Source organism: Anguilla rostrata, chromosome 3 (assembly GCF_018555375.3).
Source record: "Anguilla rostrata isolate EN2019 chromosome 3, ASM1855537v3, whole genome shotgun sequence".
In the NCBI taxonomy this organism is placed as follows: domain Eukaryota; kingdom Metazoa; phylum Chordata; class Actinopteri; order Anguilliformes; family Anguillidae; genus Anguilla; species Anguilla rostrata.
The window spans coordinates 40,163,864-40,452,221 of NC_057935.1; the positions used below are offsets into that span (position 1 = coordinate 40,163,864).

General features: G+C 39.3%; 1 protein-coding gene and 1 long non-coding RNA gene across 2 annotated transcripts; both read right to left on the reverse strand.

The window, feature by feature from the left end:
• Positions 1-2,832: 2,832 nt before the first annotated feature.
• On the reverse strand, positions 2,833-177,268 carry LOC135251934 (thrombospondin type-1 domain-containing protein 7B-like). The gene is made up of 28 exons (XM_064329817.1): positions 177,238-177,268; positions 175,343-175,519; positions 140,374-141,229; positions 135,925-136,173; positions 134,753-134,922; positions 128,491-128,646; positions 117,893-118,093; positions 94,394-94,585; positions 87,065-87,299; positions 69,486-69,601; positions 68,278-68,410; positions 64,580-64,683; positions 53,450-53,641; positions 47,412-47,678; positions 46,951-47,129; positions 27,305-27,438; positions 26,796-26,949; positions 24,188-24,329; positions 23,520-23,635; positions 22,921-23,038; positions 19,795-19,940; positions 14,413-14,584; positions 13,939-14,112; positions 13,327-13,422; positions 12,607-12,689; positions 10,193-10,385; positions 6,527-6,614; positions 2,833-5,614 (listed from the first exon to the last, which is right to left on the reverse strand). Exons 1-28 carry the CDS (start codon positions 177,266-177,268, stop codon positions 5,533-5,535), a joined length of 4,956 nt encoding a protein of 1,651 aa, XP_064185887.1. The 3' UTR covers positions 2,833-5,532.
• A 3,369-nt stretch (positions 177,269-180,637) lies between these two features.
• Positions 180,638-238,685, reverse strand: LOC135250834 (uncharacterized). The gene is made up of 2 exons (XR_010329024.1): positions 238,352-238,685; positions 180,638-181,227 (listed from the first exon to the last, which is right to left on the reverse strand). It is a non-coding gene; the product is annotated as an uncharacterized LOC135250834 (long non-coding RNA).
• Between the last annotated feature and the right edge of the window lie 49,673 nt (positions 238,686-288,358).

The following is a 288,358-nucleotide window of genomic DNA, read 5'->3' on the forward strand; positions in this document are numbered from 1 at the left end:
AAAAAACAGGCTAGTTAAGTTAGTAGCCCTGCCCAACACTATGGCCAATAGAATACTGCTACTCTCAAATGTAATAAATAAATAAATAAATAAATAAATAAATGTTGGATAGCGGTTGAATGCAATATTAAGTAGACTGAAAACATAAATCGTGGGATTAATAAAATGTTGGATTTACTTAGAATTACGGCTATAGGGTATGTAATGTCTTCAAGTTGATCAGTTTTCCTGCCTCTGGGGGAAATTAATGCCATTTTCCTAATTCCTTCAAAATAATTTTTGACATTTGGACAATTGTTTGTATATGAAAAAAGAATACTTTTCACCTGGTTTTCACAATCGAAAGAATTCTCTGTAATTACCTGGTAGGTCCTGTAGCAAATGACCATACAAGGTCACAGCAAGGAGACCCATTGTTTCAGACCACAACAGCAAGTCCTACAGAATCGATCAATACATCTACTATTTCCACAATCCACTGTCTACAAAACATAACAGCTACATCAAAGACATGTATGACTTCATACACAAAATAAAAAACACCAAAGTACCACAGGAAGCCATTCTGTTCACCAAAGACACAGAAAGTCTATATACAGTACCGTACAAACATGAACACAGCAGGACAGCTGTAACAACCTGGATGGAGAAGTTCCCGGATGACAGTCGACTGGATACTGCTCTCCTTTAGTTTCTGGAAAATCAGCCTCGCTAAGAACGACTTTGAATTCAGCAAGAACTCCTTGCTGAATTCAATGGGCTATGGGCCAAAAATTGCACGAGCCTATGCTAACATTTATGAGGTGCCTTTATTTTAGGTATTTAAATGACATTTGGAGAACATGGACACATAGCATAAATTTCAAATGCTTCATACAGACCCTTAACACACACCATAGATGACAAACACAGTTAGATATACTGCACATAACGAACACATAGATTTTTTTGGACACAGCCACATACACAGGGCCCTCAATTCCCCAGGCACACGCATGAGGCACAACAGTTTCTTTAAAGGCAGACACACATTCACTCTTACCCCAAAACAGTCTCCACCCTCTAGGGCCTGGTCAAATCCAAATTTCTCAGGTTCAGCAGAATGCAGATTTTAAAGAGACCACCAAACCCTCTTCAGTGCAGTAAAACCCAGGGGGTACTCCAGATCTTTCCTCAGGCAGGTCTGAAAGACCTTCTTGACTACAAAACAACACGACACAAGAAACATCCTCCCATTTATCACCACCTCCATGGCATTCAGCCAAGCAGCAAATAGGAACATTAAACAGAATCTTACCAGGATCGTGCAAAACACGGACCTTCTCCAGGACTACAAGATCGCCTCGCAAAAGAAACAAGAATGTCAAGGACCATCTGGTAAGTAGCAAACTACCAGAAGTCAACACTATACCCACACAAGGCCTAGTATTTTACAAAGAGGCCACCACAGTAAAGAACAGCCATACCAATTCCCTGGCATGACAGTTGTCATAACACTTTTGCTTCAACTAGCACACGCAGATACATTTGGCAAGTGGTATAAGCTTTCATGGCAACATGTGACATAACCTGTTGTAACATTTAGCAATAGAAGTGATGACAATTTTATGTCATTTGACTGACATCAACTGACATCATGTTATGTCATCATGTGACAGCTGTTATGTCATGTATATGACAGCGTGATGTCAGCTTTACATCAAAACAAAGGAAAGGGTTACTCAGAGGACTACTAACGTGATCTTAGACCAGCAGTAATTCTTTCTCCCGAGAATAACAAAATGGAGTCTTCTGCAGGGTTGCAACTCTGACCCCAAAACCTAATCAAAAGGTGCACAAAAAAGGAAAGACTTAACTCTGCCTGTCCTTGGTAACACCACTGCCTGACCCTGGCAACATGTTAAATTACAAAAAATAAATAATAAAGGCTAGGAGTAAAACATGATCAGATGCTCACAAAATATATAAATCACAAAATTTGGTCAGCTAGTTTAGCAAAGGAGACAGCCTTCATGTGGGCAGGCATAGGCTGTTTCATCCCATTCAATGCAGGCGTTCTTGATAAACCTTTACTAAATACCCTGCAGCGCCCCCTACAGACAGGAAAACACAATACAAAAAGGAACAGAGAGAAACAGTAAATAATCTATCAATTCAAAATGTTGGCTCTGCAATGCTGCTATGGTTTAGGTCATATGAAACCATGATTATTATATATTTACAGCTTTGGCAATATTTTAATTGGATGCAATAGAAAATGCAATAAAAATGACAATAAACTGTCCCAACGTGGAAAGCACATGACATGAATGAAGTAGCTTCACAAACTGACTTGTGTAACTTACTCCTTTCAGCTTAGAAAGAGAAGGTGTGAAATAGAACCTGAAATTGGCTTCACATTTAAAGAAGAAATGGTTAGAAAACATGTGTAAGTCCCCAGTAATAGTGTTAGCATTATATTGATAAATCTAACACTTTCAGTAAAAGTGTGTTTACTCACACTTTGAGAGATTCTGACTGTACAATGTACAAAATACTAGCCCTGCTAACTGAGGTTCAAGTTGTGATGTACTAAGTAAATATGGTATCCACCGGTGTTAGATCACAGAGTATCACAATTTATTTGCTTTTTTGTAATCCATTCAAATACACGATTGTAACATAAATGGTACAGGAATGAACAGACCCATCAATGATTTCAGGTTACTGTGTGGTGTTAGAAGAGCACTGAGTGTTTTGGCCTGTTTTGCGGAACCAATGCAAATGATCAATTATGAGGGGAAGTAATGAGGTCATGACACCATCACAGGAACACACTTAAAATGCAAGCAGTGGAAATAAAATGATTTTAATCAGCAAGGCCACATTTGGAGAAAGGTCAACTGCAGTAAAACCAATGTTGCATGCATACAATACATACATACATACAATCCAGTATTCATTAAATACTGTTATGTTTTACCAGGAAATCATAATGTTGCACATAATAAAAAATACATTCAAAGTGACTGGATTGATCCACAAATGTGTGCCATAAAACAGCCTCCACTACGCACCCAGAGCAATGATTTAGTGTATTAACTTTTTTTTTCCTCACAATATTTCTACTTTTTTTCATAGTCCTCAGATTAGGATGTGCCAATTCATCACAGGTCATTAACTTCAATTCAATATCAGTAAACCAATCAAATAAATACAATCAAACGAACAAATCATTAAAACATTTTTACATTTTTTTTTTTCAGTATTTAGATTTTTGGGGCTCAGGCCCAAGGACGTCTTCGGACTTTGATGTGCAAAATCTCAGCACAGTGACATCCCTACATTTTGAGTAGCCTTGTAAAACAAACCCACTGTGTTTGTGCCTTCTAGGTCAGCCCAGCATAATCCAAACTCTGATAGCCGGACTACGTCATCCACAATGCCCATGTGGCCAGTAGCATCAGATACACCACAATAGCTGATTGGTTTGCATTGATCACCACCGTGCAGGCTCCACGTGCCACATTCAGCACGGTTTCAGCTTGAGTGGACTCCTTATATACAGTAATGACACAAAAACCTGAAGGAACCTGACTCCCAGCTCACCTCCCCATCTTCTGTAAGCTTGCTGGTGCTGACTGAGACAGTTTGTTCATATAGAAGAGTGTTGTGAACTACCCATGTATCAAACGGTGGTGGTGTTGCCAATCAAATTAAGTCGTAAACGAACATTTGTAGAAAACAGGTCCAAAAGTCGAGTTCCGGGATCAGCATTCTGTGTTGTGGCATTGCAACCTACCCACATTTTGTGGTTTTCAAACTTGTTTGTATGGAACCTCTTTGTTGGTGTCTGAAAGCACTATAGTGCATTTGTGAAAAACCCCAGATAGGCTTCTGCAAAACTGAAATTAACACAATTCTGGTATCCTATCAGCAAAAATATTTTAACTTCAGAATGAGAATCATGTTTGGAATCGTTGGTAAAACACGCCTCATATAACTATGAATTTGTTAACATGCAGTGTATCATCTGCAACACCAATGTGGACTATACAATCAGAAACACCAGTGTGGACTTGGATTGTCGATCGGCAACACCACTGTTTACCACTGATAGTTTGGATCAGTTTGGATCATGAAAGAAAAACTAAAATACTAGGTACTCATAGTAGATTAATCTACTGAGTAGATTAATATATCCAAATCCAGATCCAGATCCATATCCACCGTATCCACTGTATATATTCATACCCACTGTACAGTCCACTGTATTCAGGCTGTACACAGGACACATGGGGTGTTATACAGATCAAGCACAGGAGGAACCACAGGGCACTTCTGTGAAGGAGTTTTTAATGTTAATGTCATCAATCTTTTACCTTATGGCCACCTAAAAATATACCTGCAATCACTTATTTGTCCACAGAGAAAAAAGACCATGAAAAGCTCCTCTATCACAGGTGACTACTGAGTATCAGATGCAAATGGCAGCATTTTTATCCATCCATGTATAAATCCTGTCCATTCTCTTGAAGGGTGACATCATGGCCTGAACGCTTAAGCTTTTTACGGTAAATAATTTAAACTCAATAACCTTTGGTATTGTAATTCTACAATATGCACTAGCAGTTCAGAATGTTACACAGGTGGGTTTTTGTTACATCTTCACTCTGGGTTTAAAAATTATTATTATTATTATTTTTTTTTACAGATGATTAGCATAAGAACTGTATCTATACCTTAATGGACAGTATCTCCATGGCAACAAGCTATGGAGACATTTAATGAAAGGATCTTAGCATCCAATAAATGAAGTCTACAGAACCGCTAGTGCATCCAGTGTGTATAGGGTTTAAACATGTTAATGATCCTGTCCGCAAAACTAGTGGCACACCGCTAACAAGCTCTAACACAACACCGCTAAATCTGGTTTTGGTTTATCCAGAGGACCATAATACAGACACATCCTAGAACATTATCATTGAAAACACAAGTTCACAGCAAAATAGTCTTGCATTACCATGTAAACACTAGAAAAACTTGATCTTAAAGAAAATAACAAAAAACAAAACAAAAAAACAAACAGCACTAATATAGTGCATAATGGCATGTTTGCTTTTCCATCATTACTCAAAAAGTCACTTGTGTCATTTTCCCATTGACACATCACAGGTTAACAGCCAGCACGCAGCCGCCAACAAACCTGGACGCCGAAAAGGTTTCATTTTAAAAAGTCACCTAAGGCAAATGTAAATGCTACCCATCCTACACGGGATACTACTTTCCAAGCTCCATCCTCTTCCTTTGAGAGTCTGTGATTTCTGACCAAAAATATTCTCCATGTACAGTTCATGTGAGGTTCAAAGGGCAGCCTTTTGTGTGCCACATAGTGGAATATAGTCCAAATCTGAAGATGCCTTTCACGTGTGAGCATTTACTAGTCTTCCTTAGAATGCCTGATGGTTTCTTAAAAAAATAAGTTGCATACATTTCGGTGGACATTTTGTAATTTTTCCGTGTGCTCGGAGGTGACTCAGTTCCACGCTCTCCTTACATGTCCGCATCACCATCGTAGGCCAGCGTCAGAGGTTTCTGTGTAGGAGGGGAGCCCTTACTTTGTTTCTGTTTTCGGCTGTAAAAATAAATACAATTTGTTACATTTAAAAAATGTATTTTATGAAATGTTTTAACATCAATAGAAACAAGTACGAAGGTCTAGAGGTAATCATCTGCAGCTATTTCCCTTTGTACTGACATAGTAGGAGACTATAGAATTAAACTGCTGAGTGATGTCCCCATGCATAAATATATTTTGAAAAATGTACTTGGACTATGCCGCATTTTTTTCTCTTTTTTCTCTGGGCAATTGGCTGCTCAGTTGTTTCTTGGCCAACTTAGTGTTCTTGCATCACGCACAAGAAAGCTAACAAAAAGTGTGGTTTCATGTCTGATCCAATGTGTTGGAGTACAAGCCAAAACAACAAAAATTGTGTCACTGTCCAAATACTTATGGGTCAGACTGTAGTGTGCATTTATACAGCTGGATATATGCTTGAGGCATTTAAGATAAGTACCTTGCTCAAGGGTACAAAGGCAGTGTGCTACCTGAGAATAGAACTGCAACATTTTGCTTACAAGCCCAGTTCCCTACCCATTGCATTATGCTGTCCAACTGCATCTTAGTACGCCACATCTACAAGATCCCTGCTTACTTTGGTTTGATTACTGGTGTTTAATCTATAAAATGATTTAAACAAGAAAACAAGAGCCTAGAGTAGAGTGATTGTATGCCATAAATTATTCAAATTAAAACTGGTATATATTTGAATTCAAGTTTTTTAATTAATTAACAAAAAAAATAAAAATGTTCAGAGCTACAAACATCTCCCATCTCCAAAGGATTTGCATCTCTGGTATATACAGGTTGTTTTAACAATGGATTTTTGTTTTTACACAAAGGTAGCAGGAATGAAAATCCAGTTATTTAGGGCTTAGCATTTGCCATGAGGTCAAGAGAAGCGTTAAGAAGGGCTAAAATACATACCACAACATAAACAACAGAGCGATAATGAACCCAATGAGGAGGAATCCGCCTGCAGTCACCCCATAGACCCACAGCTTAATTCTGCCATCTGTGGAGCCAGAGAGTGGGGATTACACAATGCACTGACTTTGCTCTCACTCCCAGGACTCTTTAATGCACAACACCAACATAATTTCTCTCAACACATGGGAGCATGTCCAGTTCTTACATACCATTGCATAACATTCATTATTGTTCTTTTATTCCAACAGCCGAAGAGAAGTCATTACCATTCATTAAAATACTAGGAAGCTAAAATTGTAAGTACACTGTGCGTTCTTGGTGGAAGAAAAAAGGCCAGTTGAAGGTAGAATGCTACCATGTGCTTGCTCAGACTAACTGCAGGCCTATAGTATAAAGTCTACTGTGTCATGTTGCATTACATGTTTTTTCAAGTAGAATGTTAAAAATATGAAGCACTTTGAAGCAATCTTAAAGTATTCTGGACTTGAGAAAACTGCAAATTCTACACTTGTAAATTAGTTGGGCTTTCAAATATCTTTTGCTTTTTCAAAGGCATAATTCACAAAGCAGTAACTGTGGTTTTTTGCTGTATTCATGCATGACAGCCTGAGGTTTATTTGATTTGATTTGACTTGCCACAGTACAGTACATGTATGCTCTCTCTTGGCCAAGTCCCCCTTGGAAAATATGTCAATGGGGCCTTTTTCCCAGGACAAACAAAACACATTTTAAAAAGGTTTTACACTGCAGATGTGTCATCACAAGTCAGTAACTGCTTTCCACAACAGATATGACAGGAGAGCCTGTCACCACCAATCCTAGTCTTCTGGACCATAGCTGGTAACCTGCTTGGTGTGTAGTGCTCATGGCAATGTGTGCCCAGCCTAAGCAGATGGATAAAAGCTAGCTGCACCTTGCCCCCCACACACTCCCCCCACAACTTTCACTCCCACTTTCTAGCTACCTGTTACAGGTTGTGCTCAAATTAAGCTTCGAAGGGGACTGTCATTTCCTCCCTTCAAAATATCATCAAACACTTCACACCTCAGGATGCTTGGCTCCACCCCCGTGTACACTTTCCCTTCTGTCTGATCTGGCTCTCCCATGATGTCAAGTGCTTCCCATGGCATTCAAAATGGCAGATAAGCTTGCCACTGTCTGATGCAAGCTGAAGACCCATACAGTCTGCACATTGGCCCCACAGGCCCACTTCAACAGTTTACTTATCCCTAACTCGTAGCACTCCTTTATATTCTATTGATGTTGCTGAGCCTCTAGTACTTGCTGTTGGTCTGTATAATTTTGTTATCCTGCTTGCCAGGCTGGTTGGCAAGTTGATAGCTGTGCTATTATTGCACATTACAGTCTCTCATAGGATTATACTTCCCCCACTTGGGCATTACTGCACTTTTATTCCTGACCATCACAAGTCACAGGATAAGAGTATCTGCCAAATGTCAGGGATGCAATGTAAAAAAATTACTAGATTTGACATTTTCCTAAGTTTATAGTCTGGTAGAAGCTGATACACTACATGGCCAAAACTGTGAACACCTGTCATCCAAATTTATGGGAAATAATGTGTAGTTGGTCCATGTTTTGCTGCTATAACAACCTCTAGTGTTTATACTAGATGTCTGGATTTTCTTCCGTTCAGTCAGAAGAGCATTAGTGAGGTCGGGCACTGATTGGGTGATTAGGCCTTGCTTGCAGTTGGCGTTCCAATCAATTCCAAAGATGTTGGATTGGGTTTGAGGTCAGGGCTCTGTGCAGGCCAGTCAAGCTCTTCCACACCGATCTCGACAAAACCATTTCTATATGGACCTTGCTGTGTGCCCGGAGGCATTGTCATGCTGAAACAGGAAAGGGCCTTCCCCAAACTGTTGCCACAAAGTTGGAGGCACAGAATCGTTTATAATGTCACTGCAGTAAGATTTGCTTTCTAAGGGGCCTAGCCCAAACCATGAAAAACAGCCCCAGACCAAGGAGTGTCCAGATACTTCTGGTCATATAGTGTATATCTGACCTTACAGTGTGAAGGCTAATGGAAAGACTTGAGATTCATACAAAGCATTTACAGACAAAAGCAATATGTAAACATCTGCCCTGTAGGTGCACTGAGGTAAGTCATTACCTTACTGGAATTTAACGGATGCTTTTATCCAGAGCTATTTACAATATAAACACAAAGTGCAAAGATCAGGGATTGAACTACAGCAATTCCCAAGAGAGAAAGAAAATACACAAAGTGTAGACTCGAGTGATAACTTGTCAGCTAACCTGTTGAATATTAAACTTAGTTATGCGAACAAGAACAAAACTACCCAAATAAGCATTAAACTACATTAAATTGACAACAGCAAGGAACTACAGGCTATGAAGGATAAAAATAAGTCACACTAAATGAGCAGTCAGGGCTAGTAGTAGCAGTATTAGCAAAGTGTATGGTGGTGGCGCTGAGGCAAAGTCAAGGAATTTCTTAAGAAGCTCTTCAGTCTGTGTTGGAAGATTTCAAATGTCTCTGCTTGTACTAAGAGGTTCATTCCACCACTGAGGGACCAGAACTGATAACAGACACGACCGGGAGTGACATGGGAATGTTTTGGGAGGCTGCAGATCATGCAGGCAGCAGTGTTCTGGATGAGCTGCAGCAGCCAGAGGGCTAGAGCCTGGACCAGAAACTGGGTAGGTGATGAGGAACGGGCAGCTTCTCCTGATGTAGAGGAAGAATCTTACTGTTGGCTTACTGTCACAATGTTTGCTATGTTGGTAACCACTTCTTGGGGCTTTAAAAATATGAGAGAGTGGTGCTGCCCAGGTTGAGAGAGGTCATTTGGGGGAAGACATGGTGGTGAAGTCGAGCATCTCAACCTAACATTTCAAATTCGCCTCAAAATTGTAATGAAAACATAGCTATTAACTGTGCTATATGGACCTGTGTAAATACATCTATCAAAAAATAATTATGAAGATATAATTTATTAGTATTGTTATTAATATTATTAATAAGTGCAACTACATTAGAGTCAATTGTGGACAAGAACACAGCCTTGCACAGTGTGTAACAGGAGCTGTAATAGGGTCGATTTTGGCCTGTCTTCTTTGAGAGAGATGAATATAGGGAAGTCGTTGAAATAGGAGCAGGCCTGACTCATGTCATCAATACCGTAATGCGGCTGAAGATTTACACCACAAGCGTGGTCTATCCCCGGGCTTCCCTGGCTAATGGATTGATTTATGCCCTCTTCTACGATTCCCTGTTACCCGGGTGACGCTTTAGCAAAGCTTCTGTCAGTTAATAACATGAGGGTGCTGGTGTCCTTGACCAGCAGAGGAAGTAGACACTGACTGCTGTCTTAGTAATTATGGGGTTGGGGAAAAAAAAATTGTGATTACCGAGTCTTTTTCATTACATGGGGTAAATGAAACTGTTCTGGAGCAATAGAGAATCTTTACCCAAGCACTCTCGAAACACTCTCAGCCACGCTATGTGCTATTTCATAACCCAAGTTAGAGGAACCACAACACTTCTCTATTGAGCATTATTCACTCCACCCCATTACCTCCTTTGAGAGACGCATGCTCCTCAACACCAGCCTACGTGCTGAAAATAGCACAAATGTTGAAAATAACACAGGTGACAGGTTAGGGTTATTTGAATACCTGGTCCGACAGGGCGGAGGGCCCACTCGCTGAAGAAGTCCTGGATCTGGGTGTTCCCGGGCTTCAGTCTTCCCGAGCTGGTTTTGACGTCGGCCTTCTTGTTGTCAGAGCCAGGGGTCTTGGTGCAGTAATCCAAGAACCCGTGTGTGGTCATCACCTCTATGTAACCCCGCTCGCAACCACACACTCCACTCTAACAGAAACATCAGTAAAGGCCATTTATTAGTAATACTGCCTCTCCTTGCCAGCTGCCATGCCCCTCATGCTATCAGATGCATTATTCAGTTATACATAGTTGAATTTTTTATTGAAATAGTTCATTTTTGGGGCACCAGGAAGGCTTCTTAGGAACTCAGAGAATGTGTTTGGCGTGATCCACAAAGCATTAATAACTCTGACTCAGCATCACGGCATCACTGCATAACTAAACACTTTTTATGGGTTTTAATTTTCTAATACAGTATATAATTACTTGTTTCAGAGATTATTCTTCCAAGCTCCAATATGTAAATGAATATGCAAAGCTAAAACTGGATGCACTCCAAAGGCACAGCAACAGCTAGTTACAGTTTTGTGCTGATTCAAACCTTTTATCGAACAAGTGATTTCAAAACTCAAAAAACGTTTACATGTGAAGTGTCAAGTGGAGTCAAAAGGACATGACCTGACAGATGCTGAGTTAATTTCCCAATAAAAAGAACATAATTCTTCAAATGAAGTACTGAAACAAGGGAACAACATGTGTCCTTTTGACTTGCAGTAGCACTGAACAAGCCCTAAGTGGCAGCAATTGTTCAGTCACCAATGTTCATTTTTTTTTAACATGCTCATTCTACTTTTCTTGCCAGGAAACAGTTTCACAAATAGCACAATAATAATAACAGTAACAATACTAGCAATGCTACTCAGAATAATAATTTAAAAGCGGTAAAACATATTATACAAATCAATCTTTAAAATCAAGCTTAACCAAGTAACCAGAGGTTTCAGTATGGTAGGGGAACATCTGTACCAGTAAGTTTTAGTCAATTCTACACATTCATTTTTATAATGTTTTAAAAATGTGATTTCATCCACTGCTATAACATTATGAACTGTCTTATAAGGTAAGTGGGTAAGTTGGTTCTTGAGATAGAGATAATGATATAGATGATAATGCTATAATAGAGAACGTGCAGTGCTTCTACCCCAAATATATACAAAAAAAAAAAAAAAAGTGAAACAGCTAAAAATATACTTTTACAAAGTTTTGTTTTGGATGGTATCCAGGGGCATGTGCAGGATTAAAAAATCTGCCTGTCATAGGGGTGCAAAAGAGATCAGAGAATGCCGTCGGAGGGGGAGGGGAATATTTATGATTGCACGTAGTAATAAAAAAAAGATTTTTTACATCTCCAGGTCCTGGTGTGCTGCTGAATTCAGTGTCTGTTTCCCCTGTGTATTCCCCTGGTACTCCACATGTAGGCTACTGATTTCAAACAAATGTTTGCAATGTCTCGCTGATTTTCAAGGTCTTGTGTTTTTAAGATGAAAAGGTATTTCTAAAAAAATGTTTAAACAGACATGGTACAGTAGCAAATGTAAATTGGTGGTAAATTGGTGAATAATGATGCTACAGATGGGGACTATCAATAAAAACAATTTGTTAAGTATTGTTGCTATTGATCTATTGATACTATTATTTCTCAGCAGATAGGCCTACCCTACCTTTAATTTTAGGCAGGGGAAACAAGAACTGAATTCACCAGAACAGCTGTCTAGAAATCTAGGTGAGGAGGACATTGGATGAAGTGAAAAAAATTATGCCTGAACAAACTTGGAGGCTCAAACCCCCATCTACTCTCTACAAAAGCCTGTGCTGGTGCCTTTTATGCTCTGTCCAAACGAAAAAGTAAGCCACAAGATTAACAATAGGCTCTAAGCATTATGTTATGAACACATCATTTCACAGAGACAGTCCACAAAATTTAGGTTTAGGTTAGGTTTTCAGCTGTTCCACCTTTGTTTGTGTGTTAAGTAGCCTATAGGCTGGTTAACTATGTAGACTTTAAGTTCCCACACAAAATAGGGTGATGATTTGTAGGGGTGCAATGGCACCCCCTGGGGCCTATGACCGCACACCCGATGGTATCATATGCTCTGATAGGACCAACTGTAGTTAATCTCTCGTCTGTGATTTAAAGTAAAATTTCCAACATGTTCCATATCAATATGTTGAAAGATATTCACTTCAAGATACAAACCCGTATTGAAGAGTGTGTATGCCAATAATAAACCGTATTCCTACTGGAACTCACATGCTGCAGTAAATACAGTCCTGCCAATAAGCAGGCCAGTGCAGGACCACGACACGCCTGAGAGAAATCACTGTCGGATACGCGCTGCAGTTGAGTCCCTTGGCAGGAGTCCCTTACCTGGGTGCAGTAGGAGAAGGGCTTGGTGCAGGGGGGATAGCAGTGCCTGACGGTCGTGGGGCGGCTCTGCAGAAAGCAGCCTCCTGCAGCGGGGGAGCCGACAACTTATTACCGCCGTTTCCCCACCGATAACCAAATTAATGTGGTGTCACTCTTGATTAATGGGCTAGGGAGCCCATCGGGGGCTCTGATCAATCTGAGAACATTGTAATTTCCAAATGGAAAATTACATGTCAAAACATCCCCGAATAAAGCCTCGGGCCCAAGCCTTTCCTCGCAATAAGAGATTCTAGTGTCACTGCTTATATTTGCTGGAGACAATTCCTTACAGAGATAAGATCACTTTACCTGTTATTTACAGAGTAACTGGCTTCCCAGAGCCCATACGCCTTCAGTGGCAGTTCATTTGTGAATCTGCCCCGAGCCTGTCCTATTTCTTTCTAATAAAAAGCAGTTTATTACATTCATATGGATTTTATGCCTCCTGAATATTGGCATATTCCACTTCTGGCTGAGGTGGAGGAGAGGTACTGATCAATCAACACGCTGGATTCATCTGAATTTGTAATACTAAATAACTATGCCATTGATTAAAAGAAACAGACGAGACTGTGAGGTCATACCTTTACCGTTAAAAACAGTAAAAACCGGTGCCGTAACGGTAAAAAAAAAAGGACGGCCGAACTGAGGGTTTTTTCCCGCAGAGGCAAGGAGACGTACCTGTGACGTTCACCCCGTCTGAACGCTGGCACCACACCGAGCGCTCATTGTCTCTCCACCCGCTGGTCCTCCACTCGTAAGTGTGGCACTTTCCCCCTGCAGTGGAGTGCAAGGAGTGCTCGTTAGGACTGCATTACCCACCCGGGTGTGACCCCACCGCGGGCCCGAACAAGAAGACCCGCTGTCAGCTCACTGCCTTTCAACACCCCGCTGCAAGCGTGCGAACCAGGAATAGCCTCCAAAAAAACATACGTATTCTAAGGGTGCCGGGGGTGTCACGGGGAAGAGAGAAATCTTTCATTTTACAGTAGCTGTGGAGAACATTATGCGGAAGAGTTTTGTCAAAAGGAGCTACACGCAGAGTTCTACAAAAGATCAGGGAAAAGTGCTTGGGCTGATGTATCAGATGTATCAGGCTTTCACAGGTCACAAGGGCCAACTTCAGTTGCTTTTATCAAGGAACAGCTTCCCAAGTATGCTTCAAATTGAATGAGACAGGCTTACAGATGTTTAGGTAACTGCATATTGCAGGAAAAGAAAAAAGAATTCAGGGATATAAATTGCTATAAAATGAAAAAGGAGACGATAAAAGGCACAGATACTTCAGCCGACCTTTACAGGCCCGTGTCTGGAAGATTTGGTGCGGGCAGCTGTCCTGGTTCTCCTGGACTTGAACGACCACCGCCCTGGAACGTGCCTGCCGCCCTGTTGTTTCAAAGCTCCTCCCATCTAGGCAGGTCAGCTGACATGAGCTCCATGGCGACCACTCCGTCAAGTGGCAGTCTCCTTCAGTGAGAATAGAAACAGTGCCATGTTTTGTAGGAGCAGAACAGCAGCAGTGATCTTCAATGAGGGTCAGGCTTCATAATAAATTGCCAGCCTATGAGATTACAATGTATAACAGCTTTGAAGAAAAGCTGTCATGACTGTTCATGTCCATGAAAAGAGGTTTAGCTGGCTAGCTGACGGACATTAAGTTAAGTGACACTTAAATGCAGCTATTGGCTTGCAAAAAAAAAAAAAAAAAAGACACCAAATCCCAGTACAACCCGGGAGAGCCCGGGACAGCGCTACCTGTCACCGTACCTGGACAGGGCACGGAGCACGGCAGAAGCAGCTCGTGCGCGCTCGCTTTCCTCAGCTCGTCCCTGCACTTGTCCTCCTCCACGGCTTTGGGGGACTGGCTCTCCGACGGGCTGCCCCAGTCCACCACGCAGGTCAGGTTCCTCTCCCGCACCCCTTCCCCACATTCCGCTCCCTGGACACATTGCAGAGCGCACACACTCAGTGACACGCCCTCCTCTCTGGAGTTAGAGGGGCTGCTGGCAGCCCCTACAGCCGAGTCGCTGGGAAAATGTGCGGTTAGGGCCGGAGGCATGAGGTTACATTGGTGGGTGGTGTCCTGACACACGCCGCACATCAACACCACATTCACATATGGAGGCGATTCACATACTGAGAGGCTGTGATACAAAAAATATGTCAATCTGCATGACAATAATTCGCTAATAAATGGCCTTCAAATATTTTACATTTGTGCTAAATTTATTTCCCTTTGGTCACAAAGCTGTTCTTGAAAATATAAAATTAGATACTTCACACTTTTCTGCAGTACAGCTCGCTTGAAAGAATACCATCCATCACAGAATTTTTTTTTTCCGCGTTATATTCACATAAGTGGGGTGCATATTGAATAAACTAACTTGTGAAAATAAATTTTATTTATAGAGGCATGCCTTATTAGCATGATACAGTGTCAGTCAACAAATCTTTGTTTGTTTCTTTGCGCAACGCAATTTTATTACCATCAAATTTTGGTAACATCTTAAATGCGTGACCAAAAACACGCCGTTGCCAAATTTGGCTGTGTAGTGTTAATAAGATTTCCTTCTTATTTTTTACAAGCTCGAGTCTTTCCAATTTCCAGTTGGTCATCCTCCCTCATTTTGCATCACTTAGTCCCTGTCTTTGAGTAATGTTTAGAGTGTAGACTACTGTAAAAGCTCAGCATCTTTGCTGGTCACATAAGCAGGAAAAGTTTTTTGTTGACAGAAAGACTCTTTCTTATAGCTGATATAGATGATCTTGTTTACTTAAAGGTCTTATGTGAGGCTGCGAGTTATAGGGTAGACTATGTGAGAGGATAAACAAATTCCAAATGAAGTCTTTGAAAAGGAAAGATTCTGCCTCATGGTATTTTTATCACTACATCCAACTTATTCTGTCATCCGATATGCTTTGTGGATTCCACTGCAATTATAAAAGAGATATTAGAAAGTGCCACCAAACAGGAAATACTTGAAAAGATGCAGTCCTTAATACAGGTATCTAGGCAAATGCTGAATAAATACGCATTTGTAAGGATGTAACTGTACACAAGAACATTTGTGGCCTCTGGCTGCCTGACCACAGGACTGACCCTCCGCCAAGCCACGTTCACATTAACCTTTTCCGGTTAACCAAGGCATAATTAAGTGCCTGTCCCCGTCCTCTTGTGACCCTACAATAAACTTACAGCTTGATCAGTTAGGCACCAGTTTGAGGCAGGAGATACCCTTTTAGGAGGAAATGGGGAGCCTGATTTAACATGCTTTAACATTAAAGCAGTAAGCAATGGTTTATCTATCAGTGTTTGATTAAACAGCTCCAATACCATGAGAAAATCAAATGTTTGTGCTTCCAAACTAATCCGTCAACCAGGTTCCAGGGAATACACATGGGGTTCTGTCGTGCCAGTGGCTTTGTGAGCATAAAACCTCACCAAAAACTCTGCTCTGTGGGGAAAGACAGATGCCTACCCGAGCCGACGCACTCCTTAAAGACGTTGACAGACTTCGCTACGAGTCCCATCTCTCACCTCGCTTGATCCCCGAGACCTGCCTGAGTTAGCCTGCCATCCTCACCCAAGGTGGTTTATTTCCCTCCAGCAACTGTTCTGAGGAACAAGTAACCACAGACTTTTCCTCCATATATCTCTTGCAGCCAGACCCAAGTGGGAGATCTGTACACATCTGAAGTCGCCTTGACTGGAACCCATCGGGCCCCGACTTCACAGAAGAAGTCTCCCAGGAGCACAGACCTGCAGTGGCCTTGGACCAGCTGACAAGCTGACGCATTATCTAACGGAATTAAGGACTGGCCATTAAGCGGAATTAAGGCCATTAATTAAGGACTGATCCCATTATAAGTATTGAAACGCATTTTATTTGACTCTGAAATCGAACCATGGGATAGTGTTAAACTTGTAATACCTAATTAGGTCATTTTACTGCTCTTTGTTGTGTTTGTTTTGCTATGGCTGTGTTTGTCTGGAATAGCAAATTTCCTGACCTTGTGGTTTTTTGTTGTTGAAACTTCATTTTATGAGACTGATTAAATGAACTAACCACACAATATAGAGTAGCGTGTCTCCAATCCATAACAGGAATTAACCTAAAATGGTAGTACTGTTAACCTGTGTGTTCAGTCAGAATGATCATTTCCTCTGATTAGAATCATATAATATTATTCCTTATATTATGCAAAACAGTTTTCAATGAGACTACTCATTCATTATCATAGCCAATAAATATCCTTTATTTCTAAACCATTATCATGTCTGTGCTATTTCAGTAAGTTGGGCTCTACAGACAGAATTCTGATTGGTTGTTGAACTCAGTTGTTCTGAATAAACTTGACAAAACCTCACTACACAATTGTAAGAAAAGTAGCTAAATAAAATAAACCAGAAATATTGCAAATCTATCTGATGAACATAATATAGAAAAATGGGATTTTATAAGAACGGAATCTATGATTTGCTGCATTGGGATGATGGTCATGTTTTGTGTATACAGGTTACTGGAATGCATGAAGGACATGCTGAGATATGTTAAATGCACAAGTAATAAGACATTTATAAGACATTCATGTTTGCCTTTAACTTAAGGGTCAATATAATTCTGTTTAACAGTAAGGAGAACGAGTTTCATACAAAAGTCAGGTGGAATTATCAGAACTTGGCACCAGAAACCCGTTTTTGGGTCAAAGGGCAGAATAATAAGACAGACTGAACTTTAAACACCTTCCACCGAACACCATTTTAATTGACCTTGTCAGGGAAGCACAAAAATGAGTGTAAAAGGACGGCTGGGCAGCTCACGGACATTAAAACACTAATTGGCTGTAGCATTGTGGAGGTAGCCAGAGATTTCAGTCTCATTGCGCAAGAGTGACTTCTGTCAATAGGGGCCCCACAGTCTGACTGCACAAGCTGCACATTAAGTGTTCTCCTCCAACAGGATTAAATGCAATCAGCATCGGAGCCTTATAAACAAAAAAAAATAGTACAAAACAAACTGTTCATATTTATAATGTCAATGTCATAACACACCCTTCAGTCCTGGTTTTCCTCTGAAGTGTCTTTGTTACAGAGTCTGTTAAAATACATTTAGATTTTACTGAAAAATGAATGGTGACATTCTTTATGTCATGAATGGTACTAAAATCTTGATTGTTATTTTTTTAGTTAGCTTGTTTTATAAGGTTTCTTAAGGTGACCAAAGTGAGCAATTACATGTGGTAAGGGCTTGTTGAAATGCATTTTATAAAAAATGCTCATTGATTATTACTAAAATTAAAGTTGATGCATTTAAATATTAGGGATGTTTTATTTGATTTCATTTTACGCAACTGAAAATTGCTATTTTAAGGTACATAAGGTACATTACTTAGCCTGAATGTGTTTGTAGTGGTTTCAGATAGTCAATGATGACACTGGGTAGTGGATGCTAAACATAGCCTGCATATTGTTAGGGAACAAGATTAGAGCACAAAATGTTCAAGTATTCAAATGCATTTTCACCCAGGGTGCAACACTGTGTATTTCTCCTTTTAGCATTGGCATGTACTTGGCTTTGGTCCATTCTTTTAGACAGTACCTTGCACTGGAAAAGGTGTAATGGTATTCAAATGGTATTTGAAATATATTCTTAACTGAAAGAAATGTGTTTGGTTGAAAACTGCAGTAACACATCAGACCAATGAAAACTAATCTACAGTCATAAGGATGGATGTACGTACAGGAACAGGACATGGATGAAATTGGGAATTGTGGCCAAAGGGGATTTCAGGAGTTTTGTGTGAGAGAGGCTCTGGGGATGAACACAGGACATTTAATTAAAACCCAAATCATACACATGACAAGAAAGGTTTGAGAACTGAAGAAAATGTAACTGAAGCCTGTTTTATTTTAATGATCTGACCTCAGATCCAAACACTGGTCCATTAACAGTAACCTCACGTTTCAATGATAGAGTCCCTAACCCACTGAGCTGGCATGCATGCGTGCATGTATTTTAGAAATTCAATTAAAATCTTCCCTTTTTTTTCTTCTATAAAGCATAAATTCATGCAGGGTGACTTATCCTGAAGTCATTTTGACTCACTGGTGTGAAATGAGAGTAAATTACATGTGGTTTAATTTGTGAGCGATGTCCTTGAGAAGTCTGGTACTGTAACAAACACAATGATTCAGTCAGAGAAACATGGTTTTTCTTCCTGAATCACTGATCTTTGAAGAGGGATGACAGTGGCATTTGTGGTCCTATCTCCAACAGTAAAATGATTAATTTCATTACATTTATCTGCAATAGTCATTGTCCATATCAAAGTCCTATACATCATTATGACCTGGACACTTGCTGAAATGAATGAAATGGGATGTCCAAGAACAAACAGCACTGCAATTAGTGCACTGAGCCACTGTCAGGGTGACTGCTATTTGAACAACTTTGCTGTCAAAATAAGGCTATTAAAATCTGGGTTAATCTGAGTTATCAAGCCATCACATCATATTTTATTGCTGATAAGTTTCCTTGTAAAGTGCACAATAAAAATATCTTAGCCCACCAAAGCTTGAAAAGAAAATCAGCTCTGAAAAATAACAGCTGTCGAGGCAATCAGTGTCTTCATCAAAATCATAAAAGAATCACTTTGTAATTCCATAATTTCTCTTAGACAAGTCGGGAAAGGAAAAAATATGACTTAAATGTAATTAAAACAAAATAGGCATGCATAAGGATCATAAATCATACCATAAGTAAAGCAAGTATCGGACATGTCCTATGAGAAATTAATAGTTTCACAGAGCTTCTTTAGAATTGAAACAATCGAGAAAACAAAAGCTCATATGGACATGTTATTAAAGTAATGTAATAGAATAACAGTCTAAAATGCAGTTATCCATAGTGACACATATGCAATATGAAAAAAGCGTGAACTCCTTTGCAACATAATTGGGAAAACTATGCTATTGTCATTGTACATAGTAAACTATCTGAAGTATGCCATTGTCATTGTCAGAGTCATTGTGCATTTTGTCATGCATCCCATCATTGAGTGTCAATAAGTGTTTTTACAGCTGTCATAAAATTACAACTGTCATACACCTTGTCTGAATGTTAACAAATGGAGACACTGGGGCCCTACCTCCACATGGCATTCAGACCATTCCCCCAGCATCCACCTGTAGCAGGGCCTGATGGGACAGGGCTTAGTTTGGGAAAGCTGAGGTGAACAGGGTCGCCCCTCTTCCTGGGCCTGCTGCATCACACCTCGAGAACGCATCATCTGACCTGCCGAGGCATCAACCAAAAAGCTCATCATACCTTCATCATACATCCACCCGGGCTGCATCCAGATCTTCAGAATTCAGCTATACCTACCTGAGATATTCCTGATGTACATAATGATAACACTCTCCAAGGGTTCAAGCAAAAGCTTGATGGAGTCAGTGCTTGTTAGCAAAAGTTGCTATGTACAGACTGCAATGATTAGGCAGCTAGGCCAACAAATGGTAGATTAAATAAAAAATTATTCAAATGCATTTAATTAAAATGCAATTTTTTGTGATGGTTCCTATGGATGGTTCAAATGTAGAATTTCTATATTTTGCCTCTGCAAAATTTATTTATGTTAGCTAGATCTGATAAGTCACAATTCTACAACCAGTAAAGCACTGTGGCCCTGCACAGCCTTGATAAATTTGTGCCTAAATGTCTTACCGAACAGAAATCCAAACACAGTCCGGGTGAGTCAGTGTCCATCAATCCATTCATTTATTATCTATACCAGCTTATTCCTGGTCAGGGTCACAGGAAGTGCTGGAGCCTATCCCAGCATGCATTAGACGAGAGGCTGGAATAGACCCTGGACAGGTCACCAGTCCATCGCACACATACCATTCACACACATTCATGCACCGTGGGAGAAAACCCATGCAGGCACAGGGAGAAGGTGCAAACTCCACACAGAAAGATTCTAACCAAGGACCTTCTTGCAGTGAGTCAACAGTGCTACCCACTGCTGGTTTTTGGTCTGCTTTAGGACCAGTGATTAATTTAAGGTATTGAATGGCCAAAGAATCCACATACCTTGTTGTCAAGGCCTTAATTGGCTACTTATATAATGGAAACTACAATAACCTACAGACACTGCTGCCCTCCAGGATTTTCACAATCACAATGTGCCTGCATTTTCAGTGAGAAACTTTACAAAGTATTATATATATTTTTAAATTCTTACATTTTCTGAACTGTTTGACTGGGGTCGTGTCATCAATACACAAAAAAGTTTGAATAAACACACTTAACTCACAGAGATGTCAAGTGACTGAAATACCCACTGATTTTTAAAATGCATCAGCCAGTGAAATCAAGCAGTCACTGGCAGCATGCATTGGCAGGAAATGTGTGATTGTCTGTGGTCCCGCAAATTGGTGTTGGATGATGCCTGTAATCACAGGCCTATGAACACAACCGGGCATTCCAAAATGGGAGAAAATAAAAAATACAGAGAAAAACAACAGTAAAAACCTTCTGTTGAGCTCAGTGAACATTGGATCTATCTGTAAGTGCCTATTAAGTGGTTTTTATGACAGGAAAAACATGAGCAAATAATCCTTTCAAAAGATGGATATGGTGCATAAATGAAATCCAAAGGGATATTGTGCAGTCAGCGAGAGGCTCCTATAGACATGTAAAATGAGTAGGCACTGGCAGTTGCGTTAAAGCAGCAGTTTGACTAATTGAAACCTTCTTGAAAATATGAAATAGAATTTGGTGAAAATTGGATACAGTATATGTCAAGGTAGGTGCCTTTATGTGATTAAACAAACGATTACATATGAAACCCATAATAATGTCTTATTACCCATTAACATGACCATGTTTTGCAAAAGCTGAACTATATAAATCATGCATCTGCATATACAGTACAGTACAGTCCCTCCCTTATCATGCTGGGAAAAAACATCCATTGTAGCTGGTTAAGTCCTTCCAAATAACTAACGTACATTTTTACAATTTTTTCATTCATTAAAAGATTTCAGTTGGACTAAACCATAGACTGTAGAAAAAATATGGGCCTAGTCACTGTGACATCACCCACTGACTTCCCATGGACTTGGTGAAAAGTGTTTTGAAATTGCGGAAGTGCAGTTTTCGTGCACCGCCATGTTATACAAACTGGAGCCAGGGACCACACAGTAGGGAGAAAGGGGACTCTTATATGGGCATGAATTCCTGACGAGTCCGGGTCGTCCACTAAGAACATGTGATGCAGTGACTTGGCAGTGATGCAAACTCTCCCTGATTCATTCACAAACTACTAAAATCTTCAGATAACAGAATAACCAACAAAACGGCTCATGTGGAGACATTAGACAAAGAAAAAGCTCCTACTGCCAATACATTTTCTTGTGGGAAAAAAATTATTGACTTTGTATTTTGACCGTATTGTTACCACTGACTTACACTGAAACAGGTGGCTGGAACACTTATACTGGAGCCAACCGCTTTCGGGCTAATGAGCAATGTCTCTCAACAAGATCAGGAAACGAGCTTCAAAAAAGAAGCCGGGTTTTGGCCACTTGGATTAAACTCCCAGATCTGTGATTTAACAGCTTTTTGGAACTCCTTTCAGATTTATGGCAAATTCTTCTGGGAAGAAAACCAGCCATTTCCAAATTAAGATTAATTAAGACTATCTGATTTTTCTAATTAACAGACTAACAAGCCAATCTCCTTGGGAGACAGGTCCAAAGGAGGACTCCAGATACAAATGCACACTCTGGCTAAACAATTAACACTACTCCATCAAACTGATACCGAACAACCAGAAGGCCCTAAATTACATTACATTACATTACAGGCATTTAGCAGACACTCTTATCCAGAGCGACATACAACAAGTGCATTAGTTCAAGGTGCAGAGGTGCAAAATAAACAATGCATATTCTGAAAGCACTACGGAATGAGATAAATATTAGATTCTCATAAATAAATCATTCACTATGTCAAAGAATACTAAATTAAGTTGCCACATTAAATTGTGAATCCCATATGGGCAAGAATAATTATAGCAAAGTCTGTTTAAGCATTCTGTTTGAAAAGGCAACTTGAAGTATTTATTGCAAGAGGTAATAAATAATACTTTTCCAGGCAGATCCTTTTGGATTACTCCCACATATTAAACAGTTCATCATTTATTCAAATACACGATACATGATTCAGATCCATCCTATTACAGGAGAGGCAGGTGACTGTAAATAGGTACCTTGGCTTCCGCATGTGTGTGAACATGCAGTCCAGGCAGACCATTCTGACAGCAGGCAGCTCACTGGACAGTCCACCACACAGCGAGCGCTCAGCTTCCACAAGTTTGCCAAACCCAGCTGAAAAATGGAAAAAATGTCACAGTAGCAAAGGGGTCAACTCTATTTTCACTTCAGCAAAATGCTGAATTACAATTCAATAAATCACAAGGAACCCTTAGAGTAGGGTTCTTTGCTGGACTCGTAAGGCCAGGATTCAGTCGATATTTTTCATGACTCAGGGGTTAATTTAAGTTTTCTTTTTTCTTCACAGTTTTGATGACTTTAACAAACACAAGATTTCACAAGACAAATTATGTCTGTGAAGAAAAAAAGCAGTTTCAGTTATGAGTTAAAGCCAAGGGCAAATGTTAATTGAGTTAGGACCGAAATATTTTTTGAGATGACTGAAGTGTGATACAGCAGAGATGTTCTTTACTGTTGGAAATCAGATTTTTCAGTATTTATAAATCTCATAATTAAATCAGTTTTTTTCTGACTGAAATGCAGTTTCATGGCATACACATGTACATTATTAGTCAGGAGTGGGGGCAGAGGTTACCTCCTTGCACATGGTCAGTTCCACCACCTTTCCATCGCTGCGTACACAGTCCAACAGCCGCATCTTAGTACCGGATCCACAAACAGCATTTTCACTCAACTGGCAGGTGCTCCAATCTATCACACACACACACACACACACACATCTGCTATTAGATTGATGTTCAATTCATCAGAGAGGATAAAACTACATGAAACAATGAGAAGGATTTAATTTATGATATTGATAAATACTGTTTAGTTTACTGTTTACTGTTTAGTAAAATGTATTACATAGGAGACAGTGTTGGGAGGTATTGCAGCATTAGGTGACTACAGTACATATAGTACACACTGTCCAGTGCACATTTATTTGATTACTGTGAGAGGCTGAGAGGTTGTAGACATGAGTTAATTAACCTGAGAGGTTGTAGAGGTGAATGAATGAACCTGAGAGGTTGTAGAGGTCAATGAATGTACCTGAGAAGTTGTAGAAGTGAGTGAATGTACCTGAGAGGTTGTACAGGTGAGTGAATGTACCTGAGAGGTTGTAGAAGTGAGTGAATGTACCTGAGAGGTTGTAGAGGTGAGTGAATGTACCTGAGAGGTTGTAGAAGTGAGTGAATGTACCTGAGAGGTTGTAGAGGTGAGTGAATGTACCTGAGAGGTTATAGAGGTGAGTGAATGTACCTGAGAGGTTGTAGTGGTAGGTAAAGCAGGTGCTGTTGAGGATACAGGCTTCTGTCTGATTTGTGTCAGGGCAGGTTTTCCCAGCTTGAGGCAATCGCAGGATTTTCCTTGACCGTCTCCTGGTTGGGTTCTGGTCACATGGCTGAAATCATAGGTAAAGCTGAATTATTGCAGGGGGAATTATTGCCAAAAATACCTCCTACACATGATAAGGCACTGCCTGTGAAGAAGGCTACATTTTCCAGTATGGTGTTACAGTAATCTAAATATATTTGTGTCAAGCTTTAATGAGTTTCCGTTGAAATGCGTCACTGGCCAGGTCTTTGGGTCAAACAAACAGCTATAATGTCAACTGTGAGAGCAGTCGTCAGCTCACTTCCTATAAAACACTAGTCAATTAGGATTTTAAATGCGAACTTTCTGGTCATTACAAACAACAAGACAAAAAAAAACTAGATAACATTGTTCATTGCATCAATGCTGTAATGGCTGAAGTGCATAAAGAAGACATAAATACAATCAATAAATAATCATGATAATTTTAATGTTTGGTAATACGGGAAATGGCTTGAATGAGCAGGCCGGCTGCAGCCATACATTGGGCTCTATTTTCCAGCCGACGCATGATGTGTTGCCAGTAAGCACACTGATGAAGAGGTTTTTTTCTATGGATTTGACAAAACTGAGCTTGATAATTTTGTGACTCGCCATGCGACAAAGTGGGAGAAGATATAAATTAATAATTTAAATTCCTGTATTTATTTCTATTTTTAATAGTTTATGGCTGTTCTTATACTACACTGTGGTCCCCAGGGTACTGTATTCCGTTCTTTTCTTACACCCGTCTATAATGAGAAGAATGACAATAAATGCAACTTGAATGTGAACAACCTTTTCATTTTAATTATGTGACTGTAGTTAAAATGAATGTGTTCGCCTTGACGTTTATTATCCCGTGCAGTGCTGCAGGAGGTCTGTGGGATAGCTGCAGCTGACATCGAGGGCAACACAACAGGTTCCTGCGCACACCCAGGTGCGCTCAAAGTAACAGCAGACTTTCTCACCAGCAAATCATCATCTTGGTGGCTAGCGTGAGCCAGAGCGCTGTCGGCCTGACAATTCAAGAAGTTTTCCAAATCTAGTCAATTAGTTAACTGTTTTTCCATCATTACCTGATCGCCAGCTCAGGTCTAAAAATTATTTGAGCAAGTGCAGATTTCCCGCTCCTTCTACCCAGCCACACACCTACTGTATGTGATATTGTGTTTAGCGATATTAATTATTATTATTATTAGCCCCTTGTTTTTTTACTTTTTTTGCCTTGAATATTTGTGTTCAAATGTACTGTACACTTTCAAATCAAAAAAGTCTTTTATATGATTCACTGGTTTATTATAAGTTCAGTTAGCAAGATTCTGCAAGACTGAAGTATTACAAAGCATTAGAATTACAAAATCAACAAAATCATTTAACATAAATAACTACGCTGACTTCTGGCAATAAATGCGATGTTCTTTTGCAGATTTTCTTTAACTGTAGACTTTTCTGCTTCACTGGCTGTAGACTCTTAAATAAGATTACTCCTGTTACTTTTTCCATGGCTGTTACAGATGCTTTGAAGCATACAGATAGCGGAACAAGATTAAAGTTATGATGCACATTGTTTAATTGTGATTGGTTTACCCCTCGCTAGGAGCTTAAACAAAGGAGGAGATTGTGATTACAGAAACTAAATTATTAACCAGATATATACCTGCAGTGCATTCAGTTTTGTCCAGTTTTAATCACGGATTCAAGAGTTGGATAATGATGGAACACAGTACATGCATAAAGAGATTTACAAAGCAAAGAGTCACAGTGAAAAGTAATTTCATATTATATCAGAAAATAAATGAGAAGTGATTACGAGCAACGTGTGAAACATCTTAAATCCCTTATCCTTTCCAGAGTTTTATGCACCAGAGAATGCATTAATTCCTCTCACACAACCCACAAGGGAAACTGATTTGACTGTGGAGAATGTGCGTACAGCCCGACATCCTCCTCCAGCATCCTGTGTATAAGCTACAGTCTATATTAGCACAAATTACCACCTGCTTTTAGGAGTTGTAAAAATTCTCATGCAGTGGGGAGTCGTAATTAACACATGCTTTAGGCTTAATTTACAAAATCTCCTCCCTCTTTTTGAGCCCATTCACTCCAGGTAAACATATGCATGAACACATTTAACTAAGCATCAAATGGAAAGTAGAGCAGAGTGACGCAATCCTTGCAAAATATATATCATAATAGCAATTTTGAAGCATTGCGACCGTTTAGTAAATATGACGTTCATATTGCGACAATGTAGCTATACATTGCATCAAAAAAGCAGTCGCAATCCAAACAAACCTGGCCCATGGTTTCTACTAATACACTGAAATAGAAGGAATCAACATTTCTGACTCAATTTTGATTAAGAAGTGTTCATCTTTTATTCAAAAAGAGTTTGGCTAGTTCACAAAAATAAACAAAACACCACCAAAATAATACAAACACTATTTTCTAGGACAAAATATTGATTGAATCCAGTGCCAGTGCTCTGGAAGATTTTTAAAAAAATTCTTACCAAAGGACAGGCGCTCCACTGGCCCCATTGTGACATCACACAATCATCAGGGCAGGGCAGGTAACAGGTCTGTGCTCTGAAAGGCACCTCCTCCTGGTCACACAGGCTGTCATCCACACTGTCTCCCGAGCCCTCGCTGCCCCTTTGCACACACCTGCCAATCAAGGGATAGAATAGGTGGAGTTATGACTGGCTTCTCAAAAAGGGTAGGCTAATGACTCATCTGACTTTTCTGAGAACCAATATGTCTTAGGCTAGGAATGCTGTCTCATGGGACTTAGCTTAGATACAGTAAGTAAAAAGAGAGACATACTGCCTCATGTGACTAACTTTCAGGTACAGGACGTGTTAGGGCAGGGACATTGACTCATGAGTTTTCTAAGGTACAGAAAAGCTAAGGGATACTGACTCATGAGTGACTCATTTCTAAGGTACAGAAAGGCTAAGGGATACTGACTCATGCGTGACTCATTTCTAAGGTACAGAAAGGCTAAGGGATACTGACTCACTTGACTTTGTGGCTCTGGACTCCTTCCCCACAGTCCGGTAGCTTGTCCACGCTGTTGATGGTGCAAACGGACCAGGGCTCTGTCACCCATACATGCTGCCTGCACTCGCTGTAACAGGGCACTGCCTCATAGACCTGCAGACACAAAACAGAGAGCACAGGACGGCCATCACACAGGCACCTGCACAAACACACATCTGGATGAACGCATTCAGCCTTTGTATGGTACTGGACCAGTACTCTCCTGCGAAGAGGGGGTCCACTGCCAACATGGGGCCCAGCTGTTTCCAATTCAAATTCAAGTGTTAAACTTCTCAACTGAGTACTTGGCCTACATTTGTTTCTATTTAAGGAGAGGATGAGGATGGCTTTCTGTATCACAGATGTTCTTTTCTTGTCACAAATACAATACCAGATCCATAGTGACATCTGAGATCTACACTATGGCACTTTGCAAAACAAATAACCTCAGCCATGCTCAGCTCTTAAAACAGTTAGGTTAATATGCCAAACAGCACTAGCGCTGGATACATAAAGACCCCTGTCTTCAAATGAAAAAAAGAAAAGCGTTTATTTCACACTATTTTTGCTGAATTTACACAAGTGCAACAGCTGAGTTGCGTGGTTGTTAGTGGCGTTGACACCTAAAACGTGTCAGAACAGTTCTCAGCTCTGTGTGTTAATACGCTAAAATAGTCCTCTCCTATTTAACACTGCAGAGCACATGCATCACCATGGATTATTGTGGGCACCATGACATAAAATCCAATGTAATGTAATTGTGTGGCGAATATAGTGCAGAACTGACACTTCAAAGTAAAAGCTGTGAAAGTGAAGACTAAAGCAAACTGCAGTCCTTTCTAAGGTTTTACTGTGGATGTACCACCCAACACAACAACAATTAACTGCTAAATCAAAGAGGCAATCATACAGTCATATAAAAATATAAAATGTCTCCATTCTGTTCTTAGTACACTTTGCATTTCTAAGAAAATTGGTAGCCCTTAAGCAATAAGTGATTCTATAGTTGACTTACAGCTCTTGAGTTAAGAAGTTATTATATCTTAATGTTCTTATTAAACACAGAAATAATATATACAGTTCTCAGTGACTTTGGCTTCTTTGTTGACCAGAAGGATGGTGTATTTCATACTTGTTTTTTATATTAAATTTATACATCAATTTTGAATGTTTGTAAGTGCCAATGTAACTGTGTGCAGTGCAAGAAGATATTCAAATATTAATTTAATATAAATATTAGTTTTAAACAATTTCCACATCTTAAATTGTACTTAATAGATACTGGATCATTTTAAACCGCAGGTACTTGTTTCTGTGTGCAGGCTGCTATTGTGTGGACGCAAATGGATAATTAAAGTAAGTAGGGTCAGTTCCAAGATTGTAGTCCATGCTGCCTAATCCTACAATTTAATCCTCAACCCTCAGCAGTCTGGCTTCGGAGCTGAATACACAACTCAGGTCCTCAGTGAGGACCTCCAATCTGCAAACATGGCTTCTCTCTCCTCCATTCTAATCCTCCTTGACTTCTTTGCAGCTTTTGACACAGCTGACCACCGCCTCCTGTTGCTGTCTTCCCTGATTATTTTAGAGATCAGCAGGAGAGTTCTCAGCAGGTCTGCCTGCTACATTTACGATTTGCCCTACATTGCGGGGTGGATGCCGTTGCCCCATCTTTCAGGCCTTGGTCGTTCTCCTCTTGGTCATCTCCTCCCATGGCCTGTCTTATCACTGCTATGCTGATAATCCCCCCCCCCCCCCCCCCTTCTGATGCACTGGACATTGAGCGGACATCTCAGCTTTTCTACATGACGTCTCCTGGCGGATGACAAACCATCACCTAAACTTCTAAATAGCTACAACTGAGACGTTGCACTTCCAGCCAAGTCCTACCCCCTGCTTGGCCTTTCACCCCCCTCTGGATTACACCGCAGGGTTGCGCTCTTCACCTGATAGGAAATTTGGAGTGCTACTAGACAGCAAACTGTCCCTCTCCAAGAACATCATGGCACTGTGTTGGGCATACAGATTCTTCAAACACAGACTGAAGACCCACCATATCAGACTGCAACATGGCTACCCTGACCCCCTTTAGCTATCCTCTTTCTTTCTTCTTGGACTTACTTTTGGGATGGCAATGTTATGGATATACCTGAGTAAAGATAGTTTAGCAGTGTAGTGGTATTTACATTTGTTTACAACGCCATTTGTTGGCTTGTTGATGGTAAATAAGCCTTCTGTGCCTTCCTAATTGATATTGTGCTTTTGCATTCCTGAGAATAACACTGACTGACACTGTTTCTCGGATAAGCATCGCTTCATGTGAATATACACTACGATGACAAATTAAGATCACACACTAACAAAGAGGTAAAATACCATAAATCACACATTTCAAACAATCCACAATCAAAATAATTTTTAATCATCAAAGTGAACTAAAAAAACAAATGCTATTCAGTTGAGAATTTAAATAATTTAAAAAAATTTTGTTTATCCCAAAAGATCATGAAAGATGAAATATCACATGATGTAGAGATCATGTGTACTGTGTAATTAACATGAAATTTACATTTTAAGCTATTTGTGGTGTGACCGTTTACATGACTGCGACTCAGAAGTAAATATGAAGTGAATACCAGAACAGACATGGTGGATCAGACCTTCTGCAATTATGTTAAAAATGTGATACTTTGCATTAAAAAGAAATTCCCTGTTTGTAAATAGGAACAAATATAAATGCATCATTATCTTGTGGCTTAATGAATGCTTAAAATACAAGAGGAAACGGAATGCACAGGGTCTGTAAGAAAACGTGACTTTGCCAGGAATGTTTTACCGGCTTCATACATGTCAGATATAATGGCACACAATGCGTGTGTGTGAGACGTGAGCAAAACGCTCGCAGCTCGGTCTCTCACATCATATCCCATCTGTACTGGCATCTGCTCATAATGGGTGCATGGGGATCGGAACAGACCTGTTGTCTTTCATTTCTCATACAACCTACACTTGCTTCCGATTGGTCAAATCACCTGAAGTCACATTTCTGGACTTTTTGTTGGCTAGCTAGTTTATGCTGTAGGGGAATAGAACCATGTCATTCTCAATCTTTTCAGTTCATACTGCATACACAGACCTTGCTTCAGATTTCTATAAACCGATCGCTCATATCACTGAGTTATGCAGTAATCTTTTCAAACAAAATTAAAATGGTGGAACTTATGTATAACTTATACACGGCAGACCTGAAAGGCAATTGAATTCTGTACAATATATGTCAAGAAAAGGCCTTTTAGCAGCTTAGGAATGGTTTTTATTTATTGTAAACCATTTTCTAGGGAACCTCCAATAGTCATTATTTTTGTATTTATGCCACAATATACTTATGTATGTCACTACTGTCCCAATATGTCATCCACAAGAGCCATTTCAAGGAACATAAAGAAAGCTTGCTCTGTTGCTCAAACTATAGAGCTCAGTATTCACAGGGAATGGTTTTACAAACTCCTTCTCACAGGTAGGTTTATTTTCTCCCCTCTACTTTTTCTTCTCTCTGTTTCTATAAGTTTATTTACTATTCACAAGATAATGAAATACCCCGATTCCAAACCATTGTCTGATTAGGGGCACAAAATTAAAGAGAGGGTGAATTTTTTAGAGATTTAAAAGATTTTAATTCAATTTTCCTCACCCTCAAAAATGCAAATAAATTACTGCAACCCTACAACCAAGGTGGGTCCTGGAAGAGGTCACCTAGCAACGGGCGCAATGTTACGCACTTAGCATGCAGTGGCCCTATTGACTTAATCAAAGCAGAAACACAGAATGATCGGCACTAACCTGAGCCTTTGTGGACGTCCATATTAGCAGTGCGTGACAAGCAGAAGGGGAGAAAAAAAGCGATATATCCATTAGTTTCTGTAGCTCTTCTTTCTTTTTCATCTATGCTTCAAAATTGGAGGAACTTGACTTGACCACCTTCAGCTGTTCTGTCTTCAGTCTGTCGCTGTGCAAATCATTAGATTAAGAGGCGGATACTCAGTGCTACTCAGCCTATCGTCTTGTTAAGATTAATGCCAATGGAAATGTCACAATCAGCTGATACTTTCGCCCACTCCACAAGACTGCAGTATGGCTCCACTCAGGTTCCATTAATCAAGCACAAAACCAAGTCAGTGGATTCAGTGCTTTCCAGGAACAATTGACTGCGCTTCTACACTATGAGTTAGGAAATCAATTAGAGTTAAAAACCTTATAGTTTTGAAATAGCAGAACAATGACTACACTACATAATGAGGCACAGAGAGGACTGGTACACAAGCCATAAAATAGTAGCCTTGAGGCTGTGTGCCTTTTGCAAAAGCAGAACCATTTCTGAATCCGTTTTATTGATTGCATGAAACAAATTTCATATCTGCTGGTAATTATGGTGCCTGCCAGGAACAGCTTTTGTAAAGCAATACCTGAATATGTTATTAAGCACTCTAATATTTCATGCAGAAAACAGTAATTAAAGCCATTTTACTTTGGATTCCATTTACAGTGGAATTATTTAATAGACTTAAACATTGGAAAACATGTATTTGCCTTAACAGACAGGAGCACGTCTTCATCCTCTCTGTACATATTAATTATAAAAAGTTATCACAAATGGATTTAATATGCATGTTGCCATATAGTGCAACCCATTTGTAAGAATATCGGATGTAACAACAATCTGGATGTAGTGATGAAAATCTATAGAATGGAATCTTCCCTATTCAAATTCTGTTTAAATATTAAACAAATATTCTGTTTAATAATCTGCATGTTATAATAAAGCAGACAGATTTAGATTTTTGGCTCATACAAAACATTAAATATTCATAGAATACCACAAAACAGATCTGTTAATGCTGCAAGATTACCTATTTTTTGGTCTCTTTTCAACTTTATGGAAAATAGTTACATAATGAATGTATGTTTGCAACTAAAAGCAAAGTTCCTTCTGGTGGCAAAACTCCAAGTCTTGAATCATATAACTGTCTTATAATGTAAAGAAATTAAAGCCATTTGAGGCTCTGACGGTCCTCCAGTCCATACTCTCAAAACTTCTCAAACAGTGACAAATGTATGCAAAAAGAGGGAGACAAAACATAAATGTTAACTGGCAAGGCTGGATTGAGCTCTTCCAAAGACATAAATGAATTGTCTTTAAACCTGGGCTGGTTAATAAAAGAGTACTGCTGCTATTAATTGTACTGCCGGCAAATCACAAAGTGATGTGGGTGAACCGGTATCAAGGGCATTTTTGAGCATACATTAAAAAGAAGTAGACAATATACAGCAGAATAACTATAAGTCTTAAAAGCAATTGAGGTGGAAATAAGATGCATTAATTCAATGTTCCAGCTCAGTGGCCTGCACCACCATGTGGCTGATATATTTAGCCAACATGTAGATGTACAATTGTACACACTGTTCTTAAGAACGACAACAAGAATGATAAAAATTGTCATGAAAAAATGAAGGAGGATTATTTCCATTTAGGGTACAATGACTATTGTATTCCTTTAAAATCTGCTTGGAAAACAAGCACAACTTTGTTTTCTGATATTATGTTTATAAATGAGCCTGTATTGTACTAAAATATTATTTTAATTTTGTTAAATTCAAACTGGTGAATTCCCAGCTTATTGTGACTCTAAATGCATTAGTAAAAATGTGATACCTGCAGAGTTCCTGACCCAAGGGACAGATTAGTGACAGAAGCTAGTTGCTTTTAAACAGTCCTGATGATTGCTGGATGGGTGTTAGGAATGACGATCAATCCCCTAATCCCAGACCTTGGGTGGACAACAGTCCTCCGCATTCAAGGGTGTTGTTAGTTAAAGATGGACTCCTCAAACAACTCCATTTAAAGAGTGCTATTGAGTGGAAAAAGCGACCCAGGGACTATCAATCCCTCTGTAAATCTTTTTAAGTGTCACCGTCTGACTCCGACTCCAAATAAAGCAGGCCATTACTGTCGCCGGCTTCCCCAGACGTGACAGAAGACAGTTGTTTGAGGGACCAGTTCACGGAGATGAATCTTTCATCATAAGCTGTAATACCCTTACTATGTGTCGCGCACATATCCGTATAGTACAAAAAGAAAATGCAGCGCTGGACGGAGAGTGCGCACAGTCATTCTGTTTCCACAAGTCGAAGATACAGAGTAATCTAATGCCTTCTGCCACAAAACTAGTTTTACTTCACAAAAGTGTAATAAAGTGTGTTACTGTATTCCATCAAGATGTCAAGCCAGTAATAGGTAATTCAGGGGGCATTACAATCGAGTAGACTCACAATGTTTCCACAATGATCTCACTGATGTGATGTGATGATGTGCACTGTCCTTCCCAGTATAGAAAACTGAAGTGCATTAAATCTTCAAAAAAATTTCCACCAGACTATATAGCCTTATCAGATAAACAGCACTACAACTATGCAACTTGAGCATCTGAACAGAAGAATGGCAAGATGCCTTGACAATGAAATAGCCAAATAGTGATACATGAAACCAAAAAGTATGCACTATTAAAGTTACAATCTTGAACATTTCCGTTTTGTTCTCTTTGGCGGTACCAGTGGTGAAAAGCAGTAATTGCAGGTGTGTTTTCTGACCTCACTTCCCAGAGATCCAACCGGATCCAACCAGTGTCGCCTGTGTGACGTCAGTCAGTTGGCACCTGGGCCACTCCAACTATAGCACTTACTATTTACTGAATAAAAAACGGTTGTTATAAAAGTAACGTTATGTACATACTCATTCATTGTCTAACATTAGGCTAACTTAAGCTGTCTTTACACTGCCGAGCTGGGTTAAAATGCTGTAGCAGACCTGGGGTAGAATTAGTGATGATCAATTTCCACAGACATTCTTTATCCACCTTTTGCCCGGTATGAACATCTTTACACTGCAGAGAAGAATTTGCGGGATTCGCTGTGGCTTGTGCAATTATGTATCTCGTGCACAATAAACAGTCTTTCTCGTGAATTATTGTTGTGTGATATTTTTGAAACAACTGCCTTGCAAAATGTTACCCCTGGTGTTTTTGGTTTTGCTATCTAAACTGTTTGAGAATAAAGCTGTGTTAAATTAGCAATCAGAACAAGAATAATAAAACAAAAACAAAGGAGATTTAATCAAAAAAGGGCATCAAGGCTGAAGGAACATATGAAGAAGCGTAATAAAATAATAACAACGCTAATCCATACTGCCGTATTCTTTAATTTAGTTTTCTCCGGCTTGACATCTTTACATAGAAATCAGACCCGGCTCTGCTCCACCTATACCCCGGGTTAATGCTCTGTGTAAAGACGGCTTTATTCATTATAATATATTGATGAACTTGATGGCAGTGTAAGTAACTGTAACATTAAGGCCAATCCAGATCAATGATTCGCAACGAGACGAAACGGTTTTAGAATGTTGCAGAGAAAATTGCAGCGGTGTGAACTGGTTAGTTGCAGCGCGTCTGAAGCCGTTGCCTGGAGTCTCAAAAGACCCACCTTGTCAAATCGTCAAGTGCAGTTAGAACGTTTACAATCAGACGTCTTGGAATTTTGCAAGTTGTATCCAGTCTCGTTGCGAATCATTGATCTGAACTGACCTTTAGTTAGCTACATTGCAACGTTTCAACAAGGTAGCACTGCATTCGAGAGACGTTTTGCGAGGTCGGTACCAGTCGGTAGCATTAGCTAGCGTTTTTTCTAATTGTTAGCTGACATATTGTGTTAATTACATTAGCTAGCTAGCTAACGCATCGTTACCCAATATGAGAGATGGCTGCTGTGAGTCTGAACTAATGTTGCCTTTCTTGACATGGTCCGGTAGCTAGCGTTAGCTGTGCAAATAGCAAGGCTATGTAATTTAGTAACGTTACATTGTCATCAAATGTAATACGAAATCCATATTTGTTGATACATACAAATAATATGACCTCTCATGTTACACAAAAACTTTTTAGTTCCATAACTTTCTCTGTTATTGTAATGCTAGCAGACACCGGAAAAAACAGTACGCCGCTCACACACAAGTGAGTTGAAGAGCGAGCCTGTTGCGTTAGCTCTGTCTACCAGGCGGACCAACCACAGATGGGTGATGGAAAACGCGTCACTAACTATGCACTGCTTGTGATTTTTTTCCGGGAATGTCGCCACAGACACCCAGTTCTTTAATCATAAATTATTATAATATTAATAATATAAATTAATATAATAATAGGCTCAATCACCATTGTGTTACCTAATTCGGCCATAGACAGTGACTTAACAGACATTTATTTTAATGAAAATCTTTGAGATTATTAATTTAACATTAAACATAATTCCAATACTCAGGATACCCACATAAAATACAATACATACTTAATATGCAAAATATTATCTGATGGATCCACAATTTTAGCCTTGTGATGAAGTATTTTTGTCCATTTACATGATTACGCTCTCACTGCATATTTGTTAAATGCTTAAATTTCCCACAAACGCTCAATTTATCTGAAGCGGACCTTGAATTTGGGAACAGCTGTTGCACAGTCTATCAAGGACATGTTTTATGACAGATGTGAATAAATTCTGTTTCAATATGCAGTTGAGCTTTTTTTTCCAGGGGAACATGGCATTCCATTGCTGTCAGGTGTCTAGAAGATATTCATTATTCCAACATTTTTCGCTCTTCTCATTTTGTTATTGTAATTAGCTGAAATGGCCGTGGCTAACCTTGGAAGCAGAAGTAAATGCTAAGGGCCAACTGGAGTAGAGGAACGGTCTGATGGAATTGGAAATGTTCCAAGAGAAAATTAAGCTTCCTGCCACTTGGGACTGTCTAAAGAATATGCAGATTCACACCAGAGGGAGCAGTGAAAAGGGACACCACCTCAGAAAAATCTCCACTTAAGAAAAGATCCGCAGCACATACAATTCACTACATGACTCAGATCTTACATTCATAAGCCTTTCAAATGAACATAAGAATACCTCCAAACCTCTGTATTTGATAAGGCTGCCTCTACAAATCCAACTGCAAATGCATAAATTTGCAATAAAATTGTACTAATAAGGTTCAGATGAGGAAATTTGCATTTACACTGCTGTATTATTGTGCGCTAGCCAACAGTTTATCAGCTGCTTGTAAAGTGATACAAACTTAATCTCACGGAAATTGCATTTATTTCATTTTAATTAATAGAAATATAAAATTCCACCCACCTATTGCAGCTCACAGCCCAAAGCCACCATATAATTCATTACAACTTGCAGTTATCAAAAGCATACTGTAATGCAGCCAACATGTAGCCTTTGAGTAAGATGCGGTAACAAAACTACAATTTGCATTTGCACATTAGCATTTTTCCAAGTTTAAATGGCAAAATGATGCCAAACTCAATGATGCAAACTTGAGCAGTGAATGTTGAATGCTGAGCGAAATTAAGAATATAGAGTCTGTATCCGAGTGATTAAAAAAAGATCACTACACATAAATAGAACATACTGCAGAAGGAACACATGCCATTACAAGCACTACCTCTGGCCATGGAAGAGATAATAAGCAGTAGCCTGTTATGGGGCAGACATAAGTGTCTGCTATTATCTCTGATGGTGACAGCGATTCCCCTTCCTAGATTAATAAGTGTTCTCTAACTGTTCTCTAAGTGTTAATTTTCTCTACAGTAGACTTCTCTAAGACCAGTTTTAGATTTGGTAAAAGGCATCATCCTTCTTAGCAGAGGAGAGCCATTTACAAGTCACATTATGAGTTGTGAAATATTTAGCTACTTTTATTGCATGTACTTAGAAATTCACGACAGTATTCTAATTTTACAATTAGCCAGGGGACATCTGAAGACAAATGCAGCCATTGCTGTTAATGAACATATTTTACTGTCTATCTTGCAGATTCTTCACAGCTTAAACATTCCAGGTAGCATAATTAGGGAGAAAAGCCATAATTTCTCCTAGTTTACATGTGCTCCACAATAGGGATTTAGCTTAGACCCTTGAAATATCAAACATCCCAGAGTGCTGCTCTCCTGCCACAAGGAAATGTGCACACACCATATCTGGAGCTATGGTGAGTATTTGAACATGCAAAAGACAATGACACAATTTTTTATTGTTTTGATTCTGGAATCATTGCTGCAAATGGGTGATAAAAAACCTTTTAATACATATTTCAAAAGAAATACACAACAAAAACACCTAAAGCTGTAGTTTCTGGTGTGTAGATAATGTCTATGCTGAAGATTGAAACAGTCATCATGGCTATCTCGGTCGTTCTGTCACACTCATATCAGCTCAGTACGTGCTAAATCCATGCCAGCCTTGCAAGGACATGCTAATACCAGCTCCTAGGTTCACACTTGATTTTAAGCCTAATGAATGCACCGTCTTATGAGGGCCTGCCTGTGGGGTCCAGCCTGAATTGCGCTGTGCTTCCCTCTCTTGTCGTGATTAGATACGACTAATCACAGATTAAAATCTAAATCAGTTTCAGGAGCTGAGGAGCAAATTTTCCTTCATTAAACTTTTTTTTTTTACAGAGTGAAAGCTCTGGCAAGCGTCTGGGAGCACTCGTTAATGCAAATAAGCTTGCCCACTGTTCACATTCACACTGAATACATCCTAAGTGAACTGAAATGCCTCGAGAAAAAACAAAAACATCTCAATCATCTCATCAACCATTTTTTCACTCCCTGAAAACCTGAGAAACCTGCAGAGCTCCTAGGATTTTAATATTCTGGATACAAGTAAACACCGATGCCCTTCTGCAAGGACAATGGCAATTTATTAGGGAACTGCCAAAACTGACATATATTTTACAGTATGTACTTGGGGAATACGAAGCATGTCATCATTAGTTAGCCACATTTTGAACATTTTGTCTCTGCCAATTCCCAAGCAATGCCATTCAAGATTTTATTTGGAAAAAAATGATTCTTCATGTTTATTAAAATGCTGTATTGCACTAAGTATTAAGCAACATAATTTTAAAGAGAAAGTCAAAGAAGCCTAAGAGCAATGCTAATATGTGCTGTTTTCTCCAAGAACACCATATTAAACTATTTTTCACTTAAGTAAAAATGGTGGGATGGCATCTTTCCTGTAACTTCGATGGGTTCCACCCTACAAATGGTAGACAGAAAGACAGGACAATTACCATTCAGTATATAAATTGCCATGCCATAAATTGCATGTTCCAGATGGCAGATTGAACATTAATTTACATTAATGGTTAATACACATTTGAAAGAAGAAAGAAAATCAGAGGGAATTTTTACTTGAGTGTTCCAGGAATGGAATGAGAGTGCAAATAGGCCATATAAATCATGGCTTTGTATGTCAAACCCTGAGAAACACTCCCTGGAATTTATTTTCCAATAGAAGGTGCCTGTTAAAGTGCCTTCAAAATGACCTTAGTACCATCACTGCATGGCATAGCATGGCACAGAATGATGTACATATGTAGTGTAAAATCCAATTTGATGACTTCTAACAAGCCTCACAGCTGATTTACTATATAGATTGCAAACTTATAGTACAGTCACAAACTGACCTCACTGCAAACAACACATAGCACATCTTCACACTTGCTTTATCACTAATGATGGAAATAATGAAGAGAGAATATTTTTTTTATCATACTGATACTGTCTGCATGATAGAATTTTCTGATACCCAAGACCCCTGTTTTTTTTTTCTTTTTAATCAAACAAATTAGCATTTAAGTTTTACATGATGATGCAAATTTTAAAAAGCAATCTGATTATGAAATATCAAAATTTGCATGTGCATAAATAATTTCTACTAAGACACCTACCTGTTTTTGTGAGAATTTGCAAGTCTTATCTTCACATGCTTCATATTTGAGTTTTGGAAGTAAAAGTTTTGCCATGGCTTATATTTTTTAAACCTGCTGATATACAGTGAAGTCCATATTTGGACAGCAACACATTTTAGCTGCTCTGACTCTGTACACCACATTGAATTTGAAATGAAACAATGAATATGAGGTTAAAGTAGAGTCAACTTTAATTTGAGGGTACCCGGCTGAAAATACCAGCTAAGACTAGCAGGGATTTTAGGCTGGTTTAAGTTGTGTTTTCGACACTTCTAACTGGTAATAGCTAGTCTGTGGTTGGTAAAAGCTGGTCTCTAGTTGGACAAAGCTGGTTAAAGCTGATTAAACTGCTAGAGTAAACTGTGGTCAAACTGGTGGACTAGCTGACTATATAGGCTGCTTAGCTGGTGAACAGCTGGTTGACCAGCTAAAAGTGGCAAAAGCACATCTTAAATCAGCTTAACCAGTTTAGGTTGGTTTAAGCTGCAATTTTCAGCAGGACATTTACATCCATATCGGGTGAACCATACACAGTAGAAGAATGCCCAGTGTTATCTGTTAGTGTTGAATTAACAGTGTTAGAGTTGAATTAACATTGTATTATACATTTATTATATACATACATTTTACTGTGTATATAACACACATGGACACACACCGTGCTCCTGCATTACACCGCTACCCTTGCCTATACCACCAGCAATTTGTCATGTAGAAATGTCCTCCCACAGGAGGCCATTGTTTTCTGTTCAGCTGTATCACTCCATTCTATCTGCCATCCACCAGCTCTCTGAGCTGTTCAAATATACAGAAATGCATTAGATGCAATGCAAGAGATTTGTATGTGTGAGACAAATGTGGCTTAATTCTGTTGGCCCTGACCAAAAGTTACAGAGAAGAAACATTGGAAATATGTTGCCAAGTACTGTATGTGGAAAAAGGCCATTTAATATAGTGTTTGACACGGTGATCTGCTATTAATTTAACTCATAATTAAGTACATAACCCACTTAGCAACAAATATGCTTTCATTAAATTATATATTAAAAAAATCACTTAATGTGATGCTTTTTTAGTCCTACAGTACATTTTTTCATGTTTTCAAACTGATCAATACAAAAACTAGATTCTAGGTTACTAACCAGATGAAAAACAGTAGGTCTTTTTCATTAAAGCAGCATAAACCTTTCCAAAAATAGAAAGAACACATTGTTGGGGAGGTGAGGATAATGTAAAATATGCTTAAAAAATAACTAATGCTACAGAGACAAGTTAGAAAAATTGATAGAAGATTCGCCCAAAATAGTCCCAAACACCAAATAAAAGTTCAAAAACCAAAAGACAGATAAATACTCCAAAAAACCAGGGATGTAAAACTGCCAGATGAGCTGGAAGACAAAAACATCAGACCCAGACACCAAGAACACCAAAAAAACACCAGGCCCAGATGCAAGGTTCAGATTCCTTGGATGGCAACAGCAGAATGTTAAACCACTGAATGTCCACCACAACAGATGCTAACAGGCTTATGTAAAGCACCAAAACTGACCAAACAAGTAAAAAGTAATGCCTACTTTAAGTAGTGCAGGAGGGGTGGGGATGGTTGAGAGAGACAGGGGGCATGGCTGGGCTAACTGTCTGAAACTGTCTGAGGTGTGGAAGGGTAGGGTGTGAGAGCAGGGACAAACAAGGACTGCCTTATCTGAAAGCTGACAAATTTATGTATTAAAGTTGCCTTGTTCAGAGGTTGTTCAGAGGTAATCCTGGTCAGCTACTGCACAACTTGTAAACAATGGCTGTTCATTTCTGCTTTTAAGTGATATTTGTAGACAAATAATTGTTAAATGCAGAAAATTGCAATCTCCAGCTTCTGCCTAAAAATGGAACTGGTTCTAACAATTTCAACCAGATAGATTTCAACTAACTGGCCTCAACAACCATTATCTATATAGATATTAAGATTTTCAAATCAATTACATCAAATTAAATGTCACAAATTGCTTTAAAACTTAAAATCAAAAGGAACATGATCTTTGTGCACCATTCTCTGATCATGCAGATTTCTGGGTGTGCTGTGTCTTCAGGTAATAAAGTAATACAATTTTCAAAGGAGAAACAACTCCAGGGCACCCCTGATTAGTGTACATAAGACCTGACACATGCCTATTAATTGCCCCAAGGATGTTTCCTTTGATTTACTGCATGTGAAAAGGAGAGCAGGAATAGAGAGAGCAGACAACATTCCTATGGTGATAATCTAAAAACGAGATATTTGACATGCATATGTAAATTAAATAAAAAAAGAAACAAACTCCAGAAACAAAAATGGAAAATCCTACAATCCCACAATTTGTGCAGTCACTGTCTGCAGCACTCCAAAATCTCTGAGACCATTTCATCCATCCTGTGTTCCTGAGTGTATGGTTTATGGTACCCTTGCGCCAACAGTAGTGGTCCAAATCTGGTCACCGAATGTGTAGTGTAGTAGCATAACAGTACTTCACCCATTTTGCTTTTGTGGTGCAGCTGGTGTCTTCTTTCCTGTTATGTTGCGCATGTGATTTAGGCATGATAATGGCCATTTAGAGGATGTCCGAGCCCAGAATAAAGCTTTGTAGAGCTTATATGTTTGCAGTTGTACAAGGACTTGTTCTGAAGCACATGATAGCTACGGTCAGTAAGCTAGGGCAGGATTCAGCATGTATGCAGAGACCACATCAGGGGAGGAGACACTGGGCAGGATTCAACTGATTGAATTTTGGCTGTTTCAGGAAATATGTAGCTCAATCAAATGCTCTGGATTTATCGAGCACCTTATTTCAATATAGGCTACTTTGCTCAAGCTAACTCAATACGGCAGCAGGAAGTAAAAGTTGCAAGCCAATGAAAAGGAGTCCTACTTGCAGATGACTTTCTACCATCCTAGTAACATTAAGACAACAAAAAAATTAAGGAGTTAATGAAATTTTTTTTTTTACATTAGTTTCATTAGAATATTTTTAAAAAAGAAAACTGATAGCACATGTTCAACTAATTGTTTATTAGAAATATAACCTTTTTCCCACGGCATGCAGGAACTGGCGCCATGGGCTATGCATGGCAAATTGTGGTCACTCACTCACTCACTCACTCACGCACGACCTTTGAGGGACATTCTGTGGGATGCATGCGCAGGTGGTGCTTCGTTTAGTAGGACGCATGCGCAGGTGGTGCCATCTAAAATGTGTCTGCGGAAGTGAGTTGCGCCATGGGTCTGGACGGTTCCGTGCTTGTTTTCTACCATTGCTCAAATACACAAAGGCCTGTATTTGGATTTCATTGCTACAACTCATACAGTTTTATAAACATGTGAATTTACTTTCAGCACATGGACCAGCAAACAGAAAAGTAATGAGAGAAATAGAGACAGAGAGAGAAAGAAAGAGGAAGAGAGAGAGTACAATGTTCTTCTCTGCTGCAAAGCGTAACTATAAACTAACCTTCCCCTCAACAGTCATAAACACTTCAAACAACCCAGCAGCACCCCAGCAAAGACCGAGGATGTTGACCTTGATTGGGTGATTCTGAGATGAAACACTGAAAGGGAGGCTGCGGTTCATATATGGCAAGGACTGGCTTTTCTAACAACTGAAAAAAATCCTGTCAGTAAAAGTAACTCCAAGTTGTCAAGAGCAGACGTAAGCGCCATTATATTATTATAATACGATTTGTTGATCTAGCCTCTTTTTAAGGAGACCAATCATGAATCAGTTGTGAGGTAATTCAACTTAGCTATTGAATACCTCTCACAAACATGGCAAATTTACTCCTGCTCTCAACAATAAAGGTGAGGTTTATAAATAATATTAGCGGCCGCAGTACTGAAATTCCCATTCTGAGGCAAACAATATCTCTACCATGTGACAAGGCCAGTCGTACAAGGCAGACGTCCACTCTGCTCTGGCTACGGGCTCAAGACTGTAACTGGTAGACCTAAACAACCATTTCTAATTTCTTCAATTTAAATGTTACAAATTGGGAATTCAAACTTAAATTCAAGAGGCATCAATGACCCTCTGGTATTGTGTGGATTTGTGTGTATAGATAACAGATTTATCCCTAGATTTGTGCGTACAGGTAACAGATTCAGCATGCATTTTAATTGCCTAAGGAATTTTCTTTGACATTTGATGAGGGAAGAGAACGAGACAGGCATCAGCCTCGGATGCAGTTAACCAGATCAGGTCACATACACAGTAAAATGTCCAGTGTTAATTCAACTTTAACAGAGCACATGAGTTCAATTGGGACCATATGTACTCTGTAAGAGTTGATTTAACACTGAATTTTATTGTGCAGTAACAACATGATACTGTACAGACCATGCACCAGTGTCAAATTATACTATCCCTCTCTTTCATATGCCGCGTTATAATGGATTGGTATCCAACATATAGTTTACACATGCACACACACACACACACACGCACGCACACATATATTGTGATGCCAGGAAAGGACTTGAGGTGTTGTCCACCAGGGGGCAGCACCCACCCTACAGACAAGCATGGCCGCAGCTGTGGTTCATTGTAATCACATCAGCTGTCAATTATTGGAACTAATAAAAGGTTTGTCAGGCCTAGGTGTAGAGTCTTTTACATTTAGTTTCAAACACATTTTTCAGACCTTAAAAGACAGGTGTGGGCATTCCATCTAATGTTGTAATGACCAGAAAGAGAATGATAAATAATTAAGTGTGATTTATGTGTGGTGCATTATATCATGCACATGTGATACAAGTCATATGCAATAGCAAAATGACTGCCTATATGAAGGCATTTAGATATTTGGCTATTCCTTGTGGCCATACAGTGAGTTCTTTAAGATGTGACACTTTTATATAGTATGTCTAATTTTTGACTGTTGACTACAGTCTAGTGACTTTCTCCTCTGGGATGTACAGAGATATACAGAGAAGTATATTCCTTCAGAAAAGAGTTAAGGCATGGAGACTGAATTTCATTGCCATCATCGCCTCACAGAATCATTTCAGATATCAGAAATATGTGCATTTGAGGCTCTGGGTGCAAATGCCACAGTACCAGGGACAGAAAACAATATCTAACCCATGCAATAAGCCACACATATTTATAGAATTCCTCAAAATTGATTTTTCATTATAGTGGTAACATTGTATATGAACAAAATGTAAACACTAGAAACACATTTGTGAGGTATGTATAACACCTTTACTACTACAGGTGAAACATCTTTATAAGTCACCAACATGTGTACAGGAATTGCAACTGCTGTGGTCCATTCAGAAATGTGCTCTGTTTAGGCAGTGTCCAGTCATGATCTATCACATGTACATAAATACTATATTCAGACACACACTGGGCCAATGAGAAAGCGGCCTTGGTGTGACGTGGCGCAGCCCCTCTCCATGTGAAAGAGAGCAAGGCAGTCTCCTGCCATTGCCCCGTGTTGATTCCTGAACAAATAACATTGGACAGATGTGACAATGTGAGCCCCGCAATATGGCAATTAACTAAATGTTAACAATAAGCGTTCCTCTCCCATTTTAAAGATGAAAAAGGCAATACCAAATGCAAACTCAGATGTTAGTGGCAGGTTATTAGAGGCCAGTTTAACAGGGGCCACATTAAGCTTGTTAGTGGGTACTTAACCATCTGTACGCAGATCTCCAAAAGAACACATTTAAATATTTTTCACGCACAACTGCATACTGACCTCCAATAACAGATGTCCTTTAAAGTCTGTTCAAGTATACAGAAGGCATTCATAATACGATTTTCTTCTTTAGACCACGACCCTACGGGGAATAAACTGTCAAAATACTGCCGAGAGGGAAGAAATGAAAGTTAAATCTGTAACCACCTGTCTGTTCTTCTATCTTTGCTCATCAGCCAACTGAATTAAGCTTGTGGCACAACAAAATAATCCTACTTCAACATAATAAGCTCTTTATTAAATGAAATGACAAGTCTTCTTTCATTAGCTTTGGGGACTTTAAGCACACTTCTGGTTGTTTTAATCAACCACAAAACCACAAAGAAACAGCCCCACCTTAAAAGAAACTCATTTAAATGTATAATCCATGATGACATCAATGCATGTTATCCTTTGTTCTCAACTCGGCTCAATTTCACAGGTGCTGGACAAAGAGTGTGCCAATATATTGCAAAAAAATTTAAATACCTCACTGTATTCTACAGACAAAGGAGAGGCATTGTGTTTATAAGAACACAATTTCATCCAATTATGAGCTGTAAGAAATGTCTTGGCTCAAGGCTATATCAAATATGCATCTGTGGGATGATTATGAATACACTATGCATTCATATTAATAAAAGCAATCCAAACAGAAGTCCCAGATGGGGGCTCAATGGCAATAAAGAATCAAACAGAAATAAATCACGGCAGGGTGTTATATTGGCAGTACAGTCTACAGCTTCAGAATACAGCCATTTTTACATTGCCATTACAAATGTAATTACAGTACTTACGACTGAAATTCAGACACTGTTATTACAATGTAACTACAGTACTTATGACTGAAATTCAGACACTGTTATTACAATGTAACTACAGTACTTATGACTGAAATTCAGACACTGTTATTACACTGTAACTACTGTACCTACGACTGAAATTCAGACACTGTTATTACAATGTAACTACAGTACTTACAACTGAAATTCTTACGCTATCATTACAATACAGTAGTCCTTTATCAACTGTAGGGGTAAGGTTTAAATACCATCAAAAGCAATACAACGGCAAAACTATGAGGATAATTCATGCAACTTGCTTTGACACATTCCCAGTGCCATTGGCTACTGAATGTAGGCACCCATTGGAAGCCAGTGAAGGGTGTTCAAAAGTGGCATGGCTTTTGTGAATTTATGCAGGTTGAAGATCAGGCCAGCAGCATTCTGGGTCCAGATGCATTGACATGATGGCACAGACTGGCAAGCAGGCCACCAAGACATTGCAATAGTTGAGACAAGAAATGACAAGAGCTGGGACGAGTTTACAATGTGAAATCAGCAGATACATGGAATACACAGGAGGCAACGGACTAGAGTGCTCACGACAGCATGGGAATAGAGCCAGGCCTGTGCTGCTATAACAATACTAATTACAACCATTATTCCAGAGTTAGAATACTGCGTGGGACTACCAGAATTCTTATGTTGCCGTTTCAATGCAAACAATACACTCCTTACAATGTACTTAGTTCTCAAACCATTCTCACGATCAATTTCCCAGTAGAACAAGCTTTTAGAAATATAATACAATAATAGGCACTGTGGCACAGCAAGCCTTGCATAAAAAATTCAAATTACTATTCTTATTGTAATCAGGGAATACACCCAAATTGCTCATACATAACTTGATAGGTTAACATGTGAATTACTGTAACCTTCAGCACTAAATAGTAAACCTGCACAGTGTCACACACACAAACAACCCAGCTGGTTTTTGAGGTTTTTAACATCAGAAACATGAAAACACTGTGCAACATATCTTCAGTGTAACCAGAAAAAGCCCAATTAAGCATTTCAACTGAGTTTTACTTCTAGTTACTATACATACTTGACAATACTACTATAAATAGAACTTTTTTTAGTAACAGCAATTTTAATAGCATCACAATATGTTTGCAGAAAGGATAGATGGAAATCTCTGACACCAACACCATTTTGTCTCTCCAATGTGCCACATAGGATGCGTATGTGTCCTGTGGTATATCTTACCTGATTCTTCAGGTCCAGTTTAGGACAAGGTCGACCACCATTGAAGGCTTTCTCCCGAAGCCACCTAGACCTGACTTTCACTCCGCTGCCACAGGGGGCGCTGCACCCCGACCAGGCTGACCAGTCGCTTAGCTTACAGTCCAAAGGGCATGGGATGTGACAGACCTCCTCCATATACCCTGGAAGTAAAAGGTTCATGGGTACCATTAGAGAATGGACAAAGACACTCAGATGAGACAGGTCTGCGTTGGACGGACTGCTCAAGATGCACCTCCTTCATTTGATGACTACACACAGTGATCCTTGAATAAGAAGATAATTCTCATTCTTAATCTACCATGTGGTGCTGTAAATCAGAGCACACTGAGCTTCCCTACAGACTGTCTGACTGCCAGAGAGGAGGCTACCTGGGGTGGCAGAGAGCAATCATAAAATATGGTGAGGTCATTGAGAATTCTTACCTGTGCTGCTGCAGAGGGTGGGGTTAACAAGGCAGTCTTCCTGGTCTACGCAGGCCAAAGCACGGTAACGGACGCCCTGCCCACACTCCTTCGCTTCGCGGAACTCCCTCCAGCCCTGCAGAGGGCTGGGCATCTGAGCGTCGAGGAGGATGCAGTCGGACCAGTTCCCATAGGGCTGAGACAAGAACTCAGCACAAGGACAAGCCTCTGTCTCCATCAATGGATATAGCTCTATTCTCTGGCACTTCTCTCTCTTCTTACTCCGGCCTGCATTGCAGAGAGATGTACGCAGCCATTTTGTGGGAAAAGAAAAAATATGAACACTATTTTAGCGAAGCACACATCTTAAACATGCCATTAAATTAGCAATGTTGGAAATACATAATTTAACAGTACAGAAGATACACATCAGAATTGCATTTTAACTACATTTGAATTGTTTGATTACAAATCTAAAATTGTGGAGTACAATGCCAAATCAAGAACAAATATGCCTTTGTCCTAAACATTATTGAGCTCATATGGGTTCATTCTTGGGATACAAACTCTAAATGATTGATGTCACACACATATAGACATATAGAACAGTGAATGTCCAAAGTTGAGACAAATAAAGCTAATTAGGCAGAAATAACATTTGTTGCCATTTTGGGTACAGTGCCATTACTCTGTGTGGGACAATACCAGAGTCATAGGGAGATGACTGAGTGAAGCAATGCTGTGTGAATTACACATTTGGTGGCCATATAAGACAGCGCCTCACATCCGGTGGCATAAGTTAGCTAACATTTAGTGAATCTGACAGAGCTTTGGAAAGTTTAAACAGGTAAAAGTAAAAAAAAAAGCTCACAACCATATTTGTGTCCCAGAGACTCCAGGAACACTGACTCAGTAAACTGCAATCGGAGGTACTTTCAGGTTATTACCAATGTCCTCAGGGGACGATTAATGCACAATATTTCAGCTGCCACCATTAGGCGTTTCTCATGAGAAAAAAAAGAAAAATGAAAGCAGTAAGAGCTCATTTCCCATTTTCTAAATGCATCTTCTAAGATATGAATGAAATTAAAGATTATGTGCAACTGGCACCGGGAACATCAAATGTATGTACCCTCCAAGAGTGTAAGCCTGCTCAGTTCATGTAGAAAAACTGGTCTGCTGACGCATGAAAGAATGCATTCACACATAACGTGTTTCTGTAATCACACTGACATTTTTCTTAATAAACCGAAGCACTTGTCTCCCAACAGAGTCTGACGGGCCGACACCGCATACCCAGGTCCTAATTAAAGCCACAAAATTACTACTGTTGTGAAAATACTAAGTGCTTCTATTTCTCACACATTATTGTTATCCAACATCCTAAATAGATCCCGTGACTGTGCCTCCAACATACGCCGGGGCGTGTTTCTAAAGACGGAACGGGGAATTTCAGTACGCACTGGGAAACTAAAGGTCACATGCCGAAGGGAGTGCACAGGCTGGCGCAGACGCCCTCCTCCGTTCCACTCAAACTCCTCATCCCTCTTCGCAATCTGACCAAATCCCATTGTGCTAATGGGGGGGAAATGAACACATTTCACACCATAAAGATCACTCTTTGAGAGGCTATTAACTCTTCTTCTGAGTTCGCAACATGACACGGTCACAATTAGTCACGAACGTCGCATTAAATGAGTATTATTAGCTTACAAGTGATGTGACTCGTTGATAAAGAATATGTTCTTCTCTGACAATAGTCACTAATGCGGCAGAGCGCAAGCTCTTTACTGACGCACGCTCTCACACAGTACAGAAAACAATGTACTCCTCATTGACACGCTGTCGATCAAAATGAAAACACACTCTTCACACCATCATTAGAACAGCAAACACTATCTACTGATGCAGTATAATTCACAACAGAGAACTCGCTGTTTTCAAATGCACTGATATACTGCACTAATGCTCACACAGCAAAAACACACTCCTCACTTCTCATTAGACCTCTAATTATTGCTGTGAATAAATTTAATAGAACATATAAGAAAATGCTCAAATATGTTGTTATAACTAAAAAATAGCAATTCAAGTCTTATTTCTTGGTGTACTGATAAGACATGCAAATGTAAGCAGGCATGTAATCATCATCATCATCATCATCATCTGGAGAGTTCCAGTGAGTTACCTCCAAATTCCTATGAGAGTTCACACCAAGTTTTTCTTTGGCCTTTTCAACAGAGAGATCAAATTACTTATCTGACCACATTGATTCAAGTAAAGATAATCATAAATTCCACTTACAATTTAGTTGTTTGGTAGAAGTTTTTAGCCAAAGAAACTTACCATAAGTGTGATTAGCAAGGCAAAAATTACCACGTCACAACATATAGATAGGCAAAGCTACCATCAAACCAATACCATTGTTGAGGGGCGAATAATCTGCAAAATAAAGGGATGCTATTGGAGCAGTACATCTCTAGATGCACTAGGACACATAATCAGTGATGTAGCCTGCGGTACTATGGTGTTTTGGGTCTTTCACCATCAGACACCCTCGCCCAGGAGACCCAATGCGAGGTAATCAGGCCCCAGATTAGTGGCAGTATTTCACCCAAGGATCGGCCTTCTTTATATACACCATGCAGTAAGGATTTTTACAGTGACACAATTTTTGTTTTGGCTCTGTACTCAAGCACACTGGATTTGACAATAAACAATGAATATGAAGTGCAGACTGTCAGCTTTAATTTAAGGGCATCCAGTGATCCATGTATGAAATACAGCCCTTTTATACATAGTCCCCCATTTTAGGAGACCAAAAGTAATTAGACAAATTAACATTATCTTATAGTATAAAGTCATCATTCTTTATACTTAGTTGCAAATCCTTTGGATTCGATGACTGCTTGAAGTCTGCAACCCATAGATATCAGCACAGGCTGGACATCTTCCCTGGTCATACTGTGCCAGCCCCGTAATGCAGCCATCTTCAGTTCCTGTTTGTTTTGGGGGATTTTTGCCTTCAGTCTTGACAGTCTTATCAAGATGCGTTTCACTTAACAAGTTTAACGCATGTTCAGTTGGATTCAGATCAGGTGATTCACTTGGTTCATCAATAACCTTCCACTTTTTGGCCCTGAAAAAACTTCTTTTAAATTTATGATGTAAATTAGTAAAGTTAATGTAAATTTATAATCAAGATTGACAGCCTGGGGAAGTGCCAGGCTGTGCTCTTGGTGCATCAAAAGCACAGACAAGGATTATTTATTTTTTTTTTTTTTCAAATTTCAGAATCCCAACGTGCTAAATTTCCTAACAGTGCAATAATTCACCTCATCTACTGTAACTATATATGACAGGTGGGAGGATAGGCTATATATATTTTGTCCACTGCTGTGTTTCTATGCTGTGATGAAGGTTTTTCACTGACAGCTCAGCACTGACAGTGAAATTTGCAAGCGAGAAAAAAGTCTGGAAGTTGCCCTTTTTGAACATATTCACATATTGAAATTGCATTTGTTACCTTGGTTATTTTCTGTTTTACCAGTTCAAGCCATACAAATTTAACTACTGGTTTAATGGATTTTTCTTTTTCAGGAAAGTGGGGCAAGTAAGTGAAAAGAATTCAAGGATGCTGACAGTCCATTACCACTGAAAGCATGGCACATTTTGTTTAAAAAATAATTCATAATAATGAATCATGTCTCTGGCAAACAGCAAAATTTGCCTAACACCTGCAACATTACTGTGTGTTATTCATTGTTAGCCAGTTGGCTAGCTTACAATCAGCAAAATTACTACAACACTGATTAAGTTGATAAGCTGATTAAGTGCTTCGTAAAGCATCAAACCTTGTTATGTTTTATTTCAGATGTAAATATATTAAACACAAAGATAATTCTCAGCTGTGTTGAGCGCTGATAAATAATGGGAGAACCAAAGCAATATCCAGGCAGTGATGGAGCGACAAGTGAGGGACTCAGGGCAGAGAGGAGGGATCTTTTCAAAGAACGGTGCCTAGGCTGAAGTTGAAAAAAGGTCCCTTTTTGTGTATTTTAGAATAACAATGAGTAATAGTGCACTTTGATGTGAAAATCCATCCCTAGTGTACAAATTGTATGCAGGTTAGCAGGTCTGCAGTTGGTTTAAGTTTTCATAGGCGCTTGAAGTGGTTAAGTGCCCTGTTTAGATGTAGGGGTTGATTAATTTAAAGGAGGACTGAATAGCTGGGTTAGTTGCCCAAAAAATGCTTAATTTAATCAAGTTTTTCAGTGGCTCAGTCAGTGGAGGTGATCCTAGAGCAGTCACAGGGAATACTGTACATTTTCTTTAAAAACAACAGAGAAAGAACTCAGCTTTTAGAGTATAGAGAAAGTCAACCTTGGTCCAAAGCAGATGGTCAATTGTGATTACTAGCAAAGATCATTAACCGGGGTGTTTCTACCATTCAGAGATTTGAGGCTAAGCCCCTGTGCAGAGGTCCGGAGGCAACTTCCACCAGGAGAAAATTATTTGAATATCATGCGGTAAATTGAGATTGTGATCACAGATGGGGGGTGGGGGGCAGAATGTGAGCATGGACCAGAAGGAGAAATAGGGGGGTGCAGGGGCGATTGTGAAGCTGGGATCGCGGACACCGTGTGCAATATCGAACTTCAGCGTCTACTGCTTTCAGGGCAGCTCAGGTCTCTTTCACAGGAGCTCAGGTCTTTTTCATGGAAGCTGAGCTCCCCATGGCTCCCCCATGTTTACAACGGTGATAAACTGATTATCATGCAGGGCTGAACACAGATCTGGGGCTTCACCCGGGGATGCCCCCAGCAACACGCCGCTGATTGTGAATGTCCTCCTCAGATATGGGGCAGTCTCTCCACTGAGTCCAGCTCATATGCTCTCCTCAGCAAACGAATCCCTTTCCTCTGGGCCTTAGCATGCTGCCATATGCTTCTGTTGTTCAGTGGCAGGTTCCATTGTTTTAACAGTGTGAATTCACTCACAGTGTGTCCAGCAGAGCCCCAATCTGTCTGCTTCAAGCTCCCACCAAAACATGTGACAAACTCCCTCTCACCTCACAGTCTCAATATTATTATGATTACAGGATTTTTCTCAGTGGGTAATATGTGAATATGGACATTATTGTCTAATTGGAAAAAGACTGGAAATGGAGCATAATGAGAGATGTGGCCAAAGAAGACAAAACCAGCAGTCTTATTCAAACCCAGCACACTTAGACTCTACCCTGACCCCACACACTCTCCATCCCCAGCACATAGTAACTTCACCCCTACTCTTGCACAAACATACCCACTATGATGAAGTGCCGCAAACTTCTTAGATAACAAGCTTCACTAATTCACATTAGAATTTGCTGTGGCCTCCACTGTCTCCAGGTTAACACCCAGATATAAGTAAATTTACACCTGAAATTTTAGTTTGGGTTTTACAAGTCACCATTCCTTTTATGGGCTGTGGCACCAGAGGTGATGGTTCTCAAGAATTCCTCAAGAATCCGCAAAGTACAACAGAGTCAAGTATGTTTTGCAGTACGCACATAAGACAAATAAACCTTTCAGTATCTGTAGCTCTTAGTTCTCCCATTTAATAGAAAGCTGCATGTGACCTTGTAGGACACAGTAAAGTACTTAAACTTTGATGTTTGCACAAAGAAAAAACATTTAAAACATAACCCAGGTAATTACTGAAATTCAGATTTTTAATACCATTTCACTAATGTAAGTGCAGACCAGACCCTTCATGTCTGGCTAATTTAAATGCAAACTGAGCAATGTAGGCTAGGCTAACGTAAGCAGATATTTGGCCTAACATTTAGCTAATTTAAGTTTTAATTATGGACGCTACAGATAAGTGCAATCAAATTTTACACAAGGTCAGAAGCATCAGTTAAAATACACATTATGAGGACAAATGGAATCTTCCCTATTGAAAATTGCATAACCACAGAGAAAGAGAGAGAGAGAGAGAATAGAGAGCGAGAGAGAGAGAGAGATAGAGTAAAATAGTGGAAGCTAATAGCTGGTGTGTGCTCAGTGTATTACCTGTTAGAGAGCGTCTGCGACTGCGCCAGCCTCCACACTCGGGGCACTCTGTGAACTTGGACCAGCTGCTGAGCGTGCAGTCATCTCTGCACGGCACCCGGCACTCCCGGACCTGCAGCGGCATGGCCCCGGCCCACTGCAGGCATGCCGTAACGTCCTCTGGCTCATCGTCCTCGCCAGTGCACGCCACGGCTGAAGAAACCAGAAAGGACGGCACCATCACCTACCTGACAAACTTGCATCCACTTTGTGTAAGATGTCAGCCTGTCTCCCTGTGACGTGTTTTGTGTATTTACACTTTTGTGGGGTGTGAATGAAAAAATCACTTTGGTCTCTTGGTTACGGTCACAGTCCCGTCTCACAGTAGATCATGACCAAATTTGTTATCAGTACAGTCCCGTCCATGGAGGAGAAGGAAGGCCATCGTTTTCAAGAATTCAAAGTGGAAAAACAAACAAAAAACTAAAATCTAAAATAATTAAATAAAAATAACAACAAATCACTTTCAATCACTCATATCCATTTTTAAGCATCTAGGATACACAAGACCCCTATGGCTAATATTAAAATCACAACCTCTCATCCTCTAGTGCAATGGAAACACGTAGCAGCAAGGACGCATCCAAGCCTCAATAAGCATCCATTCAAATATAACCTCTTTACCACAGCTTCTCCTCTCCTATCTTTTACATTGCAAAAATGACACTTACTGAGGACAACCAATCAAAACCAATCAGCCATCAAAAAAGAAAAATGACATCCTGTCCATCCAATTAAAGTATACAGGGGTTGATCTAGTGTCACGATGCGTGCAAGCTGTCATGTTCAATTGTAAGAGTGTAAAGAGATTTCATGAAAGATACAGAGAGAGAGAAGCTTGTGATAAAATATAGTTGAGCAAATTTATAGATTTTTTGAAGGGAGTAGGGCAAGAAGCAGAGATTGTAGGAATTATTTTTGTCACACATTTGGAGGAGCTTGGCAAAGGAAAGTATTTGACACTAGCTAATGTTATCTAATTTTAACTACCAAGCTAGCTAATAACACTTTACTCGACAGTACTTTTGTTTTTGTTGCCCTTACAGTGGTGCATCCAAAAACTCAAAAAAAAAATTTTCCTTTCCTCCACTACCAACTAGTCTCCTCCATGCTCTGTAAACCGATCTTTGTGGAGGAAACCGGCATAGTTGTTTCAAACTCAGCTCCTCTTCTCCTTCTAGTAGAGGATGCATCGGTGTATGCTAGATGGTAAAAGGACTGCATTTATATAGCGCTTTTATCCAAAGCGCTTTACAATTGTTGCCTCTCATTCACCAGAGCAGTTAGGGGTTAGGTGTCTTGCTCAGGGACACTTCAACACGCCCAGTGCGGGGATTGAACCAGCAACCCTCCGACTGCCAGACAACCGCTCTTACCTCCTGAGCTATGTCGCCCCTATCGCGGAAGCCTTTTCACATTTCTGTGTGATATTACCATGCACATGCCCATAGAAAGACCATCCTACAGAATCTGATACCATCCAAACTTTAGAAAACAGAGATGAGAAAACTTGAATTTGCCCAATTACGCAAGATATTTAATCAAATGTGTGTGTGGCTCAGTACATTATTATTATCACACATAGGATCCTTCCCGAAGGGTAGATTGTCTACAGCGGATAACTAAATGTCAGTTGGTTTTGTGGCTCTAATCCATCAGACAATTAGGCAACTTAAGACAGGGAAGCAGGTTTGTTATTTTCCTGTATGCATGTTGCTCAAATAAACATGCACGGCTACCAGCTACCATTATTTCAGTATGTGAATAGCATGCCTGCATCCAAAGTACACTACGTATTTATTAGCTCATTTCTATATTTCAGCTATATTTCAGATATTACACTGGGAAATAAATGTTTTTCAATGTGAACACTGAAGATTGAGAAGCAATACCGTAACTTGGATAATATGAACAGATAATCAGATAATATGGAGCCTTTCTGTGTGGAGTTTGCATGTTCCCCTCATGCCTGCGTGAGCATTCACAGGGTGTTGTTGCATAAGAGCATGTGTGCTCAGTCAGCCTACCCTGTATAAATAAAGGTTAATACATACAATAAATAAGTGCAGTGACAGTGACTAATCTACAGCAATGTTTTTGAATTAGCAATGAACTGGCAATAGAATGTAGGCTGTCACAATATAACTGTAGTATATGAGGTGAATTAGTACTATGTTCAGACATTGGGCAAATTGGGCTTCTGGAATTACAGTAAATTATGTCTGCGTGCACTATGAGATGTTACTTTGATCTAATGTTGCTGTTTGTACAGGCTACTGCACATGCAACTACTTGTACTTGAAACTTACAAACTATTTTAAATGGGCTGATGTGTAAGATCTGGGTTTGGTTATGGGATTGTTTATAATGCATACGATTGGGCTATTTCATCAATAGTCAATGTAGGCTGTGATGATGGAGAAGCAGGTAAGCTGTCCCAATGTCTCCTCCTTCTCTCCTTTCCTCCAAAGTAATGGGATGCACCCATTGAGAGAGCAAGACCATTCGATCACCACTGAAAGCAACAGGAAGACATGCCATTCAGATGGAGTTTTATAGGCCATTAGATAAGAATTTAATACTAGTATTACAGACATTTTCGGTGTTTCTTTTTTTGTTGTACTGCTCCGATCTGTATGTATTGGTATTTACTTATATACATATATTTGAAGATCTTCACTTTACAATGTCTCCTGAAAAATTCACACCATTAAAACATTTGCATTTTTTAAGTCTACAGAGTTTAATTCACTATTATTGTTGGTATTCAAATCAATATTGAAGACTTAATAGTGGAACAATTTGATCTTAGGAGTTCAAGTCTGTGTGATTTGAATTACAAATAGCCATATCTATCATTGTTTTTTCCAAGACATTACCAAGATGAACATTCTAAGTTTCATTTTTATCAACTTCTAGGTGTTGTTTTAGCAATGATTTTCATAAAAGATTTTTGAAAAAACAAAAACAAAAACAAAAAAAAAAACCCCACACAATAATTATTGCACAAAAACATTTCTGTCCTCCCCTGCTTCCACGCCCACCAGCCACCACTGGAACAGACACGCCCTTCAGTCCCTCTTCGGCTTGACTTTCATTTGTTCTAATAGACAAAATGAGAGGCGAATCTCAGGCAATCAGACCATAAAGCCTTAAAGATGAAAAGGTGCTGATCATTCCTTGCAATTCTGCTTCTCTGGAGGGCTCTGATGGTCCATCATCATCGAAAATAAGATGTAAATACCCAATTTCATGCACAATTGCTGGGGCTATGCGATTAAAGCGGGAGTCGTTAAGAGTCTCTGTGTCTGTTCAGCGGGATTCTCCCGGGGTTTCATCCTCTGCTCCTCTCCTCTCTGTAATCCAGGGCCCCATACAGGTAAATTACAGACTCGACAGCTGTGGGCAGGCCATTACCTTCTGAAAATCTGAGTGCATCCATTTCATCCACAAGCCCCTGTGTGTTATTCCCAACAGCACCGCAGCTGAGGGCAAGTACTTATCTCGTAGCGGAGAACAGGCGTTCAGATTTAAACTAGAGCATGTCGACACACACTGGGCCTTTTTGAGTCAAAGGAGCATTGTCCTTTTTTGTCTGATTGGTGAGCTTGCTTTCAAAGGCCCAATCTGTCAAGCAGCAGTAATTATAAATCATAAAAGATCTGATCCTGGCTTGAGCTCGACTTTTATTTCTGGTTGGGTGCTTTTTCCCAGCATGCATCCTGGGGAAATGATAGATTCACAGTTCGGGTGGAGTCTCGGGTCAGAAAAGGTATATCCTGCTGAAGGTACATAAATCCTGGCATGAGACTGACAGGCTTTTTATCTAGTTTTATCTATACAACCTCTGCTTTCACAAAAAAGGTGAAATAGGGCAGGCTTATTGGCCAGCATATGGAATTACATTTTACAATCAATTTTATCAGAGTGTATATTTATGTTTTTACTAATAAAGTTTGTATGGCCTAAGTAGCTTGCTAATGAAGAAAAAGTGAATCATAACGGCTTACTCATATTTTAATGTGCACGTACATCTATGGGAGCTTCCTATAACCAGCAATACCATGGCTGTGTTCACGCTGATGTCGAAATGGAGCATTAATGTAGATATTATGGTCTTGAGCTAGAGTTAGGCTACATATGTGAAATGGGCTAGTAAAAAAGCAAGGCCCTGGTTGTGTCCCCTGCCATTGATTTCAACATTTATGTGCCACTATGATATTTGGTCATTCGATCTAAGTGTAAATATTCACCAGCGAAAAATGATTGACATGAATGTTTTTATTTGGCGGGTTGTTTTAAATGGTTTTTATTTAATTGAGCCATTTGAAATCACTTAAATGAACCCAAATGACTGCTCTGAAGATCACATTCATCCCTCTGGGGGTGAATTGCAGTTATCTTGGAATTGGTATCTTTGATGATTCATTGATTTAAGAAAATTATTTTAGCTAACTTGCCTTATTGATTCGTATTTGACTTTTAAATTTCGCTCGCTGACAGACTTGGCTATCCAAACATCTATACTGACGACAATGTGTGCAGTACACAGACATGACTTCTGAAGAGGTTGGAAGAAGCCAGCAGGGTGGTAGCAAGCACTGACATGAGGACTTTTCTGTTCATAATTTTTTCTTATTTTGAATTGGTACTCTGCCTGTAGGTCTGTCCTGTTCCTTAAATTTTGGTGTCTTTGTTACTTGCTCTGACAAAGAAATATTGGCAATCTCTTTCCTTAGGAGAGAGAGGCATCGGATGATAAATTACAGGAAGGATAAAAATAAAAAACAGCACATTTCTTTAAAATAAAGGACAAACAACTAATAAATTTGCCAAATACAATTTGCATCTATTCATATTTCCCCAACATTTCTCACCTTTCAGTTTTAAAAAACAAAAATAATTGAACACAGTTTAAAAATATTCATTTCTTCTACTAAGATAAGCCACTCGCCAACTGTTTCATACTATCACTTCCTACGGTGCTAAAAACATCACATTTACAAAATGCAACACATACGGGCATGACATTTTCCACTGCCAATTCCAAATGACACATTTTCAATGTTCTGTCAACTGATTAACATCCTGAATTTGGACCGTTCATCTCTTAGCGGTGCGCCCGCAATATGAAATTCAACAACAGTGAAATCCTAATTTTGTCCTCAAGGTTACCTGAGGGATACATTTTTTTCCCCACAATTATTTCTGCCTCTCCTTGGCTCTATAGCTCTGTCGCTCACACTATTTCCAAATCATTAACATTTTAATCTTATCTTGTCTTGTGACAGGGATCAGCTATAATAATGCAGTTACTCGGAAAGGTGATGATGTTTGCTGACTGCTCAAAAGGACATTGGAGGGACCTTTCTTCCTCTTAAAGAGCTTGTCAGACTTCTCGCCCCAAGAATGGGGCTTGTCAATTCTCATTAATTCCACAGAACAGGAGGATAGTGTACAGACATGCTTACTTGCAAATTCTATTGAGCAGTTTTGAACGACACACACTATATTCCAATTAAAACACCCTTGTCCGTCTCTTTAAAATATTAATCTATACATCTACATTTATCTTTACTGACATTATTCCTAGTTCATCATATGAAACACTAAAGACAACTTAACTACATCTTATGAATTTGGAAAAGACACGTGCCTCACTGCATATAGTGCAGCCATTATGAATGAACCCACAACATTACATCCATCCATCCATTATCTATACCCGCTTATCCTGGGTCGCAGGGGTGTGCTGGAACCTATCCCAGCGTGCATTTGGTGAGAAGCAGGAATAAACCCTGGACAGGCAGGCAATCTATCGCAGGGCCACAACACTACACTAGAATGCAATTTACTGCTCTTAATAAATTTATATGTTTCAAATCACAACATTCAAAGCTATACATTAACTAACACAAGAACACATTTAATACTGAAAGGACAGAAAGCAGGTGATAAACCAATAAAATAAACCTCTTAGGAAAATATTGTACATATGAAATGAATGAAAGAAGATATCAAACCACAGCTTATTTGTCCCAAATGAATCCAAAATGCAAAAAAACAAAAGACTATTCCAAAAGAACCAGAGATGAAATGTGGAACACCAGACCTTGAAGACAGATTGGGAATCTGGCTCACGATACTGTGCTGCATTGGATCCTAAACGCTGTATAATTTCTGGAGCGTGCATTGGGGCACTGGCAAACACCTTTTAGTTTTAGTCCTTGCATGTTTTGCCACAGGTGGCTGACTTCTTAGTATCTTTGACCATCATTTCCTTCTGTGGGACTGGTATGTTTGACACACCATTTTATCACCAACGAGGGTCGCTCACAGTATGAAGCTAGACTGTGCTTCACTCATTATATTCCTCTACAGCTACAGCCTCCACCAACACTCTGAAATCTCCTTAGCTTTAGTGGAAGTCTGAACCGTTTTTCACAGACGAAGAGTGAATACATTAAGTATAAGTACATACAATATTCATAACATTTCCCACAGTGTGTATTAAGTAAGGCTGGGTGTTTGTCACAAACAATACTGGCTAAAGCATGTGTACATGTGTACAGTGGGCTCACAGGGGTTGTTATTACCCAGGAAGAGCATCACACTGGCTTTCACACAATAACAATTGTGTTCATATAAGTTCATACACATCTGAACTGTCGGACACATCCAGGTTAATGCAAACAATTTTAGTCTGAATGCATACCTACTTCCCAACAGCACACCTATTATCGTGCAGCTTATATGATGCCTAATGTGCCAATGTTTGAGACTATAGCCATCCCATCTCTCTCTCTCTCTCTCTCTCTCTCTGGTTATGCATAGCCACCCCTGTTCATGCCTCATTTACTGCAGTTTACTGCTCCTCTAATTTGGCCCACAATTTATTCAACCAAATGCTGATTCAGCGAGTCTTCTCACACCCTGGCCAACTAATTTGCATTTCCGCAAAATGCCATCAAACTACCAGTATTATCGGTTCCACTGCTTTATTTGATAGCAACAGGATAACCGAATCAAAAGAATACACGGAGGTCACATCTCTCCATACATCATGCTCTGTTGTAGATATAAGCAACAGGAATAAAAGCATGCAAAAGCATTTGTAATGAATTACTGAAAAGCATATGGGTCATCGTCAGCCTCCATTCAAAAGATTCTGCATCAGCGCATTTAGATTTTTCTTAGAGAGTATGCAGCGAGAGACAAAATTAATTCAGGATGAGAACCTGAGCTTAAAGTGTAATGCACAGGTGAAGCAAACTCTCTGTTTGGGTGCAAGGGAACACATTTATTTCCAGTGACTCGCAATATACTGCGTACATAATTCATAGTATATATTTGGAATCCCATGATAACACCTTAACTTAATATAAGACATTCTACACCAGCTCAGCATGATTTGGAAGAACTCACATACTGCTGCTTACATGAATATGGATGGCTGATGTGTCTGCTGACAGGCATTTCTGGACAAAGTCTGTGTGTGTGTGTGTGTGGTGGTTGTTTTGGTTAATACATAGCCAATTCAATAATGATTCAGTGAAGACAACTGACTCTAACATACCACTCACAGGACAACTCTTTCCAGAACATGGAACATATTTTAAATTAAATACTCAAACAATACTCAATTTTGTCCAAGATCACAGTTAGAGTTCATCACAAAGACTGCATCTAACCAACTCTCTGCACTCTTCTCTCAGAACAACCTGCTTGACCCCCACCAGTCTGGCTTCAGGCCTGGCCACTCGACCGAGACTGCACTCCTCTCGGTCAGTGAGTCACTCCATGCCGCACGAGCAGCCTCCCTCTCCTCTGTCCTGATTCTTCTAGACCTCTCTGCTGCATTTGACACTGTGGAGCACTCTATCCTCCTGTCCTCCCTGGCAGCAACAGGGATCTGCGGCACAGTCCTTGACTGGATTGAGTCTTACCTCTCTGACCGTTCCTTCCAGGTTGCCTGGGCGGGTAAGGTATCACCACCCCGTCCCCTCACCACCGGAGTTCCCCAGGGCTCAGTCCTCGGTCCCCTTCTCTTCTCCTTATACACCCAATCCCTTGGCCCAGTAATCTCTGCCCATGGCTTGTTCTATCACTCCTATGCCGATGACACGCAACTCTTTCTCTCCTTCTCCCCATCGGACACACAGGTCCCTGCCCGCATCTCCGCTTGCCTGAGGGACATCCAGAGCTGGATGGACAATTACCACCTGAAGCTCAACCCGGGCAAGACGGAGCTAATCTTTATTCCTGCTCTATCCTCTCCCCTCCTCGATTTTTCCATTTCCCTAGGGGACACCTTAGTGACATCATCACCCTGTGCCAAGAATCTTGGAGTGGTGATGGACAACAGGCTGTCCCTCTCCAAGAACATCGCAGCAGTAAGCCGAGCATGCAGATTTTTCCTGTATAACATCCGGAGAATCCGCCCCTTTCTCACCACCTACTCAACCTAGCTCCTGGTCCAAGCAATGGTTCTATCCCACCTGGACTACTGCAACTCTCTTCTGGCTGGACTACCGGCATCTGCCATCAGACCCTTGCAACTCATTCAGAATGCTGCAGCTCGTCTGATCTTCAACCTCCCCAGACACCCCCACGTCACTCCCCTGCTCACTACCCTCCACTGGCTGCCTGTTATAGCTTGCATCAAATTTAAAACATTAGTCCTAGCATACCAGGCAGTCAACGGATCAGCCCCAGCATACCTCCACAAGATATTCAAACCCTACATGCCAGCCAGATCCCCCCGTTCTGCTACCTCAGGACGCCTGGCACCTCCCCCTCTTTGCACCTGCGCTTCCAGAACACGTCTCCTGTCTGTTCTGGCCCCACGATGGTGGAATGACCTCCCCGTGGAGGTCAGAACAGCTGAGACACTGACCCATTTCAATTGACGACTGAAGACTCACCTCTTCAGGCTGCACCTCTCCCCATTCCTCCCTACCTCCCTGTAATCTCTTAAATGACTGTAAGCTTAGGGTTGTAACTAGGTAGCTGTTTCGTAGGTGACTTAGGTGCATTAACTGTCTTAACTACTGCTTGTATTTTTCCATAGAGTGCGTTGTTGCTGTTCTCGTTTGTGTTAGTTTTAATCAGTTTAACCGTCAGGGTCTTTTTTGAACTATGCTGTTGTTCCCTGCACTTGGACCAGTACTTCTCTCTAGGGTTTTCGTCATACTTGTTCCTGGTTATGGTTATACACTTTGTTGTACGTCGCTCTGGATAAGATTGTCTGCCAAATGCCTGTAATGTAATGTAATGTAATGCTCCAGACAAGGCAGTGAAATCATGCAGTACCGTACGTGCACAACAGAACGTCATGTTTTTTTTTTCAATCTGAGTTGAAATGATTAAAATGACTTGAGTGTGAGGGTATTCAGAAGGTCAGATCTTTGCTTGAAGGACCCCTTTTCTTTCCATTTATTTTTAATGAGCAACTTCTTTTTTGCCCTTTCTTCATTCAACTCATAGCCAAGTAAAAAAAAATCTTACCACACATATTTTAATATACTTCGTATTATTTAAATCATATTCACATCATGAGACTGCAAAGGTCAAAGGGAAGGTCATACTCAAGTTGGAATAAGTGCACTTGAAGTTAATGAGTTAAGGGTTCATTAAAAAAGAAGTGCCTGACAGCCACCACAATGCTTCACTGCTAGAGTGGAGTCGCTTATTATGCTGCTACGCTGTAGTGTTCTAAGGGGAAAATAACCCATTTTACACTGGAGGGAAAATGGGGTTAGAGACTAGAAGAGAACAAACCAAATCAATAGGTTCTAACTGAAATTAATAACTATACTGCAATGCAAATCATTAATTACTTGGTTCCATAATTTGTATAAGTTCATCTTCTACATTCTCCAATTCTGAAAATGCCCAGTCAACACCAAGAGGTTGTAAACATTTGAACAAGTCTTACAAACACACACACATACACACACACACATTCCTGTGATTGTTTTTTGTTCTCTAATATAATGTCCTTCCTCAGAGATACACATTGGGGAAGAATTCAGGCAGTAATGTGGAAAAAAAGCTGTTTTCTCATAAAGAAAATACTGAACCATTAAAAGGTCTTTAATTAGTGAGAAAAGAGGTGTCATATCTCTCTGACTGTGAACTTCAGGTTAGTGCAGCAGTTTCTCTCATCAAAATAATTCACTTTAACAGCCTCCATAAATCACTACTGCAGGAACAATTTATGTACACCAAATGACTCTGAATGTTTGGAAAATGGTTTTGACTTTGTGTCTCTGCTGATTTATGATATATGTGAAATAAACGGTACATTAACCATAACTGTCTTATTGGTTTTGCTTATATGCATATCTCAGTATTTTTTGTGCATTGAAGCAAGCGTGACTGTGTACTGTGCTTGTATACAGAACATGATTCAATGCATATGTTTGGATGTATGTATCCTATTTATGTATGTATGTATGTACAGTATGTATGTATGTGTACTCCTGTGTACATTCTGTGTGTATGTGTGTGTGTGCATGTACGTGAGCGCATGTGCGTGTGTGTGTGTGCGCGCACGTGCATGTGCGTGTGTGTGATTGTTTATGTGTGCTAGTGTGGCTGTGAGAGTGTGTATATATATGGAGAGGGGGTAAAATCTGAGATCAGGGGGAAAAGCATGTTTTTCTGCCCCCTCAGAAGAGCTGTCATCCTGCAGTGCTTTTCATTAATGGAAAACACTGCTGTGCCTAAATGATGTTCTCAAAGTCTTCACTGCATGACAGTTCCCACTGACCAGATCTGTTTGAAGTGGACAAATTGGCAGCTTCCTTATGTTGCTGTCACTTTCTGTTGTCAAATTAAGGACTTTGTCAAAGGGCTATTCACCAAGGGATAGTAAGCTGTACACAAAACAGCTGAACAGCTGCCAAAAATAAAGCTATGCGTGAAAGTAACACATCACATACCACTTTTAAACAGCACCCAGTAGCCACAGCAATGGCAGAATATGAAATGAACATTAAAACAGTTACTGTATATTGCACTGTTTTTATGTTCCAAACAATCAATCAAAAAACTTGACTGAAGATGTACTGGGCTGAAATTACTTACCCCTTGTCTCCAGCCCTCTGCCACATGATTCTCCCGCCCCTGTCATCCCCTGGCGAACAGAATCGGGCACAAGTGTACACTCTTGCCATTTCTGTGTCTTCCACCTGTAAGGAGTTTCAGACATGTTCAACATGAATGTCCATATGAACACCACTGTATTCTACATGGGAATATTTTCCCTGATCAATGAAATATCTGCTGGAAGTATATCCTTGGCATGGTTAACACAACCTTTCCAACTCAGGGGAAGCTTAAAATATATTTGTTGTTTAGTAGAGCTTTCATTTCTAGTGATTTTTTAAAAATGTATTCAATAACAACCACTGTTATTCTGTAAATGATGAGGGGCAGAATAATTAAGTAACGGGAATCTTGGCACAATCCAGATCACAAACAATTAAATTACTGATCTGATTACAAACACATGTGAGAATTGAGGTTTTGTCTCAGAAGCACCTTTGCCTCGTAGAGGAGAGTTAGAGTAAATAATCAGATATAGTGAGTGTTTTACATTTGATAGGAATGAGTAATTAACAAAACAAGACACGGAAGGTCCATGCAAAACCAAACGTTATTTTCTTCCCACATAAATCTCTGATACAAGTTATTAGAACAACTATAGTTAATATTTTATTTGACTATAATACAGTAAAACTGTGGCTAACACTGACTATCACTGATATTGCGTCTTTTATGTAAACAACTGTTTCTCAGAAATGTATTGATTGTTACAGTATATTATTTTGTTTATTTAAAACATTTTCTTATTGTGTGTTTTTAACAAACATAATTAAGGCCCTTTGACACTGTTCATGGTTCAAAATTAATTTGGTATGTTTTCATTTAGTTTCAATGAGTTTGTATTGCTTTCCAGTTGTAAAAGAGTAAAGCAACACATTAAATAGGTTATTGGCATCACTCAATAGTCCTTAGAAAATAATACATTACTGAATGGTTACACTTATTCATTTATTTATTGCAATCTTATTTATCCTTTCATTGGCCATGTATAAACCCAGTGAGGCTGCATATCTGTTTTCAAATGATTACCTGCCCGAGAAGCTACAATATGCCAACTGTAACAAGCACAATACAATCAAAATGAAAAAAATGAATGAATAAATAAAACAACATAACCATGCATTTGTAACACAAAATACAACCAATACAATTTGCAATATAGCCCACCAAGTACCCAACATCCACAGACGTTGTTTTATGAGCTGAATCTGATCCGTCCTTTGTGACCATCATTTAGTTCAGAAACAGTTGTAGAAATTTTGCCTACTTTTAGTTTAGTCCATCTGTTTCGGTCATAATTTACCCAAAGACAAGCATCCATTTTAGTCTAAATATAGCCGATATTGGCTGATATACTTCAACATTGACCGCTGTCTCTAACTACGGCTTTCTCGCTGGCTTTGCAGAAATTTGTAAGAATATACAAATGATATATAGTTATATAACAGCTTGGCAGTATACTCAATTTTGATTGGCTGGGAGGTGTGCATTATTTTTCCATTTACGCCTGGCAATGAATTAGCGCTGGCTAAAGCTTAATCACAATTCTAAATGAATGCACGTTAACGCTCTGAATCATCCCATAATTGGAAGGTAAGAGGCATTCCATATTGAACTCATATGGGACACATTTTGTTCCATATGTCTGAGAATTATTAGATTTGGTAAGTATGATATATAGCTTTCTCATTTTCTGTGGATGTGACATGTCTACTGGGTAGGCCTAAAAGTACTGACATTGGATTCATTTCTAAGTCCACCTCTAAAATCTTCTTAATTTTTCACAAGACCGAAAGTAACGTGCAAGGGTACCTATCTCCGTTTTACACTTAAGGCATAAAGAAAATAATATCAAATAATATCAACTGTAAGGAGAGATACACATTCTATGTATAATTAGAAGTTGAACTGATTTAGTATGATTACATATTGATAAAAAATTAGCATATTTCCAAATATCTTCCCATTCTTCATTGTGACAGACAACTCCTGCCAAACATTTTTGACCCCCTGCATGTCAGCAGAAGAGTTGGTTTTCAGGACACAATAAAATAAACTTACAGATGGCCTCCCCATTGATTGAAATAACATCCTATCCACTGAGGGCTTCTCCAGATTGCCTACCAAAGTGGTATCATGCATAATACAATGCCTTGTTTGTAAAAATCTGAAAAAGTCCTGTTTTGAGAGTTGATACCTTTGAACCACCTGCTCAATGACATTAATTCCTCTTCAGAGAAGAGATCACTCAACCTGCTAATACCCTTGGCAGCCCATTTCTTAAATCCTGCATCTGCGATCCCTGGAGAAAAGTCTGGATTGTTCAGAATTGGAGAAAGAGCAGAGTTTAGCCAAGAGTTGCCCCTTAAAATGGTGGATATACCCCCAAGCTCAAAGCATGTTAACTCCTTGAGTCCTATGGTGTTTTTTTAAAGTTTTTTATAGATTAAACAAGTCCCTTTTACTGTGTTTGCTGATTAGGGACCGTCTGTGACTTTTGCTTGCTTGTTCTGTTGGCTCCAACATTTGCCTATGCCTTTTGCTCTATTTACCAGTGGTAGATTGCATATAACTTTTGCTTGGTTGTTCTCATGCCAATATTTTTTCTCATTCCTTTTGCTCTGTTTGCTGACTGTAGATTATTGTAATCATTTGGATTCATATGTATTTGTGTGTAATTATTTGTACTAGTGTATATGTTCGTGTCCACTGGTGAGCAATTGGGACGTAGAGAGTCTGACGCCATCTGTAGCCGCTTTTCCACCGTATGGTACGGTTCAACTCGATGCGACTCTACTCGACTCTACTCGCTTTTGTTACCAGGTACTTCGTTTTCCACTGCAGATAGTACCCCCGTCAATGTAACTGGTTGTCATGGCCACGCCTCATGAAACTGCCGTGACGCCATCTTCAACACGACACACACAGGAACAATGGAGGATATCGAAGGGATGGTGTTCTTGATTCTCGGTATGTGGCTTTGTCACAGCAAGGAGACACATTTTGTTTCAGAAGAGGCTGAAGGCAGAAAGACAAAAGACTGCTGAAAAAAACAGGAGGGTTTGGGAAATCCTACAACAGAGCTCAAACGACGAGACGACTCTGGTTGCTCAAAGGCGACGCAACAGGATAAGTGACGATTCTCTCTGACCAATCAGTGGTCAGCAGTGTTTTCACGTCACCTTTTGGTATCGCCTCAGTTCGCTTGGAATCTCGATGGAGGTGATACCAAAAGAAGTACCAGGTACCAGGTACTATCTACAACTTTTGCCTGATGGAAAACCAAAAAAGTCGAGTAGAGTCGAGTCGAGCCGGTACTATGCGGTGGAAAAGCGGCTTTTTGTAACCCCACCATGTTCATGCTGTTTATGACAGATAGGGAGACAGGGAAGAAGTGTATATTTATTTTGTTTTCTTTTGGTAGGTTAGGTATACTATTTCTCTCGCAGTGTTTTATTTGTTATTTTGGCCTTGTCAGCTCTTGAAGTTTGACACGATAAATTCCCATTATAACTTACAGACTTTTGGTCTCACCCTTTTTCTTCTGTTACAGCCTGACTATAGATCGCGTCACAAAAAAGGCAGGAAAGAGAAAACATAACCCAGTTAAAAATAATTCAAAAGGTTTACTGTTTTGCATGGCCTACCAGTAATTACTGATCTTTGCATTTGTTTACCTGTAGGTTGGACAAACAGGGAGGGAGTCACAGTCTCTCTCTTCATAAAGGGTATCAGGACACTCTTGCCCCCCATTGGCTGACCTCTGGATAATGATTCTGTAACGTGATTGGGTGGCTGCAGTTGTGTTGACTGGGAAACAAGAAGCAATAGTACAGAGGGTAATGAAAGTCTCATTTTTCCTGTCAAAAGCCATGGTGACAAGCTTTATGAGAGTGACCCAGAAAATGCAAACTGAAAGCAAAACAGCTTTGCTAAATGACACTGATGTTCAAGCCTCTATCATTTCTGCTTTTTATAGTACATTGAAGGCAAACTGAGAAAATGTCTACATTTTGTTACTATGGCCCATTACACACAGATAATTAGCAAACAATGCAATTATTGCAATTTAGAGATCACACCCACATCAGGCCTAATGGGCTAAAACATCTTTACCAAAGAATGGTAGCTACTTTCCAAAATTAAATTCTTATCCACATTCCAGACTGTTGTTTTTCTACAGCATTGCTCAGGGAAACCACATTAAATTTATTTTTCTTCTATTAATATAGTTAAAAATAATGATCAACAATTACCACGTCGAAGTTAAACTAAATTGAATAATTTCATAATGTAGTTATTCAACACTCAAAAAATTTGCTTCATCTGATTGCTAAGTGGGAGCCTTTAACAATGACATCTTAAAAGGAGTTCCTATCACTCATAAAATACACTCCTGCATACTATTTTTCCAGTGCAACTCAAGTGAAACAATTTACAACTGTAATAGCACGTCCATGGACCTCAAGTAATAATTCCTGGGTATCCTCCCGTCAATTTGTGTTATTGCCCTTCTGATAGTCAGTCTACGTCACACAAAATCTGTATCTTTTTTTTCGAACTTTTCTTTGCTTTGAACAATTGTTTCATTTCAGACTGAAAATGATAAAGGATAAAGGGTTGGCAGTATTAGGAGAAGCCCTCCCAGTACAGCCACCCTCTCAATGCCCACTCATTAGCAGGGTTCTTTATGGTTATCATCCAATGCCTGCTAAAGCACTGTACTGGAAGTCAATAAGCCTTTGAAAATGAAAATACATTTAATTGGCTGTATAAAACATATAAAACACAGAATGTCCAACCAAAGCAAGGATTTGTTTTATTATAACCCAAAGACATATTGGTAAATAAATGAGAAACACCATGTATCGGCGAAGGGCTGTACCTGCTAAGCAGCTGGAAGGGCAAGATGTCCATTCACTGAAGGGAGTCACTATGCAGTCTTTCCTGCAGGGCAACAAACAGGGCCGGATGGTATCAGGCCGAGTGGAGTCCGGACACCTACAATGTAAAACCAGAAGAGTTTACACACTGCATTCACTTTAACCTACAGGGCAACACCAGGAGAGTTTACACAGTGAATTCACTTTGACCTACAGGGCAACACCAGGAGAGTTTACACAGTGAATTCACTTTGACCTACAGGGCAACAAACAGGGCCGGATGGTATCAGGCCGAGTGGAGTCCGGACACCTACAATGTAAAACCAGAAGAGTTTACACACTGCATTCACTTTAACCTACAGGGCAACACCAGGAGAGTTTACACAGTGAATTCACTTTGACCTACAGGGCAACACCAGGAGAGTTTACACAGTGAATTCACTTTGACCTACAGGGCAACACCAGGAGAGTTTACACACTGAATTCACTTTACCCTACAGGGCAACACCAGGTGAGTTTACACACTGAATTCACTTTGACCTACAGGGAAACACCAGGATAGTTTACACACTGAATTCACTTTGACCTACAGGGCAACACCAGGAGAGTTTACACACTGAATTCACTTTAACCTACAGGGCAACACCAGGTGAGTTTACACACTGAATTCACTTTGACCTACAGGGCAACACCAGGAGAGTTTACACACTGAATTCACTTTAACCTACAGGGCAACACCAGGTGAGTTTACACACTGAATTCACTTTGACCTACAGGGAAACACCAGGAGAGTTTACACACTGAATTCACTTTGACCTACAGGGCAACACCAGGAGAGTTTACACACTGAATTCACTTTAACCTACAGGGCAACATCAGGTGAGTTTACACACTGAATTCACTTTGACCTACAGGGCACCACCAGGTGAGTTTACACACTGAATTCACTTTGACCTACAGGGAAACACCAGGAGAGTTTACACACTGTGTTCCCCTTAACCTATAGGGGAATCATCATTCTACAAACTCAGAATTTGTCAGTCAGGTTATAGGGATAAGGCTAAATCCAAAAGCAGCTACATTCGTGTTGATGCTTATGATGAGACAATGTTTGACAAGAAAGTTGTGGCTAACTATTTTTATTTTATTTTACAACAGTGCCAAAAGAAGTGGTGAAAACAACCAGATCAGTGTGGGTTTATGGAAAGAATGTCTTCTGGGACTGTTATACTGCGAAGGGTGTACAAACAGAATTAGTGGCTTTCACACCAGTTTCACAGCCTGAAGTGGCAAAGAAGCTAACGGAGCTCAACTGCTCCAAAGCCGCAGAACTAGACAATATTCTATATCTGAGAGACGTAGTGGAAAACATTTCCCTATGTGTAACCCACATAATCAATATCTCTATCGAACAGGCTAGGGTACCCACAGATGAAATACACTAGAACAATCCCATTCTTAAAAAAAGTGTTTTATCCAAAGCATTTGAACAAAGTTTTTTTGAACAGATTCAAGGTTATATTGAAAAAACACAATCTCATGTATGAATTCCAATCTTGTTTTAAAAAATCACATTCCGCAAATACTTGCCTTTTATATTTAACAGATTTTATCAGGAAGGTGATAGCGGTAACTATTGTGGAATGGTGTTGCGGGACCTGAAAAAAGCATTCAACATGGTAGGCCACAGCATCTTGCATTTAAAAGTAAAAGCCTTGGTTTTATTTTGGTTAGGTCCTACCTAACAGGGCAAGAGCAGGTTGTTGATGCTAATGGAACCCAGTCAGACCAAAAAGAGATTGGCTGTGGGGGGCTGCAGGGAAGTATTTTGGGGCCTCTCCTCTCCTCTTCCTGATGTACATAAATGACCTGAAGACTACCTGCTTCTGCAGACTGCTCAGTTATTCAGATGACTCTGCACTACTAGTATCTCACAAGAGCAAATCTACGGTTGAAGAGATCCTCAGTGTTGATGAAAATCAGTCAGTGGCTCGCAAACAATAAACTCTCCTGACACGTTGGCAAAATTGAGTCCATCTTATTTGAATCAAAGGTGAAACGTTCAAACACTTCCGATTTTAGTATTAAGTGACTTTTACATCCATAATATTTTCATCCAAATGATCAGTGAAATACCTAGGTTGTGGCCATAAAGGTTTTTGTGAAAATCAATAAAAAAGAACAAGCTTCTAGCTAGAAAATCCAAGTTTCTAGATTTTAATTATTTGCGTACCTCCTGGTTTCCCAGTTTTCGTCAACATCTGAACTACAAAACTACTAACTTCTCAAAACAAATTAGTGAGAGTAGTCCTAAAACCCCACCCTCGCACTCATCTTGATCTGGAACATTTCAACAAGTTAGGATGACTTACAGTTGAGAAAAGGGTTGTTAAAACTAAACTCAATATGGTATTCAGAATTGTCAACAGTGCAGCCCCTACACACTAGCTTGACCACCCCGCTCTGCTGCAACAGGGTGCCTTGCACTCCCTGCCATCTGGATGAATGGGTCTTGCTCACCCCTACCACAGAGTTTCTTCACCGGAGCTCCCAGTGGTGGAACAAACCCTGCCCAATTTTTGCTATGGTCAGAAGACGCATTTCTTCAGACCGTACCTTGACTAACCCAAACACTGCTTCTCTGCAGGTTCACTCCCAATCTCTGATCACTGTCTTGTTTCACTTTTATCCTAGTATCTTGATCTTCTAGCACTTCCATGCTGCACTTATATCTTCATCTAGAACTTTTGTGTTGCACTTGCACTATCATCTTGATGTTGTAGCTCTATCATGTATCTTTGATAATCATACCTCACTTCATTTGACTTGCCATAACTTAACTGATACTGCATGAACTAGACTGGGTGTTCATGACTATGGATAACTGATACTCAATGAGAACTATATCTTATCGAACCCAAGTTCTGTAGTTGTTCCAGTGATCTTTGTTGTGTGTGTGCGTGTGTGAGGCATCTATGACTGGGTTGGATACTTTGGAGAACCTCAAATATGCAAGATCCTTTGTTCCCATTTCTGGTCATTGTTCAACAATCCACACCAATTAACACTTTTCTCTCAGCGTGCTGACGCAAGGGAAACAAAAATAAATCAGAAGCTTGCTTCTGTAATTTGGGAAAGGTGCTGAAAACAGTTTAGCATCTTTTTTTGCTGTCTTGTCAAATTTTGTGGTTGCAGCAGCAAAATATAATTTAATATTCTGCATTACAATATGCATGAAAAGTAAGAGAACACATCAGAACAAAAATTAAATTTAGCAGAGTCTAGACATAATAAAATGGATCATAAACATTGATCATAAGACAAAACTTATCTATGAGTAATGTGAATATTTCTGCAAAGCATTTCACACACATCTTAATATTAAGCAGCATTTTCCTGATGAATTCTCTTGTGTTCACATCGAAAACCTTTTTGAAAATGTCAAGCAATAATTGCAGAGAACTAATTTACACCTCCCCTGCGTGAACCCAGATTTCTTATCTGAAATGTCAATCAGAGATCCTGCACGAATACGAGAGGCTGCAGCTAAACTGAAGGAGCTAATAATGGGAGTAAAAGAATAAGAGGCATAGGGAAGACCAAGAGGTAGAGCGAGTGACATCATTATTCACTGCCCATTGTAATAGTGCCTGGGGGAATGAGCAGGGCCGGGTCAATTCTGTTTCAATTCAGTCAATTCAGGGAATGAATTGAAATTCAGTTAATTACGTGAAAGTCTCAATCAAATATTATGGTCATTTTCAACTCATGAAATGAGAGTTTCTGAATTGACTGAATTGAAATGGAACAGAACCTGAAAGCATGAATATTTGTGCAGCCATCATGGGGTCCTCCACCAACAGGCCACACCAGCTCCTGTAACACCAACAATATTCTTGCTTTTCCAGACAGATCATAACCCAGGAGACAGACAAGGGACAGAACAAACAATTTACCTTGTAATTTTGGACAATGCCGCAAAATTATGCATCGCTGCATGTTTTCTATTTAGTGGGGTATTTACCAAGACTGGTTATGTAAATGAGTATAGCCACAGGACGTTCATTTAAATGCCCTGCTGGTATTGAAGTCTCGCGTATGGCAGGAAAGCAACATTGTTGTATCGCTCCATTGCTGGTAAAGTCGGGTTTTGGACAGATGTCAGGATCCGTGGATGCAATGGATAGACACTGTCTCTTTAAAATTTTAACGTCTCATTAGTAAAAACTTCAGAACATATTTTTCATATTTCAGGTTGTTTAATTTCTTAGGCTACCTAACAGCCAACCATCTCCAGAGTCACTGTCTCTCAACTTCTCTAACAGGCAACTGTTCCTAAAGATGAAAAAGATTTAAAACGATTCTCTCTTTTTGCAAACGTAGGGGAGAGTCACCATAAATGTAACACTTATACAGGTAACCCAGTTAATAACATAATGTACAATGCATTTTCTGTAGCCATTTCAGGTTTGTACATGTGCAATTCAGTCCTCTACCACCTCCCAAATGAGCGGATCAATGCGATAACCTTTGTGGGAAATATTTCCAAAAACTTGTTTTTGAGTGAGGTAAATAAAAAGGGTTCCGGAAGTAATTTTCAGGTATAAGACTTTTTATTTGATATATACTAAATCATACATCATTAAAAAAAACTTAGCTGTCCTTGAGAAGTTAGTAGACTATGGTTTTCGGAGTGTATTTTAGCAGGAATTGGATGCTAAGTGACCAAGAAACATGAGTAGCTATAATAAACAATGTGCTTTTTTCCTGTTACTGTATATGTTTACAGAATGCCATCTAAAGAGAAAATAAGAAGGTTTGTACCCAGAGAGGTTATAGAGAGGGCTTCAGATTTGGAGATGAGATGACACTAGATGGTGTTGAACAACATCAATATGTAGTGTCCTTTTGGGAAGACTTTTTGGGCATTATAAATCAAGTCAAGTCAAGTCGTTCAGATTTACATAGCACTTTTTCTGACCGAGTCAGCACAAAGTGCCTAACAGACATTGACATGTATACACAGGTAGAGAAATACCCATGTGCGTATGCGTATAGTAAAAGAAAAAACAATTTATTGTGGTTTAAAATAAGTAATTTAGAAACATACATCTGGCTAAAGTTTAATAAAAGGGAGATAGAGATTACAAAAAGAATAATAAAAATTGAGATAAAAATAAAAATAAATTAAAACAAGAGTCACTCCCCCCCTAACTGTTAAAAAGATGAGTTTTAAGTTTAGATTTAAAACTGGCTACGGTCTCCGCGGTCCGAACGTCGCTTGGGAGTTTGTTCCAAAGCAGTGGAGCTCTGCAGGAAAAGGCTCTACCACCTGCAGTAACTTTGTTGATTCTTGGAACCACAAGAGCATCAGAGTTTTGTGAGCACAATGAGCGACAAGGTCTATACGGGACAATAAGATCGCTCAAGTTTTGTGGTGTGAGCCAGTTCAGGACTTTAAAAACAAGCAGAATTACTTTAAAATCAATTCGCTTTTTGACAGGTAGCCAGTGTAGAGAGGCCAGCAATGGTGTTTCATTTCTTTAATAAAAGTTAATTTTACTCATTAATGTTTTTTCATTTTTAAGTTATTTTGGGGTTTAATGTTAAATGTGTTCAGCTAATTTGCTTGCTTTGTTGACGTAGCCTCATATTCTGGATGCTGTGTTAATGGAAAATAAATAGCTGGTCACAGGCATTTATAATAAGCACACACCAGATTTGTCCATATGGTGAGCTACAAAGTTTTTTATTCATGAATAAAGCCCCATGCTTCATAATTTCAGGATGAGGCTGGTCACATGTTACCAAATTAAATGTGTTTCCTAGCTTAACATTGGTACATGTATGTGCTGGAAAAAAAAAAAAAACCCTGCATATGCACGTTATAGGGCGTTTTCAGTTACAATTGCTCCGTACCTCTAATAGGCCTACAATCATACGGACAAGGCGTTATGAATGTAACATCGGACTGCATACCTTGGTTTTAATTGTATTGGACTGAATAAATTATGGATATGGATATGGACTGCATTTATATAGTGCTTTTATCCAAAGCGCTTGTACAATTGATGCCTCTCATTCACCCATACACACACACACTCACACACACACACACAGACACAGACACACACACCAACGGTGAAAGGCTGCCATGCAAGGTACCAATCAGCTCATTGAGAGCAATTAGGGGTTAGGTGTCTTGCTCAGGGACACTTCAACACACCTAGGGTGGGGGATCGAACCAGCAACCCTCCGACTGCCAGACAACCGCTCTTACCTCCTGAGCTATGTCGCCCCCCAATTATGATTACAATTGAAACAGCTAATGGCTACTGATGTATCAAAGCTGTTTGGAGTAAAATTTCATAGTGGTAGGGTTAATCATTTCTGAACAAATCAGCAAAATCCAGAAACTGTTACATTTATGAGATCGTATGCATAAATTTACATGCCCTCCTCCCATATTTTTGAGGTCTACCAGAGGTCAGAATTCCCTGAAATACATACACATTAACTGAAACATGCCAATTTTAGGGATGCCACATTTTTCTTGTTTTACCAGTGTAAATCTCTGGTGAGGCACCTTTGTAAATATGGAAAAACGCTATGTGTCTCGTTAGTTTCTATAAACCACTAATCCTTAGTAAATATGGTCCTTAATCTCAATTACCATCAATCTGCAATAATCTGTAATAGTTCAATGGGTCAATGGTCATCTGAGTTTTTCAGTTGTATTTCTCTGACCATAGTCTCTCTGGATGAGCACATAATACCACTATGATTTTGCTCTGAAAGAGCTCTACTTGCAGTGGAATACATAATGTGCACAATTTAGACGCTTGTATAAATTTTATTAGTAAATGACAATAACTCATCTCAGTAAAATAAAGTACTGTAAATAAAATAAAGTACTCTGTAAAATAAAGTTTTCTTGGACTTCTGGCTATCTAGATTTTTTCTAGTGAAAAATATGGTACTGGAATAAAGTAACATCACTCATTTAAATGAGGCAAGCTTGCATTTATTTCACATAAAATTTGTATGTGTCATCACATACTGTGTGTGTGTGTGTGTGTGTGTGCACGTGTGTGTGGGCGTGCATGTGTGAGTGTGTGTGTGTGTGTGTGCGCACAGCTTTGTATTTGTGTGCATGTGTATGAGTCAGGGTGAGAGAGAGAGAGAGAAAGAGTGAGGGTGTGTTGTGGGTGTGTTGTGTTTGCATGTGTGTGTGTGCGTTTTGACGGTAGTGTATAGAGGGTGCTGTTCTTCCCTCTCGGTGCCTTCCAGGTGAGTGAGGAGCCTCAGAAAAAATTCCATCAATAAAAATATACTAAATGCCAAGGTTCTCATTAAACTGGAAAAATTTGAGGCGCATAAACTGTAAACCAACTTCCAAAATTGGCTCAGTGACAGTACTGAACAGTTAGCTCTGTGATATTAAGAAAGGTGTCATGCAAATGTCTGCTCAGCCACATTCCAGAATAACCTTTCAGACAAGGTTTTTTTGTTTCCTGTAGGTCACCGCCCTACAGTAAACTTCACTAAATATCAATACTCTGTAGGCTAAAAGATCCAATTCTACTCTTGTGTGTGGAATAGGTGACTGTATTACAGGTTCTCAATTGATTGAGCACATTCTAACAATTTAAGGTCCATGCTCTCAAAACTTGTTAACATAGCCAAGTTCTCATTTTGCAAATGGCATGTTTTCATTGTATTCACATGAGTCACAGAGTTTTCACATGAGACTACACACAGTCTTACAAAACACTTTAACTAAAGCTCTACGTAAATCAGCTCAGTTTCCATCATCTCGATGTCAGGCGCAACAGCAAAACATATGGCACAAAAATACACATACACATTTTGTGACGGTGTTCCTCCCACGTTACTCCTCATTTTTAACCATAGCTGTGGAGTTACTTTCCTCCTGGATGGAGAAGATTCCGACTGCTAGAGTTTGACTGGAGCCCACATGAGAGGGCATCACTCCCCCCTGCTATGGAAGAGATGCATGGCCAGAGACGGCACAGACTGATGCTGACGAAACAACCGGACCCGATTGTTCATGACATTAAACATGTTTGTGATTGTTTCTTTTGAAGCAAATTGTGATTTCATGTGCAAATCATCAATACTCCACAGCACAGTAATATCTGTATCCTCTATTACAGTATTAGAGAAAAGTTAAATATGATCTATTATCAAAAGTGTAAATGAACAGAAGGTTTTCAAAAAGGAAAAAATAAAGTTTTACACCAAAAGCGAATATGAGTTCATGAAATTGAAAAATGGATTGCTGAACGTTCCTATAACAGGATTTTACCCTTAGTACATCTGTCTGGCAATAGCTGACCATATGAACTAATAAATAAATGACGTGGGTATAGCTTTGATGCTGATACTTGTTTTTTTTAATAAAGATATTATCTGAAATGAAAACAATATTTCATTTTGCAGTGGGATTGAGCTGTTTTGCAAAGTGAAAGTCTATTTAGACTGCTGTGTTAAGTCTTTTGAGAGCGCGGGCCTTTGATTGCAAAAATCAGCCAAATCGATTGAGGAAAAACTACGATAAAAAAAAATCTAAATCATACGTTTCAGCTGGAGCCGGCAGACAGCTCGAGTGCAGTTGTGTCCACAGATCAACTTTAACGAAACAGCCCTGATAGCATGTCACTTCGTCACAGGTATCAGATAATCGGTCCCCAGTGAATTATAGAGCAAGCCTTCCCACGTGGCGCTCGGAGAACAAGAAACACAGTTTGATAAATGCTTTAATATAATGGATTCTACAATCACCATTTCATCCGTCACCACAGTAGCTCTATTGGAAAACCATTATGAAAGCGCTCGCTTTATTCTCCCATATAGTTCCTTGTGCACTCTCAGTCGTACGGTGCTTAAAAAATGACAGAAATAATAGCAGCAGCAGCATGTAGAAATAGGAAACAATAATGCTTTTATGGCTTTTGTGGCAGGGCTTGGTCTGCGAGAAGGAATCTGGGCAGTTTGCGGCCATACCTATACTGCATTAGCTAATCTGCCCAATGTTTTATAAGTGTGCTTCTGTTCCCAGTAGTAGTCTGAGAGCGGGAATTGTTTTCCTCCGCACTGATAGCAGAGAGAGATAACGCCAGATAAAGAGAAGTCTCACTGAAAAGTTTTCTTTTTGGTTTTGGATTATTTTCATTATAACGTTGTTGTTTTAATTAATAATAAGAAATTTAAAAAAGAATCCCATGAGTGTGAATGGTTACGTTGATTTGTTATTTGCTCTCTCAACAGCCCTGCGATAGATTGGCGGCCTCTCCAGGGTGTATTCCTGCCTCTCTCCCAATGCACGCTGGGATACGCTCCAGCACCCACTGTGACCCTGCTCAGGATAAGCGGGTATAGATAATGGATGGGATCTCTCAACAGTACTTCCTAATTCATAATTATCATTCATTGAAAGAGGAACTTTTTACTGGACTATAATGCTGATGAATGTGCAAAAGGTACTGAACATAAACGGTAGAAAAAATATGGACCAAGCCGCTGTGAGGTCATCCATTGACTTTCCATGGGCTTGGTGAAAAGCATTTTGAAACCTCAGAAGATTCGTTTTTGGGCGCTGCCATGTTGTACAAACAGGACCCAGAATCTGCGCAGTAGGAAAAAGGGGGACCTTACATGAGCATGAAGTCCAGCCAAGTCCATTTACTAACCGTGAGATACAGCGACTCGGCAGTGATGAAAAATGTCCCTGATTTGTCCACAAAATAATAAAATATCAAAATAGCACAATTTAACAAATCGGCACAAGATGAGGAAAAAACACCTATTGTCACTACATTTCTTGTGGTAAAAAAAACCCAAAAAAAAACAAATGTATTTTGTCAGTATTGTCGCAACCAACTTACATTGAACCGGGTGGCTGAAATACCTGTACTGGAGGCTGGCAATATCACTAGCCTAATCATTATTCTGTCAGAAGATGACACCCTAAATGGTTGCTTTTTTCATCAGATTAATGCCAGCTAACTCTCCTACACTAAATTTGGCTAGGCACCATTTCAGACAATGGAATAAGTGTGATAATTGCTGACAATAATGTTAAATACTGTTCAGCATGTGGTACCTTAATAAGTGAATTAGATAAATTACTTATCAGCTACTTGCCAGCTGCCTCCAGTAATAGTCACACATGCCAAAAAGGAACTTTGTATCTTAGCTTGCCCATGCCTTTCCATAACCCAGCTGAATATTCGATTGGAGAACGATAGACGGTAAACATTTGCCATGACTTCAAAGTGGCTAGGTTATTGTTGCTTGTGAATATTCACATTATAAATATAGTGCTACAGTATGAAATCTTATTTCTGGTAATTTCCTTCTCAAAAACAGAAAATATTTCCGGTTTCCCCTCAACAGAATACATTGCTGGTTTTTTTTTTTCCACTGACAACGCTTTCAGTGTATTTCAGTGAATTACATCCTTTTGCTTGCTTGGTGTAAGAATGATCACTTAAATAAACGCCATAGTTATTTAAGTGATTTGTTTAACGTCAGGGACATTTTATTGCAAAAGCTGCCTGGCTCCAGAGGTTGTATACACTGTTATCGAAGGTAATTTGGAAGTACAGCACTGCAATTTGAAAAGGATTCTCTCCCTTTTAAAGAAATATTCTTCTTCATCTTTGTGTACTCCTGTTTCAGTTATTATTGTATAGGGAGAAGGCCCTGACAACCAAAGGACAATGGATAATATGGAATATAGGATGTAAAGGAGTTTGACAGGTGGGATGATGCTGTAATTATGAAGCTCATAAAAATGTGTTTGCTCTGATGGAAATTTATTTATTTATTTATTCATTTATATTTTCCCCCTTAATATATGAGACAAGCATGTATGCTACAGGCTATTCTGTTTACATCGAACAAGTCATTATTATGTTAAGTGCCATGCAACTACCATAGAACATAAAGACAGAAATCTACAATTTTAAAAATCAGCTCACATAGCTAACATACACTCACCGGCCACTTTATTAGGGAAACCTTGCTAGTACCGGGTTGGTCTTCGGCTGCTGTAGCCCGTCTGCTTCAAAGTTAAACATGTTGTGCATTCAGATGCTCTTCTGTATACCTCAGTTGTAACGAGTGGTTATTTGAGTTACTGTTGCCTTTCTATCAGCTCGAACCAGTCTGGGCATTCTCCTCTGACCTCTGCCATCAACAAGGCATTTTCACCCAGAGAACTGGATATTTTCTCTTTTTCGGACCATTCTCTGTAAAGACTAGAGATGGTTGTGCGTGAAAATCCCAATAGATCAGCAGTTTCTGAAATACTCAAACCAGCCCTGTCTGGCACCAACAACCATGCCACATTCAAAGTCACTTAAATCACCTTTCCTCCCCATTCTGATGCTTGGTTTGGACTTCAGCAGATCGTCTTGACCATGTTTACATGCCTAAATGCATTGTGTTGCTGCCACGTGATTGGCTGATTAGATATTTGCACTAACGAGCAGTTGAACAGGTGTATCTAATAAAGTGGCCGGTGAGTGTATATACTCTATTACTAACATTATCTTACAATCCGACTTCCTTTTAACCAAGGTCTGTGCATGTGATCTCTCCGGCACTAATCTTCATTCGATATGTGGTCTGGTCTATTTAGAATGCAAAAGTGCTGTCATAGCCCTCTTGTTTCTCATGTTTTCTGTTAGCCTTGTGTATCTTGCCTTTGTTCGTACAATCTTTGTTCTCTGTTCTTTCCCTGCAGTGTAGGCGGGTCCTCGCCGTCAGCTCCACCACCCCGCTAGCAGCTGATTTCCCTCACCTGCTCTCCGCATTCTGCACGCCTTTGCCAGAGCATTCGCTGATTCTTCGCAGCATATATTCTGGTTTTCCAGCACCAGTTCTTCTGATGCGTTACATCGGCTCCAGTCCTAGTGATTAGTAAAAACAACTTTTTTCCGTTCGTGTTTTTTTTCCTCTCTCGTTCGGTTCGCCTACTTGCTTCCCCGATGCCGTGTTTGTTCAGTACCTTGTTAATTGTATCTGTCTTGTCGGTCTAGTGTGTCCAGTCTCTGTGGTTGTTCTGTCTTGTCTTTCATCCTGTCTTGTTTTCCTGTTTGCAGTTTGCCAGTTCCAGCTCTCCTTCCACCGGCCTTCCTGTCCAGTTCAGTCCTGCCCAGCCCTGTGCCTGCTCCCTGCCGCTGCCCAGCCCTGTGCCTGCTCCCTGCCGCTGCCCAGCCCTGTGCCTGCTCCCTGCCGCTGTCCAGCCCTGTGCCTGCTCCCTGTCGCTATCCAGCCTGTGCCATCTCCTGTTCATCATTCAAACCACACCTGCCTTGTCCCTCTGGTTCCCAGCCTGGTTCCCTGTACCTGGAAATAAATCACATCTGGTTTCTCCCTGCATTATCTGTGTCTGCGTCTTGCATTTGGGTCCACCTGTATTGCTCCGCGTAGCAAGTGCACTATGATTAGTTACACCGAGTGAGTAGCTAGGTAACTTCAGCAGCTCTTTGTACACGCCATTCCCCTAATTTACAGGCCATATTTAGCACCACATGCTAAAGGCTGATTTATATTTCGCTCCAGGACAGAGGTGCTTCTGTCCCCTGCACCAGACTAGATGCATACGCAGCACTAGTCACCTTTCATATCTTTTTAGTGGGCTTGATTATTATTTGGATAAATGCTTCAGCCTACCACCTCAAAGAACTTACGTGTGTTGCTACATCATTGGTTATTATTTTGATGTTTGATATTGAAATTCATAATCATGATTTAATAATTAATTTTATGAGACTGATTAATCATGAGACTGTTTATACTTTTGGACCAATTGAACACTGAATGAGGTAATATACTTATCGCCTGCACGTTAATTAACACGTTTTAATTATTTATCCTCACAATTCTACACTTCTTAGTGTTTTTCCCTGCATAGTTATGCTCTGTACAACACCAGGACATTTTTTTATTTAAAATCTGTACTAAATACAGATACTTAAATGGACTTGAAGCATTTAATTTTGAAATCCCATTCCCCAAAATGCTGGAGGAAAAAGCATTCTCTCTCTCTCTCTCGCTCTGAAAGGTCATCTTAAGTTCTGAAAAGCACATTTCCCTGACAGATGAAACATTCTTACTCTGCAGGGGAAAACTCTGAATGAGTTTTCAGTACCCAAGAGACAGCTCAATATGGCCCACTCTACTTAAAAAGTGAACTTATGGTAAAGAAAAAATCAGTTCATAAAACCACTATATTTGTAATTCAGCCTGACAGAAATACACTGTTTGTGACCTTAAATTCTTCAATCTAGTATCTTATTTAACTACATTTATTTAATCACACATTTTAACTTAACAATAATAACAACAACAACAACAATGATATAATAATATAGTCTCAATGCAGTCAAAATCATATATCAGATGCTGTACACACGACAATTCATCAAAAATAGAAATGTGCTATATATGCTATATATAAGTGGAAAGGCAGCACTTTGAAAATACAACAATAAAATAATGGTCAATTACGAATTAACATGCAGCAAACAAACAAAAACTACAGACTTAGCTCGAAGAGTAATGATTATACATTTATTTTCATGAAATGGTAGGCGTGACTACAGTCCTGTCATGAAAGTGGTGATTGATCAGGTGAAATGAAGATGACTGAGCAGATTATTCCGGGGACGGAGTCCAATGGAGCTGAAAGCCTCCCCCACGGTGCGCAGGTGTGTGGTCGGCACGGCGGAGAGTTATTTCTGAAGCTATTTGAGCATAGCGATGGGGGGACTCCTGGGGAGAGAGGAGCTTCTTCAAATATTCGGGGATTTCGCCACTGAGATGTTTCGAGAAGCGTAAGTAGGATATTCAGTCTGACAGGAAGTCAGCGCTGCGAGGCCAGGGGAGGCTAAATTAGCAGGACGCCCACCAAGTACGCCATCGCAGTAATCCATTTTGGAATGGACCAGGGCATTGACAAATCTGGACTGGTCAGGACAGGGGAGATGGGTCCAAGGCAGGCTATGTTCCTGACGTAGAGGAATGACCATTTGCATACAGGTTTTATGTGCTGTTTGATCAGACACTATCCCAAGGTGGGTAACAGCAACTTGGTTAATAGAATGGCCATTAGTCTGGGGGTGAGGGGGTAATGAAAGTATTTTATAAAGGTCTTTTAACGGTTGGGGTGTGCCTATAACAGCGAGACCAATGCAAGCTATGAATAAACAACAAATTATACAGTAGGCCTTATGATATAGTTCAGGAAGAAATATAAGAGAAGGACAAAACTGAAATCCTTTCAGGACTAGCATTTCAATGAATTCATTTTAACATTTTATACGGGGTATCAGAAATTGTCAACTAGTAACACATGGTCAATTAAATTTTCTATTAAAAAATGGAGGAGTTTTGCTGAAGTAAAATGACAGCATGTCTATTGTGAGAAATCAATAAAAATGGACGAGCTCATAAAGCAATGTCTATGAGCGGCTGTAAAGAAATATTATGCATATAAAATTTCTGTCAGCAATAAAAAGTTAATTAAAGGCTCGGCTGTATTAAATCTGTCCCTGCCATTAAAAGGAGACATTCTTCGATTGCTCCTCAAGGTAGTACTGACAAGATGACCAGGATCAGGAGATCAGCTCAGGGCTGTGAGAATCAGGCACTTTAGGGCTGGTCTTTGTCTGCCTTCATTGCTTAACTCAATGATGAAATCATCAGTCTAATGAATGAGTTTGACATGGTGAGCATGCTGGAATGCTTCAATTGAGTCTCTTTGCTCACTGTAAGTTGTGAAGTGCCCAGCAATGATAAAAGTATGCTTAGTAACTGCTATTTCCTACACAAAAGAAAAGCAAATCATTGCCCGTGCATTGGCATTTAAATTAGTACAAAGTGCTCCAGGGACGTAGCGATGCCAGTGCTTTCACACAATATATTTTTTTAAAACGTTGAACAAAAAAACTACACCAGTTCACTTTAAGTTTACATTAGCCAAATTGGTTTTCAATATTGTTCAATTTATTCAAAATTTTATTATCATAATTTTTCCCATTTAAGTGCTACAATTCTGTCAATGTTTTTTGGATTAAAATTTTATTCAATTTGAATTATACTATGAATTGACTAAATGCCCTTGCTTGTCAATGATTTGTAAAAAACACTGTCCAGCACCCAATTTTGCTTGTTAATGCAGCATTATGTGGGACAGTGTTGAAGATTTCTTTTCAATGAATAAATTAGTTTCATATGGTTATATATCATCATGATCACAGACACCAAATAAAACATCCCCTAAAAAGTATTTCTATGAGTGTGTGAGTGAATGGTGCGTGTGTGTCCTGTGATAGATTGGCGGCCTGTCCAGGGTGTAATCCTGCCTCTCGCCCAATGCACACTGGGATAGGTTCCAGCACCCCCCGCGACCCTGCTCAGGATAAGCAGGTATAGATAATGGATGGATGAATGGAAGTATTTCTTGGGGATTTCCTTGATTCGATTAGATCTATGTGTAAGTATGAACCATGTATTAGAAAAGAGACCTCAGTCCGCTAGGCACAGTGGCATAGTGGTTAGCACTGTTGCCTCACAAGAAGGAGGTTCTGGGTTTGAATCCGGGTCCGGGTCCAACCGGATCCTCGCTGCGTGGACATTGCATGTGCTCCCCGTGTTCACATGGGTTTACTCCGGTTTCCTCCCACACTCAAAGACGTGCATGTTAGGTGTGCTCCTGCAGTTGCCCCACTGGCCTCAGATGGGTCAAATGCAGAGGACAAATTACCCCACGGGGTTCAATAAAAATATATCTTTATATCTTTAGCTCCCTAATTCACATTAAGCATGCTGTAGCTATTGGAATTCACAGAATATCTACAGCCGGCCAGCTAGTTTGCAAATGTTAAATAGCCAGCTTTATCAGAAATACAATTATGCAGGGGTGGAAAGTCCAAAAGTGAGAAAGTAAAAGAAATGCAATGTATTTCTTCCACCAACCTCAGCTAGCTGATTTCACTAATTAGTTCCACCACCTGGCTGAAAAATTGAGCTAATTAGAGAATCCAGATGATTGGAACAAAACACTAGGAAGGATTTCTACTTTCTGAACCTGGATTTTCCACCTCTGCATTTACGTCACATCAAACATTTGTCTAAATTCTGGGATTTAAACTGGGGGTCTGAAAAGGTACTGCAGTGAGTACTGTCATAAGCGTACTCTCAGCACCCTGACCCCACCCCCTAAACTCCCCCTGCCGGTCTGGGTCCACGATTGCAATCTTCCCATATCGGTCTGTGATCTCAACCCAACCCACCTTTCCACCCCAACCATCTCCCCCATTCTTTTATTTTTTAAAAACCTTTTTTAAAAAAATATAACCCTTTTAAACTTATGATTGGATCCTCTAGATGCCTTTTGAGGCGTGATTGGTTCATGTAAATGGGTAACGCGTTCCATTTAAAGCAAAGCCTCTTCCTTAGAGATGTATCATGCCAACTACCTTAGTGTGGGTTTCCAGACTCGTATGTCATCTAGTTAATAAGCGAAGTCTGGTGAGAACCAGGATACATGAGACATGCATTTGTAGCCTGTTCTTTGAAATGAAAGAAGCTGGAGTCACATCAGCAGCCATGCAGCTCCCAAAGAGAGAGCACACCACACGTCTGATATAAAGGCACAATACAGTTTGAATTACATTGGAAAATATTCCTTTATTGGCTTTCATTGTTCTGTTCTTGCTCCAATTTAAAGTTTTGATTTCCGGTGATTTGTTGTTGTAGGGTCTGCGGCCATTTAAGTACGGTTCAATTCATCCACCACCAATCATCTACCTCATTCGCTGCTGTTGCCATGTCTGAATGTTGTTTGTGTTGTTTTCCTGCTCAACACTTGCCATCTGCAGGCTTTAATCTAGCCCTGCATGCTAGTGGTGCATTAGTGACATTATGGAGATATATGCAAATTAAGTGTTTTTCTGAGTAGGTCAGGTCCATGGAACACAATGTTATGCCGGGGATGGTACTGCTCACACAGTGGTCAAGCACAAGCTGCAGAGAATTATCGACCAATTTATTTCAATCACACACAGGCAAGCACATGCTCTTCTCCAAAACATGATGTCAAGCCGCTACTTCTCCTCCTTCTGTGGTCTTACCAGTTAAGCTCGAAAGAGAACTCTTCAGAGTGTTTAATTATTCATTTAATTGTTTCTGTTTTTTGTGATTTTCGTACGTGATACTTTAAAATTTTCAATCTGTATTTCTTAATGTTATTATTTTTACTTTCATCATCTGTGAAACACTTTGTGCTATATTACTTGAAATGTGCAACATAAAATTATTATTATTATTATTATTAGTATTATTTGTAATAGTAATAGTTGCAGTAATTGTAGTAGTAGTAGTAGTAGTAGTAGTAATAGTTGTAGTGGTAGTAGTAGTAGTAGTATAAGTTGTAATAATAGTATCAGCATGTGCAGGCAGAATGGGAGCACCTAATTAACCTCCAAAGTCAATCAAATGTCACTCTAAAAAATTAAATATACAGAAAGTGCTGGAACACAGTTACCTTTTTGGGATCACCTGTCCCACGTTCATCTTTACGCAGGACACCTTGCGTGTCTGTACTCCAACAGTACACGTGGGGCTCCCGTTCCAGCTGCTGGTGGCATTCAAAGTGGCCATGGATGAGTCCTCCATGCAGGGGCTCCAAGGCGATGCCTCCCAGTAGAACATAAGGCAGGGATGGTCGTTACAGTGCCTCCACTCTTCCAGGGCTGTGGGAGCAGGGCAGGGCTTTCCCCCTGTATGCAAAACACCAAACAGCTGCTTAAAACAAGCACAATAAATAGTTTCTCAACATAATCCTGAGTCGAAATAACTAACTTGAAATACTTCACATTGAAAATGTATAACACATGCAGATCTCTGAGACTAAATAAAACGTGACTAACCAGAATGAATCATTTGAAATCATGTTGCTCTGAATATTGGTGAAAGCAGGCCCCAAGCCATTTACACCTGGTGGTTCCATGCATCTTGTGTATCCGGATTAAATCTGGATAGAGATTATCCACATAAAAATGCAGGTGTAAATGTACCCAAGACACATTATAGGAACAGATTCAAATCTGTTTATCCACAGCAAGAGGTGGTCTGAGACTCATTTTGAGACAGCTGTTATAGAACTGTAAATGTAAAGATACATATGACAACCAAAACTTCTCCCAACGTGTAAAAAGAGCAATTGAATTTTAATCGGGCTAACCGAAGAAGCATCTGACAAGCAAGCGTAAATGCAACGTGGTTAAATTTTATCCAGATACTGTATAATCTAGATACAAGTCACATGAAACGACCAGGTGTAAATGGGGCCAGATTCTAGAAACACTGTAAGTAATCTGTAGGAATATTACAGATGTCGAAAGGGAAAAAGTATTTCAAATAATTGTGACTCAAGTCTGACACACATGCACACATAAAAATGCACATAACCAGTTTGCCATTATATTTGAAGACATCATGGGTCAATCACAATTCAGAACATTTAATGTTCACTTCAACAAAGAGGTACATCACTGAAACCTCCCATAGTGTATCACTATGTTCTGACTAGGTTGATTTTGAATCTGTATCTGTGTTCATCAATTGCATTACCACAGAATAAATATCACAGATTTACTGAGGTTTCAAAGCTGAAACAGCAGATCAGTCACACAGTCATAAAAATCAAGTAACTGCCAGTGGAACTGGGAGGTGAAGTCTTAGGAGTCAAAGATCTGGAGAAGGTTAAAAGATTGCCAAAGTTTTCAAAAGAGCACCCTCAAGCCAACTGTACCAAAATAGAAAAAAAAACCCAGACACTACTGAGATCAGGCTTCCCTACTAAACTCGAGCAACTGGGAAAGAAGAGCACGGGCTTCGAGCGTTGCACAGCTCATTGATTATAACAGGGGAAACTGTCCAGACATGAACAATCTCTTCAGCACCTCACAGATTTGGCCTCTTTGGTTACGGTGGCTAAATGGAAACCACTGCTGAGGAGGGCAACATTAATAATGTCTGGAGTTTGCCAGAAGCCATGTGACAGACCCTGAGATGTTCTTGATGAAGATTTTGTGGTCTGATTAAACTAAAGGTTTTTGGCCTGAGAGCAAAGTGGTATGTTTTCTTCAAACTAAACACAGCTCACCCAGTTTAACACCATCCCTACCATCAAACACGGTGCTGGCAGCTTCATGCTAGGTGGTTTCTTTTTAGCAGAAGGGACTGGGAAGCTTGCTGCCATCAAGCTTAATGAGCCAAATACAGGCAAATCCCTGAGGAGAATCTGAGAGTCTGGAAAAGATTTGCTTACAGGACAAAAATTTGTGTTCCAACAATTTGTGACTCATTCCATGTGTAAAAACTACAAAGGAATCACAAAAGAATGTGTAAAAAAAACTACAAAGGAATCACAACACAAGATGGCCAGTATTCCGAAATGGTCCAGCCACAGCGAAGACTAACAAAGCCCTTTGAAAATCTGTTTATTTTAATGTTTATTGCATATTAATTTTTACGGACTGTAGAAAAAAACAGTTTCTTTAACATATAATAGAAAACTAAGGTACAGGGGGTAGTTTCAATGTAATCTTTGTCATCAAGCAGTTCTAGATTTGAATGGCTCAGCCTGTAATGCAGAATATTTTCTCTCTATTCAGTCGTCTTGTACAACTAACATGTTAGCTTCCATGGTCACTGAAAAGTTTACAAATTGCAAGGATTTTAAGTAGACTGTGCCAATTTACTGTTTAAGTTTCTGGTCTCTTAAACCCACGCTTACTGCAAGTGGAAATCTTTGTGAATTGGACCTGTCCTGTATAACGCTCCAGTTGCATAAACATGAGTCATTCAGGCATTGACATTCATGCAGGTAACACAAGTTAAATATGCATGACCCAGACGGTGCACTGTGTTGCTATTTCCCTGCAAGTGCAGTTAGATATACTTTGAACCCACTGTGGGTGCTTTGTGAATCATATGTATTCTTTCTCTGGTATTTGTGATAGTTTAATGGGCACAGAAAAAACTCACAATCCTTTTGAGGATTCCCCCTCAGTGCTGTAATCGCTGTCAAAGCTCAATCTAAAATTCTAATTTTAAGCTGAAATATGAAAAAAGGGGTGGAAGGGGGCCGGTGGTTGGGAGATGGTTGGGGGGTGGGTGGTGGGGGCCATGGGATGGGTATAATTACTTTATGAAAACGCTGTATTTAAAGTTTTTAGACATAGCTCAGGAGGTAAGAGCGGTTGTCTGGCAGTCCGAAGGTTGCCGGTTCGATCCCCCGCCCTGGGCGTGTCGAAGTGTCCCTGAACAAGACACCTAACCCCTAATTACTCCCAACAAGAGTGATTGGTACCTTGCATGGCAGCCTTTCACCGTTGGTGTGTGAGTGTGTGTGTGAATGGGTGAATGGGAGGCATCAATTTTAAAGTGCTTTGGATAAAAGTGCTATATAAATGCAGTCCATTTACCATTATTAATTTGCTTAATTTGGCTCATTTTTGTGATGTTGTGTTTACATTACAGCACAGCCACAGTGCAGTACCTCAGACACCCTTCTCCAGACTGACTTACAAAACAAAGCATACAAATGCTCAGTGCTTCAAGCATTTACTCACTATCCACAAACACTCAGGGGTCCAATAAGTATTTATTCACTAACCCACAAAGACCAGTAAGTATTTATCTAATGCTCCACAAACTCTTATGGGACCAATACATACCTGACAGCTACTTCACAAAAACCTTAGGGTCCAATAAATGTGAAACCCCTGCTCCACAAACACTCAGAGGACCAAGAAGTAGTTATTCACTATTCCACAAATACCCATTGAAAGAAATGTATACAAAAAAGAGCAGCACAGACTGAGTGTTAATTAATAAGGGGTTACTAGGTTAAAATGCATGGCTGAAAAAATTGACTATGAAACAAATTTCCACATTAATGGTAATGTGAAGTGAGAATTTTGACTTTTGAGTGGGAGGCCAGGGTCCCAAGGTATACTGCTTTTTGTCTTAATTATACTGCTGCTCAAGCATGCAAAACAAGCACTGCATGATTTATGCAACAGTCACAGAGAATCATAGAATAATTTAAGACCTTCAGATTCCACTCAACAGAGTTCTGCATGTATATAACCTTTCACCATAAACAGAAGAATCATAGTTTGTACATCTAAAAGTACATGTATTAAATATCTTGAAGCTCTATTTCACCTATTCTCAAAGAGATTCAACAGCTGGTTTTTGATCCTAGAGTACTAGGGGACAGCTTTCAAAAGTTTTAAAATACTCTTCGTCAAATGCTGCTAAACTGATATCATATGCTGTAGCAGATGCTAGTTTTAAAGTTCACTGCATTAGAATAGAGAAGAACAGTTCACTTTCTATCCCCAAATCACCTGTTCTAAATCAGCTATAATGACATCATACTGTATATATAAGCAAATGAGTTCCTTCATTGCATTATTTAGCAATAATGCTAACACATTTTCTAAATGTATTAGTATGTTCCCTGTTATCCTGGTTATAACCTGCAGATTCACATAATGTGCACCTGTGGAGTTGGCTCCTCATTTTAATGTGATGCCATAATATTGTGGGGAGACATAATTACCACAGCCTATGTAAGCAGCATATGCATCTTCCTTCACAACAATTTGCCCTTTCAAAAACTTAAAACTACAAACTGTTAGTTGAAAAGTATGTTGTGTGTCAATTACAGAAAAACCGAAAGCTAATGACCAAGAAAAGGTACAAGGGTACATGGGTTGGACTGGGAGTTAAAAGCAAGCTGGATGTGATTAATGACATTTGTGTCGAAGACAAGGCATCAGTGAAGGATTATTGAAAGGGGAGCTGTGGTCTGCTGATAAGCAGGCAGCTTTTGACTACCCAGCTCCACTTATACTGCTTTTATCACGTTAAAGACTGTGTTGTCAATGTGTCAAATGATACATTAAAATGCATTTTATTTTACATGAGCAGTGATACCATTGTTTTGTCTTGGCTTTATTGCACCACTCTCCTCAAAATTTGCTCCACTGCAAAACAAATTTTTGACGGACATGTGAGTTTTGAGGGGGAGGCGTATGTGGGAAGTGTCTGCATGGCTCGGCTTCGACTGTCAGCACAGAGATGGTTTGACTCTGCCAAACCTCTGAATGTTCTTCTTAACTCGACAATTAAAGAGTATTTGTACAAGAAAACGGCAATGCAATGGCATCATGGGAGTTCTGGGACAGAGGCAAGAAAATGATTTACAAAAACTGAGCAGAAAGCAAATCAATACTTGTCCATTTCAACAAACTCCATTGCCAATGATACAGAAAGAAGCAATAATTGTCTCCTCACATGGACAAATTAACAACACCCATGAGCAAGTAATGACAAAAAATACTGTTAAGAATTGACTAGGATTAAATTCAATCACAAAGTTTAAACCTTATATGTAAATTTAACTTCAGTTCGGTGTGAAAAACATGTTTTATTAATGGTACAGTCTCTGTACCATTAACCCATTAATGCTCAGATTTTTCCCAGAGATTTATTTTTAGAGCATCTATAGTCATCCAAAAATATTCACAGATGGAAAAAGAGTGATAGAGACTTCGGCAACTTTAGTTGCCTGCAGGCTTAAATGAGTTAATAAAACAATGAACGCCACAACTCTATGTCCCTTGCTGTGCTTGCAAGTTTACTGATTGAAATAATCACTTACATTACAAACATCTCTGTCCTTTGTCAAAATCTTAGACTGAATGGTAAGACCCTCTTTTAAAGACTTCCCATAATTAGTCCTATGATTTGTGATCACATAATGACATGCATGCAACATTTTCATATGAATTCACCATTATCTAAGTGTACAGAAGTGCAAAGAAAATACAGTTTTGTAAAAAGAATAAAACACCAGTCCACTTGGGTAATGGCCTGATTAGCCACTCTGAGTAATCCTTAATAAGAATTAGACCATGACGTTAAAAAGTAATTCATCATTAAGACCTGTTGGTGTTAATGTTTGTGATGTCAAAAAGATGTCGTGAACTATCCAAAAGACTTCACGGTTTTTTAATAGCAAGTCAAGGTCTCTGTCTCTCTATTCCACAGAACATTAAGGTCAATATGTTGTGTTCACAGTTATTTAAATGCACTGCAACAGGATAATTGTGATAATCCCTTCAAATAAAACCCAATAACAAAATAATTTATGTTCATTAATACATCGTTTTAAGGCTCTTGTTGTTTTCCCAATATCTAATCATATAAATTACAACATTAGAGTCACAAGTAATAGCATCATTGATAGGGCAGATTTTACCAGGGAAAGGATGAGAGAAGGGACTAGCAGTTATCACATTGTTGCAGTTACTACACTATCGAGATGTCCTAAAGCCACGGAGTAGTCTATGTAACTGAAAAGTCTATGAGAGAGAACAGGCTTGTTAACATGCTGCATATTAGCATGTATCAAATGGTCAAGGATGTCCTGTCCTAAAAAACAACTAGTGACAGATATTTAAACCCAGCAGATAAAGCTGGATCAGATGACAAAATATACCAATGTTTCTTAATATTCTTCTTTAAGTTATATAAATTACATGTGTATGAAGTAGTGAAAGTGACTGAGAATTTATTTTCTTTTTTGTCAGATTTTTAAATTAGTGTGTTCGGTGATTTACTAAGTGCGTATCTGTATTGTCTTCAACCCAACTTGATGGAAAGCCACTAATAATTAAGCTCTTCTTGATTTCCACTGCCTTTTCTATATACTCTTCTGTAGAGTGACAAATGTGGCGTAACCTATATAATTTACATCTAGGCAAGTTGGCAGGGTGGAAATTGTCAGATAAGAGTAACATACTTTTTAATAACGTTTTTGTATATGGTAGTAATCAATTGATTATTATCTCATCACTCTATAAAATGTACTCAATCAGAATCAAATTCCTCAATTAGGATCAGCTTCATTGGGTAAATGTGTTAAGTTCTTTTGTACTGCCATGCCAGATACAGAAAGTATCATCAATATATCTATACCACACGGAGACATTTGAGAAAACTTTTCCATTAGATTGATTGAAAACAAAATTCTCCTCTAAGAGGCCAACATACAGATTGCTAATTCCTGAAGTAAAATTAGATCCCACTGAAATGCTTTGCATTTGTAAGAAAGAAAAAAAAAACATCAAATTTAAAACCTCTATATTGTTAAAATAAAACAAGGAATTTATGTGTCATTTTAACTTTTAACTTTTTTGACAAAGTGTAAGTAAAAAGTCTAATTTAATTTATGTGATTGGCCTGATAAATAAATAATTATGTGACTGCTCATTATGAATGAACTTATAAATCTTTGTAAATTCCTGGGCCAAATGCATATGTCGCCCACATTAGTTAATGGGCAATTCATATTTTATTTAGTGTTTTAAGGAGGGGGGGTTATACTGTTATACTATATATGAGACTGTTAACTGGTGACTGATGATAATGGTGACTGACTGATATTTTATAAATGATAAGACATGATGATAATGTCTTATCATTTATAATACATCTTATGTGATGAATGAATGGATTGCATTTAAAGGAATACTTTGAATTAAAAAAAAAAAAGAATCATTTGCAAGAGTATGAGTGGACAGATAAATAATTATCTCAAACATCATACCTTGAACGCTTACCTGAAGACATACTGCTTATAGCAAAACAAGCTAGAGACTATTCAATTGTTTTAAGATGCACATCAGTTCTGTTTACAGATTTATGTTCAGATCATAATAAAAAGCAGATTCATTTAAAATGTTCCATAACAGCAAAGAGGTTGTACTGGGGACCTGGTACAGGTGGTTACCTTCTCCAGGAAGCGCCAGAACGGCGTGGGTTCGACTCTGCCGGCCCTCCGAGTGTTTGGTGGAACATGAGTGTGAGCATGGCGACCACTCGGACCAGGACCCAATTACACAGTCCCCTGGACAGGGCACCTCACAGGGTATATGGAATGGAGGGGGATTTTCCAAGCATCTCTCACTGGGCACCACTTCACCTGAAAGATAAGGCACAGCACATAGCTCCACACATTACACAGGCAAAATAACAAACACCTTTTGAGCATAATGAACTTCACACAATACTACTGTAAATTACATCTAATGTCATGTTCAGACCGTTCACAATAATATCTTAAGTTATCCAATTAAAGTAATAAAATATACAGGTTGCCACAACGTAAGGAATATACCTCAGTCAGAAAACTGGTTTCACAAGCTCATACAACTCATCTAAACACCCAACCAAACCATTCATACATTCTTTTTTTCTAAAGCATGTGACCTACAGCGATTTAAACTTGCACTCTAATTTATACCCTCATGGGGCCATCATAGGCAGTGGATTAGCACAATTACCTCACTAGTCATAAAATTGGTGGAATGGAATGTCAAGAAGTACATTCTGCACAGTTCCTAATGTATATTTCCAATGCACAGAAAACAAAAATATACCAGTACTTCAATGTTAAACATAAACTATGGTCTTGTTGCAGAGACCAATCACAGGGGAAAATCAGGGTGGGTGTTTTGAGTGGTGGGTACACGTCACCTACAATTTGACTGGTGCATTTCTGAGTGCAGACCTTCCACTAGGAAAACCTCAAATGATGTGCATAAGCATGCAATCAGTTGTAAGGGAATCTTCTCTGCAAAACAACAAGTTACAGAATTTGTTTCCCCAACATTCACAAACTCTATGGAATTGCTGAGAGGGTATTAAGCATTGTCCAAGCAGAAAGTTCGGCTACACAGTGCCCCGCAATGAACACAATAATGGGGAAAGATTCAAACCTACCAATGAAACTCCCCGTTGTCCCATTCCCAGTATCTCCATTTCTATTCCAGATTCGTGGACCTGGAGATGAACGTCTCAATACTACTGTGCTGGAACGGCTCATTGAGTTTTTTGCAGCACGGGTTTAGGGGCATAGATCACGATAATTGAAGAACATGGCAAAACCCTGGCAGAAATGAATAGAAAAATCTGACTGAACAACTAAATATGAATCGAACACCTAAATATGAATACGAAACACTGGCTCATTAGAGGCACAGCAAATTCAAGAACAACAAATAACCAATGCATCATAACATTCAGAGAAGTTGCAGGGAAGCTGACAATATTACAACTCAGATGCAACTCTAGAAATAAACTGTTTCTTTCAACCACCTCAAAAATTCCTTGAGGCTGTTAGGATTCTGACCCCAAGCAAATTGACACACTTGGCTTGAAAAAACTCCCTCTGGATTTGATTCCAGGATTTGACAAGAACTGTTCTTTTGAACTCATCAAATAAAGATTATCTGCACAAGAAAACACCGATGCAATGGCACTGTGTGAGTTCTGAGAAATCATTACAGACAGCAAAGCAATACTTTTCCATTCCAACAAACCCAATCGATGTAGAAAGATGTGTCTGACAAATTTACACCAAGCGTCAGCAAGTAATTACAAAGGATACTGTTAAAAGCTGACCATCATTAAATACAATCACAAAGTTTAAACCTTATTTTTATTTTATTTCAGTTCATCCGTTTTAACCTCTCATTTTCATTAGCTTACCTGATGGTGATGTAACCTCCCTTAATTCATGTAAATAACTTCCCACATATTAAAAAAACAAGGATACAGTAAAACACTATAAAAAATATACTCCGGCCACATGTCTATGGTTGCAATGACCACACCGAATGTAGCATGTGGCAGTGTGGGAACATTGCTGTCAATCATCATTAAGTGGCAATTGACTTACCAAAGTGGGTGACTGATTGAAGAGTAGTGTAATAATTGTCTTACAGCGTGCTGTCAAATAAATCACTAATGACCACATGCTGAGGGATGACTGAAAAGCAGGTGAGACAACTGCTTTGGAAAAAGAGCTGGAAAAAATCAAGGCTTTTGAACTTTACTAGCATTACAAACCAAACTTTTCCTATTTATCAGTCCTCCTGCCATCATTCCTTAAATTGGTCTGTAACAAACACAGAAGCAGTTCACTCTGATACCATTTATTGAGCCTATAAAATTCTGTCATCAACTTCTATTTTCAGCCATTTTTCACTGTACTTCAACGGCTGCAGAAGGAAGATCACAAAACAAACACAAAACAAAAAAAAAATCCCTCTTGTGATTACATTAATTTAATCTACTCTAGTTTAATCATGACGATCCTGTACATTCACATTTTTAACATTTATTATTCTGTTGTGCATGTAAGCTGTAAACCAGTACTAGTGCATCCCAGTGATAGGAACGCTGCAACTTCTGAACTTCTGCAACTGGAATTTTCAATGAGCTGGGTGAGTTTGAAAGTATCTGGGCATTATTTATTTGCATTGTTTCCTGTTGTCCACATTTGAGAATTGACTGGTTGCTACTCCAAAACTCTGCACTGCTTTCTGATATAAAGAAAAACCTGAATAAAAAAAAAAACAGCTCACAAAGGAAACCAATGATAGTGGATCACTGAAAAACAATGTTGAATAAACATTTCTACTGCGAGCAAACCAGTTACAGCTGTAGGTTAAAAAGTGGTCCGGGTGGCTTAAAACTATAAATACATGACCAGACACCAAACCTGCACAGTGGCAAATGTTTCCGACACAATCCTGATTTTACTGCTTAACTCATTTTGAAACCAAGCTTACTGCAGACCATAAAATACCAAACTGGGCGGGGCAAAAAATACTATGTTTGCATGGGACAACATGAGCAATTCCACTACCACCCAGATGTGGTCATAGCATTTATTTTCATTGATTTTATACTGTCTTCCTTTACTTTAAAAAAGCAGTGTATGGTTTATTACCAGCACCCAACCTTGAGGTACCTAACAGGATTATTACCATTTTTCTAAGATTACTGATATTCTTCTGATTCTCCTTCAGCCTTTTGATTTCAGCCCATTTCTCAGACCATTACACTACACTGTTGTCCTTTATACAGTGACTTGCACAAATATGCACGACATAAAAAAACAAGTGAATAGATAAATTACCCATATGCATATAAACACAGAAAAAAAGAAGATAGAAAAACAGTTTAAAGGCAATGGGCCTCATTTGCAAAACATGTGTATGATCACATTTTATTGTAAACTGCGTGTAATAACATTTCCAAGAACATTTCGACATTCATCATTTTCTTCTTATCTGTATTTGTTCATGGCTGTTTATGCTAATCACATGCACAATACTGTGCAAAGGATTTACAAACGGCCAGCATTCATCATCGCATAACCCCTGGGATATGCACAAAAACAAAGGTCTGCACGTGTGTCATGAATCTCATATTGTTGTTTCATAAGAACATTTTCAAGAACAAAAGAAAAAATAATTTAAGGCAAGTTTTGTGAATGAGGCCCATTGTGTTTGGACCGGAATTGTTCACGCAAACTCTGACATACCCTCCGTGTTGGGAATTCCCATTTTCACAAGAACTACAAGCGTTGAAATGTGTTTTCTCGACTATGTTTTAATGTAATTATGAGGCAATTATATACTGTGGGTGATTATATATTTGTGTTTTCGCCTGGTTTCACACATGTACACATCTACTGTATAACCATGAAAGGTACTTCAACACGCCAAAATGTCAATAGCTCATCAATACAAATCCTTTGATTCAATGCTTCTATTGTGACAGAAATGAACTATAATGAGCACTTTCTCCTTACAAGAAAAACAGGGTCTTAATTACAACCTCTTCAACGTAGGTGTGCTGAAAGGTTGGTTGGTATCTTTAACAGAAAATTAAACTATATTCCTTAACTGTAATCATACAAATGTGTACATCAATCAAAAACATTTATTTCTTAAATATTCAAACAGAGCAACTAAATGTCAATCAAAGTATTTAAAGTAAACAACACCTTCACCTTTACATTTCCAAAGATTTATTTTGTGCTTTTACCTTTAAGGGACACATAAAGGTAACAACATCAAAAGATTCTTGTATTTTGTTTAGTCCATAGCATTAATTAATTGTGAAATGAAAAAGACTGTCATCAATAATATTCTATGTATTACATTGTAATATTTCTTGATATGTAGTTTAATAATATAATGTGAACGGTCAATAATATGTAGCTGTAATTAAATCCACAGTGCTTATAAAAAAATCCACAAGTAGGCTATTTATTGTAATCAAACATCAATATAAATACTAGTATTGAGAGAAGGTGAGGAATTACACTGAAAAATCCAATCAAAGACTAATCAAGAAAAGCTGAACATTAGTTTTTTTCTAGACACAGAAAATACTGCATAATCAGTCCTACCTGATTAAACGCAAGAAATAAACACCCCCCCCCCCCCAACCTCCACTTATAAATAAACTGTTAGATACAGTCCGCTAAGAATTAGCTAACATCCCATCCCAAACACCATGGTGCAGAGTCTCTGTGTCCACATATAAGTGAAGACGAGTAATGCAATATTTATGTAATGTATCCCAGTCAGACATTCAATTTGTTCAGTGTACCTTCTGTATACTTCCCAAAAAAGTGTTAACAATGTGCATTGTTCTTTAAATTTATTCAAATAAAAATCCATATTTTCCATTAAGGTATAAAATTAGAAATCTGAAATACTTTTGTGGTTCTGTACCCAACCAATGGTTTCTCTTGTAGTCGTTTGTGGTTCTGTGGCCAACCAAACCATTGTCTCAAACAATGCAGGACAGAATTCAGCTTTTTATCTTTTGATTTTTGAGTTTAACAACCTCATTACTGGGGACTGAGGCAGAGAGGAGCAAAGCAGCAAAGACATCGGTCTTTACTGTCTGCAATCATTCCTGACCCTTCCAGTGATGACTATGGCCAGAGCCATAATCCTGTGGGATAATCCACAGTTAGGAATTGTCCAAGGTAGGAGGATTTCAGTCGGCAAGGTATTCTGTGCCTTAGTGACTCCTCTAGTTGATTGAGTACCTGCAGTCTACTGGTGGAATACACATTTAAGAAAGGAAAGGCTGGTAACATATACCACGGAGCACATGCATGCTAATACTGTATATACTCTTCCCAATATTGGTGTGATAGGCTTACAGCTGAGATTAGGTTCTAAATACTTTGAGTCATGGAGAGTAGTTGGGAAATAAGATGTTCCAAAAGTGAAACTACCGTCTGCTCATATTCATATTTTTATATCCTCTTAAAAAATATGAAAGATTTAATAGGTCCAGGGGAGCCTTGAAAATTCTCACAAGAAAACTGTAAAAACACCAATATGTTGTGAAGAGTTGGAAATTAAGCATCCGTTTGTTCTAATGCCCTCATAGTTCATAAAAACTGGAGAGGACAAATTCTCCATTTTGATATCAGAGAGAGTAAAAACACTCTGGAGAGGAGAAATGTAACATTCAGACATCAAAGTGAGTAAATATTAAGTCATTAATTACAGAAGGGAAATGTAACATTCAGATGTGAGAATGAGTAAATATTGAGTAATTCACTGGAGAGAGGAAATATTACATTCAGGCATCAGAATGAATAAAAACTGAGTAATGAAAAGGGAGGGATCTCTGCTCTGCTCTGCCTGTGATATGGTTTTGGACATAAATGCTCGCTAGATTGTCAGACCAGGAGCAACTTAGAAAAATGTGCGTTCACATTTAGCCTTTTAATAAATGCGACACGTGCCTTTAATGTTGTTCTGGAAAGTGGCACTAATATCCTTTCATGCCCATATTGATTGAATTAAATTAATTTAACAGAGGCACTTAACCAAAGTGACTTGCAATAAAAGTGCATCCCCTGAGTTATGTGAGCAACAGTGTCGGGCCTTGCTAACAACATTCCTGGAGCAACGAGTGCAACATCACAAAAGCACAAAACGTAAGTTAACTAATGACAACCTAGAGCTATAGTACATAGATTAATACAGCTATATAGAGCCACAAAGCATGCTATAACAGTTCTAAAGTAATTCCATAAGAAAACAGTGCTACTGATCCGGGGGGGGTGGGGGGGGGGGTGCCTGCAGACTCCAATAAAACTTTCAACACAACGGAATGATACTCTAAAATGTGCTAATTACATATATTTATATTACTATGTAAATCTGGCTAATTTGGCATTGTGCTAGAGCGCAGCAACAACAGGCCGAATATAAAAGTGACAGACTGCACTTCGGTGGCTCTGTAAGAGTCAAGGAGAACAGGATGAAAACCTGTATTAATATTGGAAGAGTTATTTTTCCTTATTCATATGCCAGCGTCACCAGCCAGAATACACTTTTACTCTGAGATAGGGAAGCAGACTTTCACATGGTTGTTTAATGAAAACAGCATGGAGTTTAGATTAACTTTGACATGACACACAATTAAAGACTCATTATGTTCCACAGAACTGAGAAGATAAAGATACAACACAGCTATGGTAACTTCATAGGTCGACCGTATTTTGTCCTTTATTACAATTGCTGTGCCAGCAGTCAAAGTACTAATGAAATCTAAAACACAAGACTGTGAGACTTTCCTGATGAAGAGTAGTTTCACTCTTTAACCACAACCTGCTTATTTGTTGAGATATTTATTCCAGCCAAAATTCCTACATATGGTAAATGGCAGGTCTGAAGATGCTGCTTAAAAGACAGCCTGGAGAACTCCAGCAGACACCATAATTCCTGTAAATAATCACTGCACTCTAATATGCGCTCAGGATGTATCCTTCGGTGGCAGGCTAACACAGAACAGCACTGTGAGCCATTAATCTGCAAAGGTTTTAAAAAAAGGAATGAAAATGCAGTTCCAAAGCTGTGTCATGAATTTTCTAAATTAAGTGGAAGATACGGCATCTAACTGCAGCAGAGTGTAATTCAGCTCCTCTTTACCAAGGGTGCACCGTCTGTTTGAAACACGGAAGGTGACCCCGTGCAATGTCACCTCACTGCGTCGCTTGCATCCTGTAGCTCTGAGATTTCAAATGGAGGTCATGAAAGATAAATGGGTGATGGAGTTTATACAAATCAGCAGGTATAATTTTACCACTTCACATAAATGTGCAAATTCAGACCATTATGTGCAGGGCTTCAATTCTTAGACAAGAACAAACTTGATTACAGTTTTGGATTTAAAAGTTATTTCTGGAGCTTTTATGTATACATATTTCAACACTAGCTTAGTGGGGGATGTAATGTATCCCTGCTTCTCCAAATTGATGTACTTTGAAATGATTTGCATAATTGAAACAACGGTAAGTTTGAAATGTAAGTCATACCCTCCGAGAACATAATAAAAATGTGCATGTAGATTGCAGAGATTAACCTTTCCAACCTACCTGAGAAAGCAAAGTCACATATACCCCACACTACACCTACAGTATGAAAACGCTCTAAAATCCATGGTTCTATTTCAGTTTTTCATCTTTTAAACTTCAACAGAAAACTACAGTGCGTGAAACAGTGAGCTCTTTGTTAAAAAATGAATTGACATAGGTATTTCACAATCCTTATGAGATGTTCCACTGACAAACGACAAAGACAAATTTTCCATATCTTCAATATATAAATGTTTTTAATGGTTTACAAAGTCTTTGTTAATAAACTTTCTTATAGTTTATGAGAAATAACCTTTTATGTATGAAATGTATTTATAATTGTAATACAGCCATTGAAAGTATGTGATTACATTAGGACTGTTTCAAATGAACAGAAACACCTAACCATAGATGAAAATCATGAAACTGATAAGGAGTTGGGCCAACATTGGCCTTTAGATTAGTTTCAATCCTTCTTAGAATGGTATCATACAAGTTCTGAATTGTGTGTAGGGGGATAGTGGACCATTCTTCATGAAGCAAAGCCTCCAGAAGAAGGTAGAGATCTATTTTGCAGTCAGTGCTCCAGAACTTGGGTTCAATGATATTTAGAGCTGGTGATAGAGTGTAGCCTATGTAAGGCATTTGACTTCATCCTGGTGTTCATGAAACCACTTTTGAATCTGATTAGCAGTGAGTAAGGGGAACATAATCATCTGGGAATATGGGGACATCATGAGAGATCTGCGTTTGCACCTTAGGCTGCACCTGGTCGTGTAAAACGGCGTCATATTCCTTGGCTGTCATACAGCCATGCAGAGCAATCATCAGACCCAGTGAGATGCCCATGAAGACCCATCATGAAATGGCTGCCTATACTATTTAAGATCACCCATCATTTAAGAGCCATGTTTAACAATTTGCAACTGTCAACGAAAGCTTGCTTTGGCCTTCACCAAATGTAAACTCCTCCAGATGCAGTAAAATATTACACTTTCTTTAATTGCTCAGGAATACAGGTTTCATGTTTCTTTCACCAGGTTATGCTTCTTTGTGCATTAACCTTGGATACTACCAGTTTCTGAATGACAGCCCTGTCATAATTTCCAGCTTTGTGAAACTCACAATATGCTGTTTTGCAACAAATATGGTAATTCAATTCCCTGCTCATTTTTGATGCTGTAGGTTTGATTTGTTTTTTAACTATCTTGTTAATTATCTGTCTGTCCCCATTTATGGCAGACAACTTGCGACACCTGTACCTCTTTGCTGATGCAGTTTGTTTATGTTTATCATACCCTGTCATAGTTTTCAACACTGTTCCCCTCACCACATTAAAGTATTACACATTTTTTGTGACCAATGCACCTGAAAGTTAGGCAATGATTATTTGGCCTCTTGTTGTTTTGAGAAGTCAAAGTGCTGCTTGTAAGATCTGTTTGATAGCTGACACATACTGCTAATTGGTATTAAGCTTTAAATGACTGATCTGTGTAGCTGCCTTTGTAATTGTAATTGAGTTACTTCAAAGTTAAAGTCATTTCTACTTTAGCATTTCCGTTGTTTTATTCTACCCATGAATATGTTAAGACTTGGGCCTGGCACTAAAGTACATTCTTATTGTACAGTTGTCTTACTCTCGAGATACACGGCTGTTGTATGTTAAATAAACTGTAATATTACACAGTGATTTCCATGATTGGAGATCATTGGACCCGGGTAACAAAACAAGAGCCATGGCCAGTCATACATACAATTGCCCATAAAATATCAATGAGAATACTGTCTTGCAGGCTTCTCATTTGCTTACATTGAATTAAACCAAAACATTATAAAAGAATGGTCCAATTGATTTGATCAGTTTAAAGAGTTTAACTGACTGCACTGAAAATTAATGTAAATTAAAAACCAATATTCTTCTTTGTTAAGACACAGTGTTGTTCCTTTGATTATTTAAATAAAATAAAGCCACATCTCAATTGTTTTGAGATGGTCTGGCCTGTCTTTCATGAGAAGTGAAAATAAAAATGCAGATATGGAACCTTCAAATATACAAATATACCATATTTTTATGACCTGGAAAGGCAGAGAGGTCTGTTACATTAGTTTCTCAGTTGTTTTCTCCCATATAAATTCAAATACATTGTTATTTAAACTTTTTATTTATTGCATTTTATTTAGGCTAGAAAAAGAACAAGGGAAATTGAATGTCATTCCATGAAATATTGAAAAAATACGCATGGCATTTAATACCAGAAACAATGGAGGAACAATGTTTTTCTGGCTCAGAACAGACAATATGCAACACTACAATATCTCATTTCAAATTCAGCCATGTATTTACAGAAAGATATAGTCAGACTCGCCTGTCTTGCACAACATTTAAGTATGGTATTTATACTCCCTCATTTAAAAAATGAATACGTTTTAAAATGCTGAATAAATACATAATTTTCATTATGGTAAAACATGTATATATTTGCAAAGAGAAGAGGTATACCATAATTGCAGTTTGTTTATCATTGCAACCTAGGAACTCAATGTAATCACAGGGGCTTGTTTCATGAAAGTTGCGATGTGTGAGATCTGCGCAATGTGATTATGATTTATTCTGCTCCTTTTGGAGTGTTTCACATAGAAATTGCAATCGCAAGCCACAAATGCATGTCACAAAGCGTGTTCATGTAGGGAATCAGTAAACTGGCAATCTCAGGTCAACAATGTGAATGAGACTTTGTTCTCAAATTAAATAAAAATCTAATAATAACAATAATAATAATACAGTTCTCATCTCTTTTCTTGTTTAGGTTTTGTTTGCATTTTTGCGCTACATTAAAGCAGTCCTCTGTTCTATGTGGGCTGGCCATGAGTGTCAGGAGCCAAGGTTGCAAAGGATATCTGGGGCATTCAGTCACATTAAATTAGAATTACATGTTTTAATATATTAAAAGATTCATTTGAAATATTTGTATTTATTTTAACTATTACATCCCCCAGTATGCAAAATATAGTCTACACTTTATAGTAACATTAGGCGTGTTGCTATTTGTAATATTCAAATTAGCCCAACTCACTTTCTTACGCCTAAAACTTTCATTTTCATTTTTATTTTCAAAGTATACCAATTTAGTATACAAAGTTATGAAGTAGTTCAAAAACAAAGTTCATAAATGTAGTTAGAAGTAGTTCATATATTTCCAGGAAACATTTTATGCGTACTTAAAATGGGCCCATTTAGTTTTCTATAGTACTTAAAAATAAATTAAAATATACGAAAAAATAAATAAACTTTATGTACTTATGTGTACTTGAAAAATAAACTTTTTGTAGTACATAAAGTGCAAGAAAATGCTTGAAGCAAAACTGTAGGGATAGTGTTTGAAGATCACTGTCAAAAAGATCACACAAATGTAATATTTCATGTCATGGAAATCTATATCTTTCAAGAAAATGATTATCTCTGTAGTTATCTAAAAGGTGGGTGTAATCATGGAAGATTTTTTGGGGCATTCCTGCATGCCTTCATCTTTGCACAATCAAAGGAAATGCCATACTTGCGAGAATATAATTGGCTATGCGAGATGCCTGTAATCTCTGTGCTTTTATTTGCGATTTCCAAGCGATGCATTTTCATGAAATGACAAGGTGTTGCAATCTGTGAGTGAAAAAGCTGTGGTGATGCCCATGTAGCTGCCACACAGATTCTTCATGGAAAACCCCTGCAGAAGGGCCCAAAAGGCAGCTAATCCACACATGGAGTCAACGCCCCAGGAGGGGTGCAACCAGAGCTTCCTTATGACCGCAAAGACTACAAGTTAATGAGACAGCCTCTGCCTAGGAAGGCTTGCCCACAGCACCAGTTCTATAACAAACAAACAGGTGCTTATAGGTTCTGGTGACGATCCATGTAAAAATAAGGCCCAGAGTTTAAGAGTTCAAACTCCAAGCAGGTAGACACACTGTCTGTTTATATGATGTGTTGTTATCAAAGTAATGTGGCAAGAACTGCCAAATAACCCCAGCTGAGCAGGTTGCAGGGTCAACCCCTTGCACCCAGACACCGCTTTGCAAAAATACACCATACTTGTAGATGGAGCTCTAGCAATTTCCTGGGTAGTGATAACAGCCTGGGAAAGTTCTACAGCATTCCCTTTCAGGAGCCAGACCTACAGCTTCAAAAGGGGTGGGTTCTGGTGCCACAGCATCCCCTCTTGCATTGTGAAAACAAATCCTACCTCCAAGAGCAAGAGCAAGAGGTGCCGTGGGAAGCCCTCCAGCGGTTGCCAAGGTCACAAATCTGATCTTGAGGCCATCTTCGGCCCACAAAGAGAACCTCTGCCCTCTTCTGACAGATCTTTAGCAACATTGAATCGAGGAGGGGGGAGGAGGCATATATGTGACCAACTGGCCCAATGAGTGTGTACTACAAACACACTGGCTAGCAGTGAGATGAGCACACTTTAAAATCTCAGCAGTGCATCTGTCCTGTTTGCTCAGGAGTGTTGCCTTGACAGACAGGCTAGAGCGGGAAGTTGGGCCCACCACACCTGCTATTACTGGGTCAGTGGGAGGAAGCTTTGTATAGCTAGTCCCCACTGCATCAGCTCACTGAAATGAGTGAAGAAGTTACCAATGTACAGCCAAATGTCAGGTTCACGGTGTTCTTTCCTTAATCCTACACTTTCCTTGGTGCACAATTGCACTGTGCAGAGTGCAGCCAAGAAAATACTGAAGGTTGTCATAGAACACAGGAAAACAGATCCTGATTTAAGGGGGTTATTTAATCCACATGAAAATAATGATATAAAGGTTTGTACACTTGCAATAAACTGTGTACAAGATTTACTTAGATGTATAATTTGTTTTGGAACTTAGATATATGCATTTGATCTAGCCTAGATTAATAGGAATATTATACGTGTGAACTCCCAACATGCTGTTGCACAAGGAATTAATGAGAGATTCCCAAGGAACTATGGTGAAAACAACCATCAAGTTCGGCACCACAAGGGCTACATCCTCTACCCAAAACACCTACCAAACGAGATTGGTAGGGGAGACTGGCAGCACAGAACTTGCTCTGAGACCGGGTGCACAATATGAACAGAAGGAAAGGTTGCTGCCTTTTGATTAATCCTCTGGAGCGGCTTTCGCACGCACCAAAGTGAGGTCGGTGGGGGAGACATAGTTCAGCTCTGGACATAGACAGTTGTTCAGAGAATGTATGCATGGTATGTAGAGGAGGGAAGGGTTGTTGCCATTGCCTTAATTCATCTTATATAAATTGACAGAAATGGCTAGACAGACACTTAACGCTTGCCGTAGCTAATAAAAGTAGCAGCTCAGGAATAGGGTAAAGGTAATAGGACTGCATTATATAGCGTTTATCAAAGCGCTGTACATTGATGCCTCTCATTGCCGGCATTAGAGTTAGGTGTCTTGCTCAAGACACTGAACACCAGCGGGTTGAACGCACCTCCGTGCCAGACAATCGGTCTTACCTCCTGAGCTATGTCGCCCCCGTTAACACAACCTTCAGACTAATATATTCCCTATGAATGTGAATGAAGGGATTTTAATCAGTTGCAAAACACAAGACACACAGCTGAAGCAGACAAGGGAACTTATTTCAGAATTATACACATGCACTACGAGCCTGAGATGCATGAAAAAAAGCTGTGTGCACTAGTCACTTAACCACAGTTCTGTGCGAGAAGAATGGACTGCCTGACAGCCTCATTGCTCCATCTCCACCGAGGGAAACCAACAAGAGACTGAATAGGCTGAACAGGCTGAGAGTCTTCGCTCCTAGATAAGGCTCACACCAGCATTAGAGACAAGCTTGGGCATATTTGACAGACACCTGTCTAGCTAATACAATCATTCAACACGGGACATCCCAAGCCATTAGCAGCCCGTTCCAAAGTGAAAGGGAACAAGCATTTACAAGAGATTGTAGAACTATGGGCCTGATCCCACAAACACAGAGAAGGGAGCCCTGGGAGTTTTCTAACACAGTGTCATCATCAACCTTGCATGAGGCATAAAAGTGGCAATAATTCCTTAGCCAGAGCACTTAAAAACGCATACATATTCCCTAAATATTGGATGTTAAAAATGAATATATAAAAAGTAAAAGATTCTCAGGTTTGCAAATACATAAAACATAATCAATTAAACAGATATACAAGAAAAATCCCAATGACAATTCCAAAAATATAATATTTGTAATCTCAGATATAACTCATATGAGGTACCTGTGTTTTTAGGCTGAAGGAATTTAAGCTCCCTCTTTGTGGAAAAGAGCCCTGACTTTGTGAGAAGAGTTAACTGCCTGATGGGGGCTACATTTTGAGAATTCATCAGAGCCGCCCGGCCTCAGACCAGTTATTGGCATCCCCCCCGCACTTGAAGGTCACTCACCCGATTACTGTCACTTTCATTGATCAGGCAACACCAATAACTGCCAGTTTGATGGACAAAGGAGCCACCAGGATAATGGATCACTGCGAAAGGTTGCTCTACATTTCAGTCAAAACTCCGACGTTAAGATGCTTTGAAGTGGGGAGCCTTCACAGCAAGAGTATGGCACCCAAACATTAGAGCCATTTCACACAAACCTCCACCTCGTTTCAAGGTCTGAACGGTTAGGAGAATGGGCCAATTATGTTACTAGCTGAGATAATTATGATATCCCCAGGAAAGGGCCAACTGTGTTGACACCAGCCTTATGGACCAATGAGGCATTAAAACCACAGGACTCTACCAGCAGAACCACAGGGACATTGAAAGGAAACTGCTATTAATCTACATTATACTGTGTCTTTGCAGGCAAGTCCGGCATTTAATGAACAATTACTCCTAATTATGTCATTTATAATATTCAGAATATAAAATAAACTAAAAATGTTACAAGTTCTTCCAGTTGCTTAGGTCAGTCAAACATATTTTGATTATGCAATTCAAAGCAAACAATTTATCTCAACATCACATTAGGTGCGGAGGATTTTACTGTATCACATTTTGTGAAGGAGGTGACTAATGAGGGAATACATTATCCTTGTCAGCATGTGACATTAATGTTTTTTTTTTTTTTTACTTTCACCTACAGTTCCTTTTCAAGTCAAAATCAAGTCCAGCAAGAATATGATTTAACACGTTTGATTCAAATAATTTAAAGAATCAAAAGAGGTCATCTCAGCAAGAAAATAAATGTAAAAATCAAGCTAATCTTCATCCACTTTGCCAATTTCTTGTTTTTTATCCACCCATCTATGTATGTCATATTTCAGATTGTATTACACATATTCTGCTAAATATACATATAATATGTTCAACTCATATAGAATCTGAAACCGTGAAGTGAATTATGGTTGTATTACATCACAACCAAATTGTGTATATTACATGAATGTATCAACTATTGGATTGACAGGATTTTAATAACATTACCTGTGCTAAACATACTATCTGTCAGGAATCCTGCCTGATTCTCCTTGTGTTCCGTTTTAGTTTTGTTTATTTTTTTATTTTTTTATTTATTGTCTAGTGTGTATTTATTTTTATTTTCAGTTTACTTGTTTTCGCTTGCGGTTGTGTTTTCTGTGTTCGTGTGCTTGGGTGTGCGTTTGTTATTGTTTTTCCCCCTTAGGTTCCTGGTTCCTGTCCACGCCCACGCCCCGCCCCTGTTCCACCGGTTTCCGCTTCTGCAATCAAGCCTCCACTTACCTTCCTCACCTGCATCCCATCTTCACTCATTGGCGTTGCTATTTAGTTTCTGTGTGCACCTTTTTTCTTTGCCAGATCGTGCCTCTGATTTTTCGAGTAGCCTTTCCAGCCTTGTTTAGTGTTTTTTGTCCTTCCTGGTTTTCGACTGTTGCTTGTTTGTTTCCGACCTCGAGTTTGGCCTGCCCGTGATAATTCTTGCCTTGGTATTTTGACCCTTGCCTGTTTAATCGACCTGCCCCCCGGTTCCCGTTTTTGTGCCTCTGCCCTGTCTACCTGATTTCCCGGATTTTGACCCCAGCCTGTATTTGATTACGAGACTGCTTCTGATTCTGTGCTTCGCTAAATAAATCGCATCTTCTACTAACTCTGGTCCGCTTCTGAGTCCTCCCCCAGACCCTGACACTATCTCTGGAAATTAGGCATGCAAACTGCTCTATGAATTATCAATACAATTCATAGTATAAATATTCTACAAAAAACAATGAAAAGAAAGAACAATTAGCACGTGTTCCTATGCATATTATTCTTGCACATTATATCAGTATTGTAGGAGTCTTATGTATTATAAATCCATAAGTTGTCATGCTTGAGTGAAATAAACCTGTAACCTAAAATGCTTAGACGTTTTTTGGGCAGACATTAAGTCGGTAAATGACTCCAATTCATCCAAACAAAATACGGAATTTGTCAATGCCATTCAGAGAAATTAATTTACCTTACATCTAAATAATAAATGAAGCAAAAAAGGAATGAATACATTCCAACTTAAAGATGTATAATTGGTGAGGATGTGGAAGCAGACTTCTGGGTGTGAAGAAACCTGTAAATGTATAGTGGCCTGGGGGTTCTGTTGCATTATTGATGCATGAGGGCAGCAATACAGCTTTTACTCACGTCTATTACAACCACTTGCTGTATGCAATTCCAGGTAGATTTATATTTTCTCTTCCACATGCAATTTTACTCCTAACCGCTCCTATACAGAGGATGTCCTTCCAGAGGTGAAAGATAGATTTCAAGTGGTAACATTTTTATGAGAACCAAAGCCCTACTACACCTCTCTACACAGGTTGGAAATAACACTATGTACGCTGCATGGTAACATAGGCAAGGGGCCTGGCTGTTCACCTCCAGACAGATGGTATTCTGTCTCCCTGGCATGTTTTACCTGCCGCACAACTTTCATCATTTAAATCTGTTGACTGCTACGTATGACTCAACTATTAGCTGACAACCAGCGAGTGAAACCCAGCCGATCATTGAAAACACATACGTTTGACAGAAATAACACATTTGAACACAGTTAGCACATATAAACAGATTTAACAAGTTAAACATGATGGGGTGACATAGCTCAGGAGGTAAGAGCGGTTGTCTGGCAGTCGGAGGGTTGCCGGTTCGAACCCCACCCTGGGCGTGTCGAAGTGTCCCTAAGCAAGACACCTAACTCCTAATTGCTCTGGTGAATGAGAGGCATCAATTGTAAAGCGCTTTGGATAAAAGCGCTTTATAAATGCAGTCCATTTACCATTTACATGTTCTAAAGAAATGAAAAAATAAACAGAGTATTCAGTTAATCACGATCGAATGGCTATTCAGTTCAAAAATTAATTTGTTGCATGACGTAGATCAATATTTGTACTGTCATTTCAGTTCAGATACCTATCTGTGGATAAATGGTATTATAGCTGTGATTGTAAAGATGTCAGAAGCCCCAGAATCTGTTAACGCTGCAACAAACACTCAGGTAATCTGAACTTGAACTCTGGCACGAACAGAAACAACCAGAAAGAAACATTACTGCACAATTGTTGATTGTGTTTTATGTGAAAGGTAACCTTGAGAAGGAATCTCTCAGTTGGATTTTTGAAATACCATCAGAGTGATGAAGGGTTTAATCAGCGACAAGTGGAGCTCTGATTAAAAAAAAAAAATATATATATATAAATATATATAGAAAATAATGGCAAATCTGCTTCATTTTTCACATGTGAAAATTGATTTTCCAGCACATCTCTGCTTGTTGCTTGTTCAGTCTTCTATCTATCAATGCCAGTGGTCCTGGTTTTGACATTAGCTATAATTACAATGAGATTTTGTCGCTGATAACTCCGTGGGCTCCAACTATTACTGAATTAGCCTGCAGTCAGTGGGGGGTTTTGAGCTGTTGTCAGCTTCACAGAAATAACCATGGATGTGTCAGTCACAAAAATGGAGTCCTCAAGTAATTGATCACAGCAGAGACTATTCGGTTCTCCTAATCTGATTTAGCAGGCTATCTCAAGAACAGTGTCTGTAGTAAGGAATTTGGGAAAACAAAATAGCTAAGCTCTTATTGGTTGTCATTATGACCTTACTCTAGCATATAAATTCACAGAATGACTGCATATTTGATTAATCCAGCACCATGTGCTGTGTTTATACCCTCAAATTTTATATTCCAAAAACAGTGATTCGGCCTGAACATAAAACATAACGTCTTATTAATGTCTTATTTCCTACGGCTTGCTAATTAAGCATTCAGCAAATGGGATTGCCGGGTAATCGCAATTTGTGTATGAAGCAGAGCATAAAAGGCGCAGTTAAAAAAAAACTCCAATTTAGTGCATTCAATATCTTAATTGGATGCGGGGAAACTAATGTATCTGCTGGTGCACCATGAGAGTGTATCCAGGACTACGGGCAGCACACAATGAAATGCAGGCTGTGATATTCCAGCTGCAGTAGCAGTGTCGATTGAAATGATGTGCGATGTTGTAAGGAGATTGACTATTGCTGGGATGAAATGGGAATGTTGTGTGGGAGGTTCTGAGTCATTGTCTCTGGAAGAGTAATTAAAAACAAGTGATTTTCCTCGTTTTTAGTGTTTTATGTGATTTTTCATCTTTTGTTGGAACCTGTCAGCCATAACGCAACCCTACAATCAGTTGTTGCAATCAAATGTTTGAAGGCCCCTGTCAACAGTGTTGATGCTGAGCATTCCTCATCCTGTTAGCTATGGTAATGTTGTCATTGACAATAGGAGCTCCATCAAACCACATAATGTAGGCTACAACATGTACCAAAACAGCATTCGCTTACTCAGTGGGCAGGGCCAACAGAGGTTATGATTTTCAAAATAATTTCAAAACATTGTAACCATTGAAAAAGTTGCCTACTGCAGCTTTAAACAACTAAATTTGTTAATATGTTAAAAAAAGAAATAGGACAACATGGTTAGATTTACAGTAAACTTAAAAAAATCATAAACCTTTTGTAAAATGTTTCATGCATGCAGTCATATTAATATCATACAAATAAAAGTAACCGTGCTAGTTTATCTATATGGCTGCTGCTTTTTGTCTCCCATGTACTGATGACCAGAGGGTTACTTACTGATCGGAGTGCATTGTTGTATCCTTGAGTTGAGCCATATATTTAGCATGTAATATTTCAGAAGGTCTCATAAATTGTCATACATACAAATGTAGACAATAAGCCTGATTAAAGCTAAGCAAACAGTGTGAAATGACACCACAACACACGGTTTACAAGTACCACTGTAACCCCCTCCAGCAGGGGGTGGTATTGGACTTCTCAGGCACTGTCACTGGATAGCAGGGTTTACTTTTTAAAGATGCCCTGCGTGAATGACAGTTCAGATTTTTTACACAGAGAGAAGCACACAGAATCACACTGGGACTGATTTTGACCGGAGGCTAAAAATCCTAGAAAACTAAATGGGCCCTTCTTGACCACCTTTTTCATTATTTTTTCAGCATTTCTTTCCTGCAAGTCAGGTTAATAAAAAATAATCTACTTTTCTGACTTCCAACATGATCCCCTGCTCACCAATGCAAAGGGGAATAGTCCAGCAGTCCAGTTACCACTGCACACTGATAGCTCAAGAGTGGAAACATAGCTTATACGTTAATAATCAAAATCAAACCAATAGTAATTGGGATCTCATTGCTTTCATCTTTTATCTACATTGGCTTTCTGAATCTCATCTTGAATGGTCTCTCCTGCAAATTGTTTGATTTTGTTCCAAATGTTAATAGCATTTGGTTTTTTATTTTCACCTCAATGGAAAGTGCGACATTTCCATTTCATCCTGACCTTTCTGTATCTGTGATCAGATGCAGGGGCTTTAAAAGGCATAATTACATATTCTGCCTTCATACCCATTCAATTGACTGTTTAGCCTGTAATTGAGGTTTGTGTCTCTGAGATACTACAGTACATCCTGTAAACAAATGGGTCATAAAATGGCTGTGTTTGCACATTGAGCACACATCTGAAAATGTTATGACTTCTCCCTGTTGATCTAGATGAACAAACAGTGCTAAAAATGAGCAAAGTTACCAGCAGTTGGCCTGTGCAACAATTATTTCAACTACTGACAGTGAACATGAATAATTTAGTGACACACATATGAACAGAAGAAGGTAACAATGATGATCAAGCCCCAAAAAGACATATTGGGTATTTTTTCAAAGAAGTTGGATTTCCCCAAGTGAAAGGTTCCTTGGTCCACTGCACACTGTCTAAGTGTACCGCGGGTTACAAAGGCTTAAATAATTTACTCTTCTCAAAAAAATTAACTTGGGCAGTAACAGAATATCAGATCAAAGCATATTAGCATCGTGGCCTAATACTGCAAGTGCTATTTGGCACTACTGCCCCAGCTAGACTAAAGGGACCACTGGAGGAGTATAACTAATTCCTTCTGTTTCTGAATCAAGAATTCAAGAGAGAAATGTAGTCACCTTCCAGCCAGGATCAGTTCCCTCATGAAAATAAGCTACCTGTTCTGGCTGGACGCTCCCACAGACAATTTAGCGTAAAAACATGAAGGGTTTCAGAATAAGACTCGTGTAATGAACAAATTGAATGTTTCTGAAGTGTCTTTGGGTCTATTTGAACCCGGAGGATTTGCTATTTCTGACTCAATTCTGCGCGCAGCGGGGAAATGGAACCTGCCAGTCCTCATTTGCGCATCTAAAACAGTGGGGCTGTGGGTCCTGTTCCCAGGACCACGTGGTGGAATGGAAAAAGCAGTCACATGTGGCTGATATTTGTTCTTTTAGGCTGACAGGACAAGTGGACTCTAAGGATTAGCTGTCTCTTTTTCCAGCGCATTGGCAAAACTGGGCATGGTAATATCTTTCACTGGAGCACGGTCCCTGGCCAATCACGCCTCTGCAGCACCACTTAGTGAGCAGGAGGCTGCAACATGTCCACACCATTGAAAGGCTCCATCATCACCCATGGGCACTTCGCAGTAAATCAGGAAGAAGCAAGGCTCCAAGCAAGCTCAAAGACATATTACAATTAAACAGTTCTTGCTCATATAATGATCTCTGCTTACATTCATCAACTGCAAGACTGTAGACTGTTATATATAGTATATAGCATTGCAAGCTCAGTCACTGAAATTCATGACCAATCTTAAGTTGTGAGTCATATGCAGTCACTCAAATTCTTTTTACAAAGTTACAAAAAAGTACCTCTGCAGTTATACTCCATCCAGTCCCTACAGTTGGAGAGCTGAAACAAACATTCAGGTCATAAACCTGCTACGTGTCTCCACTCTACCTTGTCTGTACAGGAGTATGTGAGAGTGTGCAATATGACTCTCTGATGGACCAGGACCGTAGCTGTCGACAGGGCCTTGAAGGAATTTATGAAAAGCACATGGCCAAACATGCATGCATCAGAAGTATCCCCAAATGGCATGTTCCGGTGAACTGGTCTGTGAAATGACTGCACACTGGCAGGCTCTGTCACCTGATATCTCCAAGCTGTAAAAATGAATTATAATAAGAGGAGGGGAGCAACACATTCTTAGATGCGCATCGAACATATATGTGTCACAGAGAGTCACTTGACGCATAACTTGAATCTTATTTGAAGTGTGTATCGCACGTATGTCCACGCGTGCATGTCTGCGCATTTACAGACAGACCGCAAGCAGATCGAAAGAAATCAGACAGGTTAAAGGATCGCGTCAGAAACCGAAACCTGCATACCCGTCGTCTTTTCACAGCCGAGGCGACAGTCAACATCCGAAATCAGTCCCGGATCCCCCGGCGGGCGCGGGCGTAACGTCGGGAGTTTTAATAACGGCGCCGCGGCACGCGCGGGATCCGGGAGGATTGCGGGAGATGCGAAACGGAAATGAGTGTGAAAGCTCGGGCCGCGGCTCCGGCAGGCACTCGGCGCAAGCGCAAATTGCCAAAGAGCGCCGGCGCGGACACCTTCGCCCCGCGTCCCTCGGCCAGCCGTGACACTTCTGTCTTTACCCATTGCCAACACCCCCCCCCCCCCCCTCCCGAAAATTGCATTTTCCTGAGGAAACATTTTGTGCCAAAATTGTGAAGAAGACGCAAGGACACATGCCAACAGATAGACATGCACGTGACACACAGACACAAATACATGCACTCTCTCACCAGCACGCATATATACACGCTCTCAGGCATACACAATGCCTATCCAAATTATTTCCATTTGCAGACAAATTCAACGGCGAAACTCAAAATCTCGCTACGGCTCAAACAATGTCGTCTTTCCGGAAAGCTCAGACACAGAGCACAGTTCAGTCTATTGTAGTCCGTGCTGCCTGAAAAAGGGCCTCGCTAGCATGAATGGGCACATAATCCTGTCACAATTTATCTACAGATCATCTTGTCCATTTTAATCATAATCATTACTGATGTAATTACAGTAATCAGCAGGATAATTGTGTGGGTAATAGCCATCATTACCTGCTTCTTGGTTACCCCACTCGCCGTTCTCATATTTGAAGCTATTTCAGTTGGTGATGACATACGGCATAAGGACATGTGTCAAGCTAAATGCATCCTGGAGAATTACATGAACAAAATACCAACAACCTGACTGGCCACTGAATCAATCCACTGAAACTACAACAAGCAAAATGCACTCAAAATACCTGGGAGAGAGTCATACCTGCTGTAATTCTACCCCAGTTCTGACTGTATAACAGTAATGACAATTCTCAATTATGAATCACTGTAACGATTCTTAAAGTAATGACGTCACAATTCTGACTGCTTAATTGGCTACATTTACATGCACACCACAACCCCGATTGCAGGGAGTAATCAGTTTAAGCTAGTATTTAGATTATCACATACAATAAACATGGATATAAGTAATGCGATTAGCCCAATAGCCGCGTTTACATGATACATTTCGTAACCAGTGTGTATGCTCTACAGAAATGGTGTGCATTGCAGCCATGCTTGTTTTCTTCTGAGATCTTTGACTTCCCCCTGACATGCATAGTTTCACAAAGCCAAAATAAATCAGATTAATATGTGTACATGCACCAAAATAACGAAATATTGGGCAAAAATCCAGGGGTCTTAATTGGGTTTTGAATATGCCGATTATGACCTTCTGCAGATAAAGATAATTAGATAAAGGAGTATACAAGACCATTTAAATAACCAGAGTACTGCCACAATCAGGGTAAGATCAGAGTAGTAGAGTGCATGTAATTATGAGTTAGGCAATAATGACTTTATCACAGCTCAAACTATATTACCCTTATAAAAAGTATCTGTTTTGAATGCACCATTATTGTTATGACAACATTGCTCTTCTGACTTCATTCCTATACTGTTACTGTAATGCATTAATTACTGCAATGACAGTTATGATGCTAACTACTCTGACTTTCCCTTGACAGCTGACAGCTTTGAGCACAGCTTGCTTGAGTGTTATTTCCAGTCTCAACTGCTAATTCCTCTTGTAACACATTATAAAGTACTCTTATGAAGCGTTCAATTAACGAAATAAACAAATAAATCAATTTACATAGTGAAAACTAATATAATAATCAACAAATCCATTCATATATTAAAATGCTTTGTGCAACTTCATGTCACTTTTTTCCCAGATCCTGTCACACTTCATCATGCAAGTTTAGCAAATTATTTGTGTTGATCATAAGCTGCCTCCTTAAGAGATATATACATAATGTATTTTGACAGAATAATAACAGGAAAACAGAGTTTTTGAACACAGTAGGTAAGTCAGATGCACAGAATGGCCACTGTGATTCAGTAGAAACCCTAATTCTGACTGTTAATCAGATATCACTTGCCTTACATAAACCTCTGTGTATCGAAACCATGAATAATGCATATAAACTGAGACATGTTGCTGCACACAGATCTATTATGATTCCTCCAATATACAAGATATTAAGATTCAAGATGTTTGCTTTGGCTAACAAATTGACTCCATGTTCCGCTCTTGTTTTTGTATTCAAGAACAGGTGCCGGGAGAAAAAATGGCCCTCACCTTCAGTGCTGGTACAGAGGGCACTCTGGTTTTGGGTTCCGGGGCCACACGCTCCCTGTGTGGGCACACAGGCCTCCTCTGATGTCACACTCCACAGGAAGCAGATGGGGTCCTCGCATGGGATGGACTCTGCTAGATGGGGACAGGTCTCAGATGCGCCGGCTGGCTCTCGCTCAATCTGCCTGCTTCGCTGCTTGAAACCTGAGGACACAGACGGGGGCAGCCTGGGTGAGGAGGACACCCGCGAGTGCGGAGCGACCTCAGCCATCTTCTATGGGCGGAGTCAGCGGGGGGGTGGGGGGGGGGGGGCATAGAACCAGGCTGTGTGGAGCGATGCGACCACAGCACTGCATGCCATAGATTATAAAAGAGTTCTATATGGCGTCCCCTTAGAAGATAAAAAGTTGAACCTCCAAAGAAATATCTTACTTTGCCAATTCTTTTTTTATACACAAAGCCAACGGAATAAAAACCTCACCCAATTTAGATGTTTCTATTCTACAATATGTACAGTCTTTTAGACTAATGAAATGCAAACATGCCAAAGCACTATTTGCTAAGCTTACCAATAGCTCACCTCAATGTCTACCTCTCATTTTATTTCTTTAAATGTAATTTAGTAATTTGTCATCTTATTATTCATTTATTCAATAACAATTTTTGCTTTAAACTTTATTTTGATGGTAATGTGTAATGTTTGCACACCATGTTATGCAAATGCCCGTTCATCCATTCTGTCAACTGTTAAAAAGAAAAGAAAAAAAGAAAAAAAATGTTGCCTTATGGTTGTCAAGCACAGCAAGTACAAAATATTTTAAATGGCAGGCTGTGTGCCTTTCCAGCAACCCTGACACTTTGCTCTCCTGCGTGTTTGCAGTCCTGCTTTTGTGTAGCGTCCTTTTCTTTTCATGCCTTGAATCAACAGTATGAAAATCTTTTACCTAACACCTAATCTTTTACCTTGCTAAACACAATTAGTCCTGGAGCAGAAAACACACTGCCACACTGAATAGAAATTGTGAATATAAACTGTAATGCACTCTTGATAAAAATGAGCATTCTTTAGCCTCCATATTGCCTCATGTAGGTAGTGGAAGGTTACAACAAATAATAAGGAAAATCTTCACTTTGAATCAGGTTTATTGCACCATTACTCACATGTTCTAGTTCAGAAGTTTTTACGTACATCGCCTAGACTATACCAAGAGCTGCACTGCACCAGCACAAATTCCGCTCAAGGTAGAATTAATCATTGTTATGTTCATTTTTTTTTACCCAAAGCTCCTGCAGCATAAAAATGAGCAGGTTAACAGACCAAAAAATAAAACTGGCATAATCCATTTCAAAACCCATCTGTGAGCTCCCCCAGTATTTCCTGGCTTGTTAATTCCCTGAATGTTCCGCATTTGCAAAGAGAGCCACAAGTGCCTGTCTGGTGCTCCGCCTTGATCTCGAAGCACTTTAGGTCTCTCCTTTGTCTCCTGGCTCCTGAGCACAGCAAAGAGACGCTGATTGCAGTGATTTGAGCTTGTGCGATAATTACCGCAGGCTTATGTTGTTACTCAGGCTTATGCTCCCCGTACTGAAGTAGCGCAGACAGGCACAACCCCAGCGATACATCACTGTTCTGCAGCAGGAAGAGTTGGAATTCCAAATGCATACACCCGCCAGGCTTCCAGTCTAATGTTTCCCCTTAATGAATCGCACACAGTCAGCGGAACAGAATGGCTCATTAGGGGAACTTTCAAGCCATGCAATCGAGAATTAAACATGGTTGCACTTTCCACCATAGCCTATTTGTGGGTCACTTGGAACTTTACAGGATGATATCAAAGGAAATGTCTTCCAGAGAAATGTAGGTCCTGGATATACATACATTATACTTTAATTAAACTTTTGTTTCCCATTCCTGATGTTCTGTTTGTTTTTCTCTAGCAGATTCATTTCTCTACTCTTAACTTCTCATGCATCAAATAACTTGCAACCGAAGTGTTCTTTTTTTCAAAAGTGCTGAACAGATATAACTTGTAGGGAAAGTCTGAAATCACTGGATGAAGACCAACATCAATGGTATGCAACTATGCATTTACTGATATGAGTGTACAGAGCCTTTAGTATGTGATAACCCCTTTTTTCCACATTTTGTCCCATTACACCTTAATATTAATGCATTGAAATATTTCCCCTTCATCAAACAAATAATTTGATACATTTGCAATTTGCAAAAAATATTTTTATTCAACATGCTTATATTTTTAATTCGCGAAAGTATTCACACCCCCAGAGTCAACAGTTTGTAGATGCGTAAGCATTTGGAAGGAATTAGATCTCATTAAATCTTCCCTGGTATGTCTGTATGAATGTTGTAATGGCATGAAGATTCACGGTGTTGGCAAGAATAACTTTAAAACACATCTAATTGAACAAATAAAATGTGCAAAACATAATTATCTGTTGACTTGCCTGTGACAATCTTTTCTGTATGCATGTCAGCATGGGCTACTTCTGAAAACTTTGTTTCCAATGAATATCTCTGCCTATTTAAAAACACACATAATTCAGGATTTTCAACTTTCAAAAGTATAATGCACTCAAAAATGCGTATGTTGATTATTAGTCTTCATCAATCTGATTTTCATTTCAGTTCTTTTCCACAGACAGGGTATTCTTTGTAGTTTTTTTCACCGCGACCACGATTGATGTTTTTGTCAGGAAATTCTGGTTTATCGCTGCTTTTTGTGCCAGTATGAATTCATAGTAAACTGTGCAAAATAAATATACTCCATTAGTGTGCAGGGGTGCACTGAGCACCCAGTAACTCAAAAGACTTTTTGGCTTAACATTCCATCCATGTCACATTCGTTCCTCTCATCTGCTATAGCCTATTACTTCAGCAAATTGCTTTTATGAGGATCACAGTTGATCACTAATTGTATGATTAGACCGATGATAACCCTGTAGAGATTTAGGTGGTCATGCAATCATTTTTGGCCACATGACCTGAATAACTAGTATCCCATATTATGTAACTTTCAGGTTTTTACTTTTAATATAACTCTGAAGGTATCTTAACATTTTAATCAAATTGGAGAGTTACTTTCACTGTAATTCCTACATGGATCACCAAATATGCATGTAAATACCCTAGAATTAAAGCTGACGGTCTGCACTTTAACCTTGTATTCATTGTTTTATTTCAAATCCAGTGTGCTGGAGTATGGAGTACAGAGCCAAAACAACATAAATTGTGCCACTATGCATATTTTTATGCATTCTACTGTATATCTGGTCCTGCCAGCCTCATAGAATATAAATGCTAAAGGCATACTAAATACATGATGAGATGTCAGGAACATTTTTTGTATTCATTTATTTCTGCACTTTAAACATTTAATAACATTTTATAAACTATAGCTTACAAACAGGTTAGCTCTTCTGGCAACTTTTCAATCTTGAATAAACCAAGCCAAGGGCTACAATTGAAAAAAAAATCTCACTCATAAAAAAATTGCTTCTTAAAGTGCTTTTTTGTGTTAAGCTCCATTCTGAATAAAAATGATATGTCTGGGTACAGAAAGGAAATCAGGGTGAAAACAAAAACATTTAATCCCGTATTGAAAAATGTATTGTTCAACTTAAACCAGATTTAATGGCGTGGCAGGACACCAAGGGGGAACATGGAGCTCAGACATATGCTTGTTTGATTTGCTCAGTCATGTAGGAAATAAAGACGGCTTGTTTGTAAGGTAATACACTGCAAACCCTCACACTTCACTTGCGAATAATTTGTCAGTAAGTCATGTAAAGATATTTAATGAATCAATGAATTCATACATCAGGAATTCATCAATGCAATCAATAATTCATTGACTTGTTTACTTGACAGTTCTATTTTTGTTTGTTTATTCTTTCATTCAAAAAAAGAAAACGTAAAAATATTTTAATAGGTTGGCTAAGGGCCATCCAAGCATGCTATGTCAGCTTTTCTATGCCCCAGTGTTTATGTTAGGCTCAATGCCTGACTCAGATGTGCAATTACACTACATGTTTATTTTCACCTACTCATCATTGACTCACAAAATTTAATTCAGCTCTGAATTAGTATTCAGATTCAGGTGTGTATATAATCTTGTCAAATGCCTGTCAATCAGAAATACTCTAAAATATGACCCTGGCATACTAGGGCACCCCAGCATCCAGATTATTAGCACCTATCCTGCAGCAAGTAAGGGCAAAGAGAGTGCCCCCCATAGTGCCCCCCACAGAGTCCCTAGTGTAACCCATGCTCTAAAATGCTACTATTGCTGCCCAAACCCAAACTGAAAAAAAAAAACAAAATAAAAAATAAAACTCAGATGTACAGATGCAGCCGCAGGCCATTCGTAACGAAGAGGTTCTCTGGTAATATCAGATTTATTGAAGCCAAAAAACATTTTACAACAAGCAGGGGCCAGAGTCTAGACTCAGTTTGCACACCCTGTTCTTATCAGTCCCACTTCACTGCTTCCCCTGGTATAAATGCAGGAAAGAATGTGGAATTTGCTTATTAGCAGGTATATGCAAGTTTTTATATGGAAGCCAAATGAATCCATTATAACACACACATTCTTTAAAAAAGAAAATGGTTCAGTAAGCTACTGTGTATACATGTATTATGCAGTGAAAAGCTAAATAATAAAGCAGACGTTATTCATGAAGGCCCATGAACGCACCACTGACTACATATTTTGTTCAAAGGGGTTTCTGTGAGGATTTGTGGTTGGATGTGATCATTATCACAGTGTCTGTGCTGGGTAATGCAGAACTGCCCAGCTTGTAGAATCAATATATGCAGGTAGGAGCAAATGTTCAACAAACCAAATGAAGCTTCTTTTGCAAGAATAAAATCACATGCAGTCAGCAGGGCAGTAACCACCGCCAACATTTTAGAGATAACCAGTAGGTTGGAGTGAGTGGGGGTTACCGTTTGGAGAATTCATTTTTTTGAGGATTTACTTGTTAAATAATTCACCCAGACAGGTTTTGTTCTCTGATATATACACTATGTGACTAAAAGTATCTGGATGCCCCTTAATCTGGGGCAATTTTTCATGGTTTGGGCTAGGTCCCTTAGTTCCAGTGAAGGCAAATCTTAATGCTACAACATACAATTGCATTCTAGACAATTGTGTGCTTCCCGAAAAGTTTGGGGAAGGCCGTTTCCTGTTTCAGAAAGACAGTGCCCCTGAGCAAGTTCTGGCGTTTTAGACAATTTTTTTCCCCTTTATGCCAGTAGCTTCACCACATCGTCTATGGCGCATATCAAGATAGGCTACAGGTTCAATGTACCTTCAAGCATGTACAGGTATAGTCTATCAAAGCCTGTTATTGGGAAGTGAAAATGAATGTAAATGTGGTGAAGGATGACTCATCTGACCATATCACTTTTTTTCCCACAACACTGTAGACCAGTGCCTATGGTTTTTGCACCACCGAACTCTCAAATGTGCATTCATCTTTGTAATGAGGGATTTATGCACTGCAACCTCACCATAATATCTCTGTCTATGTAGATGTCAACGGACTTTTCTTGCTGACACAGTCTGATCATGTCCTGCGTTGACATTCTCAAAATCGAGGTCAACTGGGCCAGCTCAGAATTTTTCTACATGCCATAGAGTAGTACAGGATGTTAATTGCTTAATTGTATCATGCAGTACACCCGTATAGAAGCATCTGCATTTGTTATGTTTCTCCAGTCATTCATTCAGGTTTTTCCTTTAATCTGTCCCCCGTCTGTATACGTAACCAATGACAAAGTGAAAAAATCAGATAAATAAAGTGCCAATCACAACTGCTGCTATCTGCTTCACTCCAGCCAGGGTGTGTAGAAATGGAGTTGATGGACAGGTGGTATTGTGAGAGATAATACATTCTCTGATGTGACTGTAATAAAATGGACCATTATATTTATAGTTATCATCATCGTTCCAGACTGTGACCACAGCTTAACACATTTCAACCTCAAGTAAAAAGACCAGGTGCTCCTGAATGGCCTTAACTGAGTTTATCATGATTGTTTAAAATGCAAAGATGGTTGCCCTGTGAGCAAAAGGAAAGTGTGTGGTTAAGGGGACTGGGAAATTTAAAATTATCCTCATAAACGTGTGATGTTTGGAAGGGCTGGGAGAGGGCCAATTTTGGTCAGATGTTCCTGCTGTTTACCGAAGCCTGAAAGATCTTCAGGGCCATTCCGGATCACCCTGAGGGGCACACAGTCAGCACTGACATAGTCTGGATTCAACACAAGACTGTAAGGTGCATCAACACACTGGATATAGCCCAACAACTGCTACCTTTATATCAACCCAGACGGTGTTTTTTTCTGTGCATTCCACTCTCTTTCTTAGCTTAAAACCTCACACAGGAGGAATAAAATGGCCAGCGATTATGACTCTGTTTGTTTAGCATTTGTGTATGCAGGGGCGGTTTTAGTGATTTGGAGGCCCCAGGCAAAGACCAATGAGGCACTTCTCCATTTTGCTTAACGCAATCATAGCTAGTGAACAAAAACTATTTGGAGGCAGCTCTTTTCAGTTAACAAAGCCACAGTACTAAAGGGCAGACCCAAATGAGAATTCTAACTGAAGACCTTCAGTCAGTTAGAAGAAGACAATATGGCAAGAAAAAGATTGTAAGTATATAATCTTTCATTCTTTCAAGACAAAAGTATAGTACATGCTTTTTGATAAAGCATTTGAACATCCATTGTTCTCTAGGGGTAAAAGTCCCAGTCCGAGCGGGTGTCTGGTTTGTGGTGGGCTGCTGCTGTCTGTCGGTGTCACCTCTGACACTTTCCTCCCACACTGTAGCTGGTTCACCGCAACCAGCAGAGACAGTAACGCTAGAAGCTGTAGTAGGTGCGGTGGGTGCACAACAGGCTGAGGCAGCAGTAAGGCTGCTAACGTTAGCTAGCTCAGCTTCTTCAACTAACGTTACACCTCTTGTAACGTCAGCTAGAGTGAGTGCACCTATTATCAACCAACTTCATTCGACAGACAGGAAAATGTAAACTGATTTGCAACTATATATGAAAAAATAGGTGAAATATCGGTAACAACTTGTACCTTGTTATGTAGGAAAAATGTCCTTGTTATCCTCCAGTGGTTATGTTTTAAAGTACTTTCGATTTTTTTACGTGCCAACAAATAACTCAGAGGTGGTCCAGCACTAGCTTTTGGTTGCTAAGGGGACGTATATCGACCACCCCATATGCATGAATGGAACTTAAATTTGCTAGCATACTGTATAAGTGTCCTGTCTTGTGTATTTGAGGTTAATATTAGAAAGGGTGGTCGCTATCAGAATGTCTAGGAATCCGTACATATTCACTGTTGTAACTCAAGTCGCAGGATGCAAAATAGCCATTAGGAAAGCAGTTTGAAATTATGAAGCAATGTCTGAGCCATTGGATTTAATGGGTCGCAATGAGATAATTCCGAGTGTGTTGCTTGTCTTAAAGTTGATATAGTGATTAAGGCTGTATTAATATGACTAAATGTATATGTATGAAGTTGGTTTTTTACATTTAGACAATTTATTGTGTGTATTTTTACAGGACTTACATTTAAATAGGTAACAATGTCCAGTTCTCTCTAATAAATACGAAGTAAATACACTAGCGGTTAGGGTGGTCGATAATAGGTGCTCTTACTCTACTTGTTGCTCCTCCGTCGTGGAGTCTCTGGCTGTTTTATTAAAGAATTTCGTCAGTTTAGGCAAACTTTCCTTAAACTGGGCATCTTCCTTCTTCCTCTTTCCCTTCTCAAATCCACTTTGAAAACACTTCATGGTAACAAAGATAGTGACTCACTGCCTCTGATGGCAACTCAAATTTCTACGTCATTGATTAGGTGCAAATGCAGGAAGGTCAAGGTGGAATAGTCCATTAAATGTGAAATGTGGGTGATAATAAATATTGGCAAATATAGATATTTAATTGGATAGGCCCAAATGTACATGTAGATAGATTTATCTATTACAGATTATCATTCGTTTGGAGTGACAAGAAAGGAAAAATGTTATATAAATTTTAAAAAAAGGAAACACAAATTCACGAGGCGGACGAGGCCCCAAGCAATTGCCTACCTATGACCGATGGTAAAACCGCCTATGTGTGTACACTTGTTCACCACCCCGCATGGTGGCTTTACCCTACACAAGGGCAGAAATTGTGGCAAATTGAACGGAAAAACCATGCTATTTCTGTCAATAATATAAATGTCGCTCGACTCATGTTTCCTTGTGCTTTAGAATTTTTTAATAACCAAGAGGGGAAGCATACCTTCGTTATTTTAAAACAAGATTAATTACACCTTCCAAATTATGCACAGTGCTCCAGGAATGGGGTTGCAAGCATACATACCATGGTATTGCAATTATTATAAAAGTGCAATGGACGTAATGTACTGTAGTTACATCATTAAACATATATTTATAGGGCTGTTGGTCAGCATGTCCAGACGAAGCACTTGTCATATGCTCTGTATTCTGGAATGAAGTTCTAACCATGCCAAGGCAGACAGCGATGAGCAATATAACCAGACTGTGACCAGCAATGCAACCCAAGGCAGGAGGTTCTTTGCACTTGGTCAGCTATAATTGATTGAGCAAACACTCCATAAATATCCAAATTGCCATTTGAAAATGTTATTTTGTTCTCTTAATCAAGCCGTATTTATAACACCAGGACTTTAGATAAATATCACCCATGCTGTGTTTGTAGTGTCCTGTGCATGTAGCGCAGTCTCCCCTGTGCTATGTACTGGAGCTAAACTTATTTTTTTTAAATATGTTTTTGGGATTTTCAGCTTTATTGGATAGAACAGTGTAGAGAGACTGGAATAACAGGGAAGAGAGAGGGAGAGATATGCGTCAAAGGTTGCGCGATCGGATTCAAACCGCCGATGTCGCGGCTCGTAATGAGCATGTGGACAGTGCTCTACAGGCTACGCCACGAGACCCCCCCAAAACTTATTTTCTTAACTGGGAGTAAATAAACTTGTTCTGAATTGCACTGTGTCCAGAACAGTTTTAAAGGGCTGGGCTGGGCACAGAATTACACGGGGGGGCACATCTATGATTTAACAACCCCCAACAATGGAGCTCACCAATGAAACAGCTGAAACTGTAGCCGCTCAGAGTCAGTGTTACTGACAACCTAATGAAGTACCCAATGACATTTTTTGGGGGGCACATGCCCCCACAGGCCCCCCTCCCGAACACGCCCCCGCTGTTGAATTGTTGAATAGGAAGCTAGTGATGCTAAGTAAAGGAAGGAAAAGGAAGAACATGAGTGCCATAGAGGACCACTTAAATGTTTTAACAGCAGTCATCTCCAGTGTTAGGGCACACAGTGCACCCAGTATAACCTTGCCCTACACTAAAAGCAGAACAGCTTCCAAGGCATGTCATAGAGACAGAGCCATTCAGGTTGCTCATGCCCAGGCTAGGCACAGTGGGGGACTGTACACAGTGCTGTTATCTCTGTCTGAATGTCCTGTTCCTGTCATCATATATTCTTTTTTTGAATGTAAGCTGCATATTTGGATTCTGTAGTCTGGCCTAATCAGGAAATAAACAGTAAAACAGTTGGAAAACAGTCTCCAGTTAGAGCCTGTTTGGCATAGGAGGCTACCACTGTATCACTGCCTATAAACAAGCCCAGACTGTAAGCCTGAAACTGTACCCAATGTATTCCTATGCTTCTCAATGGATTTGCTGAATTTAAAGACTGCAAAATTTTTCAAATATCCATTGTTTCATTCTAGTCTTCTTTAAACCTTCTTTCTACATTCTCATGTCCTTGATGTGACAATATACCAATACCAATAACCTTCCCATTGAAGTCAACTTACGTAGTATCCTTGGCAGCTCACAGGCTGGCCTTGTCATGTGCTGATACTAGCCCCAGACCTACAGCCTCTGGGGAAATGTACCACTGAAAGGCAGCCTGCTCATATCTGAGTGTGAGTCCTTTTGACCGGTCACCTTGCCCTTCAGTACCGCCCCCCCTAGCCCCCAGGATGGATGTGTGCGTGTGTGGGCGTGTGGAACCGCTATTGCTGCCGTTAATGTGTTCCTCTGGGGAACGCCTAATCACTGCGGCAGAGGCATGAATAAGGGATAGATCTGTATTCTGGTCTGTGGTACAACATGGTTGGCCACTGCCGAACAAACCACTTCCTCTGTCATTCACCTTTCCGTCTCTATTTCTCTCTAAACTACTGCCATTTCAGTTAGAATCCTGGACACCCAGAATACTTCAGAAATACATTACGAAGCCATGCTTGCAGCGTAGTAATTATGCCATGTTCAGGAAGGAAGCATAATTCAGAAGTTTCTAAAAGCTGCCCACAGTGCGAAAATTGTATTTAAAACAGCCAAATACATATTAATAAAAATCACTGGCACACGCGGGTCTGGAATGAGAGCTCTGGGCTAATGACTGCAGCACAGGGCACTTTCGCTATCTGGGAATCAGGGGTAAACGTCTGTGACTAAACATGCCAATTTTCTTTATTTATTATGCGCAAACATTCACGGCTTTTTCCTCTCACCTTTCCTCCCCTGTGGTTCCATGCAGTTGTCATGGAGACAGGGCCCCCAGTCAGACCAGGCAGAGACGAGGCATTCCTCAGGACAGGGTATGTGGCAGGGCTGCACAGAGGAGGGGACGTTCCCTGCGCACAGCCTGCTGTTCACAGGCCTGGAAACTGCGGAAATAACATAGTCAGCACAGGCAGTAAACACTTCACTTCCTCATGTGTATTCCCTGAGCCACCTTTAAAATGGCAGCTAAGCTACAAAAATAATTAGACCTTATCATCATTTTGGAATACAGTAAATAGCAATGAATAATATCATATCAATAATCGTTTTTTTGTCAATGCTGATGTCTCGCCATTTCATATCTGCATATGTACATACTATTTATTCATTGCACAGATGCAAATTGCAACCTAATTTCCAGCTCCATGAAAGTCTAGAATCGAGCAACCAAGTCTCCGTAAAGGTTGGTTTGTGAGTTCAGCTGGTAAATATGATACGTTAAAAATAAATGATAAGTAAAAGAGGCTCAGATGATGACAGTGCTACTTTTTAAACTAGATACATTCACTTACTTTACAGCATCAGCATTACTCCACATGCATCAATTCTTCGGCACATGAATGTTGTGTCACCACATCTGCCATAACCTTAGCATCAAATACTACTTTTACCATGCACCTCTAAAAATAAACAAGCATGCATCCACGCACACACCCTCACACAAACACGTGACCTCTTCTTTGGCTCATGACCACCTTTCCACAAAATCTTGTGCAAATCTGTGAATCCATTTGGGAGTTATGCGCCTTTTTGTGATAGGCCACGCCCATCGCCACGCCCCCTCTTGGTCAATCGGCCTGAAAGTTGCTCAGCTCTACCTCAGTCCAACCTCCATGCCAAATTTCAGCCTCCTGGGGCGAAAACTGTGGCCGCTACAGGGTGGGATACTTTCGTGGACCAACCGACTGACCGACAGACAGAGCTATAGAGCTGCGGTCGCAGCTAAAAAAAATATATAAATCGAATAATGTTGGTCATAACCAAAGTAAAAAAAAATTAAATAAAAGACCTTGAATGAAAAACATTACACAATCACACCAAAAATACTAATATTGTATTACTGTTGAAAATACAATATGACAATATGATAAAGTCACTGCAACATCCAAGAACTCCTACAATACGATGTTGTTTCACCAAAACAGGCTTTTTGGGATTAGATTTATGGTATGGGCTATGAGCCATTTGCATTTATGGCAAGCTGAAATGTTCACATCTACGGAAAATGTCTTTGGAGACTTTCATTGATCCATATCCCGGAATGCCATTGATTAAAAGGGGCTTGCTTATTATTATTCTACACCTAGATCGGTGTGTTTCACTCATTGCTAGCAACAGCAATCCTGCATCACATCTTTTCTCCATTTATTCAAAAGAAACAAGGAAATGCAGATCCCTTCCAGTGCCTCAGCTTTGAATAACATTTCTCACCATTTTAGCAAGGATAATAGGCCCTTTATAGACATACTGTGAAATTGACAGGTTGGACAGAGCAATGAGATAGAAGAGATGGGAATTTCATTTCAGTCTGGTGTTAAAGTCATTCATAGTCCTGAATATAGCTTGTTTGGATTGTGTATGAACACTGGTACAATGGTATTATAGAAATATGTATATACTGTATGAGGATAAGCTAATGTAAAAGCTTCAAATGTCCACATCATTGAGCGTGGTGGAATCTCTCCAGCAGAGAGTCAATGGACCATATGCTGAGATAAATTCAGGTCATCAGCCACAAAAGAATCCTTCCTGATCCCTATTCATTACTGTGAATCAGCTCAGGCTTTAAGGCAGTTCATGGGCAAATTATGGAGCTTTCTACAATTTCAGTTTGAGGCCTACAACAAAGGCTACAAAAAAACACAGGCAACACTGAAGCAGGGATAGCTGCAAGAATAAAAAACGAGTATCCGGCCTTGCATTTGGCCTAGCAGGAAGACTAAAACATGTCCCTCTCACCAGCTCCCTCATGTGTGGAGGTGTTTTCCCAGCTCCTGCATTTCTGACACTGCACTCTCTACTGTCTGCATACAATTCATGCCTCTGTTACATTATTTACTTTTTTACCACTGTATTATGAGAACAAATAAAATTACATGGCATCTATTTAATTGTTCTCCATAGCCATTATAAGGAATAAAGCTTTTTTTAATGCCGCAAAATTAAATGTTTCCGTGCAGTTGAAATAATTCCTCTCCACACTGCAGTTATTGGAACAGTGACATCGAAGAGCAAATTACTCGTAAACACCATGGCAGCAAATGGTCCACACATGATAGATGAGATGATACGCCAGAAGGCTTAGTGCTTTATAGCCTAACTTGCAGGTCAGCACACTTATAAATTTGTATTCAGGTGTCCCATAAAGCTACCTCTGACCTTGTCATCATGGTCTATCCCATCGTGCACTCCTTTTTAATGGGCCAGTACAATCCATCCCTCAGGATTCTAGGAACTACAATGCCGGGAACTGCAATTCTAAGAACTACAACTATGTGTACAACTATTACTCAGGTATATTGCAATTGCTGTATAAAAATTTAGTAATTAGTAGCAAGTATGACAGAATAAGGATGACATTTCTGCAGATTCACTGGTTAATACTTTCAATATTCATTCAGTACTTAAAATTCTGCCATTCTCTAAACCTAAATATTTATGAAATTACCAGCCAGGGTTATGAAAGCATACTTAAATACAAGTGGGTCCAGAATTATTTGCACCTCTAACTAACATGACAAAAAAAAAAAAATACAAGTAATGAGATATACTGCATGTATATGAGCCAAGAGCAGCCACGGCCGCTCTATTTTTAATCCCGTTATCTGCAGATCACAACTTAATCATCTCATTATCTTGAGATATCAAGCCCTTTATTCTTATAGTCATGACTTCATTATCTCATTATCTCAAGATATAAAACTCTGTTTTCTCACGATCACGATTTAATTATTTTGCATCAAACTAATGGTTTTGGCATATGGAAGCTGACAGCAGCAGCAAATAACCCAGTTAAGTCCTTTGGAGACTTAACCGATGATAAAGATAGAAAAGAGCAAAATAATATCATCATTATGACAGGGAAAACATTTATATTTAAAACTAAAGTAATTGATAAATTAAATATTGGACACTTAAAGAGCTTCTTGAAGCACCAATGGATAATTGAATATAAAAGTACAGGTCAGAATTAGAATTTTCATCATAGCTGGAATACCCTAATCCAAGGTGAAGGCTGGATCTAGAGATGACATGGAACTCAAAGCTGATATACTGTATGTTTATGCTAACAGTTAGCAGGTGTGGTAAAACCAGGACCTCCTCAAAATCTAAGCGACTGGTGGGAAGGGTGGTAGCCAGTGGTGTGGGGGTACTGGAGGGGGTGCACATGTGGCCTTTGCAAAGGATTTTAATCAACTTCCAGATGCTAGAACTAACTCCAGACAATAAGACAAGAATTAGAATCGGGAATAAGAACTGTTTTCGATAAGTAGAATCGGAAACCAGAATCGATAAAATCTAAACGATACCCAACCCTAAACCACCCCCGTGCTGCAATCGCTGTACTCCCCGCTTGTTTGGGCTTGCTTGTTTTTTTTAATGGAAACTGGTGAGGTTGCTTATCTTTCTCCTGACAGGCTTTACATTTCCTTATCATTGCCAGCTCGCTAAGCGCACATAACGTTTAGGTAGCCTAATATATTTACTCAGGTTTCCTTTGTCTAATATTACATTATGTTTAAAGACATGGAACCATTCAGTGTGGCATATATGCAATAACAGAGGAAATCAGGAAGGGGCAAATACTTTTTCATGGCATGGTAGCGCACCAGCTGAGCCATACAACATTACGGTGAAATGTAAACCGGTGGTGGTGGGGTGTCCTGACAACAGGTAGTCTGTGAGCATGGGGTGTATGGTTTGGGGAATGTAATGCAGTAATGAGCCTACCCCTGGTGGGATGAGCCCAGTTACGCCCTTCTGCCACAGAACCCCCAGTTATAGTCTGCTAATGACACCACAGAGGATCTGTGAATGTACAGCTGTTACTGTAGGGCCCAACCTGCAGGAGTCTCCCCAGGAGGTTTTACCAACAAAGCCAACACTCCATTTTATGCATCACTAACCGATACAGTTTCTCAGTTTCTGCCTTTCCATCAGGTTTAGCATCTCTGTGTTTCATATTCTTATGGAAATAAATGTATAAAATTTTTATGCAGTGCCTATTTTTTTGAACTCAGAATGGAGCTGTAGGGCAGCTCATTCAGTTAAGGTACCACTCATTCAGTGAAGCATGAGCCCCACAGTCTCGGATCAAGTCCAGACAGTGCCGGTCGATTGGGCACCCGTGGACTACATACAGTACAAAAGCCGCATATGAAAGGTCTTTCTCTGACTTTGCTCTATGCGAGTTTAACTGTAGTCTGTGATGTGAAAAGAAGCAGCTGGTGGCACCACATGTTTCAGGAGAGAACCATGGATGTCTACACTCTCCTGAATTGGCAGTGGGGTTCACACATGAATGGTCACAGATAATTGCACATTCCAAATTAGGGTGGGCACCAAATTTTTATTTTGATATAGTATTTAAAAAAGAAAATAAAAAATTGAAAATGACAACATACAAATAAAAATCCACAGATAAATTCAACAATGATAAAAAAACATAATACCTGCGGATTCATGAATGTATGATAATTTCTGAACATCATGAAATGGGTTTCATGGAAGTATTATGCAATTATAATTATTTAAGTAAAAAAAACCATTTCAGAAAAAAAACATCTAACAAGAGTTTTGCATTGAACAAAAGTATCTACAGACTGCAAGACTTGCATTTAAAGACATTTTACTGGAGCTGAAATCTTTTTGTACAGGACCAGGTTTTGTCTTATTTCTCTTTACCTTTTTTCAGTCCAGATTCTGGAACATATAAACAGATAGTTTACTTGAGGCTAGAGTTGTCAAAGTCAGCATGAGCCCATCAGGACCCAAACCAAACCCGACCCTTGGGGCGCTTTCAGGCCAAGTATTTATTGTATTTGATTCGGGTCAGGTCGGGCATGGGCCACACAGTAAAAAAAAAAGTCTGTGTGTATTTAACTCACAACTCATATTTTTACCCATATCCATTGGGCTGATCGCTACTTTCTGAGTGAATGAAATTTATCCGTTTAATCATCCAAGAACTGCTGTTTGCTGTAGGCTTAATTAATTACATGGCAAATATACTGCTTTAGTGCAAATAGCTTTTTGCACACAGTGCATGCACTAACTCAATCAATTGGATTATGATATATAGGAATGGAACGAAGGTGAGAGGATATCCTTTTACTGATAAGTTTACAACAAAAGCAAAGAAAAAAAAGATGTGACAAGATGGACGTGACAGCAAATTAGCAACAAGCAAATATGTTATGCTCTCTCAGGAGGGAAAGGGAAGTTAGGGGTATGGAAGGTATTTAAATTGGTTGTTGACTCAGAAATGTGAATGTTACCTGATTGTTAGTTACATTTATTTTCAATAAAATGTCTTATTGTATTGAAAGTATTATATGCTGTGTGATGAATAATAATAGGCCAATAATAACTATGTGAATACAAAGATTAACAAGAACAAGCAAACTACACAACAATAAACAAGTTTAATTTTGTTCTAATGAAAAAAAAACATATAAATATTTTATTACCAACATCATGACAAACTTTAAAAACATTAGAAGTAAATCCAATATCTTGCAAAATCGGTTTACTGCGACTGACACTCAAAGGAAAAGCGATCAGTTTTAAATAAGCACAAAATAGACAAACTACGCTATAAATAATTACAGACCATGTGGATGTCTAAATATAAAGAATTTTGTTTTATTTAGAACAATCTTCAGAGTTTTTTTTATAGGTGTGGTGTTCTTGCAATCGCCTTTCTCTCTCCTCGTTGCGCTATGTGTGTGTGTGCAGTCTATGCCTATTCAAGTTGTGAAGCCATTTTTAAAATTTCTTTTTTTTTTGGGTCGGGTCGAGCTCGGGCTTCAACTCACTCAGGCCGGGTCGGGTCGGGTCAATCTTGAATTTTCAGGCCCATTGAGAACTCTATTTGAAGCCAGTGCAGCATGTGCCCACATTGGGCAGCACTACATTAGGTTCATGTAACTTTTGGTGTGGTGCGGGGTGTAATGTTGAATACCATACTTGGCGTGATGTGTTCCGTACCATCTTTGGTGTGATGTGGGGTGCTGTCGTCTGGGAGCTGCACGCAATACGTTTCTCTGGTCTGGATCCCTCCTCCGCACAGCACACTGAGGTCATCAAGACGCCGGTCCTGCTGGCTGAGAAGTGGGGCTACCTGACATTCGCCCCAGTCCGTGCTCTTCCACACAAACCTGGTGAATCAGTGAGATCCCTCATTTCCCAACCATGGATCATACCAAATCTGTACACAAACCAGCAAAAAACAAGAGCAATCTAATATTTCAAACTCACTCTGTACCTCTGATTCTATACACTGATATCATATTACACTGCATCTACCAGTGGTTTAGAAGCCATTTTGGTCAGGCCCGCCTTTGGTAATAGGACATTTTTAAGCCCTCCCCCCAGCATGCAAATCTTGTGCTGTGTCTTTTTACTTAAACCCCCACTGCCCCTCACACCCTCCTGCCTCCAAGCCCCCCGACTTTGGTAACCACTGGGATAGACAGAGGAGAGGACAAATATTACTTTGGGTGTATTTCTGTGGGCAGATCAAAATGACTTCTGAGAAGAAAATTGTAGGTAATCATTAGTGATTATTTGTAATAACTGTTTAGGGGGGAGTACGTTCAGAGTGAAATTTTCTCCTTAATGAATGTAACGTTTTATGCAGGTTCATTTCAGGAGGACAGGGGCAGAATTTCCCAGGTAATACAAATGGGTACAGCACAAATACGTGAAAAGGAAAGGCACTTCAAGGTTAAAAATGAAACCGTAAACAAGTACCATACTTGTTTACGGATTCATTTATTGCCCTTTGAAGAAGTGCACACTAATGAAAAAGCATTGACTATGAAAAATGCTGCTTTGCACAATGTGATAAAACAGAAGCTTTAATGAGATGGTGGTCTAGCAGTTATTCATCAAACGCTTACAGTAATCTCGTTCATTCATTTTAATAAATCTCCATCGCTAAGCACTTCTAAACCTAAATACTCTCATGCTTCTGCTTCATCAGGCTAACAGTTCATTATCGGTCTGGTAAAAACCAATTTGGTCAGGTAAAGGGCTATTTCAGTGACAGTTTTTCTGCATTTTTTTTCATCCTTTTTTCATTTTCATCACATTGAGTCAGTAATCTTTGACGTAGAGTGAATTCCATATTGTATGATCTGTCATCTAGGTATGCATACCTGGGACATTCCGGAAGCAAGTCTCCTACAATGTTGCAAGCTTCTTTTTCTTCAAGAGGAGGGCATTCTTTCCCTCCCCCAATAGGAATCTGCTTCAGGTTGCGGGTCCTGGTCCGGTAACCGGGCGACAAATCCACTGCCCGGCAGGTCTTTGAACATGGGCTCCACAAAGACCAATCAGACATTTCACAATCTCTTGGCATCACACAAGACTGAAAGGTCACAGGGGTGTTGTCATGGATACAAAGGCTGAGGAAAAAAAGAGAGGAATACATCTAAACCTTAACTTTTTCAGATTTTATACTATGGTTAGGACTTGAATATCAGAAAAAACAAATGCACGCCAAAGAAAGTCTGTAAGGTGCTGGGTCATAGGAACATATACTGTGAGGATTGGAAAAGAAAATACTTGCACACTTGCTTGATGCTTCAAAATACAAACAGTATTTATTTAGCCATGACAAGACCGATTCATGACCGATGTGGTCAAAACTTTAACCGTTCTCATGGCTAATCAAATGCTATTATGTGTTTTTTGGAGCATCAAGAGAGTGTGCGAGTCTTTTTTTTCCAATCCTTGCACTTGAATGTACACATTCTGACAGTTAATGTCAAGCAATGTTTTGAAAAAGACCACAGCTCATGGAAGAATATAAATATGTGCAACCATTTACAGTCCATTAATCTGCAAATCATTTGTATCCAAAAGAAAAACTATAACAGTGTCAAGAAACCCCTTGTCTCTTCTTCAAGAGTGACAAAACTGAAAGTGTGGATATATGTTTTAATTTACACTGCATTGTTTATATGTTGAGTAATCAAATAATTATTGTAAAGAATGGAAATGGAACATTTACAAAACATTAAAATTAAGAAGGAACAAACTAAACATATGGTGGAGGGTCTTACATTACCCATTTGGAAGGCTCTGAGAGTGTTTAAATATCTAAACTAACACTCAAAAAGTTTTCTTTGTAGAACCTACATTCTAGCTGCCTTTTAGTCTGAGCTGGGATTCCTTCTCTTTAGTTCAGTTTACATGAACCGCACTGCATTAACCTAACGGATGTCTGCCTGAAATTAATGCAACCGTAGACTATACAGAAGGGCAGTGCATGCTTATTCACATTCGATATTGCTGATTTCACATCAAATAAGCTAAAAAAGAAGATCAGCCGTACTAGTCACTTCCCATCCAGCAATTTTTTTTATTGTTCACATAACTTTATATCGTGAGGAACAGTCAGAAATCTAATGAATGCTTTATCACTTTGGCGCAGTGGTCTCATTAAAGTGGACAGGTAATTTTTTCCATTTCACTTCCAAATTGATCAGTTTTCTTTCCCTGAATGGAAGGCTGTTTTTATTTCTTCCACAACATTGATGTACAGAAGGCATTTAAGATTATTGCCGGGCATGTCAGCTTTAGCGGGCCACTAACATGATAGACTGACAGGCCCCTGAAATCTCCCACTCCTTAAAAGCTTTAGAAACCTTTTATCAGCTCACATATTGCTAGATAGTCCAGGCAGAAACTGATAACACAGTAGTGTTATTACTAAGCAAACAGACTGCTACCTGACATCTGCATGAACTGGCTTCAATATATAAAGGACTGCAAAAACTACTCCTATGGAAAGAGGTTATTCATTGTAAACTTAAATTATCTTTACCATCTACTGCCTCACATAATTAACTTGATCATGTGCACCAATCAAGGATGTAAACAACACCAAGATCATATTTGTTATAGCTATTCTAGATGTTATAAGTTACTGTATTTTGCTCAAATGATAATTTGATTAATTAATTAAATGTAATTCCAAAAAAACTACTTTATAGCATTTATGATGTTCATAAGCATACAAGGAATAGGCTGTGCTTATGAGAATTTAACGATTAAGAACCCTTACTCTCTGCACTGTGAATTTATATCAAAAAATTTGATGTGACCACGACAAGAGAAACATTGGAAAGTTGATTCAAATTTAGGCTGTGAGGCTTGAAATTAATTTCTTAGATTTTTATTCTTTAACACCCTTAGTGGTTCCATTGGTCAAGGCACTTGTCATGGGTAGTAACTTAACCTTACAGTCTTGACCCTAAACTTTCAGCTCTTAAGCCTGCAGCCTGCAGTCCACAGTACCAGGACACCAATACGGTTCTCACTCACCAAGGTTACAGTGTGTATACATTGGTTTACAAGCAGGCCCACTGCAGTCATTTCAGAAGTTGGGGGTGATGTGACAAGACAATTTTTTCAGAAGTATAACATTTTATTTTATTACTGAATTGTCAGTGCCAAACTGTTAAAAAACAAAAGTGAGTGGGTCAGAAGAGGGAAGGGGGAGGGGCTATTGACCTCTTGGACCCCCATTCTGGAACCCCTGCTTACAATTGAATAAGTGCTTTCCCATTTATTTAGCTGTAAGTATAGGAGATAGGGGACAAACATAAGAGAATTACATACATTCTCACTAAGAATGCCTGTTTATATCAGTTTGTATATCAGTTGTATCTCCTGAATTATATTCATTTGTCTTATCAAAGTTATGCATAAATGTAAAACATAACCAGATACATTATTATATTTTCATATTTAATTCAAAACAATTTAATTAGTTATGTATATTATATTGTATGCCATTCATTCCTGTGTAATTTAATTTGGTAATTAGACTGTAATTAAAAAAACTGAATAAAACTGAACTCAAAGGGGAAATATATATTCAAAAGCATTAAATAACAGCAAGTTGCCACGTGGTTTGAAAATAAAAATTTTAATTACACAGCGTGAATGATCATTTGCACTGGGAATTGCTCATGTTGGGAATAATGTGTTATTTTGTTTCTTCGCAATGCATTTTCAGTCATATACACAGTCAGTATTTTTATTTTTAGACTGTACACGCTGGGAGCGTTAGTACAATTTTGATTATTCATTATAAAATGGAAACATTAAGCTGAAGTTTAAACTCAAAGTCAAGCACTATGATTGCTATGAATGTTAGGTAGCATAAGACTAACCCTAAGGAAGAAGTGCTGAACATCAACCAGTAAGGACTAGATGGAACATAAGTCCTAAGAAATCCAAAGGAAAAGATTGAAAATGATCACCTATACAGTATGTGGAAAATAGATGCTGTTTAACAAAAATATAATGATGATTACTAATACATATTCCAAATTGATATTTACATATTCAAATACTCTGGTAATTCCGCTATTAACCAATCACACAAAAGAGTACAGTAAATTACAACTGTGCTCTTTCCTAGAGATGCATTGCATTAGCAAAATGCATTGGCAAAGACCAGAAATGTATGAATAATCAAGGGACGTGATGTTTTGGATAGTTATTTTGTATTTCAGTGTATTTATCCTGATGGGATAGTACCGTGTTAGCAGGAAAATGTGCTTTTACACTCACATGAAAGTAAAACATTGAAATGCAAATCTTGGCTCAGAATTCTGAGTAATCTGAAAATTGCCTCAAATCAATTACATGCAAATTGCAGGCCATATCCCCCTTTAGCCCGCTATTGCTGCGGGTGGCTATAGTGCTTTTCTAAACCTCTCTAGTTCTCCAACCATAACAGGATCTTATCAGCTTAACAGTGACCCCGCTGGCAATGAAAACGTAGCACAACCCACAGAGGAGGATAGGAATTTCATGCAATTTAATGCAATTTAACTCTTCCCTGTTTGAAAAGCAATGAATTGCACCATATTGCTTGTTTATAAGAAAGCATTTAAGCTCTGCTCGGAGTTGTAAGGGAGAACACCTGTCTCCTGTCTTATTACAGAATAGGTTCTGTGTTCTAGTTTATTTGGCGTTTGGTTATTTTTGTATCATTTGTTCTGAAGTCAAAAGCAATTACTCTGTAGGGGGAGATAGAGCAACCCATCATATCATATATTCTAATGACGGCTGTATTTCTATCATTCTATGGGCAACAGGGCAACAATGTATTCGTACCAGAGACTCGTATTAAATTACCGATGTTGCGCCAAGCATGAAAATGCACACTATTACATGAAATCAGATTGTCCATTGATTCTTTGGGACTAACGTAACAGACCCACAGATTGCGGTTACACAATAACAGCAATCCCCTCTAATCTAATAAACAGTGTTTATTTGGGCAGGCAGCCACCCCGTACAGGTGCCAGGCATGTCTCAGGGCCTTCCTTGCAAGCTAGATCAGAGGAGAGGAGATTAATGCAGGGCTAACCGAATTAGCCACGGCAAAAATAAATAAAAAAACCTGCTGCATGAATTTTCGGTAGATGGGTAAAATGCAGCTTGGAGCTTTCAGGAAGTTAATCTGGGATTTAGCCGTAAAGAGGTCTTTGCACTCTTTGTATCTGTAAGCTGTCTGTGATGGAGTGTGTGCCTCTCATATATGGCCTGATGGCGGTGGAGGGCGCACGTCCGGGGCTGTTTACCTGAGCATGGCGTTCTTCCCGTCGCTCCGCGTGCAGCGCACCTGCCGCGTCTGGTAGCCGATCTGGATGTCCGCCGTTTTGGAGCCGTGGTGGTGGTGGGGGTGGTGACGGCGGTGGTGGCGGTGGGAGCCCTCCGCGTGGCGCCTGACCGAGTTCTTCTCCACCTGCGCGGCCGCGGCGGGCCCAAAGTCCAGCGCGGTCCTCCCGCCGAGCCAGGCGTCCTTGGTGTGCGGCAGTCGGCACTCGCTCCACGGGCCCACCTTCAGGCTGTACCCGTACTGGTCCTGCCCCTCCGGGCAGGGCAGGGGGTTGTCGCAGGCGCGGACCTGGGTGAGGTTGGGGCAGTTGGCGCCCCCGTACATGGGCGTGGCCAGGACCGCCCGAGTCCGGTGCTGGAGGCCGGCGCCGCAGGTGCGGCTGCAGGTGGACCAGCGGGAGAAGGCGGAGACCACGCAGTCGTGCGGGCAGGGGATGAGGCAGGCCTGCTCCCCCGCGGGCCTCTGGGAGAAGAAGTCGCAGATGCGCTCGGTCACGGCCGTGCGGTTGGACTTGCGCACGCACTGGACCGCGCGCCGCTGGACCCCGTGCTGCGCGGTCACGCACTCGACCGTCCTGGGCTTGACCTCGTTGGAGAGGAGGGGCGCCAGGACGCAGGCGCCCCACTCGGACACCGCCCACTCGAAGAGCTCCTGGTGCCACTCGCACACCCTGAAGCAGCGCCGCTGGCTCTCCGGCTTCTCCGCGTGGGGGCAGTTGGAGTGGTGGGTGGTCCAGCCCTCGGTGTGAATGCACCACACCGTCCTGGTCTGGACCCCCCCGGGGCCACAGTCCTCACCCATACACCTGCCCCACTGACCTGCAGGATGAAGAAAAAGCAGAGGTGCTGTCTAAATTACCATCACTAAACAATATCTCTCATTTTTTAATGCTGTAGGGGTAACTCACGTAATGAGGGGTAACTCAGGCATAAATCAAAATTCAATCAAATATTAATAGTTTTGAATAATTTATTCATTAGAGACTGACTTGCCCAATACAGCATTTGATTAATTTTATTGTATTTTACAAAAATTTTATATTGTGTTATTTTTCATACAAGATAAAGACAAGATTTATAAGTAATAGCACAGTGCATTAGGAAATATTAAGATATTTCTAAAAGTAGAGACTGATTTTTCTTGTTTTTCTTCCACATCAATTAGTTGCACATCTGATTCAGAAATCAGAGAAACCCACTTGATACTGTAACACCACCAGACATCGTAGAACTACATAATTAATATGAAAAATACAGGATTTCAGATGGTTAAAAAGCAGGTGTGAATAGAGACATATTGAGCCAGAAGTGGAAACTCACAGTCACAGCATGGGAGCAAGATTCATTCTATTGTCTTATTCCTGAAAGCTCTGCTCAAATGGTTTGCTATGCCTCACCAATTCAGAGCAAATACACACAAGTATTTACAACAGTGTGTATTGCATTGATATATATATATAACTTTAGAAAATCAATTATTGTGACATACTGTATTGTAATACTTACAAAAGTTTTAAAAAAAGCTTAAAACCAAAGAGAATTGAGAATTTTCGGAAAACATTGAAAAATGTCACTCTGGACAGCCTATGCCCTGAGTTTCCCAGTACAAAGAGAAAGCATGTAGACTTAATAAGTGTTGGTATGTAATTTATTGTATTAAGAAGCGTCTGAAAAAAAGACGTAGATAGACGAAAATGTTCTCAATTTCAGGGCATGAAATTTGCTGTGTGAAACGTTTGCATGTTAGCCCAGTTCAGACTATCTGTGAATAGCAGTAAACACTACTCAAAAAATTCTAAATTCGCTGTTCATACCCCATTCCATCTTCAGTCAGGTACAAATGACAAATGTAGGAAACTGAAAATTGGTGCAGTGACCAAAATGTATGCAAAAAAATTGACTGTACTTCAGAGTTTGGTAATCACCTTCGTAATCACTCCTAATAAACACACTGTTAATTCACCTAATTTACCACAGCAGTAAATCAAACGGGAGCCGTTTTCAGTAATAAGCTCAATCCTCGCTTTCCAATATCAATTTGAAGATCAGCATACTCATAGTCATAATCGCAACTGTTGCATGTTCTTTTTGTAATAGGAAACTAATCATGCAATTCTTTTTTAACAACATGTTGATCAAAATGGTATCGTTTGTGTCATTTTCTTCCATGCCAATATTTTTTCACAGCCAGACTGTTTTATCATTCATCAGAGCATATTATTATTAACCCCATAACTGCCTCAATGGTGTCACACTTGAGTTTTTTTTTTCTTCTATATCTACATAAGTGCTTTTTTCATTTTCCATCAATAAAAGGGTCATTGCGACATGCTGAAACTACTGCATAATGGGATGCATATGAGGCATATGTGGTTCCATAAACCTCAGTCGTTAATTGTTAAAGTGCTTCAGAGGGTCAAGTCATGTCGCTTTGTTCACCTCATCATCTTCGCATCACATGGCTATTTGTTGTCATCATTTCCTGCGGGGAGCAGATGGCTTTAAGGGCAGACAGCCGCGTAATTTCGCCCCGTAAATCACCCGTCGTCAGGGGCAACGGCCACAGTGGGGGGAAAAAAAGGACATTGAAGAGGAAAGTGCAAAATGTAAAAACCCAGGTAACCGCAGAATATAGCAGGGTACGGGGGAGCGAGAGTCGCAGGGGAGGTAAGTGTGGAGAGTGCGACTGCGGAGCCGGGCGGCGGGATACTCTTCCTGTTCAGGTCAGGCAAGTGACAGTAAATAAAAGCTAAGTGTTAACCTTCCCGCCCCGTACAATATGGACAACAAAAAGAAAAAGCGGGGTCTCAATTCCGGGCGCGGTGACAGTTCCTCAGCCGCGCCATCGGCTCAAACGGACATATAAATAATCATAACTGCCTGGCCGGCGTTCGCACCTCTACCTCACGCTCCCGTCAAATCAGCGCGGAGCATTTTCACCCTACTCTCCGGGGCTTTTATTCAACTCGGTTCTTTTGTATCGCAGGGCCTCGGTCGAGCCCCCGGGCGATATTACAGGTGCGCGAGTCGCAATCCACGTAATGATACATAATGGCTCAAACGGCCACTTTCCCACGCGACCCCTCTGCGCTGACTCCTTCCACTCTCGCTGACGGCAAGAGAAGGGCCACTTGTCGGACCTCTTGCTTCTTAAACCGCACGCCCCTCTCTGTTTCCGCCACAAAAAAACGCACCCCGATTTAACATCGCGACGCGGTCGGCGCGACCGGAACCGGGCTCCTTTTGGATAGGCCTCCCCGCCCGTGGCCCAGCAGGCCTTAGCGGGGGCTTCCTCCAGGCTTACCTCAGCCACGCGCGCGTGTGATTTATGGAAGCGTGATTTGCGGTGATTAAGCCGAGCGCAGTCCAGCAAACAAGCTCCGCGGCTCCTCTCCCGCACACTCCATTTCTGACGCTGAATAATCACTCTGCCTGTCGCCGCCCAGCTCCCTCAGAGTGGGAAAATAAATACCCCACATTTCAGTCATCCTCTGTCTTGGTTAAACTATGGGGGGGTGAGAGGGGGGTGGTTAGTGGTAGTAGAACGACCTCCAGGGGGTGTCTTGATGTTTTAATTCCCAAAGACCGAACCACACTGAAAGAACACGGTCTTCATAAATACAGGATAATCTGCTATCAGGGGGCTTTCTGCTGCTCAAAGCACACAGGCACCTCTGCCTCCCCTGCTCTGCTCATTTACATCCCCGAAGCCCCTAATGATGATGTTTCTCTCCTCATCCCCCTGCATTGGGCACCTGCCACAAGACTGACTGAGCACACCCCTCCTGGCTCCACTGGTAATGCTCCAGTGGCACTGCTCTCCCCCCGTGCCTGACAGTGCCACCCATTGGCCTCCCAGTCCGTCTCCCCATATGTCCAATGTCATCCTCGCCTGGCTCCACTGACTGATTTATGTACTATTATTTCCTTAGTACGGTGTATTATGCAGTTAGCCTTTTCCAGTTTAACCAGTGCCAGCCATCAGCAGAGTCAGGTTCTGCTTCTTCCTATTACTAGCCAGGGAGTTCTTCCCTTCCACTGTTGCCCTAGGCGTGCTTTTGCGGGGTTCAGGGCTGGATCTCTGTAAAGCTGCATTGTGACAATGTCTTTTGTAAAAAGCGCAATAGGAAGAAGAAAAACTGAATTCAATTGAACTGAATTGAAACCCTGTGCACAGACTCCTTGTATATGAATTTTACATGCCTGAGGAGCTTTACAGATACTGTACTTCACACGCTAGCCCCAAGGTCTCATCCCCGAAACACTCTAATGGGTTATATCTGGTTAAAGTGGACAAACAGCAGCTCCTCTGTTCCTCCTCTACAGCGATAGCATGCCGAGGTTAGGCTGAATCCATCTGTCTCTATATCCGGAATAATTAGTGTGAATTTAAAAAAGGATGGGATGCGCTGACTGGGGTATCCCATGAGCATACCGTGTTAAGAATTTTCCCAGACAAATGTGTTTTTCTGGGTAATACAGGCTTTACGCACAAGTGTACTCGGGTGTGCGGTAGCGTGACGACTTTCACATCATTCTTAAGGAGCTTCTCGCTTACTGTGGCTCAGTCTCACAAAGCCTCTGACAAAAATGAACAAAAACCCATCAGACCAATCATAAACAGATTAAGTATATGATTAACTGCATTGGTTAATGATGAAATGACATTAATCAGTTAACCATGATCAGCTATGACAAATCCTGTGGATAGTTTAAATCTTTCCATTTGTTGTGTGTGCCGTGTAATTACATGTACACATTTTTGGTCATAATTCTTGAGTGTACCAACAGATTGGTGAGGTGTACAGCTCCATTATTCATAGATGCCGTCCTCTCCAGCAACAGCAAGTCTCCTGTCATTTATGCACCACGGTGCATCCTTAATTACCAAATTAATATGCAGCAACTTATGTGATTTTCATAACTCTGCCCATTCATCTTCCAATATTTCCTGAATCAGCTAATTCCATCCAGGTGTCTGCTCCAAAAAGCCAGGGAAGAAATTAACGACTAATGTTTACAATGTAATTTCCTGGGCACAGCTATTTGGAAAGTAATCACATACTGTACACCACATTTGCAATTTGTTAAAACTAATTGAACAACACACTTCACTCCAGAAACTCATATAACTGTATACACATATACACAAACACACACACATACTTATATAAAGGACATGAACCTTCAAAAAGTTTGTCTGATTTTTTTCTCCTAAAGCTTTGTAAAACATGAATATGAAACTAAAATGTTAATTTGATAGGGCGTAGTCACACAACTCTAAAGATCTTTAAATATCTCCCAAGAGCATCATAGCAAATCCAGCGAAAGCATTTCAGTGATGAGTTGTCTTCAGGGCACAACAATATTATTGTATTATCTAGTCAACCCTTATTCCTAAAACACGAACCCGTACGGTCTAATTTTTAAATATCTGCTTCAACAAAATGCTGCTGCTATTTTTGAGTACAGCTCCTCCATGCAGTTATGAATGTTTATGCTGTTGTTGAATCAAAGCTTGGAGCAAAAGTATGCCACACTCTTCAATACTAAGAGTATCTATTTGTCAAGAGTGATTTGCTCAATCTTAAGCACAAAATATGGAAAGAAACTATATCTTCACATGCAAAACACCTGATATATTTTAAAAGCTTAGCATTAAAATTCTACACTTGCAAATATTCATTATTAAATAAATAATAAAATTTTAAATAAGCTTCTCTCCACATTCATGGTATTCATGTTACTGATTGAAAGATGTAATACATCTGTAACATACTGCAAAAAATACTGTGAGTTAAATAAATTAATTAATTCATTTTTACAGCATTACCATCTACTTTCTTTATGGGCTGCCATTTGACTCAGTCAGAATTTGGATTAAAATTCTGTTGTTATTCACCAAAAAAACATTAGGGGATTACTGAGGATGCCATAGGATGTATCACATGAGTTTTCCTGCAGCACACCCTATGTCTACTAGAGAAAAACGTGCATCCTATGTATCCTATAGCCTATATTTCTATTTGGGCTGTTTGGCAGATAGGTTAGTTAATGTAATTAAAACCAAAGCTTATTTGGTCCTATGATTGTCCTGATAAACATGTTGTGGTTAATATGAGGTCTGTAACCACTTAAATTGACTTTGCATAAATAATGAATCTAATGAAGCATTCTCCATAGGGATTTCTTCTGCGTATATGCCGTATATACGCTTGTTCCAAACACACATAGATTTTGATTTTGCCAAAGAACAAATTCAGATAAGAAAAAGAAAAGAAAAGATGAATGCTGAAAAGGTCATGGAAATGTTCTTTAGCACGGTTTACAATCAAATCTGATCGTACACATTCACGATCTGATGTGATCATTTTGTGAACGAGGCCCAATGAGACGTGGGCATGAGAAAGACTGTTGTCCATCAACTGTAGATAGAAGGATTAAGTGGCCACGTGGGCCAGTTTCGGGGATTCGCCTCGTACATGGGAATTAAAAGCTCCCCTCGCAACCATGGACTCCATACCGGCCTCCGTGAGTCAAGGATCTTGGTTTCATTTCTCGTCCGAAGGGCAGCTCCTCCTAAAGCACAGTGTCTCCATTCCAAATGGGATTTTAGTTGGCCCAAGCAAGACAGTGCCCACCACTGGCACAAACACTGCTTCCACTATGGGCTTTTTGGGGTAAGTAAACATGAATTATGAATGAACTCATAATGCATTGTTAATTTCACTCCACAATAAATGATATTTTTATTGTTATTTCATATTTTGTTAGTCAGAATATTAGCCAATATTGTACTGATAATTTGTACTTAATATGTTACTCAATCTAATTTGCAATTAAACGCTTATATCACAACACAGTGACATTCAATCTGGAACCGTACACATTTTATTGCACCGAGCGACATGGTTTTACTGTGATTTCAATGTGTAACCAAAGAAAAGTCAGTAGGTTCTGTTAGTTTGCTCCAAGCTTAGCTCAAGCCTAACTCTCTATCTTTCTCTTAACATGACACAATATCTCAGCAGTTGCCTTCAGATAACATTAAGCTATACAGGCAGAAAACAGCAGCCTTTATTTTTTTTTTGTTTTTTTCTGTCATATCGCCTTCTACTTTTGCCAAACATACATTAGTTAGAAACATATGTTCAAAATCTTTTTCAGAAACCAGCCCAAGGAGTAGAGCATAGGGACCATTTTCCCCCCTGTTTTGTCATTTTTTTCAGAACCAGGTCATAAATGCAGTAAGCACATTACAGGGAATTTAGCAAAACATCTGCCAGCCCTCCAACAACGTCTTTGGACAGCATATGGCAGATTAAAGACATGACACATCTTTGGGTAGGCTGAGAAATCAATTAGGTCAATTTAACAATCAAACCAAGCTGAGCATCATGACATCAAGATCTTGGATGGAGCGTTGGAGTGCTATGAAGAGACCAATCATCACAGCTTCCTTCACAGTTGCCTCCACACTCACTCACCCCCCCCCCCTCCTCAGTTCACTCCTTCATCGATGCATCATCTCAAACCCTGGCACACAAATACACAGGTCCATCCGCGTGTTGATACCAGACCGGGGTCAAATACAGATTTAAAGTATCTTAATTACTTTTAAATACTTATTTAGAAATTATTTGAAATTCAGCATTTACAAATACTGAGTATTTAAATTACAAAATGTATTTGAAAATACATTTAAGGAGCATTTGTATGTATTTGCAATTACTTTCAAATATTTCAAACGTCAAAAAAAAAAACATTTAAAATGCTGAATTTTCAAATACAAAGTGTTTGATTTAATGGAATTATTTGAAATAACTTTCACAACATAAGGCCAGTGGTGCAACAGGTGCATTTGCACCAAGCTGTTGAAAGACTTGAAAAGCACTGGATATGTGGGAACCAGCTCTGAAAGTTGAGCATTTTGTCTAATTAGAGTACAGTATTTTGATGAGAACGCGTCAAGTGGCTGCTGACAAATGTTACAGATTTCCATTGTTAGTTGGTAGTGAATATGCATGGCTGAATTCTATTTTATCAGTGTCTAACCTTACAAAATGTAAAATGAACTGTACATATGGTTGTTGAACATTCAGAAAAAAACAGGAAATACAGTAAAAGTCCACTAACTTTAAAAATATTGCATGAGTACAAATAAACAATTCTTATCATGAAGTCTGAATCTGCCCCCCCCTGCAAAGACATGTATGGACATTTAGGGTACAGTCTGTTAGAGGCAGCACACAGTTTGTTTAAAATTGCCAGCATGTGCTACCCTTGCCCATAATCCAAATTCAACCCCTAGCCTGGAGTGCCCTCAGTATTGTAACTCGCTGACATCACATCGAGGGCCACTCACAAAGATTGCACAAAGAACTCTGGGATACACCCTTCAGTATGAAGCCTACATTGTTGCTGGCTTAGTCATGTCTGTTGTCTATCACAGAAATATTTCAAAATATTTTAAAATTGTATTTGTATTTTAATGTATTTTTAAAAGGCTCTAAATACTATTTTAAATTGTATTTCTAATATCTTAGAAAGTATTTGGTTTTCCATGTATTTCATATGTAAATGTATTTGAAAATATATATATGTATTTGACCCAGGTCTGGTTGATACCTTTATTTCTTTGCCTACAAACATTCAATACCTCAGCTCAGCTAGTTCCCCCAAAGCATGAGCAGGGTAAATAAACCAGCTCACATACAGAAAGGTGCATGTATTATTAAAGAGAAAGGTGAAAGCCAGTGTATGGACACCATTGCTTGTTTGTTTGCCTCTTTGAGCCTAGGCACTAAAAGCCCTCAACACTCACTGGATAAATGAATACTAATGGCAGCTGCTTTCTTCTCAGACTGAGAGTGACAGCTGGAGTTTCTGTTCAACATGCAATCAGGTGACAGGCCTGACGTGGGCTCCCTATCATGCTGTCACGCTGACTTGCTGTGCTCTCTTCTGGCTACATTAATTAGCTTGGGGCTAGCAAGCCATCCCTTATAATTCACAGCTTCTTCTCTGATATCCCGAGAGGTTGCGGTCCAGAGCCGGAATGTTTGCCCAGTTAGCCAAAACATTTCCATCACTTTATCAGGGACGTGCGGAAAATGTGCAAAAAATGTCTGCCTTGGTTTCCACATTCAAAATATAAAATGAAATTTTGATTGGAGGAAAGGCATTTTTTCTCTATTCACCTGTGGTACCTCCCCTGAAATTCACATGTTGCTAATGCCTGTGCTAAGCATTCAAATGCATTTAAATAATCTACACAAAGTCAATATTAATAGAACAAATCTAGTGCTTAATCCAACTCGCTTGATTATTATGCAGTGGATGGCGGCATGTTGTAACAGTGACGGAAAGTGAAGCAATTCGCTAGCTGGCGAGGGGAGAACCGCTGATCAAACATTCCCCAAGAGGAATTGATTCACTTCTCTCGCGAAATCTAACAGACTGATCTTCGCAGGTGAGAATGCTTGGTGGAGACTGATAATTGGATTGGGGCCGATCTCACCCCCGCTGAGCACAATTGTTACTTGCTGCTCAGGGAAAGTATTTGCACTTATCTAACAGGAAGTCGGGACTGATGACTGAGCTCGGAGAGGTTCCAGTGGAAGAGCGCGACACTTCCACATCAACATGTCCTGAGGCTGTTGCTTCGCAGATGAAGTGAGCGGATTTTATCTTGTCTGCTTATAAAACGAATTCTGCTTCGTAAACATTCCAGAAAATACGCCATCTGCTATCGTGACCTGTTCATAGTCCACTTATTACCAGAGTCATTCCATTAGGTCTCTTTGTTATGGGTAAGTGCAAGGCAATCAACCACAGTACATAACTGCAGAAAAACAACCGAAGGCATTACACACATTTAATTACGAAAAAGCCTTCCGCATAAGCGAAAAAGATTATAGACTGCATCCATGTCACAGCCGGCACTGACAATCGAGTGGCTTTGTGCAGAGCCAGAACAGGAAAGGAGGCTCATTTCTCAGTGAATATGCAGATGACCTCAGCCGGGTCCCCTGCAGAATGTCACCTGCTGAGGCTAAATAGATTTGCTCCGGTCCATCTGTCACCACAGCTTCACCGCACCCTCTCAGACAATCAGCGGTTGTTCTCTGTGAATCAAGTGGAGAACGGATCATCTCCTTACAGCTCAAATTAGCCCAACTGCCACATTTCTCCATAAACCACTTTCTTGCAGAACATATGAACAGCCATGAACAGAAATGAATCAACGGTACAATTATTAGCTATTTTATGCATAATAAAACCCTTTAAACAAAGGTTGTTTAGTTTCAATAATGGATATGGCAGTGTCTGCTATTTTGGGAACTTATGATTGTAAATGTTTGACTAATGATTTATATACAGCTTGAAATGCTGAAAAAAATACTTGGTTTTTTGGTTCATTAATGACATTTAATAACGATTCATACATATTAATTTTTGGTTGTACTGTACTTGTGTGCCATGCACAATTTGCTCAGCTTTACAGTATTAAATACATTATTTCTGATAAAAATAGAATTATGAGGACTGGTCTTCCACAGTATGTGATTAGTTTACCTCCGTACACAATGGCCGTCATTAACTGTATCATCGGAAGTACACTCAGGTATAATGCAGGTGTTTTTAGGTTCAGTTATAAACATGGGAACTCAATCAGGGCATTTGAAAGCACTCCACTCTTATTCTGGTCCCCAGTAAGGTTAGCCTAACAGGGTCCACAGATTAAGGCCAGTGGGTTTCCTGCTGAAGGATGTGGTGCTATTTAAACTTTGAGGCCCTCTCAGCTGGCAGATAGAGCAGAGCAGTGGGGGACATTCTGTCAGTCCAGGAGCACTATCTGATTATCATCATCACTTGGTAAAGCTATTGCGCTGTAAAGCTTTGACATTTAAGCCTTTATTGGATTTTGTCTTTTGACATGACTTCTACTTTTCACTTCTACTTTGCAAAGAAGAATGCGATTAAATAGGTTAGTCAGCGCCATGTGAGCTGAATTCTACCAGGACCATGAAGAGGGGTACGTTAGGAATTACATGACTGGGCATCTCCAGCCACAGTAACCCAGAGCACTCCTTTCTCTATAAGTAGACCCAACAAAGCCATCAGATCACAATGGAGGGGTCTGCCATCCCCAGACTCATTACAGACCACAAGATGTGCAGGCCCCATTCCTATCCTAGACTTATTGGAGAGGACAGGAGATGAATGAAGAAGCTGGGAGCAGGAATGTATCAAGTAGTGAACTCTACACTCACCTTCATCTCCCTCAAAATGAGATTTACCACACTGTCAGCTATGTACTCAGGGGACATTTCTTACCCCTCAACCCCCACCCCCCGTCCCTCTCTCCCCTCTCTCCTTTTCCTCCCCGGCACACACACACACACACACACACACAAAAGCAAAGGCAGCATACACAAACACATGCATATACAAACTTACACATTCAAATACATACTCAAAAGCATACACAAAACATGCTCATTTACAGCCATACACACATGCAAATTCAGACTTGCTCTCATGAAAACACACACATGTACACGAACACACATTTAAGGTGTCTTTAATCTAAAAAAAAAAAAAAACACACAGCGCTCTGGCAGCAATACTGTAAGTGAATCGCTGCTTCTGTGTTAGCTGAAACGAACACTTGTAAACATGTGTCTCTAGAAAACCTACTCAAGAAGCAGGCTGAAGTGCAGATTGAATTTGTCACCAGTGAGCTAGTGTCCATGTCAGAGTTTCCCGCCCGTCGAGCAAGAGCTCTCATCTCAGAGACACTTCAGTCGAGCACCCTTTCATCCCCTCCAGCAGGTAAAGGGGACAAGGTTCAAAGACCCTTCTTTTGCCTCAGGGATCGAAAGGAAAAGCAAATACTTTGCCGTTCGGTACCTGAAGGGATGGGATGTACCGGGGAATTGTAAAAACGGAATTTTACTGCTGCCTCAGCACGTTTTATTGCATTTCCTCACACAAGGCTTGACCAATGATTTGAGCGCCAATCACAGGCATGACCAAACGTGTGGAAGTGGTCCAGAAGATGTATGGTTTCGAAAGTGCTGAGTCGACTGAGCCAGCATTCTGTGCTTCATGCTTCTTCTTACCCTTCCTTTATTCCTTCCTTCCTTCCCCCCACTCTTCCCTCCTTCCATGTCTAGCGCTCCAGATGCTGTATAGTACCTAAGGCACAGACTGAAATTTCATGCTGATGGAATCTTCACACCAGTGTTAATGTGAGAATCCGCGTAGCTGACAGGAGACCTGAAAATCAGCTCCAGTACCTGTAAAATAGAAGTGCTAACTGGCATCCAGTACCTTTTCACTGAGATGTTTGCAGTGCATGCTAATCAAGTAATTCCGTTGTAGTTTCCACTTCAGTGTTAGGCATCTCACAGAAACATTGTGATTTTGTGAGAAGAAAACATCACAATGTACAATGTCCTATGAGTATAATCTTGTAAGAAATGTTTGCTGAAGGAAAATGGCTTAAAGCCTGAGAAGACATGATCACGTGGGCAACCTCAAAAAATTTACCACCCTTACCCTTCAATCTCACAGCAAGAATTTTTAAAATCAGTCCAATACGTTTTACAGACTCTGTTGGTACCTCTGTGCTTCATTACAAACAATCACAGGAGATGTATCAATGACACTATATTGCCCCCTCAATTACAAATTCAAGATCTTTTCACTCTCAGACAACAGGTGGCAAAAGAACAAATTGGATTCAGAGGACGTAAAGATTTATTCTGTGAATCAACAGTGCAGTGTAGTCTACATTGATTGCTGATCTCAACAGGAAAAAATCTGGAAGTAAAACGTAAACAATTTCAAAAGGAGATAAGGCGAGGGTGGGGTTGCAGACTATTGTAGGTCCAGATTACTGCACAATTTTCCAAACACAAACAGAGTCACAGAAAGATGTATGCATTCATAGTGCTGGAGAGGAGTGCACTGGCTGCCAGTGTTGTGAAATTAATTTCTGTAACTGACAAAGATGAGAGGGAAAATTATTAAAATTGTGAAGCTATAGCAATTTGACATACATGTCAGCCTGAAAAAAATGTGAATAATAGAAACATTTTGGTTCCCCGCTACAAAAGTAATATAATTCCCACACACGTAGGCAAGTGCACGCAGAGTTTATTATAATTCACATTATGATTAATCAAACCACTTGACAAGCAAACATGACGAGCGATAACGAAATATCATATTCCAGCTACATGCCTCTCGATGTGTATATCTGAAAGATGCGTGTGGTCAAAGTTCTCTTTTCAAATCAAAAACAGCCGAGCTACAGACAATAAAACATCTAATAACGCTATCCCGGAGGCTCTCGAAGTGTTGATTTGAATGAGATGTTTGGTCAGAGTTGTCCTACAGATCAAAAGCAGAGAACTAACTGTAGAGCTTTCAACAGTGAGATAAGTGACAGATTAATTTGTACCCACCAGCAGTAATGGAACCAATTATTCGGATACTTTTAGGGTCATTTCGGTGCTGGAAATGAAATGTTTTCCTTCATGTCTGCCTCTCTTTAAAAAAATAAAAAAAACATGTGGGCAGCACTATTCAAAACATATTTTGATAATAAGATAAAATTGTCGTCTCCCTGTGCTCCATTTGTCATTGTGAAATGACAGCGGAGAACAAAATCCAAATCTGGAAGGAAAAAGTCAATATTGCAGGACAGGAAGGTTTTTTTATTTTCTTTTTTCTCTTCAAGCATAATTTCTTATACAGTCTTTCTTTCAGCCTCTGTGTTTCTGACCTCGACAATAAAGACCAGATATTTCTGCTTTCCCTATTCATCGCAATTTGAAAAATGTCAATGATTCCCTTTGCAGCCTTGAGTGCTGAAATGGTGCCATTTCATTTGGAAAGAAGGACCTGCAATTTCCAGCTCGGCTCCTTTGCTTGGCTAATTGAGTATCCACAAACTCCCAGTGCATTATCGCGTTATAGCACGGCCAATTAACGACACACAGAAACAATCATTTTCCAGCGCTCAAGGCTGTTTGAATTCCGAAGGCCCTGAATGGCAGGTAAGTAAGCTTATCGTTGCTGCTTTGCAAAGCTGTGGACGATTACTGTTCATCTTGCCTTGGAAAATGATTGGAAAGAGGAAATGCAGGGAAGGGCCTACAAATAAATAACACAGATGCAATACATTGAAGAAATGTTTGAAGCCCCAGCATCTGGTAATAAGAGATGCGTACAGTGCGACGGAGCATGGCAGAGGAGGAATGTTCAGTTTAACTGGGCACAGAGAAAGAAGAATGTGCAGTGTAACTGAACACAGTGAAGTGTATCTGAACACTATGAAGGAGAAATGAGCAGAGTAACTGAACACAGTGAAGGAAGAATGTGCAGTGTATCTGAACACAGTGAAGGAAGCATGTGAAGTGTAACTGAACACAGTGAAGGAAGCATGTGCAGTGTAACTGAACACAGTGAAGGAAGCCTATGGACTGTAACTGAACACAGTGGAGGAAGCATGTGCAGTGTAACTGAACACAGTGAAGTGTATCTGAACACTATGAAGGAGAAATGAGCAGAGTAACTGAACACAGTGAAGGAAGCATGTGCAGTGTATCTGAACACAGTGAAGGAAGCATGTGAAGTGTATCTGAACACAGTGAAGGAAGCATGTGCAGTGTAACTGAACACAGTGAAGGAAGCCTATGGACTGTAACTGAACACAGTGGAGGAAGCATGTGCAGTGTAACTGAACACAGTGAAGGAAGCCTATGGACTGTAACTGAACACAGTTAAGGAAGAATGAGCAGTGTAACTGAACACAGTGAAGTAAGAATGAGCAGTGTAACTGAACACAGTGAAGGAAGCATGTGCTGTGTATCTGAACACAGTGAAGGAAGCATGTGCAGTATAATTGAACACAGTGAAGGAAGCATGTGCAGTGTAACTGAACACAGTGAAGGAAGCATGTGCAGTATAATTGAACACAGTGAAGGAAGCATGTGCAGTGTAAGTGTCTGTGGGGGGCGGTGAGTTCTGAAGGTGATTTAGAGGTTATATCCGCATGTGCAGCAGGATTAATGAGGATATAATTGGGTGGTAATGGGGATGTAAGCAAGAAGTGCTCAGTCGGATGGAGCCGCACTGGCTGTTTGTTCAGAAGAGGCCTGTCTGCGCACTCAGAGGGACACAGGCTATGTTACTTGATAAATACATTAACACATTAAAGCATAGTGTGCTCAACATGACACTATATGAAATACTCCAGATAATCACCAGTGTCAGTGTTGATTATCTACTTGTGGTTCTAAAAATTCACCAAGAAAGTATTTTAAAAAATACACTGGGTGATGTTTGAACAGAACAGACGGTAGTATTTTAGTGAATTACAAATCTGATATGTTCAGGTCAGAGAACCACATTCCAAAAATACTATGGACACCTTGACGAATCATTATGTACTGTATAATCTCAACAAAATGTGTTCAACATAATAAGACAAAGTTGCTTCATACAAGAGGGCGAATTGGGGCGATAACAATGATAAATTGAAACCGTAGTAGTCATTATTTAGGCTCTAGCCTATAAATATGTACGTATGTATTTATGCTGATGGTGGAGTATTGGTAGAGATACACATAGTGCCGAAGGAGCTTGTTTTGTAGAGATGCATGAGCGGATGGTGGAGCGGTCCCAAATCTTTGGCACTTTCTGTGTCTAAGATTTGGGGATTATGGAGATAAGCATCCTAAGGATGGAGAGTCAGGATAGATTGCCTCTCCAGGGAACACTGTGTTTACACTGGTGATGTGATCTAGAACCCTAGCTCTACAAGCACACTGAAACTGGAGCACTGCATGGTTTTCACAGCACAAAATATCACACAGGGTAAATACTGGGTGCACACTTACTGACCGATTGATCAAATTAATTTTACTGGTTGAATTTAAGGCACATTCTGTTAGAAAGGTAATTGGCAATGCTCGTTGGATTTAAATCTGTAACACCAAAAAACAGTGTTTATAATATATTCAAACTCAGTACATAATCATTTTCTCAGCTTTATAATGCCCTTTCTACTTTATGGCATGTTGCATTTTAAATCCACAGTTACATACTGTACATTAAAATGAGTGAAATTCTTTCATTTTTCTTTATGGCTGGAATCAAACTACACCAATACTTCAAGTTCCTGCTTTTCTCCTAGATCTGAAGAGTGATGGTTCAGTAAAAATAAAAGAAAATAAAAAAAACTGTGTATTTCAATTTAATATCACTGTAATTTAAATGTAAAATTGGTACATTAAAATGCATGGAAAAAGGTTTAAATCCTGAACAGTACAGTATAATATTACACCACACTAGTGACAATTTGTGTCACTAGTGTTTTTACTATGACATGATATATGACTGATAACTGGGAAATCCTATAAGATTAAAGGCAATGATTTTTCATGCATAATCTGATACTGTGTAAAAACATTAATTCTAATTTCACATTAAAAACCCAACACCTACCGAAGAAAACAAATGTTCAAGTCAGAAGAACTTTCGAGCTTGCACATGAAAATCCAAAATTCAAACAAGCTAAATTCTGATTGGCTTAAAAAAATAATTATAATAAAATTATAATTATAATAAGAAAATGGAAATGGTTTATTATGTACACTTACCTCATAGGAATTTATGCGATGTATTAAATAAAACATACATAAAACAGATCATTTTCATTTAGAGCTAGAGATACTGAATCAATTTGCTTTAACTCCTGGATCAACCAAAAGGCTGAGAAATAATACATTGCATTCTCTTTTAAATTTACAATTGAAATATAACGGGCCACATTCAATACTGGGGCTGTTGTTCTTTAAGTTCACCAGGAAAAACACTAAGATAAGCATGCAGCAAAGGGTGAGGCATGTGGAGGTACTTTTCTCTCACACATAAACCTTGTGCAGTAGAATCTGCTCTCACATCTAAACCTTGTGCAATGGAACCTGTTCTCACACCTAAAACTTGTGCAATGGAACTCATTCTCACACCTAAAGCCTGCATGTGCACTGACACTTGCATTTGCACTTATAACTTGCGCACTGAGATTCACTCTTCTGCCTACCACAATCCGTTTTGAATACACTCGTGAGCGCACACACCACAGAGTTCTTACTGGAGAAAAAGGCGGAGGGGGCTGTGGGCAGGGGCACCATGTGTAGGGTAGAGAGTAGAATCTTATCTTTACTTTTTACCTAACTTTAATCATTTTTAATTATGTTCTCAGTGATATATTGCAGAGTGCTGTGTTTCACTTTGAGACCCTACTTCGTTTATCGCACATGCTGCACGGTTACAGAAGATGCATATGAGAGAATGTGAGGAACGTTCGCAGCTCAATCTGCCATATTCATATGACTGCACATGGGTGGCATAACCATTCATTTGCACTTCTGCTACAGCAAATATGCTAAATCAATCATTACAAAAACACTGAACCAGCCACTGTAAAATTGAGTTATACATCAATCTTTATTGAAAAACTTATCCTAGCTAAAAATTACAATTACATTAGCCTTTCCTCAAAAACACTGCCACTGTTACTGTATAAATCAGTGGTGGCTTGTGAGCTTGAAAAGAAATTAATCATTGTTCTCAAATCTCTGTACATTCATTTTGCTTGATTTACAAGTATGCCTGTTATCTGAATAATCCATTGGCAAGTAATCAATAACCTTTCTCCCAATTTTAATGTTCTTGCTTTGTATTCACTTCACATCAGAGAATGTTTACTATACAGTATGCATGTTATAAGACACATTCAGGAAATATAAGACATATTCAGGAACATAAACATGATTGTCTCAAAAATATACTGAAGAAAAAAGGTTCCAATAATTGTAAACCACACATTTTGAGTGCAATATGTAATAAAGGAGAAAAAAAAGCCTTCAGCAGCATTTAAACTGAAGAATGTAAAATTAACGAGCCTTACATTGTCCACAGACTATTGCCATTATTGAAGCACAGAGAATGAATGGTAAATTTTTGTCCAAATCGGTAGATATGAAATCCATGTATTTTTTCTCTCTTGTGATGCAAAGAAAATTATTTTATGTCTACACCAATAGACACTGATTCAAACTAATTAACTGCTTGATTGCAAATCAAAGAAAGTTAATGAAACCTGATCAAGAGTAATGATCTGTTTGAAGGTAAGGGTTCTGCCCCATAATTTCCAGCTGAAGCTCAAGGAAAACTACTACTACTGTCTTTACCCAAAACACTACCCATCCTAATGTAAATATTGCTAATACTTTATCCTGTTTTACATCTTCAACATGTTGTGCAATAGCTATTTAGTTACGCTTAACATGTATCACCTTAAGTCTTTACAAATGGCAGCTTCTTTAATATAAACACTCCTCTAGGTACTGTAAATATAATTAAATACAGCATTACTAAAAGTACACTGCCCCGCTACTGAAAATATTACCACTGCTTGGAAATTTACCATCAATATTCACAGACTGTTGCCGCTACTGTAAATATTCCCACAACACTGGATCAGCCTTCTCCAAAAAACACAACTCCATATGCATGACTTCAGGCAATGAGGCAGTGCGCACGCTCACCGTTTGACTGAAGAAAACTTTGAAAGACCCTCAGAGGTAAATGCAGCGAGGCTGTTTTCCTCGAGCTATCTTTTTTTTTTTTTTACAGTAACACGAATGCACTTTCCTTTGGCCGGGCTCATTGACATGCACATTCAGAAGCTTCCCATTTAGACATTTAAAGCCCCCATCTGTGATCTGCCCTCCCTGTTGTGCTGGATGCAAGTACTCCAGTGAAAACCACCTGTTCACAGATACAGATATTTATGGATTTTCTGTTTGTAACGTGGGGGGTTAAATTAGAGCAGAAATCCTGCGAAAGTGCCTTGCTGAATACGCCATGTGTTTACAAATCAGCCTTGTAAGGGCCATTGATGCATAGACCTAAATGCTATTTTTCACAGGTCCATTTTCATGTGCTTCATAATAGACCTCTTGGACAGCAAGGTCAAGTAGGGCACTCAATGAATTTCAAGCTCCAGGTAAACAGTGGTGTTAAATGGTAAGCTACTGCACAATAGAAGGCAAACTCCTGATAGGGCTATATGTTCGGGAATCAATCACGCATGACGCATGAGCCCAGTGAATGGCGCAGTATTCAGGTGCACAGGGTGTGGTTACTGAATGTTTTGTATAACCAGAGGTGAGGAGCACACAGCTCACAGCATGCGGCACAGGTGGAAAATTGGCTGCAATATATTATCCATGGGTGTGTTGCAGCACGATTTAATCATAGTCAATCAAATTTCCTCTTTTCATTCCCTTTAAGAGCTGTGCATGTTGCACCCTGGGGTACCTCCAATTTCCCTGGTCTACCACTGCAATGGAAGATGAGGATATACTCATCAGAAGAATGGCTTCTGCCAAGAGGAAACTGACAGTCTTGTGTGGGAGGTGCAGAGTAAGGCTGTTCCTTTTTCCAAAAATTGAGTTTGAATGAATCTCAAATAAGAAAAATTAAAGGCGTTTAAAAAAACAAATTTCAATTTGTAAAAACTTTCTACCATCAAAATTTCAATAAAACATTTCCTAAATGTATAATTATTATGGGCCACCATTAATTTCCCATTAAACCTGTAGCTAAAAATAACTAGCAATAAAATGACTCGGTAGATCAACTGTTGCTCAAACGGAAGAAACAATGATAACACGCAAGTCCATTAATTCACAATAATGGTTTGGCTTACCTTATCTAAACTGAACTGACCGACCTCCTTTGGAGGAGAAAAAAAGTGTTAGCCTTTTGTCAGGCAGTTGCTCCGTGCATATGTTGCAGACGACTATGCTGACACCAAAATTGCAGTGAGCTGCTTGATCTTCACTGACACACCCGCAAAAGCTCCTCTCCTCCCACTTGCACGGCCAGCCGCCAAATTACCAAATGGGCTTTGGCGCGTTAAATGCATGACGACAATGCCTCTTCGGCAGGGCGACGGCTCACCAAATGCCATGTGCCGGGCAGAAAATAGAGCCCATAATGTTTCAGAAAATGAGGGGACCTTCAAAGGGGAATCTTTTTTCATTTATTAAAATTCCAGATGCATTTTACAAAGATGAACGCTCCTCTGTTTAGCACTAACAGCAAAAAGCATCACACTGTTTTGCATAAGCAAAATCTGAACATTTCCCCAGTTTCTGACATCTGACTAAATCCAAGCATGGATACGGTGGGAGTCTGCTAAGAGCTCTCAGCTCTGGAGCCACGTGACGCTTAGCTTTTCTCTTCAGATCTCTGTCGTCTCCCAGTCAATCTGTGCGCTCTTATCTGTCGGAACTGCTTGGCTTTGCTACTGACAAAGAGGACGTTTAATCTTTATCGCTTTACCCCAGAAAATCAGGAGAGCTGACTGGCTCTGCCCGCTGCGGACGCTCGGCGACATCCCCTCTCTTCACAAACAGATTTGCGCCTCCGATTGAGAAGACAGGCGCCCACTTGCGAAGCACAGAGGCTGCAAATAAACTTTTCAATGATAAGAAACAGCATTGTTCGTGTAAGGTCTTTTGGGTGCAGTCCACAGGAAATTGGAATGTGCAAAATTCTTAGGCTCCATGCCATGAAGCGGCCATGTAGGGGCATTCACATTTCACCCCAGGCCAGGTGCACAATGCTGACTGCCTTGCAGGGAGGGGCAATACATTCAGTCACAGTACTGAGGTGTGAGAAGGACGGACAGTAAATCTTAATATTAAGGGAATCGAGTCTTTCACATCTGAGGACAAAGGGAAAGTGTTTGAGCAAGGAATTATGTATGGTGCTGAAAATCATTTCCTGGTGAAAACAAGTTTTTTATTTTCCCTTCAAATAGTTTTTTTTTTTTACTTCACTGCACTTCAATTAGCATTCCCCCCTCTCAGTCGAGAAGATCATTAATTCACTTTTCCAGAACCACAGAACACTTTTTTCCTCTTTTACTCCTTTCATTGGGGGTGGGGGGTTGGGGTGTTTCATTTAGCTTGTAGAGTTTGTTTTACAAGCCTTAAGACAGTCCTACAGTAACTTTTTCAGCTAATGAATACTATTGTTATTATTGCTATTATGATGTGAAGCAGTGTTGTGTGCATGTAGTTTTCCTCATTATTGGTCTTCATACACATTAGGCACTCTTGTCATTTTCAGCCTGCAGTCTGTCATTGCTAAGTTGCTTTTTCTTTCTTTCTGAAGGTTCATATGAACTGCCAGTGTAAAGTGAAATGCCCACATAACTGACTAAAAAAGTTGTGCAAACATGCTTAACACCAAGATTTACAAATGAAGAAGATTGGCGCTTTGCATAGGGTGAGATCATTCTGTGCTGCATAAAGCAAATGGATATTGCTGCCTTGATGTTTAACTTCAATTATTCTGTGTCTTTGTGAAATACTGGCTTACGATATGGGAGACCTTGTTTTTCAACTGCATGAATGCTAAAAATGAGACAGAAGCTGCTCCTAACTCAGCTCAACACCTTTGTTATCAGTGATAAGAGAATCCCACCTACTACTTCACTCAGTGCCTTGATGATTTTCCTTTCTTACTTTCTCCCATCATTCGCTCCTGTTCACTGTGTTCTTCTATGGTTTCCATGAAGCGTCAACAAAGTGTGCAACCGGCCAAGAGTTACTGTATCCCTCATAAGATTTCAAGCCAGTGAAATTTGTAACCGATTCCTGCACCTGGCATCCATTTCTTTATTGCATAAATTCAAGTAAATGGGGCATGCAGAAGTTCTGTCCTGTAAAAACTCTGGGCTTCAGTGGACTCTACAGTCTGGCAGTGCCAAGCATAATTGTTCCAAAAATTGTCTTACTGTCTCACTGCACCAAGAGAGATTCTTCTGGTTGATTAAGGGCTTGCACACTGCTTGTGCCAACATGCTTCCAATGCAATGACTACACAACTCAGTCAGTAGAAGGTGGAGTAAAAAGAAGTGGCAGCAATGAGACAGACCTTTACTGTAAATACACATGGGCTGTCCACAGTGAGGGGGAAAAGAGAAAATAAAGATGAAAAATTAATTAGAAAACATACATTTGAATGTTTATTAACCTCAATTAATCTGAGTGCAGAACACACTTCTGTTCCGCATCTGATATTGAATTAAATATTCATCAGCATCTCAGTGTGAATATAAAGGCTTTCAATCCAAGCAGCAACTGTCACATTGTCCATGTGTCACATTCTGATATAATTTGAATGATAACAAAATAATTCATATTTACCTCAAATGATTGAATGCATTGTGCCTTTAAAAAAAATGTATTCTCAATATATAATTTCTCCCCAAGAAAGGCAGTGCCTCATGCATAAGAACAGGCTCTTCTTTCGGCGTTAGAGTGCACCACATGAGAATCAGAATCATGCTTTGCATTTGAGTGAAATGAAAGCCCTGCACAACTTCAGAAGGGGGCAGGGAGGCAGAAGGCACTCTGAAATCTGACTGTTCACTCAAACTCTTCCCAGGGGACTCTGAATCCAGTGCTCAGAATGCCTTTGTCGCCGGTTCCCAGGAGACCAGACGTCAGCTTTTATGACATCCTCAATGAGCTCCAATCCCAAAATGACATAAGCACCGCGTGGGGTTGAGAGGACCCGATTGCCTGATCCATGCGAAGAGACGTTTTAAAATTCACACTTGCGTTCCATCAAGGTTGCTTTGAGGGTGGCACATGCTTATTATGGGAGGGCATTAGTACTCAAGTGCTTCAGCAATAGAAAACCTGTGCGATTCCTGGATATTGTGATAATTAAACGGGTCAGCTAATGAAAGATTGGCTTTATTTGAGCTATCAGTTTAGATAAACATTCAGCGTTTAAAAAACATGTGTCGTATGGGGTATGGGGTCGAAGACTTCACAAAAGAAAACAAATCTGAGACTCGCGCATATTTCCAGATTGATTTAAAGTGGGCAGGTTTGGTAGTTTTTGTAAGGTCTGCAGTGTGAAACCATGGCAACGCATTCATTCACCGAACTGCTGAAGCATGGTGTTCCTTCCATCATCAGAAAGAAGCACCGCATTGGAATATTTTGGGGGAAAAAAAGACAGAAAAGCTCAGAATTCGTCAGTAGACCAGGACTTACAATGAAAAGACCATGGGAACAGTACACTGCAACACCATGTCAGACATTCCATTATACGCAGGAACAAAAGTATGAAACCAATTGAGTACCAGCCCTTTCAGAGAATTGCACCTCACTGATGCAACCTTGCACATACAGAGAAAAGCACTGAGCTAAATTATTTCCCGAAGATTTACAACCAAGATTTTCATTGATGGTTAGGATGGTGAGTTGATTTAGTTGTTGTTTTCTAAGCTAACAAAACAAAAAGAACATTTTAAATTACTTAAGCTTGTCTTTCCTGATGATTCTATCTTCAATTGAATCATGTGATTTTCTATTTGAATTTCACATGATTCAAGTGAAAACACACATTAACTGTCCTTGGGGTTCTCTGCTTTATTGTTTCCTTTTGTTTTCTGTAAGTAACATTTTTAAGGACAAAACCATGCGATAGTATGCAGTACATTGCCACTTCTAATAAACACAAAGACAAAATATTTTTTAAATACAGAAGAAAATTTATTCAAAGTATGGATATGTATCTAGTGTCTTCCCTCTAGCCTGGTTGTTAAGGTAAAAATGTATTTGGTGGTGCTGTGTCCCGTTTATTATCATCGCTAATTAGAGCAACTTATTTTTAGCTTCAAATCAATGCACAGGATTGAATTTCCTAACCTTGATCCAAACAGTAGCAATTAGGCCGTACTTGTAAGGGTACCTTGGAGAGGTGGGGAGAGGGGGAAGGTTAGGTTTCAGTTTATTGTGAAGGTTGTGTAAATTAATTCATGAAGTCAAACAGAACTTGTGCACTGTCTCACTTATTGGCCCTACAGCGGGAGTAAGAGAGTGTCAGGGCTCTTGTCTCCCTCAGCACACCCTCGATATAATGCACTTAGAAAAACATAAGCACACACACACAATCTATGATTAGTATCTTTGGTGTTCAAAGCTTTTGAAAAAAAAAAAATATATATATATATATATATATTATAAATAAAAAAACAAGATCAATAACGTAGAAGAATCAAAAGTAAAATAGAGCAAAATAGCTGGTTTGCCGGGGGTTTTCTTTGAGCTGACTGAAGCAAGGTCTCTCTGGGTTACTTTGTGGTACTGCAACAAAGGCTTCAGATGAACTCTCCTTTCTTAATGAAACCCTTATTGATTTCTCATTCTGTGGAATCATAGCCACAGAGCCAGTTCTCTTGACTGGAAGTTTCTCACATTTAATTTGTTTGTAGTCTACAGGGAGAATTTATCAGATAAAGCTCCACGGCTTCCCAAGGGAGTTTATCTGTGCATCTCTACAAACGCTGAATAATTGTGTTTCAAAACAAAACCAAAATAAAAATAAGATGCAATTTTCACACAATAATTTTATCCAAGTTTTAGCCCATGTCAGGCAGAGCTCAATTTTATCAGGTCTACCAAGATAAATTGCCTGTAATTCTCTTACAGTGAGGAGTCTGCAACAATAGCATTAGCAGAACACTCCTCATTTCAGTCTGCCACTCTGCAGCCTTGCACTGAATAAAAGGCAGAATGTAACTCTGGTGCACAGAATGCTGTCTAGATACTGCCTTTATTGTACTTAGGCAAATGTCTTTCTGCATTTTGGTCATTTAAATCCCTGAGATATTCCAGTTTTTCATATAGGCTTGTTAAGAGGCGTGGGTTTCCAGTGTCTACAGGTCTTTTTCTGCCTCAGCTCATTGCTGTTTTGTTGAAGCCCTTATTTGAAAAAAAATGCATAAAATCAAACTGTATTCCAGAAAAAAAGTTTCACATTGAAAGACAATACGGAGAGCTCATGACCACAAGAAAGAATCATTCATGAGACGGCTTCAAAACAGACTGCCGGCATTGCAGAGAATACAAAAACCAGGAACCATGCAAGTGAGCTCCAAACAGAGGGGTCTATTTCAGAGTATATGTTTTTAGCATGAAAATCAAAGCCGTGTAGCTCTTTAGAAACACAAGTCTCCACTTCCAAGAGCTGTGGGTTCTGGTCTCTTGGTCAGTATTTAAAGGCTCTCAATTCTGTAGATTAACAGTTTTTTTAAGCCACATTAATATTAATAACTTTGTCCCTAAAAACAGTTTTCATTACAAATCTAAAGCAAACTGATTCAAAAGTCATGGGTAACCTATACTTTCCTTTGATGTCTAAAAATCTTAAATGCCTCAGAAAAAGTTTTAATGATGATGAATGCAATGTGTTGCTGAGGTATGCACTAGCAGAACTGAATATGACGTCATGCCTTTGAGTGATTTATATGCTGACACAAACAAGCGAGGAAATTTAATCCAATTAAATACTCTCTGTTTTTCAAGATAGCTTCCCTCTCTCCTACACAGATTCTTGGGGTTGCACTTCAACAGCTGTTAGATCTTAATTGTGCCACAAACATACCTGAAAAGTACCAAAATTTGAGAAATTCAGAACTCAACTGATTAAAAATAATAACAGTCAATTTAAACTTAAGATAATCATTTTTCTGCCCTATACAAATTAAAGAAAAAACCTAATAAATGAGTAGAGAAACAATACGAATGCAGATGCTTCCATACAGGTGTACTGCATGATATAATTAAGCAATTAACATCCTATCATGCTCTGTGGCATGCAGAAAAATGTGCAGTAGGCCCAGTTGACCTCAATTTTGTTGAGATGGAAAGAAGAAAAGATCTAAGTGACTTTGATAAAGGGTTCACTATTGGGGCACAGATGGCAGGAGCTTCAGTCACAAAGTTCCAGAGACTTCGAGAATCTATGCCAATGTGCATTGAAGCTGTTCTGGTGGCTTGTGGTGACCCAGCACCTTACTAAGACACCACCTGTTGGTTTTTCCTTTAATTTGTCACCCGTTTGTATATTTAAACCTGTGCTTTTCTATTCAAACCTTCAATACAAAGGAATCCTTACTATAATTGTTGCTTTAATTTTTATTTTATTTTTATTTTTTTAAGCAATTTGCAGCTCTGCACAGTCCAGAGTATGGACATGCCTTTAATCTGATCTAGGCAGATATTTGACGATAATAATCTGATCATTGCGAGGGCCTAGAAAGCCAGCTCATCAAAAAGTGAATCAATCCTGGACACTGCAAGGATACTGGGGATAGTAAATCCCAGCAGCGTTGACATATTCACCTTTCATTATGCATTTGTGGGAAACACAAGGAGGACTATGGTTAACAGATAAACATGCAACAAACAGAAGGATAAACTGGATATCTTCAGCTGAGGTGACCAAATAGAAAGGGACAAAATTTCTAGCCAAACTTTTAATTGCAATGACACGTCTCCAAAACCAAAGTTTACCTGCAGGCTGTAGCAACCAGGAATCTCACATGGCTGGTGAGAACTGGCAGGCGAAGAGATGGAAATTGCGTAATTGGGGCAATTGTGCAGAAGGTAAAGTTGTGGTGACAGAGGGCTCAGGGGAGATAAGAGCACTTACTGCAATGGGAATGTGACTGGAAAATCAATGTTGTGGCATGCCACATGGTTTCAACTGGCTGACTGTCATATGTTGTAACCATCTAATGTGATTATAATTTACAGTGATTCATCAGTTATGAACAGATTAACCAGCCCACAACAGCAAGAATTGTATTATGAAGTGAAGATTTGGGGCATACGTGCCTTAGGAAGTCTTTGAAGGAACTGGACATGATTCATTGGCTTTACATGATGTAATGCCCCATGTGTGCCATCATGTGTGGTCTTATCGTGAGGACCTATTATATGAGAGAGAAATTTTGAATGAGTTTCATGAAATAAGAGAGCGTCTCAAACTAGCCATTAACTCCTCCTCTTCTATGTGTATTGATCATCTGACTCTAACCCCACTCTTGAGATATCTGCAACTTTGTGGGATCCACCCTCTGTCAGTGGAGAGAATGGTCTGTCTGGTATCTTAGCACACAAGATTGATCGGGAAATAAGTACAGCTACATAAAGGGCCTTCTTGAGTGCACCAGTATTTGTGGTGCAGTGTTTGGAGCAGTGTTATTGGAAAGCTGTACTATACGGTGTGCATTTGTCTGCATTAAATTTGCATGGCGCAAAATGTGCAAAATCATGATACAACTATAAGACGCTAAAAGCCTATGAGACTAATGTGCAATGGCCCTGTGGATATACACTGCCCGGCCAAAAATAAAAGTCACACACTCTAATATTTCGTTTGACCGCCTTTAGCTTTGATTATGGCACGCATTCGTCGTGGCATTGTTTTGACAACCTTGTGCAACGTCACATTTATTTCAGGCCAGAATTGCATTATCTTGTATTGACGACGGGAGAGTCGAACCACTCCGTAAAGTCTTCTCCAGCACATCCCAAAGACTTTCAATGGGGTCAGGACTCTGAGGTGGCCAATTCATGTGTGAAAATTATTCCTCATGGTCCCAGAACCACTCTTTCACAATTTGAGCCCGATGGATCTTGGCATTGTCGTCCTGGAATATGCCCGTGCCGTCAGGGAAGAAAAAATCCTTTGATGGGATAACCTGGTCATTCAGTACATTCAGGTACTCAGCTGACTTTTTATTGCCGCATAACATTGCTGAGCCTAGACCTGACCAGTTGAAGCAACCCCAGATCATAACACTTCCTCCAGAGGCTTGTACAGTGGGCACTGTCGAAAAAAACAACTACTTTTTTTTTTTGGCCAGGCAGTGTACATATGATGGTTTACAATAATAAAAGAGCATAACATGGGTATTAATGTAACAGATACACAAGGAATTCAGAAAAGTAAAACAATGTAAGTTAGTCATGTGCATTTTTTGTATAAAGCCCCTCTAACACATTCTAACACGTGGGGTATGAGTATAGCTGCCAGTCACAACCCCGGGGACCAGACGGAAGTGTCCGGTGTTAAAAGTTGAGGGGCGAGTTCAGACTGGCTTGCTGCAAATGAATCATTTCATATGTTTCCTTATTTGAATGTAACCTAGTCACAGTTACATACTGAATAGATTCTTCTAACTATTTCTAAGTACCAGTCCCCATCCCCCACCCCTAGGTTGGGGATAAAAATATCTTTAAAAACATCTTAGTGAATTAATATCATTTCCAATATCATTTACAAGCCTCATATGGACAACCAAGGGGTGACCTCATAAAATGAAATATCAAATATTTGTTATCTTGTTTCAAATATTTGCCATTTGAATGCTTTGAAATCAATAAAATAATCTACAATAAAGCATTTCAAAATGACAAAATAAATTAAATCATTTTACTTACACACATATTTTATACATACATAATGGCAAATAAATGTATTTGAATGGCTGTGAGATATTTAAAATGATTATTTGAACCAGATCTGGCTAGGACATAAAGCTTGTTTGCACTAGGTTCTTGCAAGTGTGATGTTCATGAGAAGACTGTCAAAGATAGCTACCTTAATCAAACAGACCATACCTACATATGCAAACAAATATCAGCAACCAGTTAGCAAGCTAATGAGCCTAGCCTAGCATTCTGCTATATTTCAGGATAGAATAAACGTGAACATAGCCATCACAAGCAATTATTGTGGGAACAAGAGCATATGTTAGAGCTTTTTATTCAGATAGTGAAAGAAATATACAGTATTTGAACATGAGTGAATGCAACAAGATATGTATTCCAGAAAGTATACTTGCCTCACACACTTTTACCTGTAGAATAATCCTCATCTCATGTTGAAACACCATCCTCATACATCATACACAATCCTCAAACTATAGCTTCTGGTCCCTCTTAATTAGCTAACTGAACTGTGTTTTAACAATAGAGACATACAAACTTTTAAATTTATAGTAATTTACTACTAAATCTGATCAGTATTGAATAATATTTTTTTAAACATTAAACTTTCTTCATATTTTTCATTTTAAAGTTTAATTCACTCATATTAATTAGTTCAAGTTTAAGTTGGTATAAGATCACATTGACTAAATCAATTTCATTACATTTACAACCACTGTTGACTACTTAGAGAACAGCCACTGAGCAGTAATTTCATTTTCCAACCAATAAGTTTTCCATGTTTATACAAACTTTTATTCTGAGGAAGTGCTGCAGAGATAACACTAGATAAAAGGGGCCAAACTTTGGGTGTGACTCCCTAAGTGCACATCTATCATCTGGCTATTTAAATAAACATAATCCAGGAAACACATGGGGGAAAAGTGCTCTAGTACTACAACTTCCTGAATTCAAATGTGTAGTTTGATGTCTTAGTTTGAGTCAACAAAGACTTTGACTAAGAAAAGTGTGATCTGGAAGTGTCATCAAATTTGTGATCAAATGTGTCAGTAATTCCTCCTGTCATTATTTATGCTGATGAATATGCTTTGAATATTCCCTATACCCTAAAGTTAACCCTAATAATACGTGCATTCATAGTCACTTTAAAAAAATAAATAAATAAAAAACAAACTGAACAAGGCTTTTTTTAAATCTTGTAATTTAAGAAGGACTTCATCTTGGTATTGTTCAATAGGAAATAACCTAAAAATAAAAAAATCAATAGGATCAATGTCTGACATTCACACATTTACATGTTTTATGATGGTTGGTAATTCAGAAGCAAAGCATTTTATACTTTACAGTTTACTCAAACATAGCACTCTACAAAGGCTGCAACTGTCACTGAAGTTTGACTGACAGTCACAACATGGTAAAAGCAGCGGCATTTGTTTTCACAATTATAGCAATAAATGTTCAGAGTGTGAAGTTTGAGACCAGGATGTTGTGAAAATGGCATTAATGATAGGCCTCTGAAGAGAAATGTGACAAGTAACACAAAATGTAAAATTAAAATTGTCAAAAACATAAAAGCATGCTTAAGACAAAAGTCAACTCAGGTCCACTGAAAAAGACAGACACATTTTTAATTAACAAAAACGATGACTGCCGATGTATTTTTTAAAAGATTCAAAACATCTGTCACTGAGTGGAGTATAAGACTGAACTAATAAATGTATTCATTTCCAAAACCATATAATGGCATAATGCATAAAAAGTTTACTGCCAATAAAGTTTATTTTTGAAAGTCAGAGACTTATACAACTTATAAAAAGATATATTATAAATCCAATTTATCCACCATAATCCTGTAATGTATATTATAAAAATGTAGTTACAGTGGGAGAAGTGTATCTCCGTTTTTAACAATGGAAAGTGCGTTTCAATTTACTGATAACTTCTAGTCTTAGTGATAAGAGCAAAGATAATTTCTGCACTGTATGATACTGAAGATGTAGGCAGAATTGCTTGGGCTACTCCTGGGTTCATACCCTATTCAACTGATTACTCTGAGGTTCATTTTTCTGAGATTCTACTGTAATTATATCCTTTCAAATACCTAATCTCCTATCAACCCCATTTACCTTCTACAGTTCTGTAATGGCAATGGTACTTTTTTTTAGAAAAAATGGATATGTTCTATAGATACTTGCAGGCCCATAGTCATTGTCTACTATTGTCACACAGACTGTATGTATCTGGACTAACATTCAGAAAATTTAGATTACAAGATTACATTGTTACAGAGATATATAGTGAGTGCCATAATGTTTGGGACAAAGACATACAGTATTTACCAGTATTTACAGTATATACTGCTGCCAATCTGCGGTTCTCCTCCGAAACTCATGCCTGCCAGCCAACTGCTTCTTTTCACACACAACGCTGCGCACACACGAAGCAGGGGCGGAGGAGACCCATTCTGAGGAGACCTTGCCACCGGAGCCCTGACAGCCTGTAGTTGTTGCTCGAGCATTGAACAAAGCTGGCTATCCCTACTGACGGTGTCCCTCCCATTTTCTTGAGTGATGTGAAGTCAATTATACACCGGTCCTGTGAGGCTACCAGCCATGGTCGGCACTGGCACAGGTTGGATTCAACTCAGTGCGCCATATTTTGATGACAAAACACGCGCAAACGCACCTGGGCACAAGTGGAATTGCTAGTTCTACCTTGCTGAAACAGAGTCATTTTTGCTTACGCCAAGCTTCGTAGTTTCATGGACCGCAATAAACCCATTTCCATCAACGTGGGTTGGGTGGCACAATACAGGGTGGGTCAATAGAAACATTTGGCACTGTGCAAGTTTGGCGTTGAATAATTAATTCTCCATTTAAACCCAACCCAGGTGAGATTTCAAACACAAACGGTGGTGCATTGAGCTATTTCGGTGGCATTATGAATGCACACATATGAACACATGAACACAAAATGCAGGTTATTTGGGCAATGCACTTATACGGAGCTAATCAATGAAAGCCACATGAATGAGACCCAAGGAAGGTGGGAGATCGGGTGAGCACTCGTCAAATAGTGTAAGATAAACATTTGTTAAATTCCGGTGCACTGCTTCTTGATATGTTAATTTCATAACTGTCAATACATTAAAATAGAGTACATAATGTGACACGGTATGAGGTGGCACTAAACAGGGAACAAATTTACAGACAGCCCATTTACAGTGGCTGTTGGGGGACAGTGGCTATCCATTGAAATCTTGGGAACTTACTTCATACACTAAACCCAGATCACACTGACAACCTGCTTTTATGTGTGTGTTTGGCAGGGCTTGGTCAACGATCGAGTGAACTTTGGAATGTTTGGAATGTTAAAAATCTATTTCAAATATTTAGAGCAGTAGGGTGATACAGTATAATATAGCCCTCAGAAAGACAGCACAATCTCTGTGAGATGCTGTGTTCTACATGGTAGGCATAGTGGTGGAAGTGTAGCATGATGGTTTGGGAAATGCGCTTGGTTCAATTCCCAGGTAGGATGCTGCCACAGTACCCTTGAGCAAGGTATTTAACCTGAATTGCTTCAGTTTATATCCAGCTGCAAAGATGGATATAAAAAATGCAAAAGCTGTGTATAAATATATGCAAAAAAATGCACAAGAGAGCAGGGATGGGTTGGCTGTGGAGGTCTTTCTCTAGTGAGTGTACATTCATCTTATCAAGTGCATGTCTGCAATTAATACAACTTAGTGGAAGTAGTGTTTTTTTGTTGTTGTTTTTTTAAATAGTGGTATAACACAAAAAAACTGCCAAAAAGAAACAAAGAGAAAGCTATAGTAAATTAAAACTAAACGTGAATCTTCTTTCCTGTTAGCAGGCCAAGTTGAAACAGCAGCGGCAGCAGCACAGGAGAGAGGCTGACTGGAGGCTGTCTCTGCCAGCTGCCTCCTGCTCCTGGCCAGTCTGGGAATATTCACCCAGTGGAGTTGTTCACGGGAACCATTTATTATAGTTTTCGGCACTGGAATATAAATGGAAAGTATATTTTGTTTGAGGGGGAAATGAATATGAAAATTAAAACGATCCAGTCTCACCTTTGTTTTGATATCATGAGTAATGGTTAGCAGAGAGGCTCGTGACAGAGCCTCGCATAACGCTCTTTGGCCATGACACAATTATCAATTGGCTGCTGCGCTAACACACTGTGTTTAAAGGTAAAGACATGAGATGGACTGGTTGGCACCAAACTCACAATTAATTTATTTTTATTGAATCATGCTCTGCGCCACAGTTGCGCTGAAGCCTGGTCACAAAAGTACCTAAATTCAACTGAACACACTCTAATTTGGAAGTGTCTTGCATTCGGGCTATTGTTTGACAATTGTCCCTTGACTGTAAAAATAGGTCCCAGTGTGTAGCTCACAGTTTTAGTTCAGCTTAGTCATATTTGGTTCATAGTGCCTCTTGTAGTTTTAGCCTGAAAGTCTCATCATTAAAGGGGAAATCTATGCAACTTTCTCCATAGACTCGTGTGTGCATGTGTGTATGTGTGTGTGTGTGTGTGTGTGTGTGTGTGCGTGTGTGGAGTGGAACACATTCCCTCACAAATGGTTCCATGGTTCCTCTCCTGTAGCAGCTTGCCATCACAATAAGCCTGCCATGCACTTCAAGGATGTCAAATCCTCATTCCTGTTGTTCTGATTAGATCGTCTTTTGAACATATGCCCTTTCAAGTGAATTTAATCAATCTCTTTATTACTCTGGAGGCATCTGGAGCTACAATCATTACCCAACCGCAGAGTAAGAAATGAAAGTGCTAATCACACAGGGAGTTTTTTCAGGTTTACTCTAGGAGAGGTATAATGTTGGCTGCCCGACACAGGCACTGATATATAGATATACGTCACTAGTGAAGCATGCCTATTGGACCCTGGCCATCTGCCTCCCACCCAAGCAAGGGGAGAAAAACAACTGGACATGCAACTTGTTACCATGGGAAAAAGTGACGCACGTTGTAGCTTAGTTTATTGTGTCACCTACACTGCCATTTCACTAAATAACTTCAGAACAATACAACAAGATGGCGCTGCCCACGCTCTATAAGCATATGACGAATAGTATCATTTTGAGTGCATCGAAAGCAAAGTGCAGCAATTTCACATACGCACACTCCCATACACAACCAGGTAGACAACAGGGGCAGTGGCCTTAATCAAGCAGCATAGAAGAGAAGAGAAGAGAAGAGAAGAGAAGAGAAGAGAAGAGAAGAGAAGAGAAGAGAAGAGAAGAGAAGAGAAGAGAAGAGAAGAGAAGAGAAGAGAAGAGAAGAGAAGAGAAGAGAAGAGAAGAGAAGAGAAGAGAACTACTTTTAATTGCAGTCAGAGATTTTAATGGCCAGGCAACTTTAATGTGCTACCAACAACAATGCAATTCACAACATCAGACATTTTTAAACATAGCAACACTGTTATTTATATTGACGTGACTTTAAAAAATACTCTACTTTCAGCTGAAAGAGGATGCAGGGGGAACGAGTCACATGGGCAATCCCTAAATAATAAAAGTAATAGAACCCAAAAGATATATCTCCTCTGACATGATGTAAGTATTAATATTCAAAGCCATGTGATTGTTTTGTGATTAAAACAATCTACACAGCATGTATTCTATCTTACTTCTACATGCTCTCACCTTGGTCATAAATCCAAAAGAAATGGCAGTACGTCATTCCTTACAGCTCTGAAACCTGGGAATAGATTACTCTACATCATTATACGAGATTTCACTCAGTGCTGCCGCTATAGACAGACAATCTACCGGAAAACATACATGATTATGTTAACAGCCTTGTAACCTGCAGTGATACCCACCACCTCCTTCTTTGAGCTGTGGAGATTTAAAATCTGGGGAAATTATACTCCCTGAGAGATTTCTTGCGTGTGAATCACCTTGTTCTGAGCTAAACGGCGAATCTCTATGGAAATCCAATTATTTTTGAGTAACACTTTAATATATGCATTCTGTGCCCTATATATACAGTTAGGCGATAAAAAATGAGACAGCAAGCAACCACTGCGGTTTATTGTCATTATTACGTAAAATGCACTCCTTTAAACAGATGGCATTCAAATACAGTAAATTAGGCTAACTCATATGCTTACACCAAGAAATATAAGACAACAGTTTTGTGCATATGGGTCCATTAAACACATTAGATTATCTCCTAATTCTGATGTAAAAAAGGCAGTTTACCATAGACAGCTGCACAAATTCTATAACCATGTGATCACCATGAAGTATATTTTAAATGTGTAACTACAATGACAGTGTGGTAACTTCAGGAAAGAGCTGAAGGTGCTTATTCAGTAATTCCATTCTTACACGACAGTAATGCTACAGTATTCAGTAATTTGAGTTCAGACAATTTATGTGAATGAAACACATGAAATCAGTCAAAAATGTGGACTGGGAACAGCTTAGTCAGTCTGTTAGCCATAAATGACAGCTCTTACCTGTTTTCCAGGTGTAATGGGTCTCTTTGGGTATCTCCATATCTGCATTGGCTTGCAGTACAAGGAGAGGCAGTAAAAGCAGAAGGTAGCTCTCAGCCAGCCGTGTCCTGGCAACAACGCCAAAATCATCTTTTAGAATCATAGTCCAGCAGGTGGGCTTTCTGTCCTGTCTTATGCCTGAGGGAGAAAACAGAGACATATGAGGATATCATATGACCTCCATTCGATTGCTTGCCACTTAACCTTATTCAGTACCACCTACACAGCTGTCGTTTCACATATTATGCATTTACACAGAAATATTTACTGAGAAAGGTCAGACTGCAGACTGAATAACATGTTCATACTGTAACCTAGCAGAGCCCTCATAACCACAAAGGTACTGCAACCCATTTATAACAATATTCACTCGTGCTGTCTTTCTCGTGGAAGAGGTGTTGTGTTGTGCCTGCAGAATTCCAGAAACTTGTAGAATATGCCTTGGCACATATGGCAGCCCAACATACTATTGTGTGTGGTTGAGGGCAAGATAAATAAATGCATTATTCAACAAAATTGCATATACCATTGCATTCATACCATATGAAGTTGAAGTAGAAGATATTTTCCAATTCAGGGCCTGATTACTAAGGCCTTTAGCATGTTCAAAACCTTCTAGCACATGTAAAACTAATAAAACAACCCATGATTGATGGAATATAGGGACCATGACCAATGACTGATCATGTTATTGGTTTTGCGTGTACTAAAATGTTTTGCACGTACAAAAGGTTTTCGTAAAGAAGGCCCTAAATATGCTTGAAGTTCTCCTGTAACACTTGGCTGCATACTTCAGTTTCTTCTTTTTGTGTTTCCAAGGTAGGGAGTGAACTATACAAATGTACAATGAAGGAAGGAGATGTCTAACTTTAAGTAATTGAGGATATTAATCCTTTTTAGAAGGAGATATCAGCCTTAATGTAATGGAGGACATGAACCCTTTTGAGGAGGCAATATCAGCCTTGAAGTCATAGACCAGGAGTCCTCAGTCTTATCCAGAAAGAGCCAGTGTGGATGCAGGCTTTTGTTCCAACCAAGCAGTAACGCACCTGATTCTACTAATCAAGGTACTTAGCAAAGACTCTACTGGTTCATCACTAGAATCAGGCTTGCAACTGCATGGTTGGAACAAAAGCCTGCACCAACAACAGGCCCTTTCTGGAAAAGATTGAGGACCACTGTCATAGAAAATGTTAACCCTTTTTAGGAGCTAGGTCCTGGCCTTGAAATAATGGAGGATATTAACCCCTTTTTAAAAGTGATGTGTCAGCTTAAAAGTAATAGAGGATATTAGAGCACATTTAAATTGCAGCTCATTTGCTTCTGCCTCATGTCCCTCTTGATTCACAGCCTGTGGCTTAAGGATCAGTGCTGGCTTTCCTAATTTGCTAAATATACTGCAACAAAAGAAAAATTAATGAGCACACTTATGCTTCATTACAACTAACATTGTGAACCACATGCAGAAAAAATGGTTTCTATTACTCCTTTCAAAACATTTGAGCATTTGAATTAAAATGCATAAACATAAACTTAATTTCTTTTTCAGGAGTGCAGTGAACAAACTGTAATGTTGTTAATGTAAGCGCATCCTTAACTCTCAATTTCTTATGTAATATAAAAATAAATGTGTTTGTTTTTAAAGATTGCAAATGATTCAAAGGTAATCAGTTTCACTTCACTGCCCTCGGATGGGTGCACTATGATTCTATATGTGCCAGATATTATGTGCCAACCAAATGACTACAATCCAGCAATCCCTAGATTACTGTGTCATTAGAAGGATAATGTATCATAATATGCAGTGTTCTCTTGGTTTCAGCAGTTTCCCAGTATTTTTACAATGTAGAATTTACATTCCTTGTCCCCTTTCTTTCCATAGTACATTTTGTACATCTGATCTTTTATGGGCCTCTGAATAAAACATATGAGTCGATCCGACAATAACTATTAAACTTAAATATGCATCTGAATTATTTCACTCCAGTTCGCAGGCAAGCCAGATGCTGCCAGGTGGGTTGTTGGTTGATTTCATTCAGGAAAATTAGATTTGTGTCTTATTGCTTTTACTGTGTTTCACTACTGGCAAAATCCAATTTGTGTTAGAGAGAGAGAACTGAGAGAGAGAGAGAGAGAGAGAGAGAGAGAGAGAGAGAGATAGAGAGTGAGTGAGGGGGAGAGAGAGAGAGAGGGGGGGGGGGTAGTTCCTATCAGATAAAGATACAGCTGGGTGCAATCTGCAGTCAGTGACCCCTCTCTCATGCTAAATGCTGATAAGATGTAAATGCCCGACTCAGACACATAGATATGCAAATATGTAAGTAAATGTGCATGTAAATATTTCCTAATCAGACACACATTTCTGCCTGCCAGACAGGGCATCAGTCCAGTTCCCCTGGGTGGGGGTGGGAGGTGGGTGGAGGATACAGCGTACAATCTCTCAGCCTCATCCAATTTCCCTTCTGCTGACAGTGCGCTACTGACCATAGTGACCTAAAGAACACCACAATGCAAAAGGTCTATCTGGTTAGAGATTACAATCTCATTGAGGTTAACCCGGATAAATAAAGGTTACATTAATTTTAATATAAACAAATTGAAACAGCCACGTTTAAAATTCATGCTGTGGGTTCTCCGTGGTGCAGATTCTCCACAGTTGATAAGATCTCTCCTGGTGGAGGGAGTGTAACGAGAGGTGTCGGAAAGTCTGGATGCTCAGGTACGCTCCGTCCTCCCTCCTCTCCCGTGAGCATCTCAGTCTCCCACCTGTGCGTTAGAACCACGCACACGCCTTTGCGGAATAACTGGGTCAGCAGCTGCTCCGTACATACACAGAAACTGAAATTGGTGGCGTGGCTGGAAATGTATGATAGGAGTGCGGGGATATGAAACCAAGCAGAACTCGTGACGGGAAACGGGCGGCTGTTAGCGGTTTCGCGTGGCCTCCGCGCGTCACGCGACCGCCGCGCCAGCCAGGGGAGCGTCGCGTCCGCGCCTGCTTTCGGTAAACAGGTGGCTGCGATAATTAGCGTTTGATTATAGGCACAGAACAATTGCAAAAAAGAGCAATGCCCGTGGCAAGGGTCCAGCTGACTTCCGCCCTATCGCCGTTCCATCATCCCGGTCTCTTCACAAAAGCCCGGAGCCAGTTTGGCTGGAGACAGCAGAGCTATATTTGTTCCCAGCCTGTTTAACCCAGACGACATTGTTGGATAGATCCACATCCAATTATTCAATCCAGTCAAATCAAGGATTCTACCTGCATCTCCTCTTCTGTTATCTGTACGCATTAATGTTTCCATTGGTACTTTTCCAAGAAAAAAGCAATTTACTTGTATGCCCCCTCCACCAACAAAAATCCTTGGCTTCTAATATAATACTTTAATAGTCATCTGAAATAACAATAATGATTCAGCAGCACAACCATGGCATGGCAATATTGAGAGAACCAGGCACAGATGGTTTCTATGTTTTATCTTCAGACTTAACTGAACTTTTCTGTAGACCAAATAAATTCAGATTGGCAAAGAATATCTCACCTCACATTACGCAAATTGACCATGTGATAGATTTTTTATTAATACAATGCCATTGAAACCAGTTTCTGCAAATTCTGTTTTTATTACTTTCCTGCAGCAAGCCTTTGAATAATCCTGACCTGCAGAAACAGCCAGGGTCGACCCCAGATACACTGTAATAATTCCGCATTCTGCTCTCTGCCTGGTATTTTTACAATCTTAAGCGACCCAAAGGAATATGGCAATGTCATTTGGACAGTATCATGAAAATTTAAATGGGGAGCCAGAGGGAAACATTGTAGAATCCAAAGTCCTTTATTCTTCCTAGACTGCATTACTGAGATAATGCATTTAGTTTGCACACATGAATAAGTATGAAGGCCACAGTTAGATGTAAAAAAAAACAGAGATGTAAAACAAACTGTCTTCTTACCCTTACCTGGTCTAAATCAGTGACACGAGATTTAATAACAACTCTATTAAATCTAGAGAAAAAAAGGCATTTTTATACTTAAAGAATACTAATATTTTCTGTCCAAGGGGAACAAGAGCCTTTTTCTTATTGTATGAGCAATTTGGTGTGAAATTTATCAAAACCACAGAGGAGAGCTATCAGTATGGCCTGTTGGAGTTCTCACTCCAAGACCATCGCTACTTAAAGTAGGAAGTGGTAAGCCACAGCAGGGCTAAATCTGACAAACAGAAATTCACTTGAAAGGTGATATTCACTTAAACATCTTGCTTGTATTTCTTTAAGTTTTCATCTTTCATTTCAAATTCAGAATGCATAATTGTAAACAGAGACCTGCTCAATTCCTGGAATCTTCTCCATTTCAGGAAGTAGGACCAGCACTAGCACTATCCAGAATATGGACTCTGTTGGCCAATTCTCCATTCTTCCAACTGCTAAGCCGCTGCTCTGCAGGACTACAATACCAGCACAATGGGCATAATAAGTCTCTAGCCGGCAAGGAGGCAAGGGTTGCCATGCCAGCAAAAAACCCTCCCTCTCTGGGTGTTGCTAGGACAAATTATAATCCACTCCAAAACTATTTCTGGCCAGAAGGTCAGTATTAAATCCAGGCCATAGGGGGCTCCACTGACCCATGTGTGCCTTGGCAGGATGGGTCATTTAGGAGGCCTACCATTTCATTTGGCTCACCCACACATCTCGGGGGTTATTAATCAATCATCGTTTTATTGATTTGTGCGTTAAGGCACATCAAACGCAATCTCAAAATGCCCAAACCCGCGTAACGCACAACTGAGCACGACCAGCCTCCAGTTACTGAAAGGGCAGAGGACAGCAACAAGCAGCGATTAGATTTCTCTGTATCCCTGACATATACCCACACAAATGAATTCATAAATGAAATCTGTGCATTCATAAAAACAGATGAGCTCTCTTGACAGTCACGCAGAGATTATATACTCCAAAATAACTGAAAGCAGGGGAGCATGGCAGCATTGAAACGGAGAAATCTGATTTGGTTTTCATTATGAAGTCGGTGCTGATAACACAGCTGGGTGTACAAACAGTGCTGGGAGAAATGATGTGCTTTCTCCCCAGGCTGGGAGAGAGCCAGCTACACCTCGTGCACCAGACAGGTGGGGAACAGAACGACCGGCCCTCCCATTAGCACAGTGCGTGCCACTTGAGAATTGATTGATACAAATACACTCCTAGGCCGGCTTCATAAATCAGCTCTTCCTGTTGCATATTTTAAGAAATCTGATATTTTATTTTTACAAATTATTTTTATTTTAGTTTTTCATCCTGAAATGACTGATTTCCTTCACATCACCGAAACACTTGAGTGCGGCGAATACTTGACATCACAGAAGAGCATGTTCACTATGATCTTTAACATCACTGAAAATCAAGCCTGCAGTTCATCTTTGACGTCACTGAAATGAACGCACAATTAATAAGGCCTTTACAGTTCTACTGACTGATGCGCTGCTCAGAGAGCTGGTATGCAGGCACACACATCCTACCGAAAAAAATATAAAATCTTCAAGAGAAGGCCTCTTTCGCCCCATGCTGTACCTGAACGGGAGGGCTAACTGTCATCACTTCCCGCTGATGGGAGAGTGGGTGGAGAGGAGGCTCTTCTTCGATGGAGGTGGTGTCAGGGTGGGAGATAAACGCAGCAGTGCCTGTCTCCTGACACATAATCCAGCAGCTAATCCTCAGTGACTGCTTCTGTGGAAGACGGGGGCATCAAAGATGTGTCCGTCACAGGATCCCTGACAACCGGCACAGATAACCCCGTGGCAAATATCCACTCAGAGTCTCTCCTGGGACAGGTTCTGGACCCAGTGGGCCTAGGAGCAGAAAGGAGAAGAGGGTTATTGGTTTGAACCGCTGTGGTTTCTCTCTGTTCTCCACATAAATATTGCCCACAGCGAGCACTGTTTTTCCACTCTGTTCCATACAGATGAGTACAGGGTTTATGGTAATGTTCAGCTAATTACATTGGCGCTAATTACAGTTATTGCAGTGATTCTTTGAAATGATAAAAGTTACACATACTCCAATTGCGTAAAAACAACACCTGAGGCTCTCCATCAACCCTTCTGTTTCCGCTCTTTAATAATCTTCACGCGTCAAACTCACAAACGAGTCACATGGCCCGAATTCAATTACCGTGTAAGAGGGGTTTTGATGCTTGGCTAAACCAAATCAGAGAAATTATGTTCACATTCGCCACCTTTAATCGGCAACTTCAAAGAGATCATCTGCACTGAAATGAAACGCGGGTGCGTTTTCCCAGCACTAAACTCCATAACTGCAGAGCTGCGGGTTCTCAACCACAAAAAGTCGGGAGCAGGATTAGGAGTGAAGCGCGCCGGCCTGTCCGAGGGATGACGAGAAAATCTTTTTCACAAACAAAACAAAAAAGAAAGAGAGAAGGCTGCACTGGAGATGGGATTTAAATGGCAAAGCAATTTGTCATTATCAGCAGCCGTATCAGACGTATTCTAAACGAGCGGCTCCTCTCTCCTCCAGGGCCACGCTCAGTTATTACCTGTCACCGGCAGAGCAAGTCCTGTCCGCGAAGCTCATCCCGGCGAATCCCTGATTCCATTAACGCCGCGCTCCCCCCCCTTTTCTCCGCGGCGCCCTCCGCCGCCCGCGGCTATTGACTTTCCGCGCCACGCTCCGGCGACCTCGGATCTCGCTGACCCCGAGCGCGCCTCTCCATGGGCTTTTGAGCGTCGCCGTCCCCGTCCCTGTCCCGAACGGTGTCACGCCACGTCGTGCGGTTTCGCGTCTCCGCGCCGTCGCCGGCACGACGCGCAGAACACGCGTCGGAGCCGCGGGGGCGACGCGATCGCGAAGAACGAAAAGGGGATCGATCTTTGACGCGGGGCCCGGGTCCCACTACGGCATTGTGGGGGACTCGCTTAGATTACTGCTGCCGTCGTGTCTTCTTCACATTTAGAAAAGACTGCCCAGTGCTGTAAGACCTCAAACCCTGAACTACTTTTCATATAGACCTTTCTTATATGGCCATATCTCCGTAACTTTAAAACACCTGGAGAGCATTTAAAACACATTTGCTTTAAATCAGTACTCTGCATAGTCAGTACGTTTCAAATCCCTTAGTACAAACGACAGTACCAAGACCATGGGGACGGCAGTGTTAATGAGAAACGATGCTTCATAAACTTGCTTGTCACAGTTTTTGCACTTGCATTTCTGCTTTACATCGTAGCAAACACAGCAGTTAAGATAACTGGAGGAGCAATGACAGCTACTAGGGTACGTGGCACATGGCAGTAAGCCTCTTTTCGGGGACGATATTGTCGCAGCGCAAACTCTCCCGTCGAGTCCCTAAACTGCCGTTATTACCCACCTGCTCAGGGCTTCAAATGTTTACCTTAGATGAAACCTTGATATTACACACAAGCCAGAGAAATAGCCGATCAAAGGAACCCATCTTTAAAGGGACAAGCCTCAATTCAAGCTGACTGTGATTGCTGTATTTTCACATCCTTCCACAATGTTGTCAGAAACGGCCAAACTGATGTAAATACAGTATAAAGGCAATATAAGGTAAAGTTACACAAGGTAGGTACAGAGTAAATTTGTTATACATAAACATGATCTTAATATGCATTAAACATTCATAAATTCTACATCTGACTGACCAAAAAATGTATTACCATTACATAATCAGATTGTTACAGCAATAACATATGATATCTATATATGAATATGGGGACATAGGACATCATGTACGGGTTGTGTGAATTTTGTAAGCATCAATCCCCACAATGTTTATGAGGGGTTTATCAGGCTGTTGTATAGGACCTTTCATAGAAGGTTTTTTTTTTTTTAGGCATTGGCATTGTTCCCTAAACATCGTTTTTTTAAATAAGGACAAAGTGCATTATGGTCACATTGAATTCAGGCCTGTGAGAGGGAGACATTTTTTTCATAAACAGCAATATGAGGAGTTGTGTAGAATTTTCAGCTATCACTGCACCTGCCATTCACACTTTTACATCCTGTGGCTGGATGGGAGGTGTAATGAAGGAAGTGGAATGTGACAGGTGAGGCTGTGAGCTCAATCAATCCACTAGTTGTTGTTTACACCTTCAATGCAATCTTCTCCCAGGCCCATTCTTCTCCCATGCAGGTGCGGATATGGATGGCTAAATCCACAGAGGAGGTTACAGGTCACAGATCAGATGTGCAATGAGAACGTGGGGGGAATGTAATATGAGCTGAGCTCGAGAAGGCATAGACCAATCAGAATAGACGACCACCAGTAGTAAGTATGTCATCCCCCAAATTGTGGTCTTGTGGTAATCGAGTCACACTCAATGCAAATTTGAGTAGTCTCGACAATATTTAAAGCTCAATTCAGTTTTCCATCTTCTCTTCAGTTTTCCTATCAGCAAATACAATGTAAAGTAATATCACAAAGATGGCATTCATTGGTCAGTGAGCTTTTCAATGTGGTTTCTAGATTAGTATGATTAATTAGATCGATTATTCATTTCGACGGGAAATTTTGAAGTGATAAAACTGAACAGGAGGCTATACAAATATAGACAAATTAAAACTTACTTTTCTCTGCATGAAATTGATTTTTGAGGGAAATATAGAGGATATTTTACATTGCAGTGGTAAAATTAAATTGTTATTTTCTCTAATTAAATTGGTGTCTTATGAATGAGAGGCACAAAACAAATGCATTAGGCAGCTTTCACATGACTAGAAAGATGAAACAAATACACCACCAGTCAGCAAGACTTAATTAAACAGAGAAGAGATTCACTCTACTTATCTGTTTGTCAGTTCATTTTTAGTTCTTCAGTTTGATATGTATTGAATGATTTCAATAAGGCGATTTTATTTTTAACTTCACAGGGCCCTTTTAGTGTGACACTTTGGAGAGAAAATTAAGTTGCATTAGTTGCTGGAAACAGTTTTATTATTTTCTGACAACTCTAGTTTAAAGCTGTGAAGCCAAACTTCAAAGTCAATTTATATCTTATTTTAATGGCGCACACCCAATACATATTCATGGAAAATGCACTTGAATGATAGTCTATCCACAGCTTCTAATGTAGTTTATCCTCAAACATGACAGGCTGGATAGTAAACCAATCAGAGCTAGATGAATGACTAGGACAGGTTTGACAAGTACCAGGAATTGGAAAGTTGGAAAATATCAGGACGTCACAATATAATCATGTATAAAGGACATCATGGTATAATCTCTGATTAAGAACATCACTGAATATAAAATATCAAGGAGTTCATATGTTACCATATGAGGTGCTGTTGAATGTCAGGGACAGGTGATTGATGTAAACAAATGATTCACAAAAAACAATTAGCACTTGTTCAGATTCAATCAGGCCACGATCCAAATTCTTCCTGTTGGGTGTTTGAGATGTAAATACTGAACCACACAGAGGAATTCAGTTACATTCATGCAGATTGGCCCATTTTCAAATGAACAAGAAAAGATTAACATAACATGGAATACTGCCAGAATTCAAGTCTTTTGTCTTTATCCTCATATTAAACTTATTGTTAAACAATGTACTGTAACAACATGATTGTATCAAGAAAGGAATTTAGCTCTGTTTAATGTTAGAATGGATCTGATAATCTTAATAACTAAAAATACTGCATCTGAAGTCGGACTGGAATGGCTGAATCCCAAAGAAGTAGAAAAAATGTAATAGAGTAAATTTCTATTATCAGATACATTCAATTTCTATGCTAATCACACTAATGCTAATCATTTCTTTAAAAAGCTATTTGAGTCATAAGAGGTGTTACGATTACACAACAAAATATTACCGTTCTCAACACACACACACACACACACACACACACACACACACACACACACACACACACCCTCATTATATAGTGGACTGAGATGGATTCACAGCAGAACTAATATTCTGTTTAAACATACTCAAGAACATGCACTTCAAGTACACCACAGGCTTCAAATTCATTGAATCAAGAATCAATAACATTTTACAACATAAATAAATGTCCACGTAGCACTGGTGTTGTGAAAGTGAAGTTATAATTAGTACACTTGCTTACATGCATGATAGATCAAACTGTGCTCCAGATGAAATCAGCGCATCCTCCGAAACAGATTAATGAGAAATGTTAATCTTTCCAAAGAAGTTCAATAAAGTGCTTTGAAGGTGTAATGGATCTGTAAATTGTCATTTGCAAAAGATGGTGCATTTTTGCAATATTTGAAGCACATAATCATGGAACAGAAGGATGCATGTGCTTGAGATAACCGCAATTAAATAGATAGCACTATGGCTAGCAAGCTAAACGTGCAGCCAGGGGTTTGATCCCCAGCCACGCGTGTTTGTGTACCACGATCCCATCTCTTTCTATAACTCTCTACTTTCCTATTGTTGGAGTGAAAAAAAATAAATAAATAAATACATAAGGAGGGTGGCCTCTCTGCTCTCCTTAAAACAAAGAAACATTACACAAACACCAGTATCTGTTTAATACACCTATCAAATCAACTAACAGGAAAAGATTTTCATCAAAAATGATTAAACTGATGTTCATCATTGATTCAAAGTTAACTGATTGCAAGTGGTAATTGTGTGTTTATATTTCAGAGTTGGCTTATTTTCCTCTATAAAACAGCTAAAATTGTACATGGCCCAACATGCCAATCAATTTTCTCGACTATGCAATCAGATAATTATTGCACTGCAGTACATTTAGCAATTTAGCAGATGTTCCTAACCAGAAAGACTTACTTAAGTGCATATCAAGTCCATAGTATGTGCACAAGGGAGACTGAGAATGTAGTGCTTCATACAGGAAATGGGCATAGTGAGAGCTGACTTGTGGCTGGAAATTATTTGCACAATAACAATATGATAATCTGTGTAATTTGTAAAAATAAAAAAGCTGTCATAAGCCTGCCTGTTTTGGCAGGCTTATGACAGCTTTGTGTGTACTGTATAAGCCTACATCAGTAAGACACATTTAACAACAATTAATTTCCATGTGAAGTTTTGTACCTTTACATCAGAGTGCAGTGTCCATTATATGCTAAATCATCAAAAGAATATCATACTTATAAAAATGATATAAATTTCACTGGTAATCTGGATTCATTGGTCAGCTGAAAAGGCTTGTATTGTGTTATAAAGGGTGTATTCATCAAGCTTACTGTGGTGCACTTAAGGACCATTAGACCCCATGTACAAAGCAAGATGTTGAAAGATTATTACTGCCTTTGGACAAATACCTAATTTATCTGTCACTCTGGGTGCAGATTTACTGAACACCTAAGAAGTGTTCAATAATATGTGTGCTTATCTTTTTCCTCTTTGGACCAGTGGTATACTGAAAACCCAGATAAATAAACTGAAATAATGAGCAGGTGACAAAATGAGATAATTCTTTGATAAAGAAAGACGCATAGTCGATTTGGTTTAACATCACGTCCACGCAGCTGACCTTTTACACAGTAGTTCATCTGCCATTCAACCTTGAACAGAATTTCATGCAACAAAAAATGTCTCATGTCAAGTCAGTAGTGTAATACATGACTGATAAACTTTCAATCAGCCAAAAGTGTAACCAACAGTTCCATTTTTCATTCGCTGAAACATGCAAGTCTACTGCATTAAAATAACTATTAAATTAGATTTCTTCAACAGTGGTTTGGCTTTAAATGACGAAGTGGGGTTTTAAGATGACAGAACAAGCACCTAAAGCTTGAGTGACTGGGAAAAACATATCGTCACCCCTTGTTTTAATCTGATTCTTTGGGGGCAGTTCTTGGCTTTCCCTGATAAAAAGATAGAAAGAAATAATGAGAAAAGCAAACAGGGAACAAAAAACAATGGGTTAGAAAAAAAAGAAGAAAGGAAAGCGAAAACAAAAATGACCAGCCAGCACGGTAATTGCAGTGGTGAAGCAAAACGGACAGAGCCTCCACACACAAACAAAATGAGTTTCCGGTCGATGGAATGGTACAGCATGCTAAAGCCATCGCTAAACCACCAGCTCAGCTGTTCCATGCAACTGCCTATACCCCAGTTACCCAGTTTATAATTAACACAATACGGTCGACTGTCAATAATGCTGCCCAGCACCCTCCTCTGTGGTTTGATAAGGGTGTGGAATTATGTTATCTGTTCAGGGGGTCCAAAGGGGATTAAGCTCCTAGTCTGAGGCTGTTTGATAAGCAAGGCTCCGTGTCCGGCTAACACCTGGTCCCAGTCGACCCAGCAGACATCAGCTGAGATCGCTGGGGATGCTGGGGCAGTATTCTAAATGGCTGCAGCTGAACCTAATCTGGTTGAAATCAATGATCTGCAGCGGCACCATTTCAGTATTGTAAGTGTTGTAAGGTGGGTTCTACATTAAGGCCTATTTTAATGGGTGTAATGCAGATTATACATAGTAAAATATCCAGAAGAAAGAAAATTTCTTAGTTTTTTTAACTTATTTTTTTTTAACCAATGAAATGTTCCATTTTGTACTGCATGTGTGTATAAACAAAAAACATGAATAAAAGGTTAAGCAAATGTTTATGTTCTGGATCAAAATAAAGACTTTACAAGCTAACATTACATAGTTAGCATGCTAATTCAGTAACATGTCCTTTTCAACCATTTTAATTTTATTCCATCAATTTATTATTGTGAGTGCCATTTCCTTTTGACTGTACACTCCTTTTGCTACTTGTTATGTTGTAGTTTAACTTATGGACTTTGTGCTTTTACAACTTGCTGTCATCTCATAACGTGTTTGTATTCATTGAATAATTGTTGTGTAAACAGCACCACAGAATTGCCCACTGGCACTGTTTTTTCTCTCTTTTTTCTTTCTTTTTTGTATTCTGGGACCTCTGAGATGTTTTGGTCACCTCCTTCACATGGGTACTTTTTGTTCCAGAACCTCATGACCTACAAATTAATCACTGACTACTAGTATTAAAAAGTTAGCTAGCGATTGCTAACAAAGTATTGAATATATTAACTGTTTTTTAATAAGTTTTCAAATTTACATTGATTCAATATGTGGCAAGTTACTATGCTAGCTTGACAATAATGAAGAGAGCTCACAAAATATCCATTAGCAAACTAAAGTAACAGTAATCAATCAATCAAGATAATTAAAAACACCTGTGGAACCCTAATTAATAGTGCTAAAAGTGCTAAAAGTAATTTAATTTGAGCTGGGCTGTCAGAAGTTTCTTTCACATCCACAGACTGCTCACATTTCAAATCAAAATGTATACTCTATCTAACTAGAATGTTCTCCAATGTTCTTGAAAAATCTTATGTTGCCTGATTCCCTGGTTCATTGTAGACTGAGCCAACAGTACCACAGTTAGTTAATAACACATAACTCAGTAACTGCCTACCTGTAGTCACACCATGCACATGGACGTATACCTACAGTATGTAGTTTTAATCCTTGTTTTGAAGCTAAACTTAAAAAAATACACACCCAGAACAGGTCATTTTCTTTTCTTCAAGTAAAACTTGGCCAAGCGCACAGCCGTTTTATGCTTCATAAAGATGTGCCACAGAAAATCAGTTCTCTTTGGGAATAAACTTGAGGGTTAAGGTATGGGGGACTTTAATGAACCAAACCATGTCAAAATAACTACGGACAGCAGCAGCAGCTCCTGTGAACGACCAAGTGGGATTCCATTTGCGCAGAGCACATCACACTTAATGAATCCATGCTGAAGTTGTCACATCCTTTAGAATGTGGCCTTGCTATTTACCACAAATGAGATCAGGTACAAAAAAAACCCACATACCTGAATGTAGCAAAGTGGATGGATATACTATATATTGCCTTTTGCCTGCGCAAAGCAATCTTTGCGTAATAAAAGTGTATATTCAAACCTTCAGTGGGAGATTGCATGTCATCGTCCAAGGGGCATCTTATTTATTAAGGCATCTTGGCTTTGGAACACCTATCATTCACACAAGCAGATATGTTAGGCCAGCAGGAATCTGACATGAGTCAGGCCCTAGAAGATGCTGCCAGCATACGGCCAAATAAACAGCAGCAATAGTTACCGGTTTTTTCTTCTTAAAATGCAATGTGTGAGCACAAACACTGGTCATTTATCGGGATCATCAATCTTGTAATAACTGACTTTTTATAACGTGGGGTAAATTTCAACTCTGTTTTCATGCTGCATACAAATATGTTTTTAATTCAACAGATAAATGTCATTACCTGTGAAATCCTTTCACAACTTTTCATCTGATAATCGACTTCAATGCTGCTTTACATTTATTTTTATTATCTTTATCATTGTACATCCTATTAAATATTATTCCTGAAGACAGTTGACTATTCATAACTTTACTATCCATTTTGAAATATATATGATCATGCTCTAATAATGCTAAGGGGTTCTCAAACTTGGTATGCGTCTCATAACATTCAGTGAGTTCCTATTACGTACATATATCCAGTTTCCGGAAAGTCCTTTTTTAAACATTATCTTTAAATGAGAAGGAACTTTGCATGACCTTGAAACATTATTTAGTTGTGTTATTCAAATAAATATACATTTTTCAATTCATGCTCATTTCATAGGGAATTCAGCAATGCTAAATACATAATTCTTAAAATGACATTTTATTTTTTCACAATTCAGTGTAAACATAAGGGGTTGTACCCAGGGAGTTTCTATGCCTGGGATATTATTCTGTGACTCTGAATGAAAAAAAAATGTACATGCTGGTTTTTATTGCAACCACAACACTTGAATTATAACCAGCTGCCAATTGTTCTTAATTATACTTGTCTATTAAGGAATGTTTTAGCCTCATAGGCCACATCATGTCAGATATATGCAGTTGTGCATACGTTTAAAAACATAATAAATTACCCTACTCACAAGACAAGCCTTTTAATCAGTCATAGAGCATATGCAATTTCCTACAATGTGCTGCACAACAAATTATTCCTTTAAAAAGAAGATCTATTTTTAATTGATGAAACTAAGATTGACAGGAAAAAGTTGAGTTCAAAGACCAACCAAATGGTGACAAGCTAAATCTTTCTTCGCTGTTAAAAAGTGCAGGGGAAAATGATGGAAGAACATGAACACGCTTTCAACAACCTTATCGTTTCAAGAGAGGCAGTAATAAAAATAGTAATAGTCATGAAAGTAATAGTGCTGCTCGAACAGCGGCTTGCTGCACCGATTTCCACTCGGGAATCATTTGAACAGTTCCAGTAGCGACAGCAAACTAGCAATAAAATGACCTAGAGTGCAGTGCAGACCAAATGGAAGAAACATAGAAAAGTTCCTTTGCCTCTGTCTGACACGGACCGAGCATCAGACAAAAGGGAAAGGGATACAATGTAGATAGGAGCAGTTGTGCTGAGCTAGCAGCATGCTCTGACTGGGGTTAGTAGCAGCTCTCTTTCCCTGCAGGAGCGACACCAAGATAAGGTGTCAGGGACAATAAGGTTGTTCATGGAGAAGCGCCCGGCTCAGTGGATTAACAGAGTTCAGCAATGGGTGTTAAAGAACAGCTGGTAGAGGGCTAGTGTCAGAGGACAACTCCCTGTACCATGCGTGACTGCCCCCCATCGATCCTCCATTTGAAATAGGGATTAAACCTTACCCCGCTGATTCCGCTCACTGCTTAACAGAGCTCTCAATGCCTACTCTCCTTCGTCTGGTGATGCATTTTACATTGTGCCCGGCAGAAGCACTCAAAGCCATGTGACCTGGACATCCAACTTGCTTCAAGGTTAACTGGCTAAACTAACCTCACAGGGACAAAAACTGCATATGAATGGACAAGACTATACAAAATATACGTTGAAATTATGATGAACATGTAAAAAAAAAAGCTAAAGCTACTGTGCTGGGCTGTATGTAAATCCATCAAAACTTAGTACACTCAAATGGAAAGCCTTTTTTGAAAATTGAATTGAAAATTGATTACTTGTGCATTCTTTGGAGAGTGAACAATGAACATCAATGAACAAGGGGAAAAACACAACCATTCCAATGTTCTACTGACAGTAAATGGAATCTCATAAAAAACACTTTGTACAAAAATAACAAAGTCACAGACTGGTAAACCTCCGGTTGAAGGATTGAATCCCGCCCTTAGGCAGATCATTTCCTTTGCCTTGAAAGAATTGAGGAAATATTGGGTAGCATTGCTTTGGAATACATCTTATTTAATTTTGGTGAGGCAAGATCGCCTATATTTTTGTAGTACCGTAACTTGGCGTCATTTTGATATCAATACTTTTAATGGCAGGCCTGGATTTTGGCAGTCTGAATGAATGAGTTATAGACGGTGTATGCCTTGTATGTGTGAGTAACTTGGCATTTTTGTACGTTGAAAACGTGTTTTTTATGAGATGCCATTTCTTTTTGCAAAGCGTTTTATTATGAGAGTGAGAAATGCGAAGTGACCCTGTAAGAAACGGTTGTGGATTATGGCTATCCTTGTGTGTTTTTGTACAGTCTGATGAGCGTGTACCATTTAGCAGTTTCGATTTGCTATATATGTAAAACAGTTGCTGTGACAAAGAGTGGCGTAAGTGTAAACAGGTAAGTAAAAACGCAGGTGAAATATGGCCAGTGTATGTACTCACGGATTTGACGGCCATCCAACGAGCCTTGATTGAGAAAGAATCAGCAAGCCCGTAGAAATAGAGCTCCCTAGGTCACAACTTGTGTACCCTTCTGTCCTGCTCCGTTGTCTGTTATTTCGTGGAGATGCACTTTTAGTGTTTGTAAGGTTTATAAGGCATTTTAATAGGCTTATCTGCAGGTAGGAATCCTCTTCGCTGTTTTGCTAAGCTAGAACCGGAAAGCTTGATAGTGGAGAATAGGAGCAGACGCATATGTCCCAGCAGGCTTTGCATATGAGAAAATAACAACAGTGTGAGAGAAATTAGGAGAAATGATGAAATTGCATAGTTGAAACAATATGTTTTTAGCAGAATGGGCATGTAGATGAAGGTTGACATGATCACAGACTATAGTGCGAAGTAAATGAAGTGACCATGAGTGAGCTTAGTTTCTTTATCGAACGGTATATATAACAGTCGGTATAAAGCATTAGTTGTTAAAGTGGAGGGTTAAGTAACGTGTGAAATCTATTGCACTGATGCTCTTTTCTCATGTTCAGTACTAGTAGTTATAATTATGAGTGAGTCATGATTTTATATGTAATGTTTTAATGGGGAGTTGCAGAAGGTACATATAGTACATTACATAGTAATTGTTTGTATGTGGCTAGATAGAGAACCGGGCGAGGTAACATGAATGCAGAAACGTGGCGTTTGCTGATAAGAAGGTTTCGTACGGTAGCCAAGTGAAGAAATATAGTTAGTAGAAATGGCACAGTGGTGAACTGGTGTAACTTTAATAAAAGGAATACATTTGCCGTCATGAAATGCATATGGGTGGCCGTGAGTGAGTTTTGGTAAAGCAAATATAAGCGTAAGAAAACGTTAGTGTAAAAGAGGAAATTATCTGCCTGAGGGCGAGGCGGGATTCAATCCTTCAACCGGAGGTTTACCAGTCTGTGACTGTGTTAGTGCAGCACCATGACATAGCTATGCAATGTGTGAAATATCATTAGCAAACCTGTCCGTGGTTTTAAAGAAGACAACAGGCCAGTTAGCACAAAAGAGCTCCCGTTGAATCCATATGGCTTTGCAATACTGTAGCCAGTTAATAACTGAACGTGCAGACGGTAAGTCATAATGCAGTGTATACGTTCGGTGAATGGCCGGTAGATATGGTGCAAAAGCAATAATTGAGAAGTAGTAGACAATTATTAGTGAGGGTAAAAGCAGGTTAAAGAAATGTGTTCCTAGCTGGGCTTGAACCTAGAACCCCATGTTCCCAAGACTGTAACCTTGCCCACTAGACCACAGACAGACTAGCTGTATTTCACGTGTGTATGCAAGTTTTTGATTGGGTCGTGTAGGTGAAGATTTGGCAGGTGTCGGTAAAATGTCCAATGGGGAGAAATTTTGTTTGTGGGATAGGCGGCAGGAAAAAGAGAAGAAGAAGAAGAAGAAGAAGAAGAAGAAGAAGAAGAAGAAAACGCAAAATCCCCTTAGTGTGGGGCTTTATTGTGTGGACATGTGAAGTTGTTTGTGAATTCTGTCTGTTGAAATGGGGTGAGAATGTACAGAATTTAATGTTTTTAAGGGCTGAGTGTCTGTGGCTGTTGTGGTTATTTCTGTGGGGAACCCTGAAAAGTGCCAAACTCTCGGTGCTGTATAGGTATGGGGCATGCCCCTGCCAAGGCGTAAATTGGCGGGATGACATCCCAATGGCAGAATTTTTCTAGTAATGGTGTAATAGGTACACAAACATTTGTTGAATATAACTGCCAAATAGTGAGATTTCTCCTACTGCTGATTCATAAGTTCTTTCATGTGCTCACAGAATTAAATTACTCCCTCACTTGTGCTTAGAATGCAAACACTGCACAGGGAATAATGCTATTCTGAGGCATTTCACCTTAGACCTTTCTCAAGAAGGGAGCTAGATTGGAAAATGAATTTTCCAGAACACACTTTCTTGCCAGAGGTTAGTCCATCGCTGCTTCCTTGCTCCATTCAGTTCTCCAACGATATTTGCAATTGTGCATTAATAAAACAGCCTGCAGTGTTTAGCACTGTGTAGTAAAAGTACCAGTGTCAAGCTGGTTAAGACACAAGGAGTAAAATATTTATTTCAGATGGATTATTCTTGGGATTCCTCTTTTTGTGGTTATAAGTTTCATTTTTCTTCAACTGTTGCCTTCAGTGTCATTCTTTTATGCAGGATTTACACAGTCCAGAACAGAAAACAATGCTATATGTGAAAGAGGCCAAAATCTCATCTACAGTTTAACTTTGTAGCAATAACATTTTGAAGGTGAATAATTCAAGACTCTCACAATATGGGGGCTCTCAACTTCACACTGCTGATATAATCTTGACCTTGGTTATTAGCCTGGATTCTGTCATTAACTGGCTATGACTGGGAGTTTGCAACAGCAGGACACACCTGTTTTCATTTTGCCAAAGCAGGACGGGCTTCAGCTAGCCAGGGTTCCTTGAGTTATTGGTACATAAGTGGTAAATTGCTATTTACCAGATGCCTACATGTTTCCAACTGACATCAATGAGAGATACACATCTTGTTTTGGCACTAATCCATCTGTAGTAAGGTAGGCTGTGTGGCCATTGGGATATCTGACGAGCTGGGGGAAAGTAAGGCACACAAGCAAAACATAAAAAATAAGCGTTTTATATTTTCTAAAAATATTAACAATGAAATTACACGGTTTTAAGTTTGAATGGTCATTTATTGAATTACTTGTGAAACTTTAAAAGGTGCAAGGTATGTAAGTCTTTGCATGGTACTGTAATATACTACCAGGGGTTTTCCCCCAGCTTCTTAGCAATTATATATTTAGATGCCATCTTTCTTTGCCAATTTGGCTATTAGGTGTAGCCTACTCCCCCTGCAATACCAGAAACTAAATGACCTCCTTAATGGCAAGAAAAGAGGACTCTATTTTGCGGGTCATACAGTATGTTGTCTCAAAGCCACAGACATTTCATTTTGTTCAGAACAAAAATGGTATAATATAATTTCAGTTCCAGCAGTCAGCACACATAAATGAATGCAATGGTTAGAACGAAATGTAAAATGCCAGTTAATAATGTTCTTATGATGATGTCACAATGGCATCTAAACAAGAAAAGCGTTGTCATAGCAACAGCAAACAAGCTTCCCGTTCATTTTTACCAATGCCGTTTCCAAAACCTATTATTACATGCTATTTGCTTGAGGCCCAGTTGTAAGACTACCATTTTGGAGAACATTTAGGTCCTCTCTATCAACAAATGCTAGTCATTTGATAAATTATTTTGACTTCATACAATTCCATTTCCCTTTTTACCAGTATACAATAAATGTATTAGGAACTATATATAGCCTAAAGCGATACCACACTTGATAGCCCTACGTCTTTCCTTTTTGTAACAGTCTGCTATACACAGAAAAAAAGTACTAAGACGAAAAGGAAAGAAAGACTTCCAAAGTGGATTTATTCATGGAAAAGGTTGTACGCCATTATGACGTCTGCCTCTACCAAAATGTTCACCTTTCACAAAATCACTTTGGCCAGACACACAGAGAGTATTAATCAGTTGCACTTTTATCTGTTACATGAGCTAAATGTTGTTTTGCAGCAGAATTCCCCTTTAATGGATTGGACTGCACCCTGGGGTTTACAAGTAGAAATAAACTGGAACAAAACATAACATAATTAGCTGGTTTACATACTTTTAAAATAGCGATGTCTCTCTGGAACACTTGAAATTTTTATTTTTGCTGTTGTTCCATGAAAAATTTTGTTCGTTTTCATTTATCGTTTTTGTTCCGTGACCCATGTCTAATCCCGGTAATAAAATGCACATTTTTAAGTAGCCAAATGGAAGTCAAATCACTTCGCTGCTGTATGTCTCCCCAGAATGCACTATCAAGCTGTTTACTTCCCTGCTGCCTGTTACCACACAGAATGGATACAATCTGACAAAAGGCATATAAATTCAAATAAAAAAAAATTGTAAATGAGATTTTCCCTTGGAGAAGGAAAAGTAGAGCAATGGATTCTGGGCTTTGTATGAGGGTTCAAATAATTACCTTGTGTCCTTTGTTATTTAAAACAAATTAAGACTCCAGAGTAGCAAATCCTGTTAATGGTACACACTGGCCTACAGTCCAGCAATTCACCCAATACTAACTGAATCTATCTATGCTCGTCCTGAATGTGGCCTGGAATTCAATCAGGGCAATGCACAATTATGATAATATTGCCTAGATAGCATGTGTTTCAGTTATAAGTTACCCATCATCACAATACACTAGTGACGCCTCTGGTCCTGGGCACATTGCAGTCCACCAACAATGTCACTCGACCTGGGTGTGGCAAAATCAGTGATGCATCTGCAGTGTCAATAGAATCGAGAACAGGCGTCACGTGAATCGGAGAAGTCACGTGTCTGCCATGTCCTGATGGCGGCAGGAGGGAATGCAGCGGGAGATCAACAAGTTCAGTTGAGCTCAGGCTTGGAAAATCGGGGCTAAAATACAGGATAAAATATTAATTAAAAAAAATAATTTGTAACACAGCAACACAGAAGCAGTAGATATGTGAGGAAGCAAATGGGTAATTAAGGGATGAAAACATCTTTGTGACCATGTGATGTAGACATCAAATACTTATCCAAATAGTCACTGTTAATTAAAAGACATTTTACAACACTGTTGCATTTTATTTTGAATATCTGTAGTGTTAATCCTATAAATATTTGATTCAAATAAATCCTTTGAGAGGATCACAGCCAGTACAAAATGAACCAATGGCTAGAGGGTTGTTGTGACTTGCCGGTGAATGACTGCAGCACTGATGAAAATAGTAGCACCATCAAGGTTAAGCACGTCAAGTAGAATCTGGTAAAGGCAGGCTTACAGACTGGAAATGACACTGCTGTCATTTGTTGCTCAAAGAGTCACTTTGATATACAATGGGTCTGCACTGAATGGAGCATTTCTCTGTGGGATTCTAATTAGCATATCGTCAACCCATGTGCAAGGATAATTACAACAGGAAGCTGAATGAGCAGAAATGTATTGTACACCAAAAGGCCTTTTATCTTGCTTTGCTTATAACGGCATTTACAGGTAGCATCTTATTGCATTTGTATTAAATGAAGAAGAAAGAAGCCACATAGCTTCTAATACTTCATAAAATACACTAAAAGTTTGTGCATCATTAACTAAAGTAAAAAAAAAAGAAGCTTATTGCAATATTCCTGTTGAAACATGAAATTAAGTACACCTTAGTAGCAAAGCTCATGCCACCACATAGGCACATACTAAGTCAAATCATGCTTAGCATGTATAATATTCTGTCCTCTTAGGTATGGGTCATTATGGTGTAAGTCCTTTCCCATTGTGCTACAAAAAACATACTTCATTTTCATGTGTAGTTATACATCAATTTAACCGAAACAAGTGTAGGTAAGAATATTATGAGAAACAACAAGAAAAATGTACAGTTATATATTCTGTACCACTGTACTGCACAGTAAACAGCTTATTCCAGGACAGAACTCAGTGATTGTAATTGCAGAGCATGAATCATCCTCAATTCTGAACTGCAGTTGGAATGACTGAAGTCCACCAATCTCACAACACAAGATTACTCATTTCCATATTTAAGTATACAATAGAGCTCATTACCTGTACTGTTATAAACAACCTCCTTTGTTCTTTATCAAGGATGTGAAAAACTTTGGATGTGTAAAACTTTGTTTTATTACAGATTGTCATTTTGCTATCATCACCAACATAGCCATTTTGCCAACATTAACTAGCTTACTAAATCACTAACTTCCGATGTATTTCAAGTTCACCTAGGTCACAAAGCATTTTTATGACATTGGCTAACTTAGTAAAGCACTCAAAGTCTATTAAACTGTGAGTAATTTCAAAGTGCAAAGCTTCCAAGATATACTCATATATACCAGATACATTTCATTCATGAACCAAGCTGTAACCCTTTGATTTCAATCATCAAATGCATTCTGATTTTAGCCAATCAAAATTGTTCTGTCCTCAGAACATTAATTGAATTCTTCCATCTTTCTGACCCCCTCCTGCTGGGCTTCCCAGTGTTTTGAGTTTTGAATCAAATCACTGGTTTCTCATAAATATACTGTCACCCCTTTTAGCAGAGGTCATGTTTATCTTGTTAAAAGATGGAAAAATCCAGAAGGCATTTGGCTTAAAATGAGAGCAGAACCAAATTACCAATAAGTGTTGAAGGCGGAACGATGACTGTAAACATTCTCTGTGATGCATTATCCTATCCCCTTCAATTGAACCAAATCACTGAGACGCATGCATACTGATTTGTAGTCACTTCCTTTATAAGTGTGCTTTCCTCTCCTCTATTATTATACAACTTCATCAAAAACTATAACAACAAGCAATGAACTGCCAGACCGGCTTTTAAATAATAACATCGTATGACTGTTACAACTGGGGACATTCCTGACAGAGGAGTGATGGAGGCTTTTCACATATACCAGTATTCTGACATTTAACTACACTTACACTGCCCTTTAGTGTACAAATCATTATTCATGTTTTTAAATAAGCCTATATACAGATAGTTCTCTGTCATTCTTCTATTCCACAGAGGTACATGACCTGTGTTTTTAATTAGTTTATTGTTCTCGTACATCTTCCCACAAAGGCACTAAGCAATGTGAAAAGCATTGCAAAGATAAATAATTAATTTTTCCTTTTTTCCATACCACAGAATGATTTCTGTGTTTGTTTGCGTGGTGTGAGCAGGCCTACTGTATAAATCATAACTACATGGATCATGTATCAGATCCGACAGGGCCATGCATCACTGAACTATGTCTGTCTGACCTTCCCTGCTGTTCAACCTATTACAGTTCAATTAACGACAGAGGCCTGCTGTGCCCAGAAGGAACAGCTGCTGGGCCCACATGGCAATAACTCCATAAGAGTCACAAAGCGGGAAGACATAAAGCTGAGTCTACTTATCTGTATTCCAACTCACACAGGGGAATACAGATAAACTCCTTTAAAGCAAAGGGAAACTGCAACCTAGAGGCATCGTGGGATATGTAGTGCTAGCTGGACATATCACTCAGCAGCACCATATGGCTAATTGGATTTTATTTCAGGGCTGGAAAAAAATCGTTGCCATGGTCTTAACCAATTAATCCTGTCGGAGATCATATATGCATCCTCTTTTGGGAAAGTAGGATGTAATTCTATTCATCTTTATCTTTGATTTGGCACATTAGAAGGTTCTCTAACACCCTTGAAAAATTTTTAATGAGTCTGTTAAAAAAGGATTTTGTGACTGTTCACTAAAAATATATTATTTAACACAGCTGACATGTTTACAATTATCAAGACCTGAATCCCCCCTGCTTGTTCCTTGTGATGCAGACACAAAAAGAACCAGATTTTCCCAGAACCACTTGGGAATAACGAGATTCAAACTGGGCAACAAATCTGTTCGTTCAGAGCACTGATCTTAAAAATCACCGCTGAGTGATTTGAGACAGTAATTAAAAAAATAGATGAGGTGACCAAAAGGCTTGTATTTGACTATGCACCGACTGAACAGCCTTTTAAACCAAACTCTTAGGGCTTATGACAACCGCATTGATACTGAACAAAATAATTACAGAATAGGACAATGTGAACATTTATATAGCAATACTAGACTGAGTAAATTAAGAACAATCAAATGTATTAAATGTATCACATGCTGGGTGGATCATTCGGTTAAGGCATCACACTATGATATATGGATGAGCCCCACAGTTTCAGATCAAATCCGGACTCTGCCAGAGCCAACTGTGGCCGGAAGCTCCAACTATGCCCACTATTGTATCACCCAGAGTACAAGTGTGTTCCATTTGTTTGAGAGTTAGTGTTTCATTGCTCTCTATTGACCCCGGCTGGTGGATCAGGCACTAGTGGACAGCATGCGAAAGCTGGCATACATGATGTTCTCCTCTGACTCACTGACTATGTGAGCTTGGCTGTGGGCTGTGGTGTGAAAAGGAGAAGGTTGGTGACACAAGACCCAGAGATGTCTATGCTCTCCCAAATCAGCACTGGGCATCGCGTGTGAACATGGACATGTTTAGCTCCATGATGGGCACCAATACATATATATATATTTCAAGGCAGTAGCCATGTCCAGGGACATGCTTGCATTTAAAATTGATTTCTGAATTACCTAAAGCGTGGATTCTCACTCCTAGGAGACCCCTTTGCATGCTGTTTTTATTTTAAATCTTTTAATTAAATAACATTGTTGCCAACATGTTTTACGGACCTTTCCTAATGTATTCCTTAAATGTATTAGCACAACACAGGTTTGGCTTGTTGCCATTTGCTCTGCCTGAACTCTCTTTATACTCGACAACGTATTTCACGACACACCTATCAGTATACAATTGAATACATTTAGAAAATTTGCCTCTTACTAAAGAAACCCTTTGCCTATATCAGATTTCAGAAAATAAAAGCAGTAGTTGATCTGACTGATTCAGGGATTTGTGATGTTTATGGCATGGACAGCTACTTCTATCATAATGTGACATCAAATCCAGACTGTGACTGTGGCCAGCAGCCCTGCAGAAAGAAGCACAATTAACACTGCCCAGGGATGGGAGAGGCCAATTAGGGGCCCGTGTTTCATTGCTCTCCAGCGACCCCTGCTGGACAATCAGGTGTCGAGGGACTACTTGCCAAAGCCGCACATGAAACATCCACCTCAGCTCTGTGTGAACTTGACTGTGGGGAGCAGTGTGAAAAGAAGCAGACTAGCTATTTTGGAGAAGAACCGGAGACATCTACACTCTCTTGAATCGGCAGCGTGTTTTGCCGCTTGAACGTGGGTCTAAATAGCTAATTCGACATTACAAATTAGGATGGGAATTGGACATGTCAAATTTAAAACAAAAACAAAGTGTAAAAAACAGCATGCAGGGTCCGAGAGAATCAAATTTGAGAGCTCATGACCTACAATGCCAATGGCTATTATCATATTACTGGTTCATCAAACCTTTTTACATTCCAGTGTTAAAAACAGCACAGTTCATGTTATCAGCGACAAGAGATATATTACTGGGGACGTGGGCAGTTGTAGATTTTCTCACTGCATGCAGACCATTTCATATTCATGAAAAAAGACATTGCTTAAATAAATAAGAGAAAAATGTGCTGATGAGAGGACTTCTTGTCATCAACTTGATAAATTGAAAATTGATAAAGTTGTGTGTATGTACCACTGGGATAAAGGAGGGAGTGGAATATTCTTTGCTGGTGCTTACCAGCGGAAGCTAATTTAAAAATGATACACAAGAATATTCATCTCCATCTCACGGCTGTTCCATCACTAACTGGAATGGAAGTTGTCCACTTGGTGATTACCCAGGGAACTTCCCAGCAGTATTTTGACAGACCTATGTGCACATTCGAAACCCATTAAGTACATGCTAAATTAATCAAACAGCCCCGTAGTAGACCATATTCCAGGGGAAACCACAGTACTAACTAATCATTTCAGTGCGGGCACACTGAAACATCTTTTACATAATGCTTCTCTGATAGTTTCTCTGAATTTGGAATGTCCGATTGTGTTCAATGGCTCCGATCAAATCGCCGTAACACCCTGTCAGTTTGAGAGAACACTGACAAGCATGCGTTCTCCTCTGAAGCGTGTGGTACCAGCTGCTGCTTTCTTTCTGATACGTGCCAGCTGAGCTGTGTAGCCACAGTGTCAGGTGCTGCGGGCAAAGTGCAGACACCTGATTCAGGAGTTAGTGTTGTGAGATGAGATTAGGACAATCCCACTAAAACTCTCCCTCCCTGGGTAACACAACTGTGTGTCACCCTGTGGGGTTCCCTGGTATGGTTAGCATATATCTTTGGAATTTTTTGAACAGTCTTGATATAAAAAAGGCTCAATAAGAGTCTGATAATACTCGGTATTGCATTTTTCTTAAAATTATGATTTTTGCAATTATGAGTATATGTGCATTATACAGTGACATATAATAGGAAATAAAAAGCAGCTCAATAAGTACATATAATGCAGATTAATTAAAACCAGCAAGCCCAGAAGTATATATATCTACACTCCTAAAAAAGCTGTATATCTATATCCTTGACCATACCCTGAAAAGCTATAAAATCTATGCAGACCTCTATCCTTGAGAATTCTTTGGACAGAGCCACATAGGGGCTTCTTTTTACCTCATGTTTGGAAAAAGCACACACTGTAGTTTTGTTTACGAGAACCCAGACAATACAATTAATATGAAAAATGGAAGACGCCCCATGAACATGTTTAAAATGCACAAACCAAAATAATGCAACAAACCAACAACCCTTTTGGTGTCCTTTATTTATCTTCTAGCTACTCTTGGAAAAAACTTATTTTTGCAATTACACCTTGGCCCACCAGCTTGGTGGAGTGAGATTAGTTGATTATATCTCACCTTGACTTGGCCTTCGAGTTCAGAGGCAGCTAAGGCAGTTTCTGTCTCCAAGAGGAACAATGTCTTACTTAATCATGTGATACAATTGAGATAACCAAGCCTGATTCCACCAAGAGCCAAAATAACCCTCAGTTGCTTGGTGTTCTCACAGTTCCCACTGGGAATTATCCTTGTGAGGGGAAGGGTCAATGCTTAAAATGAGCAAGTTTTTAATATTTTGGTAAGCCTGTTATAGAGCCAACAGTAAGGTACCGAAAAGATAAAGACACTATCAGTTATAGAAATGACTTGTTTTCAGCTTACGTCCCTTGCGCCTAGACCTTGTCTAATGCACTAATGAGGCTGATATATTCATATGATCTCATTCAGGGTATATATGCTACAATATCAACAGGAAAGAACGGAGTACAAATTAAATTGGCCTTGGTCTAGGAGTTCAACACCAAAAGTGAAAAGCATTCTTGTGACATTTACTTACTTACTTTAGCTTGCAATTATCCATTCAATTCAATTATTCCATTCAATTTAACTTAGAGTTACCACAAATTTCCCAAATTATCAAGGAACTTAAGCAAGTTTGCCAAAGTTCCGAAGAAGTCCCAGTAACCAACCTTTTCTTCAAAAATGTAGTAAATAATCATAAACAAATACATTTTTATGATTTGTTTCAAGCTAACAAACAAGGAAAAACACAGAAGCAAAAGCAATGTTGTCTGGTAGTGAGCAAGCAGTTGATGAAGCATGAGTAACAGGGGGGACATCAGCAGTTAGAGGAAAAACAACAATTATCTTCCTAAACTGTCTAGCCACAGTACCACACTGACATAATTGCATTTTCATTTTCAGGTTACTATTATTAAGTATAGAGTTCACATGTCAGCTGAAGCTGGTAAATGTTGATGGTACTGTTGAAAATATAATTATTTCATCAAAACAGCAGGCTTAGTTGATAAGCTGCCTAGTGCCCCTCAACTGCTGAAGGCCCCTATGGGTGTGAGTTCTCCTTATAGGTAAGTTTCAGCAACTTGGAACTCCTCAACATAACTTCATCCCCATGAACTGAGAGAGATAGAACACTGAAACTGAGTGACCACCAGTGAGCCAGACTCCAACTTACCAAGAATGGCACAAACCATAATATAATTTACAGTTATCACACATTTTTAAAGCACTGCTTGAGAAAATAAATAATAATTAAGTAAATAATAAAAAAAACAGAAATATTTTCTTTGTTCCTACAACCAAAGCAAAAATGGCATAGAAGATTTGTATAATTGCCAGTAAGCTGCCATAGATAAGAGTGCCAAATAAGAGCTTACTTTGGTTTGTTGAACCATGAACAACAATCAAGCATTCATGAGATTCTTTCTTCAAGAAGACTATATCAGAATGAAAATGTAACAGCAAACCATTAACCATTTAAGGAGTAATTTCCAAATGACTCCTCTAGGCCTGGTATGGTAAATTGCACTGTCCATACATGATGTCAATCATTCCAAAATTCTACACATACTTTTAGAATTGATGGTAGTCTACTTGATATTGTATTGAATTTAACTGGAAAAGATACAATCAATGAAAATAGTGATTGAACATAAAATTTTTACCACTGGAAAAATATTTTAACTCAGCTGTAACCTAAGCGTAACATTATATTAGTTTATAAACAGACTCATTTACAGAAATTGGGAAATCATACAAACATAGAAATAGAAATGTGTATCAAGTTGTCAGTTTCTTTGTGTAGTCAGTCTCTTTATCTAGCAATCATATAAAGTGTTGTCACTTCTGGAGGGTTTGCAGTTTTCAAATTATTTCAACGCAGTTTGCAAACTTATTCTCAATGCAATCCTCTCAGCCTGTTTCTCTGCTCATCATGTTTGAAATGTTTTGTTTTTTTTCACTCAAAAACACCAGCTGTTTATAATTACTGATGTTGTAAATACAAGAAAAACAATGGAATTCAAAGCAGTTATATCAGAAAAGAATTTGTGAAGAATTTTCAGTTATCTCCGGTTTATAAAATCTCTGGTTATGATTAGAGCATCTTTAGGATGTGATCACTTGCACTTGACTTTATCAGTTAATGTTCGCTAGCTAGCTAGATTGCAGGTTCTGCTTTTGGACAATAAAATAACAAAATGAAGACAATACACCTGTGCCTTTTTACCCTCTAAGGCCTAAGACTCCACAAGTCCTCTCAAGAACAGTAAGAAAGGAAAGTCCTTTCCAGTAGTTACTGTAGCTAGCTAATAACAACTGTTCAATATAAGATTGAGCTCAGCAATAGCAAAAGTGAAAATCCGGGTGATCCCTTGCTTGTGGACAACACGGGGGCCAGTAAGGAAACTCGGTACCACTTTTCTTGTAGAGCAAATGATAAGGGTGAACACAAAGACTATTAAAAAAATACATTAAATCTTAGTGCAAAACATGCTTCCAAGCATTACAGTCCAAGGGAGGAACCACATCCAACTTAGCCAAGCATTTCAGTAACAGGCATTCCAAACTCTTCAAGAAGTACAAAAGCTTCGCAGATGGGCCTGGCATGATCCAACACAGTTATGTGGTAAATAGGTAATATACTGCCATTAGGGTTGCAGGAGGGAGAGGGGGCTTTACCTGTTTTAATCCTGTATACACAAACACACTGTATTCTCAATTTGGATCAGGTCCACCATGATAATTATTAATACAGGGTGATTCATAATTGTAAAAAAAAATAAAAACTCGCTAATAACTGGCTAGTCAGTGTACAGTTTCATAATCGTAACTGGTAATTAATGCAAGTTCACTAGTGAGCATTAAAGACATACTGAAAATAACTTTCTGTTAATGTATGCATTACTTCAAAGACTACACACATAGCGCTGAAAGCCTATTTCAGCACACGCTGACAAAATGTTTATGATATTGTGGAATGAATAATAATGTTGTACCCTTTAATTCATGTCCATTCCCATTAACTTGCCAAGTAAAATTTCTCATTTTGAAAAAGCCCAAATTGTCAATTCAACATGAAAAGCAATTCAATTAGCGTAAGCAATTACACACTTAAAGCTCCTTGTTGTACAATTCATATATCATCTCTGATATTATAATTGCTGAGAAAAGTGGACACTAAAAGGAAACAAGGCACACTTTCCAGTGATAAAAAAACTGGTAATACACCTTTACATCTATAACTGTGTGATGGGTCCATTTGAAATCATCAAGTTGGGAGCAAACATAGAAGGATGGTTTTATTTATGAACAGTGGTAGAAGCAGTTTAAATGAAGCATGGTATAAAGCTGACATCTTGTCGTTAGATTGCTGTTCCCTCTTTAATGTTCCCACACAGTCTCTTGTATAGTGGATGTTAATGAAGTAATGTTCCAAGATCTAGATTGATGGTGATTGATAGTCACTTTGTGGTTTATTAAAATAATTATAGGTACACAATAAGAACCAAAATCAGGTAAGAGTAATGAAAGTAACCATTCCTAGAAATTACAGTAAAATTATCTTAATTGGCATAAATTATGTGTGTTCAGATCTTTACCATTTGAATTCTTTAACATCGGGTTCAGATATGTAATCCATGGGTCCAAACCCTCCAGGGTTCTGAACCACTCTCATTCCTGAATGGTATGTACGTATTCTAAATGTTGTTAAGCCAAAAAATAATAATTTCCTAAACCCAACTCGTTACATTCCCTTTGCTTTTTCAGCACAACAAATTCTTCCAGAGTGATTCTGTATTTTATTACAGATGTAAGCAGTGAGGCACTCTATGATCGCAACAATCGATGATCGGTCTAGCAATTATTTCCAGAGCCTGTGAGACAGATCCCTGAGCCATCTCTGACACTTTTGTTTCCTCAAGTTCTTGACCTGTTACAATCACTGAATTTGGGGGGGTCATTTACACTGTCAATAAAATCCCACCCTAACATTGCGTCTGTCATCTACTGACATTGTAGCAATCAACAGGTCCATGTGTTTCTTACAGGTTTTCACATTAACATTGACAAAGCAAGTTACATGACCTAAGACACTCACTACTACCCCTGTGTTCCATCCCCTCCCTGGAAAATTTCATCTAGGCAATTCCAGCTAAACAGTCACATGATCATTGAAAAATCAAACTGAAAAATAAAGCCGCAAGATGTATGTATTTGTGATATATTTAGCAGATTCAAGTGTAAAAAATGGAAGGATTTGCAGTATTTAAAACACTAACAAAATAAAAACAAAGAAGAAAATTCACTGAGATATAATTTGTACATATTCTGCTTGTGGCCTCAAGGGCATGGGGGTGAAGGGTTCATGGGGGAGGACATTCAACAGGGAGAGGGGCATCACAATGTCTGTAATCAAAGAGTACTGAAAAAAAAAATTTCAATTGTTCTTTTGGAGAAAATCTGGTACTGCAAAACTGGGATTGTTTTCTAGTAAATATCAATGAACATGTAATGTGAGTAATGTAACATGAGTAATATAACTTTTTTGGTTGTCTGGTCATAACAAAAGTTATTGTCGCACAATTGCCAACTAACAGTTTTCTTGTATTTTCTTATGTTGATCTGTTGCTATGGAACAAAAATATGGATGTTCCATCAATTCATGTGTCAATATAACAGGAGTAATGTTGGACCATATGCACTCTCTGTTTGGTTGGAAATTCCCAGAGGCAACACTGTTTTTGAAGATCTTCAAGCTCAACTTCTCCTGCTGCTTTAATTTCATTAAAGAAAAATTTGTTTGGAGACAACCTCATACAAACCTGTCTTTTCAGAAAAAGGTCAGCTGGTCATTTACCAGGGACACTGCAGTGTGTTTCAGTAGCCAAATAAAAATATGTCAACACAATGCTACAATGTGTAGCCTGAATCTTTTTGTTTTTCAAGAGATTGTTTGAACGTTTGTACTTGTCTTTGCATTAACACATGCAGTGCTCAATACAGAAATGAGTTGACATGTTTACCTCAATTAGACTATGAGGAAGTTTCACAACATTATCAGAAAAAGAAGGCCAAAAGGAGCAAGCATACCCCTCAGAGCTTCAACAGTGTTAATACCCTGGTATTTGCTATTAGTGGAACTGATGGCTAATGTAAATAGGCATTAACAACCAATAAGAATTGACATTTCTCCTTTTCCTTTTCTTTAATGTCCTGGTCTAATGTAAGCTTTGAAAATGGGTTCTTGCTAAGGCCTTGGACATTGGACACTGCCGAGGTATACCTCTTTTTGGCTTTTGCAACCTGGCAACAGTCAATATTGGCACACACTCTAATTTTTACCAGTGGTTTATGGTCAAATACTGAGTTTGACGTTCTATCAATACTTACACTCTGTTTTTGCAATCTAATGCCAAGAGCTTCTTTATCAATGTGTGTGTAATTCAACTCAGTTTTACTCAGAGTACTAGAATCATAAGTAAATCCCATAAACCTAAGTATCACATGGTAATAGCAAGCAGAACTCTGGGCCAAACTACACAAGCATTGCAGAGGAAGACAACAAAGTCTGCCTTATAAAAGGCTTCTTAGCATTTAGGGCTAATGGCATGTTTTGTCCTTCTGGAAATACATTTGCATTGCACCCTCAGACATATGAATAGTGAGAAAGAAATGCTCTAGATAATTATTTCCATTTGTGGGGATGGGCAACATGTTTCTTTTCCAGTGGGTGCCATATTCATAAGGATTACAAGGCAAAAAAGTGTCTACCTGATGGCATTGCATCTTTCCATCATAAAGGGTCTGACATACTCACTATTTACATTTACAAAGAACAGCCCTCTGACACAGGGAGCTGTATGGCTTGGTCATGCGGACAGGCTGTACACCTGCACAGCTGTCATCGTTTGTGGGTCGGCTCAAAGTCACTGGAACAAAGGCTGACTTGCAATGCTGGTGTGGTGATGGTGTGGTCCATGTGCAATGCCAGTGTGGTGATGGTGTGGTCCATGTGCAATGCCAGTGTGGTGATGGTGTGGTCAATGTGATAACAATGAGGTTTGCTCTTTTCTTACAATTGACCACATATTCTGTCCTCTGTGACGGTTGTTGAAACATTTTTTTTTTTACTAGAACACACTTGATCAGAATAGAATAGAAGCTATTTAGAGTGTCAGGACCCAGCATGGCCACTCAAGATCACAGAGTCATCATTACTTTTTGGATTTCCAATTTGAATGACAAATCTGTGACATTCAAAAGAAAGTCGAAATTTCATTATTACATAGGTAATAGTTGGGGGAATGCACTTTCCACTGCAGTCAGAAGAACAGAAGCCATGCCCTTCTTCAGATGCAGACTGAAGACTCACCTCTTCAGATTGCACCATGGCACTTCTGATCCCCTTTACAGATCTTTCATTTTAGATATAGCTATGCAAGATCAAGGTTACCTGCCATGCGTTCTTTGTTACAATAAAAATAGTGTGTTAGGCTAATGTTACACTTAGTGATTATAAATGGGGCTCTATGCTTTGTTTGTGATATTGCATTTTTGCAATACAGAGAGAGTCTGCCAAGTGACAGTAATGTGATGTCATTTTGTTGAGGCCTGCCAGTTTGGAATTGACATTTCTGCAGCCAGGGCTGAGGAGAGGACCACATTGTACAACCGGCCTTGTCACACAAGCAAGACATTCATTGCTCAAGAATAGGGATTTCATCCAGGTGAACTTAACCATTGTTATTTTATAACCATCAACTTTATTGTTGAAAGCAGAGTAAATTTGCCTTATTTGTTAGAGGTATTCAAGAGCTAAGTTTTATTACTTCCTAACTTTTTTGTTGGGTCTCCCTAAAAAACTAATTCTTTTAAAATAATATCCATGTAAATTGTGTAATATTTTAGTATAATATTTAGAGGTTGTGTTGCTTGCTTCTTAAGGATATCTTCCAATGGTTAAAAGGAGGTGATTAATTGCATTCCGCGTTCCTAAACTATAAATTGTGACTACATACTACACTGACAAATGTTAATAATTAATACTGGAATTCATTAAAAAGCAGCCAACAACTGAGACAGGAACATCCTACTCAGGAAAATCCTACAGAGAACAAAGTGCAACTCTAAATTGATACAGAAATGAAAGAAATCCTCACATTTTGGCATGCCCAGAACACTAAGTCAAGACATTAAGGGCCATATTTACTAAAGGACCAGTTCTAAAGGAAAATTCAATGAAAGGTCCTACTGAAATAAATGTGTAAAATCTTTGAATAATAACTAGTTGAGATTGAATTGTTGATATCAAAAATTATAATTATAAATAGTTAAAACTGAATTCTTGATATTAAAAATGAGTTGAATAAAAAGCTTAAATGGCTTAAACTATATAATACATAAAAATATGTTTCACACGTTTCTACTAATCACTTTGTTTACTTTCAGATATAATACGACTTCAATTGTTTTATTGAAAGGACACAACAATTGAAGTAATCAACTAGTATTTAGTATAAATACACAGCCCTGAATTTAAACCATTTTAACAGTTGTTCTGCTTATGTGTTCAGTACTGTATATAATGAATTGTGAATACAGTTTTACTTTCAGACACTGAGGCCTTCTCCCATCATGAGGTCACCTGCGTCTATTCCTTCCACCCCCACAACTCAATTATTTTGCAAGGATTTTCCTCCTGCTGTTAATGTTCCCTCTCCTTAGTTGGACCACCAGCTCTGTCTTTTGCCCTCATAAAATCTTCTTTTTGTTCATTTTGCCGCCTAACATCATGGCGTCTCTACATTCTATACTGTGATACCTAATTTATACATTTTGCATGATGTCACACCACATTTTTATTCTCTGCGTTGGTGTTGTATTCCTATGCCATAATACGGCATTGTGAAGCTGTACGTCGTTGACCATCACCTATATTTCCTGATATGTAAATGTAAGTTTTCTTTTTCTTTTGGTTGCCTCACTACTTGTGCCTGGTTGCTCCATATCCATTTCTTAGTAATATGGATGTGTAAGCATCCCATATTGTTTCTGACCTTTTTTATTGGTGTCTCCTACTGAGCGATTGACAGCATTGAATTCATTTAATTACATAAATAGGACCAGTCTTGGTAAATCGGTCGTTAATGTGTCGGTATCTGCAATATAGCCGCATTATAGCAAATTCTTTGTCACAATTTCCTCAGTAAAAAGTGCCCTAAGTGCCACATCATACCAAAATCTACACAAATTCCAGCCCCCCACTCCATCCTAATGGTTCCAAACCTTACACACATGTCAAAGGTCAACAATAGGTCAGTGGTTTTAAAAAAAAAAAGGTTTCATGGTTTTATTTACACTATTTTAAGGAACTTTTATTTAGGTGAAGCTCATACAATTCCAAGTATAAGTTACCTTAATATGGCTTTTTTCAATTGAGAGAAATGAATAAAGAATCTATTCTTTTTTATTATCAGGTATAAGATGAGTTTAATAATGTATTCAGCAATTACTCCTGTAGCATGCCTGAAAAGTTAAAAACAACTTGTTTTTTTCTGCTTTGGTTCATAAAACAAAGTATAACATGCAATGTATCTTTTAAAATCAATTTTAATCAAGTCTTGACTGTGCCAGCAGCAATTGTGGCCAACAGCCCCATAGGCTGATGCGCAATTGGCCACTGCATTGCCTAGGGTTTTAATTGGTTAAGTGTTCACGTTCCATTGCACTCTATGTGACCTTTATTGTTCAATCTGGCGCCCATGGACTGCATGTCAAAGCCGCATATGAAAAGTCTTCCTCCAGCTCCACTCTATGCATGCTTAGCTGTAGCCTGAGGTGTAAAAAGAAGCAGCCTGGCAACATCGTGTTTCAGAGGGGAACTGCGTATGTCTACGCTTGAATTTGTTGCGGGGTTCACGCATTAATTCAGGTGTGGTTGCAGATAAGTGGACAAGTGCATAAGTGGGAATTGGGCATGTTCAGCCCCATGTTGCATGCCAAATTTATAGAAATAAATTCTATTTAACTCCTTAGAAGCTTATTTTATATGCTCACAAGCGTACTGTTATGTTGTTTCAATCAATGTAAATGCAGATTGAGAAGCAGAGAATTATAATTTGTTCTTTCGTTTTCAAACTCCAACAATAGTCAGACAAGTGAAATCTAAATGAAAAGGCAAGACCATGAATTTTTCTGTGCTGATTAATATCATTGTTTTGACAGCAGGAAAACAAGTTAGGTAGGTAATACATGGATGTACTTCAGAAAAAAGTGAATTTAATATTGCAGTCATCATCTCTGTATTTAAAATAGAAATGCTCAAGTTGTTCATAAATACCGTCCACAAGTCTAACTGACTTTAGAGTCTGCTGTTCTCCCTCTCCCTCTCTCCCTCCCTCCCTCCTCCTCTCTCTCTCTTTCTCTCTCTCCCTCCCTCCCACTCACTCACTCACTCACTCACACACTCACACACTCACACACACACACACACACACACACACACACACACACACACACACACAAATTATACATATATAAAATGTTAAATTACCTTATCCATAACTGATAGAGGCAATAAGGCAATAATTTGATTCAACAAAAAGAAACACAAAAGGGAAATAAGTGACTGAAACTGAGTGAAAATTAATTGACAGTTGCGGTATATACCAGGCCTCATGAGACTCAGCAGAATGTATTGCCAACTGTGATCTGAATGGTAATAGGAACCAGGAGGCATCCTTTAAGGTCTGTGCAAATCGCAAGAATGCATTGTGTGCAAGCAGCATTGTGGAACCAGTCTTCACACAGCTAATTTCATATACACCTGTCGTACTATAAATATAGATTTCATGTTGCACACTAATACTTTTTTCCTCTATGTACCCACTTTGAAATCTTCTTTATGTACTATGCATTAGTAAATGTCATGTGATAGGTATTACTTACATGATACTTATGTGGTGTAAACCCAAGTGTAGCACATGCTATGCTTCTTAAATCAGATTAGATCAGACAAGCTCAAACTGCTGTCCTAGACATATTATATGAACTGCTGCTACCTTTAAAAAAACAGGCACCATTTGATGTCAGTATTCTCTTTTATCAATCTATTATCCTCCGTAGTTAGTTTGCACTTTAAAACGATTCATTTTGGCAAGGTTGTGGAAATGAATGGGAGAGAATTGGAAGCTGCACAACTGGGAGGAACGGCGATGCCATTAACGGTCAACAGAGACAGCTGATGTTGCTAGTATTCACACTATGCTAGTGCAATGGGGTAAGCTCTACACTTGTGTGATACCAAAGTGAAATATCCCTTTAAAACAAAAAAGTATTATTCATAAAACATTGAAACTGCTTTTCCTGGCAGCACACTGTCCCTCGAATGCAGTATGCATTGTTCATCAATGTTTTGGTATATTAAGTAAAACTTAATATACCAGAGAACTTTAGAAGAAAAACTTTATAAGATAGTTTGAACTGAAAGAGATCCTTCACATGATATGTAAGCTAAAAGCAGATGACAAATGCTATAGCATCTTTCCTAGTGTTTCAGATGCACAAATATTATTCATATAGCCCCAGGTGCACCACAGAAGCAGCAGCCATAAATATTGCAGAGTGAGAAAAAATATCTGTGCGTGTGTGTGTGCGTGTGTGTATTAGAGAGAGAGGGGGAGGAGAGAGAAAAGGAGGGATGGGGGTAGGGCAAAGAAATCAAGGAAAACAAACATTACACAGTACAATTTTCAGTGTTAAATAAACTCTTACACTCTACACTCTTAGTGTATGTGAGTTCACCACGGCCGGCAGTGGCTATGGGCAGGATGGGCTCAGTCCACCCAAACGTGCGTCTTGGCCACCCAATCAGAAGTTAAGAAAAAATAAATAAATAATTCTTTTTTTTTTTTTTTTGTTCAGCCAATGGAAAAATAGCACAGAACACAGGTTGAATCCGCTAGTTGAATCAGCTTGAATCAGCACCCACACCCCCCCCCCCCCCACCCACCGTTGTCAGCATCCAACAGCACCCCAAACACGCCCCCGCCCCCTGCCGGCCTTGTTGCCACCGTGACCCTGACTTAGACTAAGCGGTTACACATTGAATGGATGGATGAATGGACATATCAAAAATCATTTCTGTAAAACCAAACACTCTCCCTGATGTCAAAATGCTTGTTTAGTCCAGAATTTCAAGGTGGAATCCCACTGACATCCATTCGGCTATCCATTGACCCTGACTGTCCTTTTAAACGACACGAGAACTTGCACGGCCTCATTTAACCAGGCGCTCCCCGAAACCACGGGGACTCGGATGTCCAAAGAGACAGGTTGCCTGCGCTGCAGCCGTCGAGTTTTCCGAGAAAAATGTGGACGCAGCACGCTCTCCCATCCCGCACTAACTCAGCCCCTTGTCTGATTAAATGTCAGACGCGGGTAAGAGAACAGGCAAACCTGGGGATTACTGAGCACAGCCCCAGCACTCTTTCAGCGCAGTCACAAACGGCGCACGGGGAAGTGGCAAATCCAATAAAATGTTTGCGTGGCGACAGGTTCAATCAGTCAGCACCTGATTGTGGGGAGCCTTTTTTAGATTGGGGTCCGCAAGTAAGCTGGGAAATAAAATGATTTCTTTCTACCGCACTGATGTTAAGTCTTTAGAAACCTGCCGAGGAGCAGCACCCTGGACATCACACCAGGTCAGATCTGGAAACAAGTTATCCTCTAAATGATTATTTTTCAACCGCTGCCTTTGTTTTGTTTTTTCCTATTTTTTTTCTTTTTTCCAGCCTATGTTGTACAACACTTTATTCCATTTCATGTTATCAACCCATGCTCAGGTTAGTCTTAGTTTACTTTGCAGACAAACTGAAACTAGGATGTCAAAAACAGATTTAGTCAATCACATCAATGATTTTATCTTTTGTTTTTTCAATATCACTTTATGTGGGAAGCTATATTTAATAGTTTAATAAATTATATGTTGTTCTCAATACAATCTTTCATGTTTCATTCTGGAGCAGTGTATATAAAATCCAAGATATTTTAACATATGCTGTGAACACATAATGACTTTCATCCATGTCTGCAAAATGAAATGTAATTGTAACTGACAGTGGTACAGTACAAGAGAAAGACAGCAATGCAGTTGAATTGTGAGTGGAGAATGCCTATGCTACAAAAACAGTGCTAGAGTACTGGAGAATGAAAGTGGTACATGATGAAAGAATGTCATCGCTACAGTCCTATACAGAGGGAGAATGACAGTGTCATAATACTAAAGAATGATAGTGCTACAATGTGACCACTTTAGTTTATCAGTGAAGCAGTGGATTGTATAAGTGTACTAGTGTATAAAATTTGTATGTAAAATTGCAAGACTAGTAGAGAGTACAGGTACTGTTCAGGTCATTCCAACGCATCTGACCAAGTTCAGTCATATTAAGAAGACTGATAGCTGAAACACTAGCCTGTGGTGATACGGTCAAACCCCTAGCCACACAGAAAAAGAAATAAAAATGGTGTGATACTGGAGCTGCTAGTGTCAAGCTTTAACATTTTTAGCAGTCAAACTATATTGTACATACTTCAGCCTCAGAGTTCAATCCCTAACCAGCACAATTATTCAAAATCATCTCAGTGCACTACACCATTACAAATCAAACTGCAGGTCAAGATAATACACTTTAAAGGAATACAACATCAAAAATAGACTGCTACGTCTTCAGATATCATTTAGTCCATTCTGGCCCTATAAGTGCATACTGCTCATTCTCATTTTGAACCACTGAGAATTTACTGTGTATGTGTCCAAACACATTTCCACTTCTCCACTCCACTTCTTTTCACTCTTCCTTATAAAGTCAATGACTGGGGGAGAATACACACATTTCTTCAGAGCACAGATGGAGGAGCTTGAGTTTCATTCATTATTGATGGCTTTGGTTTAAATATTTGATGATGCAAGAACTCTGCAAATCCACAATATGTTTGAAAAGACAAAGATCATTTAGGTTAGCAGGGTTCATGCTACCTGTCAAACATACAAATTAACAAGTATTACCCTCTGCCAGATCTTCTGTTTGAATTGTACGTTTTGAATCTATGGCCTGTAGTCAACAAATATTTGTACTTAACTTTGGCTTACAACAAGCAAACACCAGCGTTTCACTTTCCAGTCACACACTCAGTTTTTTGAGTTTGTTTTGCCAAACTACACTATATGAACAGACGTATCTGGACACCCCTCAGTCTAGGGCTGTTTCATGGTTTGGGCTACGCCCCTTAGTTCTAGTGAAGGCAAATCTTAATGCTACAGCATGCAATCACATTCTGTGCTTCCCTAGCAGTTTGGGGAAGGCCCTTTCTTGTTTCAGCATTTCAATGCCCCCATCGAGGTCATACAGCGAGGTCCATATAGAAATGGTTGTCGAGAACGGTGTGGAAGAACTCGATTGGCCTGCACAGAGCCCTGCCCTCAGCCCCATCCAAAACCTTTGGGATCAATTGGAAAGCCAACTATGAGCTAGGCCTAATCAGTGCCCAACCTCACTAATTTTGGCTGAATGGAAGCAAATGCCTGCAGCAATGCTCCCACATCTAGTATAAAGCCTTCCCAGAAGAGTGGAGGTTACTATAGCAGCAAAGGGTGGGCCAACTCCATATAAATTATGTATGAGATCTTGAATGTCAGGTGTCCACAAATTTTTGGCCACATAGTGTATGTTTGTGAATAAAAATAATAATTATTGTGCACATGTAGAGCTTTGTGACTCCTAGTGAACACCCTCAAATAGCCGAATGGTGGCTTAAATTGTCTTAGTACTTAATTTACTCTGTCTTACCAAATTCTGAAAACATTCTAGGTGTAGTGTTCTGCTCATGAGGTCATTGTCTCTAAGAATCTACATACCTATTTCTTAAGTTCACAATGCTCCCATTTGCCATGAATTTTAACAGGTTTCTTACTTTGTCCTGCAGTGTATTAATTTTTTGATTTGGTCTCACACAATATTTTAATTAGCTCAATTATTAATATCCATCCATCCATCTATTATGTATATCTGCTTATTCCTGCGGAGGGTCACGGGGGTGCTGGAGCCTAACCCGGCCCACATTGGGCGAGAGGCAGGAATACACCCTGGACAGGCCGCCAATCTATCGCAGGGCACACACACTATTCACTCAGTCATACACTCATACCTATGGGCAATTTAGAGTCTCCACTAAGCCTACCTGCCAGTGTACCCTGAAGGAAACCCATGCAGACACGGGAGAACACACAGAAAGAACCAGGCCAGGATTTTAACACAGGACCTTCTTGCTGTGAGGTGACAGTGCTACCCACTGCACCACCATGCCGCCCTCAATTGTTAATGTGGGTGGTATAATACATTTCAGCAGCTGTCATTTTATTATAGTTCATTAACGACCCACATTCATTGCAAGCAGGTATTAACAGGGGGCGACATAGCTCAGGAGGTAAGACCGATTGTCTGGCAGTCGAGTTGCGGTTCAAACCCCCTGGGCATGTCGAAGTGTCCTTGAGCAAGACACCTACCCCCTAACCCCTAACTGCTCTGGCGAATGAGAGGCATCAATTGTAAAGCGCTTTGGATAAAAGAGCTATATAAATGCAGTCCATTTACCATTACCATAACAGAATTTTTCTTGTCTAGATTCTGCCCAAATGATTAATGTATTGCTTTGGAATTTAAACACCAAAACTGATACATTTACACATTCCCATTCATATGTTCTTTATGTACTTCTTATATCACATCTCCCAAGAATGGGAAAACATTTGTCCCCTGACTCCACAGCCATGAGAAACAGTTGCATGCATGGTCTTGCTTAGAGGTGCGCACAGTTTTAGATCAAGTTCTAGATTGACAGATCACAATGTTGGAAGGGGTTGCAGCCTATACACATCATTTACAGTCAAATTTCAGTTTGAGAATGTTTTATTTAGGCCCATGTTACAGCTGCTAAAATGGTGAGGGGAACAGTGTAACTATAGTGTCATACTGTACTGTATTAAGATATCCCATTGGATCACTGTATAGACTGTACAATGATGCATATAGCTGGCCATCACAGATTCAAAGTTGCCCTATCACTCAAAATGGTTGAATATGTATTTATTTAACTTCTCTTTTTACATCCACCAAGTTCAGCTTGATCACGTTTTAAGGGGTTGGGGAAGCTTTTCCTAAATTGGCCTATATTATTATTGAATTCCCCCAAGAAAAATATAAATTGTTAAGAGCTGTAACACACACAAAAAAAAAAAAATAATTGCTTCATAATTCACTACACTATTGCTAACATTCCACCAGAGAGAGAAATACAGTGACTACACAACTGCTAAATGTATACAAGAGAGAGGAATACTAGGACTACACTACTGCTAACATTCCACCAGAGAGAGGAATCGGGTGACTGCACTACTATTAACATTCCACAAGAAAGAAGAATACTGTGACTACACTACTACTAACATTTCTCTAGTGAAGCAAAAAAAAAAAAAAAAACTATGACTATACTACTGGCAATATTCTGCTGTGAGGGGGATTCAAAGGGAAATTCTCATTAAAATGCAGGCAAGGATCTGAAAAAAATGAGCAAGCATAACTCACCCTCAAACTACAGCCAAACTTAGACATTCTATCCTGCAGTCATATTTGTCTCTCATTCATAATTCACCTACGGAATGCATGAAAACATTAGTCTACAATTACTGTCATTACATTTGCATCTGAAGTATGAAAAACAAAGCGTCAGAAGGGGTTGTCATTTCTATATAGCTCTGCATAATAAGGGGGCTTTTAGTTATCAGATGCTTTGGCTATCATTTAATGTTCATGTCACAATCCTGTGGTTGATGTCAGATTGCTTTTCACATCAACAACAGTTTGCGCACTGTTCTAAATAGGCATCTTGTCAGGAACAGCAAGTTTGTTTTAGGCTTCGGAGGTATAGTTGCGACTGTACTGGAGTTGGAGCAGATGGCTATGGCATCAAATTGGCATCAAATCCAATTGAAGCACATACCCTTAATGCCTCAAATAACTGGCTAATTTAGGCCATGCAACAACTAAAAAGGACTACAGCTAAGCGCAAAGTTGTCAGGACAGGAGTGTGATCAAATTTAATTTTCCATTCATGTATTAGCATTTTTCCATATTTTTTCAGTTGATTTTTAATTGTTTGATTTCACCAAGAGGATTAAAGTTGATAGGGAAAGCAAGGGATTGTTTACCCAATCAGAAGTATGATAGGCAGGCTAACAAATGAAACATGACTATTAGACTGTGTCTACTTGGAGTAGGCTAAGGTATAAAACTCTGAACATGCCCCTGTGTGGGACAAATCCTAAGCTGCTGTAGTCTTTCGCACATCAGCCAGCCTAATTAATCCCCAACCCGCCACACTTGGACTGCACCACGCAACAGCTTGGAGATCCCCACAATTAGACAATAATGGGCCGACAATGTTGAGTCAAGTGCTCGGCTCAGCTGTTATACTGTGGTGAATTTTTTTATGGGAATTACTGAAGGGTCTTTGCAGATGGAAATAAAGTCTAGAAATGCGCGCTCTCCCTCGAGTACAGTCTGAATCACTGCCCGCCATTTTAATGAAAAAGCGTTCAATATAACAGAACTGCCTCTTGAGCATTGTTGTGTTTATAGGGACTCAAAAAAACAACACTCTGTGTTCCCAGCGCTACGCCAGTCCTTTTATAATGAGCAATGGATTCGGCGCCACTAACCCAGCTGTTAATACACAGAAAGAACTGAATACATTGTACATTGTGCACAGCAAGGGTGTGTACACCATGAAATAAATACTGGCTTGCTGTACTAGTTTTATAGGTTCAATCACAATTGCTATGTCTACCTCTGATTTAAATGTAGAGGAGACCTTATTCTGAAGATTTTATGGATTAGGTCAATATTAACAATTATATGAGTTGTGTCTGCATGCATTATACAGTATATGCATGAATTCACACAACATCAGCTTATGTGGGCAAATATTAATTGGCATGACTCAAATGTCCTGCTGAAGTGTGAGATACGATCCTCCTGGTTTTTGAACCTAAAATAAACTGCCACGAGTCTCACGACTACTGCTCTAAAAATTCCATTCTCTGCCAGGTTGTAGCACAGAAGCTAGAGAGAAAGAAGTCTTAATTATGAGAAAACGCCTGAGCTCAACATCACATTTCAGAGTTGCATTCTCGCAATCTGCTTGAATGTAAAGAAGCCTCTGCCTTTGGGCTTCTGAGGCTAAACGTCCCTGTAAGAAAACAGCCAATGGGTGTATTCTCATCAGTAAAAGGTGGAATATCCACCTTAAATAGATGCGCATGGTGGTGCATGTGGTGAGTGTTTGAGAATAGAAGAGAGAGCCATATAGGTGGCTGTTGGGCTAGTTCTGAGGAAATAATGAAGCACCAGGGGAGAGGCTGTGGTAAAGGAAAGCTGTGCTGTATTTTAAACACTGACAGTGGGAGTTAGCCCCCTGCACAGGATGCATCTGCTGGATGATAGACTGGTTTCCAATGCATGTGCCCTGATGCAATCACCATAAACAAATGCACTTTACTGCAGTTGATTTCATCTGCTCTGCTGAAGAACTAAAAAAAAAAAAAAAAAAGGATTTTCCACAGTTTTGGCTTGAGTCTGTGCCTTGCATTCTGGACCACAATCTATTTTGGGCGAGAGCATGCGAGGACTGTAGCACATTAGAAACTATGCCACATCCTTCTCTGGTGCCTTAGCTTATTTAGCTGAAAAATGGGCTTGTTCGTGACAGGCTGAACCATTTCAGTACAGTATTCAGTCAATACGTCGATTAAGGTAACAGTGTTTGGCTGGTAACCTTATCTATACAGGTTAGAAAAAAGCTCAACTCAAAACATAACCCTTTTATCCTTTAACCATTATGTATACTACACAATATATCCCTTTTAAGATACTCAGATATTCATACAGTTCTGACTCAAATTTTGCCCAGAGTCAGGGAGCCCTGTTCTCTGAGGTGCTAAGTGAGTTATGCTGTATAATCTAAGAGAAACATTGCAATATTTGTGCTGCACAAAACCTTCATAGCTCCCTGCACCCAACCGAGCCCTGCCAACCTCTGGCTGCACTCACTAAAGGCGTTCATCACTCTCAAAGGATAGAAAACAAGTGTTGCTGCTAAAGTACTTGGAAGAAATGATAATGTTTCATTCGATCCTGATATAAAAATAAGCATTGAAAAACCATGCAATACAATTCATGCCTCTTAGCGTCCATTTTCGATGCAGCGGGATGGTCTTTGGTTCAGATCCTTGCCCATTCACCACCTGAAACCTCCCCACCCCCACCCCCACCCCGCCACCCCCATCCTTTCGCTCTGGTCTCCCCGACTCTACTCTGCTCGTCCCAAATACAGTTTCAGCAAACACCACATCACTAGAGCACAATGCAAGATATTACTAGGTGGTTTTGCAGAGAGCCAGTAGAGCGCTCACTCTCAAAACTAATGTGATGTAGCCCAGGGGCCGTGCAGAACTTACCAATGGCTCTCAATGGACTCTAAAACCCTCTCTCATTCCCATAAGTCTTATCTCCTTAAGTCCTCAAACTGAATGCCTGTCAGTCACTCACTGAAGAGCAATGGAGAGCAGAAGAACACAAATATTCCCAACCTGATGGGGATTATGCACTTCTGAAATGTGGCGTAAAATGAACTGTAGAAACAGAGAGGCAGAGAAAGAGAGGCATCACTGTAAATAAACTGGAGAAGAGTTATCAGGAATCATGTCACGCCATTGGGAGATTCTAAGAAAGCTTTGAGAGACTTGGATATATCAAGATAATGTGCAGCATGATAAATCCTCTTCAGTGTGTGGGAGTGTTTTTGTTTGCAGTGCCAGGGACCATATGTAATTATCTGAGAAACTAATGGATATAAAACATATGCATGCAGCATAGACAAACACATATGGGAATAGCAATAACTAGGTATCAAACTTGTATTTGAAGACACCCATGTAAAAATGTACTGTTCATTTCAAATAGGTAACATTTGCTTGAACTACAGTATGTAAAATGGGACAATTATAATTTTTTTAAAATTTACATTATATTGCATCATATTGAGGTTAGTGTGCGATAGATTGGCGGTCTCTCCAGGGTGTATTCCTACCTCTTGCCCAATGCACAATGGGATAGGCTCCAGGCCTCCAGCACCCCCCGAGACCCTGCTCAGGATAAGCGGATATAGATAATGGATGGATGGCTGGATATTGAGGTTATTTCATATAGATTCAGTTTATTGCTTGTATGTTGTTGTTTTTTATTTATTCTCAGCCTGGTCTGAAAGCATGTGCATCTGCCTTTTCCCAATCTTTTTGGTCCATTGTTGATGGTGTTTGGCCCACTGGAGTCTTTTCTATCTACAGCACATACCAAGGGCTTTTTCCACATATACAGATCCTTTCAGATCAGTAGATTGTAGAACAATGTCTACTTGGCCCCACACATCTAAGCCTAACTTCTTCTTCTTTGCCATATTTCCTGCAACTTTAGGGCCTATTTTACTTGAACTACAGGCTAAAGGTTTTAGGCTACCTGGGTTTAAATTTTTTTTTTTTTTTTTAACTCAAGGTAGATAAGATTTCACTCAATTTCCCTCCCTCCCACCCCTCTACCTCCCACTTTCCAAAATAACTGGATAGACTTCCAATAATGAATTTAATTGTAATTAAATGCAAAGGAGGCTATTTCGAAGAAAGTTGTATCTAAAATTATAATGTAAAACTAATTTTTTTGTGTTATTGTAGGTAGAAATTGAAAAAAGCCTGACCTCACTAATGCTTTTGGTGCTGAATGGAAGCGAATCCCTGCAGACAAGATCCAAAATCTAGTGGAAAGCCTTCCCAGAAGAGTGTAAAGGGGGTCCAACTCCATATTAATGCTCATGGTTTTGGAATGAGATGTTCAACAATACCTTTGGGTGTGATGTTCAAATATATATTTCAGTGTGGAAAAATATGTATCTGTATATTTCCTTTCTGTGTGGGGTTTGCACGTTACTCCTGGTACTCCGGTTTCCTCCCACAGTCCAAAGATTAGGCTAATTCGAGACTGTAAATTGCCCATATGTACGAGTGTGTGAGTGAATGGTAAGTGAATGGTGTGTATGTCCTGTGATAGAATACCTATGATAAACTGGCGACCTGTCCAGTGTGTATTCCTGCCTCTCACCCAACACACGCTGGGGTAGGAGTACACCCCAACCCCACCCCCTGCTCCCCCGACCCCCCCTTCTTCCGTGACCCGGGCCAGGAATATGCAGGAATGTATAATGGATGGACGAATGGTTAAGGTGTTTTGACTAGTGACCATCATAATGTTAAAAATACTTTAAATTTGTTTGTTATCACAAGAGCAACTGTAACATCCACTGGCAAGGTAAGATGAAGGTGGGAGTACACTTGATAAGAAGGTGAGCAAAGCCAGAATCAAACCACAGCCAAACACGATAGTGACCCAAATCCAGCGCAAACTTAGACACTAGACATCACATACATATCAACACTACCTGCTGATATTATCATTTAAAAACACTTCCTGTATATGTAGCTTGCATTATCTGTTTTGTTCCTATTAGTCCAGACAAATGGCACATTTAAAGATATTAATATTGGTGAGGCATTCATTTAATTAATGCAGATATGGACTGCTGCAGAGATGACCAAATCAATGTTCATTAAGAAGGGGGATTTCAGACAATCCAGGTCCACTCTCCTGTCAGAATGTGAATCAGTACTTTGCTTAGTCACGATCTCTGGCTTACTTATCCAAGTTAGGTAGTGCAGGACAGAAAAGTGGTAGTTTGGCACCTCTGCAAAGATATATTTTGTCTTATCAAAAGGCACACTGTAAAAAAGTGAACCAAATTATGACAACGTCACATATTTAGCATCATTCCTGATATTAACTAAGATATTTAATTTTGTTATTTCATTTGAATTCATTTCTGTGTTTTCTTTAAAATACTATTAAATTAAAGTAAAACCCTTAATTTGCTTAATTTTAGAAAAATAAGAAAACAATTGTGATTAATCAGAGTAAATCCTGTTTTTAACCATTAGGCCATACAATGAGGGTCGTATATTGGAAGCAGGTGCTTCCACAAAGGTGTGGTTCCTAAGTTACTAAATTAGTTAATATCCCTGCATGCTCAAGAATTTGTACAAAAATGCTGGACAGGCCTTGTTACCTAAGATTATGGCTAGCATAGCTAAAAGACAAGACCTCAGTGACTTTGAAAGTAGGGTGATTGTTGGGGCATGGCAGGAGCTGATGTTTTAGGATGAAAAGTGTCTAAGGTGACTTTGGTATTAAACTCTGAAAGAAAGATATAATCAAAGGTCACCTGTTGGGGGAAGCACACTCTCCCAGATCGTGATGTTTGTGCATTAGTTCAAGGTGCAAGGCTAAACAGCCAAGCAACTCTAAATCAACTGGCTGCAAATTTCACTTTAGGGCATGAGCAGGCAGTTTAATCAAGACTGGTCTGCTGAAAACTCTGCAGAGCAGGATAACATAGCTGGATCGCAGTGCACAAGCCACTTATTTCACTTGCCAATGCACAGCATCAAGGACAGTGGGGCAAAAAACACAGACAATGGACAACTGAACAACAGAGAAATGTGATCTGGTCAGATGAATCAACCTTCGGCATTTTCTCAACAAATAGATGAGTTCTGGTTTCAATTTTACTTTTGGTTCCAACAGTGTAGGGTTCTGACAGTTTCATAATGGTGTGTGATGCTTTTTCCTGACATGATTTAGATGTACTCATCCCGTCAGCGAGCAAGGTCAGTGTTAATCTCTATTGAATGATTCCAAGTGATCATAATCATCTCTTTTTCATATTTTAAAGAACCACTCTCTCCCCCCCACCCCAAATGTCACAATATAAATTTCACTACTTGAAGAAATAGCTATAACTGTATCTGTAACCAAAGCTAAAAAAATATGCATAGCTATCACAGTATTTTAAAAAAGTATTACATACATGTTGGCTACATAGAAATGTTATAGCATAGGCCATGAACCCCAGAGCTGGACAAGCCAAGCGGATATAGAAAATGGATGGATGAATTTAGCAAAGCCCAATACCTGCAGGTATATAAACCTTTTATTTTTTTAACAGAATCAAACTCCATTACTGCTCAAATTGCATTACTAAAATAATGAAACAGGGTTACTGTGTGTGCGTTTTTATTTCTTTCATTTCTTTAAAGTTTGTTATAATATAACAGCCTACATTTCAAGGTTGAGTCTGATGGAGCATCTGTTGTCCCTGACAGTTCTGTGCCAACTTCTGCTCTTAATTAATTAGCTAAGTCTTGATTATGATCTTACATTTGCATAAGCACCAGCTACACCCGCAGGCTGCAAGTGTATTGTAAAGAGTTTACTGTGCTCAAGTACAAAAGGGAACCAGCGTAGTTTAGGCTAAAGAGCTGTCAGAAAATTAAAACTAAGCTAATTGGCTGGAATAAGAACTACCACACTGACTTGCCCTTTGTGCAACCTTACCATGATGGGAGAAGGAGTGCTCCACATCAACACTGACAGGAGTCATCAAACACCTGATTGCAACAACTGACTAGGCTATGCTGTTGAAAGTTACTCTCCAAAAAGTCTGTGACAACCATGACCTCAGTGACAAATGCCCAGCCACAGTAACCAGTATAATGTATTCATTGACTCATTGGTTGCTTCAGCAGTGTGGGAGGTTGTCCTGCTGCAAGGAAAAGTGCCTTCCAATGAGCTTTGGGGTATTTGGTTGGATCTGAGCAGGTAAGACATTTTTGTAAAAAAAGTGAACCAGTTATATTGTGATTGTCATTTTTTTTTAATCCTTATTGATTTTTGTTTGACTTAATCAGCTATAATTGAACTATTCTTCCACAGCCCGTTGAGCATATACTTTTAACGTTGTCAAGCAAAACTCTGGTTGATAATTCTATTTGGACCATTGTTATGCAAAAACCTCTTTGGTTGTTAATTCTATGATTCCATAAAAGCAATGATTCTATCAGGAAAAATAGCTCCTTCTTGTTATACAATTAGCACCAATTTTGGTTATTTTTGTCATTACATTATTGCCCTAACTTAATCAAATGTTTCTCCCTCTGTCTTGCTTTTCAAAATGGTTTGGCGATGCAGTGTAGACATAGCGGCTTTCTTGTCCCTCTCAACCGGGTTTGCAAACTAACATTATGCTAGGTTTTCCATTATTCCCATTAGACTACCTAGTTAACCCCATTGCACAAATGCCAAATCTGCCCAATCCTTGCCCATTTAGGGGGTACCATATTTACAGCTTTATAACTCCAGATGTGAGCACCACAGAGACTTGAAAAATGGCTTTAAAATGAAGCAGGACATTTGTCCCATTTACAATACTAATACTAATACTTAGATTAGTTTATATTCATAATTCTGGAAGAAATAAAGTGCCACAATTGTCTATGCAAAAAATCAAAAATGAATTTGCTGTTTTTTTAGTTTGCAATGAAATACTGGTCCCAAAACAGGTTAAACTATAGATGTCCTGGATCAAAACCTCCTTAACCACAAGTGCCTAAGGGTAGATATGCAGAACTACTAAAGATCTATGAAGCAAAAAGTAAGCAGTGTACCCAGTGTCTCCAAATCAATCCAAATTGTCTAAATTATGCATTGCTGTAAATCACAACATAATCATATATTTTCCTACAAATAAACTGTTTTGACTCAAGAAACTCACTTTTGCAAGTGGGAATTACAGGTTTTCCATCAGTACAATGGTCTAAAATATCTAGGGGTCCAGAAACATATCCAAAATCTCTCCAAAAATGAATAAAATGCTTTTTGTCTATTATAAAGCATATACTGTAAATCTTCCCCTTATGAAGGTTTACGATGAAACATTGATATCAGATTTAAAAATAATGCAAAAACAATCACACAATGTGGTACAGTACCTAAATGTTTAATCGTTAACTCCCTTATGTTTTTCTGTACTCTACAGTATGTAATGTTTTCTTGTATGGGGATGGGACGACATTAAAACAATATTCAACCATCCACCACGTTTTGGCAATGTTCCAGCTCACGTCGCATCCCATGTATTAAACACAAATCCTACTGAGCTATCAACGGACGCTTGCATTACAATGTGAAATATCTCCATTATAAAATACCACTAACCAATTTAAAGACAACTCAATTTAAAAAGTATAACCAAACATACAACCATATATACATAAAACCAAAATATTTTGAGCAGTAACACTTCCATATCAACGAATAAATCTGTGTTTAGTAGATAGAGACAGAGAATCAATGCTGTCATTCTCCTCTTGACTTGGTCCAGAAAACAGTATCAGCTGAGTCTATCAGCAAACATATGCCTTAGCTATGCTCAGAAGTTCTCAGAAATAATAATATTTTCCAAGAAATTACAAAACTTATCGATAAAGTTTTGCCGGGTGCAATGTCTTTTACTGCTGCCTCAGAGTGAATGCGTAATTCAGCAATAACTTTTGGTTAAGCTGCACTATAAAACGCTATTCCAAAAGTAAATTAGACATATTATACATTGTTAGAAAGCTTATACGGTCACCTACTGGATAAATGAATTGTTAATCAAGCCAGGTTGTACAAAAAAGGGCGATAACACTGTAAACAACATGTGTGGTATTACGCACAGCTATTTTGAAAGGTACCCAGGCGTCACAAATGAACGTATATTTCACAAACGGATTGTGGAAGACAACAAATGACCACTGAACCTTGAAAGAGAAGATCTTTATGTGTAAAACCAAAGGTCAGCTTTTATATTTATTCCATATTTAGTCACAGATATTGATAGTAGAATGCCTTAATATAATTCTACTATAATTCCTCTTGTGTATTTCAATGTTCCTCTTGTTTATTTCAATGTACTGGCATACCTTCGGCTATTGTTGGGTTTATCTTGTTGCTATGAGGGAATACAAATATTTTTTGGTGAAAGAATGATTTTATGTATTCCCAGATATACACTATTGTCCAGTGTGTCGTGTGGGGGGTGTAGTTGCAGATGAGACTGCAGGGAGGGGGTGCTTGGTAAATGGACGACGTCAGAAACAAATCTACTTGGTAGATTTGTTAATCACCGCTGACAGTGTTAATTTTTATTCTGTAAAAAGTGACTTGCGAACGATCGGTCAGCTAGCGTCACCCAGCAAGTGAACACCACAAACAGCGATTGAGTAGTAGCAGTTACTGGCTCATTAACTGACTGTGGCGAAAACCTACGATGATAACTTTCTCGGTTAACAGCAGGTCTACCAGACAGTTATATGAAAATTAGCCTAATCAAATCACCAGTAGCCTACACATCTCTGATTGACTGACTATCAGTGTAGTCAATGTTCTTCCCCTGTGGTTCATATTGCTAATGCGTGAGCTAACCACGGATAGCCTACCTAGCTCACTGGCAAGCTGATATGCTAGCTAAGCATATTCTTTGCGAGGAAACATAAATTGAAGATAACTGAACATAATTGTATTATTAATGTCATACATATAATGTGATTACATGACACAGTACAGTCACGGATGGAAATTAAACTCCGTAAACATTTGATAATATATTTTAAAACATAACGGCAGTCAGCCTCAAGTTCAGCTAGCCTCAAGTTCATTCTGCAATCGTTCGTTCAGGTTGATGGGCTTTTCCGCACCGGACTGTCAATCACATTGTAAAAATCACAGAACCGCTTAACTCTATGGTTTTGGCTCCAAATTGACAACATGGCCACGCCCGCCATTGAGCTTCAAAACGTGTTTTAGAGACCCACGGAGAGTCAATGGGTGACATCACAGTAGCTTTGTCCATATTTTTTACAGTCTCTGTACCGGACTCTCTCCTGACGTCGACAGCATAACACTAACTGGAACAGCCGTATACAGAACATCTGTATCGGTTTTTTTGTTGCTCTGCCTTTGTATTTCTGGCTCACTGACACTCTCCTGACACTGTCAGTGCCATCGAGTTTCATTTCCTTCCCGTCATCTGATTCAGCCTCACTATACAGCCTCAGCTATTAAGTGCAATTTCCTTTATGTTTCAATAGAAATTAATGCAGAAAACACATTTAACACAAAATTACACAAAACCTCCATAATTATGAACAATATCAAATATTTCAGTATCTAGGGATCCCAGCCTTTACCTTTGTAACAGCCTCCATTCTTTTCGGGACATTGGGTAAAGTTTTTCTAAGAAATCTGCAGGAATATTTTTTCCATGATTCTTGTAAACTCCTCCAAACTTCGGTCTTAGAATCTGGCTTAATTCCAAGAAACCCAAACACATTCAATAATATTGAAGTCTGTTGTTCTGAGAACACCAGCAGTTTTATCTTCTTAGCAGTGTGCTTGGGGTCATTATCTTACTGTAGAATTAATTTGCTCCCAATCAAACATTGTCCAGAGGGTAATTGCATGATATGTTAAAATTTATTTGTATCTACAGACGGGTGCCAAATTAAAGGAAAAACCTGAATAAATGCATGGAGAAAGAAAGAATGCAGATGCTTCCAAACATCCGAACATGCTCTGAGGCATGTTCAAAAATGCTTTGAAAGAGGATCCATTATTGGGGCATGGATGGCAGGAGCTTCCGTCATAAAGACTGCTCAACTGGCTAGTGTTTCAATAGGAACAGTGCCTAAAGTGACATCTGAATTTAGATCTTTGGGAAAGACATCAGTAAATAGGGTCGGAAATTGTGGTCAAAAGCGCACATTTGATGACCGTGATGCTCGTGCATTAGTGCAATATGGACGGAAAAATAGAAGAGCAACTCTTCCTCATGCGACTGAAAATGTTTATACAGGATGTGATCAGGTGTGAGCAAGAACAGTCCATCGACAACTACATTGAGAGGAATATTATAGTAGGGTTGTAGTGCATAAACCCCTGATTATAAAGACAAATGCACAATTGAGAGTTCAGTGGTGTGAAAACCATAGGCACTGTTCTACAGAGTTGTGGAAAAAAAGTGATATGGTTAGATGAGTAATCCTTTACCATATTCTCGACAAGAGGGCGAGTGCATGCGTGGCATACACAAGAGAACGGTACAGGCATGAATGCTTGACCCCTACAGTGAGGGGTCCGGTGATTCTGTTATGCTATGGGGGGCATTTTCCTGGCATGGTTTGGGTTGACTTGTCCCCTTTAAGGGAAGGGTCAGTGCAAATCAAAAGTTATCATCTTCATCCTGTGATGAAACTTTTCTATCCTGATAGGAGTAGTCTGTTCAAGGATGACAATGTCCCATTCCACAGGGCACGAGTGGTCACTAAATGGTTTGATGAGTATGAAATTGATGTGAATCATGAATTACCAGATCATAACCCAATTGAACACTTATGGGACATTTTGGACCAAAGTGTTAGACAGCGCTCTCCACCAACATCATCAAAACCAAATGACGGAATATCTTTTGTAATAATGGTATTCCATTCCTCCAGTAGAGTTTCAAGACTTGCAGATTCTATGCCAAGGCACACTGAAGCTGTTCTGGTGGCTTGTGGTGGCTCAACACCTTACTAAGACACTTTATGTGGGTTTTTCCTTTAATTTGTCACCTGTCTGTATATATACTTACACTTTTGAAGAATACCAGTGTAGGACTGTGTGTACAGTTTCTATTTTATGAGCTACAGGTAAAGCATCCTGTAAAAGTTCAATCCTAGTTTGCATTTTACTGATTTCTACATAGCTAAAGACAGTGGATTGCATTTCACCCTGAAAATTTGACAGCAAATGCACTTAACTGTAAATAATTCAGCTCCAAAGAACACTATTGCATGTCTGTTGTGATCAGTGCGTTAGTCAGAGTGTTGTGTTCAGTGCATTAGTCAGAGTGTTGTGTTCAGTGCGTTAATCAGTGTTGTGATCAGTGCGTTAATCAGTGTTGTGATCAGTGCGTTAATCAGAGAGTTGTGATCAGTGCGTTAGTCAGAGTGTTGTGATCAGTGCGTTAGTCACAGTGTTGTGTTCAGTGCGTTAGTCACAGTGTTGTGTTCAGTGCGTTAGTCAGCGTTGTGATCAGTGCGTTAGTCAGAGTGTTGTGTTCAGTGCGTTAATCAGTGTTGTGTTCAGTGCGTTAGTCACAGTGTTGTGTTCAGTGCGTTAGTCAGCGTTGTTAGTGTTGCAGAGGTTGGATCAGTCTAGTCAGTGTTGTGTTCAGTGCGTTAGTCAGAGTGTTGTGTTCAGTGCGTTAGTCAGAGTGTTGTGTTCAGTGCGTTAGTCAGAGTGTTGTGTTCAGTGCGTTAGTCAGTGTTGTGATCAGTGCGTTAGTCAGAGTGTTGTGTTCAGTGCGTTAATCAGTGTTGTGATCAGTGCGTTAGTCAGTGTTGTGTTCAGTGCGTTAGTCAGAGTGTTGTGTTCAGTGCGTTAGTCAGTGTTGTGATCAGTGTGTTAGTCAGAGTGTTGTGTTCAGTGCGTTAATCAGTGTTGTGATCAGTGCGTTAATCAGTGTTATGATCAGTGCGTTAATCAGTGTTGTGATCAGTGCGTTAGTCAGAGTGTTGTGATCAGTGCGTTAGTCAGAGTGTTGTGTTCAGTGCGTTAATCAGTGTTGTGATCAGTGTGTTAGTCAGAGTGTTGTGTTCAGTGCGTTAATCAGTGTTGTGTTCAGTGCGTTAGTCAGAGTGTTGTGTTCAGTGCGTTAGTCAGTGTTGTGTTCAGTGCGTTAGTCAGTGTTGTGTTCAGTGCGTTAGTCAGAGAGTTGTGTTCAGTGCGTTAGTCAGAGTGTTGTGTTCAGTGCGTTAGTCAGAGAGTTGTGTTCAGTACGTTAATCACAGTGTTGTGTTCAGTGCGTTAGTCAGAGAGTTGTGATTAGTGCTTTAATCACAGTGTTGTGTTCAGTGAGTTAGTCAGAGTGTTGTGATCATTGCTTTCAGCTACTATAATTGTAATGGTGATTGTACATAGTATTCACAGACAACAATAAATAGTGATATGCAGCCAAGTTATTTTTCTAAGATCCAGAGGGAATAATTGAAAGGAATTACTCTTTCACATTGCACAGGCCACATACAGACTTGCCGATGTGGGGAAGGAGGGTCACACTGGTCCACCTTTAAAAAGTGCACCTGGCTGGAAGAGAAGGCCACATCCCTGCACTAATTCCTATTAAGGGATGCTGGGCCTTTCTGAAAGACTTCAGTGATCCAGCAGTAATGGAGCGGAGGGTAGAAACAAGCACTCAGGGGCCCCCTGTTCAGCTGTCCGCTCCTCCGTGTGCATCTGGGCAGATCCCGCACACTTTCCGCCTCGGCAGGCCAGGCAGAACAGCCAGGGAGGCGGGCGGGAGAAGTGACCGTCCCACCAATCTAACAGCCACTTCAGACACCCTGGGGACACTTGGCAGGCGTAAGCGACTGGTCATTAGCATTCCGAACGAGAACTGGGGTAATTGAAAAGCCTGGGGGAGGGAGGGGGAGGCAGGTCCCATAGACTCAGCGGTGTTTGTATTTGCCGGACGAGCGCCTGACATGTGAGACTCCGGGGCTCCCGCGCGCACAGCACCGCACCGAAAGGGAACTGACCTTCAGACGATGGGCGACCGGAGCCGCGTTACCCCAGCGTCTGCTGCCGTAATGAGATAAGGGAGTCGCCACCCCGCCTGAAATGCTAATGCTACCACTTCTGGGACCCTCCAGCGCACAGCAACTTATACGTCTGCAACCCGGAGAGAAAGTGCATATTAACACCCGGCCAGTCCCCCACGAGTAATTATCCAAGCAAGATGACCGGACAAAATGGGAACCGTTGGGCAGAGCTCGGATCAGACCACAGGGTTACGGACCAGCAGAACAAAGGCGCACGGGTGTGGTCAGCAAGGCTACAATGGCTAAGCAATGAAGTGATATTGATAAAAAGGTTGGACTCATAATCCATCAACAAAAACACATGGAACACTGAATAATGCCTTCAAAATATATAATCTGGGATATCAACAAAACAATAAATAATAAAGTGCCATACAATTTAATATGCACATGGTATCCTCTACTTTTCTTTCATCTTGAAGTAACAAGCCACGCTCTGACAAGATAAGTCTTACAGGAGTTGCTGGGAATTCTCTGGGAATAAAGGGATTGTGCATGGAGTTCAAAAGGATATTTAAATGTCCTCCTCATGTCAATACCAATATGTCACAACATATAATACACTTAACTTTTCAGAGGATTACCTGGGAATTAATCAATGTTTTACTCTCACAATGAAAAGCAAACCTCTTGCAGTCTCCTATTTGCACATAGTGTGCTCCATAATATTTTGGACAAAGACATTTTTTAGATATTTTGGTTTCACCATATAGAAATTACAGCACTTTTTATGCATAGCCCTCCCCCCACCCCCCCAATTTCAGGGCACCATAATGTTTGGGACAAACGGCTTCACAGCTGTTTCTGATGAGTCAGATTTCTTAAATTGCTTCCTTCATGCAGGAATGAGACAGCTTTCAGCATCTGGTCTTAATTCTAGGCTTTGGAGTCTGTTATTGCCATTGGTCACCACAAGGGCCAGAATTGTGCCAATGAAAATCAAGGAAGCCATTATGAGGCTGAGAAATGATAAAAAGCAGTCAGAGGCCAAACCTTAGGTTTACCAAAATCAACTGTTTGGAACATCATTAAGAAGAAAGCTGAGCTCAGTAATCGCGAAAAGAAGACCAAAGAATTCTCACCATAATGAAGAACAACCCCTGTCCAGCAGATCAGAAACACTCTTCAGGAGGCAGGTGTGGATGTGTCAGTGACAACAGTCCACAGAAAACTTCACAAACAGAACTATAGAGGCTACACTACACAATGCAAACCACTAGTTAGCCACAAAAACAGGATGGCCAGGTTACAGTTCGCTAAGTACCTAAAATGGTTCTGGGAAAATGTCTTGTGGACAGATGAGACCAAGATTCACTTGTATCACCAAGTGTGGAGGCCAATAGGAACTGCCCAAGATCCAAAACGCATCAGTGAAACATGGTGGTAGGGATATTATGATTTGGGCATGTATAACCCCTTTCACACAGCTAATACCACATCTGAGCCGCCTCTGATGCGGTAACAGGTTCCTTTTCCCACAGAATTTGTAATGCGGTATTCAAGCTGTATTTACCTTTCACACACAGTAGAACTCAACTCTCGTGAATGAACTGTTTACGTTCCGTTACCATAGTAACACACTTGATGTAGGCCCAAAGCTATAACGTTACTTGTTATTTATTTTCGTTGCAATCTTCTTGTAATTTCCGGCAAAACAATCAAACAAACAAACAAACAAACAAACAAACATGTTACATTTTGAAGTGCAAGTGGTCACATTTTTTATGTTATTAGTTTTCGCGATCTCAATGGGTCCAGGTATTTCTTCTGTATGCCATTTTTTTCGGTTGAGAGATAGGTGCGCGTGAACACAGATCTGTAACGTAATTCGAACGCCGCCAAGAAAGCAGTCGTCGATGCTGCTTTCCGTTGCCACTGGAGAAATGCGGTAGTTCAGGCGCCTCGAAAACACCAGGAGAGGCGTTTTCGATGCGGTATTTTAAAAGCTGTCGCAACGCGTTCACACAGACATAGGTGCGGTATCGAAGCTGTCTTGAAAACTCCTTTTTTCTTCTGTGTGAAAGGGGTATATGACTGCCACAGATACTGGCTCACTTGTCTTTGCTGATAATGTAACTACTGATAGCAGCAGCAAGATTAATTCTGAAGTGTACAGAATCATCTTATCTGCTGAAGTTCACTCAAATGTTTCTAAACTCATTGGACAGCCATGGTCATCCCAAGACAATGGTCCCAAGCATACTACTAAAGCAACAAAGGAGTTTTCCAAAGGCAAAAATGGGAAAATTCTTGATTGACCAAGTCATTCCCCTGAACTGAATCCAAATGAGCATGCATTTCTTATGCTGAAGAGAAAACTTAAGGCAACTTAAGGTGGATAAAGTGCTGTAATTTCTACATGGTAAAAATTAGTGCATAAAGTGCACGTGTTTGATTACACATCTAATATTGTGGAGTGCAGGGCCATCAAGAAAAAATATGTCTTTATCCAAAACATTATCATGCTCAGAAGTGTTCACCACAGCAACAGTGGGTAAGACTTATACACGGGGCACATCTGCAGGGCATGATGTACTGTGATAACACACTAAAATATACTACTTGCTACTGGTATTCAGTAGCTTAATACACAACATCCAACTTTTACATCTGGCTGCTAAAGGTCAAATGAAACAGGTTAATATAAAGTGAGTTTTTTTATATGAAGAATAATAGCAACTGATATTTAAACCAACTAGTCAAATGAGAAAAGCTGCCTGTGGAATGTGAGAAATAGGCTACAGCTCTTTAAAAAGACCAGCAAAAGTGTGACTTTGCATTGACTCCTGCTAATGATCAGAATAGCATCATTTATATAACCCTGAACAATCATTCTGAGATGACTGTTACAGCATGATTCCTACAGTAATAGCATAGTTGGCAAGAGAGGTGGGGAGGAGAGAAGAGGGGGTCAAATAGCTGAGAATGAACAAATCACCCAAAATACTGCAGAAAAGGGTATTCCAAACAACATACAGGAATCTAAAGTGAAAAGCCACAGGGTTTGGAATGTATAGTAACAATACAACTGTTCAATTCAGACATAAGCACTTGTTCAGTATATCTGCAGCTACCATTACGGCTACTTTAAAGTCCGTCAGTAGGTTGGCATGCATGTGAGCCAGTTAGCACATGTATGGGTCAACATGCACGTGCATCCATGTGCGTAAGATTGCTTATGTTGGGAGTGCGAAGGTTGATGAACGCTGAAATGAACACTCAATGCAGTGCTTCCTAAACACAGCGACTGGACCGTGTGGTTTATTACCATTTTGCTCTGTATTAACGCATCCCACTAAATCAGAGGTCTCTGAAAAGGTCTACAATTAACTTTTTATTGGATTTATCAAGGATTCAGTGGCTGCCATCCTATTTCTTCCATGGCACTGCGAGCATTATGCGAGCAGCTAATTGTCAGAAGTGATTTATTAAGTCTTGCTCACTCTCCTCTTCCTCATGTCTGTCTGAAGAGGAAGGCCATGAGTCAGACAGGGAAGCCAATTAAAATCCATGTACTTCACACTCAACGCTGCCCAAAATATTAGCGTCAGGTATAGATCAATAGTTTACGTGCGATCCTGCTGGCAGCAGAAAAACGATATCATCTTGGGTCATGTGACAGGACAATTCACTGGGGAGAGGCTCCAGCTGGTTCGCTGTGGGTGATTCACAACACCACTCTTTACTACGACTGGGACTGAGTCACAGCAGTCTGTCTTCTTTATGTGTGGCATTCAAGATTGCCGTACACACCCAGAGCATCACACTTAAAGCCGCTCACAGCCAGTTCAAAAAAAAAAGTGAAATGCAGAACAGCACAGTCTTTGAAAATAACCCCCTCGCAGCTTCAAAACATTGTGCCAGCTTGCATTCTGCCTTTTTTCTTAATTTGGGAACTGTATGGCTTGAAACTCTCCACTCTGAATAGAGGCATCTAAAGCAGGATAAGAGCTCAGCGCACATCTGAGACCGCTTTTCATTTCACTGCAGTCGCTCTCAACGCCACGAGACTGGAAAGCTGGGGCACAGCACAATTCCGTGACAGTGCTGCAGTAAGGTATCCACATGACAATTAGCAGCATTATGGCGTGCAGTCCTCCAGCGCTAATGAGAAAAAAGGCAAACCTGCTGCAGCTGCAAATGCAAGATGTGGGCAAGTTGTCTCTTGTCTCAGACCTGAATAAACAGAGCCTACAGAGAGCAGCCTACACGTCCTGCTAATCTCGCACCAAATCAGCAGGGAGGACAAAGACCGGGCTAGACGAAGAACTGAATCTCAGCACAAATTCAGACCCAGTGCTCTTAATGTTCAAGCCAACAATGCAATGCAAAGCATAAAGTTAAGAGGTTGCTTTCATTCTGTGTAGATGGTAAGAGTAGGCTATGTACTGCCATTAGACATTGACTACATTATGGCCTATTAACTCTGACATGAATAAAATATAAGTGCTCTCTTCCATTAGTTATGAAGCACAACACAAGTATGAAACACTTGGAGCTATTTTCAGCCAGAATTTGATTTTTACTTTACATCCATGGTGCACTCCCCCATTTATCATTAAGAGTTAACTGAGTGTGAGTCTGCCTACATTTCCCAGAAGATTGACTGGAGTCCTCTCGTTACCTGAGGTAGCTGTGCCGTCCTGAAGCCCCACTAATGCTCATATTAATCATACTGACACCTGGCTTGCGTTAAACAAAGAAAATATGTGAATTGAATACATAAAGGCACATCTGGTGCAGTTAGCAAAGGGACTGCTTATTCCAGGTATGCACACGCCTCAATCAACCTTGTTGGAAAATGTAATTAAAAGTTTCACTGAAACAAAAAATGAGCACCATATGTTTCTCTGCTTGTTTGGTTCTTTAAACACTTCAAATGGCTTGTAGATGTTTTTGATTGATAAATACCATAGTACCCTAATCATCACTGGATGAGAATATTATGGATATTTGTCCACATGCTGTATTTAGCAACTGGTTTCCTTTTGAAAGCTACAAAATAGCCAGGGGCACATAAACTCCTTTTGAATTGTTACATTTCTAATAACACTAATTTTTCACCAAAACTATAAAATATCCTATTTGACATATTGGCTAGACTACCAGAGAAAAATTCATCAAAATCAATCCGCTTAAATGTTCATTTTAAGTTAGTATTACCCTTTTTTTTAAAAAACATGAATTACTGCAATAATGTGCATATAATTTCAGTTCGTATTGTCCAAAGCCTTTCCTCAGTGGCAGTAAAAAGCCAAATCTAATTTGCCTTCCTCCTCCCCTCCTGCATATTGTGAGTTAATGTTCCATGCACAGAGAGTTACAACTAATGACAAGCACAGCCTGCGGGAAAAAAATGTTTTCCAGAAGCACGTAGCCTATAAGCTTTTTTTGCTGGTTGAGAGTCACATAAAGGAAATGCCTGCTATTCCGACCCGTCTACCTGGCATGCTTTAGAGAAAACCGGTTAGGCACGGAATGAGAGATGGGACCTAAATTAGCAGTAGCCCAAATTATTTTAATAGGCCTATCCAGTACTTTGAAATATAATCACCCATCGCGCAAAAGATGGATTTAGTCCGCTATCATTTCCTGTTTCCCCTAAGAGTCACGATCAAAGCGATCGGTTTTTAACTTCAGCATAGTAGCTGAGGTAGTGAGGGAGTCCCGCAACGGTGCCGAGATTGACTCACCACCTGACCAAGAGCGGACACCTGGGTTTGTGTTACCCCTATATCGTCTGACTAGCGGCTCGGTAAAGTGCATGCACTCAATTAATTAATACTTACATCTAACCTGTAATTCATTCCTCCAAAAACATCAGCTCGCCGTAATTGTTTCCTCTCCATTCTACTCCATACCTCCAAAAGCGCGCCTCGTTAGTTTTCGTAATATGAGTTTCAGGTTACCGTCAATAAAAGCGCTTACGTAACGACTTCTGTATTTGTATCAATAACAATAACTGTTTGATTTAAGCTCTCAACTTGCTCTTGTCTTACTGATTGAGGACAGCATGCTAATTCACACCCGTTCTCGTAAACAGATGGCACTCAGGAGGTAGAGAACGAAAAATAAAAGAAAAGTCATCTTTCTATCTGAACACTTCAGCACATATTTACTGCAAGGAGGAGAGCGTGGGGACATACCTGCGCCGTTGCCACTTCCCGCTGCTGGGAGAGTGAATGTGCGCCCCGCAACAATGATACAGCTGCTGCCAATGTGACAGCGCGGCTCTCATTACACGCTTTTCACAGAGGGGTTGCTCCAGCTCCTGGAGGTGGTACTTCTCCGTCTAATGACATCTGCTTCTGTCTTTAAACTCATTGGCTAACGGGAATGATTCCCATTTACCCGGCCTCACTGTCTCTCCCCCCACCCCCGCCTTACCTACCACAATCTCCTTGCAGCTACCTCTTACGTCCAGTGAGCTCTGTCCCTCTGTTCCGCGCTCCTCAGTGTTCCACGCGCTATTGCGCTTGCTTTATCTTATACCAACAATCCTCCTCTCTCCCGCTTACGCCCCGTAGCATCCCCACAGTCTTACAACGCGCCCCAGTATTCTTTTCCATTTTTATTTTTTTTAAATCGCTCCCTCTGCGTGTAGTAAATTCTTCATTATTTCCATTATTGTCAGCTGCTTACCCGGTCTCAGTCTTCTCGTCGTAAAGTAACTAATTTAAAAGTTACTAATTTAACCTTCAAAATAGTTTTCAGCGAAAGACAGAAACGGCAAGGATATTAAACTCTCACTATAATTCCGGTTTACGAGTTACGTTTTTGCTCCCGGTTAGGCTATTCTCAAATCACCAATTTGAGCTCTTGCTGTATAATAATTCCATCATGATATCATATGCATTTCACCGAACCTTCGCCGCCCTTTCTCGTGCAGTTCACGATTGATAGAAACTTTTTCATTTTTGTTAACGATTCGAGCAATACTCCGATTATTTATTTATTTATTTATTTGAATAATGTAATTGAATGGTTGATCTGATTGATTCTAATGGACCCTCAGCTGTGTATTAAGAATCTGGCGTCTATAATGTAAATGAAAGAACCCACGTCTATGCTTCAATGTAATAAAAACTGGGAGGTAAAGTCCTTCGGACACTGTACATTTACACTGTACACTCTATAAGTCCTTAAAACTTGCTAAATCTAGGCATGCCATAAAAAGTCTTTATATCAAAATGAAGCCAAGTTACAACAAACAATACTGGCTATCTTTTCTCAAATTAAATTAACTATATTTCAAAGCACTGCTACTCAATATTTCCTCAATTATTCTGTGTAACTTGGCCCTGTGTTTTTCCATCTTACCATCTGGACATTAAATGTTTATGTGTCACATAAAAGTGTGAAATGAAAATAATTTATAGTGGAAACAATCTGAAACTGAGCTGTGTTATATTTTAAAATTGTAAAAAAAAAAGTACACTATATGTTTGAACAATTCTGTGCATCAGATGCTTTGGGTTTCGAAAAGCACATCATGAATAAAATGTATTATTATTTTTTATTTATTTATTATTTTACATTGTAAAATAAATTATACTATTGTACATACTTTATCTGTCCCACAAACATACAGTACAGTAATGGGGCAAATATATGTCTGGATAGTTTTGTAATAGTCAATATTTATTTAATATTGATTATCACGATCAATATTTGATTTTCTATAGTGTAATGATTCTATGGTTGTATAGAAGTCTCTTTGTAAATGTATGTGCTGATCTACTGTATGCTGCTAGAAATTTTTTGTTTATTTTTATTTATCTTTGTCTATCTACAGTATCTACAAGAATATTTAGTAAAATAACTTAAGAGCCAACTATGAACATATCTGTTCTGGAGTGTATGTTTTCATCAGCTGTTTAAAACATTCATTCTTCTTCCATGAGACAATTTTTGTTATTTGACACTTTGATGAGACACAAAGTTTGAATGACCTCATACTCTTCATATGGTGAGACGAAAAAACACAGGGCCAAGTTACATTAAATAATTTAGGACATGCTAGGTAGCATTGCTTTCGAATAGAGCTTGTTTAATTTGTGTGAGCAAAGACAGCCAATATTGTTTGTTGTTACTTGGCTTAATTTCCAGATCAATATTGTTAACAGCAGGTCCAGATTTAGCATGTTTTAATGACTTATGTAATGTAAAAATGTAAAGAGAGAGATGCATGCACATCCACACATTCTAGCTGAAAGAAACCCAGTCGTGGATTCAGTCATTTTTCCTTTACCATGAATTAGAAATAAATGAAAGTGTAATATTTTTAAATGGATCATGGTAGGTGTTTTCATGGCTTGTATTTAATGCTAATTGTTTTTGGTTTTTACTGATTTTCACCGAAAAATACCCCAATTTTAAACAGGAGCGGATTTGGTTTAAACCGATTTTCGCCCATATTCTATGTTTGCATGCATCAAAAAAAAGTTGATCCTGTTTGTGTGAGATTAGGTAAACGGTGGCTGCATCTCAAACGGCAAAAGTGTTGCCTTCGCGGGCAGTATTTTAAGGCAGGAATGCATCGAGGCACGTCTCATTCGAAAGTTGCGTGTATCCTTCACCGTGAAGGATATAGGTCTTTGCGATTATCTCAGGTTTCTGAAAACAGCAGAAACCACCAATTGGCCAATGAGGCTGCCAATCTATCTCTATCTACCCATTCACTCACCATTCACTCACCTCACACACTCATACCTAATGGGCAATTTAGAGTCTCCGATTAGCCTACCTGCATGTCTTTGGACATTTGGACAAATTGTGATTTATCTGTAATACATTTTTCTAGCTTCAAAGACAGTGACTGTCAAGTGATTATAATGAATGACCAATTCAAAGCAAGTTTTTGAATGGAGAACTGGTTCTGACACTGAAGGACAGGCGTCCACAGCTCCTGTTTTAGTTTGACATTTAAACTCTACTGTTTAATGTTAGATAACTGGTCTGCTAAACTACAGAAATATCGCATTAGGTAACTGAGCTGGCTTTTGTCATTTTAAAACATGGCTAGCAGCATACCATTATGAATTGGCAGGAGTAGTCAAAGCCAGACACTATGATGAACTAGTTAGCCTTATATTACATGATTTACATTTGTCTGATTTATTCCCACAATGTTATGTGAACCATTACTACCAAAAATGTTAGTCTAAAATTAGCTAGCTAGCTGGCAAATTTAATCTGTTCTACTCATAGATCACACTAGTTTTCCCCTCCCACCCGGCCACAGCATCTGGCTTCAGTTGGTTTCTGATCCAAATAACAAATGGACCTCATTCATCAAAGCCAATTATGGGGCATATATTTCACAGTACTTAATATTACTAGATTGAGTATAACACTACTAATGTAATAAAGCTGCTTGTTTTGTTAAAAAATGTCATATGCAAGCAAAAATATGTGTGATGCCACAACTTTCTATCTTTGTTCTTGGAGTATTTGACAAAATAATTTCCATTTACAAATGCACCTTTTAAAGGCCAAGCTTGAAACGTAAATTTCCGGCTTGGAAATCACTGTTATTTCCCACCTGCCTCCTATTGTTTCAGTGGCAATGTGTGTGATCATGAACACTGGAACATTCCATTCACAGAATATAGGTCATGATTGGTGAACATAGCTCATTTTCACACATTGTTCAAATGAAATTAATTCAGTATTTGGTCTTATAAGGTCGATCGTAACAATTAAAAGAGGCAAAAATACAGTGTGTACTACTGTGCAACTAGGAAAGGAAATAATGTTGACAAGCCCAACTTTAGAAGATGTTTAGGTGTGGGTGCAGTGTCCAGGTTGCCCAAGTATTGAACTTTGAAGAGCACAGTACTTGCATGATGAGAACCTCCCCATAATGTACATATCCTTGCATGCAATTACAAATGACACCTAGGCTATCAATAAAAAGTAAGAAAAAGAACAATGTCCAACATATGTTGCAGTGTTGTGTCAATCATTCTTAAACCTCAATGAGTTGCGCATAAATGGGTCACACAGTATAATCTCATCACAAAAGATTCTCTCTTGTCCAAAATATACTGGGCTTCCCCTTCTCCATAAAAGCAACAAAAATGGCATACTTTGAAGGGGAAGGCAATTTTAGGGTAACCCTAAAGTTGAAGCAAATTTATTGCGGATGGTAAACATTTTATTAAAATAATTGTGATTTGCAGGTGAAAGTATCTATATGTCACTTTCATGAAACATGCCTGAGAATGTTGAAACAACGTGGTTCATAATGCATTATATAAATAAAAATTATGAATTCAATACTAAATTAATACCAGTTAACAACAAGATAAAGAATAGAAAGTTGTAATTTGTTGAACCTCATTTATTGTTGGATCCTTTTTTGTATGTGTTTATACTTTTCAGAAAAAACACACCTCTGATCATTTGGCTTTATCTGCTGTAGTTCTGTAGAGACACACACAGAGAAGTGGTGCACTCTTTATTACACCAGCTAGGGTGCTGCATGTCTGTGTGGAAATCAGACTTTAAAGTGTCAGGTCAGAATGCACATAGCACTGGAACATGATGTCACGCCCCTTTTAAATATAAAAGCCTAACTATAGATCTCTGAAAAGGCAGCCTGCATAGAACATGCTCTTGAACAATTTTTGTCCTCCACATTTGATACAAGTGAATCTTGGTTTCATCTCATAAGAACTCTGCAGGCTTTTTAGGTACTTCCAAGTAAACTGTTACCTAGCCATCCTGTTTTTGTGTCTTAACTAGTGGTTTGCATCTTGCAGCACAGCCTCTGTAGTTCTTGTCTTCTGCAGACATTAGTGACTGACACATCCATGCCTGCCTCCTGAAGATCTGTTGGACAGGTGACTGTGGGATTTTCTTTATTAAGGTGAGAATTCTTCTGTGACCAGCTGTAGAGGTCTTCCTTGGCCTACCAGGCCCTTTGCAATTACTGAGCTCCCCAGTGCTTTTTTAGTCCTTATTGATGTTCCAAACTGTGGATTTTGCTAAGCATAAGGTTTGGCCAATGTCTCTCACTGTTTTTTTCTTATTTCTCAGCCTCACAATGGCTTCCTTGTATTTCATTGGCACAACTCATTGGCACAACTGTTTCTCACAAACAGCAATAACAGACTCCAAGGCAATCAAAAGCCAAGAATGCAGATTAGATACTGAAAACTATCTTATACCTACACTAAGAAAGCAATTAAACACACCTGACTAAACAGAAACATCCGTCAAGCTGTTTGTCCCAAAGATTATGATGCCCTGAAAGGGAGGCTATGTATAAAAGTTCTGTAATTTCTACAATTCTACATAACTATCGCATGAAATCAAAGTGTATAAAAATACCCTTGAAAAAAAGCTGAGAATATACCCTTTAACCATGTGTGAATTGCTTGATTACATCAAGAAAAAATATATCTTTGTCTCAAGCATTATGCAACTTTCATAACAGGTGCATTCCATTCTGTGATGTTCCACTGTAAAGCAAGAATTATCTTGGTTGAAATCACACAGAGCTTATCACCCTGGAGAAAATGCAAAGGCAATCTCATAAGTATAAAAGTGCAGGGAATGTAGTTTTAGATTTCTAAATGATATGAATACATAAAATACATAATTATATCTAATTACAATTCAAAAGATACAATACAAAGAAATGCATGAAAGAACAATGCAAGTGATTTATGACAAAAAGTGATTTATTTATAATGCCTAAATCAATTAACATATAAGTACAGCATGATGACAATCAGTCAGTGCCCTAAAGAAATAACTGAGACATCTATGCTGTAAAGGTGAGGTAATGTGTGTGCAAAATATGAGGAGTCAAAAGTAAAAGGTGAAGGCAAGAGGACATAAATAGTGGCTCACTGCCAAGGAGATGCAGGCTTTCATTTGGAAATCTAACACAAGATTTAACTAATAAAAATAATCTTCTAACGAGACTCACTGCTTCTATGATTATTAGTTAAAAAAAATGTAAACTAAGATTCATAGCAATTTGTGCAACCTGTTTTATGTTATAATGCTGGTAACATGCTAATACAGCATTCAAATAGGTGTATTTTGGTTTCACTGTCAAAAGTTCATATTTTTGAATGACACTCAATTTTTGAAGTTCTATATCCCCGAGGTTCCCTTCTTCAAAAAAGTTTTTTAATCAAAATTTCCTTCTTATGTTTAAAATAAATGCACTCATTTTTAAATACCGGTTATTTTTTTTAGCATTGCTCATGATCATCAGCATTTCAGTATGTTATTAATACCGCATGCTTTTACTGCTTAATTTCAATACCTTGTTCTAAACAGCTGCCAGAGGCACAATGCATGTCCATTAAAACCCACTTTTACCATAATAAGTCCCGAGAGACTGTGAAAGAGGAAATGACTACAGAAATGACAGAAAAAGCCCATCACCAGAACAAAATTGCACATGGAAATTCTAAAATCTATTTTGCATTCCATGAATAGAATCGCCAGAAGGAAACATACAATAGTCTTCAAAACGAATCAAAGTAAGAATTAGGGAGTAAATTGTCCTCTGGTAAAGGAGTAATTGTATTACAATGACGTTCCATGTCCTTTATATTTCATAATCAGAAAATAATTCCTGTACAATAGTGGTCGGATAACCTATGCTTTTTTTAAAAGAAAGAGTTCTTACTCAGTGCTTCTGAATTCTAGCATGGTCTTCTTTCATTGAAACCACAATATACTTTGTACTTAATTCTGAATAAAAACTTTAAGTTGCCACATTTTTGTTTTGGTTCATAATACATTCTAGTCAATTTTGGAAACAACAAAACAAAGTGGACTAGCACATTTTACATCGCAAGCAGTAAATGACCAATATGTGAGGCGTTTTCTGTGTAAATTGGGATGAGGCTTTCAAAGCACCCACTATATTAGGAAGAAGATTTTGCTGGCTATTGAATCTTGAATACTTGAATTAAAAGCTCAATTTCATCTTCAAGTAACCAAAAATATTTTGGCCAGGATTTGTGTGCTAGGATGCAAACTGCAGGAGAGATATGAGAGGAGAAAAGAATGTTCTAAAATTCCTGCATCTTGGAGATGCCAGCAGAAGACATTCTTAAATTCGATTTTTCTGATAAAAATTATACTGTCTTGTTTCATTAAACCTTTGATCTCAACTGGGTTTAGAACTACAATTACCAGACATAATGGCAAAAGGTTACTTGTGGAAAAAGGTTAAGTGCAGGAATACATAAAATACATACAGAGAGTTGCTTTAATAATGGTGTTTACAGTAGGTGCAAAAACGTACATTCAAAATGGCAAGCTGACTAAAGTTATCAACTATAATAGCAGAAGTAGAACTTGCCCTGGAGATGAACTGTAGGACTATAGGGCTAAAAGTAAAAGTGAGTGACATGGACCTATCCATACTGACTGTATGAACCTTGCACTCAAAATGTAGAAATTAAAGAGAGGACAATGTGTTTCGATTTAGTTCAGCTGAAAAACATCACCATCAGATTTAATTTAGGCTACTGATGCAAAGCATGAGTGTGAGTTAAGACTGGTTTCATTTTATTGCCTATATGTTGTGCCTCATGTGCTGCTCAGGTTTGGGATAACAAGTGAGACTGCATTGTTGGCACTTAAATTGCTTGCTGTCTTGTCAGAATTGTTTGGCTGTTTATGCTGGACTGGCATTGTTCACTGGTTCAATTCTGATATCAGACTAAGGGGACTTGACATGTGACCCTTGGTTGCTCATAGGCAATAAAAACTGTTGGTAACGATTAGATTTCTGTGGTGGTGTAGGTCAACATGTACTTGTTAAAACCTGAAGTGTCCTGTGAATAATACAACAAAAAAATCTAAGGCCCATCCATCCACCCATTATATGCACTCTGCCACTGGACCTAGATACTGTGCAGTGTTGAAGGCTCAAGTGATACAGTTAAAATAGTATTTTCTTACCACCCATTAGTATAGTAAATACTTTGGTTGCAGAACTGAAAACTGTAGTAGTGATAGTAATACTGGTAGTGGTGGTGGTGGTAATAGTACTGGTAGTGGTAGTAGCAGCAGTAGTAGAAGTAGTTCAGGGATAATTAGGTTTATACTGCATTATACAGGAGTATCATTATACACTACATGTTACTACAGTATAGCTGCACCCATGAAATACATTACTAGTATATCTATATTAGATTAATGAAGCACTGTACCCATGTAGTAGCAAAGCAGTTACAGTATACTACCACATTACAATATAATTACAATAACTTTAAAGCACAAGCGAGCCATACATGTGAATAATATATTGCTATTACACATGCATTGCACAACAATAGTATGATACTAAATGGTACATTACTAACATAATAATTAATGTGCTGCTAATACTGTTAGGTGAAAAACTATATTCTGAAGTATACTTGAAGTGTACTATACTGTACTTGAGAATATGTATAATTGTACATAGTTAAATTTAAGTAATCTAAAGGCAATGTTCTTCACATGGGACATCAATATAAATTAAACTGGGTTAACGTAGTCATTTCTTGTCGGCAGCTAGCTGACATCCATATGATTTTTTCCCCAGCTAATACACAGGCACACATCTCTCTAGGTTATATAGCACAACATCTTATTCTGACATACAAGCTATAAGCAATATTAATGCTATTTTAATTATGCATTCAATGTATTTAATTTATGACTTCCCAGTAATATTTACAGACTAATATGGCTGTATAACGTTAGTCTGTTTGTTATGTAGTGAGCTTGCTCACTAGCTAGCTACAGTATATGCCTGCAAGAAGCTTACCCAACAATTTGTATGAAAGGCAAAGAGTTTTAGGTCTGGTTGAACTGGAATAATAAACAGGAAAAAGTTTGAAGGGCTATCGTTAGTTGGCTTGCCTCAAGCTACCTTTGGAAACCTAAAATCGGAAAGACAAAGTACAAAGACAAGAGCAGTTTTATTAACCTGAAAGTAAAGTTTTACCATTATATAGAAAAAAAGTTAGAAAGGGCTTCATTTGGAGCAAAACAGAAAAATTATGGGAAAAAAAGAAAGCATTTTCCTTTAAAAAAGTACTTGAGTAAAAGTATTGTTTATAGAAGGTATTCAGAGAAGTACAAATCCATCCAAAATCAACATATGCATAACAGATCACTTGTAACACATTACTTCCCACCTCTACCAGTAACACAAATCTTTAAAAAAAGAAGATACCTGCAAAGGTAATTACAAATAAACTACCACACATATGGCATTAGCCATAAGCCTGAACTTGCAGTCTATGGGCGAGGGCTGTGTAAAAAATCAATGACCACGTGTGATTAAGGATACAAGTCTGACCTTTTTACATGCTTCATGTGAGGGTGCTATGAGTGTTGTTATCCGTGGGCCTTTAAAACATATGACGTATCAGCATCCCTGGATACAATATATGCAAACATCCACTGCAGTCAGGTTCAATAATAAATCAATGCAGTTGACCTTTAGCAGGAGGACAGAGCAAAGTATACATCACAACTTGTTAACACAATGGGCTCTATTTTCCGGAATCAATGTTGCATGGTACATGGGCGCAGTCAATGGCGAGGTGCAGGGCGCACTGGGCGTGGCTCGTGATTGTTGGTATTTTCGGGACTAGAGACCAGCAATACACAGCGCAAAGCGTGTGGCACACCTGCCAACAGGGCAGGGTTATACAGAATATACTATCAATGGGTATGATGCAGCAGAATTTGTTAATAGCCAACCTTTTTTCATTCCCTTTAAGAGCCGTGCGCATTATGCAGGGCGTTGCCAATTTCCGTAGTCTACCGCTGCAGTGGAAGAGAATGATATACTAATCAGATGTTTCTCACAAGACATTCTTTCGCAGGAGGTGCAACGGTGCGACAGCTCGCAACACGCCATGCATGAGATGGAAAATAAAGCCCTCAGTCTTCATATTGGCAAGATTTAATAGTAATAGTGTGTTACACCCTCAGCTTGTGGTTTCCATTCACATTGTGGGGGCACATGTCCCCTCAGTTTTTGGCAAAATGTACTTTGTGAAAAAAATATCAGTCATATTCAGGGGTCACCATTTCTTCTGAAGCAGATTTTTCACCTGCATCTCAGACATCCATCAGTGTGAGCTCAGAAGAGCCTTCTTTGATTACACGTTTCATGGGCTCTATCTTTCAGCAGGCACATTTTCATTGTGAACTTCCATTGTGACTCGCCATGTGTTGAAGTGGGAGTAGAGCCCCTTTTGGGGGTATGCCAATCAAGATCGAGCAGCGCACTGCAATTTTGGTGTCTGCTTAGCCTCCTCCGCCTGCTCAGACCACGTCTATGGCACAAGTCGCAGCCCAGCATACATCAGATTGTTCATTCCGGGGCTTTCCCAAGCAATATGTGCATGTTCATAGCCTATTCATAAGCCAACTTGATACCATTTTACATCAGTGACCATCTAAATATATTCTCAATATATATTTATTATTACTATCAAGTACACTAATACATAAGGAGTAGGCCTGATTTTGAATAATAAATGTGGAATGTAAAATTGTGGAACGCATTAGACATGTTGATGGGGGTGGGGTATTTGACATAAATTTCAATCAATGAACCTCAATCAATGGATTAGTAAACTAGTGAGATAATGTAGTTTTTATCTTCCAGACCTGCTGCTGCCAGAGGTGCCAAGGGGAGAGCAAGGAGAGGGGGTGGGGAGGGGAGGAAGAGAGAGATGGAGGGGGAAGGTGACAGGCAGGGGGAAAATGAGCTAATTTCAGAAAATGTCTTCAATGAGTGTGTAGTGTACAATATATACTTTAAATGTCCATATCATTTGGTACCAAGTGTCCTTTTAGAGACTCAAAGTGGTCTTTTTGGAAACCCACCTAAACAATGCTAAATTCTCATTTTTGGTGATATTGTCATCAAATTTGAACCAGCATTTGTCCAGTGTTGTGGCTGTGGCTCCATTGTGTTTCTAAATCCACCAGGCACACCACAAGTATCTGTATCCATACAAAAAAAAATCTTTTAGGTGAGAAAAAACTGTGTTTGAACTTCTTTTACTTTCTTTCAGAAACATTTAGAGTGATTCTAAACTCTAGACACTTGGAAAACAAACCCCTAAGGGTTACCTTCCAGAAGAGACCGGGATTATGCTAGTCAAAACGGTTCAAGAATAGTAACCATTTTATTTTTGATATGTAATTTTCAGGCTTGTTTTAAAAAAGGGGGAGATACAGAAGCAGTTAAACAAGTAATAATCTTTACACTTTCCTATCTGTATTAGTTTATGCCAAAATACTTGAGCAGTCTAATGAATCTTAAGTGCAAATAAATAAAACCATTTTTTGGCTTGTATACTGTACTTTATTTTAAACTACTGATTCTCACTTGTGGTCAAGAAGATAACTGTTTCGAATACATTTTGCAGTAGAAAATGGCTCCAAAAACAACAGAAGAAAGGCACAGATAAATGTTTTAATAGAACTAAACTGCACAGTGTTTCCATAATTGGAGCTTGTGCTGTATATGCAGGCCGCATGCATTGACAGCATTAGTTATTTCCTTCTAAGATAATTTAGATAGTTAATTTATCAATAATCATCAGCTTCTAAGATAACTTAACATCATCCAGAAGCACTCAATATCAAAGGGGTCGACAAACAACAAGCCATGCCATTGTTTTGTCTGGAGGGTATACAATAGGTAGCTTAAAAGTAAAGTTCAAATATGTAGGTCATGCTATCTGCAGGGACAAAGTGACAACCAAGGATAAAGTTGCCTGCAATGCATGCCAGCAGTAACTGCCCGTTTCCCCCCCTCTCAGTTTAGTTTAGTGTGAGTAAGCCATGCCATTGTAGTGAATTAATGATGTAATTGTGCGTCATAATTTCTTCTTTCATTTGAGCAACACATATTGAGTCATTTTACTGCCGTCACCGGAATTATGATCTTACATGTTTGTTTTTTGTTTAATAAAACTTCAAGATTCACTATTAATTTTTAGGCAATGTTTTATTAAATTTAAATTATTTAATTAAAATTCTGACAATAAAAAACATTTTTTCATTCACATTCTGACGGAAGAAAAATTAAAACAGATTTCTCTTATTCATGAGTTTCATTCGAACTGAATTTTTTAAAGATTGACAGTCCATTTCTGCACCTTCTTGCGAGAAACATCTGATTAGTACTGTATGTCCTTATCTTTGTCTTCCATTGCAGCAATAGTCTGGAAACTGGCAGTACACCCTGGGCAGAAAGTTCATGGCTCTTAAAGGCAATGAAAAGAGGTCATTTGCTTGGCTATGAATGACTCCAGCACTCCAGCACACCAAATTATAATATATAAGTATAACATAAGTATAATCAAGCCCATTTTCCTCCAGCACTGTGCACTTCGAGCTGTGTGTTCCTCACCTCTGGTTACAAAAATACCAACATTCATGAGCCATGCCCAGTACGTCCATGTGCTCCACCATTGACTGCACCCCTGTGCTGTGTGACATTGATTCTGGAAAACACAGCCCTATAAATAAAATCCCAAACTGTCATATGCTGCCATCAGTGTGGACATTAGAACCACAGACATGTGGCAGTACCATATTTTTTAGTGTCCTGCTGTAATGGTGATCTTTTAATCTGTGAGAAGTAGTTTACATGCATAACGAGTGCAGTTATATCACCTGCACAAAAAATGATAAATGGAGGGCTATTCATAATAATGAATTGGTTTGCACCAGAGGTAGGCCAAATATTAAAAAAAAAAAAAAAAAGAAAATTAGTTAAAAACCGATGAGATAAATTAAATGAAAATGTGAGGTATAAGCATTGTGGTTGAATTTAATCAGAGCCTTTTTATCAGTATTCACTGCTTGATGATGCCAGTATTTAATAAAACCTGCCCTTGTCTTTCTGAATGCAGCTTTATCTTATTTAATGTGCGTCTGTGTTTGTTGTTTTTTGTTTTTGTTTTAGTTTTTTGTCCAGACTGACATCAAAAATCTGCTTCCCCTGGAGTGAAATCAGAAACATTTCATTCAGCGACAAGAAGTCTGTCATCAAACTTGTCCATTTGCAAAGATGCATCTTACTACATTGATGGCATGGGTTGGAATGGCCAAGTATGGGATGGAGTACGTAAAATGGCCATTTTGGAAACATTTGGAAAGATTGCCTCACCTCTGTCCTAGAACTTCCCCAATGCCATTTTCCTTTGCAAATAATGTGTAATTGATGAGCACGGAAGAGCAGTTATTGTCAAATTCTGCAGTCAAGTTCAGAGGGAGGTTTGTCAATTGAAGTGCGTGCACTTGTTTAGGATCAAGTATCCTCTCAAGAAATGATGTGCATGTTGAAAGGAATGTATTTTTTTGGAGAGCATGCGGTTTGTAATATATTGTAGGATTCTCCACAATTCCTCTAAGTGATGCATTGGGTATTTATTGTTTTCAATGGGTCTGCTGAGCCAGTGTTTAGTATTAATGTTGTAGTTGTTCAATCTTATTGTATGGTTCATGCATGCTGATTTCTCTACTCACAAACCAGCAGATAATTTCAACAAGGCTTTTTCCCATTTTCCACAACTGTGGAACTTGAGCCCCTAAACTTTCATCAAACAAAAACTCCTTGAGCTGTGCCCAGCACAGCAGTATTTGGTGAGATTTTCATCTCCAGGTCAGAATTCTGGAACAGAAATTGAGGAACTGGGAATGATACAACACAGCAGAATATCAACTGCCCAATCTTGTTTTGCAAGGCTCAGGTGGGAGTTTTATTGTTAGGTCTGAACCATGCTCTGTTTTTGTGTTCCTTAGAAGTGCTGTGCAACACAACTTTCTTCTTGGTCAGAGCTTAAAAACATTTTTAACAACATGATCAGTTTTTCAACTTTGGGGAAATGGCTTGTCTGTGGATGACCTCTATCTGTTGTTCAAATCTTCTGCTCTTGCACATCCCAGTTGACAGATGATTCCCCTTGTTGTTGGTCTCAACAAGACTACAGTTGATGTTTTTTTGTTGTTGTTGTTGTTAAATGTGCATCTAATATTGTTCAGTGTGCATGTATGCATAAATTTCAAAGTGCAGAATACAATGAATCCATCCGTGTGTACAGTACCAGGTGGTAGTAGTGCACTTGGCTGCTTAGACTTCTTTTGTTTGACATTCCACCCACATTTACATTCATTCTTCACCATGTGATTAATTACAATTAGTTGAGGTTCACAGAAGATAAGTCTAGTTCTTATGGGAAACTCACAAGGATATTAATAGTGATGCAAGTTTAAATACCTGTGGGTTATGTGCTTTAGAAAAACTGGTTATCTTAGTCATATTATCTCTTTCTTTTTGTTAAGATAAAGGAAGAGTGATGCCAGCCTATATCAATGAAAAGTACTGCCTGCATGCCCTTCTCCTGAAGTGATAGGCCCAAGCTGCATGCTGTGGTTGCTTTTAATACTCATTGTGCCCACTATAGTGGCCTGAGGCATGTAGTAAATTTAAGAGATTTGAGATCATGCAGGAAGTAGCAAGGACAACTAGCCAGGCCAGTGCAGAAGTCTCCCCTGAAACAGAGGTATACCATGCAATAGTTATATACACTTGGAAATAAATGCACAAAATAATTTCTGAATAGTGATGCTTAGAGACCTGGCATATGCAATCGTACAGAATTATTTACTGAATGTTTATCAAAACTTCAAGCTGTAACAATGGAAAATGGGCTTGAAAAAAGCCTCAAAACAATGGTGAATTCTTGAATATGACAGCTCATAATACCCTTACATGGAAATAAGCTCTACTTCCTCCGCAACACCAGTCATTTTGTCACATCTGTCACATTTTTCTGTCACATACAAGCCAGTGTGAATTTCCAATAACAGGTCTGTAGCCCGTTGTGCTGTTGGCAACAGTGGGGCAGCCAAAGACCATAACAAAACCAAGTACATATGGTTTGATGATTAAAAAATTATTATTTTCTGAGAAATGTACAGCCGGGATATGAGTATAATCAAACCGTTTAGGTTCATCCCGTCCCTGCCCTCGGCTGGCAGCGAGAGTATTCTTTTTCATCATGATTTGACTGTTCCTTTCAGAGTTTTGACCATGCTTTGACAGTTACTTTCACAGTGGTCTGATTGTGGTTTGAGATTATGTTCACATAGTTCTGGCTTGGGTTTACTTTCACAGGCATGAGATCCTGAATCAACCTTTATCTAAGCATGGTATGACCATTACAGTTACAGAGTTATGACCACGATGTGGCAATTACTTCTACTTCTGAGTGACAGACCCCACTGGGCCCTGGTCTCAAGGGAGATGCCACACACACATTCCTACATGATTCTGCAGAAATTGGGCTCATTTTGTACCATTCACATACAGAGCACTAGTAATTCACCTTTTAGCCTAAAGATGTAGGGACACATCTTTCATCTACAGTAGGTCACTGATCTTTGGATATGACAAAATAATGAATGTAATCACACATCCAGTGATACACAAACCAGGGCGTGGACTGTCCATGTAAAGGAAATAGTACACTAAGCATACTTGATATAAACTTTAGACTTAGACCTCAAGTATTCTTAAGTATAAAATAGTGAACTTCAGGTATACTTTGGCATATTCATTTTTTATCATGGGTGGAGGAACATATGAAAGGGGAAGCCCTGAAGATGGGCAATAGCCAACCCCTGCAGGGCGCTCAACGGGACTGGTTCTGTCACAGAGGATTGTGCTGCGATTGGACAGCCTCACGCTGAACCGCTGAGCCCAAACAGGGAGCCCTGCAGGCCTGCTTTATGTCATCAGCTGGCTAACCACTCTCCTGTCCTTGCAATTTCTCTCCCCTTGTTTACTTATCTTCTTCCCTCATGTCCTTTCCCCTCTCCTGGGCAGCCCTTCTGACTGTGGCTTTGCATTTCTTGTAGTGTAATGGAGGGGCACAGTCTCCCTGCCCACTGCGACTGATGCCCTTCGCTGGCCACATGTGCAGTGATTTTTAATCGCTCAATTAGGTTGCACTGAGAAAACTATGAGTAAACTATATCAGGGATGGGCATGAGAGGAAGATTTGAATTGTTGATGGTTTTTAGCAATGAATATTCAACACACCCACCCACTCAAACGTGAACATTCCAGTCCAAGTAAATTATTTTCAAGTTCGTCCACTGTTAAAATAATGTGGTTATTATATGTATGCTTACTTTATCTTGGTTTGTAATTTTAAATAACTAACAAAAAACCCATCTGATTATTGCCACAGTGCAGCCATGGTAAAATTATAATTAAGCCAACATAATGAACTATGGCTTAAACTATGACAAGTAGCTCTTAACAGGCAAACATAATAGTCAGTTATCCTCAAGTGAATATACCTCACATAGGCATTCTCTACACATAGTGATACAGTGAGTGATTTTCATAGAGATAGGGCAATTTTGGATCTGCTATATTAGCGCAGTGTAACTGTCTATGCAAGCTAGATATGAAAAAGTAGGCTGCAATTCTAGTTGCTTCCAAAATGAAAGAATGCTGCCTGCTCCCCTAGAGCTGGCTTAGGAACTATTTACTAAACTGCTGAATCTTAAATTAAGCACATTTGGGTCATTAGTTATTGTAGGTACATGACAACAACCAATTAAAAGCTAAAATTAATCACTACTAAATTTAAAGGATACTTGACATTTTGGGTTTCCTTTTCATATCCATTTTAATATGTTTTCTGATTGGCCTATACAGTTTTTATGTACAAGGAAGGATATTTTAGATACTTTATCACCACTGTGTAAAGCCACTCTTTAATTCTCTGCAGAAAGAGAGACAGCAATAGTAAGACAGGATTTGAAGAAGAGAGGCTGTAATAGAAAGACAGGATTTGTTTAAGCAGGTTAATGCTAAAATTTACATTAAAACAAAGGCCATTCAGGCCTGTAAACATGATTAAAACTGCCACTTGCTGTTGTAAAAAAATACCTGTACTTCATTGTTTATAGCTTGCAGGGTTAAGACCTATGCCAAACTCAACTAAAGACACATGTTTTCACAAAAGACTGAGGACATCTCTATACTTCTACACTTTTATTTAAATTAACACTCGGTAAGAGAGAACACAGCTGCTCCGGATGGTAGTTTGTCAGTGGTGGCAATGAATAACACAAATGTTGAAGAAAGGACATGGCGTTATTAATAGATGTCACCGGCTTTTCAAGTTTTGAAGCATATATTCGCATATCCTTGGAAACAGAAAGCTTTAGCGAGGGTGGATTGTTTTTAAACAACACGAAATGCGGTGGAATGATTGTGAACAGAATTTCAAACAAGCCTACTTTCATTGCCATTGCTGACAGCATTAATAGCAATGCTGTTCCATTGTTTTATGTGTTAGGAAAACTTTTTAATCCAGAAATAGTTTCAGAGCACAGTGAAAACAGGGTCCAGTGAACTCCCTTTTTATCACAGAATATTTGACATATTTGGGAAATATGCTGAACCCCAGCTGTGCTCTGATTTTAAGGCAAACCCAGCTTCCTGTGCCATAACCCTGTGGCTCAGTAAAGACAAATTTTACGTTTATGTTGTGATATGACATCACATAAATTCAGTAAGGTTTGTTTAGTTCTTTGGAATTGAATCTGTCCTGTAGTCCAGTGAGGAAACCATCATCCAGCTTGGAGTGTAGGAAAGCTCAAGAGCTTTAAAGCTTTAGAGGAGAGCCATATTTTAAAGCTGTAGGGGAGAGCAATATTTAATCCCCTGGTGAAAGAGGGGGGGGGGGGGGCAGAGCAGTTGTCCAAGATTGCAGGAATCTGTTGGGGGGCCACTTGGGAGTTGTCATGAATATTGCCTGTTTTTGCTGCCAGGACTCTTGTGAACCGTTTTAGGACAACTGGAAGTGTCAGGGGCCACATTTTGGGCTATTCCATAGATTGTGAGAGTGTGAAGGTAATGTAGGAAGGACTATCCTTCACCCTTCATTTTTAAATGAGTTTTCTGTGTATACAGTGATTGGAATATTGTATGTACAGTGTTGTAATCTCATTGTGTAATGGAAACTTATGGCGTGCATGTGGACAGCTGTAAATTAGAGGCGCCTCCATTCTAATTTAAATGTACAAACCTGTCAATAACTGATAAATAACCAAGCCTTCCATTTGAAAGTGGTTGTGCTGGTGTGTGTGGGTGTGGATGCCCACACAAGCTAGCACAGCGAGTCGGGGATTGGATAATCAGTTCCACAAGTCAATTAAGACCTAAAGTTCAGGTACGGTTCAAAAAGCAGGGGAATGTGAAAATCTAAAAAAAGTATATTCGTGAAAGGCTCCCTTTTCTGTTGCATGGTTGGTGTATCAGACAGTATAGTTACACTCCTTTATGTGGTTCTGTGGGTTTGATTGAATCTAGAGGCTTTGTGGTGGGGGGGGGGGAGAACCCAGCACTAGTGCCAACACAGCTGTCTCAAGGTGAGATTGGTATTTTGGAGCATCGAACATGGATTAAACGTTGTTTGCATTGAGGCTGGCATTGTGCAGTTTATGCTGCTAATAAAGGGATCCATTCTAACTGTGTTCAAACGGCTTATAATGCAAAACGCTGCATAACTCACGCATTTGCTCATTATCTCAGATCTACAGCTCCAGCTCCTAACCCTGACCTCTTGACAGCCTTTCACATGTGATTATGATCGCAATGGATCATAATCATTACCCATCAAAAGCATAATACCTGGTGATAACTTCAAAAAATCTTTCAGTGGCAACTTATATTTTTGATGTACACCATTTATGTCAAGCTTATTATCAGCATTATTATTCCATACGTATGCCTGTATTGAAACATCAAATAAATACAGTATTTTGTCAAAATAGGGCGCTAGGTCGAAGCCTGGTCCCATTTAAGCAGTGTCACACTCAGTGCGTGAGTCATGCCAGGAACATCAGATTCTTCTTACTGAAACCATTAGAAAGCACAGTACAAATCCACCGCCTCAATGCTTAACATTCCCGTGACATTTACGTTTCTATTACTGATTTTGAAGACACTTCATCACCATTGTAAACCTCTTCAAAATTTTGAATAGCTGATATTTAACATTTTCTTTTGCGGACAACAATCAATGCTGCGTGCAGTCAATCATAATTCATCATCTTGCACAGGCCAGATACAGGCACAGCTCAACGTCATTCTAAGTGGGTCCATTTTCATTGAGCTTGGCACTTTGATTATCATAATTTTCATAAATCTCTACTGATAGAGATTGACAGGGCATATTTCTAGTGATGTGAAAATGAATTCAGATCAGTGCTTTAAGTCCAGTGTGATGCACAATGCAGACCCAAGACAGAAGTGAACACATATGCTGAAACAGGTTTCAGTTCTGTCAGATTTTAAGCATCGACATTGAAATCTGAATTACGATAACTCGCCAGAAGGGCTTTGTTTCCCTCTTGCTCAAAGTAGTGAGCTACAACGAAGCAACAAGACGGTTCCAAAAGCTCCAATGAAAAGTTTGCCAGAACTTGCCAAACAGTGCGCACAGGCACCATGCCGTGGCCACTGACAGGTCCCCTCGGGAGTAATGAAAACAGTGAAGAATAGAGACACTGAGTAATTACTGCTGGCACAGCTATCCATTATGGCTGATCGGGAGAGGAGAGTGTTAGCAGAGGCCTCGCTTATTAACGTTTAGATCGAGCCATCTCTCTTGCCTTCCAAGATGCAGCAGATTAAGACTCTGTCAATCCTCAATGGAGATGCATGGGTTTAATGCAGCACACGATGGCAATGACATTATTACCGATGCTGTGTTTTCCAGAATGTGTCAGCGGTGTCTTTCCACTGCTGCCAACCAGTAAGGATGTGCTTATCCGCAGGCCATCAGAACTCCATTTGGGCCCAAAGCAAGTCATGTACGTGCCCTTTTATTTCACTTCCAAGTCATTAATCTAAGGGCCCAGCCATAAAGCTCCCTGCAAAGACTAAAAGTCATGTCTACTTCTAGAGCTGCAATAGTGTAGTTAAAGCTGAGCAGTGAGGGTCCAACTGTTTTGATTCAGTTGAAATAACCAGCAAAGTAAATTCAGGTACAGATTGTGAGCATTCAGTGACGCTTTTAACCCCTCCACATTAAATCATCACTGTACTGACATGATAATACAACAAGAAAATGGACCAATGATGATTAATACCATGCTATTTCTCCACTCCTATAAAACACACTTTAAAAAAGGTTTTCACCAAAAAAATTAACCTTGACAATGACAAATATTTATGCTGAAAGAATGAAGTGTAAAGCAATATACCTTACATATATGTATGTAAAACCCCTTCTATTCAGCTAAATCTATCCACATTTCTCTTTATCCTGTGAATCAAATGTAATCTTATGCTTATGGTATAGTCTGGGGGGAAGGGGGGGGGGGGGTGTGGCGGGTTGGTTCAGTCTGTAAGGTACAGTAACTTCAGGCTCATTGCTCAGAAGTCACCCTGATCATCTGCCGGTAGTCCGTTTTAACTGAGGCAGCTCAGAAGACTGCAGAGAGGAAAGACACAGAGGTATGTATAGGAGGATGCACTCCAGAAATGAGATGGGTCTACAATTCCAAACCGGGAAACACAGAGGTAAAAAAATAAGGGTGACAATAGAGTGAAATGTGGGTGGTTTTCATTTCAAAGTAGTAACACAGTGTCAAGAAAGCTATCTGCCATATTTGCATATTTTTCTCTCAATAGCAATAGGTGGGACCCTATGTACTTTTATAGTAGTACAATCTAATTTCCCCTCTTTAAAAAAATTGCCATAAAACAAAATGTTATGATATGATGCTGTCAAATAAGCAATTCAGGATTATTCAAATCTAAATCGTTGGAATATGTTTCAGGGGCAGAGTTAGTCCCATGGGCCCTTGCACAGTGATGGTATTTTGAAGCTGCAATTGAGAAACATTTAGCAGTTGGGCCCAATAGCATACAAAACTCCAGGAAATGGATGGGAAGCTATCTGAATTATAGAGTGCTGAACATCAATGACTCAGTATTCAAATTAAACTGTACTTATTAACAAACCAGTGGCTGAAGTGACTTCTCTTTGCTCTCTTACTGTCAACATTTTCTGAAAGCCTGCTTTCAACAGAGAACTGAGAGGTGACAAAGGTGAAACCTATTTGATTTATTGTTTCCAATGATTTCTCCTCCAATGCAAAATGAATCCTGAGATTATTTTCCCGAAAGAAACAGCTGAAATGAGTCAACATTTAGTACATATAGATTATCGTCACTGCTTTAAAATGAATGTTATAGTGGTGTGACTTTGACACTTTATAATGTGCATTCATGTAAGGACACCTGTGACAGTCCTGTGTGTAAGCTGGACAAGCAATTTAAAAAGGGGAAAACTTAAACATATGCAAAAAACCATTTCAAATTTTTAAAATGTTATTGCATTACCATTGATAGTCATGTATTACTAACACTGACTTGATATGTCAGTATTAAGTCAATGAATTGAAATATATCCTTAATTCAATATAACTGTTGAATAAATTTGAAATGATTATAATTATGCATTATTAAATGTGTATAATCATCACCTTTATTTCCTTTTTAATGACTGACTGAATTAACACAACAAATACTAATGTTTGAATAATGATTTATTAAAAGTATACAGCCCTAGCTCTAATTGTAGCACAAATGTGGCTGGTTGCTAATGGAATTGCTAACTTTGTCCTGCACAAAATTTGATCAGTGAATAATGGTCAGTGAAGGTGTCTGAATCGCCTTGAGCTGGACAGCACACTAGCTGTGTGCGAATAAAAACATTAGCTGTCAATGAACTCATTTGCATTTTAACCCATCCACTCATAAACCACAGATCAAGCAATTCCGTAAAGAAAGATGAGTCTGAATTCCTCCTAGGCACTGTGAGAGACTAATCAACACTCAAAAGAAATATTTAAAGTTATTGCCACAAAAAATCTTTTGACTGAAGTTTGGAAATTTTTTCCACAGATAAATAAATGTTTGATGATTTTTTGAGCTGATAATGAAAATGTAGCTTTTCTGTTATTAGCAAAAACACACCAACTTTTATCCTAAGATGTATGACATTATAAAATATGATTTTGATTCAAATGTGCCAAAAAACAAGAAGTGACATTGGCTTTGAGAAATTAAAAAAACTGCTCAGAATAATTCATAAATAATTATAATTAATTTAGCTGGAGTTAAAGATTCGGTACTCCATGACAATGGTCAATAAAATTAATATTTCGATATTAGCGTTAAAGGGCAGCATGGTGGTGCAGGTAGTAGCACCGTTGCCGGGTTTGAATCCGGCCTGGGCCTTTCTTTGCATGGGAGTTTCCTTGTTCTTCTCGTGTCCACGTGGGTTTCCTCCAGGTACCCCAATTTCCTCCCACAGTCCAAAGACATGCAGGTAGATGAATTGGAGACTCTAAAGTGCCCATAGGTATGAGCAGTGTGAGAGTGAATGGTGAGTAAATGGTGTGTGTGCTCTGCAATAGATTGGCAGCCTGTCCAGGGTGTATTCCTGCCTCTCACCCAATGCACACCAGGACAAGCTCCAGCACCCCCCTGCAAACCTGCCCAGGATAAGTGGGAATAGATAATGAAGGATGGATGGATGGGTACCCAGAAATCACATTTCAATGATCATTTCATCAACCTATGATGTTAATACATGAAAAACTCATTAGATACACCAAAGAACACTTGGAGATTTTGGAGAAAAATACATGTAATGATTCTGTAATAATTCAAGTTAAACGAGAGATACACATGAATGGATGTTCTACCTTCCCCATCTTTGGAGCAGATTTGGACAGTGTCAGTGCAACATGGAGACTCACAGAACACAAGCCTGTTTGTTCTAGACAAATGTCAATCTATCGTTAAATTCTGCACAAGTAAGAAAGTGGTCTATTATTTTGTGTTCCTCATCCTCCCAGACTGCAGTGCACAGTTGGTCACACTTAATTGAATGTACCTGGCATAGAGAGTGGGCATATCAAATGTTTTGTTGGCAACACATAACATAACACACTACAATCAGAGAGGAGGGCTCTTTTATCTAGAAATCTTTATCAGTACAAGCAAGTAGCTTGTCTACTACACTACACCATCAAAGCATGGTGACTGCATCATTTAATTTTTAAAAGAGCGTTGCATTCTAGCAAAATGAATTTGAATATTCAGTTGATCAACAATGAAAAGAGATGGAAAGAGAGACATTACATTACATTATCCAACAAGCAACAAAGCAGCAAGTATTAGCCAGTCTGAACCACGGACTGTGAATTCCACGTAGTATCTCTGCAAAATAAATCTGGTCTCATCAACAGAGGACAGAAGTCTTTGCTACACTGAATTGATTCTTGGGCAAGAGCTGTCGTCATAAATATCAACGACAAACTGCAGCCCAATTTGCCTGATCAAACACAAAAGCTTCAGGGTTTCCAAGGACAAAAATGTCCTTGAGGACTTTGTCCTCCCCAAACCTTCAGCAGAGAAAGCAGTCTATGCCATCAAGTCAATTTACAGAATGGTACTGCAGACAAAACCATTTCTCTGTCACTTCAACAAACTAGTGTCACTACACTGCATTAGTGTGCAGTAGCAGAATTTGGTCAAGGTTAATGCTAGCAGTGAGATGCTGACCCCATCAAACCAATCAATGGCCATGACTTACAGGGCATGAGATAAATAATTGTGTTTGAGAAAAGATTGCAGTTTGAGTAAGCCGAACAGGGGCGTCGTAGTGGGGGGAAAGTAGGACTGACTACCCAGGGCCCGAATGGGGGGAGGGCCCTCGAAAAGCCTGGAATGATGTGTGAGAGACATGTGTGAGAGGAAGGGGGCCCACAGAGACTGCTCATGTATAGGGCCCAGAATTTTGTGCTACACCCCTGAAGCCAAACGGGAAGTTCCAGAGAAAAATTACAATTATCCAGAGCAATTTGCACTATTTTATTCTTCTACATGCAATCAATTTATACAACCAGATATTTACTGAAGTCATTCAGGTTAATTTACTTGCTCAATTTACTTGTGGGCAGTGCCCCACCTGGAAATTGAATCTGCAACCTTGGATTCTACATAATGAGTAGAGGTTCTCTTATAAAAACGCTGCATGTAAAAAAAAAGCAGAGGAGAAGATTTAGACGTGACTTGTTTATATTGTGTGCGCTATTCATGCTGTAACAACAGTGAATGTAATAAAAATGGTTAATGTAATAATTTTACATTAATACAATAACTGCTGGTTATTGTAATAAAAATCTTGAATGGTTGATGTAATAACTTTTGCAATATATTTGGTATTTTGTAATAGCTTAATGCCTTAACTGGTGGTCATTACATTTAAGAGGGTTGCAGATGTTTTGACGAATAAGGCAATACTTCAACTATTAATGTAATAGCATGCCAAATTACTGTCTATGCCTGATTGCATAATAATTAACGACAAGTATCATGCCTGCGGTGGCCAAGGGTAACCGGTGGTTAAAGCCACTGCCTCCAAAGGTTTGAATCTGGTCTACTGTCCTTAGACACATCCCATCCTGATCTTCTCCTATCTTTTCTGTTTCACCCATAATCTTACCCTTCCCCAAACATACACACACATGCACACACACACACACACACACACGGTCACACACCCAAAACCACACACTTGTACACAGACATACACACAGTATTGATACACATATACAGTGCCAGAGTCAATCCAGTTATAGTAAGAGGAACAGGGATGTGTGCGGGCATGCGTGCATGTGTGTGTGTAACTCCCTTCAGACACTTTAGCTACAGTATGCTTTACCAGATGTTCAAGCGAATAACTCTAACAGTGGAAACCCCAGCCATCTAGCATTCCTGATACAGTCAATAAAATAATAGCAGCATTTTAATTTCAGAAAGTACTTGACCCTGGCCTGATGTTAATTTATCTATGAGATGCTAATATGTCTCAGTGTTTCAATATCTGTATAAGCTTTCTAGTGTCATTTTACATAGCAAAGTCTGACACTTAATATTATGGAAGAGGGCAGTTTTTCCACATGTGATTACATTAACAACTGAAGTATTAAATTATTCATCAAAAAATGTGTAACCACCGCTAAATGTAATAACCACTGGTAAATGTAAGTTATTACATTAGTCATTTTTTGTACATCAATCGTTTTTATTACAATAGCCATTTTTATTACATTAACCATTGTTACACATGCCTACGTGAGATTTCTCAGTTTACCTTGAAAGCATTTGTTCCAACTTAACTTTTCAGTCTTTCCGTAATTCACAATTCCAACTCAGTATTAAATGTAACTTCATAGGCAGTGAAATAGCTATGTAAGGACAGGGTAGAATGCAGGTTTTATTAGATTCATCCTAGGCCCTACATCTCACTGAGGGACATAGCAGATGATGAAGGGATGAGGGCATGCAAACTGGTAGTTAGTCCAGTCAGTCCTGCACTCCTGTTGTCACAGGGACGTGCAACCTTCTCCTGGTGCCATCACTGACACAGACCACAGGGGTATTATTTGAAAGGCAGGTCATAGCAGGACAGATGCCCTCTCAGCCAATTAGAATGACCGATACCTTATGAAGGAATCACTGACTCTCTGCAAGGACTGTACTGAGCCACCATACGCTTTATACACTGAAACTGAACTGAACTGCAGAGTGTGGATTCTCGCACATACTACAGAATGGATAATTGAAATCTGTGTTCAATTTAAACACTAAAATTGTGGAGAAGAGAAAGGGAACAGTGTGGGCGTCTTAAAATTCTTTAATCAAGGCCACTGTTGAAGAGATTTTTTGACCTCAAACCACTGGGACCTGCTGGGGCCTGACAAATTCAGGTTGGGTTGGTCTGATTTGAGAGTGGTATTCCATAAAACAAAATTATAAATTAGTTGAGGTACTGAGCAGATCAGTCCTCAATAAATAAAAGCAAAGCTCACTAAGCTCTGATGCCCCATTATTGTGCAACACAAACCCAGTTGCAATCTGTTAACCCTTGTGTTTCACCACCTGTGAAACTGTTAGCTTGTGTCCAATATACCCAGGACATTATTTGAATTTATTTTAAAGCAATATATAAAATGTATACGAAAATACTAAATAAATATTATCTTCATACGAATTCCAAACAATATGAACTAGATATACGGTTAGTGGTTGCCATTTACCTGTGCCAGAATGCATTTAACAATGAAAGTGTCATGCATCCATCCATCCATCCATCCATCCATCCATTATCTATACCCGCTTATCCTGGGCAGGGTCACAGGAAGTGCTGGAATACACCCTGGACAGGCGGTCAATCTATTGCAGGGCACACACACCATTCACTCACACACTCATACCTATGGGGAATTTAGAGTCTCTAATTAACCTACCTGCATGTCTTTGGACTGTGGGAGGAAACCAGAGTACCAAGAGGAGAACATCAAACTCCACACAGAAAGGCCCAGATTGGATTTGTACCCAGGACCTTCTTGCTGGGAGGCGACACTGCTACCCACTGCACCACCGTGCCGCCCAGTGTCATTCATTTACACTGAAAAAATGAAAAATTGAGAACTCAAAATTTCAAGGCAAGTTGCTTCACTATATTTCAGATTTTTGAGCTTAGCTTAGATTTTTAAGTCCTTATGCCAACTAAAATTCATTGTTTTGTTCAGAAAACTTAATTGTTATAAAACTTAAAATTGAGATTTCTAACAATGAAATATAAAGTTTCCGAACTAATGAATGTTAGCTGGCATAACTGAACTCAAAGTTTTTAAATCTAAGTTGGGTATATAAATCACATTTTTTCATAACAGTGCAAATACTTCTCCAAAAAATGTCATTCCTCTTTAACTCAAAGTTTGAAACAGGTCAATTTGACCCGACCCAAACCAAACAAGGATTAACATCTTATTCAGGTGTCATTTCAAATGCTGCCCATGTAGACTCCCAGCAGGAAAACAGTCACCTACTCTGAAATCAGACTTGATAATGCTTCCTCTGGTATGTGCTCTTCTTCGCAGTGCACACTGGAAAAAAATTATGGCATTTTATTGGTAGTGCATGCTGGGAAATATGCAAATACTAACCATATTATGCATTGGGCCAAAGATAGAGAGGCATTTGTAAAAAGAAACTGTGTTCATTGGTGCTGGGGAACTGAAAAATGGAATCCTGCACTCTGGGATGAAAAATCAATAGGGACATGCAGAGTCATTTGTATAGCTCTCTACCCGCTGTCACGGGTAATGGAATGGGTTATCCAATCCCCTGATGAGAGGAGGAGCCTTTCTCTGAACTGCTTATAACTGCACAGCTGGGCACAGAAGTTGTGGGAGTGTTGGTCGCTGACGAGACAGTTCGGACAAATCTGCAAAAAGGCCTTTGTTTGTCAAATTAAACGTCTATGGGCATAACACAGGAGCCATGCCGTGCTGTAACACAAACACTAGCTGTGAAAAATCAAATATGAACCTTTTAACCATTTAAAATAGAACACAGCATTTGCTTTTTTTACATTCTTTCCTCTGTTTTCAACAAAAAAATATATATGAAATGAAATCAATAGTTAAATCACTCCAAGGCTGAATGGAAGATAAATGAGGGCAGTCTCAATTGTCTTGTCTCACTCATGGCTTAGCTGAATGCTGCATATGGCTTTACTTGAGCTCTGAACAGCTCGGCAAGTTTTACCAATAATCGGCCCTGTAGAATTTGATACCTACCAAATTCCTTCCCACTTTTCCCTTATTTGAACTGTGAGTCGTCAGGATATTACCTATGTGTCAGTATGTGCCGGGTAATGCAGAGCATGATAGTTTTAAACGTAAATGAATGTCACAGATGTTCAGGTGGTGTTGTGTTTCCCTCAGTGCATAAGTGCCAAAATTCTTTAGTTGAGTTGAATTGTATGTACACACTTACATACTGTTAATGTCACACTTCAAAGCAGGTGCTGACAGTGGAGCACACTGGAGGACAACATTCTTTTTCACTGAATGAGGGAAGTGTCAGAATAAACAATGCATTGATGCATTACAATGAGAACAAACACAATAATAATTCGGTTCTGACCTGTGTGAAATAAAACTTTACTCACAATAGTAAAATATAGGCATTTCACTGTGCAGGACATAACTTATTGTGAAGATTCATCTGAAAAAGTATGTGTGACATTAAAATTATTCAGGGAAGCTCCAATTCATATTCATCTCTGTATACCATAAAAAGAATGATGACATCTCATCCTCATTCTAGTTCTTTAAGAGAAGGATCCTCAGCTGATTGCTTCCACAGATCTAACATTATTTTCCAAGAATGTCTTCATGAGTGAAGATCACACAAAGAAGATCATAAAGCAAATTGAATCAGCTCTAATTTATTGCCAACATGGCATCACAGTACATGAGGCACATGACGGTTTCTAGATGAGCTAATTAAAAAAGTGATGTTAAGCCAGTGATGTGAACAAGAATTCCTTATAATTGCGTGACAGGATTCAGGGATTTTTTTATCAGGATCTTTGATGTGGGCGGATGGGGGGTGGAGATGGGGGAGGGATGGAAAGAAAGGTTTTGGTCTTGTTAATGAAAGTAACTCCATGTAGAATCCACATGCTCGGTGGCTATGTGCAAATGAGAGAGAGGGTATCTCCCCCACCCCCACCCACCATCATATCATCTCAGAGAAATATGGCTTAATAAATGTCCGGGAGAAATTTTGTCAGTCTCAGCAGATTTTCGCTCTTGCTCGCCTCTCCTTGCAGTGTGGGCAGCTGTTTATCTCATAATCTCATCTCTGGCGTATATGTTATAGGTCAGAGCTCACAGATAAGACAGAGCCTGAGATCCTGGAGATGTATAAACAAAACTGCTGGGGGACCTACCTCCATTCCTCTCTCCTTCATTCCTTTCATTGGTGATAAACTGCAGGATACACTGCCAATCATAATGATAATACATCCCATGGACACTTTACAAATCTGACTATAAAAACACAAATGGACAAAAGGGTATAGGGACCATGTGTTAGTCAGACACTCTAGCAGATGCCAAGATAAATGATTGCATGCAAGAGGAAAAACAGCTGACCACTGTACCAAACGTTCAGACAGCCAGACTGCCAAATCAATACACTGATGGTAAAGCTATCAAAAGCACTGAGACTGGACACAAAAGGATCATATCTCCTTTCTCACATGTGACAAAAAGCTGTCAGTGGAGTAACATGATCATATTTCATCCCATATTGTATAGGAAGACAGCACATCTGGGGTCTTTGCGTTGCTACAGATTGTATATATAAAAGGGAGCACTTTAGTTTTCTTCTCCAGCCGAACAAACTAGTAGATCTGCATATGGAGTATGTAAATGACATCTGTCTCATTTCACTTCAACAGTAAAAAGCTAACGAGACTAGTAGTGTCTGGGTGTAGGCAAAACTCAACAATCACCCTGTATTTAAAAAATATAGCAATTCCAGAAAACTAAACTTGATTGAAATGTGGAGACATGTGGAAACCTTAATGCCCATCCTCTTTGCAATGGCAATATCCTCTGAAATCTGTGGTTGTAAATATAGTTAATGTGTAGAGGCCTCTGTGCTCCAACACGCCACTGTTTAAAACTGACATGAGTTATCTTAGTGATTCCAACCACTACTGAGATATGAATCTTCCTGCCGTAAACTAGCTCGTGGAGTGAAATACCATTCATCCATAACTGAGTAACCCAATAGGATTTTTCCTCTAATAGTGTGTGTAGAAAACAAATACATAAATAGCAGCAGAACAAATATGGCACTGAAAAAGATTAAAGGTGATTTCCTTACTTATTTATTCTAGACATACCGAGGACCACAATAAACAGGCAGGAAATCAATAAAGCCCGGCCATTGTGACCAGCAACCTTTAGGTAGGCCTACATAAATTTTATAAAATGTTACAAATTTTGCACCACAATTTTTTGTTGCATTCATTTGCACATCTTTGTTGAAAACCAAAAAGCCTTTTACTGAGACACACGTTAGAGCCTTACCATAACTTATTTAAACAAGGAAATAAACCTATAACATTTACTGGCTTTGTATCATAAACTAAACAATAAAACCACATGCTCTACATTTTCTTTCCTGGAACAAGGATAAAATATCCAAGTTCCCTTGAACTTGACATAAATTAAAGAAATAACTACATTACATTACAATTACTTGACAGACACACTTATCCAGAGCAAAATACAGTAATAGAGAACATCAGCATTGCTCTAAAGGATACAAATATATGGTTTCACCAAGAAGGCACAGGAGCCCATTTATAATCAGGAAGGGTAATGCTAACAAACAATTTTAAAAAAGGAAATCCAAAGAAAGATATAGAAAAAGAGAGGTTATCTAAAGTGGGTCAGGGGAGTTACGGCATAATCTGAAGAGGTGAGTCTTCAAAGTTGTTGTGATGCCATTTGAAAGGGGCCACTGAGGGGACAGAACAGGCTGGAGGTGTGACCTCAAAGTGTAGGCATGTGGGGGTTGGGGGGGGGGATGGGGCAGAGAAGTCTGGTCGGTGGGTAGGGTGTAATGATCTTTTGAAGATGTCCACTTAGCTTCCCAATAGGCTAGTCCCAAGCCAAGGTTTTGAAGTTGATGAGATCAGATATTGATAGCCACTGGAGGTAGATGAGACGGGGAATGTCATGACTGAATCTGGAGAGGTTGCAGATCAGACAAGCAGCAGCATTCGTGAGGCTGCAGAAGTCTCATGGCGAAGGCAGAAGTCTGCAAGTAGACCATTTCAATAGTCCAAGCAGGAGATGAACAGTGCTGGGACTAAAGGCTAGGTTATGTAGGTGTTCAGTAAGAGGCAGATTCACCAAATGTTTTACAGTATCATCTGCACATGTGACAGATGGCCATGATTTTCTCAGAGAGGGATAGTTTGCTGTCGAGCCCTGGCAGATAAAGAGGGTGTCCATGGTGCTATCCAGGGTGATGGAGAGGTCTAACAGGGAGAAGGACTTGACCAGGAAGGAAAATATTAGAGATTTATTTGAGCGTAAATCAATGATTTATTTGTCATCCAGCTTTAGATGTCTAGTAGGGAAGATGAGATGCATGCCAAGACTAATGAATCAAAGGGATTGAAGGGAAGAAACAGTTGTGTCATTAGTGTAAGAATGACAAATCAGATTATGGGAGGAGATGACACAGCCAAGATACTTATTATTGAGAGAGGACAGGACCAAGGACTGAACCATGGGGGACACCAGTTAAGAATTACTGAGGTCTTGAAACTTTACCCCCTCCGCCCGTCCATGCAACCGGGAAGGCATCACAGTTGAGGTAGGAAACAAGCCAATTGAACGCTGTGCCACGAATCCTCAAGATCATCAGGGCAGACAGCAAGTTGGTGGTTAGTTCAGCTGAGGAAAGAAATTCTGCCTTTGCAGTGTAGAGCTCCCCACTGATTGCAAAGAGGATAGTCTCAGCTGAATGGCACAGAGTGCAGTCTCAGTTGAATGATCAGAACTACTGTCCAGCTCAAGTTTTTGCTGGCGCACCCTGGGTCCCATACGTTATACTGAGGGACTGCTTGGCCAGTAATTACCAGTGAAGCTTGTAGGTGGACACATCTTGTTTCAGAGTATCTATCCAAACCGGAGATAATAACATTCATATGTACACAATACTTTCGGACAACAATGATAATTCCTCAGGAGAATTTCCAAGTAAACAATGGACATTGTATTGATGCTTCCCCAAGTTAGCACGTTTTTTGAGCTAATAATGACTGTGGATTTTGTTCAATGCATCGTTGCTGTGTTAAAAACGCCAGCCTTACAGTAGTTCATGTTGTCAGTGTGTTTCAAAAACGCATAGAAGGTGAGGCTTTTTTTATATCCCACTTGTAAGAAAATAAAGAACCATTGTTGGTCAAACACTGGCACCTTAAAATACTTCATAAAAAACTCACATGAACTGTGAGTTTTAACACTCAAATGATATGTCGTGTGACCAGACTGAATTTTTAAACTGAAATTTAATCATAAAAAAACGGAATCAATGCAAATCTACCCGAATACAGGCGATTGCGAATTAAGGGGTTATTAAAATTTGGACAGTGTGAAGACATATGTCCTGGCCTAAGCTGTCTTCACTGTTTTGAAAAATATCATTCATTAGATAGCTTGCAATGTCAGGGACAGATTAGTTCATGCCCATAGTTACAAACCTGAACCACCCTTACTTTCCATATTATATATATGGGTTGGATATGGGTTGAACTTGTCATCAATGACTCATATGGGTTGAACTTGTCATCAGTGACTCTTTTTTTCCTGCTTTTTCCCTGTTTCTTCCTGTTTTCCTTGAAAGAAGTTAGCCAGGCTGGGGAATTGACGAAAGGGTAATAGTCTTTTCCTCCATCTTCAGCAATTGTTTTAATTGTGTGTCATTTTGGAAACGTGCAATGACCTCAAATTCAAACATACAGCAGAGAATGTGCAATGTGTGGAAAGGAAAATGAGAGAATATTTGTTCATAATTTATAGGTGTCATCATGACATTAAAAAGCAATTACATGAAGTGGAGTGCTGAGTAAAATGTTGGAAAACATCCAAAGAGCATGAAACAATCATCAGTTATGTCTCTGTTATAAATTGAGACAAGTCAATTTTAATGTTTAATTTATATGTATAATTTCTGTCATATCCACTAAACCCAATTGCTATGATTTTCGTCTTGATCAACATCATTAAAATAATATTTTCAAATTTTTCATTTAATTTACATGAACTTAGTTGCAATTATCCCTGCTGTTATGTCTTGCTCCATCTCTGCCCTGCATGATCATATGTGGTCCAGGTAATACCATTGATAACACTACACAGTATCTTAAGCATGGATATAAATACATTTTAATGATAAGAACTTTAAGCAAGATGTTCTCTCAAGGTCACAATTATTGCAACACTGTCTAACCACACAGATGGAGGTGACACCAAGAGTGTTATCAATTACAAGCGGTTCACATTCATTTAGTGTCTGTCAGACACAGCATTAAGGCTCTTGTTAAATATTACTCTTATCTGGAACAAATTCTGTCCACATTATGGTTTCCAATGCTGCCAATAAACACATTCTCCACAAAACATTCTGAGAGGTCAATAGTTAGAAACAAATTCTGGAGAGCAGGATGGGGTGCTATCTGAAGCACAATTGATAAGGGGAAAAACAGATCACTGAAATTTTCACCTTTGGTTAGCTTTGCATTTCCATAGTGTGGATATAACTGGAAGGCGCTGCAGCACTTGTTCCCCCATTATTTATTAGACAGAGAGGTGCAGAGAGGGATAATGAAACCCTACAGTGGGCAGTCCTCAATTACCAGAGATTACCTATGGATTTTTCAGACTCCTTTTGTGCAGAACAGTCTTTGATCTGCATACGGTTCCCAAAGTGTTTGCATTTTAGCTCGGATGACCTGTAAATAGCTGTCCTGTGAAACATGGCAAGACTCTTAAAAATCTTTACAGTGGTTTGTGGTTATGGTTTGTTCCACTAAAATATAAAGGCCTTTAAATTTTACTGAGAACACATCATAAAGGGTTAATCCTACTTTAAATATAATATGGCACACTGATTGCTTTTAAAGTATATTTTTTATTTTGTATTTACATTGTATTTTTGTATTCCTGTTGTTTTGCAGTCTTACACCGAGTGTTGATCCACAGCATTTCATTGTTTACCCTGGGTATTTCTGTGCATATGACAAATAAATTTGGCTTTGACTTGGACTTAATAATTTATATTATATAATTTATAATATAATATAAGAGTGCCATGAAAAAGTACTTTTTCATGTCACTGTAATATAATATAATATAATATAATATAATATAATATAATGTATGTTGTAAACATTTACACCCAAAAGAAAAACAGGGAAAATCCAATGAACCACAGGCGAAGAAGGACAACACAGTAAAAGTAAGCAAAAATGGAAGGGAAGAAGGGTTATGAAAACCTCATGACTAGAATTAGTCAATAAGGTCGATAATTTTACACAACTTCCAAAGTTTCAAAATGCAGCCTTTGCAACCTCACATTGACCTTTCCATAATTATAATATCAATGAAATAAGGTGACTAAACTGATTTGAAGGCCATGTCCTGCCCAGGCCTTCATAATCAATTCCTTGGCAGCTGTTAAGCCTGACAAAAATGACGTCTCGTGTGTAAAGGTCATTTAATTTGAGTGACAGTACCAAAAAAGAGGCGGCACTGCCCATGTGGGTGCATACACAAACATTAACTACAAGAAACTTACAAAAGGAATAAAAAATGGAGGATGTCTAGGTGCATGTATGTCAGCATAGGTGTAAATTTAATTTCAGCTTCAGAAACTGATGGACCACCTAGTCACATGTAGATGAATGTCAAGTCTAACAGGCGTATTAGCTAGTCTAGCAATTAACTGATAAGAAAATATTGGCGGACACATTTCCCTGTCCATCCCAAACCTACAAGTATGTGTGTGTGAGGATTACCCATGTAGCCAGGGAACACCAATTTTTATGGTAAGAAATATTCATTTTCATGTGACAGTAAGGCGTAATAAAATCCCTGCGTTCAAATTGAAGATGGTAAGAAGATAAAACGGTAAGAAGAAAAAAAGAAACAATATTTTGTCCCAATCTAAATTCCTGCTAAAAGCACAGATCGCCATGTCCCAGACTAAAGTTACGCTGAGGGGGCTATTTCAGCACATATTCATTTGCTGAAGAAAATCAGACTCGAAGTGAGGCCTGAGGCTGTGAGAGATTCAATAAGGCTATTTGGACTGAAATGAACTCTTCCAGAGAATCCTATATGCTTGAAGGGCAAAGCGGTTGTGTTCTGACAGATAAAATAACAAGAAACAAAAAACAAAAACAGTAGTTAAAAAAAATATATGAGGTTCACTTGTATTTAAATAACACTGACCTCGCTGGCCAAAAAGAAAAGAAGAGAAGGTATACTCGCCAACAACAGTGTAACCAACAACATGGTAATGCACATGGTGGACTTTTTAAAGTTCTAGAATCTCACCACACATGGCCAAGTGGGCACCTAATCACACACCACTCCCACATAACTATATAGGTCACATGACCACCCAGTTTCAGTAGCTAATCTACATAGTAGTAGGTCTGAGAGAATTGACGTATGTGTGAAAGAATAGTAGTATGCGTGAGAGAGAATGGTAGTATGTGAGAGGGAAAATAGTAGTAATTGTGTGAGAGAATGATTGTTTGTGTGTGAGACAATAGTAGTATGTGTGAGAGAATGGTCGTATGCGCGAGAGAGAACAGTAGTATGTGTGAGAGAGAATAGTAGTATGTGTGATAGAGTTTAAAAAATTAAAGGTTGTTTGGTTGAAACAAAAGGCAGTTTAAATGATCAGTTCTTGAATGGCTCACAGACTTTTCACAGATAAGGCCCACCCCCTCTTAGCAGCACCCAGAGTGTCCAAATTGATGGGGAGCATCTAAATAAAGATAGTTTTAATAGTACAGCTAGTTTCCATCTCACATAAATCTGACATTGTTCATGAAGTTGTCACCCATTGTATTCTTTAATAGAAAAACCAAGTAAAACAATTACATTGAAAAACCGGCAATGAAACAGGAATATTGTAACTGAGATGCTTTTAGCACTGTTTCACAACAGGTTAAACAGGAACATATACTCAAAACACTTTACACAGCATTAGAAGGCAAAGAGAAATCAAGTTAAAACAAGTGAAATCAAAGAACAAAAGTAGTGAAGAAAGGCATAAAAATCAGGTATTAAAACTTTAAATAGTGCATTTTGCGGGTACCTTTGAACATAGGGAGTGAAGCACTGTCTCTGACGTGTTTGGGAAGTCCCAAAGAAGGGACGGGTCAGTGATGGAGAAGGCCCTGGATGGTGGGGGGTGAGGAGGTTGATGTCAGTAGATCTGAACTTGCAGGAGTGGGTGTATCAGTGAATGAAGTCAGTGATATAGAAGGGGGGCAGGTTGTGTAGGGCTTTGTAGGTGATAAGTAACAGTTGGAATTGTTTCTGTGGGAGTGTTCCACTGACCAGTTTAGGCACTTCTTCATACCAGCTGCAATTTTCACTTGTAATAGCAAATGGATAATGCCTACCGAGTGATCTACTAATTAAAGAAATGAAAACAGACATGCAGTAACCTTGTTTTATTATAGTAATGCAATCTGAGCATGCTCTATTTCCAACAACATTCTGTTAAAGGTAAAACAGCATTCTCTTTCTTTCTGTGATGGACCGAATTAAGCAGTTAAATGCACAAGCCTATTAATTATTTTACTTGTAGGCTATTTGTTCCCAGCAGCCAGTTACTGCCTGTTGATTTGTTGAAACTTCAAGCACTTCTTGATGTTGCTACAGTTGTGCATGTTATTTTAACAGTTTCCCACTGTTGCACACAAGCTCTATTAATTAAACAAATGACAATTTTTTTTTAAATCTGTGATTTCTTCCACTCTTTTCAGTTTTCTGTGATTTTCAACGACTTTGCTATGACTGCTCCGTGGCTTCAGCCAATACTTTCTGTGACAAACAGTGTCTTATCTATTATGTCTTTGTGTTGCTGTAAGACAGCCAATTACCAACCTGGGGATCAATAGGGTGTCTGTCTGTCGGTTTGTCTGTCTATCTATCCAGCTATCTATCTATCTAATCTAAAAGATACAGATTTATAAATCAGTAGTAATGCAGGAGGAACTGATATGTCAACCCAGACGCCATCAGCAGAGACAAAATAAAGAACATAATCAAGATGCTTTTAATGATTGCACTTTGTCTAACAGCATTTTCAAGAGGTTCAAATTACAGGGTAAATAGCTTTAAAGAAAGTGGAAAACCAAACCACATCTCTATTTATATACTGAACTGTAAACTGTGGAAACCTCAAGGGAGTTGTACTCCTGGATCTTTTCTCTCTGAAGTTAAAATTCAAAATTATTAACTTAAATATTCCAATTTACAGTATACTCAGAATACATCAAAATCCACTGAAGTATGCTCATTTATTCCAAATGGCTGCACAGGATTATTACACAAAACCAGAGTCCAGAAATTACTTCCCACTCATAGATTGAGTTATAAACCATGCCAAAAAAAATCATTCAGAATGCCTAAAAACTCCTCTTCATATTTCCCATGTCCTAACTTCCAAATTAACTGAAAGGTAATTGTAACTGAAGTCACCCATTATTCACTTTGGCCCTTCTTGACAAGCTTGTTTTGTTTCCACAGAGAAATTGTGCTTGCAAGGCTATCCAAAGTTTGTGGCAAATGCCTACAAGCCCTTCTCATATCCCCCCAGTAGTCTTATACAGACATCCTAACTTGGAAAGATATTTTCAGTCTCTGAAATTTCCTGCACATTTTGATTTTCTATCTTTTTCATTGGGGAAGATTATTGAAAAAGATTCTATCTTCTTCACTTTTATTAGTTCTATCCTTTTTGATCAGTTTACACCCCCTCAACGCTGTGCTCATCCCAATCCCCTAAACTATGCCTCTGTAGTCTCAGTTTTGTCACACCCCCCATTAATCATAGGAGCCCCCAAGAAATACAAGAAATATGGTTTTATGCTTCTAGGGGCTGAAATTGGCCCCTTGTTAGCCTTTTGATTGGCTTGTTGATTATCAATCAGATTATACATTTACATAGCAAAAGCTGCTAACCCCCAGTGCCAGATCTGGGGGGGTGTGGCATTGCCCTTAAATTTTTGCTCTGCTCCCCATTCACTGCGCTTTGACCATTCCCTTCGAATAATGAATTATTTTGTTCCACACCTCGAAAAAATACCACACTTAATTAATATTTTTCATTTCATTAAACAATATGTCTCACTTTTTCTTCTTAGGAGGCTTAGCCAATCATAAAAATGCTCTGTTCAAAATAACAAAGAAAACTAGAAAGGGTACACTTCCTGAAGGAATTGTGTGGGCTTGCTTGCGATGCTTTCCTATGGGGAAAAATTTATTAGATTAACTAAAGTAGGCGAAACGCTAACATATTAGGGTTAGCTAAATTAACGTTAGGCGATAAAGCTGTGCTTAAAAATCTTGTGCCGTTGGAAGTGTGTCCTACTAAACATCCATGAGTGAGTGAGTGACCACCTGCGCATGCATCCTACTAAACGTCCATGAGTGAGTGAGTGAGTGACCACCTGCGCATGTGTCCTACTAAAGCGTTCCACTAAACGTCCATGAGTGACCTTCTATGGAGTGACCACGAAAAAAGTTGAATATTTCAAAAAGTTTTGAATATTTCAATAATCTGAATACAAGCAACAATGTCTGGAACTAGCCATGTAAAAAGTTTAAATGTAGTGCAAAAACTGTAGGACTAGTTAGAGCTAGAAAAATTGCGCAGAAAGTGCAGATAATAAAAAAATATGAAACATATCAAGAGTTGGCTTGCCGAAGCAAGCCCACTACTTATTTAACTAGATACAAAAACATACAAGAAAATACTTTTTTTTTTTTAAATTAATAAATAAATATTGCTTTAAAATTCAAATAATGTCCTGGGTATATTTGACACACGCTAACAGTTTAACAGGTGATAAAACACAAGAGTTTGTTTGTTTTGCACAATAGTGGGGCATCAGAGCTTTGCTTTTATTTATTGAGGACTGATCTGCTCAGTACATCAACTAATTTATAATTTTGTTTTATGGAATGCCACTTTCAAATCATTCCAACCAAACCTGAATTTGTCAGCTCCCAGCAGATCCCAATGGTTTTGGGTCAAAAAATCTTTTCAACAGAGGCCTTGATTAAATAATTTTAAGACGCCCACACTGTTCCCTTTCTCCTCTCCGCAATTTTAGTGTTTAAATTGAACTCAGATTTCAATTATCCATTCTGTAGGACGTGGGAGAATCCACATTCTGCAGTTCAGTTCAGTTTCAATGTATAAAGTGTACGGTTGCTCAGTGCAGGATAAGCGGGTATAGATAATGGATGGATGGATGAAGTTGTGTTTTGTGGTTTCATGGATGGTCAAGACACCTTTGTTTAGCAGGAAACCCTGTATGCAGTTTCCTGCAGTACAGTGATTCATAATTGGGATATTATATTGGTAAAGATGTGTAAAATGCTGTAGTTCATCAATAACAACAATCATCAAAGAGGGGAGGAGGAGGAGGGGAAAATCTCACAGAAAAATGGACCAAAAAACAGTCTGATATTAAACTCTTGACCACAGGCACATAACTGGGCATGTTTATAAAATTAAAGGGAAAAGACTGAGTAAATGATCTTGCATTTAGAAAAAGAACTACTAAACAACGCATGCCTACACAGTTAGTTCATCATTATGAAAAACAAAATTGTACTCAACTACAACTTGAGAAAATAATATACACCATTGTCCGTAAGTATTTGGACAGTGACACTGTCAATCTTTGGTTCGGCTCTGTAGACCATGCAGCACATTGGACTTGCAGATGAGATTAAAGCCCAGACTGTCAGCTTTCAATTTAAAGTATACATCGATATTGGGTGATCTGTGTAGGAATTACAGTCTCCCCATTTGGTCAAAGACTGGACAGTTCAGTTGTTGTTCTCTGTTGTGGTGCATCAAGTTCATGCTAAAGCTCAGTTAGAGTGATATAGGTGGCATTGCTTGATCTTCACTGTGTCTTGACATGAGAACAATGAGTATGGCAATAAGCAGCCATGTTCAATGAACTGTTGATACATTGTTAGACAAGAATCCCTAGCCTAGCAATAGCAAATGACCTGGTAAACCACAGAAGACCACTGTAGTGGATGACAGAAGAATACTTTCAATTGTGATGGAAATCCCATTTTCAACTATCAAACAGATCAAGAACACTCTCCAAGAGGCATCAATGTATTCAGAGACTAAGAGAAAACTACGCCAGCATAACCTCACCTCAAGATGCAAACCACTGGTAAGCCTCAAGAACAGAATGGCCAGATTAGTTTTCTATAAAGTACATTACAAAACTGGAGTTCTATAAAAAAAAACTTACAGACAGATAACCTAGTCAGTAACTTGTAGCTACAGAGATGGAAAGAGAAAGTATGGAGAAGAAGGAGTCAAAAGAACCTCCTACAGTCTGGTGAGTACATGGTGCTGTAGTGATGGTTGAGGCATGTTGAGCATGGAAGGAACCAAGCATTACTTTTCTTTATTATGATGTGACTGCTGACAGCAGCAGCAGGATTAATTCAGAATCTTATCTGCTCAGATCCAACCAAATGCCTCTAAACTCACAGGAGGGTGCTTCACCTTGCAGCAGGAATGAGCCCAAATATACTACTAAAGCAAACAAGGAGTTTTTCAAGGCCAAAAACTTGAATGTTCTGGGCTGGTCAAGTTACCCAACTTAAATATAACAGGATATGCCTTTCACTTTGGTTTTACACTAGTAATATTGTGGCGCCTACCCCATTGTATTTTCATTATGTGAACTGTAGGAATTTGGTCCTTTGAAAAGTACAGCTCCGAGTTCAGGTCAATAATAATTTATTAACAAAGCAAAGATAGTCTTTAATACAGCATGCAGTATACCGGGTGAAAGCAAGGCAATTCAATCACGCCATAGTGATGTCTGGGTACAAGCTTTTATGCCCCACACCTGAAATAGAATACTGAAATAAAATGCAGGTTCCTGTCCCTGATTGGGTGACAGGCAATCAAATGGACACTGTTACATATGTATGTGGTGTGGAAGGAAACCAAATGGTCATTGTCACCGAGACCTCCTATCTCACACCCACTGATTATTCTGGCCTCACCCTGGTGGCACTGTCATCACAAGGTTTTGATCCTAACCCCCCTTGATAATTGAATTAGGTTGATTGTGTTAGGTGACCATCCAAAAACACTGAAGCAGGAGATGTATTTTACCCTACAGAACACATCAGCTGTCCTGTTGACCGTTCCTCCCGGTTTTCCGGCTTCCAATTCACTCCCATTTATTTTCTCGACCTTGCCAAAATGTAGTTTGTTGTTTTATGGTTAAGCACTGTGGTGTGGGGATGGCTGGTTTAAGCAGCCACACCTGCCCTGGGTCAAGCTAATTAGACCTGGCCAATTGGATAATTGGTGAAGAATTAGATAATTGGCCAGGCTAATTGGACCCAGGAACAGGAGTGGCTGCACCTGTGCGTAGTGAGGTAATCACTGCGCACAGGTTAAATCTGCCATCCCCACCCACACCAGAAGCTCTCTGTCATGACAGGGTTTAACATCTGCTCATTTGGCTATACCATCTTGCCAAACCCTCGTGGAATAAATGTGGACTGTTTTAACATCTTCTCCCTGTGTCTCTGTGCTGGAGGGCCCCAAAGAAAGCCACTTCGGTGGCCTGTGGCAGGCGTGTTTGCCACAAGCACCATAAAATCATTTGTGTTGAACCAAAGTGAAATATCCCTTTAAGACAAGCCTGAAGGCAAAAAAACCCTGAAACAAATAGGACCCAAAGATGGCTGCAGTACAGGCCTGGTAGACCAACACCATGGAAGACACCCAGCATCTGGTGAGGTCAATGGGTCACAGACTACAGGCAATCATGGAAGGCAAAAGAATTGCAACCAAGTACTAAATATGGCAACTTCCAGATTATATTAATTTGTTCAATTACTTAAGGTCCCCTAACATGGGGGGACTACGTATAAAATAATTTCTGTAATTCCTACATAGTTCACCTGATATGAATCGAGATAACGGTCTGCATTAACCTCATATTTATTGTTTTATCTCAAATCTCAACCTCTATTGACTTTGTTAAGCTTTTGCTTCAAAGCATGGAGTGTGTCAATCTTTTCATGATGTCTGAAGTACCCAAAGCTTGCCACTTTAAAAAAACTGTGAAACAGTTCTCATGGGATACTTATAACAGATATGTTGACAGTCAATGGAGAGGCCTTTATGCCATTTGTTTACTTGTTGTCTTGCAGAAGTGGTCTACTCTGTTAAATCGCTGAAGATGTAGCACCTTAATTAGCTAAGTTAGCTAACTCTATAAATGATGTGAGCCAGTTAGCTTACTAGCAACCTACATCTTCAATGATCTTGATTGAATGGCATCAATTTCATAACAAAGCTGGCTACTTTATTATTACTTTTTTTTTTGTTATTGGAAGCAATAGCTTGATGGGCTTGGCGACAGAACAAAGGGATTTTGGGTGGGACTTGATTGGACTTCATACCACCCTGTATGTTATGTATGCCCTTTTCTACAATGTGTCTTACTAACTTTCCCTCCCTGCCTGTTCTGTAGTCTCCCCCTCCCGGATGTCTGGACGTACACTGCCTTTGCCCCTCTATAAGACATGATAACCAGTTCCAGAAACTTTAACATGAACAATTACTTATTGCATAAACCGTCTTGCTCTCCCGGTCTTCTTCCAGAAATGCAATCATTCTAAAACACTCACACTGCCTCAGGCACATATTACCCCCTTAAAGTTGAAATGGGATTGTAACATTTTCAAACACTGCTGCTGAATTTGAATTGGAAATTTAGAAAGGACTAGAATTAGACTGAAATGACAAAATGTAAAATTTTCTGTGTAAGAGGCATTCAAATGAAATGTCTCTTTACCTATTCCCACTCCCACAGGGTAATAGAGTTTTAATAGATTGTATTTAAAAAAATGTTTTCTTTCTAAATTAGGATATACACTACAACCAACAAGTGTGATAGCCATCATATTTACAATAAGCATCTAATGAAAGCACTATACAGGGCTCAATCTTAGTGGGGTTGTGTGTAGCACATGACAAATGTTATCAGAAAAATATTTTGATGTGTCAGGTGTTTCTCAGACTTTTTGCAAATACTGTCATGTTTTAACTGAATGAAGAAAATGCAGGAGAAGAATATATAATAGGCTGCCCATTTAGCCAAATCTTCCCACAGCTGTTTATTATGGTGAGTTATGAATTGAGCATTTATTTTAATTTGAGTGTCATCTACAAAGTAATGAAAGTTTAGTCCAAAGTTACACAAGAGGAATCATGTGCATGATAATGGGCAAAGGGCCGAGTACTGAACTTTGGGGCACTCCCTTGGGTGATGGCTCCTGGGGCCGATGCATGGGCATGTGGATAGATTAAGTGTGTGGTGTGCAAAGAGTAACAACTAAGGAAAGTAATCTGTCAACAAGTAGGTAGTTATACAATAAAGGGCTGCACTGAGGTAAAATAGAACAAGTGGAGTAACCAGCATCAGATGATGCAGAAAAGTCATTGAGTATGCTGACTATTTTTTTGAAAGGCTAACCCAAATTGGAGGATCTAAAAGAGATTATGGCATGACATTAACTGTTGGTTATTAGCAGTTGCTTAGCAAATTTGTGTCAAGCCCAGGATCTTTGAGAATTGGGGGATGGCAGCATCACTCAGAAAGTCAGTGGGAATTGTGTTTTAGGAACTGGGTTAGAGAGATTAATAAATTTGGCAAGAGGGAGCAGATGTTTGGAAGATGGGTCTTAGAAAAGAAGTGGGGTCAGGAGCAGGTTATGAATATAGATGTATGTTGTTCCAACCCTTCAAGTCAGAGAACTATATGCCTGCAAGGCATCCTTTCTGTTACTAAAACTGTTTCGTCTTATGGAGAAAAACAAATATGCTCTAACAGTTCTTTAAGTTTTTTGTTTAAATTGAGGGAATTAAGATACCTATCCGTGCATGCATCATAACTAGGGCCACCAGTTTTCCTAAAGTATGTGATTCACAAGGATTTAAACTCACATCACAATCAATATTAGTCTCCAGAAGTGCTGAATTAGCACAATCACTTGAATAATATTAATAATATTATTATTAATAATATAGAGGGAAGCATGGTGGTGTAGTGAATAGCATTTTCCTCTCAAAGCAAGGAGTTCAAATCCCATCTAAGGGCCTTTCTGTGTGCAGTTTGCACGTTCTCCTCATGTACATTTGGGTTTCCGCCAGGTACTTTGGTTTTCTCCCACAGTCCAAATACATGCAGTAGGCTAACTGGATACTCTGTATTACCTGTAGGTATGAATGTGTGAGTGAATTATGTGTGGGCTCTGTGATAGATTGGCGGCCTGTTTAAGGTGTATTCCTGCATATCGTCCACTGCTGGGATAGGCTCCAGCCCGCACCCCCATCCCACCCCCCAATAAGAAACCAATAACGTATTACAACTTCGGTGCCCTCCGAAACAAACCGTGATTCGTTCCACCAGCACACATTCCTTGAGGCCGTTACGGCTATTGACCCCCAAGCAAATAAACACACTTGACTTGACAAAACTCCCTCTGGACTCAATTCCAGGATTTGACAAGAACCGCTCTTCCAAACTTCTCAATTGTAAATTATTTGCATAGGAAAACATCACTGCAATGCCTCTGGGGAAGTTCCGGGACAGGTGAGAAAACATTTCCAAATATTGCAGAGAAAGCAAAACAACAATTGTCCATGTTTCTACTATGCAGCCACCTGGGAAATATCATTATCCAGAAGGTCAGCCTGCCTAGTGTGTGTTACATTAAGATTGAAAGCCTAGGAGGCAGCCGAGGTCAAATAAATCCATTCAAAACTTTCATGGGTATGAGGGTTGATATCAGCATCATTTTATTCATCTCAAAAAAATCTTTGATCCCGTTATGAATCTATTTTATAGTCTGAAGTAGAAATACATTAAAATGGAACATACTATCCTATTGGAGCCGAGAGTGTATCCATACATAAGCAAGCAGCAGCTGTATCTCCGTTGGTGTTACACATATTTAAAAACTAAAAATTAGAAGAAATTTTGTTAAAAGTTGTTTTTTTTGCCATTTTCTCCCCAATTTAGTCGTTATACCAATTCCCCATGTGAATCACGGTCCTGGTCGATGCGCTATCCTCTGTCGGTCTGGGGAGGATGTAGACTACCACATGCCTCCTCCGATACATGCGGAGTCGCCAGATGCTTCTTTTCACCTGACAGCGAGGAGTTTCACTGGGAGAACGTAATGCATGTGGAGGTTCACGCTATCTCCCCCAGATCCCCTCCCTGCTGAACAGGCGCCCTGACCAACCAGTAGGAGTCGCTAATGAAATGATCAGGATTCATACCCTCCCACCCGCGAACACTGCCAATTGTGTTCGCAGGAACGTCTGACCAAGTCGGAAGTACCGCTGCCGGGGATTGAAACCTAGTCTCTGCGGTGGTAGGCGAGTGCTTATACCTCTACACTACCCAGACGGTCAGAAAAAAAATGTTGTCATTGAGGAGAAAATTGACTTCTGTACTTCTAATCATTGACAATATTTATTTCCTCATAAAAGTTTTTATATATAAATGTGGCTTTGCAGATACAAATCTACAGGCTTTGTATCTGCAGCCTACTGTTGAGAAGCAGGGGAGTCCACAAGACAAGAGGAGTCTGTATTTTGTTTTGGTGCACCAAAGTTATGGATACCACAGCACATAAGAGATTAATTTGTTAGTAGTTTTAAATCTCAACTTAAAACCTCAGCTTTTATTTAATTTTCTTTATTGATTATGTGTTATTTGTGTTATCCATTTACTTTAACTGTATGTATTCCTCTTTATGTTATATACCTTTCAATCCTTTATTTATTACCATTTAATTTACTTTTTGTAATTTCTATCATAATTTTTTGATAGTTTGTTAAATGTTATATTAGTCTTTAATTCTTGTCAATGATTTACTTAGCCGTACTTGTTTTGTACATACATTTTGTACATTATTATTATTATTATTATTATTATTATTATAAAAGAAACTTTTCAGCTTCCTGGACTGAAGAAAAAGGATGACACTAGTGATGAGGAGGCAGTCTAGAGGCTATTTGTCTGCACAAGTAGCAGAAGTTCTTGAAAATGAAAGCACAAGACAGCTATCTGGACCAATCTCAGTATGTGCACGGAACTCTCTGAAGGGTGTAAGGGAGGGGAACCATTCAGCAACTCCTTTCTTTACAAATCCTATGGAATCATCATGTTCAACCCCCACAGACAGCCTTAATCCCAAAATGCTCAAGTAATCAGTATCTAATCATAATTACTTTTTTACCTCGGTTTTCACTTCTACCTTTGAGAAGAGTTGTAGATGACATCTGCACGGAAGGGTCATCTCTGATAGCATCAAGTTGAATAACCTGACCTGCAATCTTTACACCTAGGACAGCATTATCTGCATCACATTCTGCTCCAACTTGGGTACTGCATAGGAGTAGTATTTGATCAAATATTTGACATCATTAATTTGCTTCTGATTTTTCCTGCTCCACATGTCATTTGTGAATTGATTCCAAAACGACAGTGTCCAAACAGACAGACACAGCACTTTTTCAAATGTACCTTCTTATGCAGCTAATTACCCCAAAACACAGAGGTACAGTACATAGGTTGTCTGTTATTTGCCTTATACCTGCACAGCTTCCAGAAAACATTTGTTGCAGGTGAATGGGAAACAAACTAACCACAAATGAAAACTTGCAATGTATATTCTGGAAATGTGTAATGTGGAAATGACCTGTGCTGTTACACTTTCATATATTTCAGTTTTAGCGTAAGTTTGTATATTGCAGTTCTCGTGTATGTTTTTGATTAGCCAAGATATGTGCAATGAAGTATATTTAATATATACTTACAGAGATTTCTGAGGAGCAGCCAGCTTTACAATGGCTGGCATAGTCATTTGGGGATTGTGATCGAAAGCAAGAAAATATGGTTCAAGTAAATCCAAAGCAGCTTGTATTTGCAACATTATGCTTTCAGCAGCTATATATATTAATAGAATAATTATACAGCTTACACACACAGTTGTAAACAGTGATCAGAAATGTCTAAAATATCTAAAATATGCTTTGTCACACAAAATCTGGGCCAATTGAAAACATATAGTAAAACAGAAATAATATCAAAAACCCCAGAAAGTCAATCCTTTTAGATTGAAAAACAAACAGCTCCATTTATATGTTACAGGTGCATGCGTTATTGTGACTGAGAAAAGAAATCTTAAACTGCGTGATAAACAGATGGATTATTCGTTAGGCAATCTGGGGAAAGCCCACCAGCAGGGCAGGACATCTGTGTGAAACCTGTGCCGATGATCATAGTGCTGACTGCACTCCATGAGCAGCTAGTTTCACCTGCATTAATAGTTTATGAGACACGTAACCTCCACAAGGTTTATCTAATGGTCGGGCAATAATTGGTTCTTGTATTACTTTTGTGTACAGAAAGAATAATAGGACAAGACAAAGCAATACATGTTTTCCCCCTAAGACTTCACCTCGGTAAGCATTTGGCTTCGCTCTTTCTTCATGTTTCCATGACACTGACTTTTTCAGTCGCATCAAAAAAACATGAGAATCTTTATCCGTGAAAATTGCCTCTTTAATGGTTAACAATTGCGTGAAAGGACCCAAACACAGACAGCGCTCAGAGATAGAAAACAGGTGTAATAGTTAAGACTTTGAGAAGCCTTTCTGCGAGGCAGCAGTTCGGTTTTTACGGATACAGTCCAGGCCTTGGCAGGCTGGTGAGAGACAGATTAGAGCTGAAATCTGATGTGTGGAAAAACAGGGTCGTCCCCCAAGACACAGACCTCTAAATGCCTGTACGGCTGAGCAGCTGAACAGATAACCTACAGTGTAGTCTGCTGTGCAAGGAAACTCTGAGAGGGTAAAAAGACAGGGCGTAGAAGCGAACCATTGATTTTAATGTAAAGCCAACGGCCCATTAACCAGGCTTCCTGAAGTACTGTACTCTGTGGTTATGCAACCACTCTTTCACATTCTCAGAGATTTTAATTTTTTAAAGCCTAGTTTCCTCTCCACAATGACCTTTGACTAAAAATACCTGACCTTTTCAGACAAAACCATACTGGAGCCACGTACATAGGCCATTTTGATGGTACGAAGCACATGGTACAGTAGTTGAGTCCAATTTTGGCATTAGACACATGTGATCTATGATGCATATGATTATGCTATCATGTGTATATATACATTTTTACTGGATGTGGCACAGTCAAATTTGACTCAGCAATGAAAAAATGTGGAATTTTACTCTGTAGTGTCCTATTTTAGGTATTCACAAGCAGCTAATTATTTAGTTTACTTCCTACTGATTTTCTCAAGAAGAATATATTATTCTACAACCTCTAAAATTTCAAAGTGAGGAAGAGTCAGGAAGTAATATTTGGCGCTAACTAACATACTGTACCCAACAAAAATATGCAGTAGTATCCTTTTGTTAAGTAACTTTTTAAAGTGTTAAATATGCAATGTTGAATGTTTGAAAGAGTTTCAAATTAAAGTAATTCATCATATGGGCTCCAGTGCAATAATAGCTGCTACAGTTCCTGTATCAGTATACGCTGAGCAAATAAAAGCGTTATCCTCATAATTACCATCTGATATGATAAATTGTTGTTTTATTAGTTCTTTTTCACAGTGCATTGCACTGTTCTGTCAACACAACACTTCAGCTACCTCCATCTCCAGAACATTCTAGCAACAGCTCTGGTGTCCTTTCCAGTGCCCCACTCCGTACTGCTTCGAACATACCCGGAGCTGAATTAATGGAACAAGCAGGGCAAGCGCTGGGCCGCCGTGTTTACTTCTCACGGCCGCTCGCGGTGCGAGTGACGCGCCTGCATCTGAGCTGATTACCATAAAACACGGCGCGCCGTCCCGCTACTGTTCTCCGCAGGTGACAGCCGCTCCATTATCGCATTATGAAGAAAGACGCGTAAAAGTTTACGGCCGTGACACCTCCCATTAATCATGCGGTCACCTCTGATAGGAGCGCGACAGAAATCTCTCTCAGATTGACAATTTACAAAATCCAAGAGCCCTTGTTATAGTACCTGGGCCTTTATCCATCGAACTCTCTTAAATCACTTTCTCCTCTCCATAACTTTCCGTTGCAACCTGGCACGCCATAATTTAACTGTTCCTCTCACCATGCATGCTTATGGACTCATACAAGCTAGCCTGATCACAGATTTAATGTATAGGTACATAATTGAGAGTGAAGTCAGAACAATGGCAGAACTGTACCAGAGGAGGGCTGCATGACAGAAGGTTTTTCAGCTTTACCGCAAGGGAACAGTGTGCAATTACTGAACCCGTTCCTGATCGGAAATCAGGACCTGTCACATTCAATGCCAGGGCTATTACAATGATGAAAGCAGAATTACCCTTGAGTTACTAAAATGGTGATGCAATTTCACAGACTTTTATCCCATAATTAACTGTATTCCTGTCAGGTTTCTCCAGCAACCAAGATAATTCAGTGCTGATATGATGTCTAAGACACACCAAAAGAAATGTTCAGATGTAAACGACAGACATAATCTCTTGTCTCCTGCATCTGATGGTTCATTAGATTCATCAGGCATCAGTTAGAAATTTATGAGTACTGTGGGATACTGTCTGTATATTTCCCTGGAAAAATAACCCACCTGTTCCATTATGCTTGCTATCCTGCATCAATGCAACTAATGTGAACTAGTTTGCTATTTCTATGAAGTAACATTTTGTTATAAGCCACAGTTGTTTATTGAACCACATGAAATATCCACATATTTTTGCAATGTTTACAAAACTGAAAAATTATAAGATGAATATAATGTATAACTCCAAAAATTGGTAGAAAAGAGGTATGAATAAAAAAAACAGTAAGTGATCAGCGTGTACTCTACAGACGAGGTCAATTACACAACAAAGATGTCAGAGTCCCAAAAAGGGCCAGTCCCCCTGAGCATCATTATCATTCATATCATATCTCTCATGACATTAAGCATTAGCAAATAATCACTTGTTACGCTCAAGTGATTCCCAAATAAGGTTAGTAATGTCCAGATTCTGCTCTTTTCTGTTTCTGTTTTTCCTTTTTTGGGCTGCCAGATGGTGGCACCTCTCAGTTTTGTATTTCAGTTTGTTTCCCTCATTGCTTTCCCATGTTTAATTGTATTATTGTGTTCATTTATTGTATTATTGTTTTTGTCTGTGTCTCGTAATCCCTTCCCCCTCTGGGTTAATTGTGCATTGTGTCCTCCTGTGTCTTGTTAGCCCCTGTCTATTT

Bases quoted from the DNA above. Each gene is read 5' to 3' on its own strand.
- LOC135251934 (XM_064329817.1), bottom strand. From the start codon at position 177,268: ATGTACTATGGAAAGAAAGGGGACAAGGAAT. The intron at 53,642-64,579 runs GTAAGTAATTTC...TGGTTTCTTCAG, and splicing joins CAGAGGGCTGGAGACAAGGG to CCGTGGCGTGCACTGGCGAG. The intron at 14,113-14,412 runs GTACGGTGACAG...TTCTCACTGAAG, and splicing joins GTGCTCCGTGCCCTGTCCAG to GAGACTGCCACTTGACGGAG.